General features: G+C 51.7%; 13 protein-coding genes, 1 non-coding gene and 3 pseudogenes across 27 annotated transcripts; 9 read left to right on the plus strand and 8 right to left on the minus strand.

Moving 5' to 3' along the window:
- Window positions 1-687: 687 nt before the first annotated feature.
- Window positions 688-37,876, plus strand: SEMA4B (semaphorin 4B). Its single transcript, XM_075557989.1, has 15 exons — window positions 688-796; window positions 13,904-14,141; window positions 27,563-27,726; window positions 27,865-27,927; window positions 29,293-29,391; window positions 29,840-29,951; window positions 30,171-30,284; window positions 30,455-30,606; window positions 32,149-32,330; window positions 32,415-32,565; window positions 33,532-33,742; window positions 33,841-33,956; window positions 34,140-34,306; window positions 35,974-36,059; window positions 36,316-37,876. Exons 2-15 carry the CDS (start codon window positions 14,036-14,038, stop codon window positions 37,050-37,052), a joined length of 2,460 nt encoding a protein of 819 aa, XP_075414104.1. The 5' UTR covers window positions 688-796; window positions 13,904-14,035; the 3' UTR covers window positions 37,053-37,876.
- A 3,788-nt stretch (window positions 37,877-41,664) lies between these two features.
- CIB1 (calcium and integrin binding 1) lies at window positions 41,665-45,275 on the minus strand. The gene is made up of 7 exons (XM_075557990.1): window positions 45,066-45,275; window positions 44,896-44,930; window positions 43,308-43,416; window positions 42,617-42,767; window positions 42,363-42,481; window positions 42,182-42,270; window positions 41,665-41,888 (listed from the first exon to the last, which is right to left on the minus strand). The coding sequence occupies exons 1-7, from the start codon at window positions 45,114-45,116 to the stop codon at window positions 41,867-41,869; spliced, it is 576 nt and encodes a 191-aa protein (XP_075414105.1). The 5' UTR covers window positions 45,117-45,275; the 3' UTR covers window positions 41,665-41,866.
- Window positions 45,276-45,462: 187 nt separating this feature from the next.
- GDPGP1 (GDP-D-glucose phosphorylase 1) lies at window positions 45,463-52,688 on the plus strand. The gene is made up of 3 exons (XM_075557991.1): window positions 45,463-45,827; window positions 49,160-49,216; window positions 50,699-52,688. Exon 3 carries the CDS (start codon window positions 50,708-50,710, stop codon window positions 51,863-51,865), a length of 1,158 nt encoding a protein of 385 aa, XP_075414106.1. The 5' UTR covers window positions 45,463-45,827; window positions 49,160-49,216; window positions 50,699-50,707; the 3' UTR covers window positions 51,866-52,688.
- Window positions 51,870-51,976, plus strand: LOC142457507 (U6 spliceosomal RNA). Its single transcript, XR_012786233.1, has one exon. It is a non-coding gene; the product is annotated as a U6 spliceosomal RNA (small nuclear RNA).
- Window positions 52,689-54,384: 1,696 nt separating the features above from the next.
- On the plus strand, window positions 54,385-66,846 carry TTLL13 (tubulin tyrosine ligase like 13). Its single transcript, XM_075557486.1, has 14 exons — window positions 54,385-54,650; window positions 54,988-55,028; window positions 55,690-55,808; window positions 56,478-56,608; window positions 57,767-57,923; window positions 58,277-58,420; window positions 58,753-58,838; window positions 59,320-59,551; window positions 59,993-60,177; window positions 63,742-63,927; window positions 64,182-64,362; window positions 64,685-64,864; window positions 65,868-65,976; window positions 66,290-66,846. The coding sequence occupies exons 1-14, from the start codon at window positions 54,385-54,387 to the stop codon at window positions 66,544-66,546; spliced, it is 2,274 nt and encodes a 757-aa protein (XP_075413601.1). The 3' UTR covers window positions 66,547-66,846.
- Window positions 66,847-67,185: 339 nt separating this feature from the next.
- On the plus strand, window positions 67,186-77,249 carry NGRN (neugrin, neurite outgrowth associated). The gene is made up of 3 exons (XM_075557993.1): window positions 67,186-67,388; window positions 67,789-67,899; window positions 73,666-77,249. Exons 1-3 carry the CDS (start codon window positions 67,225-67,227, stop codon window positions 74,279-74,281), a joined length of 891 nt encoding a protein of 296 aa, XP_075414108.1. The 5' UTR covers window positions 67,186-67,224; the 3' UTR covers window positions 74,282-77,249.
- Window positions 77,250-85,379: 8,130 nt separating this feature from the next.
- Window positions 85,380-111,580, plus strand: VPS33B (VPS33B late endosome and lysosome associated). 2 transcript variants are annotated; one of them, XM_075557994.1, is made up of 23 exons: window positions 85,380-85,802; window positions 95,030-95,110; window positions 96,075-96,139; window positions 97,567-97,667; window positions 97,793-97,860; window positions 101,777-101,822; window positions 103,089-103,183; window positions 103,595-103,699; window positions 104,075-104,171; window positions 104,384-104,461; window positions 104,641-104,714; window positions 105,334-105,420; window positions 105,591-105,681; window positions 105,884-105,958; window positions 106,225-106,289; window positions 106,432-106,486; window positions 107,688-107,734; window positions 108,706-108,838; window positions 109,924-109,997; window positions 110,402-110,503; window positions 110,685-110,760; window positions 110,870-110,986; window positions 111,198-111,580. In XM_075557994.1, the coding sequence occupies exons 1-23, from the start codon at window positions 85,707-85,709 to the stop codon at window positions 111,275-111,277; spliced, it is 1,908 nt and encodes a 635-aa protein (XP_075414109.1). In that variant the 5' UTR covers window positions 85,380-85,706; the 3' UTR covers window positions 111,278-111,580. The 2 variants fall into 2 exon arrangements, with proteins under 2 accessions (XP_075414109.1, XP_075414110.1); XM_075557995.1 differs by having other exon boundaries at window positions 97,618-97,667.
- A 4,576-nt stretch (window positions 111,581-116,156) lies between these two features.
- On the plus strand, window positions 116,157-148,645 carry PRC1 (protein regulator of cytokinesis 1). 6 transcript variants are annotated; one of them, XM_075557996.1, is made up of 15 exons: window positions 116,157-116,313; window positions 130,794-130,926; window positions 131,545-131,667; window positions 132,989-133,222; window positions 133,299-133,469; window positions 133,957-134,106; window positions 134,375-134,522; window positions 139,113-139,249; window positions 142,281-142,376; window positions 143,256-143,402; window positions 143,614-143,724; window positions 144,915-145,025; window positions 145,583-145,759; window positions 146,077-146,118; window positions 147,528-148,645. In XM_075557996.1, the coding sequence occupies exons 1-15, from the start codon at window positions 116,303-116,305 to the stop codon at window positions 147,597-147,599; spliced, it is 1,863 nt and encodes a 620-aa protein (XP_075414111.1). In that variant the 5' UTR covers window positions 116,157-116,302; the 3' UTR covers window positions 147,600-148,645. The 6 variants fall into 6 exon arrangements, with proteins under 6 accessions (XP_075414111.1, XP_075414112.1, XP_075414115.1 ...); XM_075557997.1 differs by having other exon boundaries at window positions 146,080-146,118; XM_075558000.1 differs by having other exon boundaries at window positions 116,158-116,313; window positions 145,583-145,682.
- LOC142457535 (U7 small nuclear RNA) lies at window positions 133,577-133,642 on the plus strand (annotated as a pseudogene).
- Window positions 135,116-135,250, minus strand: LOC142457443 (U2 spliceosomal RNA; annotated as a pseudogene).
- Window positions 148,646-151,836: 3,191 nt separating the features above from the next.
- On the minus strand, window positions 151,837-159,638 carry RCCD1 (RCC1 domain containing 1). Of its 2 annotated transcripts, XM_075558002.1 has the most exons (9): window positions 159,359-159,638; window positions 159,125-159,212; window positions 156,628-156,846; window positions 156,163-156,538; window positions 155,965-156,086; window positions 154,909-155,004; window positions 154,490-154,660; window positions 152,555-152,584; window positions 151,841-152,159 (listed from the first exon to the last, which is right to left on the minus strand). In XM_075558002.1, the coding sequence occupies exons 3-9, from the start codon at window positions 156,800-156,802 to the stop codon at window positions 152,008-152,010; spliced, it is 1,122 nt and encodes a 373-aa protein (XP_075414117.1). In that variant the 5' UTR covers window positions 156,803-156,846; window positions 159,125-159,212; window positions 159,359-159,638; the 3' UTR covers window positions 151,841-152,007. The 2 variants fall into 2 exon arrangements, with proteins under 2 accessions (XP_075414118.1, XP_075414117.1); XM_075558003.1 differs by lacking the exon at window positions 154,909-155,004 and having other exon boundaries at window positions 151,837-152,159.
- A 514-nt stretch (window positions 159,639-160,152) lies between these two features.
- On the minus strand, window positions 160,153-171,701 carry UNC45A (unc-45 myosin chaperone A). Of its 2 annotated transcripts, none has more exons than XM_075558006.1 (20): window positions 171,595-171,701; window positions 171,237-171,398; window positions 170,981-171,017; window positions 170,542-170,717; window positions 168,853-168,945; window positions 168,435-168,602; window positions 166,895-167,063; window positions 166,421-166,591; window positions 165,558-165,729; window positions 164,808-165,108; window positions 164,122-164,216; window positions 163,787-163,928; window positions 163,230-163,370; window positions 162,989-163,116; window positions 162,805-162,871; window positions 162,277-162,390; window positions 161,979-162,094; window positions 161,103-161,220; window positions 160,859-161,014; window positions 160,153-160,761 (listed from the first exon to the last, which is right to left on the minus strand). In XM_075558006.1, exons 1-20 carry the CDS (start codon window positions 171,598-171,600, stop codon window positions 160,504-160,506), a joined length of 2,790 nt encoding a protein of 929 aa, XP_075414121.1. In that variant the 5' UTR covers window positions 171,601-171,701; the 3' UTR covers window positions 160,153-160,503. The 2 variants fall into 2 exon arrangements, with proteins under 2 accessions (XP_075414121.1, XP_075414119.1); XM_075558004.1 differs by having other exon boundaries at window positions 171,550-171,670.
- Window positions 171,702-174,734: 3,033 nt separating this feature from the next.
- On the plus strand, window positions 174,735-176,229 carry HDDC3 (HD domain containing 3). Its single transcript, XM_075558012.1, has 4 exons — window positions 174,735-174,884; window positions 175,202-175,257; window positions 175,360-175,600; window positions 175,874-176,229. Exons 1-4 carry the CDS (start codon window positions 174,773-174,775, stop codon window positions 176,002-176,004), a joined length of 540 nt encoding a protein of 179 aa, XP_075414127.1. The 5' UTR covers window positions 174,735-174,772; the 3' UTR covers window positions 176,005-176,229.
- A 4,675-nt stretch (window positions 176,230-180,904) lies between these two features.
- MAN2A2 (mannosidase alpha class 2A member 2) lies at window positions 180,905-199,839 on the minus strand. Of its 5 annotated transcripts, none has more exons than XM_075558011.1 (23): window positions 199,614-199,839; window positions 197,549-197,698; window positions 196,789-197,025; window positions 196,570-196,714; window positions 196,287-196,458; window positions 195,265-195,392; window positions 194,853-195,026; window positions 193,056-193,242; window positions 190,986-191,163; window positions 190,493-190,695; window positions 190,150-190,332; window positions 189,871-189,985; window positions 189,605-189,672; window positions 189,336-189,501; window positions 188,685-188,921; window positions 188,338-188,460; window positions 187,391-187,505; window positions 186,963-187,096; window positions 186,683-186,824; window positions 185,539-185,672; window positions 183,452-183,646; window positions 183,219-183,329; window positions 180,905-182,684 (listed from the first exon to the last, which is right to left on the minus strand). In XM_075558011.1, exons 2-23 carry the CDS (start codon window positions 197,678-197,680, stop codon window positions 182,532-182,534), a joined length of 3,432 nt encoding a protein of 1,143 aa, XP_075414126.1. In that variant the 5' UTR covers window positions 197,681-197,698; window positions 199,614-199,839; the 3' UTR covers window positions 180,905-182,531. The 5 variants fall into 5 exon arrangements, with proteins under 5 accessions (XP_075414126.1, XP_075414123.1, XP_075414124.1 ...); XM_075558008.1 differs by having other exon boundaries at window positions 196,789-197,046; window positions 199,614-199,744; XM_075558009.1 differs by lacking the exon at window positions 199,614-199,839 and adding an exon at window positions 199,085-199,248.
- A 16,457-nt stretch (window positions 199,840-216,296) lies between these two features.
- FES (FES proto-oncogene, tyrosine kinase) lies at window positions 216,297-227,152 on the minus strand. Its single transcript, XM_075557487.1, has 18 exons — window positions 226,940-227,152; window positions 226,627-226,800; window positions 224,327-224,423; window positions 224,020-224,203; window positions 222,387-222,524; window positions 222,175-222,294; window positions 221,895-222,017; window positions 221,602-221,788; window positions 221,397-221,480; window positions 220,815-221,024; window positions 220,482-220,604; window positions 219,978-220,031; window positions 218,916-219,034; window positions 218,193-218,287; window positions 217,978-218,101; window positions 217,602-217,759; window positions 216,921-217,043; window positions 216,297-216,641 (listed from the first exon to the last, which is right to left on the minus strand). Exons 1-18 carry the CDS (start codon window positions 227,150-227,152, stop codon window positions 216,499-216,501), a joined length of 2,469 nt encoding a protein of 822 aa, XP_075413602.1. The 3' UTR covers window positions 216,297-216,498.
- Window positions 227,153-228,498: 1,346 nt separating this feature from the next.
- FURIN (furin, paired basic amino acid cleaving enzyme) lies at window positions 228,499-239,444 on the minus strand. Of its 2 annotated transcripts, none has more exons than XM_075558013.1 (16): window positions 239,177-239,444; window positions 235,289-235,631; window positions 234,878-234,976; window positions 234,697-234,792; window positions 234,352-234,480; window positions 234,158-234,234; window positions 233,865-233,953; window positions 233,268-233,440; window positions 232,719-232,931; window positions 232,222-232,322; window positions 231,992-232,095; window positions 231,786-231,903; window positions 231,517-231,696; window positions 231,083-231,207; window positions 230,858-230,968; window positions 228,499-230,609 (listed from the first exon to the last, which is right to left on the minus strand). In XM_075558013.1, the coding sequence occupies exons 2-16, from the start codon at window positions 235,463-235,465 to the stop codon at window positions 230,026-230,028; spliced, it is 2,376 nt and encodes a 791-aa protein (XP_075414128.1). In that variant the 5' UTR covers window positions 235,466-235,631; window positions 239,177-239,444; the 3' UTR covers window positions 228,499-230,025. The 2 variants fall into 2 exon arrangements, with proteins under 2 accessions (XP_075414128.1, XP_075414129.1); XM_075558014.1 differs by having other exon boundaries at window positions 230,244-230,609; window positions 230,862-230,968; window positions 239,177-239,443.
- Window positions 239,445-249,708: 10,264 nt separating this feature from the next.
- Window positions 249,709-250,880, minus strand: LOC142455960 (small ribosomal subunit protein uS13-like; annotated as a pseudogene).
- Window positions 250,881-276,653: the final 25,773 nt, after the last annotated feature.

Genomic DNA, 276,653 nt, shown 5'->3' on the forward strand with positions numbered 1-276,653 from the left:
GCTCTTCACTCTCAGCCCTGTGCACTGCAGACTTCGAAGGCGCACAGTGAACAGCAGGTGAGCCATGTTTGCCAGGTGGAGACGTGGGTGGGTTCATGTAAGGCGGCTCTCACTGGACACCCGCCGACAGGCCTCCTATTCAAACAATCCTGTCATCACATTATAAAGAGTGTGCCAGGTGTGTGCCTGCATTAAGGACCGCACGTCTCACCACAACCCTGTGCGTCCCTACCCTCCTGATGTCCACTTTGCAGGTGAAGAACTCGAGGCTCAGCCATTCAGGAACTCGCTCTAGGTAACACGGTAAAGTTAAGGGGCAGCTCGAGGATCCCTAGCAGACTCGACTGCAGCTAGTGGGCTAGTGGGATCGCCGCCCCCAGGGCCCGCCCACCACGCTGCCCAGGCCAGGGGAGGAGGCCAGGCTTCTCAAGGTCAGGGAGGGCAGAATGCCCACGGACCTCGCTGATGGGGCTGCAGACCCCCAGTGGGGAGCAGATCGAGCCCCTGGGGTGGGAGTGGGGAGGTCAGCGAGTCCTGGGTGGCCCTCACCGCCGCGGTGAGGGAGGGGGAAGGGGGGAGAAGGAGCCGGGCGCTGCCAGCCCGAGGGCACTCAGGACAATTCTCGTAAACACGGCGGGGCGGGGCGGGGCTTGGCGCCAACTCGGCATTTCCGGGGATGGGGTGGGCCCCGCTCTCCCCAGGGAGTGCGCCCGGCCTGCCTCCAGCGGGGACGGGCCTGCGCACCCTCCGGGAATCGAGCGCCGGGCCGGCCGGGCGCGCCCCTGACTCTCTCCAGGTAGGCGCGGGCGGGGAGCCCCGGGAAGGGACGGGGAGCCCCGGGAAGGGGCGGAGGGCGCCCCGGCCGCGGCCACCCGCAGCCCCCGCTCCCGGGACGACGCCACCTGCACGCTCTGACGGGCACCGGCGCCCGCCATGGGGGAGCCTGTCGCCATGGCAGCGCAGGGGGCAGGGCCACGTCCCCATGGCAACCGGGGGCCTCTGCGCCGAATCCTTTGACTCCGCGTCCTCTCCACCTGGAACCCCGAGGCTACTCTTGGCCGCGGAAGGCCGAGGCCACGCCTCAAAATGGTTGTGGTTTGACGCGTGAGGCTGGGCCTTTGTCGTGGTGGTGGTTTTTTCTTCTCCCCGGTGACCAGGTGGAAGGAGGGTCTAGGGAGGTAGGAAATTGGGGGGCCCTGGGAATGAGGCTCCCACTTGATGTGTAGTGGGGGGGAGACTGTTGGGTGGCTTTTCATGGAGTCATTTCAGTCGGACCCAAAAGCTCGGAACCCTGGGTCACCTGAGAAGGTCGTTAACCGCCGCCCACACTTCTGCCATGCTTGTCACTTGACCTGAGATTCATTAGATTCTTGGGCAGATCGAATCCGATAAGACTGGGAAGGGCACCATTTTTCAAAACCCCCTTTTCCCCATAGATTCTTCAGAGTCACATGTTCCCACCCTCCCCCTGGTTTTCAGAGCTGGGAAACCGCCAGGAGAGGTGCAGTGTGCGCTGACTTCCTAGACCGACCCAGCCAGCCAGTTCATGAGCCGGTCAGGAGTTGAACAGTTTCCTGACTCGGGCCATGGTTGTCCGTCTTTGGTTCTTCTTTATTATAACTACTTTATTATTAATTAGGTGGGGGGCTTTACATTTCAGGTCATCAATTGTGTATTCAACAACTTAAACTTATCAAACTCCCCACCCACCACCTGCAGTAGCTGGCCTTGCCCACTCACCTCTGATTTCCCTTCCACCTGTGTGGAACACTATCTTCACCTTCACCCAGATTCACCCCTGTCCACCCACTAACCTACTGCTGCATCTTCCCTCTCTTTCCACTCCCCTATCCCACCCCATAACCATCAGTCTTTTTTTCTGCATGACAGTGGCCTCAAACAATTTTGTCATTTTTTTAATAAATCATTTTATCAGGGGGCTTTTACAGCTCCTATAACAATCCACAAATCAATTGTATCAAGCACATTTGTACATATGTTGCCATCATCATTTCCAAAACATTTTCTACTTGAGCCCTTGTTATCAGCTCCTCATTTTCCCCTCCCTCTCCCACCCTTGGTAATTTATAAATTATTTTTATTTTCATATTGTACCATGTGCTGTTTCCCTTCCTTCACCCGGTTTTTGTCATTTTGTGATTGCCTAATTTCACTCAGCATCATGTTCTCCAAGGAGCCCTGGTGACATATTGGCTAAATGCAAATTCAGCAGTTCGAAACCACCAGCTGTTCCTTGTGAGAAAGACGAGGCTTTCTACTCCCAAAGAGTTACAGCCTCTGAAACCCTCAGGGCCAGTTCTACCCTATCCTGTAAGGTCGCTATGAGTTGGCTTTGACGGGATGGCAGTGGGTTTGGTTTGAGAATTTTCTCCAGGCCCAGCCATGCCATGAGGAACTGTTCTTCCTGATGCCCCTCGAACTCTTAGGCGAAGCCTCTTGCACAGGGCCACAAGTTGGCGCCTCGGGGCTCTTGCTTTAATGGAGTCTTTGACAAACTTGCCGTCCATACTTTGGTTCCCAGGAGCCAAAGATTCAAATCCATCTCTCAAAAATACCCTCTCTTCTGAAGGCAACTGAGATGGAAGCTGTGCGAGCCAGGACAGCCTTTATCCCAAAGCAGGCCAATGAGGTTCCGGTTTTCCCCTTATCTGTGAGGTGCCTTTTACTGAGACTGGGATGAGGAAACTGGGGTGCCATTGGGGGTGGGGGGGGTGAAGATCCAGGACAAAGCTTTGAATCAATTATTTGGAAGTGATTTTTTTTAACAGCTGGAGCAGAAAATGCGCAACTTCATTTAGTAACTATTGACCAGGTATTTTGCTCTCTCCAGCTCAGTGGTAAGGGCAGGGGTGCTGGTGACTACAAACCTGAGTTGTTAGGCCCAGTCTTTGCCCTCAAGTTGCTTGTAGAAAAGAGGACGTGGCATGCAAATGAGTATTTCACTCCAGCGTAATGAGTTCCTTAATGGAAACCTGAGCAGAGTGCCCAGGGAACCCGGTAGAGCAACTCCGGAAAGCCATTGAAAGGCTGGTAGCCTGGGAGCGCTCCTGGAGCTCAGCCAGGTTGGCCCAGCCGGCAGCTACCTTTGCTGCAGACAAAGGAATGAGTGAGCGATAGATGTGGCTGAGGATGCCCATTCCCCCGGAAGGAAGTTCAGAGGGTCCGGATGAATCTAAAGTTCTGTGAGGGTAGGACTCTGGTCAAGTTCCCTTTAACTTCTACACTATTTATTGTAAACAGCAAAGGCACAAGATGGACTTTTAGAAGGAGGGAAGAAAGCCAGCTTCTCCTCAAGGGAGGAGATGGCTACAACTTTAGGCCGGGCTGGGATTCTGACTGTAGGTAGAGCATCTACCTGGATGGTGGTCCTAGCCTGACTTCCACCTGTAGAACCAACCGCAGCACATCCCGGACCTTCTCTGTGCCTCATTCCCTCACCAGCTGTAAACATGAAAGGATGCTTGACGTAAACAGCTCGGCCCACTTTAGAGTAAGCCCTCCAAGACTGTGATCCGCGTTAGTCAATGTCAACTTTGATTGGGTTCCAAAGAGGTTTGCCAGGTAGTTCTTGTCAAGGTGATAGAGCAACACGAACACGAGGTGTTCATTTGTCTTTACCTGAGTAGAGGTAGTTTTCAAAGTTCGCTCTGTCCATAGACTTAAGTCGCCCTACATAACGGTTCACTGAGGGTTGGGAGCTTTTCGAACTCACATGAAAGCCAAGATCCTCCCTTACTCTAGCAACGGCACACTGTTGTTGGCCTCCATGGCTCTTAGAAACCCATCCTTGGAGTCAAGGGACTTCCAATGGGGCTAGGGGGCTCAGAGGTCTGGGTGGCTGGTGGGAGCAGGCCCAGTCCTGCAGCCTTGGGTACCATTGCACACGGGAGTTCTGGGACTGTTTGCCCCCGAAGGCTTTGCTTTGGGACATGCTACCTCGGTTGGCAAAGCAGGATGTGAGTTCAGTATTTGGGGCCCCTGCTCCATCTTCTGAGCACACCTGGCAGTGTAGCGGCTACACCTTGGGCTGTGATCCTCCGGGTCAGCAGTTTGAAACCACCAGCTGCTCTGAGGGAGAAAGACAGGGCTTTTTGCTGCCTTAAAAAGCTACCATTTTGGAAACTCACAGGGGCAGTTCTACCCTGTCCTATAGGGTTGCTATGATGGCAGAGAGTTTTGTTTTGTTTTTCTTGGCGGAGGGGGTTGGTTTTGGATCCATCTTCAGCCACCCTAGTGGTCACACCTTTCTCAATCCACTCTGGGGTCAGCCCCGGCACCGAGAAGAAGGTTCCTTCCAAGTGTCCTGAGATGATGGAGGAACTGTGGGGTTCAGAGAGCCTCCCCTCCTCCCTAAAGCAGAACTTTGAGCCCCTGCAAAGGAGGTCCTTTGCCCTGGGACAGATGACGGGACCTGCCCCAAGGCCCCTTTTCCTCGGGGCACGGTGAGCAGAGGTCAGCACAGTGTGACTTATACTCACTGCAGTAGAGTTCATTTCTGACTATGGTGATGACCCTTAGGGGGGGCAGAGTAGAGCTTCCCCACAGGGTTTCCAAAACTGTAACCTTTTTTTTTTTTTTAACTTTTTGTGAATCAGGTGAAGGTTTTCAGAGCAGATCATGTTTTTAGATTTAACAATTCAGCTAATCCTGACTCACTCATCCATTACCATCCTCTGTACGGTCACTTAGCCCACTTCCTCTCTCCACTCTTCCTTTCCTAACCCTCTGAATTGTATCCTGGGGCAAATGCTGCCCTTTTCATTTCTGATCTGCTTGTCCTGATGCTGAGATGCGTACGACCTGCAGGGTAAAGTCCCACGAGTCTCCGTTTGACCAGGAAGCCTGGTCTTGTTAGGACTCTGAGTTCAGTTCCACATTTTCTCCCTCTCTGTCCAGCACCTTCCCACTCTATTCAGTGCACGTGGTAGTGGTAGCCAGGCACCATCTAGTTTTTGTGGTCTCAGGGTTGTGGAGACAGGTTTACATGATTAGTCCATTGGTCTGTCTGTGTCCACGTGGTTTTTAAGTTTTCATCACTTTTCTTTCCTCTAAACAGGGAAAGAGCAATAGTTGTGTCGAAGAGACTGTCATGCGTTTTTTAAGACCCAGTCACTATTCACCGAAGTAGGGTATAGAACATTGTCTTGTGAATGGTGACAGTTGGCTTTGGTGTCCCTTCACAGCTTCTGTCTTTATAGGAGCAGATTGCTGCCATAGCTTTCTCCCACAGAGCAGGTGGTGAGTTCAAACTGCTGACCTTTGGGGGAGCAATTGAGTACTTTAACTTGCCACTCACTGGGAACTCTTAGAGTGGGATTTTTTTGTTCAGTTACTATCTGTACCAGTAGTAAGGTAGAATTTGTAAGGTAGAATTAGGATCACGATAAGGGGGGATGGGGGGGGACCATTTAGGAACTAGAGGAACGTTGTATGTTTCATCCTTGCTACACTGCACCCTGACTGGCTCGTCTCCTCCCCGTAACCCTTCCGTAAGGGGATGTCCAATTGCCTACAGATGGGCTTTGGGTCCCCACTCCTCACTTCCCCTCATTCACAATGATAGGAGTTTTTGTTCTGATGATGCCTGGTACCTCATCCTCTTAGAGTGGGATTTAAGGAGGAAGATCTGGGTGGCAAATGGAGAGACAGATGCTTGGCTTCTTGGGATCTTGGTCATGGAGGGGCCCAGGTCTGTCTGGTCAGCCAAATTGGAGGTTAAAGCTCTCTCTCCTAGACCCTCACCCAGCTTAGAACACCTGCCTTCCACCTCTGAGTGGTCACAATGGTTCCTGATCAAGAAAGAGACACTGAGCTGCTATTGGTGTCCCTTCTGGGTAACAGGTATCAAGCATCGCTGGGCAAATTACCCTCACTCTCTGTGCACATTTCTCCCCTCCCCCCGCTAGTGTGTCTGCACTGTCTGCAGACAGTACAGACCCCCCTCCTGAACTTGTGGCAGGGAGCAGGGGAGTGACAGTGGCAGCTTCATGTTCTGCCATGTTGGGGCAGGGGCAGGTCGAGCCCTGCTGGGTGCACCACAGCCCTGTGGGGTGAGGAGATCCCCTCCCAGGGAGTGGCCAGCTCAGGCCCCAACAGGCCCCAGCGGGGGTGGCCTGGGCTGGGCAGGCAGGCTGGTTCCTTCTCCCTGTGAGAGCTGCACCCTCAGCACCAGGTTTTCAGGAGTCAGCTGAACTTGAGGAGAGAGCCTGGCCCGGCAGGGTCTTCTGGAAGTGGGCATCCGAGATGCTTGCCCCCGAGATGGTGGGGTGGCGCTCGGGTTGGAGAGGCGGATGGCAGGAATGTGCACAGCATGGCCTTCCTCACTGAGCACTCACTGTGCTCTGAGCTGCCCGTGCTCAGTGGGCAAGGTCTCATTTTCTCCAGTACCCTCAGGAAGTATTGTTCGTGTGCCCATTTCACAGATGAGGAAGACGAGGTTCAGGAAGGCTCTGTGGTGTACTGCTGGTCATCAACAGGAGAGTCGATGATAACGGCGATTCTTCTGATGGAAGAACCTGTGGACTCCACCATTTCTAGGAGCAAAGAGGGACTGGGGAGGGGACACAGTGTGGGGAACAGGAACCAGGCCGGGTGATACTGCCAGGGAGTATTGGCACCGACCCTGAATGAATGGCCTCTCCTGCAGAGGGCACTGCCCCAAGGAAGCACCCAGCCCCCAGGACCTGGCAGCCATTGGCTGCTTTAAAAGCTTACACTGGATGTGCCAGCTGGTGTTGCTCCCTCGTCAGAGTGTATTGATGTTGCAGCTGAGCTGTTGCCCAACCCCGGGGGAGGAGACACCCCAGCAGTTTGCCCAGCCAGGGGAGGAGGGGCACTGCAGCTGCAGGTTGGCATGAGCCTGAGAAGAGGGCTAGGGGCTATGATGGGCTGTTGGCAGGGAGCCAAGGCTTGGGGTGCTGGGGTGCAGCCAGTGTGTGTGAGGACTTACTGGGCAGACTGCCAGTCAGACCCAGGGCTGGAGAGGAGTGCAAGACCTACCCCAAGGAGGGGTGGGCAGGACCTTGGAGTTCAAGCTGCACTGGGCTTGGCAGGAGGGAGGACTGGGCAGGAGACCCATCCCCCACAGCAAGCAGACAAAACAAGTACTCCCAAGATGGAATTGTGGGAGCACCTGAGTGGGAATCAGAGCAGGCAGGCCTGGTCGGGGGTTGCCTGGCAGAGGTCATGCCCAAGGACGTGGCCTGCTGGCACCTGGGCAGAGGCTGGACCTAGGGGTGATTAATGAGTATTCATTGATGGAGAGGCGGAGTGGGTTCTGGATCAAGGACTGCACTCCCGCACTTGTCTGTGTTTTTCTCTCATTCGCTTCTCTTCATCTGCTAAAGTTCTCCCCTTTCTTTCCCTCCCCTTTATCTTCTTCCAGCTGACCCGACAGGTGTTGTTCTTTTGGGCCTGTTGGTTTCTTTCGTCTTCCTCCCCTCCTTTGAAGAGGTAACCCTGAGCCACGATCTGCCTTGGCGTCAGTTCTGATACACAGCAACCCTGCTGGATGTGGGGGCGCTGTCCCGGTGGGTTTTCCAGACTGACACTCTCCGCTGGAGTAGCAAGCCCCATCTTTCTCCCAAGGAGTGACCAGTGGTTTCCAACTGCTACCCTGGCTGCTAACAGTCCGGGGCGCGGTGTAACATCTTCCTATGCCCTTTATAAGCTCCCGTTCGTTTGCTGTTCCATTTGAGAGCTAAAAGAGTCCTCGTGTGGCACAAGAGTTCGGTGCTTGGCTACTAAATGAAAGGTTGGCGGTTTGAACCTGCCGAGCGTCTGGGAGCGAGAAAAACCTGGTGATGTGTTTCTGTAAGGATGACAGCTAGGATCCCTGAGGGGCTGCTCAACTGGGTCACACAAGAATGCTACCAGCCAGAAGGGACCGGGTGGCACGTGCCAAGAGCGTAAGAGAGAGAATCCTAGTTGGCGGGAGAGGCCAGACGACTGATGACGTCATCTTGCTGGCTTGGGTGGGCTCGGAGGAAGTGGTGCTTTTTCTGCATCTCCCTCTGTACTCTCCAAGCCTCCCCTGAGCTCTTTATAAGCACCCCCTTTCTGGCCGAGGAAGACAAGTCCACGACCAAAGGAAGACGGACACCTCGTTGGTTCGGGAACCACCATTTAGTCCACAGCTTAAATGAGATCTCTCAAACGAGATTTCTGTCCCTTGCTTTGTTTGGGGTTGTTGTTGTTTGGGGGTTTGGGGAGGAAGAAGTATTTTATTTTGGTTTTTTCCTGTCTGGAGAGAACAAATTAGCACCCTAAAGGAAGACAGTGGGAGGCACAGCCCCCCACTCCCCACCACCCCTGGCTGCGTGCATGGGAGTGTTTTTCTCCAGAGTAACAGTTGGGGCCTCGTTGCCAGCCCAGTGGAGTCCCTCTGGAGCACCAGGCTCAACGGCGGGGGTTTGGACAACGGAAAGCCTGCCACTACTCCTAATGGGTTTGCTGCCCAGTTGGCATACGGCATACGCAAGGTTTGAGCAGCAGCGACGAGGCTATAATTAACCACCAAGCGAGGGTGCCTCAGCCCCTGCCTTCTCTCCTCAGGGACATGCAGGGCAGTCTGAGGCAACCCAAGTGTTGCCAAGACACTAGGCCAAAGCAACTCCGATGGCCTTTTAGGAGCTCAGTGAAAGGGAGGGAGAGCCATCCGCTGACAGATTCTAACTGAACATGGGCGTCAGGCACTGTCCAGTGGGACCTGGAAGCAGGTGAAGGAAATGCTGCCTCTCCTGTCTTGGCTTCAACAAGAATTTGTGCATATTTTCTCGTCCTGGGGGCGGGGGGGATGTATGGGCTGAGTAGGAGAGGGAGGAACCGCACCGCGTCGCTTGCTGCTCAACCTATAAAGAATATTGATTCGCTTTGGTCCTGATGGAGTTCTCCAGGGACAAGCCATTGGGCTTTGTTTCTGTCCCTGGCTTACCCAATGTTTCTTTTTTTTAAACAGTTTTATGGGGACATATTTTCATATCTAATACAACTCAATAGTTCCCTCATGTCAAGAAGAGTTGTACAATCCCAATATTTCCTCATGCGAGTGAAGAACCGAGAGAACAATACAAAGCATCCTAGCTCTTCGCCTCAACCGGCCATTCAAGTCCTGCTGTCTATCCCCACTCATGAAAACACACACATTTATTTTGACTGCAGAGAGCAGGCGCGGCTGGCACTCCTTCAGCAGGCATCTCCAAATGGCAAGGCCAGCAAGCCCATGATCACATCTAGGACCCGAATAGCGATTCCAGCCATCAGTCTACCTTACTGCTGACCCATGTGCTCCATAGCTCCCTCCCTGCCGTTGGGGAGGGGAGCAGGAGTCAGGCCAAGGTCCTATATTGCATTTGACCGTTACATCTGCTCATTCTCCTAATCAACGACCAAGCTATCTTTTTTTTTTTTTTTGTCTCTTGCCACAGTGATGGTTTTGAAGAGCTGTGGCTAGCTGTCCAGTCGAATGGGCCCGATTCTGGATGTGTCTGTTTGGGTCATTATTAGAGCTGACGGGTGCGCCAAGGGTAATGGTGTCTCTTTCTTCTTGCTTCACGTCTGGCGGTAAATGATGTCGGCTCAGCCCATTGCTGACCACCTGGTTAAGCTGGCGGCTGACTACCTGCTCTCGCCCCAGAGATGCATTTTCCCCTCTTTAATTCATGATCCATGGAGTGACGCTCGGAGCCCTATGACTACCTGCATTCCTAACAACCATCTACCTAATGACTTTCACTTCCGTTGATGACCTTGACTTGACTCTATTACACTGTGGGTTACAAAATGGTGATTTTCAAATTCTACCATTGCTTATATATTAGCCAGTGGATTTCTATAAAGAAAAGCTTCCTCCCCATCCCTTCTCTTTGTCTATGATGAACTAATGGATTGGCTTTTAGTTGGTCCATTATAACCCATTATTTCATTAGTCCTTTTTGGTGCATAGATTGTCCCAAGTTTGACCATTAAGCTGGCTCCTCTTGTCCTTTTGACATGACCTCCATTAGTCTTTGATCACGTCCTTGTTTTCTGTCCCAGTGAAAGGTCCAAGCTCACTTTGTAGTTTCTCTGCCATGCCCCAGTGAGGCCCAGTTCCTTGTGCTGGAGAGGGGAGTTTAGAAACCAAGATCTGGGTGCTATGTATGCTCACTCAGCACTCTAATTGTTTCTTAAATAAAGGCATACGGATTGCTCATCAAATTTGCAAAAAGCTCAAAACGGCCGAGGAAAACCAAGTGCATATGATCACAGGAACAGTATTCAAAATGACCCCAATGGGAAGCATATCTGGGCCCAAACCAATAGATTTAAAAGAAATAAATAAGAAGTGCCATGTTTACTTTGGAAAAGGTAAAAGCATCATATCAGGTCAGGAGGAACACATTACTTGACCAAACCTGATGTAAAAGAGACCTAAACAAAACCAAACTCGCTGCCATAGGGTCAATACTAACTCATAGCAACCCTATAGGACAGGTTAAAATTGCCTCTCTGAGTTTCCTAGATTGTAACTGCTTACAAGAGTAGAAAGCCCCCCTTTCTCCCATAGAGCGCCTGGTATTTCCAACTGCTGACCTTGCAGATCACAGCCCAGTGCATACCCGCTACACCACCATTCACTGCCATCGAGTCAATGCTGATTCATAGTGGCCCACTGTGGGTTTCCGAGCCTGTACCTGTATAAGGGAGTAGAAAGTCCAGTCTTTCTACTAAGAGCTGCTAGTGTTTTTGAACTGCCGACCATTCAGATCACAGCTCAGTGGATAATCACTACTCTAGGGTTCCCCACCTGTTAAGGAACATGAACCTACAGTGTTGTATGGTGTTTATGTCTGTTTCAAGCATTCATTTAGCCAGTACTTCTTGAGGGCCTACCATATGCCCAAGGAGTTGTGGTGCTGTTGGGTAAGAGTTGGATTGCTAACTCCAAGGTCAGCAGTTCAAACTCTCTGGTTTCTCTGAGGGAGAAAGATGAGGCTGTTGCCCTTATAAGGATTGCCAAAAGCCTCCGAGGGTAGCTGTGAGTCGAGATGTACTTGATGGCCATCGGTCGTGTGTGTGTGTGTGTGTGTGTGTGTGTGTGTGTGTGTGTGTGTGTTTGGTACCACATGCCAGGCACTGCTGTAGAAGTTTGGGATATGTTAGTTAACAAATTAGCCAAGCAAAGACCCCAGTCCTGAGCCATCATTTTTGGGAGGGGGAACATGGCACAGAATAGAAAGAAACAGTAATAAATAGAAACATGGTTAGGGTGTTAGAAGATAGTGAGTGTTGGGGAGAATAAAAATTAACTCAAGGTAAGGCAACTATTAGAGGATCTTCAGATTCTTCAAAAATGTGCTCTTTGGGCAAATATTTTGAAGGGTGCAAGGACCTCAGTCAGTGGCTATTTGGTAGAGGGGGTGTTCCAGGCAGAAGAAACATCATCCTGTGCAAAAACCTCCCAAACCCCCCCAACTACCATGATCCGAATTCTACCTTGCAGGGCTGGATAGGACAGAGGCTGTACACTGGTGCATATGAGGGTTGGAGGTACAGGGAATCCAGGGTGGATGATACCTTCAGGACCAAGGGTGTGAGGGACGATGCTGGGAGAGTGGAGGGTGAGTGGGTTGGAAAGGGGGAACTGATTACAAGGATCCACATGTGACCTCTTCCCTGGGAGAGGGACAGCAGAGAAGGGGGGAAGGGAGACTCCGGATAGGGCAAGATATGACAAAACAACGATGTATAAATTACCAAGGGCATATGAGGGAGGGGGGAATGGGGAGGGAGGAGGGGAAAAAAAAGAGGACCTGATGCAAGGGGCTTAAGTGGAGAGCAAATGCCTTGAGAATGATTGGGGCAGGGAATGTATGGATGTGCTTTATACAATTGATGTATGTATATGTATGGATTGTGGTAAGAGTTGTATGAGTCCCTAATAAAATGTAAAAGAAGAAAAGAGAAAAAAATGATTAGGGCAAAGACTGTACAGATGTGCTTTATACAATTGATGTATGTATATATATGAACTGTGAAAAGAATTGTATGAGCCCCAATAAATTGTTAAAATTAAAAAAAATAATAATAAAATAAAATAAAATGTAAAAGAAGAAAAGAGAAAAAAATGATTAGGGCAAAGACTGTACAGATGTGCTTTATACAATTGATGTATGTATATATATGAACTGTGAAAAGAATTGTATGAGCCCCAATAAATTGTTAAAATTAAAAAAAAAAATACGTTCTAACCAAAAAAAAACAAACAAAAAACTCCCAAACAAGAGCTTGGTGTTTTCAAGCGGTTGCAAGTGTGCTTGGCGCGAGGTTGAGCTATGGGGCATGAGGACGGTAATACGGAACCTATAGGCCACTGTAAGGAGGCCTGGTGGCACGGTGGTTAAGCACTCTGCTGGGAATCTAAATGATGACTGGAACCCATGGGCCACTCCATGGGGAATCGCGGCAGCCTTTCTCTGTATGTTTTACAGTCTATGAGATTGTTCTATTCTGCCCTATGAGGTTGCTGTAAGTCCGATAAGTCCGAATTGATTCCACTTCAATGGGATGTGAGTCCCACTCAACTCACTGCCATCAAGTCAGTCCTGAGTAATGAAGACCCTAAACACTGCCTTATTCTGAGCGAACTGTTAGTGGATTTTGCCCAGCAAATGTCCTGAGACCTGGCTTTTGTTTTGAAGGCTAACTCTGACTGCTAGGTGGAATAGAGATTACAGGGGAGCAAGAATGGATGCAGACAGGCCAGTTAGGAGGTCATTACGACAGTGTCCATGAGCGAGAGGCTGGTAACAGACCTGGGCAGGTGACAAGTGATCAGACTGTAGATTGGCCAGTGGAGCGGATGTAAGTGCAGAGAGAGAGAGAGAGAGAGAGAGAGAGAGATTGATTTTTCTCCTGAGTTATTTAAGAGTGAATTCCCAATAAATGAGATGTGGACGGCCTTAAATGGAACATAATTTATGAGGGCTAAGGGAAATCTGGAGCCACCAAATTCATTTCAGGACCCATTGAAGGTTACAGTCAGTCGCTGAACTCCATGGGATGTAAGGAGCCAGGAGGATTGATTGTGGGTGGGTGAACTGCCGGGATCCCCCTCCAACCTTGAGGTGGGGCCCTTCCCCTTCATAGTCATCTGCAGGTCCTGCAGTTCACTCATCAACTCCTTATCCTAAGAAGGGGGATCCCCCCTCCTCCGTGGTCAGCATTACATGTGTGGAGAAGTCCCACTGCTTCCAGACTCAGTACAGCCCAGTCTCAATGTTGACTGGCCGGGGCAGAAATTATGCTCAGAAGCAGCTAATGCTGCCAGCATTGGCCTGAGCTCGGTTGAGTCCACTTAGCCTCGCCCACATGGGAGCCAGGCTCCTGCGAGGGCATAAAAGGCGAACAAGGCCCACCTCACGAGGCACACTGTGGCGAAGCCCATGTGCCCGCTGTAACACCGTCCCAGAGGCACGGGAAGGAGCTTTGGCTCCAGCCTTGTTGGAAGGCTCCAAGTCTTAGATCCTCTAAGTCCGCACCCTCCTCGCCCCCAAGCTCCGGCAGCCTTCTCCGTGGCTATTGATCCGTGGGTTTGACCTCTGCCAGGCACACACCGAGCTGGGTGCTGGGTGCCTCCAGGTGGCCCCCGTGCTCCCAAGAGCCCAGGAAGGGGCGGCAGGGCTGGGAGCGGGGTCTTGGAGAAGGCAGGGCTAATCGCTCCACTTCCTCCCCCTTCCCTTCCTCCTCCTCCTCCTCCTCCTTCACTCTCCCAACGCTGCAGGCGAGCTGCCGCCGCCTAGCTGGCAGGGCAGGCGGGCCTGTGTGCTGGGCCGGGCCGAAGGGGCCTGGCTTCCCCGCCGCCCACGTGACCCCATTTCCCACCCCCACCCTCCCACTCTAGGTCCGGAGGCGGGCTCGGGGGCCGGGCTGGGGGCGGAGCCACCGCCCCGGAGTCGTCCAGTGTAGCAACCTGAGAGTGCTCCGGAGGAGGACGCCCGCCCGCGATCTCTGCTGCCCCGGTCGGCGCGCCGCGATGGGCCGGAGGAGTCGACCACTGGTGTTCCTGCTGACCGTGCTCCTGCAGCTGCTACCTGCACCCCCGCTCCAGGCGCTCACCCCCCGGATCAGCCTGCCGCTGGGTGAGTGACGGGGCGCCCCCTGAGTGGGGGAGGGGAGGGCGGAGGTGGCTGTGACAAAGGAGGGAAGAGGGAAACCTGGGGTCCATTAGGACCCCTCTCCTTTTCAGAGCTCTATAGGTATGGGGAGAGAGAAGAGGGGCCCAGTGGGGCGTCAGGCCCCCTTCCACTCTCTTTCTAGGTGGGGAGGGGGGCTCGTTCGGTCTGCCGCCCCTGAATAGGGCGAGCAGGGGCGGGTTGGAGGGGGCCGGGCTGCTGCCCCATAAACACTGGGTTCTGGTATTCCGGGCAAGCCGCTGCAGTGCGGGGGAGCCGCGGCAGAGCTGGCGCCCGATCCACGGCCCTCGCAGCCCCCAGCCCATTAGGGAGAGAGACCCCTGGGCTGGTTCGGTTCGGGCACTTGCTAGGTGAGCACATCCGCCTCTGTGACACCCCCTCCCCGCGGTTTCTAGTCCTCTCCTCCGACCTCCCTGTCCCCCTTCAGGGATTTCTTCTCCTACTCTAGCCCCGCCCCTCAGGCTTGGGAATCATGGTGCCTGGATTCCAAGACCATTTCTACTTTTGTTTAAGTTTCCTATCCTCCTTACAAAACGGGCAGTTTCCTCATCTGCAAAATGGGCACCGCCATAGGTACCTTGCAAGGGGGGCGGGGTTGGGATTTCATGAACCTACAAGAATTGTGTAAGCGTAACTTGTATAGGTGCCGACCCATTTGTTTCTCCAAACCCTGTAACTTATCAGTTGTCATACTATATGCATGAGAATAAAGAAACCCTACCACACTTCCTCCTCATACTCTCCCTGCCCTGTAAAGCACCCTGCTTAAAAAGGGGAGGAGGAGCAGGAGCAACACTTGACCGGAGGCAAGGGTCCTAGTGGCCCTGAGTAACCCTATCGGAAACGTTGCCCAGTGGTAATGAGAAAGTGGCCTGAGTTAAAATCCTGCCTCTGCCCCTTGGTAACTGCGCAACTTTGAGCAAAGTATGTATGCTCTCTTGGTCTCGATGTTTTCAGCTGTAAAGTCGAAATAATAATAGCACCTTATCTCAGGATGGTGAGCATTTAACGAATTCACGTTGTAAAAGTCCTTAGGACAGGGCTTGGTACGACAGAAACCGCTCAACAAGTGGTTTGCTATTTATCATCCTATGTGTTAAGCACAAGCTTCTGTCCACCTCTCACTGCCGCACCCCCTTCCCAGAGCTGGGGTGTTTCTGCCTGCATCGGGGGTGGGACTGGTGTGTAACCGCAGCCCCTCGGGTACGCCAGCCCACGGAGTGAGGACAAACAGGTGTATCCAGGCCCAGGCCTGCTGCCTCGCTGCCCTGTTCCTGTGGTTGGACTTCCTTTGCCCTGAGACCCACTGAGCTGTGGCAGAAAGGGTGGGGACAAATGCCGGGGGATGGAGGGGACGCTCATGGGGAGCTGGGAGGAGAGACAGACGAGCTTCTCCCTGAGATCAGCTTCCACACAACGTTGGTGCCCACACACAGCTCTGTCCGGGATGAGTCCACAGATTGGAGACCCTTGCCAAGGTCACCTGGGCTCACCTGTCAGGGCTGCTGCAGATGGTGACACGTGGAGGTGGGATGCACAAAGGTGCCTCATCTGGGAGTTGAAATGCGCATCACGCCCTACTCACTAGTCTGTCCCCCTAGAGAAAAAATAAAACCCTTTGCTTTGTGCATCTGCCCAGATGGGACCCCATTTTCCAATCCTAGCAAGGTCTCCAGAGCTGGCTAGCAGCACCCACACCTCACTATGAACCCACCTCCCGCTGTACCGAGCTAGGCTACTCGAGGTGTTTGCCTAGCGAATCTTCCTCCTGCCCCCACCTACCCAGGCTGGTGCCCCTGTCCACACTGGTGCAGCCCCCTCCCACACTGGTACAGTCTTTCCTGCTGGCAAGGAGCCCTAGAGGGGAATGCCGCTACCACCAAACGGGCCTTCCCTCCTCTGAGCCAACATGGCCTGAGGCGGTTTCCTGCTTTGTCCCCAGGGCCTTGTTAGATGTTCCTGGCAGTGTGCCCATCCCGAGTAGGCCCATGGTGACCAAGGGACACTGGGTACGAGGACCCAGGGCCCCTCCCTCACAGAGCAAGGTTAGAGGCATGGAACAGGAGCCCACATGTCTATTTCCTGCCTCTTGCCCGTTCCCCCCAAGACATGGGACCGTGGGATGTCCGTGCTTTAAAACAAGCTCTCTTGCAATGGAGAGTTGGCTTGGCTTTGCATCAGGGGTCCTTCCCCAGAACCTTAATCTCTATTGATTAGAGGCTGATGCTGAGCGTCAGCCTGAGGGGTGCTCCACGATGGTCGCAGCTTATGGCCAGTGGTGTCAGAGAGCCTGGGACTCCTGGTGATCTGGAAAAGCAGAGGCCCTGGCCAGGAAGTCCCTTGTCTCTGGAAAGAGCTCTTCAAAGAAGTGTTTGGACTTGTGGTTCTGTTGTACTGGAAAGCCGGGATCTGGAGCTCAGGGGAGGGGGCAGGAGTGGAGTTGTGTGGAAACAATGGCCCCGGTGTCTGAGCCTCCAGGCCCCTGCTCCCTTGGCTCTCGAAAGTTTCCTTGGGTCCCCTTATTTGGGCAATTAAGGGAGTTATTAATTCCCGCTGCCCCAAAGTGTCTGTCTGGAAAGCGCTGGACACTGTTTATGAATCCGATTGGAAAGGAGTCCGTTGGCCTGCAAGCTGCATCCATTAAAACCCCACTGCGGAAGAGAGAACGGCATTTGGCAGGAACCAGACCCCCAAGCAGGCCCCCAGGGTTACAGTGAGGCTGGCTGGTGTCTGGCCTCCCTCAGGCTCCACCAGTGCGGCCTGGGAGATGGCTGTTCCACGGCCCTTCAGAGCACAAACTGGATGTCATCATCCGGCGTCAAAGGCCAGCCACACCACACTTAGTGACTGCCAAACTTGGCCAAGCACCCTGCCTGCTCCCAGCCTGTCTTCACACTAGCAAGCTAGGAATAGAAGCAGGGCCTTCTCATGGGGTCCTGAGCAGGGCACGTGAAGCCATGCATGTAGAGTGTGGGACATCGAGCCGGGCATGTGCTGCATCTCCAGTCAAAGGTAGTGGCCCCTGCTCATTGCCTCCACTGGGAATCCGTGACTGAATAGTAGGGTGTGCAGGCCTGCTGGGGTCACCTATCAAGACCCCTCGGCCCATGTTGCCAGCGCAGGATGACAGACTCCAACCTCAGGAGGCCACAGAGGTTGTAGCCTAATCCGACCAGACTGGTGCAAACCCCACCCTCTGCCCTGGGCTGGGGATCAAGCACCCGCCCTGAAGACCTGGGTTAAGGGCTTGTTTAGCGTAGTTCATTTTTCAAATGCTCCTGCTTCAGCCCTTTCAAGGTCCTCCTTTTTCCTAAGAACCTTCTCGCCCGGAGCTGGACGCCCCCTCTCCTTTGCCCAGCACAGGTTCCACTCCAAACTCCTTGTAACCCACTTTCAGCTGGGTGTCGAAATGCCCGTGTGCCGGCCCAGGAAAGAGCCAAGCTTGCAAAACCCGCCCGTTCGGGAGACATATGGATACACCTGTATGTTCCTCCTCAGGTGAGGGAGCCCAGAGGGTGACTTGGTGCCCAGAGAAAAGGCTGGCTGCTCACTTTGTCCCTCTGTGTTTCCGACGCATGTGCGCAAGCACCACACGCGTGCTTTGGGGTGGTTTGGGGTGGAGAGACCGTCCTGTGGGTGGTCTCAGATGTGCCCCACCCTCCGGAGAGGAGGAGAAGTTGTGAAACCTGGGGCTCATTTGGCAGATTTGGTATCTTCTGACTTCCTTGAGATGCTGCTTTGCCCTAGCTATCTGTCCTGCTGCCCTTTCCTTGTCTGCACTCCGAGCCCCTGCCCTGGGAGGGCTCCCCTGTCACCAGGGAGGCAAACCGTGTGCATAGAGGTCGCTTGCGGTCTCGGGCCCGGCCTCACCAGGCCCAGGTCCCAGGGCTCTTGTCTATTCCTGGTCCTGTGGAGCCTCTCTGGCCACCCCTCAGCCAGCGCAGTGTACCTCTCCGACTGCCCCCTACTGGGCCTCCTGCCCATAGGTGCCACAACTGGGCCAGCATCCAGTCCCCAAAGGAAGAGGGACTAACAGGCATAGAGCTCCCGAGAGCGCCAGGCTTTTCTTTATCCTGCCTAGCAAATGGCAGAAACACTCCGAATTTTATAGATCAAATAGCGGAGAGGCTGCGAAGTGTGAAGTCCTTTAAGCAAATGGCACAGCCCACCAGCCCTCAGCCTGTGGGCTTTCTTCTCACTCTCTCCCATGCAAGGGCTCTGCAAGGGCTCTTCGGGAACATTCCCCCACAGCTCTTTGAAGCCCTCCTCATAGTCTGGTGGGCTCCAGGGAGGTGGAGGGGCAGTCTGGTGAATGGACTTCCACAGGATAGTAGGTCAAGCCTCCTCCTCAATCTTTCCATGGCACCTAAAGAGAGAGCAGAGGCCTCAATTCAGCCTCCTTCATCCGTCTTCTTGAGAGCAGGGCCACTAGCAGGAAGTGGGAAGGAAATCCGTTTGTCAGGCTGTGGTCCCAGATAGGAAGGTGACATTTTGTGCTAGTTTGTACAGAGGCAGAAACTGAAGCTCAGAAAAGCTAGTTCATAATTGCCACACAGCTGGAATGAACGAAAATTTGGCCTAGTTCTCTGACCTGAGAGTCAGGGTTTTTCCGCCCCCATGAGAACAGTTGTCTCCTGCTTTACCTGTGAAATGTATGAAGGAAGCAAAGTGACCCGGCTCGGTCCTCAAACCATGAAAAGGTTCTGTTTTTCCGTCTAGTGGAGGCAGCCACTGTGATCACTCCCTGGGCAGGGCAAGAGTTTCAGCCCAGGCCTGGTGGCACAGCCCCAGCTGGGAGCCCAGCCCACTTGACCAGGAGTGCCTTGCGACACACCACCTCAGTCATATGTTTGTAAACCGAGGCCAGAGGCCAGGCCCAACTGGGAGGTGGGTTTTACTTGGCCAACAAGTGTGTTAGAAAAATTCTTAGTCACTGATATTTAAAGTTCAGGAAATTTAATATAAAACCCCAAATTTCTAGCTTTCCTGAAGACCTGGCGCAGAGACTGGGCACTGCTCCAAACAGCAGGAAGCGGCTGGAGCGAAGCAGTAGCCAGCTCCTCCGAGAGGGCTCCTGTATCCACCTGGTCCCCCCTCGCTCGCCTGCAGGCCCTTGTTCTCCCAGCCCTGAGGGAGAGGGCTTGTGAGTCTGGCCGGAGGAGGCACAAGAAGGGTCACTTCTGACTGTTGACCCCTAACCTGTGTGTGGAGCTTGCCAGCACTGCAGGTTATGTTGATTTGCCCATCCCAGCACCCCTGCAAAGCCTCACTCTGAGGGAGGAGGCCGGGGTCTTGGCCATGCCTCCACAGCTGATCAGTGGTGAAGTCAGGACTCACACACAGATCTGGGGTCCCGTTCTGGCTCCCTTCAGCAGTTCTCTTCACAGGCGCGTGTCTGTCTTAGGACCCTGGGACCCCAAGACTAAGCATTCAGTGCTTGAGGGAGGGTCGTTATTCCTCAGATACATGGAGGGACCTAGACTCCCCACCTGCCCCTTGGAATCCGCCTTCCCCTGGACTTTGACCCTGTCCCTCACTCAGTAAACAAGGACTTGTTGAACAACTCATCGGAACACATCTGACCAGGTGATAACATGTATGACATACAAATATGGATAGGACACGGGCTGGGGCGTCAGGCACTCGGCTTGGGGGACAAGATGTCATCAGACAGTGTGGCCAGTGCGCTGTGGGAGATGTGAACAGAGACTGGAAGCACGGGGAAGGGCTCTTGCCAACTGGGGATTCAGGAAGGCTTCCTGGAGGAGGTGGACTGAGCTCAGTCTCAAAGGATGAATAGGAGTTAGTCAAAAGGAAGGGCATTCACGGCAGAAGGGATTGCCCAAGAAAAGACCAGATGGGTGAACTATGGAATGATATGGTATCTGCATTAACTCCCAATAAAATGGTTTTGAAAAAAAGAAGTATTAAAAAGCAAAAGAAGAAGAAGAAAAGAAGAGAGCAGAGAAATAGGTCCTTGGGTTGAATTTGGCGGCACTCCATTGAAATCGGGTGGATGATGTGGCAAAGGTCGGCGAGTTAGGCACTTGGACAGCAGGCAGTATGGAGAGTTTTACAGAGAGGGGCCGGGTCAAGACCCCTCGGTTAGAATGTTGCACGGGCTGTGGGTAAGGGGCCAGTGGGGAGGCTGCTGCCGTGATCCAGTAGAGGAGGTCATGGCTTGGCTTATGACCAACCGAGGTAGCAAGAATGGTGAGGAGAACGGATTTGGTGAAAACTGAGGCAGGATTTGACTATGGACTGTGGGTCATGGGGTGAGAGGGAAGGAGGGACATGTGATACCCAGGATTTCAGGCGGGCAAGCGGTGCCGCAGAGACACGAGATCCCAAGCGGTGGTGGGAGTTGTGCCGGACGTGAAGCGTCAGGAGAACCTGGGGGTGGGCACGTCTCCTGTTCAGTGGGCCTGATGCGTCGCAGGGAAGTCTGTCCTCAGCTAAGAGCTTGCGAGTCACCGCAGCAGTGGCATCGATGTGTGAGCAAGGTGAAGGCAGAGGGCAGCCCCCGGGGCGCACGGACACGGAGGGGTCAGAGTGGTGGTTGCTAGCCCGGGCTGCAGAGCTAGCCCCCACACTCTTGGCTGAGTCCCCGGCAGTCACTTCACCTCAGTCAGTGCTCAAATAGCTCTTTGGAGGCCGGAGGCCTGGAAGGAGGCGGGTGGGGGAGCAAGAAGTGAGCCTTGAGACTGCTGGGGCACAGCCACCCGTGGGGACCTGGGCAAGGCAGCGAGATGGGCAGAGTCGTGTGCCAAGGAGGCCACGCCCCATGCCCCAGAGGGTGCCGGGGATCTGGCAGCTGAGTGATCCCGGGGGGACCTTGGCAGGAGCCTGCTCTACGAGCGTGAGTGTGAAGCCAGTTGAGGCCTGAGTGAGTGGGAGTTGAGGAATGGAGTCGGCACGGGCGGCTATTGTCTTCAGGAGTGTGTCGAAGAAGGGGAGGAGGGAGGAGCCCCGTTGGAGGAAAACACGCTTTCTGAGAGGCAGAGGTGGATGACGCGGGATTCTGATGGTTTACTCAGAAAGCATCTGTCGAGGTGAAGAAGGGGACCGCCGCAGTCAGGGGGTGTTAGGGAGCGGTCAGTTCCTGAGTAGAGGGACAGAGGAGCTGGCTGTGGCCTGACTTGGGGGAAGAGTCGGGCACCGGGGCAAGTGGAGGTGCACTTCCTAAGGGTCTAGGGGCACTGACGGGGTGGGGAGGTAGAGTTTGAGGACTCCGTGGGCATTCTGGCGGGGGGCCACCTCCCCAGTGCAGAGCCTCCTGGACTCGCTTCTCTTGCCCTTCTGGCCTCACTCAGGCTGTGGGGCGGGCTTTAGACAGACTACCCCACTCCACTGGACATCCCTCTCCTTGTCTGGGATGCTGTCCGGGCACTGGCCTGGGGACACAAGCGTCTGACCTGCGGCTGCACACTCTGGGGTCAGGGGGCTGCTTTCCACTTCCTGCCCATCACACTGCCCTGCCCCAGCCACTGGGCAGTGGGGGAGGAGGAGGCCGCCGTGCCCCAGGAAGCTGCTGACTGCTCCTGAGTCAGCAGCACCTCCGACTGGGGGGTGTGGGTCCAAGGGTCTAGTGACTTGGCCTTATGTCCTTGGGGAAGAAGTGCTCTAACAGAGGCTCTGCAGACGCTTGTCCCAGGCTATGGCCCCTTGGGAGGTGGAGGGGGGCTCTGGTTTAGTCTGAGGGGTGGGGGTGCACCAGCCGGCAGCTTTTCCATTGGGGGCGCTTGCCCAGATCCAGTGCCACAGGCCTGCCGGTGTTTCCTGGTCTAATCTTGCTGGGGCCTGTGTGGGTAGAATGATCGAGCCAGGTCAGCATCTCGCGCCGGTGCCGGGAGCCACGGAGCAGAAAAAGGTGGGGCTCTGAGTCAGGGCCCTGCTATAGCTCACTAGCTTGCCCTAGGTGGGGACAACCTGGGGTGGGGACTGAGGTGCTGAGCTTTATTCCTGTCTCGCCCTAGAGAGCTCCAGGCTTCCGGCTGAGTCACAGAGTAGGAGAAACTAGGGGGGAGGAGGAGGGCTGAGTTGTTCCCGAATCACATCCTGCTGAGTGCCTGACCTGTGGGATAGGGGTGGGGGGACCTTGCCCAACCCTCGTGCCCTCTCCCAGGGGGCTTGTGCCCGACAGCCCCAGCCATCTGTCACCCTGCCTTCCCAGAGGGTGTCTGCCGGGCAGGGAGCGCAGGCCTGCCCAGGTGGCTGGGGTGGTTTCCTCCTGGCTGGGGAAACAGCCCAAAGCTTCAGCTAGACCTGCCCGCCCCGTTCCAGACTAAGCCGTGAGTCGGTGGACATAGAGGGTCGACATGGGGAGACCCACTGGTGGCAGCACAAAGCTCAAAACAGCCCAAGGTGTGCTAACCCTCATAGGGAGCAAAGCTAGACACGCCCCGCCCTGTCACCTGTGCACAAACAGCGCCCAGAAAGAAGGAAGCACAAGCGTGGACAAGCCCGAAGGCACAACGTGCACACAGACAGACAGACACCACATACCCTCCCCCACCACCACCACACACACACAAAACAAGGCAAGCTAAGGCAAGGCCTGGCCTGGCATCGTGCAGTCACATGCGCCTACAGCTTTAACTTCGTGTCTGTGACCTAGCCGTCCTTGTTTCCAAATGGATAGACCCTCCTGTGACCAGGGAAAGGACTCAGGGCATAGCCACCCAAGCCGCGGCCTCTAACTGCGAGGGCAGAGCGGCCCAGCCCTCTGAGCAGCCTGGCCTCTCTGGCAGCCCTGGCCGAGCTGGATTTTCCTGCAGGGCTTTGGAGCTTGCTTTGCAATCTGCTCCTTGACCGTGTGCCAGACGCCATGTGAACGCTGGGATAACATGCACCGAGTTGTTTTGAGTGAAGCGCTTGGTAAATGTGGGTTATTATGTGCATTAGTATTTACATACATAATCTTAGTTCTCCTCCTAACAACCTTATGAGGCGAGGCGCTGTTAATTATCCCCATTTTACAGATAAGGAAAGTGAAGCTCAAGAGGTCAGGTGACTTGTGCTAGTGGTACACAGCTTGCAAGTGGCAGAAGTAAGATTCGAACCGAGACCTGACTGTATGTGAGCTCTGTCTTGCTAAGCCTTCCCGTTGGGAAGCCAGCTGTACTGACCAGCCCTGGTGCAGTGTCCAGGGGCGGGAGCTCGTGGGGGCGGGGACCACCAGGTCGCCATGGCTTTGTGCCTCCGAGGCTCGGAGGGGAAGCAAGGAGGGGCATCCCTAGGATGGAGGGCTACTTTAAGACACCCCTCCCGTTTCTCAGCCACGGGCATGGTCTGTCCTGCTGCTTTCGGTTTGAGGTACTTTGTGCTGGACCAGGGACTGCAGCACTAGGCCGCCCCACCAGCCCTGCTGTGCCTTGGCAGGTTGCCAGCCCCTGCCAGGCCTAGGTGGAGTGACGCTGCCACCTGGAACATGATTATCTGACCTTTGACATTCGTTTCAGGATCGGTTCCAAGTGGAGCCTCCTGCCCGGACTTCCTGAATCTCCCAGTAGAAATGCCCCCTTCTTGGAAGGCAGATAAGCGATGACAAATTTCATCCCGCCCTTCTCCCTGGAAACAGGGTGGAAGGGCTGCAAAAGATCAAACAGGGACTGAGCTATTTGCCCAGCTCTCACTAACTTCCCATAAGACCCGCAGTTGCTTTTTCTATTTTGCACTGGCTCATTGAGATGCCGCAGAGCTGCCCTTCAGAAGAGCCTCCGACCAGGGACAAGGTGCTTCTCCTCCAGCGCACCTCTGACTTCAGAGTCACCGCAGGCCCACGGCTCCCCGCCCCCACCCCTGCGCTGGTGGTACACAGAGCTCTTGGGCATTTGAAAGTCTGGGGGGTTCTTAGACACCTCGCTGTTTGCAGGCTCTGGTTTCAGGAAGGAAGCTGCCCAGGCGGCCTTTCCCCCCACCCCCCCCAGCTCTTCTTCCCACCCCAGCCACGCCCCTGCGGCTCTGGTAATTGCTTAATCTCTATGAGCCTCAACTTCCCCTGCTGTAAACTGGAAGTAAGAGTGCCTGCCCCAAAGGGTTGTTGTGGGGATAAAGTAGTTCTTATCTGCAAAGCATTTGGCATGGCAGCCCGGTACAGCTGCCCCTTGCCAGGAGTGGACCTGAGGAGGCACGGGGTGGGAGGGGCAGGGGGGTGTCGTCCAGGAGAAGGGGGGAGGAAACTCTGCTTAGTCTCCCGGGCTCTGGAAACCCCAAGGGGCCAGGTGGGGATCGGAGGTAGAGCGCCTGTGGGCTGGCTTCAGGGGTTCAGAGCGAGGACTCCTCCATCCTCTGGTTTCACTAACTGGGGCAGGCAGGGCTTTCCCTGTGGTGTTCCCCAGGCTCCGATTCCCAACTCCAGAGCTTCCCCTGTGTGCCCTGGTCCCCTTCCTTCACCTGGGGACATTGGAGTGGCGGAATGGCCGGGATAGATAGCCTCAGTGTCCTCCTGCTAGAGCGATGCTCTGTTTCGTGGCTGCGCTTGAGTGTTAGTTCCCTGCCGCTGACCCAGTGCTGACTCATAGCGACCCTGTAGGACAGAGAAGGGTGGCCCTGTGGGCCTCTGAGACTCTCACAGCTTACTGGGGTAGAAAGTCCTGGCTTCCTCCCAGGGAGTGTCTGGTGGTTTCGAACTGCCGACCTTGGCAAGGACCGCAGCCTACCTCGACTTAGTAGTCAGGGTGAAAGCTTGGCTTCCCTCAAGAAGTCTGGCAAGTGTCCTTCCTCTTGAACAGTGGGGACAGAGTAACTTCATTTCCCTTCTCTCTGTCCACGGGGAGGCCCAGAACTCAATCTGCGCGGGTTAGCTGTTTTCTCTGCTCCTGACGTGAGCGTTTATATTTACGGCTCTTTTTTCCCATGTGTCTCCTCGCCCTTGGTGGAACCAGGCTGGGGGTACGTAAACCACTCGCCATGTAAACGCACACGTGCCATGTGTTCACACCTGCTCTGTTGGCATGTCGCACTGCTGCTTTCTCAGCCTCGTGCCGCTGTGTTTGCTTGCTGGGACGTCATCCGCTGGCCGCTTGGGAGACGTCAGAAGGTGGCCAGGGTTTCTTTGGGTCTTCCCTCATCAGTTGCTGTGGAATTTCTAAAATAATTTCCCTCCAAACACAGTAGTCCCCCAAAGCACAAACACCTAAGGACCCTCGTGGGGAGGCAGGAGAGGCTTGTTGAAGGTTTCCTCCCTCCTCCCGCTGTGCTTGCTCTCACGTGGCACAAATGTAACCTGCTCTGGAAGCAAAAGTGAGTGATGATGAGCTAAAAGGGAAGATGCAACTTATTTACCCGTTATCCCGGCAGGGAAAGTGACGTTCCAGCGTTTTGTGAAACCAGCCCCCTAGATGTTTCTGTACACATACTACGCATACTATTTTATGACCTTCGTTTTTACATACTAGAAAATAACTGGAGCCTGTGGTGTTGATTATGACATATGCCCCTGCCCTGAAAGGTGCTTGAACATCTATACAGAGGAAGGACGTGTGCTCGTAATTTGAGTTATTCTCGGTCCGGCCACGCTTTCATCTCGAATTACCGGTTCTGTTGCTGCTGCCGTTTGTGCTGGCCAGTCCATTTCCACTCAGAGTGACCCTGTGTGGCAGAACAGAACATCACGGGACTTCCAAGCCCCATCTTTGTGGGCATGAGCTGCTGGGTCTTTTTGCCCAAGGAGTCAGCCGGTGGGTTTGAATGAACTGCCAACCTTCCAGTTGGCGGCCAAGAGCATAACCATTGCACCAAAGCCAGACTCCTGTTATCAGCCTCAGCCATGGCTTCATACGGGCTGGTTGCTGAGAAAGATATGGCCTTCCACCCCTTACGCCCCACTCCCCGAGGCCCCCCTCCAACATAGTGTGCCACTGTACCCGCCTCCTCCTGCAATGTGCGCCCACACCTCTCCTCCTCGCTCCGTGGACATTGGCAGTGCCTGTGGCCTGCTTTGTTCACGCGACTCTACTTCCCTTTAGCACGCCTCAACATCACCAAACGTGTCCCTTGTAAGGCGCCCAAAGCCAAGGCCGTTCATATTTGTGGTCGCTAAACAGCCAGTAGTTGCCTTCTGTGAGTGCATGTGGGCTAGAGTTGGCAGCGGAAGACCAGTGTCCATGTCCACAGTACTTCTCAACCAATGCTTACCCTTGCTGGTCTCCTAACGCCACCCAAGGAGGGTGTTCACTGTCTGGTTTTAGTTGATCATGTGCTCCAGCTAGATCGTACTATGCATCACACTGTATTTTGGTTTGCTCCATAGTTTTGCCATCGCTGTCAACGTCGTCACGTTTACCAGCTGCTTACTTTTCCATTGCGTGGAGTGTTGTCATTGATTGCCATCTAGTCCCCGTGGTTCGACACATAGCTTGCCCCTCGTTGGTCATTAATATGAATGGTGCTGTAATGAATGCTCTTTCACATACGCTGGGGCTTCAAAAAGCTGGTGTTGAGGGGATTCCACTGCCTTTTAATTCCACCTTTCTAAAGCCCCCTCGTATACATGGGTAAGTCAGAAAGTATTGCTATGAAGTCACAGAACCCTCTCTAGTAAGCAAAAATAGCAAAAGGTGGAGGTTTTAAAACAGAACCTCTCACCAGGTCTGTGCATTTCTGAAGATGATGTTTCCAGCTCTTCCCGAAGAATCTGTGCTCTTCAATTGACACCAAGTCACACTGGCAGCTTGGGCACCCTCAGCAGCTCAAGCTGTGCTTGTCCAGGCTCTTGAGCAGGGGGTGCAAGGGGAAGTGGGGGGGCAAGCTCAGATGGTTGGGTGGGTGGGGTAGGTCTGCCCTCAGGGAGGGAGCTGCTGCCTTGTGGTGACCTTTTGCGTGCTAGTGCAATCCTCGGTGCTCTCAAAAGTTCTTCCTCAGTGGAATATTTGCCCCCATGATCATCCTGTGCCCTTCGAGAAACTGATCAAGAAGGTCCCTGTAGAATCCCCAAAGAGAGTCTCCATTATCTTCTGAGCCGCCCTGCATCTGCCTTGAATTGAACTGATCCAACAGACCGCCTTGGATGTCACTGTGCTGCCAGGACCTTTTATCCGAAGGCACCACTGTATTCCTGAGAACACGTGCCCTCCGCCGTCCGTTGGCTGCAGAGACATGTTGAGGGCTGTCTGGAATGGGCCTGTGAAATATACATGAACTATATCTTGGGCTCGTAGCAATGCTTGTTAGCTTACCCTCATGTCGTTGTGCATTTGTTACTTATAGAACGATTGAAAGACCAAGAATGCTGCTCCCCCTTGAACCTGTTCCCTTGTCCCCACCCTGCTGACCGACTTCGGTCAACCGGCCCATTGTGGGGTTGGTCTAGGAGGATTCTCGTGGGAGGCGTGACCCCCAGGTAATGCCCCCTTTTCTCTCTCCAGGTTCTGTAAAGCGGCCGGTGCTCCGATTTAAAGCTGAGAACATCTCCAACTACACAACCCTTCTGCTAAGCAAGGATGGCAAGACTCTATATGTGGGCGCCCAAGAGGCCCTCTTTGCCCTTAACACCAGCTCCAGCTTCCTGCCAGGCGGGGATTACCAGAAGGTGAGAGATGCTACCCAGGGCTAGCTAAGCCAACCAGAGGACAACAGAGGGCAAGATGTGTGGGAGGCATGATGGGCTCGGGTGCAAACCCCAGTGCCCTGCTCGCTCACCTTACCTTTCCCCTTCCTCGTTCCCCAGGTGCTGTGGTGTGCAGACGCAGCCAGAAAACAGCAGTGCAGCTTCAAAGGCAAGGACCCCCAGGTAAGCCAGCACTTAGTGTAGAAAAATGCATGTGGCCACGGGTCAGAGGCAAGAGGTGGGAGGAGGGGGTGCACGCTTCCAGGATGGCCAATATCTCTGTGACCCTGGTTAAGTGGAGTCACCTAGCCAAACATTTAGTGCCCCTCACCTGTTAACTAGGGATGAGAGTACCTGTCTCATTCAATTCACAGTGAGGAGTCTGTGAGTCTCTGGTACGTACGTAATAAGTGCCAACTGAACGCCAGCTTCTTGCCCAGGCGGGCTCTAGAAGTTGGAGCCTTCCTGCAGATGGTGCCTGTTGTAGCAGGTCTGATGACAGAGTCTGGTTTCATTTGGGCCAAACCCCACTGGGGTGGGGTCTGAGTTAGCCTTGATTCTCCTGGAGAACTTGCTGCCATTCCCAGAAGCCTCCTTCCTAGTGCTGAGGACAGCAGGTGGCCGCTACAAGTACACTGGACTTGGGGCCCAGATTTGAACCCCAACTTCCTCGACTTTATTTGACATCCCTGTCTTGCTTCCGCATTTAGTCCCCACTGGCTCTGTGCCTGGCACTTGTAGGCACTGGAGAGAGCCTGGTGAGGGAGTGAAGCAGACAAAAATCCGTCTGTTTTGAAGGGTGGTCTGGCCACACGTCATAAAACCCAGAGGACATTGGAGCAGAGACTGGGGGTTGCTGGGACCTGGAGGAGGGCTGGCACGGAGAGATGGGTGCCTGTCGCCTGACCTCTGCTCCGAAAGGGTCCCTGCTCACTGTGGTGTCAAGGGACACCCTGGGACGGAGTAGGGGAGACCTGTGACAACAGTGGTTCCAGTAAAGGGAGTGAAGGTGGGTCGGTGCGGGTCTGTGAGGGTGGAGCCACCAGGATGTCCTGCTGGTGCTGGGGCTGTGGGAGCTGAGAGTAGAGGCGACAGGGCTGCCTGAGGCCTCGGCCGCAGACCAGGTGGCATTGTGTCGCTCACGACAGTGGGAAGCTCTCGGAAAGCCCTCGATGGGATCAGTCCACACGGTGTCCCCTGGGAGATGATCCGGGAGTCTGGGGTCAGGGCTTAGAGCCACTCTGGGCAGAGGCTTCCTCCCTGAGGCCAGTTCGGAGGGACCTGTGGTTTTCACTAAGGTTCTGGAGAGGAGGGCCCGGACAGCCCGGGAGAGTGAGGCTCTGTGCCTTCACCCACAGATGTTGAGCCTTTGCCCACGCAGCCCTGGCCCAGAGCTCTGTGACCCTTCCTGGAAGCTGCCTGTCCAACGTGCCTGGATTCGCGTTTGTGCCCAGCCCTGGGGACTTAGTGGGGACTGGGAGGGCTCGGCCCCCTAGTGGAAGTCGGGGCCTGGACCCTGGTCACCTCTCTCTCCATCTTCGCCCCTAGCGCGATTGCCAAAACTACATCAAGATCCTTCTGCCGCTCAACAGCAGCCACCTGTTTACCTGTGGCACAGCCGCCTTCAGCCCCGTGTGCACCTACATTGTGAGTGCCCTCCCAGCCCCGGGCTCTCCCACGCCACCCTGGGACTGGCCCTTCTCTTGTCCCTGGGAGCTGTTTTCCAGCTCTGACCCCCCACCCCCAGCAGTGCAGCCAGGTCAGTCACAGGATCAAAGAGGGGCCCAGAGATCCCGTCTGATGCACTGCTCAGTGCCTCTTGCTGCCCAGCTTCTCTCCCTCTCCTGCCCTCCTTGCCCCACCACCTGCTGCGGCCCATTTCCTCACAGCCCGCCTTGCTTCTGTCCTGTGCACACACTCACAGAGGGTTTGAGGCATGCCTCCGGCCAGCCCCCGAGGCTCAGCGTCTCCTCTTTGGGTTCTGCAGGGATGAGGGGCACAGGCTCCTGTCCCCCTGCCCGCAGCGCTGCCTTGTTTGACCCACCTCCCCGCTTCCCTGCGGCCCCCTGAGCACTCCCTGTCTGCTCCCCGGTAGAATGTGGAGAACTTCACTCTGGCGAAGGACAAGGCAGGGAACATCCTCCTGGAGGACGGCAAGGGTCGTTGTCCCTTTGACCCAAATTTCAAGTCCACCGCCCTGGTGGTTGGTGAGTGTTGGGCGCAGGATGGGTTCACTGGTGGACAGGGAGGTGGACTGAGCCAGTGCATCACTTTCATGCCAGCTCCCCGGAGTGGCTTGGCTGGGCAGACTGACTGTAGAGCTGCCCAGGGCCCTGGATTTGACTCTTTTCCGCTTCCTACTCCCGCCCTGCCCACCATAGTACCCTGCCGAGGGGCCTGTTCCCATGGGAATATTCTCTTGGCAGATGGCGAATTGTACACCGGGACAGTCAGCAGCTTCCAGGGGAATGACCCGGCTATCTCCCGAAGCCAGAGCCAACGTCCCACCAAGACCGAGAGCTCCCTCAACTGGCTACAAGGTGAAGTCCACCCACCACCCACCCCTGGGAACAGTGCCTGACTGCCAGGGGGCTTGGGCTGGCATGGGATTCCCGATGGAGGGACACTTCCTCCATGATAGGGCCCAAGACAGAGCCGCTCCTGCCTCCAGGCCACCCAGGCTGACCCCACGCTTCCCTCATCCCTACAGACCCAGGCTTTGTGGCCTCAGCCTACGTTCCCGAGAGCCTGGGCAGCTTGAAGGGGGATGACGACAAGATCTACTTCTTCTTCAGCGAAACAGGCCAGGAGTTTGAGTTCTTTGAGAACACCATCGTGTCCCGCATTGCACGCATCTGCAAGGTGAGGGGGTGAGCCAGCAGGGTGGCCCCCTGGGGCCCAGGCCCCGGGTCTAGAAGGGGTCGCTTGGCTAGCTTTTAACTGAAAACTTCTCTTCCTTCTTTCTTTCTTTCTTTCTCTCTCTCTCTCTCTCTCTCTCTCTCTCTCTCTGTCTCTTTTCTTTTCTTTTCTTGGTGACAGTACAGAAAAGCATGTGTAAAAATCCCTTAGAAGAAAACAAAGCAGTGCCATAGGAGTCCCTGGGTGCTGTCTCCACACTTGACCGCTGGCCGAAAGGCTGGGGCTTTGAGGCCATCTAGGGGCCCTCAAAGAAAGGCCTGCCACTCTGCTGCTGACAAGGCAGTCCTGGGACCCCTGCAGAGCGCAGTTCTGCATCACACACCTGGGGCTGCCCCGAGACAGAATGGACTGGCAGCCCCTGCTTAGCTTCACAGTGAGCCACACAGACATTGGCACCTAGTACCCAACTGGGTTCAGCCCCTACGAGTTGCGTGACCTTGAGCAAGTCCCTTGCCTTCAGCATAGCCCCACTGCCTAGCACAGAGGTGGCACATGGATTAATCAGTCAGTCTGCATAACAAGAGTGGAAAGGTAGTAGGCAGTATCTTGACTTTTTACTGTTTGTGTTAGAAGCCTGCTCCCACCACCACCACAATGTAACTGTTAAAGTTCTAGGATATCCTTATGCTATAGTTTATTGTGCCAGCCTGATCGATAAACACAAGTAGGATTAACTGAAGGGCAGAGGAATAAATGGCTCAGTGAGCCTCGCCTTGCTTGTTCTATGCCTCAGTTTAAAGGGGTACACTACCTGTGGGATGCCTAGCCTGTGGACTGTGTCGTTGTAGGTTGAGGTCCCTTTAAGCCCACATGATTGGAATGTTCATCTCTGGAGCTGGGGACTCACAGTTGATGACAGTTGGGGACCTGCCTTGCTGTTTGCTGCCTGGGTATATATAGCCCAGTTCTCTCTACAGAAGGGAACTGGCACCTGGCAGCTCTCAAGCCTTAAAGGACTGCTAGTGTCTCACTGCTTTATAATTTAACTGTTAATTTCTTGTATTATCTATCTGTATAAATTTTAATGGTTTATTTCTTGAATTATATATCTATCTTTATAAATATATTTATATATAATTACTAGCAATCTGGTTTATCTCTAGAGAACCCTGTCCAATACACCTTACTAGCCTTTTGTTGTTATTTTTGCACATGTGAGCGTGTCTGTGTTTATAGTGCCCGTGAGTTGCACCGAGTGACGTTATTTAGCTTCCTCCTTTGCACAGTGGTAAATCCGTCTGGAATCGACTCTCCCTGCCCCCGCACCCTTTGTCCTAGGATTCCGCACAGGGGACGTGCTCTCGGCACATGGCCAGCCTCCTGGTGCGGGGACATTTGTGCTGCCCTCCAAGGCTACTGGATTTTAAGTGGGACTCAGTCCTTGCTTTGCTTGGCCCTCATTTCCTGGTGTCTGCCAGCTCCCGCTGGGTAGAAGGATGCTGTGCCCCCACCACACCTGAGCCCACCTTGCTCTCCCTCTCCCAGGGCGACGAGGGCGGCGAGCGGGTCCTGCAGCAGCGCTGGACATCCTTCCTGAAGGCCCAGCTGCTGTGCTCCCGGCCCGGGGACGGCTTCCCCTTCAACGTGCTTCAGGACGTCTTCATGCTGAGCCCCAGCCCCCAGGACTGGCTCGACACCCTGTTCTATGGGGTCTTCACGTCCCAATGGTAGGCCTCCAGGGCCCAACTGGGAGGTGAGGGGCAGCTGGGACTGGGCCCCCAGGGCTCCCCAGTGAATCCTCTCCTCTGCAGGCACCCTGGAACCACGGAGGGCTCTGCCATCTGTGTCTTCCACATGAGGGACGTGCAGAGGGCCTTCAGCAGCCTCTACAAGGAGGTGAACCGGGAGACGCAGCAGTGGTACACCGTGATGCACCCGGTCCCCTCGCCACGGCCTGGCGAGGTGAGCGCTCGCCCCTGCCCCCTCATCATGCTGGGACGTGGGCTGCCTGGCCGCACATCAACTGCTGGCTTCTTTGATCCATTCTCTCAACTCTGCTTGGGGATGGAAGCCCGGGTGTGCTTGCCTGTGCTTGCCGGGCTGGCTCAGATGTGACCGCAAACACTGCGGTGCCCTCTGCCCTGGCTCGGCTGGGAAAAGGGGGCACTGCTAAATCGTGCCTTCGTTTGCCCCTGCCCACTCACTGTGAGCCCCATGAGGGAGGGCCGTCTGGTTGTAAAGGGACTAGATGAAAGTGTTCTTTTCTTCCAACTGAGTGGGTGGCCCCCAAAAGGCAGACCTTGGGACAAGGCTACTTATGTGGGCAGCTTCCCTGAGGTGATGACAGGCAGCAGAGGGAGGGAGGACAGCCAGGGGTGGGTATGCCCGTGAACTCTTGTGCCCAGGCTGCTGGGGCCCCAGAGAGACTGTGCCCCACAGTCAGGCGTACCCCATGAGGGTCTTTTCACTGCCTCTCATTGGTTACGGACTGCTTAATCTAGGGATTAAGTCCCAGAGCTCCAGCAGAGAGAGATTCAATCGGGAAGCTCCAGGCAGAGGTAGGCCTGGGAGCTAACTGCACGCAGCTGCACAGGGCTGAGGGCAGACGGGGGCTGCTCCACAGAGGACGGCTAGCTGGTGCTCCCTGGAAGCCCCAGGGGCAAGATGCTCATGGAACTAAGCATGTGCCCCTGGGCCGTGAGAGGTGAGGGTGGGGAGCAAGGAGGAGGCACAAGGAGATCCTGCCAGGCTTGGGTTCTCCACACGCTGGACATGGGCCTCCAGGGCAGTGGACTGGTTCTCTAGAAAACGACTCACTGTGCCATGACTTCTGAGAGCCGGGCAAGTGACCCACTGGCCTCGGCAGGATCTACAGGGCTCTGTCCTGCGTGCTCCACTGCTTAGCTCTCTCCTCCGCTTCTCCTTCAGTGCATCACCAACAGTGCCCGGGAAAGGAACATCAACTCGTCCCTGCAGCTCCCGGACCGGGTGCTGAACTTCCTCAAGGACCACTTCCTGATGGACGGGCAGGTGCGCAGCCACATGCTCCTGCTGCAGCCCCAGGCCCGCTACCAGCGGGTGGTCGTCCACCGCGTGCCTGGCCAGCACCACACCTATGATGTCCTCTTCTTGGGCACCGGTGAGTGTCTGAAGCGGGCCAGGCTTGGGCCACAGGGGGCAGTTAGTGGGTCCCGGGCGGCGGCCTGGCCTGGGACCTGACTGGCTTCCGTGCTGCAGGTGACGGTCGGCTGCACAAGGCTGTAAAAGTGGGCTCCAAGGTACACCTCATCGAGGAGCTCCAAGTGTTTCCCCAGGGACAGCCCGTGCAGAACCTGCTGCTGGACACCCACAAGGTGAGCTGCAAAAGGCTGACCCAGGGCCTCCGCCACGACTGCCCAAAAGTCCCCACCAGTCCTTCCTGTCTTGCCCCACGGGAGCCAGGCTTACTCAGTACCCGTCCCTGAGAACACAGGGAGGCTGTCCCTGTGGCTGCGGTCTGCCTGCGCATGCCTGCTCATCCCGTGTCCACTGTGCAGGGGCTGGTGTACGCTGCCTCCCACTCCGGCATAGTCCAGGTGCCTGTGGCCAACTGCAGCGTGTACCAGAGCTGCGGGGACTGCATCCTCGCCCGGGACCCCTACTGCGCGTGGAGTGGCTCCAGCTGCAGGCCCCTCGGCTTTGGACAGCATTCACCGGACACCAGGTGAGAACTCGCAGAAGGCCCCTGCCCGGCGTCGGGCCCTGTGTACTGGCCTCCAAATCCATTCCCAAGGCCCACTGTAGTATCCAGGTGCTCTGGTAGCATTGAGCTGCTCACTGCAAGGTCAACAGTGCCAGCCCCCCAACTGTACCTCGGGAAGAAGATGCTCCTGGAAAGATTTACAGTCTCAAGTCCAACATTGGGTGTCTGGGAGCTAGAATCAATGCCTTAGCAGTTAGTTTGGGCCATGGGATCACCAGACCGCCTCACAGCTTTCATCTCAGGACAGCCATCAGTCAGCTGAGCATCGCAGTTAGGTGATGGGGTGTGCGTTTGCCTTACCTGTCTGCACAGTGAGGACGCTGAGGTGAAAGATGAAGTGTCCTAGCCGGGCAGCGCCTTCAGGAGAAGCCGAGGATTGATGCAAAGAGAGACACACCACCCCATTCGTGAGCCTCTTAGAAATGGTTCCCAGGAAAAAAGAAACCGAAATGGTTCTCAAGACAACCTGTCTGGATTGCAAAATGACCCTGTGAAAAGAAGCCATTGGCGCAAGCCAGCGAAAAGGCCTCATAACACCATCGCCGTGAGATGTCCGTGTCCTATCCTCCGGGCTGTCACCCCCTCGCCGGCAGCAGGGTGAAAGCAGCGTGTCGCTGCCAGCACTGCAGGAGCAGACTGCCACAAACGGGGCTCTGAGGCTAGTAGTCGATTGTCTCACAGTCTCGGGGGCCAGGAGTCCTGGTCACAGGGCCTCCCTCCCTCCAAAGGCTCTGGAGAAAGGTCCTACGCGGCTTGTAGACACAGCCTCACCTGGGGTCCATCCTCTGCCACCTGGGGTGTTTTGTTTCATTTCTTTTTGTTTTTAATAATTTTCTTGGCTTGCGTCATGGATTTTTTAAAATAAGGATACTACTCGGATTGAAACAGATTCATTCCACTCCCGTGTGACCCCATGCTCACTAATGTCCTTAGAACCCCCGCTATCAAACCAGGTCACTGTCATCATCATCAATCAAATTGTGCCCCTAAAGCACACCTGTTGAGTTCCTGGCCCTGTGGTCTGATCTTGTTAGGAATAGGGCTGGGCCTTTTGTTATCCTGATGAGGCCCTACCAATGGAGGGTGGACCCTAACCTACTTCTGTCCCCCCGCGATTTGTCTACCAGTGGAGGTGTGCTAATGTACACCTGAAGGGACACACAGACAGGTCAGCTGTCACGGTCTCGGGGTAGGGAGATTCCGAGTATATTTTGTAGTGCTTTTAAGTTTGCGTGAGTAGCTGAGTTTTCCACGTCTTCTGCACACAGCAGTAGCTGATTTTCTTCCTAGCTGTTTCCTCTTAAACCAGTCAGCGCCTGTGCGCTCTGGATAAAAGGCACAGGTGTGTGCACCAGACTCAGCTGCCTTCGAGACTTTTCCTCAGGCACATGCTCCTGTCGTAATGAAGGGATAATGTTGCCGTCACTGTTCTATGAAAGGCATCACTTATAGACAGGAGGGACTGAGTGAGCCCATGCAGGAGGTCAGGGAATGACACTGGGACGCTGCCTGCTCTGGACCTGGTGGTGTCTGAGCCCCAGGCAGCTCGCCCTGCCCTGAGGATTCAGGAACCGGAGGATTACAGGGGTTTCCTAGCCTGTCTCAGACTCCCTCCCTGTGGTCCTCAGGTCGTGGATCCAGGACATCGAGGGGGCCAATGCCCAGAACCTGTGCAACACATCCTGGCCCACATCGGAGGCTGCTGCTTTACCAGGTAGGCACCCACCTGAGGGTGGAGGTGAGAAGTGGGGCCAAGCTTGACTGTCCTGGTGGGTGTAAATGCCACTGCTCGCCTCCTCGTCCTCAGGTCTAGAAGTAGGGCCCTAGGAAGTGACACTGGGCCAATGTCAGGTGTCCCCAGAGCTACCTGTGCCTGTCATCTGGGAGCATAGTCCCGAGAGAAGTGGGCAGGCCCTGGGCTCCTGGGATGTCCCCCATCCCCCTTCACCCAGTGCCTCTTCTGCCCACAGCCAGGGCGGCGTGTGAGCAGGTCCAGTTCCAGCCCAACACAGTGAACACCCTGGCATGCCCGCTGCTCTCCAACTTGGCCACGCGGCTCTGGCTGCACAATGGAGCCCCTGTCAATGCCTCCATCTCCTGCCGGGTACTGCCCACTGGGGACCTCCTGCTGGTGGGCAGCCAGCAGGGCCTGGGGCTGTTCCAGTGCTGGTCGGAGGAGGATGGCTTCCAGCAGCTGGTGACCAGCTACTGTCCCGAGGTGGTGGCAGACCGAGCGGCAGACCGAGCAGGTCGGGGTGGCAGCGTGCCTGTCATCATCAACACATCCCGTGTGAGCGCGCCCGCTGCAGGCCAGGCCAGCTGGGGGGCCGACAGGTCCTACTGGAGCGAGTTCCTGGTGATGTGCGTGCTCTTCGGGCTCACCGTGATCCTCCTGACTCTGTTCTTCCTCTACCGGTACCGGAACAGCATGAAAGTGTTCCTGAAGCAGGGCGAGTGTGCCAGTGTGCACCCCAAGGCCCACTCGGTGCCCGAGACCCGTCCGCTCAACGGTGTCGGCCCTCCCAGCACCCCACTGGACCACCACCGAGGCTACCAGGCCCTGTCGGACGTCTCCCTGGCGCCTCAGGGCTTCCTTGAGTCAGAGAAAAGACCACTCAGCATCCAGGACAGCTTTGTGGAGGTGTCCCCCGTGTGCCCGCGGCCCCGGGTGCGCCTGGGCTCGGAGATCCGGGATTCTGTGGTGTGAGCATGGACTTCAGAGGAGACCCCGGGATTTGGGGGTCCCAGAGTGCTCAGAGGGGCGAGCGTAGCCACTACGTCTTGGCAGACTGGGCCGCGATCTGGCCACAGAGCCACACGGAGCCAGCTGGCCTGCTGCTCTAGTGCCCCACAGCCAGGGCCCCTGAGGTCATGGTTCAAATGGGGGCTGCCTAGATGGGCGGAACAGTGCTACATAGCAAACTGAGCCCTTTGTTGTTTGGAAAAAAGTGAAAATGTGAAATAGAAGTGAGAGACAGCAAAGCAGGCCACCCCTGCAGTCACCCCGCCGGTTCACAGGCCCCTCGGCCTCACGCAGCCCCCGGCGCAGCGCGGCCCTTCCAAAGCAGTGCTCGGACACAGTGAGAAACCCTCACCAACTAGCGTCTTCTGCCTTCCGCCTCGTCCTGCTGCCCCAGGCTGCCGCTGGGCTCCGACCTCGCAGGCCCCGGCCAGTCAGCTGATGGCATTGTGGCCACCACCATCCCGCCACCTCAGGGACCAGAGCCCTCGGCCAGGGCTGTGGCCGCCTGAGACTGACGTGAGTTCTGGAGCGGATGTATGCCACCCCGTGGCCCTGTCGCTCAGAGTTGGAAGAGGAGATTGCTGCCTGCCTTCCTCCAATCCAGGCTGAGGGGCCCCCGTGTCCCTTGGCCCACATCCACCCAGCCCCCTCTTAATGCATCCCAGGGCGGGTACTGCTACTGCTCAGCCCAAGCCCCCCACTCACCCGACACTGCCGCTTAAGAGACATTGATGATTGATGACGCCCGGCACAGAGGCCGTGACTTTGTGGTTTTTATATATTTTTTTTAATAAAATGCACTTTACTTTTTTTTTTAAAATAAAATCTGAAGAATAGAAATCGTGGCCTTTCCTCTTAAGTGATTGTTGCTTTCTGCATTTTATTTTGTTGTTGAGCAAAACTTGGACCAATTCATCAGTTTCTCCCATTCTGTGACATTGATTACATTCAACTTGGGGATCCATTCTCTCTCCTTTGCTGAGTTGTTCCTCCCTCGTGAACGTAAACTTACTGCCCCTCAAGTTCAAAGTTCCTGTTTAACCTTTGAAGTTGCTGGTGTCAGTCTGCCTCGTCCTGCACTTCACAAACAACAACCCTGTGAACGGGGCGAAGGCTTCCAGAACACTGTCAGTGCCACATTCAACAGCTCATATAGTTCAGTTTCATTCACTGCAGTTCCCTTGATGTCCTATCACTTCCTCCTGTGCTTCCTGGTTCTTTGCCGGCTGCCTGCTGCTGCTGAGCGTTGTCTGACCTGGCTGGTTGTTCCCAGGTGTGCTTGCCTCCCTGGGTATTGTTGTTCCCCTGGGAGACGATGACTGACAATTGGGCTATGGGGATGAGTTCGAGGCTAGACCTGCAGGGTAGCCAAAAGGCATATCTGAGGGGTCTCACCAGTCTCTTTCCAGCTTGTAAGTCTCTTATTTTGGGACTCATTTTTTCCCCCATTGTGCCCAGGACTTTCCTAGAGGACCCTTTTCAGAGCAGTTGAGAGTGACGCTGGGCACCATCTAGTGCTGTCTCAGGGTCCAGTAACCGGATGTCCACTGCAGGACTGATTGTTCCCCACTTTCCCTTGGACAGGGTGACAATAGTGTACCTTAGATGCTGCTCATAAGCTCTTTTTATAAAAAAGCATTTTATTAGCACTTTATCCACATGTCATACAATTCAATAATTCAATCATACCAAGAGCTGTACAATTGTCATATTGTAGAACATTTTCTTTCTTCCTTGTAGTCAAGGTGGCAGCCTAACCTTGGTCATCGCTGAGTTGGCTTGACCTTTGGGCTCTCCTTCAGGGGAAGAGTCTTTATCAGAAGGGAGTGGGCTCTACTTAGGGTGGGACAGACTGCAGGGGTTCTCACCCTTCCTAATGCCACAACCCTTTCATACAGTTCATGTTGTGGTGACCCCCCCAACCATAAATTTATTTTCGTTGCTACTTTATAACTGTTAATTTGCTACTGTTATGAATCAGGCGACCCCTGTGAAAGGGTCGTTCAACCCCCCAAAGGGATCAAGACCCACAGGTTGAGAACTGCTCTAGGGTCTGATTGCTCCAGATGGCTGCCTACCTGCAGGCAGATAACCTTTAAGCAGTTGACCTTCAAGTGTATCCTCAGGGACCATGTGTTTGCAAGCAGCACCTTCGGTTTGGCATGCATTATGGGGGGACAACCTGCGGGATAACTTTCCTGCTTCCCACAGTTGCTGTGAGTCTGAATGAGCTTCGTGGCAGTGGGTCTGGTTTGGGTTTTATAGTTAGTGCTTCCACAAGCATACTGCTCACCGATCAGACCCACTGGTTATTAAGCTTTTGATGGGCTTTCAGACTGGGGAATAACTTTGGTTTAAGGTTTAAAGATTATCTCAACACCGTAGTTTTAGGGGTTCGTCTGACCTCCATTGCTCCCAAAAGTCTAGAGTCCGTGAGAACTTGACATTCTGGAGGTTCTTTTTCATCAGCATTCTATGTTCAAAATGTTCGGTAACAGCCAGGCACCGTCCAGTTTGTCTGCTCTGGCAAAGGAAGCGGCTGCTCTGGGAGACATTAGCCAAACCTTCCATGTCTCCAAGTCCTGACTCAGGCCTCTGCTGTCTCGGATTCTGAACAGAGCCCAATTGTGCCTTGAATGACCACGTTCATGCTTACAGACACTCCCCCACCCACCCACACACACACACCCTGCAATGAGCTAGGAGATAGGACAGAAGCACTAAAGCAGTAAACACATTATTAGGTCAATTAACTGGGATGTTCCATGAAACGATGATGCTAAACCTCCCAGAAAGCAAGCCCCATGAGGTGCTTGGTTGGACAAAAGCAACCTCGGCAGCTCGTCTCACTATTACCAGGCAGCTCTTCCTTTTTGCAATTCAGCTTTTTACACGCGTACAATTTACTGATAGCAATAGTAAGGACCCGTGTGATACTTTGTTATCAGTGCAGTTGATTTTTGAGGTTAGTCTAATTCTGAGAGGTTCCAAGCTTCCTCTAGTCAGCCAGTGGAGGTGGGGGGTTGCACCCCCAGCAGCAGGAGGTGAGGTGAGGTGGCTGTGGCAGCTTGGGGCAGCTGGTTCTACTTCAACCCCTTTCACTTTCACCCCTGACTCACCTCAGCAAAAGGGGGAAGGGGGCGTGGCAGCGGATGGATGGGAAAGTGCACAGAGCAGATGGGTTTCTATTTTCAAAATTACATTTTAAATTAAGGGCTTTTTTCTGGACTATAGTTTTACACACTTTAACCCAAGTAGAAACTCGTAGCCACTTCCAAAATGAGGAGTTGCTAGAATGCCACCCTTCATGTTCCCCTTTATCGCCACACTCTAGTATGGAAACCAGCCAACCAAACACTGCCATGAGTTCAGGGCAACCCTATAGGACCAGGCAGAACCACCCCTGTGGGTTGCTGAAACGGGAGCTCTACAGGAGTAGGAAGCCTCACCCATCCTCTCACAACTAGCCCCTTAAGCCACCAGGGGAGGAGCGCTGGGGAGTCATCTGCTGGCCTCTTTGAAAACAAACAATGGTGCTGAGCCCACCCCTGGAAAGAGCTTACCAGGTTCAGAGTCAACTGCGCTCCACGGGGTTGGGGGTGAAAACTGACACTGCATTAGGCTCTCTTCACACAATTTGTATACATAGTTGGGTGACATGGGTTACAATTCCCAGTGTGCAATCTTCTCATTGCTGTCCTGGCTGCTCCACTTCCTGTCTTCTCCTTTCCTGGCCCCTCTACCTTCTCCCCCAGTTTGCTTTAAGGTGACTGCTCTCACACAGAGGTTGGGTTTGAGTTGCTGCTGTGTTTTCAGGTTATCTTTTAAAGGCACTTGGTACTCACTGTTACTATTTTACCTGTTATTTAGCTGAAATGTGACCTCTGGGAAGAGTTTCTGTTCAAAGTTTAAGGATGTCCCTGCGTGATCGTCTTCTGAGAACCTCTGGGTTCTGGTGCAATAAATTTGGCCTCTTTTAAGAATTTGCGTTCTGCCCTGCATTTTTCTCCCATGCTGCCTGGGACCATCTACTGGCTCCCTGCCCATTCTATTGGGCACCATCTAACTCTTTGGGTCTCAGGGGAAATGAGGCCATTGTTCATGTAGAACAGTGTTGCCAAAGTGGCTGATACTTGCCCTCTGACAGGCACTAGAACAATCCGGGGTGGGGGGGGGGGCTGCAAAAGCAGATACCTACACTTTACCAATCGAGTTTGTATTAGAGTACGAGGTTTTTATTGCCAGGGCATGCTGAGTAGTTGTTTGTTGTTTGTTTTTTTCTGAAAAGAGGGTAGTAGGCTTAATAAGTTTGGGAACCTATGGTGTCAAGTATCCATCTTGTAGCCACGTTTCTCTCTCTTTGGCTTCCCATTGGCTTTTCCACAGCTGAGTTTTCAGAAGATTGCTTTTGTCCCAAGGCACCTATGGGCAGGCTGGAATTGCCAGCCATTTAGTGAGGGGGCCTGTGCGTAACTATTGGCAGCCCCAGGCTCCTCCTTCAGACCTGCTTGACTCTGAGTCTGACAGAGGCTCCTAGAAGCCCACGCCTCCCTTCTCCCAGTAATGTCACGCAGGATCAAAATGTCTAAACCTTTATTACTGTTCAATCCGTAGGGACAGACCAATGACAATGGAAGTGAGAAGGGGAGACTGGCCAGCTCTGAGCTGAGCCAGCTTGGCCGGCTGGCTCTAGCAACGCAGGTGTAGCTTTGGCCTCGATTCAGCATCATTACAAAGGTTCTTGGACTGGGTGCTGGGACCACACACCGAAGCTCTTGTCACAGAACAATCTTAAAGGAGCTGAAGGAAAAAAGAGTAAGTTGGTTTTGTGCTGAAAAGGCAGGGGTACAGGGTTGCAGAGACTAAACCCACACTTGACCACTTCTCCCCTGAAACTCACTTTGGAACTGGCTGTGTCCTCTCTATCAACTCCCTCTCCAACAAAGACTTCCCTGAGATCCTCAGGAAGCAGGGAGCATTTTCTCTCCCCAGGCAACATCTCCCCCCCCCCACCCCGCGCCCCTCACAGCTCACATGGGGGTGGCAGCAGTGAGGTCTGAAGGTCACCAGAATGCAGGGGCCCACCGTCATACCTGGCAAAGTCTGGTGAACGGGAGATGACGTGCTGGAACTCGGAGAGATTGATGGTCCCGTCCCTATCGATGTCAGACTCTTCCAGAATCTATCAGGGAAACTGAGAACTTCAGACCAAAGCCCCTCCTCCTCTCCTTCCCTTTCCTTCCCCCATCCAGCCTGGCCCGGCCCAGCACTCACATTGTCAATGAGCTGCTTCATCTCTGAGGCACTGAGTTGTGTGTCCTCGCCCTCTCCTGTGAGGCTGTTCACTAGCTGGCTCAGATCCCCTCTGTTCAAGGTTCCATCATCATCAAAGTCTGGAGGGCAGATACCAGAGGCCAAAGAGGGTGTGGGCAGGATGAGCTCTCCACGGCTCTTTCCCCACAGCCCCAAGTTTTCAAGCCATATCCCCAGGTAGGCGAGAGGGTGTCCATCCAGCTCCAGGTCCTTACCAAAGATGCGGAAGGCATAGTGGGACTTGATGTCGGGGGTTGCTGTGTCACTGAACACACTGAGGAGGTCCAGGAAGTCCTCAAAGCTCAGGTTGTCTCTGGCTGGGGAGGTGGAGAAGACCCGACAGATTCGCTCCTTGAAGGGGTTAGCCTAGACAAGAGAGCCTTCCATGAACACCACAGTCCAGGCTGCAGCCCAGAGCACCTGCCCCACAAGGCTCAGGCTTACAGTAAGGCACATGGCCAGCACATGGAAGGGGCAGAGGAAGGCCCACTGAGCAGAAAGAAGACGACGGGCAGGTTATTTGAAAACACAAAACAATTAATTAGACGCCTATTGGGTGCCAGGCACTGGGATAAGCCCCTGTATAGTCATGTCCTAGCAGTTACTTATAGTGGCAGCCAGCCACTGGGACAGGGATGCTCAAGCTTTCCTAAGACACACGTTTTCTGTATTAAAATATCAGACTTCTTTGAACTGCTGACACTATGTCCTAGAACCTCAGCGTGAAAAACTTCCAGATAATGCTTTGGGGTGATGTAATAAAGCCCTTGACCCCAGGAGATTAAGGTTCCACAGAGAACAAACCAGAACGGGGTCCAAGAAACTCATGATCTCAAGGGCAGTGGCAGGAAGGAGAGAACCAAGCAGAGGGAACGTGTATGGCGAGGGCAGGGGCGGGACAGGCACCTTGAGCTCTGGAAGGCTGAAGATCTGCTGGAAGGACACTCGTGCCTGCAGTGACTCCTCCGTGCTCCGATGATCCGGGGGAAGCAGCTCACAGAATCGCTTGTGGGCTCTGCCAGAGACAGGGCAACTCATGGGCTCATGCCACACGTCACAGCCTTCCTGCCTGTGCACATTACAGTCCCACTCCTTGCTATTACGGAGGCCTCCTGAAAAGCCATCACCCCATGGTAAGGCAGAAAGAGATGCAAGCAACCCCCCGTGATGAATATTCGACTTATGTACAACATGTATTTACAAACCAACCCTGTATGTTAAAACTCAAAGCATATAAAAGGAGCCACAAATGGGCCTTGTGAAGGGCCTGTAAAGCATTACTGTAACAACAACTGATACAAAGAAGAAATATCCTGGAATTTATAGTGGTAATGGCTGCACAAGTCTTATGAATGTGATGAACTGACTGAAATGTATGACATGTGACTTGTATGTCAGTAAAACTTAAAATAAACTTGTTTTTAAAATATTATGTTCACTGTATTATTCCATTAAGGATCTTTTGGGGGTATCTAAAAGTGTTCCTTCAATCTTTTTATTTATGCACAGAAAAGTACACAACATACTAAGCCAACATCTGACAAATCAACATTAGTAATGAGCCCTGTACCTAACTGTGCCAATTTATATACAAATCCTGCATAAAGGCAGCTGATGCCCCTGGGACTGCCTATACATCACCAGGCTGGGAATCCATTCTCATATTGACAGAGGGCCGGCTATGTGCAAGGCACTGGGCTGGGGATGGGTCCTGGGGATGGAGAGGTTGGTGCAAGAAGCCAGAAGCTGGTGCTGAACAAAGTCGCAGAGAACAGAATTGACACGTTGTTCTCACCCCAGGGAACTGTGGTTCCTCAAAGCCTCCCTCTCTTTATCAGCTTCCATGAACCATCTGTTCTCAGCTCCCACCTCTTTCCCTCTGGGATTCTCTCCCTTAAAGGGAAGCCCAGGAATCTCATCGCGCAAGTATCCCACGCCACATTAAAGCTGCCTCAGGCTAAAAAGCCGGGTTCCAGACCCAAGTCGGATCCTGTGAGGGCAGTCTAGTCTTAGGCAAACTACCAAATTTCTCTCAATCTGTTTCATTATCCCAATGCCAGCCTCGGGATGATGGACTCAGGTAATGCAGGCAGCCATTCAATTCAGTTCCAGGCACAAGGAAAGCGTTAACGGTTACAGCATTACTAAGGTCTGGTTTGGGGGTGCAGTCAGGCGTCACCGGCTTGTGCCAGTGGGCAAAATCAGCCCAGAGCCACGGCAGCCCCTGGTGGCCTGGAGCAGGAAGCTCGGAAGTCAAGTGAAGAAGCCAGTGGCGAACAGAACCAAAGGATGGCCCCAAGTTTTCCTGGGGACTGTAAGGGGGCTCAGCGAGGCAATGCTGGGGGGCTCACACGCAGGAAGGCTCCGCCGTGGAACTCCGGCAAACCCGGCCCCAGCCCCTGGGGGACTGGGTCGGCCCCGCTGTAAAACAGCGCCCCCGGAAACCTCGCCAGGGATCCCGAGGAAGGAGGCGGGGATGCGAAGCAGCACTTACAGGAGGATCTCCTGCTTGGTCAGGAACGTCAAGTCCTGGAAGGCAAAGCCAGAGAAGGGGTCAGTCAGCCGCCCCGAGGCCAAGGCCACGCCCGCCCTGCCGCCCGCTCGGAGACCTCGCTCCCGGGCCGGGCCGCGCGCGAGCTCCCAGGAGACCGGTGTCCCGCGCACCTGGTACTCGACTAGCAGCTCCTTAGACAAGCGACTACCCGAGCCCCCCATCGCCGCGGCCCGCGCACCGCTCCGCCAAACTCGGCCCGGGACGGCGACAACTTTCCCACTTCCGCCCTCCGACCGCGTCACCGCCCAGTCCCCGCGGCAACCGCTCCGGGGACTAGCGCCCTGGGGCCCGCCCCCGCCTTAAAGTGCCTGGGCTCTCCCAGCCGGGCTCAGCCCGCGAGTTCCGGGCTCCCGCGGGCCCCGGAGAGTCGGAGGCGGGCCCCGGGGCGGGGCCGGACGCTGTGGGGCGGAGCCCAGGCCGCACGGCCCCGCCTCTGGGGTGAGCGGGGCGGGCCGCGTGCGTGCGTACCTGCAGGCTGCGCATGCGTTCAGGGCGTCCCGACCTCGCTATGGCCCCCGCTGCGGCTCAAGAGGAAGTAGCGCCGTGCGTCCCGCACCCTCGCTGCAGGTGGCGGCGGCGGCGGCGGCGGCGGCTGCGGACGTGGGCGAGTTCTAGTAAGTGGCATCTGGGAGGACCTTGTAGCCGGTACTCAGAAATCCTGGGGACTCGCTGAGCGAGTGCCTGCAGCCGGTCAGCTGCTCGTCTGTCCCGCGAAGGCTTTTCAGGATTTCTCTCTCAGCACTAGCCGCAAGTGTTGCCACCCCGATGCCACCACTCCACGAGGAGTCACAACCTCGCTGTCATTGACTGAGGGCCCACTGGATGCCAAGCACAGTGCCAGCTACCGTCGATTCGTAGAACAGCCTTGGAAGGTAGGTTCTGCTTTACACATGGTAATCTTGAGGTCCGGACTCCTGCGTTTGAAGCTCACTCCTCTCTCGGATGCTGCCGCCTTTATTATTCCAGCTGAGCCGGACACGCTCTGACCCCACTGCACCCCGAGGCCCTGCTCCCCACTGCTGTCATTCACGCTGAGACACTCTGATTCCACCGCACCCCTATACCCGGTACCGGGGCGGTAGCGGCTGAGGCTGACCTGTTTGTTATTGTCCCAGTTCAGCCCCTAGGACAATTCTTGGCAAACATTGTTTTTCTTTAAAAAAAAAAAAAGCCCATTGACATCGACTCTATTCCAACTCAGTAACTACTTGTTAGGTGAAAAAATATGTATTTATTGGAAAGATGGATGAATGAATGAATGAATGAGATCATGCTGAACCTTGGAGGTGGTGTTAATCATTGACTGTTATGGGGGGAAAGAGATCCCCCATCGCAAGTATGTATTTTAGAAGTATATGTAAATATTAAAATTTGCATATCAAAATATGCTGATTATAGTATAGACAGGTTTGGATTTGTATACTTTTTTTACATTTTATTTGTATACATGTGTGCAATGTTTATGTATATTAAGTATATATGTATGTCTGACCAATGGTAGTACCTTAGATGGGCTTTTAAGCCCCCAGTTGTTTCACCAAAGTAGGATGTACAACATTGTCATCATAACAGAACCTTTTCCACCATAATAGAATCAATAGGTAGCACCCCTTTCACAGAGGTGTGTTTCGCTTTCCTCAAAACACACCCGTGAATGTGGTGGAGCACACAGGACAAAATGATGGGAACTTCTAAGACATATCCAAACACCAGGAAGGTATCAGTAACTGGGCCTAGGGGTTCAGGACTACAGTCTCCAGGGGCACCAAGGTCAATTGGCATAACAACTCGCAAGGACAATGTTGTACATCCTACTTTGGTGAGTAACAACTGGGGGCTTAAAAGCCCATCTAAGGTACTACCATTGGTCAGACATCCAGAATGAGATTTGTCATTAATCAACATTTCACCTTTTTTGAAATGAGAAAACCACTCATACACTTGAGTTTTTCCCATAGTGCTTTCCTTATAAGCTGTGTTCCACATCACAACAGTTTCTGCAGCATTTTTCCCAAGCAGGAAACAAAGTTTCACAGTTGCACAGTGAAACCTAAGGTGCTGCTTGCAAACACATGGTCCCTGCCTATACACTTGGAGGTCAACTGCTTAAAGGTTATCTACCTGAAGGTTATCAGCCATCTAGAGCAATCAGACCCTACAGTCCCTCCCTAAATAGAGCTCACTCCCTTCTGATAAGGATAATGGATTGTTCCCCTGGAGGAGAGCCCAAGGACACCTAAGGTCAAGCGAACTCTGGGAAGATCATGGTTAGGCTGCCATCTTGACTCTAGAACCTGTCCCCCATCTTGTTATGTATGTATGCCTCTAGTGTAACCCATTCCTGTTATGCATGTGGTTACCTGTAATTAGGGGGACTGGCATGCCCCTAGAGTGTATATAAGACTGGGTTGCAAATGTATTCACTATGTCTACGTGGATCTGGTTCCTGAAGTCATGATGGTCCTGGAGGTGAGCACTTGCGTGCTTTATCTTGTCTGGTGTCTCCTTAATTTTACCCAATTACACAACTGCCCCTTGGGCCCATTCCATTGTGGAGGTTGGTACCCCACAGGGTTTCTGAGATGCTCATCTTCATAAGAACAGACAGCCTCATCTTTCTCCTGGAGAGCAGCTGGTGGGTTTGAATCTCAGACCTTGTGGTTAGCAACCAAATACCTAACAGTGTTCCTTTGAGATAGTAATAGAGAGGACAGAAGGCTACCACTGCCCATTCCAGCCTGAGAGGGAACACTGATCAGCCAGTTCTGGGCCTCAAGGTAAGTCTATCTGTCCACGGTGAAGATGTGGAAATTTAAACCATATCATGGGGAGAGGAAGCACTAGAACTGATGGTGATTATACAACTCATTTAAAGTGATTTAACCAGGAAGGGGGTGGTGTTGAAAATGTTCTAAAATTGTGCTGATGATTGTACAACTCTTCTTGATATAATTGAACTATTGAATTGTGTGACATGTGGATTAAGTGCCAATAAATGGTTTAAAAAAATTGAGGGCTGATTTTCCTCCTCTGTACTGTCTGCTCCTATAAAGATTTAGAGCCTTAGAAACCTGACATAGGATTGGTGAGTTGGAATTGACTCAGTGGCAGTGGGTTTGGTCTAGTAAGTCTAGGTAGCCTAATCCCACCTTATTTCCCCAGGATCCACCATCTCCATAAATGGCTCAACAATCTACCTCATGTCTGGAGAAAATCACCCCTAATCTTTTCTTCAGTCCCCATAGCGTGTCAGCAGGTCTTGGTTCAACCTCCCAAATGTGAATGCCTTGCTCCTTTCCATCACTGTCCCTGAAATCCACCCCCTTCTCTCTCTCCTGGTCCCTGGAACAGCCACCTCAAAGGTCTCTGCTTCCTCGCTTCCTTCTCCATAATCCATTCTCCACACAGCAATTTTAAAAGGTTGCTAAATCATCAGCTTGTTTTGCTGCTTAGAACTTGCCAGGGACTTTTTATTTAATGTAAAATCCAAACTTCTAACCATGTCCCTTGCCTTCCTGACCAGTGTCATCTCAGACACTTTCCCCCTCATCTACTGTGCTCTAAGGACACTGGTCTACTCTGATCCTTCAGCAGGCCCTGCGCCTGTCTGACTGCGAGCTTTGGACATGCAGTTCCCTCTGCCTAGAACATGCCTTCCTTTGCTCTTCATCGAGGCCTGCCTGTCTCAGCTCAGCTGTTAGCTCAGACAGAAGCCCTCTTATTTGAAGTAGGATGTCCGGATCCCCACCGTTTAGTTGCACTCTGTTGTGTTACTTATCATTCCACGGAGTGCTGATCACCATGGGAAGTTGTTTAGTCTTGCTTGTCCGGCTCTACCACTAGAATGTAAGTCCCTTGATGACAGGGACTTTGTCCATGTTCTTTTTTAATTACTGTGTTCTCAATGCCCAGCACTGGAGGTCCTTCATAAATACCTGGGTTTATGGATCAATTGAATGAGAAGCAGGGTGTACAGAAGAGGTGCCACAGACAATTGAAACAAGCATAAAATGGTCATTTGACTTTGAAGAATGAATGAGAGTGAATGGGTACCACCCCAAGTATAACTAACATATAATAGGTGGATTTCTTAAATTCATTTTATTAGAATAATTAAAGACTTTACATAGTACTGTTAAAAATTTGCTTAAATTGGAGTGCTAAGTCATTTCATGTGCATTTTGCCTCCTATTTTATTGTGCAGTCTCTGGACCAACAAAGCTGCAGAAACTCCAACTTGGACTAAAGTCCCTCCGACAAGGTAGTGCCTCCTTCTGAAGTCTTATCTGGGCCATCTAGGTAATGCCTCCTGCCAAAGTCCTTCCTGGGCCCATCCCCCGATGTCCCTGAGGCCACAGACTACAGCATGCGAGGGAGAGATGAAGACAGGCACCAATGTGCCCCTTGAAGGACTGCTCCTGAGCGCTTCTACAGACATTGGGCCATCTTTACCTAGTTAGCTCTGCACGGGCTGGTGGAATCACCACAGAGCTAGGGAACACCTCTTCCCACAGGAGTGGCCAGCTTTGCACCCCTGGGGTCTCAGACACGTTCTCTGGAGGGCAGGCTGACAGCACTTCTATGTTCAAAGCCTTAGCCATTGACCTGTTGTTACCCAACTCTCTTCTGACAGTTTATTTGTAAGAAGAAACAAAAATGTGTTTTAAAAAAATGATGTAGACAAGCATTCACCACAACATTGAATATAATAGTATAAAGTTGATAAACTATCCTATGTGTACAACTGAAACTGGGTTAAAAATAATCAAGTTCTGAAACTGAAAAGGCAAAAACTCATGGATCAGGAAAAAAATCAAGTATAAAATAATACAAGTTTAAAATAAAAAATAATGATCTAATATAAAAATCAAGCTTTGGGTGCCAAATTTAAAATGGTGAAAAATGTTTACCCTGGGTATTGAAGAAAGATTGAGTGGGAAACAGATTTCTGCCAAGTTGTCTCCCCTAAATATATGCCAAACCTAGCTGCCTGCTACACAGCAAATGACTATGCACTTGGAGGTCAACAGAAGTAAGTCAGGGCTTATTCTCCCTAAGGGTTATCAGCCCTCCAGAGCAAGCAGAAACCACTGTTGATCCCACAACAAGTAGGGCCCATTCCCTTTGGATAAGGATAGTAGTAGATTGTTTCCTGAAGGAGAACCCAGGGAGGTCAAGCCCCCTCAAGGGTGGCCAAGGTTAGGCCGCCATATGTCTTTACCTGTCATTAGGAGGCATGCATGCTCCCAAAGATATATATAAGCCTTGATTAGCAATAAATTGCTCTCCTGCCCTCTCGGCCCATGCTGTGTGCTGACCTGGCTGATGAGATAGATCATGGCCATCCAGGAGGTGAGCATGCTACCTTGAAATGTGTCTGACTCCTTCATTTTACTTTCTCTCCCATCTCTCATTCCTCTATGACTTTATGATAATCTTTATGTAGCTCTACCGTACAATTGTGCTTACTGAACCCGATTAATTGTGGGGGGCTGACTCCCCCCACACACAGGATTCCCCCCCATTCATAACATTTACAAATACAAAAAATAGCTAAAATTATTTTGAGTCAGTGAAAATGTATATCCATTGGCAAGTTATGGAATCCTGAGCGACTTCTCTGTCTTCTATAAGTATTTTACCAGAGGTATTTTGTAGTCAAGTCAAAAGTAAATGTTTCTTGAAAACAGGGCCTCGAAAAACGAAACGGGATCATGCGTTCCCACCTCTTTGACTCTTTCAGGTCGGCCCCATGGTTACTCCACACGGTTCCCAAGAAACTTCCTATTTGCTACCTCTGAGGGAGGAGGACTGGGAAGGTCAAGGCACTCCTGACTTTGTCTATGGGCAAGAGGAACTCCTGGCCAGAGGGATTCCATGGCCCCAGGATGCATCTGGCATGTCGGGGGCCTGGCCACTGTCTCGCTTCGACTCTGCCATCTGCTCTGCCTGGAGACAGCGGATGGAGCTGGGCCTGTTTCGTTACCACCTGGGGGAACTGCAGACCCAAATTCTTCCCGGTGCCGTGGGGTTTGTGGCTCAGCTGAATGTAGAGCGAGGGGTGCAGAGAAGACGGCCCCAGAGCATCCAGAGCGTGAGGCAGCCATTTGACCCGGCACAGTTTAACTTCAACAAGATCCGAGCGGGAGAGATCCTCTTCCGACTGCACCGGCAGCCCAGGGCACCCGGTGCGCTCCAGCAAGAGGACATCCTGGTGGTGATCAATGTCAGTCCCCTGGAGTGGGGCCACGTGCTGCTGGTGCCTGAGCCTGCCCGGGCACTACCCCAGTGCCTGCTGCCAGGTGTGCTGCGGGCTGGAGTCGAGGCCGTGCTGCTGAGCCTACACCCAGGCTTCCGTGTCGGCTTCAACAGCCTGGGTGGCTTGGCCTCAGTGAACCACCTGCATCTGCATGGCTATTACCTGGCCCACAGACTGCCCGTAGAGGGGGCACCAAGCAAGCCCCTAGACCCTCGTGGCCGTCTGCACCTGCTCCAGGCCCTCCCAGCCCCTGGATTCCTCTACCACACTCGCGGCCCAGGACCCGACTTAGAAGCCATGGTGAGCAGGGTGTGCCGGGCCACGGACTACCTGAGCGAACATGAGATTGCACATAACTTGTTTGTGACCCGGGGAGCCCCACCTGGGAAGAGCTCCCCTTGCTCAGCCCTCACGGGGGTCCGAGTCATTCTCTGGGCCCGGAAGTCCAGCTTTGGGGTCAAGGAGCACCAGGCTTTCAATGTTGCGCTCTGTGAGTTGGCCGGGCACCTCCCTGTCAAAACCTCCCAGGACTTCACTAGTCTGACGGAGGCAGCTGCCCTGACCCTTATCCAGGACTGTCTTCTGCCACCAGCCCAGGCAGAGGAAGTCCGAGCGGCCTTGGTGGCCCTTGTGGCCCAGGAGGAGCAGTGACCATTCAACCATGCTCCTGTCGCCAGCACTGACACTGGAAGGATACACAGAAGAGTAGCGTGGCCCCTGCGCAAGGACAACACGCAAACTCGGGAAGTGCTCCATGTTTTTCCAATGAAATCACTTAATAAACCAAGGAGGGGAAAACCTTGAAGCATACTTAACAAATTACCCCGATTGTTGTTGTTGTTTATCATTTTATTAAGGGCTCTTACAACTCGTCCTCCATCCATCCATCCTGTCAAGCTGCTTGCTCCACGTGGCAAAGTAGGTTTTATTCTCCCTCAAGGTGATCAGCCCTCCAGAGCAAGCAGACACCACTGTTTATCCCACAACAAGTAGGGCCCCCTCCCTTCGGATAAGGATAGTAGTAGATTGTTTCCCTGAAGGAGAACCCAGGAGGTCAAGCCCCCTCAAGGGTGGCCAAGGTTAGGCCGCCATCAGGAATCTTGGGTTTGCCCATCTTGTCACATGCATACCTCTAGTTCCACCCTTGCTATCATGTGCATCCCCTTAGCTCATTCCCTTCCTGTCACACACCAATTGTACATTCCCTTCCTATGATGTGTATTCCTTTTGAGCTGCCTCTACTTGTGCGGTTACCTGTAATCCTGTCCCCCTTCGTAGATATAAGCCTCAGCAATAAATGGAGGTCTCTGCCCCACCTTGTTCTGGTCCATGCTGTGTGCGGACCTGGCTGTAAGATCATGGCCATCCAGGAGGTGAGCATGCTACCATGAAATTTGATTCCATTATTTCCATCTCTTCTATCTCTCATGGTCTGTATGAGTGTATTGTAATCTATACGTACATATTTTAACCACACAATTGTGCCTATTGAACCCAAGGTTAGTTGTTGGGGTTTGGCCTTTCCTCACACTTATTCACTGTCCAATTTTTACATTCAAAGGGGCCTCTTTTACCAAGTGACTTCTGTTAAGCTAATGAGAAACCCTGAAGTGTTTTAGAGAATAACAGGTTTGCATTTTTGCAAGAAAATGTAACTGCAAAGGAGAAGCTGCATGGGTAGATCAGGGAAGAATAGAATCAGGGCATTTTGTGGCAAGAAATGATCAAAGAACATATTTGTTGGAATAAAGAAAAATGAGCTGTGAAAGTCCAAAAGACTAATGAGCATTTCAAAGGGTAATTAAGAAATCATGTGTTCAATAAGGAAAGATCAAGATGGCTATAAATTAGAAATGTTCTTTTTCCTTTTTTTTTTTTTTTTTGCAGTATTGAAATTTCTGATGTGCCCTCTGCACTTAGCCACACAGATCATCAAAGGGACAAGTCGGGCGCTGTAGTTTATTAATAGACAGGTATATGGATGTCCGGAAGAGGGTGTGGCACCGAAGGAGCGACTGATTCATTACTCCTTAATTAAAGTCATCGGTCCTAGCCAGGGTGAATGCTTGTACGCCGTGTGGGCACGTATCTTAAGTGCACTGCCCCTTCCGAGTGCACACACTGTTCGAAGCGTAGTTCTTAAAGAAATGAACAAAGGCTAGTAGATGCTTGTCATGAACACTAAGCTGCACTCAGAGCTAGTCAATTTTGGGTCAAATGCCCGCCCGGCCCGCCAGTTGATGGGATGATGGGGAGTTGGGGATGGACACGCATCCGGATGAACAGCAGTCCCATGAAGCATCCTGTGGGGCGCCCTGGAAATCAGCGAGCAAAAGATGGCCCCGGCGGGCGCCCGCGTGGGCGTGGTTCTAGAGAAGGCCCCGCCTCCAGAACGCTTCTCCAGTGGGGGGACTGTCTGCGTGTCCATGGCGACGGCGGCGGCGGCAGCCCGCCAGCTCTGGGAGGCGCCGCCGCCGCCGCGGTCTCGGAGCCCGGAGCGAACCTGGCCGGGGAGCGGGCTCCCTCGCGATCTGCTCGGTCAACTTGTCCTGCCGAAGCAGGAGGCGACGCTCAGCGACCCCGGGGAAGGAGCAGAAGCGGCGGGGGCAGGCAGATATGAGCAGCCAGCTGCGCCCAGCCCTGGACTCCTAGGGGTGGACCCAAAAACCCCTCGGTGTCCCTCCGAACCTTTGGTGGGCAATGTCCGCCATGGGCTCCCCTTCTGCAGACAGCCCAAGAGGTCTCAGCCGCTCAGCCCTGTGTATACGTACATGTGGGACTGGGAAAGGGCCGGCTTTCACGGCCTTCAGTCTAATGCTCGATTTTAATAAGCGAAGGTCTCCCCCTCTTCCCATCCACCCCAGCGTTCCCAGTCATTCCTCTCCCCATTTAGCAACCAAGAAGTTATAGGCTCTGTCAACTTTGCCCTGCATGTGCCCCAGCGTGGGGTGAGCCTCGAGGACTGGGATTTGTGATCCACCTGGGGGATGCCTTAAATATATGTCGCACAGCCCCATCTACCAACTTGGAAACATCCCATTCTGAAGTGGGATTGTTCTGTGAACTCCACGAGGGGCCTATGGGATGATTCCTGCAGGCCTTCCTGGGGCCTGGAGCCGAGGTCTGATAGTCTTTCCTTCCCACCCACCTTCCCCTCAGACTCTCAGAGAATGGAGCCAAGTACCTCGAAAAACAGTGAATCAGAGGAAGACTATGTTGAGGAAGAGGACTCAGAAGAGGACTGCGCTGTCAAAGGCGAAGAAGATGCCATCCCTTCTAACCCTCCCCAAGAGGAATTCTCAAAGGCTGACCACAAAGCTTTTGGGAGTGAGGTTCCCCTACCCGTTGTAGCCAAGAAAATTACAAAGAAAATCATAGCCCCACCTGACCCAGAAGACTTAGAAGTTGGGAGAAGAAAGAGGAAGCGAAAACGCAGGTAACCATTCCCTGGACTTGCAAGGTTCTAGAGAATCATCCCCTGCTATCCCCAGCAGGCTAGGGTGCCATGGTCTAAAGCCCTCCCTTCACCCCACAAAAGAAGACAGGGAATTTAGGGACGTCACTAACATCTTTGTAAAATGATAAGAAAATGAAACGAACTTTTTAGGTGGTTCAGTTTGAAATTTTACTTCAGCTGTATAAACTGGTCTTGAAGTGGCCTTTAGGGAAAATTCGACACAATTGCATAGGTGTCTCTTCATCTGGGTGCCCAGCAACCCAGGGTTCATCCTTCCCTCTCGGTCTGCCTGATTTCTGTCATTCCTCTATTCCAGACCCCTAACGATCAACCTGACAAACTGCAAGTATGAGAGTGGTAAGCAGTCAGCTCATCAGCCACGTCATTTTGTGCTCTTCTCCGGGGATGACCCCTTAATCAGACTCCCAGTCCCTGGATCCTGTCAGGTAAACCAGGGCTGGCTCATGATCTGCGCTGAACTTCCTGGGTTCCCTAACTCAGCTGCTGGCAGCTGAATCCTCACTCACTGTTGCAGTTAGTCTCGGCAGTAGGGAGCTAACAAGAAAAAAGAAAGAACACATGTCATCACTGTCCAACCCTTCCTAGATTATCAGAGATGAAACAAGACCAAATCCAAAGAGTTTTTTGAGGAATCTTTGAGGGGATTCAGCAATTTTCTTTATATTTACATAACCAGTTAAGTCAACCATCTCCTACATAGGCATGTCAGATCATGAGGCTACCCAGGACATGAGGTGCCAGTGTGAACCCTCCTTAGGGTTACCTGGCAGACCAGAGACAACCTCGACTGGAGGGAGAAAGCCAGGGCAACAGGAACAGAGAATCCGATTCTTGTGTTCCCTGCCATAGGCTTGGAAGGGTCCTGACAGCTTCCTGAACTTAGTCATCATGCTACCTCCCTCTTCAACCTGCCCTCCGGGTCAGTCTGGTCCAACTCAGTTAGTTCCAGGGCTTGTTACGGTGCCCAGCTGGCACTCTGACCTCCCTATCTCTACAGTGCGCCGGGCAGCCCAAATATGTGGCCTAAAGGAGGTAGGGGACGAGGAAGAGTGGGCCGTGTACTGGACAGACTGCTCTGTCTCCCTGGAACGAGTCATGGACATGAAGCGGTTTCAGGTACCAACCACCTGGTCCAAGATCTTAAAAGTTGAGACTTTGGGATGAGTTCTCCCACCAGGCACCTAAGTCGGACACTCATTGTGGCTATTGGGTTGTACCCCTGTGCTGAACAGCAAAGGTCACCCCTAGGGCATTCTCCTCCAATAGAAATAAATATGCTTCAGTTGAGTCTCTGAAGAAAATGCTTGGTGGGCACACACTCTCACTATTGGTTCTCTTTGTCTGGAGCCATCTGTGCCCAACTGACCTCCTTCAGGGAAAAACCAAACCCACTGCTACTGAGTCGGTTCCCACTCGTAGCAGCCCTGCGTAGGGTTTCCAAGATTAAATCCTAGGTTCCTAAACTTAGTCGATCATTGGAATCACCTGGGGATCTGATGAGACTACCGGCCCCTGGGCTGTTTGCAACCTCTGGGAGGAGCCCAACACCTCAGCTACAGCGCCAGCCACCAGGGTTCCTTTCTTGCATGGCCCATGAGCCAATTTTAGGGAGAAAACTGGGAGGCAGCTTCAGGGCTAACAGCAGGGCCAGCTGAATGACCCAGCCTCCTAAGGAGCTTCCCCTCGCACCCGTCCATTAAGGGATAGAGTGGGGTCCCAAAAACTTTTGGCAGAAAACTGGAATTAAGATAGTGAGAGTCGAATAAACCACTGACTCTGTTTCAGAAGATCAACCACTTCCCTGGCATGACAGAGATCTGCCGCAAAGATCTGCTGGCTCGGAACCTCAACCGCATGCAGAAACTCTATCCTACCGAGTACAACATCTTCCCCCGCACCTGGTGCCTCCCCGCTGAGTGAGTGAGCCTGGCTCCAGGTGCTGAGATGCTGGAGGAAAGGGCTCCTGTCCCACCTCCCCCAGACACTGCTTTGCAACCTAGGGCTGTCTCAGAGGGATGGAAGCGGGGTGAGAGAACTTCTGCTCAGTGAAGTGGTCCGAGACCATGTGCCCCATGAAGAGCAGGGAACATAACGGTCAGAATTCCAAGGAGGGGAGGGGTGGGGTGCAGATGGCCATGCTATGCAAAAACCTTTGTTTTTCTTAATTCATATACAATTCAATTGAAGTCCAATCATATTACTAAGAGTTGTACAATCATCACTACAATAAATTTTAGAACATTTTTCTTTTTTTTTTTTTCATTTTCTTCTTTTGCTTGCATTAGCTCGTCATTTCCCCTCAATACCCTGTCACACCCCTAAGGAACTATTAATCCAGTTACTGTTCTATAGATTTACCTCTCCTGGATTTCACACACACACATACACACACACACCAAAAAAAAATTAAAAAGTAAAACAAAAAAAACACTGAAAAGGGCAGAAAATACTAAAAACTAGAACAAATTTAAAATAAATCTAAAGAACAAAATTTCAATTATTGAGCTAGGCTGTGTAGATATGTAGATGGTTTATTTTTAAAATAAAAGTTAAAAATCCCTCCATATTCTTTATCCCTCAAACTCAGTGGTTTGAGTGATGTTTAATAAAAAGGAGGAAAAGTAAAATTGAAATGGACTTGGCGTCTTTAGTGGCAAACAAGTTCATCTCAAACAACAGAAGACCGGGGATGGTTCGCAGGGAGATGGACTGACACAGTGGCTCCAGCACCAGAACAATTGTGTGGAGGAACAGGATCGGGCAGTGTTTCATTCGGTAGAGCACAGGGGCGCTGTGGGTTTGTAACTCTCTCGATTAACAACCACGACAAAGAGAGATCAAATGATAAGGTATTCATTTTTTAAATCATTTTATTGGGGGCTCGTACAATTCTTATCACTATTCATCCTTCTATCCATTGTGTCAAGCACATAAGTACATTTGTTGCCATCATCATTCTCAAAAATAAGGTATTCATTTTTAACCTAACTGCATCTGCAGTCATCCTCTTTCCATGCACTTGTGTAGAATACATTTGTGTAGAAACCTTTTGACCAGCTCCTCTCTGCACATAGCTACGGAGACTTCCAGACTTACGGCCGCCAGCGGAAACCCCGCACTTACATCTGCAAGCCAGACAGCGGCTGTCAGGGGCGGGGCATCTTCATCACTCGAAATCCCCGGGAGATCAAGCCAGGAGAGCATATGATCTGTCAGCAATACATCTCCAAGGTGGGTGACCTGGGACCCACTGGAGTGCCTCGCCTCCCACGGAGCCGGGCGAGCTCTGGTTTTAGGCCTCTCCCTTGCCCTGCTATCCGGGAGGCAGAATAGTCGTGCTGCAGAGCCAGCCTCCCTGGGTTGGAACACTTAAGCCTTTTCACTGCCTGAAGAGAAGACCCTGCACAAGATTCTTATTCTGTCTCTGTTCCCCCTTTTGTTAAATTTCCTCATTTGTTCCATGATAATAGAGTGAGAGTCACTGTTTTATAAAGCTAATGTAAAAATGAAATGCGTTACTATGTATTAATAGCACTTGAAATAGTGTGTGGTTATTCTTCCCCCATGGGTTGGCATGCTCTCAGCCGTTCCTCATTGATGGCTTCAAGTTTGACATGCGAATCTACGTCCTGCTAACGTCCTGCGACCCTCTTCGCATCTTCATGTACGAGGAGGGCTTGGCCCGCTTTGCCACCATGCCCTACGTGGAGCCCAACATCAACAACCTGGTAAGGGGCCCGCACCGTCTCCTCTACCGTGGCCGTGAGTGCTGAGGTTCTACAGAGAAAGCAGGGAGAGAAACGTGTCATTGGCGTCCTTGAACAAGGACCTCAGTGCGAGAGCTTCAGCACTTGGCTGGAAGGAAGGATTTGGTGGGCGGTGACTGTGAAGCCCAGCACACCCTCTTCCCCCGAGAGCTTGGAAGACAGTTCTGTGGGTGGGGGGGAGCATGAGAGTTGTTTCCAAGCCTAGAGGGACAGGAGTGAAGCAATCCTGGCATGGGCTGGAAAGGCGCGCAGAGCAGCAGGCTTAGACCCCAGGACTGCTCTCTCCTCCACAGGATGATGTCTGCATGCACCTGACCAACTATGCTATCAACAAACACAATGAGAACTTTATCCGGGACGATGCTGTAGGCAGTAAGAGGTACCCCTACTCTGTTTTCTCCTGCTTCCTTTGCCAAGCCCTCAGTTTCAGCAGCCCTTGAGACCGAGTGCCCTCCAAGGGCAGCCCCTAAGCCTGATAACTAAATGGTGCTCCAAGTAGATCTGTTGTGCCATCCAATCAATTCCAAAGCATGATCACCGTGTGTGTGTGTGTGTGTGTGTGTGTGTGTGTGTGTGTGTGTGTGTGTGTGTGTAGAACTGCTCTGCAGGCTTTTCTTTTCAAGAACCTCTTGAAAATAGATCACCAGGCCTGTCTTCCAGGGTAGGTTTGAACTGCCCACCTTTCAGGTACGTTAGGTGCTTAACTCTTTTCACCTCTTAGGGCCTCCTCTAAGCTGCTAGCAGCCCTTTAGTACACAAGTCCCAGACCCAGGAGTCAGGGTAGTACTAGGGAGTCCGTGCGTGCGTTAGCCAGGCTCTAGGGGCATAGAAAGTGGCCTCCCTCTGAGCGCTCCTCACAGGAAGCTGTCAACGCTCAATGCCTGGCTGCGAGAGCACAGCTATGAGCCCCGGGAGCTGTGGGGAGACGTTGAGGACATCATCATCAAAACCATCATCTCGGCCCATTCTGTTCTTCGCCACAACTACCGAACCTGTTTCCCCCAATATCTGAGTGGAGGTATATGCGCCTGTTTTGAGATCCTTGGTTTTGACATCTTGCTGGACCACAAGCTGAAGCCCTGGCTGCTGGAGGTGAGGATTATCTCCTGGGTCTTGCAAAACCAAAGTTCAAAGGCCTCCCTGAACAGGCCACCAGGAATAGCAGCCCTGAGGTGGGTGGGAGCACTCGGTGGGTTACCAGCAGAAGGCATGAGATCCCTGTACTTGTGACCTGCTGAGTCAAATCTTGGTAGTCTCTGGCCTGCACCAAGGGATCCAGTTTTAACATCATGTCTTCCCGATGTGAATCTTGCCTTTAAGGACACTATATGTGTAATCAGGCTGTCTGATTTTCTCTCATCAACCTGTGGGAATCGGTGGCATCACTATAGCCTTGGAAGCCAGAGCTTGCAATAGCTAAGGCCCTTGGTGGGGACTACTTCACCTGGACCTCCAGTTTGTGTCCCCCCACCCCCACCCCATCACCTGCTCAGGTGGTCTAGGAAGCAGGTGGGGAATGACTCCTCCTGGCAGGTAAACCACTCTCCAAGCTTCACCACGGACTCACGTCTTGATCGAGAAGTGAAGGATGCTCTTCTCTGCGATGCCATGACCCTGGTCAACCTCCGGGGCTGTGACAAGAGGAAAGTACTGGAGGAGGACAAGCGGCGAGTCAAGGAGCGGCTTTTCCAGTACCACCAACAGCCACGAGAAGCCAGGTGCTTTCAGGGTCCGATGTGTGTTTAGTGTGTAACTCTGACTTCTTTCGCTCCGCAGCAGAGAAGTTCTGCTCTAGCTGGAGGATAAGGCTGGTGGCTGATTTTTGTATAGATTATACACATGACACAAAATTCAGGACTACCAGCTACATAGTTTTCCTCTCTGGAGACAATCACTGTTCTTAATGTCACGTGTTTATTTTCAGAAATAGTCAATGCGCACATACTTTTTTTAAAATCATTTTTGGGGGGCTCGTACGATTCATCAAAATCCATACATATATCCATTGTGTCAAGCACATTTGCACATTTGTTGCCATCCTCATTCTCAAAACATTTGCTTTCTACTTGAGCTCTTGGTATCAGCTCATTTTTTTGCCCTCCCTCCCTGCTCTTCCCCTCCCTCATGAACCCTTACTAATTTATAAATTATTATTATTTTGTCACACATACACTTACTTATAAAAATTAACTTTTCCCCTTGTCCACTGAAAGACTTGCATAATTTGCATGTTATTCTGCACTCTGCTTCGCAATGTATTATAGAACTATTTTCTATTAGCAAAAGCTAATAAAAACAAAAGTTCTTCAAGAAACTGACTTCTGAAGAAAACTTGTAATAATGAAACACGGGAAACGGTTCCTTTAAATCAGTGCTGGTCACCCACTGTTTTCATTGTGAGAGAGGTGCTAGACATGATAGTTCATTAATATTACAATATTTTATAAAGATGGATAAAAATGAGTTGAAATAGGTTTAGGGTTATTCCTATAATAATATAATTCTCCCCTACTTACGTGCCAATGTACGGGAGACGGTATATTTGATTCACCGTGATATCCTACAGGTCTAGCACAAAACAGGCTCCTACGCATTTGTGGCATAAATGGAGGTGAGGTACAACAACCAGTACCCTGGATAGTCCCACTATATTCAGCTGTGTATATCAGGGTAAAAAATCTCTCTCAGTGGGGGCATTTTTTGAAAACTGGGTGAATGTACAACCCGATATGAAATTATGAGGCAGCTATTAAAATGTTCTGGTGACATTTTTATTGAGAATTGGGAGAAAAAATATGCACAAAAAAATAGGACAACAGGCAGAATTCAGTAGTTCCTGCCCTAGAGGCCATTCTTAAAACCAATGTTGCTAATGTTCTTCTAAATAGTCTGTAGTGGTCACTAAATAGTCTGTAGTGGTCATGTATGAAGGTAAATAAAAAATAAATTTTAAAAAAATAAATAAAAGAAGGTAAATTAAAAAGTATTTCTACAAATTCATGGAAACCTTTTTAACAAAAATATCAAAATGTGATAGGACCAACAGTTCCTAGGTGACATGGGAGAGGGGGAGATGAGGGGAAAGGAAGTGGTGTTAACAAACCCAGGGAAAAGAGAACAACAGGGATACAAATTGGTGGTGAGGAGGGTATAGGAAGCCTGGTAGGGCGTGATCAAGGGTAATATAACCAAGAGGAATTACTGAAACCCAAATGAAGGCTGAGCATGATAGTGGGACAAGAGGAAAGTCAAAGGAAATAGAGGAAAGAACTAGGAGGCAAAGGGCATTTATAGAGGTCTAGATAAAGGCATGTACATATGTAAATATATTTATATATGAGGATGGGGAAATAGATGCAAATGTGGTGAAGAAAGCTGATGGTGCCCTGCCATCAAAGGTATAGTGTCTGGGGTCTTAAAGGCTTGAAAGTAGACAAGAGGCCATCTAGCTCAGAAGCAACAAAGCCCACCTAGAAGCACACCAGCCTGTGTGATCTCGAGGTGTCAAAGGGATGAGTTATCAGGCATCAAAGAACAAAAAATAAAACCAGTGCAGTTTGGGAATCCAAGACACATCTGTAGGCAACTGGACATCCCCTTACAGAATGATTTCAGGGAGAAGACGAACCAGTCAGGGTGCAGTGCAGCAAAGATGAAACATACAACTATCCTCTAGTTCCTAAATGCCCCCCCCCCCCGCCCATCATGATCCCAATTCTACATTACAAATCAGGCTAGACCAGAGGAGGTACATTGGTACAGATAGGGACTGGAAACACAGAGAATCCAGGACAGATGATCCCTTCTGGATCAGTGGTGAGAGTGGGGATACCGGGAGGGTGGGGTGCAGAGGGGAAATGGATTACAAGTATCTACATATAACTTCCTCCCTGGGGATGGACAACAGAAAAATGGGTGAGGGGAGACATTGGACAGTGTAAGACATGACAAAATAATTATGAATTATCAAGGGTTTATGGGGGAGGGGGAAGTGGGAGGGAAGGGGAAAATGAAGAGCTGATACCAAGGGCTCAAGTAGAAAGCAAATATTTTGAGAATTATGACATGTGTACAAATGTGCTTGACATAATGGATGTATGTATGGATTGTGATGAGAGTAGTATGAGCCCCCAATAAAATGATTTTTTAAATTATATATATATCACAATGTGAAGTTATTGTTTCTTGACATGTCCTCTGTCTACATCTATACCCTCCTAGAGGGAAAATTTCCATCTTTTTAGCCCTTTTCTGAATAATTCTGTACACTTTGATTTATACCATGTCAAAACAGCAGTTTTGGCATTCTTGAGGGACTCAAATCATGTTCCTTTTACAATATTTTTTGTCTTGAGAACAAAACCAAGTCTGAATGGGCAAGATCAGGGCTGTCGGGTAGATGGGATGAGGTTTTCTAATGACATTATCATAAGATAGTCCATGCTACCTTGGAAGAATGAGCAGGTATACTGTGGAGATGGGGGCAAGGGGGATTGCGCGGGGCAACTTTCCTAGCTTTTTCTCATTAATGAGGCTGTCAGTTTTTAGTACTTTTTCACATAAGCCCCTGTGATAAACCCTCTATCCATCAAGGAAATCTATCAGAATTACTCCTTTGGAATAAAATATTTGCCATACTTTGTGAGCTGAACTCTGCCTTGAATTTATTTTTAGATCTTCAAGAATGTGATCCATATAAAACCTGTTGTTTTTGGGGTGGACCAGCATTCTTGGAAACTTGTAGCAGAACTGCAATGATGTCCATTTGAGTCTTGTTAAGATTTTGATATTAGCTCTGACCTGAAAATTCCTTCTTTTTCCATAGCACAAAAAGGACCCTCCTTTTAAAGGCACCCTAATGAAACTAATTGTATTACTTGTCTGCGGCTACCCAGGCATGCTGAAACCTATTTTGTTTGGACTAAGCCCACGCATGTATGACTGGAACCCTAGTAGTGATAGTTGTTTGCTGTTGTTGTTTGCACTTCTTTATTACTCTTAAAACCAGAAACCAACAAGACTGCAATAACTTGGGTGTGTTAGCTTAGGAGTGGCTTCCTCTGCACCAAAGATGAAATTTGGATGTTTGGGGAAGCCAAATCTATTTTGTCACATAGGTGAGGCTGGCTGAAGATGGGCTTGGTAGCTTTCACCACATGGGCAGGCAGGGGCCCAGAAGGTCATGCAGCTAATGGGCAGTTCTCAAAGCCTTAGCCAGTCTGCTTCTCCTTAATGCCCATTCTCAGTCCTCCTATGACTCACCCTGCGCTTGGTCTCCACAGGCGGGAACAAACTCAGTTGTCTCACGCAGCAATGTTGGACCAGGAGCGCTATGAGGATTCCCACATGGGTGGATATCGGCGGATCTACCCTGGGCCTGACACAGAGAAGTATGCACCCTTCTTCAAGCACAATGGCTCCCTCTTCCAGGAGACTGCTGCTTCCAAGGCCAGAGAGGAATGTGCCAGGTATTATGCCCAAAGCCGTAGGCTGGAATCTGCAGTTTCCTCTGTACACTTGGGTGGGGGCAGATGCACAGTATGAGGAACAGAGCTAGACAACACTTGACAATTGAGGTATGGAGCTATAGATTCTATCAGTTCCTAATGAGTATTTCCCCCTAGTCTTCGTCCAGATCCTACTCTTTTCCCATCCCCATTTTTCCTGGCCTCTTTCACCCCAACATAATTTCGCCAGTGTCTGAAGCCCCATGTATTGTCAGGCAACAACTGGAAGAGATCCGCCTCAAGCAGGAACAGCAGGAGGCCTCCAGCAATAGGAGGAGAAAGGAAAACAAGGACCAGAACCAGGGGGAGTCAGCGGGGGAGAGGAGCCGATGCAAGATGGGGCCTCGAGGCCTTTCCACCCACTTGATTCACAGGAACCGGATCCAGGAGAAAGAGGTTTCAGGGGTTTTGTGGCTCTTCCTTGTTTACAGGAAAATGGGTGGGCACTACTAGAGAGGTGAAATCTGCAGACCCCTCTTCCCCTTGCACAGGAAAGAAAGGAGTGCCCTAGCAATAAACTGAATCTGACCTTTTGGTTGAGGAGGTGAGAGAATCGGTAGCACAGGGTCAAGAGTAGCAGAGGACGAGTGATGTGGGACCCATGCACCAAGGCCAGGGAAGAGATGGAGGGAGTGTGGGCGTGGGGCCTCTAGCCCTGCTTGCTGATGACCTGGGACTCAGCCTTGGAGATGCTGCATCTCTCTCATGTTCCTTTTAGCTGCTACCAGTGGACACCATGCAGCCTCAGGAAATTGTGGAAGAGGAGGAGCTGGAACGCATGAAGGCTCTGCTACAAAGGGAGAATCTCATCCGTAGCCTGGGTATTGTAGAGCAGCTCAACCGCATGCTGCACGCCAACCATCGGGGCCAGAAAAAGCTCCTTGAGTATCGGGTGAGGGTCCCAGAGCAGCCCACCCTCTCAGAGAATAAGGGGGGGACAAGGGCTGTGATACTGGCACATGATGGTAGTCACATCAAAGGAGGCTAATGTGATGGGATCTGGCAGTGGAATCCAGGAAAGCCGTGTACATTGGGAGGGCCTGTTGGTTATTTCTGCATCTGCTCCCACACATCCTTGTTTTCAGTCATGACATCCAGCAAAGCGATTTGCTCTGTATATTCCTGTTTCACAATAATCCAAAACTCCTGATTGACAAATAACAAAGCCACCACCCTCTTTAGTGGCTTCTGTGTAATTCTCTCCCTAGCAATGCCAGTGCCCTGGTTCTAATGGGAGATAAGTAAACAATCTTGGGCCAACAAAACAGCCGCCGCATTCACTACTCCCTGGGTTAGGGCAAATCCATCTGGATTCTCTCTTCTGTGGAGCCTTGAAGGAAGGAGGAACTGATTAAATCGGTGTTTCCCAAAGTGGGGGAGGGGATCCCAGAATAACCTAGGGGAGCTGCAAAAACATATACCTATATTTTGTCTTGAATTATGGGTTATAGTACCAAGTTCTTAATTGCCTGATGGTATTACTATTAATATTATTTCCTGAAAAGGGGCTGAAGGTATTGTTATTATTATTATTTCCTGAAAAGGGGCTGAAGGCCAAATAAGTTCAGGAATCTGTGGGTTAAGTGGTGGCTGTGACCTAGGAGAGACTTTTTTTGCAGTTACCTATTCCTTCCGACCTCCACCCCATCTCACAAGAAATGTGGTAAGGGGCTGCTCTTCTCCTCCAGCCTAGAGTTCACCAGGATGGGCTGGGCAGTCAAGAAATGCATTCTGTAAGTCTGGTCCCATTGGTGATCTTGAGAGGGGCCGCCACAGAACAGGGCCTTCCTCATTTCCTGCATCCAGTTCGGCCCCAGGAATTGATCCCCAGGATTCTAGGGCCTCTGCCAAGCATGAATGCTGCAATTCCACATCACTCCCAGTGCCAACTACAACCTAAGAACTTCAGCTGGATGGGAGATCCAGCAGCCAAAGGGCCCTGTTCACTGTCAATGAAGAAATGTGAACAGCGCTACTTTTCCAGCGGCAGCAGACTGGGGCTCACTAGCCGTAAGTATACAAAAAGAATTTTGGTCACTTTCATTTGTATAAATCTCCATTAGCTGATATTGCAGCTGGGATGCTCCCAAATTACAATATTGCACTTCCAGCAGAGTGGGAATGGGGGTGGTGCAGACTCATTTATACACTTCTCACTAGACTCTGATGGACAAGTAAACCCAGCATTTGCAATAAAAGTGGTACAGGCAGGGAGGGAAGCACACGAGATGCTGTTCCTCTGTGCCAAGCCACAGTTGGGGAAGAGGTGAGGGAACACTCATCTGAGAATACCAACTCAGAGGGGCTCATGTTTCCACCACAGAAGGACAAGCCAGCAGAAGGCTAGAAGCCATAAACCGCGCCCTGGCAGGATCAGTGCCACCCTCTCTAACCCCAAAGCAGGGTTATCTTCTACACCCGGCAAGAGTGGCACGTGACTCCTGGGCTGCCTGCGCCTTGCCCTCCACGGTAGACTCTGAGCACAGAGCAGGCAAAGTGCGAGACCTTACCCTCTGCCCTGCCTCTGCACCCCTCCTGCAGCGTTCCAGCGCACTCCTCAACTTCACCCATCACAGGTAAAGAGCAGGAAGCAAGCCCAGGACTCACCCTCTCCTGGAGAACCCACTCAGGTTTCCAAAGGGCCAAAGACCTTTTTTGCTACATGAGACTGCCATGCTCCAGTTTGAAACGCCCTGGTGAGGAACCATATCTGCAGAAGGCAAAACACTCCCCATACACCCTAAAAGTATTTTGGGATCAGTAAAGACTAAAAGATCAAAAGCAGCCCGGACGGCCATGTACTCAGCCCTTCTTCCAGCTTTAGCTGAACCCTGGGTGAGGTCAGGGGCTAGTGGTCATCCCGACGGACAAGAGGTCTCTCTTCCTGAGGAGCCGGGTGCCCAAAGCACGGACTGTCGCCTTCAGGAGGTGACCGCGGTAGGGATGTCCCTGCCCGCTCCTGTGACGGAGGCAGCAGGCCGGTCTGGGAAGGGGCGGCTTTTGGCAATTGAACCTGTCTTTTTATTAAAGTTCTCTATACCTTTTCCTGCTCCGTCCGGTACTTCATGCCCGTCCTTGCGTTTCAGAGAAGCCCCCTCCGTACAGTTACCAGCGGGAAGGGTAAGCTAAGGAACGGATCGAGCCCAGCAATCCCCGCCCTCAGCGTGATGCCACGCCCCCGAGCGCCTACTTCCGACCCCGCCCACTCACTTCCGGCGCGGTCGCGGTGCGCGCTGTGGGAAAGCTGTGCTCGTCGTCATGGCGGTAGCTCTGAGCCTCCTCCTCGGCGGGCTTGTCCGCGCCGCGGTGGTTCGCCGTGGGTTCGCGACTCGGGGGGTGACGGGCCCGGGCCCCGTCGGTCGCGAGCCGGATCCCGATTCCGACTGGGAGCCGGAGGAGCGGGAGCTGCAGGAGCTGGCGAGGTACCGGCTCCTTCCCGGGCACTCAGCCTGAAGCAGGGCCTCCCGTCCCGGCGCTCCAGGCCGCGCCCCCTCGGCGCCGGGCGTCCGGCCGCCCCTTCCGCCGCGGCCTTCGTTTCTTCGCACTTGTTTGGGGCGCAGGGGCAGTTTGCCAGCTTCCTTAGGACCATGTATCCCTTGACGTGTTCCCAGCACCCGTTTAGAGTTCCGCATGCTTCCGGGCCGCGAGTGTTCGACCAGGTTTCTGAGGCTTGATACCGAGCAGGTGTGAGCAGGCCGACACCGCCCGCGGGCCCTCCCGTACGCTGAGCGAGCGGGCCGGGCAGCCCGTGACTTAGCCTGAGGCTCCCCAAGCGCCTGCCTTCTTCCACGCATGGCTCCTGCTATTGGTTCTCTCCCTCAGCGCCCTGAAGCGACAGAAAAAAGCTATCCAGTTCCAGAAGATTCGGAGGCAAATGGAGGCACCCGGCGCCCCGCCCAGGACCCTGACGTGGGAAGCCATGGAACAGATCCGGTGAGACTTGGGATCCGGGCGGTGAAGTGCAAAACCTGGGGCTTTTGTTAACAACTTTTTCTTATCATGGGAAATTTGTGACAGAACAGGCGAACCAGCTAGCGAACCTCCAGGAGTTCATCATTGAGGTGTATTAGTTTCTAACATGGCACATTTGGCTTGTTGTTTGCCGAAAACTTTCTTTTTTTGTTGTTGTTGCTGGTAACTCAAATAGTGAGTTACAGACATCTCAACATTTAACTCCTAAATAGATCTTAACGTCCTAAATTTAGGCTCCATAGAGGGGGCTGCCGCGGTCATGAGCATTTTTCTGATGATTTGTATCATCAGTCCTTTTTGAAGCCTGTAGACAGGCAGAATGATGTGTATATTTGAATATTTTGTCTTATCAAGAGCTAAAACCTAATGTATGGCTCAAAAGTAAAACAATCTAAGTGGGAAGTTTTACTACAGCTCCTATTTGAGAAGTTTCTTGTGCCATGTGTCCTTATGCACTGGCTAAAGGCTGACAGAAAGGTTGGTGATTCACTTGGGAGAAATATGTGGCAGTCGGCTTCAGCAAAGACTGCAGCCTTGGAAACCCTCTGGGGCAGTTCTCTGAGGGGATGTCAGAAAATTAATGGGAAAGTCCTATCTTTTAATTACATTTTTCCATGAGCTTTCTGATGCCCCCTCCCATCTATTTAGTTACCGCATATGAGAGAGTAAGCTGACCCGAGTATCAGGCAAAGCACCTAATTTTACCACAAAATCTGAAATAAAGTTTCAAAACACTATTCCACTCCTGCCATTCAGTAGAGTCCTTCTCTTAGTAATCCTATATAGGCCTTTTGAGACTATAGAACTTATTGGATCAGATAGCTTGTCTTTCTCCCTCCGCATCTGGTGGCTTTGGACTACTGAGTTTGTGGCTAGTGGTCCAGAGCTGATTCAAAATTTGCTCAACAGTCCATCAGGACTCCTCCAAAACCAAACTGCTATCAAGTTGATGCTAACTCAGTGACCATATAGCAGGGGTCCTCAAACTTTTCAAACGGGGCCAGTTCACTGTCCCTCAGACCCATTGGAGGGCCGGACTGTAGTTTATTTAAAAAAAACTATGAACAGATTCCTATGCACAGTGTACATATCTTATTTTGAAGTACAAAAAACGAGGCAAAAACACCCGGCTGCTGGATAAATGTCCTCAGTGGTTTGCATGTGGGCCGCGGGCCGTAGTTTGAGGATGCCTGCCCCTTAGGATAGGGTAGGACTGTTTCAGTGGGTTTCAGTGACTTCACTTTTTACAGAGTAGAAAGCCCTGTTTCCCTGAGCAGCAACGGGTGGTTTTGAACTATGACATTGTGGATCATAGTCCAATGCATAACTACTACACCATCAAGACTCCACCAGGCTCCTTACACTTGACTTTTTTCTGTTTAATAGATCCTATAGGTCTTACCAATTCAGAAAGAGCACCCCTTATCCATTTCATGGCTTCCTAATTACCATAGTTTATTTAGCCAGTCTTTTGTAATGGGTACTTGGGTCATTTCCACTCATAAGTCACAAATAGTGCGCTAGCGTATAACTTTGTACATACATCTTTCTGAATCTGCCAGGTATATGAGGAGGCATCAAAAAAGTATGGAAAATTGAGTGAAAAGATAATGGTATTTTTTTTTCCACAAACTGTTTGATTCCCTTTTCTATTTGTTGTATATTCCTAGAAGCAAGGCTTATGGATCAGGGGACAAATAAATTTTATATTTTGATAAAATAACGCAGGAATTGAGGCTTAGAATAAATAGAATCAGAATAAATAAGTCGAATATATAGAACCAGTCAATGACACTTTCTGAGCCTGTAACAATTCTTAGGCCTATCTCCGGTCTTAAACAACAGCTTCTTCAAATCTAACTTTGTACCTTTCATCCCTCCCCTTTCCTGCCAGTTGTTCCATTGCTTTGAAGAGAGCAGGCCATTAAGTGAGAATCCTTTCAACTCCCTGGTCTTCCCCTCACCTATTCTCAGATTTACCAGTATCACTTTTATGTCCTCAAATCAGGAGAAGCGATGGCCTTTCACTTGTCCAGAACTAATCCTGTTTGTGTTCTAAGTCAAAACTCCATCTACCATATGTACTCTAGTATAAGTCAAGTTTTTCTGCACATTTTTAATGCAGTTTTTGTGGTAAAATTAGGTGCCTCTGCTGACACTCGGGTTGGCTTATGCTCGAGTATATACGGTATTTTCTCAGAAACCCACATCTGACAACTTAAAATCCTGTCTTCACCTTTTGTTCCTCTTACAATAATAAAACTAGGAGTCCTGGTGGTATAGTGAATACTAATTGGGCTGCAGTTTGCAAGGTCAGCAGTTCAAAACCACCCACTGCTCCCCTGGAGCAGGAGAACACAGTTTTCTACTCCCCATAAACAACTACAGTTTCAGAAATTCACAGCCAGTTCTACCTGTACTACAGGGTTGCTGTGAGATCTGCTCTGTCCTACAGGTGTCAACTCAATGACACTGAGATATAAAACCCTTCACAAATGACTTACTCAGTGCTGGACTCAACTGGCATGCTTGTCTGTATTCTTAGCATTTGACTGTACAGACCACTTTCTTGAAATTCTCCTTTTTTAACAGCAGGGTACCAGCCTCTTGATTTTTCCATTTTTCTAGGGCTACTTTTCTGTCTTCTTCCTAGACTGCTATATGTAACATTTTATTTATTACATATATATATGAATTATGTGTAAGTTTTATCTCACTTTATATACTTCCCAGTATGTAGAACTCACAGATCTGTCATCTTCAGCCTGTTTTTCTCAGAATACTAAATCCATATCTCCAGCAGTACACTAGACATCTGTTTGCTTGACACGGTGTTGCCTCGAACACAACACGTGTAAAATAGCATTCATCCTTGTTTCCCCATGACTTAATTTTGCTTCTATTTTCCTTTCATCCTGAATGATCCCACTATTTGTCCAAGCAAAAATCCTGAATCTCAGCCTTTGCACATCTCCTCCCAATATTTAGTTCTTTACCTAGTTCTCCCTTTTAACCTTCCTAAAATATTTCTCAACACTCCCCTCCACTCTGATGGATTCTGCCGCAATTCAGACTCCCTGGTTGAGGCTTGTTTTCTACTTCATTCTTAACACAGAAAAACTAGATCTAGGTTCAAAATGGACATTTGCTCTTAGCATTCCACTGGTTTAAATCCTCTCTTGGCTCCCTCTTAGCCGTGGGATAAAGTCCAGTCATTTTTCCAACCTCCTAAGCATAGAGCCTTGGTGGGATAGTGGCTGCTAACTACAAAGTCAGCAGTTGGAAACCACTAGCTGCTGCTCAGGAGAAAGATGCTGCTTTGTACTCCAGTAAAGATTTAGTCTTGGACACCTGCAGGAGCAGACAAATAGGCCACCATGAGTCAAAGTTGACTGATGGCAGTGAGGTTAAGAGTTATTTGAAGCCTGACAGGGCACTGTTGAGTAAGCGTTGGACCGTTACTGCAAAGTTGCCATTTCAAACCCACCAACTGTTCAGGAGAAAGTTAAGGCTGTCGACTCCCATAAAGATTTGAAAAGCTTTGGGAACCCTGTATATGGTTGTTACGAGTCAGAATTGACTTGATGGCAGTGGGTTTCAGGTTTTGGAAGTGTGACATAAAGGAGCCCTGCTGGTACTGGGGGATAAATGTTGGGCTACAAACTACAAGGTTGGTGGTTCAAACCCACCAGCCACTGCACGGATGAGGCTCTGTATTCCCACAAAGACTTTTCAGAATTAACTCAATGGCAGTAGTTGTTTTTGAGGGGTATGTGGGGATAGCCAGCCCCCCACAACTAATCATGGGTTTGGTAGGCTCAATTATACAGTTAAAATATATAAAGATTGTAGTAAAGTCATAGAGAATAGGGAGAGATGGAGTAAAATAAAGAAATCAGACACATTTCGTGGTAGCATGCTCACCTCAGCCCCACTTGGTTGTCCAAGTGAGGATGTGGAATGTGGTAATTGCAGGAGTGAGTGAGATTTATTACTAACCAAGGCTTATATATCTTTTGGAGGCATGCAAGCCTCCTGATACAGGTAAAGACATACATCGTACAGGAAGGGGATATACAACGGGCATAACCATGACAGGAAGGGAATGCGCTAGGAGTGTACACGCTATAGGAAGAGGAGGGACTAGTGGTATACATGTGACAAGGGTGGACCCTAGACTCAATATGGCAGCCTAACCTTGATCATCCTTGAGTGGGCTTGACCTCCCTGGGCGCTCCTTTAGGGAAACAATCTACTATCCTTATCAGAAGGGAGTGGGCCCTACTTAGGGACAGACTAAACAGTGTGGTTGCTCTAGATGACTGATAATCCTTAGAATAACCTCTGACATACTTTTGTTGACCTCCAAGTGTATAATCATTTGCCACTTGTAACAAGAAGCTTAGTTTGGCATATATTTGGGGGAGGCAATGTTAGGTCTCTCTCTCCTGGCTAGATTCCAACCTCAGTCATTGGCTCCGCGCTGGAAAGATTTCACGCCGAAGCCGAGCTCGTGATCCAATTGAATTTAATGAGAGTTAAAAGAAGCTTCAGGTTTTACGCGGCACCCATAGGATTCCTTTGACCATGCAGCCTGGCAGAGACTGCTCCGGGTCACGCAAGGATCTCTCTCCCACGAAGACGACCAGACAAGCCAAGCAAGACCCCTCTCCCTCTCTGTCCCTGCCTTTTCAAGGGTTCCCGGGGGAGGCGTGGTGAACGACCCCAGGTTGATCCCATTGGCTGAATTGCAGTCACCTGGCCCAGGTGGGCTGCTCCAGGTGTAACGCCCATCCAAGCCCACCTGCAGGAAAATCCAGCTTTGTCCTATGCTGGCTCTCCTGGGCATGCGTAAATGGACTTCCCAATTACCTAGGCTAAGCTACCTAACAGCAACTTGGGAGAAATCTTTCTGTAATCCCACAAGGGGGTTGGGGCAGCATGACAGTCATGTTTCTGTTCTCAGATAAATTGAACAGCTCTCAACAAGGAAATGCTTTTTTGAAGCATTTCATAATCTATCTCACTCATCAGTACTTTTTCTTTCTCTCTTTCCTTCTGCCCTCTTATTACTCATTTTGTTCTTTCAGGTCAGCCCTAGCTTGAACTAATAAAGCACTTGCTGGGCCAAACTGCAAGTGCTGTTACAACCTGCCTCTGAATTTCCTGTCTAGATGTTCTTGCAGCATTTTCTGCTATGGCTCTTACCATGTGTTTGTCACGTGTTGATATTTCTTCCCCACTACCAAATTGTATGCCTACTGAAGGGAAGGAGCAGTTTCCAGCAACCCTGGGGTTTAATTGTAGGGTTAGATCAAGGAATTTAGTTGATGTGAAATAAAGTGATTTAGCCGGAGAGGAGCCCTGGTGGTATAGTGGGTTACAAGTTGGGCTGCTTATCGAAAACCAGGAAAAAAAGAAGAGGCTTTCTACTCCCATAAAAATACACAGTCCTGAAATCTACAGAGACAGTTCTACTCCATCCTTTAGTGTCACTGAGTCAGATTCAAATCAATTGCAGTGATTTTGGTTTTTAATTTAGCAGCGAGTGGTTAGATGTTGCTATTGACATATAAAAGTAGATCACGGTCCCTCCGCTCACACAAGATGGTGGTTGATGCCAGTTTTCCCAAGCCTCTATTTTTTTTTTTAAAACCTTATCGCTAGTGTTTATTAGCTAATTTGTTTGGAGGTTTCTTTATAACCTTTTTGCTCCTTTTTCCATAGGTATTTACATAAGGAATCTGCAGAGTCCTGGACAGTTCCCAGATTGGCTGAAGGCTTTAATGTCAGCCCTGATGTGATCCGAAGGGTTTTGAAAAGCAAGTTTGTACCCACATTGGAGCAGAAACTGAAGCAAGATCAAAGAGTTATTAAGAAAGCTGGGCTTGCCTACTCACTCCAACAGAATCACGCCTCTGGAAATACCACAAAACCACTCTCTGCAGGCCACTCTGTGTCAGGCTCGCTGCTGATGCCAGGAAGTAAAGACTCACCCAAAGGCCAGAGTCACAGCACGGCTTTGAAAGTGTTAGACTCAAACACTCATAGTACAAGTACACCGGGGAGACAGAAGGGAAGAAATGGAGGAGTCCCGAGCCTGGAAAGGGTAAAGGAGAGCTTTGTGCCTCTAGCTGCAGCCGTGAGTCAACAGAAGGGGTTGCAGAAATACTCCACCAGTGATGGAGGGAGTACCAGAGGAACTCACAGTAATGGATTGTCAAGTGATGAGAAGCTGGAGGAATTGAAAGCAGGCAAGCCAAGTGACCAGAACTTCAGCAAAGTAGTGCAGAGGGGGCAGGAGTTCTTTGACAGCAATGGGAACTTCCTGTATAGAATTTGAGCCAGTCCTGCCTTGTGGAGAGATGTGTAGAACAGTTGGGAAAGTGTGCTTGGAGCTGTACCTAGTTTTTTGCTTCTGTATTAGTCACCTGAAAGAAGTAATGGGCCTGGAATGAGAATAGTAAAGTGCTGCTTGGACTGGACTGTTGACAAAGGGCAATGAACTTCCGGGCCAGTATGTAAGGGGCCAAGGTGAATGTTGGGTTGGATAGATCTATGCTTCTTAGAGCCCAGCTTCAGATGTGACCCCTGTGGGTCTTTACTACTTACCCTTCTTGCTTGGGGCCACTCTGTTTGTTGAAAACCAGCTGTGTTGCATGGTTTGCCAGTTTTTGTGATAACCTAAAAGATGTTTGGGAGGAAATGAGAAGTTTGCTTCTGATCTCATTTCCTCCCTAATAAATACTAGCAATTAGAGTCAATTATTTGTTTTCTTTATCTGGAAAATGAAGTAAAATACAGCAGGCTGTTCCTCGCTTTACCTGTGAACCTAGAAAATAAGAGGGGTTCTTTCGTCGTTAAAGAACACCAGGTTTAGGAGAGACCAGAAGAATGCCCAACAAAATGTTCGGTTCAAACCTTCCTACTTGATAATGGATTGGGCCAACTCAAACCTGAACATCTTTCATTTAGTTGCTTGGGTTCTCTACCTACTTGCTAAGACTTAAAATTGTCTAATTTTATCATTTCTTCAGATTTCTACAAGGATCCCACTAGGGCAAGAAGGAACCTTTTACATATGAAATAGTCTCAAAGAATTTGGGCTGTGCCCAAGGCCACATGGCTGGTCTTATGTGCAGCTTCTAAAGTCCCAGAATCTAGTACTAGCTGGCATAATCTATGAGAATTTACTGGTGCTTTTAGGTTACCAGCCAGTCTTACTATAAGTAGACATAGGGTGGGATACTCTATATGCAACTAATAATCCCAGCTAGTTTTCAACTATGCCTCATTTTAACAATTTGGCAGCAAAAGTGGTACTTAGAACTTAAATTACATGTAGGATGTTAAAATCTATGAAAACTGACATTCCAGCTTTTTCATTACCTCTTCATAGAATTTTTTTACTAAATCATACTATTGACAGTAATTACAACTAATTGCTGTTAACTTTAGCATTTATTCATTACAAATGGAAAGACCTAATAAGATGTTAACCAAAATTCTATATTTCAGATGTTGGTGATAATGACAGTAGACGAATAAGATGTGATTTTTTAAAAATATCATTTGCCATTTGAACTTTTGGTTTAAGAGGTTGGACTATTAAAAGATTCCCGTCCAAAAAAAGCAAAGGTTGAACTATTTAAACTTGCATTTCTAAATCCTGCAAATCAGACCTTGGGGTGAGAGAAATCTAGAAAACGTAGGAAAATGAATGTGCTTTCCGTATACCTCATTTCCTATACCTTCCTGCTTGCTCAACTTGAATCTTTGCCATGTGACAGTTTTAAGGCTTTTGTATGTCCTAGTTCTTTGTCCACAGATTTTCACATGGCTGACTCCTTGTTGATCAGGTACTGCATTAAGTATTGCTTTAGTAGACCTTTTGCATGTTTTTACCATCACTACACCCTCTTGTGATTCAGGGGTCGGAAGTTACTCGTTTGTCATTACTTGTCCTGCCTCCATTAGTGGATCCCATGAGTGGAGAAGACCTGTGTGCCTGTTCCTGTAGTCCCAGCTCCTCATAACTCACTATTCAGTGAAGAAGTGCTTGAAGAACTTCAGCCAGTCTGTGGCAGAAAGTCCCGCCTGTTACCTTCTCAGCCTGCCCATCCAGCCTTAAACAACAAACGGCATCTCAAATCCCTTCGTGGCTGACCTGTTGCCTTTATCCTGTCTGTCCAGTCATAACCCACTGACATTCAGTGTTGAAACTGCCCCAAGTTGTGGGGCTCATCCCACTGTGCACCACTGGCCCCTGCCCTCAAGCAGTCATTTCATGACAATGGAGGACATCACCACAATGGATGAGGTGAAGCTGTCCTCCTGAGTACAAATGAAGAATCTGATGATTCTGCCCAAGTTGGAGAGAAGTAGTTATGGGTGGAGGGAGCAGCTTTGAGCCCAACTAGAGAAGTTGGCAACCTACAACTGAAGGGACTTAAATCTCTGAACCCTGGACAGGAAACCCACCATCTCAGGGCAGCCTTCACCTCATCAGATTCCTACTAAAGAGATGGGTTTGATATTTATTTTTTAGGGGTGGTAGTGGTTGATGACATGTTTGCATTGATGTTGATTTTGGATCCGAGTATAGATAACTTGAACAACCTGGGGGTAAGGGATACTACTCATGTGTGTGCACATGTGCGCTCACAAGCTGTCAAAAATCTGCATATAACTTCTGATTCTCTCTAAACTTTATAGCTCACTGTGGACCAGAACCTTACCAATAGTTGTATTTTATATGCCTTATATATTGCACCCACATAAAAGCTGCATTTTTAGTACAAAGAAAAGGTATTTCACAGAAAAAGTGCAAGGTTTTCACACCTGGCCTAATTACAAGAATGAGAAGAGATTTTCTTTTTTTTCAGTGGTCCTTCCACTGGAGTCATTGGTCTTGAAATAGGCATTGCACCGATGAAACATACAACTTTCCACTAGTTTAATGCTTTCCCGGCCCCCACCCCTGCCACTATCATGACCCCAATTCTAGCTTTCAAATCTGGCTAGACCAGAGCATGTACACTGGTACAGATAAGAGCTTGCAACAGGGAATCCAGGATATAAACCCCTCAGGATCAATGATGAGAGTGGCGATACCAGGACACACTCCACTCTCACTCCACTCACTCATTCCACTCCACGCACTCCACTCACTCACTCCACTCATTCACTCCCTCACTCCACCCACTCCATTCACTCATTCCACTCACTCCACTCACTCATTCACTCCACCAACTCACTCCATTCACTCATTCCACTCCACCAACTCACTCCACTCATACCACTCACTCCACCAACTCACTCCACTCAAAAAAAAAAAAAAAGAGTGGTGATACCAGAAGGGGAAGGTTGGGGCAGAGGGTGGGTACCAATCACAATGAACTTCCTACCTCTTCCAGGGGAACAGACAAAAAAATGAGTGAAGGGAGACTGGTTGGTATAAGACATGAAAAAAATATATAAATTATCAAGGGTCCATGGAGGAGGGTGGGAGGATGAGCTGATACCAAGGGCTCAAGTAGAAAATGTTTTGAAAATGATGGCAACATGTACAAATGCACTTTACATGATGGATGGGTGGATTGTATAAGAGCCGTATGAGCCCCCAGTAAAATGATTTAACAAAATAGGCATTGCAACAGCAGACCTCAGTATGATAAATACCAAGCAATTCAACTTTTTCTTGGAATGTCATGACCACTTCCTGGGAGCACTTCACAGTCCCATGCTGTTACTTACAGTGTTATAGTAGTGTAGTGTGGGGGGCGGTCAGATGCTCACAGGCATCCTCCCTGAGGGCCATCAGTTGCCAGACTGCAGGGCCCCCCACTCCCTGCTGTTAAAGACAATGGACGCCTGCAGTCATCTATTTGGTTCCAGAAGGTGGGGTTTACACCCTACTGATAATGGTTCCTATGGAGATCTAGAGAATACGTCAAAGTTAAGCTGCCATCCTAAACCTAAAATCCGTCCATCTTGTCACATGTATAACCCCAATCCCTCCTCTTCCTATTATAGCACAGCCCCTTCCTGGGACGTATGTCCTCACCTGTAATTAGAGGGTTTGCATGTCCCCAGAGAATATAAACAGCCTGGGCTAGCATTAAAGTTCACTCTCTCCCTCCATGTGAACCACCAAGCGAGGCTGAGGAGCATGCTACCATAAATCGTGTCTGACTCCATTTACTTCAATACTTCACTTATAACTCTTCACTTATAACTCTATAACTCTACTATGATCTTTACTTATTATCGCTGTACAATTGCACCTACCAGACCCATGATGATGTTAGGGGTTGGCCTCCCCTGACAGTGTAGTAAAAATGAAAATTTGAGAACCATGAGCAATTTACTGCAATATGCAATTCAGTGGAGAAATAGTTTGTGTGCAGATGATTTAACATCAGATATTTGAAGGCAGAAAAGTCCAAGTGAACCCCAACCATTCAAACCTGTCCTCTGGACTTTTAGTAAACCAAGCCTGTGTCACCTCCCTATTGCATATTCCTTCAGTCCTGATACAAGATTCTTAGTTATATCGTCCAGCTTCTCGTTTGTTCAGCAGACAGATTGAATAAGTCTGGTGGAAAGTGTACAGCCTTGACTAATGCATACCTTCCCTGATTTTAAACCACTCACAATCCCGGAAGTCTGTTTAAATGGCTGCCTCTTGCTCTATGTACAAGTATGCATGAGCACAATTACATGTTCTGGAATTCCCATTCTTTGCAATGTTAGCCTTTGTTTATTATCTACACAGTTGAATGTCTTTGCACACACAGGTAAGCAACTTTCTGGTACCCTGATCTTTTAGCCAAGATCCATATGACATCAATGATATCATTTGTTTCACATTCTCTTCTAAATCTAGCTTGAATATTTGACAGTTCCCCGTTGATGTACTGAAAGAAATACTTTTTGAGTGATTTTCAACATAATTTTACTTGTATGTGATGTTACTGCAATGATAGTTGATAATTCCCACAGTCCATTGGTGCCTGATCCAAGCGATGGTATTATCAGTCACTTTATATGCATGAAAGCTGGATAATGGGAAGGAAGGCAGAAAATGTTTGAGGGGATACCAGCCCCTAACACTATCACAGGTTTGTAGGCGCAACTGTATGGTTAAGATATATAAAGATTAGATATATCAAAGCCCACATGGAAGAAGCACACTAGCCTGTGTGACCAAGAGGTGTAGAAGGGACCAGGTATCAGACATCAAAGAACAAAAATCATCAGTGGGTGCCACCTTCCTGATAAAATCACTGAAGACAAATGTGTGTATACATAAATGTGAAGAAAGCTGACTATGTCCTGCTATCAAAAGATACAGCCTCTGGGGTCATAAAGGCTTGAAGATAAACAAGCGGACATCTAGCTGAGAAGCAACAAAGCCCACATAGAAGTACACCAGCCTGTGTGACTACCAGGTGTCGAAGGGATCAGGTATCAGGCATCAAAGAACAAAAAAATCATAGCATTTTAAATGAGGGTGAGTGTAGAGTGCAGATTCAAATCCCATCTGTAGGCAACTGGACACCCCCTTACTGAAGGGTTGTGGGGAGGAGATGAGCCAGTCAGGTTGCAGGGTAGCAACGATGAAATGTACAACTTTGCTCTACTTTTTTCCCCCTCTACTTCTTAAATGCTTCCTCCCCCCACTATCATGATCCCAATTCTACCTTACAAATCTGGCTAGACCAGGGGATGTACATTGGTACAGATAGGAGCTGCAAACACAGGACATCCAGGACAGATGACCCTTCAGGACCAGTGGTCAGAGTGGCTATACCTGGAGGGTGGAGGGAAGGAGGGGTAGAAGGGGGCAACTGATTGCAAGGATCGACATAAAACCTCCTCCCTGGGGGATGGACAACAGAAAAGTAGGCAAAGGGAGATGTCGGACAGTGTAAGCTATTACAAAATAATAATTTATAAATTATCAAGGGTTCATGAGGGAGGGGGAAGTGGGGAGGGAAGGAGAAAAATGAGCTGATACCAAGGACTCAAGTAGAAAGTAAACATTTTGAGAATGATGATGGCAACAAATATGTTCGACACAACAGATGTCTATATGGATTGTGATAAGAATTGTATGAGCCCCCAATAAAATTATTTTTTAAAAATAAAATAAAATAAATTATTTTTTAAAAGATATATAAAGATTACGGAAGGGGAGGAGATGAGCCAGTCAGGGTGCTGTGTAGCAAGATGAAACATACAACTTTCCTCTAGTTCCTAAATGTTTCCTCCCCGCACACTATCATGATCTCAAATATACCCTACAAATCTGGCTAGACCAGAGGATGTACACTGGTACAGATAGGAACTGGAAACAGGGAATCCAGGACACATGACCCCTTCAGGACCAGTGGTGAGAGTGGCAATACCAGAAGGGTGGGGTGGAAGGGGGAACCGATTACAGGGATCTACATATAACCTCTTCCCTGGGGGATAGTCAACAGAAAAGTGGGTGAAGGGAGACGTCAGACAGTGTAAGATATAACAAAATAATAATTTATAAATTATCAAGGGTTCATAAGGGAAGGGGGAGCAAGGAGGGAGGGGGAAAATGAGTAGCTGATGCCAGGGGCTTAAATGGAGAGCAAATGTTTTGAGAACAATGAAGGCAATGAATTTACAAATGTGCTTTACACAATTGATGTATGTATGGATTGTGATCAGAGTTGTATGAGCTCCTAATAAAATGGTTTAAAAAAAGATAAAGATTATAGTAAATAAAGTCATAGAAGATAGGAGAGAGAATAAAATAAAGGAGTTAGACACATTTCATGGTAGCATGCGCCTCAGCCCTTCTTGGTGGTCTACTGGGAGGAGTCTAAGGAGAGGGCAGGAGAGAGAGGGGAGAGGGAAGGAGCAGGAAGGTGGGAGAGGGAAGGAGGCCGGGAGGAGAGGGTGATTTATTTCTAACCAAGGCTTATATATCTTTTGGGGTGTGCAAGCCTCCTAATTACAGGTAATGACCTACGTCACAGGAAGGGGTTATACTATAGGCATTACAGCAATGGGAAGGGGACAATAGGGGCATACAGGTTACAGGAAGAGGAAGGATTAAGGGTACACATGTGGCAAGATGGATGGATCCTAGATTCATGATGGCAGCCTAACTTTGATTGTCCTTGAGTTGGAGACATTCTGAGCCCTTCAGGGAAAACAATCCACTGTCCTAACAGCAGGGAGGGAGCCCCACCTATGGCGAGTCAGACAACAGGATCTGTTTTGTCTGAATGGCTGCTGTCTTCAGAGAAAGAACTTGACAATCATTTACCATTCGTTGCATGTAGTGTCCTAGGTCTACCATATATTTGTGGGGAGAGAAACTGGGGGAAAGTCTTTTTATATGCCACAAGATGGATTTGAATTGTGTTGGCAATGAAAATTATACTATGTACTGCCAGTAGAACTGACAGGTTAGAATCCACTAGCCATTCCACAGGAACAGTCTGCTTTGGTGAAGAAGATATACAGCCTACAAACGCCTAGCAGTGGTTCTGCTCTGTTCTATTGGGTCAGTGGGAGTTAAATAGACTTGATAGCGGTGTGTTTCTTTCCTTTTTTTTTTTTTGGCCCAAAGAACAAATCTGTTTTGGAAGACGTACAGCCAGAATGCTCCTTGAAGCCAAGACTAGCAAGACTTCCGCTATCACTTTGGACACACTATCAGGATGACTCAATCCCTAGAGGACATCATGCCTAGTAGAGGGTTGACTGCAACGAGGAAAACCCTCAACAAAATGGGCTTATACACTGGGTCCAAACGCAGCAAGGATTGTGAGCGGTGTAGGACGGGACAGCATTTCATTATGTTGTATCAGAGGCAATGCCTGGCACCAACAGCAGCAACAAAGGCAGGTAGGCTGGAAAGTGAGGAAGTGAGCTAAGTGACGCTATACTGTGGGAATTGCAATCAATGTCATGAGACAAAATATGTATGAATTGTTGAATGGAAAACTGATTTGTGTTGTAAACCTTCACCCAATTCACAGTACAAACAGTGGAGGAGGTTCAGTATAAAATACTAGATCAGTGGTTCTCAACGTGTGGGTCGAGACTCCTTTGGAGGTCAAACGACCCTTTCATAGGGATCGCCAGATTCATAAGAGTAGCAAAATTACAGTTATGAAGTAGCCACAAAACTAATTTTATGGTTGGGAGGGTCACCACAACATGAGGAACTGTATTAAAGGGTCTTGGCGTTGGGAAGGTTGAGAACCACTGCTTTAGGTGAATTCTTGAATTTTTGGATTAACCTTATATTAGAACTTTTCAAATATGTAGTCGTATAGCTATGAATGTCTGCATATCTACCACCATATTTTATATATAATATATTTTATATATTTATAATATATTTATATATACAAGTTCTAATCTGAGAGTTTCTTTCACTGACTTCTAACTCCATGACACAGATACCCAGTGACTGCCAGAGAAGAGACATGCCAAGAAGGGACTGTGTGGTCCCGCAGGGCAGGGTTAGCACTGGTCTGCCCACAACAAGAACAGTGGTTCTACCAGCTCGACTGGTTACTAGTGGGTTTGGTGTGTGTTTCCGGGATGGGGAGCTGTGAGGGGGGAGGGGGCTTCACCCTACAATTTCTCTCATTATTTTTCCTTGGTGCTGACCTTCAAAGGCACTGAAAGCCCTTTCATAGGCTATGGGCTGGGAGGCTTCATCCTGACTCTGAGGAGGCCGGCAGGGCTCATGGCCGTGCTGGATTAACACCTTGGGGGGACCGGGGGAGGGGGGACTTCGATGAGAATACCCTGACAAATGTTCGCCGCCAGAACATACATGGAGTCCGGGCAGACAGGTTTTTCAAGGGAACTTGGGCGAGTGCTCTCTCTGGGAGACAGCCGCAGGGTAGCGAGCTGGGAGATTTCCTGCGCACTTGCTAGGTTCGAGACCCCCAGTTCACCCGCGGAGGTAAACATGGTTACCCCTTCCTTGGAGCCAGTCACTTCAGCTCCAAGGAAAGCCCTGATGTTCCAGGAAATGGCTTTCCTGGCTCCTTAAGCATGGTTCCCCGGAGGGCGGATGTTCCCGGGGTTTGGTATGGAGGTGCCCTCGGGAACCCCGGAGCGACCGGGGCTGCGGGAAGGCCATTTGCTTCAGAGGCAGCTACTCCCACCGCCTGGCAGGGGGGTCGCGCCCCAGCTGCTCTTTCCCCGGGCTGCAGTGGGCGGCTGTCGCACCAGGCTCCCAACACTGGACAACGCTGCGGGGGGGACCGGCTCAGGCTCCCAACACTGGACAACGCTGCGGGGGGGGGGGACCGGCTCAGGCCGCTCAGAGTCCCCCCACCAAATGTTAACAGTGAACAAATTACCAATTTGTTCCCCCATTGCCTGTCTTCCCTACTTGTACCTAATTTCCCAATTTGGATTGTTTAAAGCAAACCCTAGACATCACATGTGTCAAGTGCTACAGTATACATCTTTGAGTTAAGGATGCCTTTTTGACAGACATACAAGCCGTTTTCCTCCTTAAACCTTTTCATAATTCCTGTTTGTTTGTTTTTTGTAATTCCTTAATATCAGCTATTATCTAGAGTATTCTTTCATTCTTTCATAAAGAGCTTTTACAGTTTATTTCTTTAGAATCCAAATAATAAGGTGTATATAGAAAGTACGTCTCTTATTCTAAGTTGGCTTTCCATCCTATTTTTTCCTTTTTATCATTTCTTTAAAAAATTTTTTAATATATTTTTTTATTATTGATTTGGAGTTAATGCATATATCATTCCATAGTTCAATCATGTTTAGCAGAACTGTACAATTGCTACAATCAGTTTACAAACATTCTTTTTCTTCCTGGAATTCCTTGACCTCATCTCCCTTTTACCACTCCCCACCACTGTGCCTCACCGGCCCCCGCCCCCCCCCTCCCACCTCCCAAAAACCCTTATCCTACTTGTCGCTCTAGGGACAACAGCCCTGAGTTTCATATACTGAAAACATATAACACAACTTCAAGAGGTGGCCTCTGATGACATAACACCTCTGAGATATACCCTAATATAAATGAATTAAACCAAAACAAGATTACAGAAAATGTTGAAAACCAGATCAGGTCCAGCATGCGTCAGCATCAATGGGCATCGATTGACAAAGTTTTAATTGTTCCAGTCAGATGTATGCCTTGTATCTTCTATACCCATCTCTCCAATGCCCTCTTCCTTAACCTCTTTCTTCCCATCTCTCAACTGTGGACAGAGGTTGTTGTCTGGAGGCTTGTTTCCTATGCAGTTTCCACCAATGAGAATTGGGCTCCCGCTGTCATCCATAGCCTTCGGCAAATCGGATTCTCACCATTTAGGCTCTGGCGCTAATCCCGCCTTCGTTTTCGGATTACATGACTGTTGAGGGTGTGCTTCTTCCACATGGATTTTAGTTGACATCTTGCTTAGATGGCTGCTTGTTTGGAAAGCCATTTATTTTTCTTAAAGGAGACAGGTCATTTGCCCTTTCTAATTCCTGCATTTTGTGTTTGGCTGATATTATCACTATTAAATCTTTTTACGTGTTCCCATCTATCCACTGTATTGCTACAAATCAACAGATCTTGCGGCATTATCTGGGCCAATTTTTGACCACGGATGATGCTCTATCTCCTATGCGTCATACCGGATGATGCAATGTTAAGCTCAATGAATATTATCAGCCTCATCCATCCACTATGTCTCTCCTAAGGTGTTTGTTTTGCTTTTGTTTTTCAAACAAGGTAGCTTCAAACCATTGCCATCACCCCCAGAAAGGTCCATTTGCCCAGTCAAGTCTTGTCCCCAATGGCAATCACTTTTCTCATTTTTTTCACGACAGAATTTTTCCCCCCTTATGGGCCCCTGTGTCTGGCTTACTCCACTCCTCAGCTATTTTTATTGTATGAATATGCCATTTTTCCACAAATAAAACTTTAATTAGTCCAAACTCCGGTACCCGAAGGTCACAATAGGCTGGAGCCAGCTACCATTGACTCCTAACGCGCTGCCCATCCCACCCACTCCATCTCCACCCAACTCTTCCTGCCATTCGGCTCCCGCCTCGGACGGCAGTCCTTAAGTTCGTGGCTAAGATTAGTAGATTTGACTAGTAGACAGTTCTCAGCGATCAAGGGCCCTCTAGACTCCGAGTTGGTTTCGTCCATTGCCCGAAGTCCTCGAAAATTGACAAGCGCCCAACCTCGCTTGAGTGAGCTAGGAGAATAACGAGCATCCTTAAGCATTAGCTTAAGGCATCCTTATTTTACAATCAGAAAAGCCCTCTGGACATTGGATTGTTCGGCTCCGTTGTCAATTGTCCCTCCCAGGACGCCGTCCCCCTTCCGGGTCCTCTGAGGGCGGGTTCCGAGAACGGACTTCCGGGAGTTCCCGGAAGTCGCTTTCCTTCCGGATCGTGGGCGGGACCTTCTCCCCTCCCGCGGGGAAGCCTGTGCAGGTGGGAACCGGCATCTTGCCGGCGCGCGGCGTGGGCCTGGACTGACCGGGCCGGCCCCCGTGGCGACCGATCTGAGCCGAGGGTCCTCTGATGCCGCGGCTGTCCGACCGGGAGGTGGCCATCCATTTCGCGTCTGCGACTGGACAGCGAAGACCTTTCCGAGGATTCCTTGGGAGTCCGTGGCCCGACCTGACTAGTTGTCTCCCTGCATTTACCCTGGGCTGTTTCTGGCCCCCGAGCAGAAGGCGTCCTGCTCCTCCCACCCTGCAGCCCAGGTGACCGCTGCTATGGCTTTTCACCTTCGGCCGGATGCCCCAGAGCTACCTGACTTCTCCTTGCTCAAGAGACTGGCACGAGACCAGCTCATCTATCTGCTGGAGCAGGTCAGTGCCCGCCACACCCGGGGCCTGTGCTGCATCCTCAGTAGGGCATTCGCGGGGATTTGTGGGGCCAAGATTTGGGACCCCTGATGTCCTGTAACTAAGACCGCTGTGAGCCGCAACCACTCCACACAATGGGTTTGGGTTTCGGTGGTTTGCGTATGTGTGTTTTTGATTTGGCCCTTGGAACGAACGTCTGCAGCAGGTTCGGTGCACGGAAACCGGAGGGCAGGAAGAGCTGCTGGGGACCTAGCCAAAGGGCTCATGGAAATCAGTTTTTTTCATAAAGGTCAAGTCTGGCACTCGGCAGAGCGCCTGACCCCCTGGGGATGCAAAGATAGTTAAGACATTTTCTTTGTCATTAGGGATCTTACAGTCCAATAGGAGTCAGATGAAATGCAAATTAACAGATGTCCTGTGTTGCATGAGACCGTGGCCAGGATGCCTTTAAGAGTTCAGAATAGGGAGGGGGAGCAGCGAGGGAGGGGAAAAGTGAGGAGCTGATGCCAAGGGCTCAAGTGGAAGGCAAACGTTTTGAGAATGCTGATGGCAACAAATGTACAAATGTGCTTGACACAATGGATGGATGGATGAATTGTGATAAGAGGTGTACGAGCCCCCAATAAAATCCTTTGAAAAAAAGAGAGTTCAGAATATACCATTATTTCTAGGTAGGGTGGTCAGGAGTTCTAAGGAGCTGGGTTGTGAAGAATAAGAATGTTTTCTTTGGAGATGAGGAAGCATGTTCCAGGCAGACAGACTGTTAGCAAAATTAAGGCACCAGCCAAGACCAGGCACGTACAGGGGGAAGATGGTAGAGTAGGCACTAGGCAGTCAGTGAAGACTTTCCCCACTCGTGACAAGAAGTAATACTTGACGGTGATTCGAAGAGCAGGGTGGGATAATGGGCAACACGAAGTAGGTTAGGTGACCATAATTTAGATTGCATAATTTAGATTTAGTGACAGTAGGAATGAAAGAGAAATGGTGAAAGAGGACTCAAAGATGTGTTGATTGGTTTACAGGTTGTTGGAGAAGCAAAGATTTTTGAACCTGGGGTATTAAGAAAATAATGTAAAATGAGCTGATTCCAGGAACGTAAGCGGAAGGCAAATTTTGAGAATGATGAGGGCAACGAATGTATAAGGGTGCTTTACTCAATTGATGTATATATGGATTGTGGTAAGAGTTGTATGAGCCCCAATAAACTGATTTTTAAAAAATAACGCTACAGTTAGAGCAGTTTTAGAGGTATGCCTCACACAAGGTCCATTCAGACAACGTCCATCTGCACGTCCATCTGTGGTCCCATTAAGTTTTTGTTGTTATCGTTGCTTTCTTTCCCAGCAACCACAAAGGGTTTAGTGGCCCGCCTTGCTGAGTGGTGGTGCAGGAGTGTTGAGTGGCAGGAGACCTTCCTCCCGGGTGTTCATGGAGGCCAGCATCTCTTGCCATCCCTGCCCATTCCCAGTGGTGGATCCTTTGGTGCTGGGTGGGCTGGGAGCTCTGGCGTAGCAGGTGAAGAGCTTCTTGCCTGTGTGGGTCTACATGTGCCAGTAGAAGTGGAAGCGCGCGCCCACACAGGCCTTGCCTCATTGGAATGCACCCCTGTGTGGATGCCCTGGCGCTTGCTGAGCACGGAGCTCCAGAGGAAGGCCTTTCCACAGTGGCTGCAAGTGCATGGCTTCTTGTTCGCGTGTCACACTAGGTTGGAGCTCTAGCTGAAGGTCTGGCTACAGGTCCAGCATTTTTAGGACTCCTTGTGGTTGTGGATGTGTAGGCGCTGCTTGAAGTGTGAAGTGTGGCCAAAGGTCTTGCTGCACTCGTCCAGCTTCCCCCCTGTGTAGATGCAGTGCTGTTGGGTGAAGCCAGATCAGCTGTGGAGCAATGTGCCATGTGCCACCTCGTGGCAGACATAAAACCTCTAGCCCCTCTGGCTGCTCTGGGGCTTCAGCAGGAGCTCTTTGCAGATCTCACAGAGGTACAGTCTGTGTACCACCCTGCTGCCCCCGAAGCCCACACCCATGCTGGAGCTGCTGCCCAGCTCGGCCCCCTTGGGTCTGCCACTGGTGCTGAGGCTCTGGCAGGATGTCAGGTACCTGTGCCCTCTTTTATAGGTAGGGTCCAGGCCCTGGTAGCTGGCTCTGTAGTTACTCTGAACTGGTCACTTCTCCTCCCCCAACTTGGGTGTCTGGTGAAGGGCCCTCAATCAGCTAGATTCTTTAGCACCCTGTGTCTTCGACCCACCCCTACTTCGGGAACATCTTGCTAGGGAGACAGTGGCACCTTTTCAGGTTACAACTCAGAATCCAGACAAGTGAGATTCAGACCCGACAGCGCCTCTGCTGGTTGGGGTTGGGAGAGCACCTGCGGGCTATAAGGAGTGATTGTCATGGCTGGTGATCATGGCCTTGCAGCAACTCCAGGAGGTTCTGTAGTGGTGAGAGACTGAGAGGGCAGGGCAAGAGGGGACTATTTCCTATAACCCTTTACTATTCCCCTATGTGCCCCCTGAAACTTCCTGAAGGTGTGCACACCTGGGCCCTCTAGCCTCACTGAGCACAGGTGGAAGTTGCTTAAGGTCAAAGGACCACAGACCCTCTCAGAGACGTGGGGAGAGGGCCCGGGTCGGAACAAGCACTGGTCTCCTTCGTCTTCGTAGCTGGGAGCGCCCACGAAGAAGGGCCAGATGGCAGCGCACAGCCTCCTGGGCGTAGGCCAGCGAGCCCTGACAAGCCGTGTCACCTCAGACATGTGTTCTGTGGATGCTGTGCAGACATGGAGTGTTCACAGGACATGTGTCTTGCTGCGCCGAAGTCACACTCATCTTGCGCATGCTGGCTGAAACATACCTGTGCGGTTGGGTCCAAGGGTGTGTGTGTGCTGCATGAGTTGGGGAGCTACATGCGAACTGGGAACGCATCTGTTTTACTGAACACTGTGCTGGCCAGGTACCTAGCTGGGAGTCGGGCACATGTTTTGTTAGGTGCCATTGAGGTGGTTCTGACCCATAGCCACCCTGTGCGCAGCAGAAAGAGACCTCGCCTGGTCTACGCCATCCTTACAACTGTTCCGATACATAAACCCATTGCTGCAACCCCTGTGTCCGTCCATCCCCTTGAGGGCCTTCGTCCCTTTCTCCGCCCCTCCCTCCACTTTATCGAGCACGATGTCCTTCTCCAAGGACTGGCTGCTCCTGACAACAGATCCAAAGCATGTAAGACAAAGTCTTGCCATCCTTGCCTCTAACGAGCACTCTGGCCATTCTTCCAAGCCAGCGTGGTGTGCCCTTTTGGCAGTGCACGGTACTTTCAGTGGTCTTCTCCAGCACCACAGTTCAAATGCAGTGGTTCTTCTTCGGTCTTCTCAGCAAGTACCTCTCTGACAGCCATGCCCACAGCACGTGCTTAAATATTTATCGCAGGAATATTGAATGGAAATGAAAAAAATGGGCTTGGTGCGGGAAAGTGTTAGTTTGGCTTCACATAGGTGAAGGTAGGATGGATGCCAGTGGGAATTGTAGCTCACAGCATCCAGCAGATTTAACTCTACAGCTGCAGCTCCGAATGTTTTGTTTCTCTTTGAAATGTGCACATAACAGGCATGAAACAAAAGTCTGAGGAATTACGAGCTCAGATGAGAGCAGCTGGGAGAGATATGATGAGACCAAGGCCCCTCACACACGCACTGCCGTCAGGTCGGTGCAGAGTGACAGCGACCCTCTAGGACAGAGTAAACCTGCTCCTGCAGAAAGCTTCATCATGCGCTGTGGTGACGCAGGATCCCTCCAGGATGACTCACCATGGCCACCGTGGGTCTCAGTGTATTACTCTTTTTTTTTTTTTTTCACAAAAGAAAGGCTTGTAGTTCGTTCAAGGATCGTTTGCTGGCCCTTAGGAGCGTTTTCCAGTCCAGTCTGTTGGGGCACCACGCCCTGGCCCCAAAGTCCACTTTCAGCATTCCCTGGGGACCTTGCCACTCCATTCCCTTGCTGTTCCACTGCACTCCCCCAGTGCTTTGCCTCGGTGTGGTGGGATCAGGTCAGGTGCAATTCCCACACTGTGTCTCCGGTGCAGTCCCCTGTATCGCCCTTAGTCACTGATTGGCATCATGTCTCATAGTGGGGCCAGCCATGTTGTTGTGGACTGGCTGCTCTACTCAGGAACATCATCCTCACGGCCTCGTGGGCAGGTTGTGTTCCACTCTCTCCTCCTGCCCCTTCATCTGCTCCCGTGTGCTCTGATCAGATATGTCCATCTCCCGGAGCTGCAGAATCAATGTCATCCTTTGAAACAAATTCTTTTTGGGGGAGGGGCAGGAATCTCAGTGTATTACTCTTAATGAATATCCTAACTTCTTTTTTATTAATAAATCATTTATTTTATTTCCATTTTGAACATAAAGGTGAATAAATTAAGTCAGTTCTCTTTTTAAATCATTTTATTGGGGGTTCATACAACGTTATCACAATCCACACATATATCCATGGTGTCAAGCACATTTTTACATTTGTTGCCATCATCATTCTCAAAACATCTGCTTTCCGCTCGAGCCCCTGGCATCAACTTATTTTTTCCCCTCCCTCACGATTCCCCCCTCCCTTATGAGCCCTTGAGAATTTATAAGTCATTATTATTTTTTCATATCTTATACTGTCCAATATCTCCCTTCACCCACTTTTCTGTTGACCGACCTCCAGAAAGGTTATATGTAGATCTTTGTAATCGGTTCCCCCTTTCCATCCCACCTTCCCTCCACCCTCCTGCTATCACCACTCTCATCACTGGTCCTGAGGGGTTCATCGGTCCTGGATTCCCTGTGTTTCCAGTTCCCATCTGTACTAGTGTACATCCTCTGGTCCAGCTGGATTTATATAGTAGAATTGGGATCATGATAGTTGGGAGGAGGAAGCATTTATGAACTAGAGGAAAGTTGTATGTTTCATCATTGCTACTCTGTCCCCTGACCAACTTGTCTCCTCCCCAAGACCCTTCTATAAGGGGATGTCCAGTTGCCCACAAGTGGCCTTTGGGCCCCCACTCTGCAATCCCTTTCATTCACAATGATGTGATTTTTGTTCCTTGATGCTTGATCCTTCAACACCTCGTGATCACATAGGCTGGTGTGCTTCTTCCATTTGATGCTTCTGTGCTAGATGGCCGTTTGTTTGCCCTCAAGCCTTTAAGACCCCAGACGCTATATCTTTTGATAGCCAGGCACCATCAGCTTTCTTCACCACACTTGCTTATGCCACCATTTGTCCTCAGAGATCGTAATGGGAAGGCGAGCACACAATCATATGATTTTTCCTTTTTTGATGCCTGAAACCTGATCCCTTCTTTGTTGCTTCTCATGTAGATGGCCACTTGTTTATCTTCAAGACTTTAAGACTCCAGACGCTATATCTTTTAATAGCTGGGCACCCTCAGCTTTCTTCACATTTGCTTATGCACCCATTTATCTTCAGCAATCATGTCGGGAAGGTGAGCATCATGGAATGCCAGTTTAATAGAACAAAGTGTTCTTGCATCGAAGGAAGTACTTGAGTGGAGACCCAATGTCCATCTGGTACCTTAGTACTAAACCTATAAATATATGTGCATAGATTTGTTTACTCATCATCATAAATAAATATATTTACTTATTTACATGCCTATGTTTAGACCTCTATAATTGTCCTTTGCCTCCTAGCTCTTTTCCTCTGTTTCCTTTTACTTTCCTCTTGTCCCACTATATCATGCTCAGCCTTCATTTGGGTTTCAGCATTTCCTCTTGGTTACATTACCCTTGCTCAAGCCCTACCAGGCTTCCTACACCCTCCTCCCCACCAATTTGTATCACTTGTTCCCTTGTCCCTGAATTTGTTAACACCCCTTCCTTCCCTGTGCCCCCCCTCACTCCCTTGTTACCCCACCCCCCAACAGTCAGCCTGGTTGTTTTCTCCAGCTTGTTTATGCAGGTATGCTTCCTTCTTGATTCGCTCAGTTTTGGGGTAAATATCCTAACTTCTGACTTGATTTTCCCCCGACTTAATTCTTGTTATAGGTCTTGCCATTCTGTCTTAAAACCTCAGACTCTTACCCGCCCCGCGCCCCGCCCCCAGTACGTAACCTGTTGCTGAGTCCTTCAACGTCTTATATATGACTTCTCTGTTAGTGACTACGAAGGAACACTTGCACATTATAGGACATTAGAAGATAATGGGAACCAAAAGGAAACATAATAACTTTACGCCAGACCACCAGACACAACCCCTGTTAATTTCCTCCGGGCATTTAAACATTGCAGTGCATATTCTATGTAGCTCTGAAGTGATCTATTTCCCCTCACACTGCCACTAGTCTAAATCAGGTCCTCATTCATTGCCACAGGCTGGGACTGTTGCATTCATTAGCCCCTGGTGGTGGAGTGGTTACACATTGGGTAGTGATCCCCATGCTCGGCAGTTCGAGACCACCAGCAGCTCCTCGGGAGAAAGTCTGGGCTTTCTACTCCTGTAAACAGTTGTGGTCTCAGAAACCCATAGTGAATTTGCTGTGAGTCCACACTGACTTGATGGTTTTGAGGTGTTTTTTTTTCTTTTTGTCTTTGCAATGTTTCCATTGTTTTCACTGCAGTCAATAGTAATGTATGTATATAAGGGTGGGGGTTAAAACATCAACGCTTCTCTCCCTTTCTGCACAGGCTATTAGTAGAGATACCTTCGACAGGCGGGGCTCCACTAAGCTCCCACAGGTGTCAAAGAATCACGCCTTCAAATCGCATAAGCAGTAAAGAAAATATTAAGAATCAACGTTACCTGTCTGGAGTAGATGTTGTTTCAGCATCTTGCAAGGAAGGTCATTGGTTCGGGGGGACTGTGGTCAGGAACTCTTCTTTTTTTTGGAACAGTTTTATTGGCACTTCATCCACATCATAACAATTCAGTAGTTCAGTCATAGCAACAAGAGTTGTGTAATCATTCCCACCGTCAATATAGAACATTTTCTTCTTCCTTGTCCTCATGTTATTCATGTGACATTTTTTATAGTTGTGATAAAAATATACACAACAAAACATTCTCCAATTCCACAACTTCTGCATGTATAATTCAGTGCCACTGATTGTACTCTTCATGTTGTGAAACCACTGTTGAGAGCCTTTTCCAAATCGTTCCACCATCATTAACATAAACTCAGCGTCCCCTAAGCAAAAACTCGTCCTCCTTCACCCATGGTAACTATAGGTCAAGTTTGGTTTCTTTCTTTCTTTTTAAATTTTTCTTGATAAAATATTCACATATCATACACTTCCATCGTGAAATCGCTTTTAAAAAGCGTTGTATACCCCCTTACTGAAGGGTCACCGGGAGGAGCCGAGCCAGTCAGGGTAGCAACGGTGAAATATACAACTTTCCTCTAGTTCCTAAATGCTTCCTCCCCCCACTCTCATGACCCCAATTCTACCTTACAAATCTGGCTAGACCAGAAGATGGACATTGGTACAGATAGGAACTGGAAACACACGGGATCCAGGACAGATGATCCCTTCAAGACTAGAGGTGAGGTATGAGTGACAATACCTGGAGGGTGGAGGGAAGGTGAGGTAGAAAAGGGGAACCGATTACAAGGAGCTACATATAACCCCCTCACTGGGGCATGGACAACAGAAAAGGGGGTGAAGGGACACATCAGACAGTATAAGATATGACAAAATAATAATTTATAAATTATCAAGGGTTCATGAGGGAGGGGGGACTGGGGAGGGAAGGGGGAAAATGAGCTGATATCAAAGGCTCAAGTAGAAGGCAAATGTTTTGAGAATGATGATGGCAACAAATGTACAAATGTGCTTTTTTACATAATGGATGCCTGTATGGACTGTGATAAGAATTGCACGAGCCCTCAATGAAATGATTTTTTCTAAAAAAGCACTGAAAAAAATTTTTAAATCATTTTATTAGGAGCTCATACACCTCCTATCACAATCCATACATATATCAATTGTGTAAAGCACATTTGTACATTCGTTGCCCTCATCATTTTCAAAACATTTGCTCTCTACCTAAGCCCCTGGCATTAGGTTAAAAAATTTTTTTTAAGAAGCATTGTATATCCAGACACAATCAGTTCTCATGCTCCCTCCCCCTCCCACATTCACTGTTTGCTCTCCAATCCTCCCCTTCCCCTTCCCCTTGAGTTTGGTGAACTCCCCGCCTCCAGCTTTTCGTTCCTCCTGCTCATTTCTGACCACCTAACAAAAACACCCCGCTGTTTGGAATGTGTTCTTGCACCAAAGCCTTGTTTTCCCTTGTTTTCCGTGTTCTGCAGAGGATCTAGTCGGAACCCCTGGCTGGGGCTGGCGTTTGAGGCCTGCCCTGCTCTAGTCCGCTGTTCACGTTATTCCCCACCAGCCCCTTACATCAGGACTTCTCCACCTCAGCACGATTGGAATTCTGTCGAGGGCTCTCCGAGTACATTGTAGGATGTGGAGCAGCTTCTCCAGGTCAAACATGTCGCAGACATTGCCAGATGTCACTGCGGCCGAGTGGGTGTGCGGGTCACCTCTGGTTGAGAACCAGGATGCTCTGTGTGCTTGATGCATCAGCCCTACTCAGTTGTGTGTGCTGCCCCTTCTTGTTCCCTGGCCTTTGTTGTCACCCCTATCTTATATCCCTGTCAACCCCCTCCCCGTGTGTGTGTGTGTGTGTGTGTGTGTGTGTGTGTCTCAAGGCCTAATTGAGTTCTCCTGCGCCGACACAGGAAAAAGAGCAGGCTGGGAGTGATGAGCAGGAATCAGATAGAGAGGGAGTGGGAGGGTGATAAAGAGGATTCTTTGCATCAAGCCTAGTGATTTTTGTCATTAGAAACAATAAATCGCTACCAAGAGATATTTAGTAGTACATTGAGGAGGTTGCAACCAACAGGGTGAGGTCTGGTTTGGTTTGGCTTTGTTCACCAGGGAATGTTGGGATTGTGATAAGAGTTGGATGAGCCCCTAATAAAATTATTTTTTTAAAAAAGGAAAGGCTGAGGGGTCGCTTCCCTTGGTGACCATCCAGAGAAATGTCAAGACAGCGGCTGTGCAGAGCAGCGTGGCCGCAGACAGTACCGAGGGGCTGGGCTAGGCGATGGGTGTCTGGTGCCCTCCCAGCTCAGAAACGGATCCTATTAAATGGGGGGCAGGATGCATTCTCAGTTGAGGGGGTACTGGTGACCTCGGAGTGACACGATACGCTGTTTCTCCTTCAGCTTCCTGGGAAAAAGGACTTGTTCATCGAGGCAGACCTGATGAGTCCTTTGGATCGAATCGCCAATGTCTCCATCCTGAAGGTACTCGCCCCCTTTGCCAGATGGACCCATGCCCTTGTGTCAGCTTTGATTAGTAGGTTGGGTTGTTTTATTTTCTTGATAGACAATTGAAATTACTGAAGACCGACGGCCTTTAAGGTCAATACGTTAGGTTTCTGGAGTCGGTAATCACTCGGTTCTAGGCTTCGCACGATGAAGAATGGACGCCGAAGCCGTTTGGTCATCCAAGGGGTTTTTAGGAAGGACAGGACAAGTGTCAGGTTTATAGTCTCAGAGGGGTTCACACCTGGGCCCGAACAACCACGTGGAACAGAGCACCCACATGTGCGGATCTTCGACGAGATCCTTGGAAGCCAGAAGCCCGAGAACCCTAGGGGCTGAGAGCATGTGAGCCCGTGCAGGGGAGGGAGACCCTCCCCTCTACCTGCCTCTGACCAGGACTAGGGTAAGAGAGCTTCCCAGTCTTATTCTAGCCCATCCCCTGGCTGGGGAAGGCGTAGCTGATGGTATTGTTTGACCCCACTGGCTGAGTAGGTCCACCTGGGTGATGTCATGAGCCTGGGTCTAGTTTGGGTCGTCCAGGTATACCATTCACGTGGCTCATGGCTCAGGGGTTTGAGTACAAGCATGCTCAGTTTGGGGTCTTCATAGGTGTCTAATGGTTGCCTGATTTCTTTCCAACCTCCTCGATGGGGCCTTTGCAGGCATGGAGGGACAACCCCTTACCCCTAAGCTAGCTACCTAACGAATATAGGATAACTGAATTGGGTGGGCAATCCCTAAGGGGCATTGATGTCCTTAGGGTTGGATTGTGTGGTTTTATTTTGGGCTTACTCATAGACAGTAAGTCAACACTGGGTTGGTTGTCAGAGGAAAGTTTGATTCCTAGACTCGGCGTAACAGGAGGCCAGTACAGAACTTCCCTCTCCGGCGTTGTGCTGTGCAGGCCCTCTTATGTCTGTCGTGTTGTTGGTTCTTTCTGTAGCAACATGAAGTGGACAAACTGTACAAAGTCGAGATCAACAAGCCCGTCCTCAGCTCCAGCGAACAGTGAGTGTCTCTCAGTCCCAACCGGAGGAGGCCCCCACCTAGTCCTTTGATCTGGGCCCTGGCTGAGATATGGTCTCTTGTGTTTGCAGCACAGTTTGCTTCCCTGAACTTGTACACTCCCTGCCTCGATATTGCTGTAGCCTCTGTCTTAATGCTTCAGTACTGCTGTAATAGAAATACCACAAGTAGGGGTTTCAACAAACAGCATTTTATTGGCTCACACTTTAGGAGGTTAAAAGTTGGAATTCAGGGCCCCAACGCTAGGAGAAGGCTTTCTTTGCCCGCTCCAGGGACAGCTTCTCATTTCTTGGCTCCTTGGAGATTTCAGGGACCATCTGTGCCTTTCTGCTGCCTGCTTCATCTGTTAGAGCTGAAAAGAGAATGACTTAAAACACAGCCTGCATTAACATGGACATGTGACCCAAACATAACAAAGAAAACCCAGCCTCCACATGCGGTTAGAACCATATACTGGGGCTAGGATTTGCGATGCACATTTGGGGGCACATAATTCAATCTATAACATCTCGTTTGGTCTCTGCAGTTTTTCTATCCTTAGCCCCTTCCTTCTTTAATCCAGTCTATGGTTTATAACCAGATCGACAATTAGAAGGTATTTTTAGCCTGGTTTTTTTTTTTTAAGAACCTTCCAGACTTCCCATCATTTACCAAGCAAAGTTCAAACTGCTCATGATAGAGTCCCAAGCTCTCTGCGTGACCTCACCCCATCTTCCCTGTCTTGTCTCCCTGGTGCTCCCCTTCAGGCCTCCACAGTGTGCGCATGCCTTTGCCCGCTGGAGCAGGCCACTCACTTAGCTGCCATTCTCTCCTGCGCTCACTGCCCTTGTCCACGCCCTTGCCTCGCTGCTCAGCCCCACCACCGTGAGGCTCTCGGTGCCTTTCCAGCCCAGGGCTTTTCCCTCAGAGAGTTCCCTGCTGCTCAGTAGTCGTCTTCCTCATCAGCACACAGTCTCTTCTGCTCATGCTATCTGGTTTTTTAACATTTCTCTTGGGGAAAAAACTATCTTGGGTAGCTCTATGGAGAAAATATCCATGGATCTGTTAGAAAGAACATTATTTTTATTTTTTAAAAAAACATTATTTTATATTACTTTTTTTAGCACTTGACTATTAAATATGCCACACAAATGTGCATCATATTTTTCCATTGGATTGAAAATGGTTAGAGAGCAGGCACTTCTGGGCCCGTGATACAGCACAGCCCAACTCACACTGAGCCACTTCCGACTCACAGGGCCAGTAAATTCTCTCAGCTCCCCGCACACAGTTGAACTCTGGGATCTCTTCTCTGACTGGGAGCTGGCGGGACAAGGGAGCTGGCATAGCTTTGGGTAGGATGTGGACTGCAGACCTTGTCGAGAAGGGCCAACAGTGAACGAGTCGCTCTGGTTTCCGTTTCTTCTAAGCTGCTGTCCCGGCACTTTTTGTTTTGGCCTGGTTTTCCTTCTCTCCTGTAGGTTGTGCTTCCTGGTCAGACCCCGCATAAAGAATATGCGCTACATTGCCAGTGAGTATGCCGCAGCACTGTGCGGAAGCTAAGCCCTGGGCAAGGGTGGGCACTGGGGGATAGCTCCTTCCTTGCTTCCAGTCGTAACAAATGGCCTGTCTGAGTTACGTTTGTTCTCTCTGTAGATCTTGTCAATACGGACAAATTGGCTGGTCGGACTAGGAAATACAAAGTGATCTTCTGCCCTCAGAAGGTGGGTTTGGATGCTGGCGCGGGTAGGAGAAGGTAGAACTGGGTTGAAGACTAGGAAGGGTGTGTGGCGCCAACAGCTCTAAGTCCCTCAAAGCAAATGACCATATATACTGGAGTATAAGCCGACCTGAATATCAGCCGAGGCACCTCATTTTACCACAAAGGCTGCATTAGAAATGTGCTGAAACACTCGCCTTATATCAGGTATTTATGCCTGGAAATAAACCAACATGGGTCTGTCTTTTCATTAACAGGCGGCCTCAAACTACGGCCGCAGGCCACATACGACCCGCAGAGGACACTTATCCGGCCCGCCGGGTGTTTTTGCCCTGTTATTTTTACTTCAAAATAAGATATGTGCAGTGTGCATAGGAATCTGTTCATAGTTATTTTTAAACTATAGTCCGGCCCTCCAACGGGTCTGAGGGACAGTAACTGGCCTCTGTTTGAAACGTTTGATGACCCTGCATTAATATATCCCTGATTGCTTAGCAGGACGTTCTCCATCATCCCGTCCTGACCCCAAACACGATACTGTGGCATTGTGAGGGCTGGCCTCTACATAGATTGCTGTCAGTGAACAGAATCTCACTTTTGAAGCAGACCCTGCCATGTGTCTCTTGTCACACAGATTCCTGAGTCAGAACAGTGCACGATGTTAGGATGTACCCGTGGCTTTGTCCCCACACCAGGAGTTCTGTAATAGCAGTTCTTTAATGCTACGTCATCATCACATTCACACTCACGCTTACCCCCCGACACGTGCTTATCCATGGGACGTGGCCAGCCTGCCCTTAGGTTATGAGAACTGTACCAACATTTTGTTTTGTTTCTTTTGAACTTTTTATTATGGCGGTTTAGAGCAGATCTGAGTTTTGCATTCAACAATTTATACGCATTTTGTTTCAACTCATCCGTTTTAATCCTCTCAATGTGCATATCCCACTCCCTCCCGTGTTAACCGTTTCCATTCCTCCTGTTTTTTCATCTCTCTGTCCTGAGGTAAATGTTGCCCTTTGACCTTTCATGGTTGATTATTTTATACAAAGACGAGTTTAGTTCTAGGACCTGGGTGGTGACTGAAGGCCATAGTCTGTCCCTAGCTGAGCAATAGGTCTGGTCTCTTTTATGATTTTGAATTTTGTTCCACATTTTTCTCCCTTTCTAAGTAGTGTGGGGGAAAGGAGGGCCCCCAAAAAATCATCGCTAGTTTCCCACATTTCCCCCTTCTGCGTTACGTTTAAGATTTAATAGTGCAACGGAGGCAACACGGTCTCTCTTCATATCTCTCAGCTTCCTATAGAAGCGACACGAGACTGCGAGCATCACAATTTTGATGATAAACAACACAGTCAGACTGGAACTTAAGCTATGTGAGATACTTTGAGCCCAAACGCATGGGATCCAGCCTCTTTCTATGCCATTCACCATTTGTTTGATCACCTCAGCTAGTGGAATACCGTAAAGTAGGACCTAGTAATGTGATCCTTTTCCGAGCAGTTGGTCGCAGTAGCTGGACACCAACTAGTTCTTCTGGTCTCTAGGTTAAGAAGACTGTGTTTGCATGGGCCATGAGTCCATTGGACTACTTGTTTCCATGTCCCTTTCGATTTCCTCCCTCTTCTTTCCTCCAGATGAGCAGACACTAACAGTGACACCTCGGATGGATACTCATGAGGTTTTTTTTAAGACCTTTGTTGCTCTTCGTCAAAGTAAGATGTAGAGCATTGTCTTTATGGGCTGTGTTATGCCAGTTGACCTTGGTGTGCTCTGAGACCCCTATCAGCATTTTGTAAGAGCCTGTTCTGAGACCATTTTATTTTCCTCTCCAACTTTGAGCAGATAGGGAAACGAGTCATGTCACACTGTGATTTAACAGAGCAAGGCTAGGGGTTTCCTAGCTTTCCTTCAGTGACTCCGAGATGATTTGGTGATCCATCAGACCATCTCCGTTTCTTGATTCCATTCACCTCCCCTCCCAAGTCCACAGTGCCGTGTGCATTCTCAATCTCATTGATGGGAGGAATGGTGTTCCAGGCTTTTACCTTGCCAACTGTAGACCTGTAAAGCTAGACCAAAAAGTGCATGCTACTTTTAGAGCAGGTAGAAATTAAAGTTAAAGGACAAAGCCTTATTTCTCGTCAATTTTTCTAAGGAAATAGAAACAGCAGCTAAGACTAAAGACTTTAAAGTCAGCCTGCCTGGGTGTGGATCCCTGCATAATTCTCATCACCTGTGTGATCTTGGATAAATTACTTAACTTCGCTGCTTTGTTTGTTCTTTTAATCTATGAATTGGAGTGATAACACTACTTATCCCCTAATTTCAATATGACTTTTAGTCTCTTTTTAAAAACAAAATTAGTAGACTCTGAAGCTCCTATTTTTTCTTCACCATGGAGAAGGAACCAGATGAAAAAGCCAACATATATCTTTGAAGGTCGTTTAACAATTGATAAAAACAATGGCACAAATATTTGTGCTGTTTAAGAAAACAGAAATGTGTTAATAACATGATTACCTGGGCAAGAAACTACTCAGTAAGAGAGCCAGTCAGGAACTACAGGTCACTGTTGAGTGTAATTAAATGAGCCATGGCCGACATTTCTCAAGGCCACCGCCACCACCTTTCCCCCCAAGTTCCCCTTCTTGCAGCAGATTTGTATTACCCAGGGAGAGAACAGCTATGGTCATTTTGAAGACTCCTACAAATCTCCATGCTACACAGAAAAACAAACTACTCGAAGTGTTCTCCATTTAATATTCAGTCCAATCAGTCTTTGACCTAATTGTATGTGTGTCACAGGAAGGGCTCTCCAGTAGCTGTCCAGAAGGGGAGGCATCTCCATGATCTCTACTGGAGTGTGTCTTTGTTAATTTTGAGTATGGGACATTTTTAGATAAATTTCTGGACTTACCATTAAAAGTAGAAAGCATTCGGAATGATGGTGATGATTGAACATGAGCATCTTTAATGTTACTAAACTCCACATGTCAAGATCATTGACATAGCAAAAAGAAAAAAGAAGTTAAAAGCAGGCCTGTAGGTGTCAGTTGTACCGGTAGAAATGCAGGAGGGAGGGGTAAATAAGCACCATTCTCCTGTTTAGCAGTAAGGTGAGGCACACAGCCATCTTTCACACCACCGAATCCGTGTGAGTGAAGACAAGTTGTTCTGATAGAACACTGAGAGCATATAGTATCTAATTCAGCGCCATCAAGTGGACTGTGATTCATAGCAACCTTACAGGACAGCTAGAAGTACCACTGTGGGTTTCCCAGCCTATACATCTTTCTGGGAGGAGAAAGCCTCCTCTCTCTTCCATGTAGAGCTGTTGGTTTTGAACTGCTGACCTTGTAGTTAGCAGTCCAAACACGTAATCTACTACGCCTACGTGATTAATACGCACTAGCTATTATTATTGTCAAGGAGCCCTGGTGACACAGTGGTTACAAGTTGGGTTACGATCTGCAAGGTCCAATGTTCAAAACCACCAGCCACTTTGAGGAAGAAAGACAGTATTTCTTCCATAAATAGTTGCAGTCTTGGAAACTCACAAAGGCAGTTCTACCCTGTCCTATAGGGTTGCTGTGAGTTGGCATCGACTGAGTGGCAGTGAGTTTTTTTGTTTGTTTATTATTGTTGTCAAAGACTCAGGTGGTGCAGAGGGCTAAGTACCAGGCTGCTGACTGCAAAGTCCATAGTTCAAGCTCACTAGTGGGAGACAGGAGGCCATCCGTTCCCGTGAAGATGGGCCCTGCAGAAAGAAACGGAAAATGAAGGGCGGAGCTGGACGATGCTCGTGGCTCTTTCTAGCCAGGAGTCAGGGTTCAGCAGTCATTATGTCCCCATCCTGGATCACAGGTGAACTCCAGAGAAAAAAGCGGTCACTAATCAACTTGCTTTTCTCTTTTCAGTTTTATGCATGTGAGATGGTGCTTGAGGAAGAGGGGATCTATGGAGGTGAGAAGAGATGAATGTGAGTGGAAAGGGAGTGACAGCTTGTGGGAAGAAGGAAAGAATTGTGTCTTGGCTTCTTCTTTCCCTTGTCTTATTCTTGTTGATTTCGCAGGAAGAGGGAGCCCCTGGGACTCGGGATGGGAGTGGGACTCCAAATGAGAACATTAGTGGCAAGGTGTAAGGGGATCCCGCAGCTTGTAGCTGGGAATGACCAGCTGCTCTGCCCTTACCTTCCAAGACTCCCACGAGGGAGAATGTGCCTTCCTTCCACTTGGTGCATTCTTCACTCCATTCTCCAGCCTGAGCCCGGGACTCCTGCCTGACAAGGCCGCAGGGGCTCGAGGGAGCCCCGAATCCTCAACAAGGCCACCTACACCCCATCCGCCTATCCTTCCCTAGTCCCCATTCCTCTGACTTGCTAGCCACAGGGACTTCACATGCACTGGTCCTACCACCTGCAATGTTCCCACCCTTGCTACTTTTTGCCAACCCAAATCTTACGGAAATTCTAAGCATACATGTCACCCATTTGTGGAAGTCATTCCGTTATCTGTAGCTGAGGTTAGAGTAGTCCTATAATACAGGTATGCGTCTCTCAACAATATTGGGGCACCTTCTGACTACATATACACATGTCCCTGGCCCCATAAGGTTTTGGCTTTTCTTTTAAAGGGAAAGCATTGCTTTTGTTTACTGTTGACCCCATGCTTTTAAAGACCCCCACCCCAGTCTCTTGCAGCATGGGACCACTGACAGGGGAGGCACGGGATATGTCACTCAGGGGCAGGCTCTTGGCCTTTGTTAAGCGAGGGTGGGGCTGGGTGTGCCCTCCTCCCTCCCTGCCGGGTCCCGGAGCAGCAGTGAGGGTGATTGCAAGCAGACTCCCTAACATTTTCCCATTCGTTTGTTTCATCGGCACATAATTCACAAACCCTACTATAGCTCAATCATGTCAAGAAGAGTTGTACAATCATCACCACAATCAGTCTTCCATCCCATAACATTTAATATGCTCTTTGCACAACATCCAAATCGCATAACGCCCTGGTTCACAGACTGTGCTAAGGGACACATACCTACTTGCGCTTCTGGCTTATTTTTCCCTATCCTGGAGCACAGCTGTCGGAAGAGTTTGTGTAAGAAGACCGTCTGTCCTCACTCATCTGGGAGCGCGCGGTGCTCAGTGCAGCCACTGCCTGTGTCGCCACCCATTGGTTGCATGCGCCTGCTGGCTTCCCGCCAGGACACTGATGCTGTCTGTGCCCACAGATGTGAGCTGCGACGAGTGGGCCTTCTCCTTGTTGCCTCTTGATGTGGATCTGCTGAGCATGGAGCTGCCAGAATTTTTCAGGGACTACTTCCTGGTGAATACAGGACCCTTGGGTCTCGGTCTCAAGGGGTGCGGGGAGGAAACCTGGGTCCAGTGGCCTAGAGTTAATTGATTTAATCTTTGTCTAACACCTACAGTTTGGGTGGCTGTGGCTTGGTGATTGGGAGAGAGATGTGGCTTTCTGCTCTGGTAAAGAGTCGCCGCGCTAGAAACGCACAGGGGCAGGCCTCTGAGAGGTGGGAACGACTCAGTGGCTGTGTGAGCGGTTTGGTGATTGAGTGCTGCTGATGGTCGATGTCCCTAGGATGGCCTCTGGGGACAAACAAAAGGAACTCGCCAGCATCCCCCAACCCTGCCCCCCTGCTCCAGGGTGTCTAGGGCTAACGCTGGCCCAGGTGGGCCTGTTGGCTTGATCTGTGTGTGTGTGGGGGGGGGGGGTCTGTAGGAAGGAGATCAGCGGTGGATCAACACTGTGGCACAAGCCTTGCACCTTCTGAGCACTCTGTACGGGTCTTTTCCCAACTGCTATGGAATTGGTCGATGCGCTAAGGTAAGACCACTGGCCCTTGTCCCGGTAACCCTATTTATTCAGTGCCCACCAAGGGCTGTCCATGGGCATCTAAGGAAAATCCTGCTTTTATTATTCTCGAAAAATTCCTCTGAGAGGAAAACCGTGTGTGGCTAAAAGAAAGGCAGGTGCCCAGGCCTCCTGGCTAACCTTCCTAAGTCCGTGTCTGGGCGCCAAGGAGAGTGCTCGCTCTCCATGGCATGGGAGGGAAGGGTTAGGACCACGTGGGAGCCGAGTGGCGTTAATAGCTAGCTCCCCTCTTGGGGGCAAGAATTGTGTAGAAGGGACTTGCTTCCTTGGCATGAGGCTGCAGTAGGGACCTGGATGCCAGACTGAGAATTTCTTGGGCCCTGGCAGATGTCACATGAATTGTGGAGGACCCTGGAAGAGGAAGAGGAGGGTGAAACCAAGAGCCGCAGGCCAGAAATTGGACATATCTTTTTCCTGGACAGAGGTACAGTTAAGCCCACTCCTCTCATCTTTGGGCCTTAGAAGACCTAGGTGTCTAGGGCAGGTGGTGGCAAAGGTGGAAGGTACAGTTGGTGTGCATCCCGGCGCTGACTAGGAGTCTGGGGACTTGGCCCTGAGGAACGTGCTTGAGCTAATGTTGAGCAGAGGAGAAGGTTGGGTCAGGAAGAACCTTCATGGTCGGGGTTTGGGTTTCAGACATGGACTTCGTGACGGCGCTGTGCTCCCAGGTGGTTTACGAGGGCCTGGTGGATGACACCTTCCGCATCAAGTGTGGTATGTGTCACTGTGTCTGCCACCCGGGAATGACGCTTCTCATGGGGTGGGGGCCGGGTGCCCGACTCTGAGTCAACGGCTGGCTTCCAAGTAGTTCTGGGGACCTTTCATGGCAGTTCACGGGAAGGGGGGGAGGAGGCCTCATTGGAGATGCTGAAAGCGATCCCTTCTACTCAAAGGGAGTGTCGACTTCGGCCCAGAAGTCACATCCTCTGACAAGAGCCTGAAGGTGCTACTCAATGCGGAGGACAAGGTGAGGCTGTGGGTGCTAGCAGTGACTTTACCTAGGGGCACTGGTTAGAGGAGCCTGGCCGGGTAATGGTAATGCAGTGGGCTGTGATCCCCAAGGTCAGCAGTTCAAAACTACCAGCTGCTCTTTGGGAGGAAGACGGGCTTTCTACTCCCATAAGGAGTTCCAGTCCTGGAAACCCACAGGGGCAGTTCTCCCCTTTGCTGTAGGGTGGCTGGGGCTCTAGGATGGAGGCTGAGCCCCTGTGTTAGCAGCCCACCTCAGAGCACATGTCCCTCAGGCAATTCTGATTCTTAGTGTCCCTAAGGGACAGAGTAGAGCTGCAGAATTTGATTGGAGCAGAGCGCCTCATCTTTCTCCCATGGAGCAGCTGGTGGACCTTGCAGCTAGGCGCTCACCATGTAACCCACTACACCACCGGGGTTCCTTCCCCCAAGCCCAGAGAGGAGGGTCCTCACATACACTGGCCTGAGCCGAGAGCAGCCCAGCTTCCCTGCACTTCTGCTGGGGCAGCTGTGCCTTCTTGGACTCCCGCAAGGGCGGCGAGCTAGGAAAGGGCTCTCAGCGCAGCAGAGTTAAGGTTCTGGCACAGTAAGTTTTCTTTGCCTTGTCTCTCCCACAGGTGTTCAGTGAGATTCGTAACGAGCACTTCTCCAATGTCTTTGGCTTCCTGAGCCAGAAGGCCCGGAACCTGCAGGCCCAGTATGATGTGAGGCTCCAAGTCTGAGCCCTCCGTTTGTGTCTTTGGTGGCCTTGCAAGGCTGCTGCCCTTCTCCTGGTCTGACACCATGCCAGTCCGGAGTCTGCGCGGACCCCGGGAGGGGGCTGGGTCTCATCCCCGGGGTCAGGGAGGGGCTGACTATGGGGACTCCCCAACAGCGACGGAGAAGCATGGACATCAAGCAGATGAAGAACTTCGTGTCCCAGGAACTAAAGGGACTGAAACAGGAGCACCGACTGCTGAGTCTCCGTAGGTCTCAGCTTGAGGAACTGGGGAGGGAAACTGAATCCATACACCCTGCCCACCCCCTAACACCACTCCACGGGAGACCCCGCTCACCTGGATTTCATGGCTTTCTTTAGTCTAAAGCAAGTAGAAGTGGGGCGGGGGCAAAGGAACCTCCTTTTAGAATCAGGAAGCTGATTCTGCCCCCATGTTGTCCCGTCTGCAGATATTGGGGCTTGTGAATCTATCATGAAGAAGAAAACCAAGCAGGATTTCCAGGAGCTGATCAAGACGGAGCACGGTACCTCCCACAGCAGACTTACTGGGCAGCTTCCCAGGCAGCCACCTCCCTGACTCCCTTGCCGCTAGCCCACCCTTACAGGGTGCTCTCTGGCTCTGTCCAGCTGACACTGGCTCTGTGGAATGCAAGATTCTGCGAGAAGTTCAGGGGGTCCCTTAATCCACCTGGCAGATGGAAAACGAGATCGGGGAGACAGATGCTCGTTAGCATAGATGGCAGGAGCCGAGCTGATTCCCCAGTAACAAGCTCTTGTCCGGTTCCCCCAGGACTGCTGGAGGGGTTCAGCCTCCGGGAAAGCACCAGCTACATTGAGGAACACATAGACCGGCAGGTGAGCCTGGAGCGGAGCTGGGGGGGCGGGGGGGGGAGGCGTGCAGTGGCGTTTAGAGTAGGGTCTGCCTGAGCCCGAGGAAAAGGAGAGAGGGCCATGCGTGAGGAAACGGCATCCTCACAACGTCTCTCTTCCTGTTCAGGTGTCGCCCATAGAAAGCCTTCGCCTCATGTGCCTCCTGTCCATCACTGAGAATGGTAAGTCGCAGGGGCCGAAGACGAGCGGCCGGGAAAATGCCTTAGGGCCCGCAGAAATAAGCTGGGAAAACAGGGCAGAGACCTTAGCAAACAATGTTTTCCTGAAACTTCACAGATTCTTTTCCTTGTAAAAGAAACTGGTCTTTGTTTCAGGTGGAATATCTGGTCATCGTGTCATTCATTGTCCCAGCCTTGAGCAATGCCAGTCCTATGCAAAGCCTGGAGCTGAGTGGCATTTCTCTTGTCCTTCCACTGGGCTGCCCATTTCCCACCAAAACTCAAACCCATACTCGCTGCCATCATGTTAATTCTCATTCATGGCAACCCTGTAGGGACAGGGTAGCACTGTCCCTGTGAGTTTCCGAGACTGTAACTCCTTGGGAATATAAAACCCCATTGTTCTTTCTTGGAGCAACTGGTGGTTTTGAACTACTGACCTTGCAGTTATCAGCCCAACATATACTGTATATACTCGAGTATAAGCTGACCTGAATATCAGCTGAGGCACCTAATTCTACCACAAAAAACTGAATTAAAAATGTGCTGAAAAACTCTCCTATACCCAAGTATATACGGTAATCACTGCGACCCAGGGACCCTGTTTTCCACAAGGCTTCATAATAAAGGTGCATTCCAGGGAAAGGGGCATCCAACTGACTGCACAAGGATTTCTAAAAGCTTGGATCTGTGACCTTTGGTGGCAGCTTGTTTGGGTGGGGGAAGCCTTCCATTTGGGAGGTGTTCTGCAAGGTCACTAGCAGCCTGGGCAAGTCTTCTGCTTAGTAGACCATCTCCTGGAATTGGAAGTCCATTTCTTCTCACCTCAATGGCTGTGAACGCATTTGAAATTGCATTTGAACACTGTGCTGTGAAGTAGCCATACAGCAGCTCCAAGTCGCACTGCCTCTTAGATGGGAAGAAATGCACAAGAAGTCACTTCTCCCTCCCGCCACACCCCTCCGGTGATTAGCAGTAGGTTCAGCGTGCCCCTTGAACTCTCCGGCCCAGCCTTTCTCTTGGTAAACAAGCTTCACATGTGCACATCCATGTAGCGTATGCTGCAAGGCTAAATTTATTTTGGAACCCTTCCTCCCACCCAGGGGCTTTTGTTTTTGGTAAGGGGATTGTTTGGTAGTTGGTTGCTTTGGCTATCCATTCTACTCTCTTTCTCATGCATCTGTGGTATATTCCTCACCCTCAGGTTTGATCCCCAAGGACTATCGATCTCTGAAGACCCAGTATCTGCAGGTACGACCTGGCAAACAGATCCGTGCAGAAACTTAGAGGGAAGTCAATGGACGTTTTTCAAAGAACCACAAGGAGGAATGACTGACCCCTTTCCTGTTCTCATCACCAGTCTATTCCCATGACAGCCTCCTCCTCAGAGGGACTAGGGACAAGTTACCTTTCAGGAGGAGACTCTCCCCACTGTCCCTCTCATGGAGGATGGCCAGTGCTGAGGGAATTGAGGCACTTCTGGGCTGTTGAACCCAGTGACAAGTTCCTTGCCCAGGTGGCTGCCTCTCATCCTAGAATCCCAGCAGGCACTGATACAGCTTCCCTTCAAGCTGTTGCCCAACTCCTCCCTCCTCCGTGACATCTTCCCTGCTGGCCTGACAGGCATTCTGTAGTCATCGATAGTTTCAGACCAGTCTGTTTTCTTTGCTGAATGGCTATTTCCGGCATGTACAACTCTTTTTCCTTTTAATAATCCTTTTCATTGGGGACTCTTACAGCTCTTGTAACAATCCACACATCAATTGTATCAAGCACCTTTGTGGCAAGTATGACTCACACACAAAGAGTGAACCGTTTTTCCTTTTCAAATTTTTACCATGAATTGGGTGCAGGTTTAGAGAGTAGATCAGTTTTCCATTCAACAATTGCTACACATTTTGTTTAATGTCATTATTACAATCCCCACACTGTACCAGCACTTAACCCGCTTCCTCGTTTCCTCCTTCCCTGGCCCTCGCGAACTTTGTCCTTGGGTCAGTCTGCCCTCCGGATCTCAGATGGTTGATTATTCTCCACGTGCTTCCTCCTAGTGTTGGTGGTCCCCAATAGACCTGTCTCCTGGTGGCTGAAAATTGAGCCAGAGCACTGAGTTCAACCGAGTGTGAGCTCTTTCCAGGCCCTGGGCCAAACAGTCCTCTCCCTCCCGCCAGCTTGTCGGATAGTGAATGTTGGGTGGGTAGCTGGATTGCATCTTTCTCTAGAGCTATGGCCCCGAGCACCTGCTAACCTTCTCCAACCTGCGGCGAGCTGGGCTCCTCACGGAGCAGGCCCCAGGGGACACCCTCACAGCAATGGAGAGCAAAGTGAGCAAGTTGGTAACGGACAAGGCCGCAGGTGAGCAGGGACCCTCCCCTGCTGCTGGTCCCTTGTTTCCCAACAGCCTGGGTGGGTGAACGCCTGAGCTGAGGAGGGGGGCTGGGATTCCTAACTGTGGATGCTTCTATTGAAAAGAGCTTTTCCATTTCTTGAACACTGAATCCTCTGCCATGTCCTAAATGCTATAGAACTCGAATCCTCCCAAAGACTCTGTAAGGCTATTGTATTACCTGTTTCACAAATGAGAAAACTGAGGCAGGCATAAAGTGAGTTGTCCGAGGCCCTCAGTTAGTAACCAGGTCAGATTAGGAAGTAGGTCAGTTTGACTCCAGAAAAGCAGACCCAGTGCCATCTGATTTTGACTTACAGCAACACGGGACGGCAAAGTGGCGCTGCCCTCTGGATTTCTGAGACTGTGAATCTTTCTCCTGCAAAGTAGCTGGTGGATTCAAACTGCTAACTCTGGGGTTAGCAGCTCAATCCGTAACGTACTATTCCACCACGGCTCTTCCCCAAACCCACACACTCGGTCATTCTGAAGATTGCATTTCATAAGCTGCTGTCATCCCGTAGGGGGAGGAAGACTCACCAGAGAGGGTGGTGGGTACCTGTACCGTTCTGGAGAATTGTGGCCAAAAGACTTTGAGGGGTCTTCAGTGTGATCTAAACACTCAAACTCACTGCCGCAGAGTCGATGGCCACTCATACCGACCCTATAGGACAGGGTAGAACTGCTTACAGTGGTTCTGAACTGCGATCTTGGGGTTAGCAGCCCAGCACATCACCACTACACCATGAGGGCTGCCTGAGAAGAGGCAGTTGGCCCTGCTTTCCTGAACGGTGCTGGCCAGTGACACTGTCCTGAAGCTGTAGGCTAGTGTTCCCCCAAGCGGGCGATACCGCCTTCTAGGAGGCAGTAGGCCCAGGGAGGCTGCAAAAGCAGACAGTTGCATTTTGTCCTGGATTCTAGGCCACGGTATTAAAGGTTTATACGCTGGAGTGCTCGGAGTAATTTTTTCCTCTGAAAAGGAGAGGTAGGCCACGCAGTGTGGGAATCTATGCGGAAGGCTGTAGATGAATCCTAGGAACGCTTTCTTCTCCAGGAAAGATTACCGATGCCTTCAGTTCTCTGGCCAAGAGGAGCAACTTCCGTGCCATCAGCAAGAAGCTGAATTTGGTATGTGGAACGGGGGCAGGGAGGAGAGGCAGTGGTTCCACCCTGGCTTGGCAGCATTGTGGCCTGAGCTTCACTGAGTCTTGAGACGGGGCCCAAAGATTCATTCATGTCCCCCATCCCCCTCCCCCCCAAGTGCCAGAGAGCATAGGTTCGGTGCCTGTCCCATGTCCCATTGAAGGCATGCGGGGAGGAACCTTCCTTCCCTCCAGCTTCTTCCTGGGGACCTACCGAAGGGAACCAGTGGGGACAAAACAGAAGCTTTAATGTTTGGGTTTATTACTATTGCTGGTTCCATTTTTCGTTGGAATAAGAGCTTTAAAAACACAAGCCACCTTTATGTGGCCCTTACCAGGACTCCAAGGCTGAGTTGTCACTTGGCCCGGGTCAAACCCTCTGCCCTCTAGATCCCGCGCGTGGATGGCGAGTACGACCTGAAAGTGCCCCGGGACATGGCCTATGTCTTCAGCGGTGCTTACGTGCCCCTCAGCTGCCGAATCATAGAGCAGGTGAGGCCTAGCGGCTCCGGCGCACCCAGGTTTCACTCCCTTTGCCCTCTGTGGGGCGCTGGGAATCTGGTGTCCGCTAACATTTTACTGCCCAGAAACACATAGGCTGGCAGCTGCATTCTTTTTCCACCCAACACGCTCACTCTCGGTAGATTGGAACCTAGAGCTTGTCCCTTCCCAGGTTCTAGAGCGGCGGAGCTGGCAGGGCCTTGAGGAAGTAGTGCGGCTGCTCAACTGCACGGAGTTTGCCTTCACAGGTACGCGGCCTGGGAGCCTGGGGGCGGTGGTGACAGGAGTTGAGCTGGGGGAGGCATCACCCAGCACCGGTGTGTCAGGGAAGACTTGCCTCTGGTCTGACCCCCACAGACGTGACCAAGGAAGAGAAGGATGCCAGTGAGTCCCTGCGTCTCATCTTGGTGGTCTTCCTGGGTGGCTGCACGTTCTCTGAGCTCTCGGCCCTCCGGTTTCTGGGCAGAGAGAAAGGTAAAAGAGCAGAAAGGTGTCTTCAGGTCTGGGTGGGAAAGGCCTGGCCCCTGGCTACCCCTTGTCCTTGCCTTGCCCTTGGGCTGCTGTAGTTGGGAGCCTTGTTCTACCTGGTGGGCAGGTTGTGTCTAAGGGTCTGTGTGGGTGAATCTGCGCCCCAGGGGCTGGTGGGGGCTCTGTCACTCATGTGCTTGCTGCTGTGACTCCCTAGGGTACAGGTTCATTTTTCTGACAACGGCAGTGACAAACAGTGCTCGCCTTATGGAGGCTATGAGTGAATTGAAAGCCTGAAGTTTTCCCACCCAGCACTGGTGTCTGCTCTGGATCCGTTCCCCAGCGGACTGCGGGATTTCAGCACCCCGGGATAACACAGTGTCCCCCAACTCCCCCGTGAGGAGCTGGGGTCCTGGAACTGACTTGGAATTTAGAGATCATTTCTGGGGAGTGAGTTCACTTCCTGCACCCAGAGAGCTCTCTCTTTATGATGTACAGCTCCTGTGATACAATGTGAAAGGGAAAAGAGGCATCCATTATTAATTGCTATTTGAACATCATTGTAAATAAAGCTTATTCCCTCGTCCCTGATGGAATATATTCGTCGCTTTGGTCACTTGCACTTTCTTTTAATTAGACAAGCCACAGTGGGGCTCTCCATAGGGGCTTCTTCATGTGCTCTGAGCTTTAGCTTCTATGGAAATGTCACTAACCCAGTCTGTACTGGCATTTCCTCAACCATAAACAGGGGGACGCATTAGATGACCAGCAGGCAGGCACCCTTCCTATCTATTGCGCAGTGCAACAGTTACAAGTAATTTGTTTCATCTCAACAAAACTGTTTTTATACATGTTTACTGGATATGCATACTCCCCCCAAGTTCTTAACAAAATGCTGTTTTTATAACTGGTACCTATTGACAGACATGTAAGCCACATCACAATTTGATCATGCTTGGCTACTAGGCCTCACTCTTCTAGCCCATCAGTTTTGTGCCTGAAGCTGCTATGCAAATAGAGTTGCAAAATAAGCCAAACCTGGTCGAGTAGCAGTGCTAGTTCATGTAGGTTCCGTTGTGACATAGAATGGAGATCGAACCAGCTGACACTTGTCTTACATATTTTAAAGCCACTTCTGTTTAAATCTTGGGGGAATTTACTATGAGATTAACCATTAAGATTGGTGTGTGAGTTGATTACTAAACTAGCAAACTACTCAACAACGTCACTCTTACCAAAGTGTGAGACAGCAATAGAGGAAAGACATGGTAATAGCAGTGAAGTTCCAGGTATATCAAACATTTATAATGTTAAGTCACTACACAGCAATTGAATAAATTGATAAATGTGATATGTAAAATTAAGGATGAAATGAAAAATGTGATGCAAACATACCACTTTTAGTCATCAGTATTCCACAGATGTCCATTTTACTCATAGTAAAAATGTGAAAGGGTGACACAAAAATGTAAAACCTTACTTGCAAATAGAATTGGCCTGAAAATGAAGTACCACTTTCTGTCCACAACACAGCTTTGTTTTCTTAGAAAGGAATAAAATGCTTTCTCTAGTATCTACCGTAGACATCCTTCATTCATTGCCACTAAGCTGATTCCGGCACACTGACTGTCTAGAACAGGGTAGAACTACCTTCATCTTACTGCGATTTGGGTGAAAGTTTACAAATTGGTTTTCCACTTAACACAGCATCATCCTTCCCAATTACTGCCTGGGTTTGCTGGTTCCATACATTTCCTTCCTGTCTGAGCTTGTCTTGGCAAATACTGCCCTTGGAGCTCACAGGTTTGTTGCTGCAGGGACTGCATACCTGCCTGGAGTTGTTATTCAGTTTATAAGCGTGTCTGTAAGTTGAGCTATAGGGGTGATGGGTATCTAAATGCCATAGTTTTAGGGGGACCCGCCAGTCTCTCTCAGACCAGTAGGCCTGATCTGATTTATTATTTTGAGTTTTGCTTCACATTTACCTCCCCCTCTATTATGATCCTTTTCAGAGCTGTCAGTCATGGTATCTGAGCCCAATCTGGTTCTTCTGGTCTCTGGGTTGTGTGTGGAAGCTGGATTCACATGGTCCAATTAGTACGCTGGACTAATTGTTTCCTTACATTTTTATTTTTTTCTTTCTTCTTGGCTCCCATCGGAGAAAGACCAATAGTTACATCCAGTTTAGGGATATAATCTTTAGGAGCCAGAGCATTTTTCCCACAGTGGCTGGTGAGTTTGAACTACTGACGTTTAGATTAGCAACCAAACTTACCCACTGCATCACCAGGACTCCTGTGATCCTAACCCTGTATTTAGGTGGGCGGGGGGGGGGGGAGGGGGCTGGTGGCAAAATGGCTTAAACACTGGGCTGCTAGCTTCAAGGTGATGGTTAAACCCCAAAGCCACTCTGCAAGAGAAAGACGAGGCTGGCTGATCTTGCAAAGATTTACAGCCTCCGAACCCTAAGGGACAATTCTGCTCTATCTTATAGGGTCTCTATTTTACAGAATTGACTTGATGGCAGCGTCGGTTTTCCTTTTTATACCTGGCATTAAAGATTAAGTTGTGTCATCGAGGAGCAGTCTTTTCAATTAATTCATAAAATCACCAAGCTCACTATATGAGAGGGCTTTAAAAAGTACACGGGAAAATGGATTTAAAAGATAGTGAAAACTTCCATGAACCTAGTCGCACCTGTACCTGGTATACACATCCAATAAGATAGGCAGTGTTAGGGGTTCTTGTCATCAGGAGTAATGAAGTTAATAATACAACGCCCCTCTGCTCTGGTACCAGTCTCTCTGCAGAATTACAAAGAAATCAATCCAAATGTGTGTGGGGTTTTAAAAAATTAAACATTGTAATGTTGATGGAAAAAATCAAATTTAAAATGGACAGAAATCACACAAAATGTTTACACTCCTGGCACTCTGAGTGACAGCCTGCTCTATTGTAGGGAGCTTCCCTGGGGCGTGGCCTGTCTCACCTTTGATCTTACATGGAAGTCCAGAGAAGTGAGCACAAGAGAGCTCAAAAAGAGAGCACAGGGAGTCTTTGTGGACCTGGAGCCCGCTACAGCCCAGGGGAAGATTGATGCCAAGACACAGACACGTGGAGAACTCCAAGAAACACCAGGCTCACTGATGTGGAAAGGTGACCATGAGCTTCCTCCAGAAGCCTTCCCTAGAGCTAGTGCCCGGATTTTGGACTTCTAGCCCCCGAAACTGAAAAAATTAAGTTCTTTGTTAACATCGCTCACTTGGGCTATTTATACCATAGTAGCACTAACAACTAAGGTCTTATACAGACAGGATACAGTATTTCACAATGTTGAGTATATGCTCTCAACCAGCAGTTCTCAACCTGTGGGTCGCAACCGCTTTGGGGATCTAACAACCCTTTCACAGGGGTCGCCCGATTGTTAACAGTAGCAAAATTACAGTTATGAAGTAGCAACGAAAATAATTTTATGGTTGGAGGGGTCACCACAACTGCGTTAAAGGGTCAGGGCATTAGGAGGGCTGAGAACCAGTGCTCTAGATGATTATCTTCCAATGGTCCTATGTCTTTTTCTTTAAGTTGCATTACTACAGTGTAAAAATTGTTTTACCTCTGGCTGGTAAAAATGCTGGCCCTGGGAACAAGCCCAAATTCTTTTTTTCCCAATATTTTATTAGCACTTCATCACATGTCATATAATTCAATCATAAGAGTTAAGAGTATCAATTCTTTTTTGTTAAGAGTATCAATTCTTAAAGTTTTCTGATAAACTTTCATTTGAAGTTCATCAATGGAGATTGCAAGTAAATTTACAGAGGTTCCTGTAGTTCATTATAAGGTGCCTTGGTGGTGTAGTGGGTTGTAATCACAAAGTCAGCAGTTCGAAACCAGTCAGCAGTTCGAAATCTGTAAAGATTTACCTCCTTGGAAACCTGAAGGGGCGGCTCTACTCTGCCTTTTGGGACCACTATGAGTCACAATGAACTGGGCATCGATGAGTGAGTAATGCATCATTAATTAGCAATATGAATATTCATATTGCCAACAAGTTCAAAGATATACACACACATCAGGTCAAAAACCTGAAGCAGGCAAATATTCTTTACCTTTTTGGAAAAGGCAAATAAGAATTCATAGAAGTTACAGTTGACCAGGAAACAACTGCAAAATTTGGGATTTCAGTTGTCATCAAACAAGTGCAAATCAACAAAGGAAACGCCACTTTTACCTAAGAAACTACGAGGGCAGTTCAGCAAGGGTTGGTGGGCAGGGCAAGTTAATATCTGGAAAAGCAACGTTAAAGCTACAAATTCTTTAAATTGGTTATTACACTCCTAGGAAATCAACCACAAAAATGTTTTAATGCAAAACATGCAAATTCATGTATGAAGACATTTACCCCATCATTTTTAATTACAATATTAGTATTCCTATTTATAGCAAAAGTTTATGAGACATCTACATACAAGATAGGCAACTATGAATCATTGAAATACATATATATAAGTATTTAAGGGTATAGTGTGTACCGTGAGAAAATAAAAAGTAAAAACTATATCTACTTTGAATTATAAAAATTTTACATGAGATAAGCCCATATTATTTTTATGAAAACCAAGCCCAGGTTACTTTTTATTTATCATGCGATTTGGACGATCATGAAATTTTTCTGAAACCCTTTCTCTGTGAAATGGCGAGAACATCTGAGAGGACTGTTATGGGCATTAAATAAGGATAATTTGTCTAGAAAACTATCAGGCCACGAGCAGAATTGGTGTCCTACGTCTGGAAACGGTTCCCAAGAGACTGAGTTCGTTGTCTGGAGAAACGAGAGGAACCAGTTAGGTCCCGAAGCCCTTTTCGCTCGCTCGCTCACCGCTGGCCGCCCGCGGCGCCCGTGCCTGCGCGCTCCCGTTCCTTCCCGACGGCCCCGGCGCGCGAGCGGCGCGCAGTTCGAATCTAAACCCGCGAGGCCGGGCGGGGCTCCGCCGAGGTCGTTGGCTCTGGAGGAACGAGTCCCCGCTCTCGCCCCGCCCACTCGCGGTGGAGGCAGAAAGCGAGCCGGGGATTGGCCTGACCGGGCGCACGCGCAGACAGCGTCCCCGCCCCCGGCGAGGCGGGGTTTCGCGAAAAGCGACGGGACGCAGCACCAATCACAGGGGAGCGCTGTCTCTCTGCTGGGTTTGAAATTCCGCGGGGCCCAACGGCTCGCGGACGTGGGACACGCAGTGAGCTCGCCGGTGTTTGCGGTGCCTGCTGCGCTCTGGCTCGCGTGGAGTAGACGGGTGCCTAGACGCCCGGCTGCTTGGAGAGTCCGTCATGAGGAGAAGGTGCTGGCTGTGGGGGAAGTGAAGGGGCGCGGGAGGGACCGACCCCTACCTGGCGTCCGAGGCCAGCCCTGGGTCTGAGGGGCGCCCCCTTGGCCCAGATCGGGGACTGCGCCCGAGGAAGGCCGAGGGCCTGAGCGCGGCTGAGCGGAGCCGGGGAGCTGTGAGCGGTGGGGGGCCGGCTGCGGGCGCGGTTCCTACCGGCCTCCACCCCGGGTGCGGCCGAGCCACCGGGTGGGCTCGGCGGGGCCGACCGGGCCGACGGCGCCCGCGCCGCGGAGCCCCACCCTGCTGCCGGCTGCGCGCAGCTGCTCCTCCTTTGCATTACCGCTGCTGTGCCGCCTCCTTTCTAGTTCAACGGAGCCGTGACGTTCTTTAACGTGTATTTTTTTACAAAACCTTTTTATTGTAAACTAGGAGGGGGTTACACATCAGGATCATTTTTGCGGTCAACAGCTTAGACAACTCATCAAACCTCCCAGTGGCTCGCCCTGCCTCCCGGCCCCCCGTTTCTTCCCCCCAGCATCTCCCTCGTGTAGCGTCTTCTCTTCCCTTGCACGCAAGTGAATGAACACCTGTCTGTCCTCTCTGGCCCTTTTTCGGCCCTTCCCGTCCCGACCCGGTAACCATCTACAGTGTACCCAAGTTGCAGTGTTAGCATTTTACTTGAACTAGGAAGGTGGTGGGTCTGTGTCTTCGCAAACCTCTCCGGAATTTCAAACTCCAGTTTGGAGTTGCTTTCCCGTGCGCAGTCCCGGGGAAGGAGGGGCCGACTCGTAAGGTGCTGGGTGCCCTGCCGGAGGGGATTGGGGCGGGGACGGGAGTTGAGAGGGCGCAGGAGGAAAGGCCTATGACTCTGGACAAGATGTTGGACAGCCGTTTTCTCACCTCTAAAATAAGACTAGGTCTCGTGTGTTAAGAGCTGAACGAATGTTAAGACTATTATTGCAAAATAAGTAGCGTGATGATTCATTAATTTTATTTGTAGTTACTGGGTAAAATTATTGCTCTGAGACTGTATAGGATTCTTTGTTCCATGATTAGCAAGTGCTTACTCTCGGTAGATTGATTGGGAATTGAGTTCAAACCATTAGGTAAACAACTCCCAGTATAAGATTCTGAATGCTGAATGTCTTTCTAGCTAAAGGACTGGATATGAAAGTTGCTGTACATTTAAAGTAATGATGCATACGGAAAACTAGTTAAACCGTATATAATATTGGCAGTAAACATTTATTTCTAGTCCACTAACTGAATAAATGAAGGAGGAGGAAGTTCATCAGCTAGCATTGGTTCCAGGCTGACAGGTATAGTAATTAGATTTTAAAATAACCATTGGAATTACTGTGTTCATCTAAGTGTGATTTTTAGGTGATTTGGAGTTCAGGTAGTCATAGTTAGGAAAAACTGAAAAATATGCCACAGCTAGATGTAAGATTGGCCAGTGGATTAATTGTGGGTATTAATTTCTGACAGAAATTGTACAGGAGATTAACAAAGCTCCTTCTTTTGAGGACCTTTTAGAGAAAAATAAGACAGTGGGTGAAGTGAAACCTGGGATTTAGAGACTTATCTGAGATCTCTTCTAGTCCGGTGACTTTATGAGACTGGAAATACTGGCCTGTTTGTAGCACCTTGGTTCTCTCAGGTGGTAGTCTTACATTCATTCTCAAGTTTCCAGAAAAAATATTTCAGATTTATCTTTTTTGGGAAGCCATTTAACCTAACTATATTAACTGTTTACAATGAGTGCTCTAAGGCAATACAACACCATATCAATTATTTTTGACATGTTAACTATTTAAAAATATTTATTGAGTGTTTACTATGTACAATAGGGCTTCAGAATTTTTCTGGAAAAATGGAATTAAAAGAGACTTTCCATGAATTTTTTGAAACTCCCTCATACAAGGTACCTTCTAGGTGTCAGTGTTACAGTGATGAATAAAACCGGTATTCCAGTCCTCATGGACTTCCAGTTTGGTCTCAGACAAACACTCGTGGCTATCAAGTTGATACTGACTCAGTGACCCTATAGGACAGGGTAGAACTGCCCCTCAGCATTTCTAAGACTACATAATTGTTTACAGGCGTAGAGAGCCTTGTCTTTGTTCCTTTGGTTTGATAGCCCAGGCTACAAATCCTATCTTATGTTCCATCGGAATTAGCCACATGGAAAGAATCAAGCAGGAAAGGGCTAAGTACTGAAGGTGCAGGGAGCTGTAGTTTTAAGGGATGGGTGAGTGAAGGCCTTCCTGAGCTGACCTTAGAGCAGACTTGCAGATGCCATGCAGACATCTAGGGGGGAAAGATCCAGATAGGGGGAACAGCAACTGCACAGGCTTCAGGTGAAATAAGCACACCACCATGCACTCAATTCATATTCATAGGGACCTCATAGCCGGTTTCTGAGATGAGATGTTATGGTAGTACACATCGTCATCTTGCTCCCACTAGTGAGTTTGAACCACCAACCTTGTGTTGGTTAAGCAGTGCAATGCCTACTCAGGATAGTGCCTAGTACCTGCTATAATTGGAAAAAGAGATCCATTGGATGAATAGAGTGAGCCCTGAGAAAAGAGACATAATGGCTGTCAGATAAGATCGGGCTCTGTAGGCCTTTGAAGGGGGTGATGGTGGTTTCATGGTAGGATTCTTAACTTCCTTGGGTTCAATTTCTGGCTAATGCATGTCAAGGACAGCCACCACACCTGTCTGCAGAGGACTGTGAATGGCTGTGGTGCTGAACATGTTTCATTAGCGCTTCCAGAATGACTAAAAAGAAAGGTCTGACCATGTACTTTGAAAATATCAACCATGAGCCTCAACTTGCTGTACCTGGGGTTACCATGAGTCAACTCTAACGACAGCTAACAACAAAAAAGATTCTTGCAGGCAGTTGTAAAAGTAGGCTTTTACTCTGAGATGGAAGGCATTGGAAATTTTTTAATAGAAGAGGGGTATGATCTTTGGCTGCTGTGTTGACAGGAAGTTTTAAGGACAAGGGCAGAAGAGAAAGATTAGTTAAGCAACTAATAAAGGCAAGAGATGGTGGCAACCTGGAAGAGAGCGTAGTGGAAGAAGAGGTGGTGAGGAGGAAGATATCTGACTATATTTTTAATGTAGAGGGCTCAGCACAATGTCTGACCCCTGAATCTTCAATAAATGATCTTTATTGCCAAGCTTTGTGTTAAAAACACAAATATTAGTTCTTCCTAGAGCTATTAATCAAGGCCCATTCAATGGGACTTCATCCCTCCAGCATGTCTCTAGAACTGGGCTCTTAAAGGTCTCTTAATTTCTGCATATGAGGTCCTTGTGTTAGTCTTCCCATACAACAATGCTATGTGCCTGAAGGGGTTTCAAAAAGTTTGTGAAGAAATGGAATGAAAATATAATGAAATTTTTCTCACAACTTTTTGCTGTTCCCTTATATATGCTACTAAAATTCTCGCTTCTCACAGTGTGTGTGTGGTGGTGGTCTCCCACACCCCACTTGTCAAGTACTCCCTGGCTTCTCTGTCCCTGCAGTTAGACAATGCCTCCCCTGCTCCGGCTTGTACGGCTTGATTCTGTTCCTTTCCTGGCCCTTCCCCCCACTCCCAAATTACTTCTTTGTTTTTATGACTCTAGCTTTTAAATAAGACTATTCAGAGTTAAGAAAGAGGTGTCCAAAGGTGATGTAAGAATTAAATTAAGTATAATTTGAATGTTGTGAAGAGTAGAAAATGTTAGTTTTTAATTTTTGTAAAAATCATACTCATGGCACACTGAGATGAAACATTAAGGGTGTGCAACAGAACAGTAAGGGGGACAGAACAACGACGTCCCCAGGGAATACCAAAATAGACTGTGGAGCCAGGGCATGGCACCCCTCAGACTGGAAAACCCTTCTAAAGGTCAACAAACAGACTATGAACTATTAACAGCCTTTCTTTTTTTTGTCCTTGTTTTTTTTTTTTTGTTTTCTTTTCTTTTATTGCTTTGTTTTGCTCTGTCTTGTTTTTTGTGCATATTATTATTTGTGCATATATTATTGTGCAAGTCTATCTAGATAAGATAGGCGGGATAAACAATCTGGAGGAGAAAACAATGAGACCCACAATTCCTGGGGGACTTGGTAGAGGGAGAGGCGAGGGAAAGGAAGTGAGTGTTAACAAACCCAGGGACAAGGGAACAACAAGTGATCCAAAATCAATGGCAAGGAGGGTAGAGGATGCCTGGTAGGGCTTGATCAAGAGCAATGTAACTGAGAATTACTGAAACCCAAATGAAGGCTGAGCATGATAGTGGGACAAGAGGAAATAAAAGAACGAGGAGGCAAAGGGCATATATAGAGGTCTAAATACAGGTATTTTATATATGACGATAGGGAAATAAATCTTTGTGCATATATTTATAGGTTTAGTACAAAGGTAGCTGATGGACATTGGGCCTCTACTAAGTACTCCCTCAATGCAAGAAACGTGTTCTATGAAACTGGCATTCCATGATGCTCACCTTCCTGACACGATCGACAAAGCAAATGTGGTGAAGAAAGCTGATGGTGCCCGGCTGTCAAAAGCTATAGCCTCTGGGGTCTCTGAGGCTTGAAGATAAACAAGTGACCATCTAACTGAGAAGCAACAAAGCCCACATGGAGGAAGCACACCAGCCTGTGTGATCACGAGGTGTTGATGGGATCAGGCATTAAAGAACAAACAAAATCATTGTGAATGAGGGGGAGTGTGGAATGGAGACCTAAAGCCAATCTGTAGGCAACTGGACATCCCCTTACAGAATGGTCGTGGGGAGGAGACGAGCCAGTCAGGGTACAGTGTAGCACCCATGAAACACAACTTTCCTCTAGTTCTTTAATGCTTCCTCCTCCCCACCCTCCATCATGATCCCAATTCTACCTTACAAATCAAGCTAGACCAGAGCATGTACACTGGTATAGATAGGAACTGGAAACACAGGGAATCCAGGACAGATAAACCCCTCAGGACCAATAATGAGAGTAGCGATACCAGGAGGTAAGAGAAAGGTGAGGTAGAAAGGGGGAACCAATCACAAGGATCTATATATAACCCCCTCCCTGGGGGACAGACAACTGAAAAGTGGGTGAAGGGAGACATGGGACAGTGTAAGACATGAAAAATTTTTATAAATTAGCAAGGGGGAGGGAGGGAGGGAAAAAAATGAGCTGATACCAAAGGCTCAAGTAGAAAGAAAACGTTTTGAGAATGTTGGCAACAAATGTGCTTGACACAATGGATGGATGTATGGATTGTGTAAGAGTTGTATGAGCCCCTAATAAAATGATTTTTTAAAAACCATACCCATGGGAATTGTAGAGATTCCAAACACTTCATTTTCTATCAGGCCAAATTAGATTTTTTTGCTAAATGTAATAAATTCTAAGGGAGTATTTACTTTGTCATTGTAACAAATTGTGTGAATATTTATTTACCCATCTGTTGGAGTTTAGTAGTTTTTTTTGCTGTAGAAGTAATTGTCTTGGTTTTAATTGAATTGAGTGAGATCTGTTAACTTTGTCTCTATCATGTTATATTTTAGTAAAAGTAATTATTTGATTAATTGGCAATGATTTTTCCCATTAAGTCACAATTAAAAAAATAAGATTAAGTGCCAATTCTTTAAGACAGCAGCCTTATTGAGATATAATTAATATATCATACAATTTGTGGTATCTGTGTATTCACAAGAGTTGTGTAACCATTATGTCACCACAGTCAATTTTAGAACATTTTGTCACCCCTTCAAAAAGTGCACACCCATTAGCAATCCAGTCCATCCCATATGCCCAACTAGCCCGAGGCAGCCACTCTCTATCTCTACAGATGTGTCTTTTCTTGAAACTCATAGTCCTGTAATATGTTCATTTTGGTGACTGGACTTCTTTCACTAAAGTATAATGTGATCTGATAAAGACATTGCTTTATTTTTTAAACGTACAGGTTTTGTTTGCATGGGTCAGTTGGTAGACATTGGGGGGGTTTCCACTCTGCAATTTGTGCCTCATCGGTGCCCGATGCCAAGGACTCCCCACGTATAGTTGCTGCCGCAGCTGTGGTTACTGGGTGCCAGGTCCCAGTGCTATTGGGCCACAGGCTGTGGTGCTTGCCTTTCCAGAGGGTCTTGCTCTGAGTTAGGCATGGTGGAATAACATTGTGGGAGAGCTTGGGTGGATATTGACAGTGGCTGTCTGATATAGGAAGCAACGTGTATTGGACAGATAATTGTGATTAGCTCCTCGCTGAAAAGATGGTGGTTCAAACCCCACCTGGTGGATCCTTGAGAAAACGGGCTTGGCGATTTGCTTCTGTCAGATTACAGCCCAGAAAACCCCAAGGAGCAGGTCTACTCCCACACACGGGATCTCTCTGAGTTGGGGACCAACAACGTCTGGAACAGGCAGGACCTAGATAGTGCAAAGAGTTAAGTGCCCTTTGTTAGTAAACCAAGAGCTTAGAGCCCAACCCATATGGGGCATAAAGTCTACTCCAACACATATGGGGTTGCTATGTGTATCTTTTTAAAAAAATTTTATAGGCAACGGGTATGTGAAATTTTTCTTCAAAAAGTGCAAACAACTGTTGAAATTAGGATGTCATGGCTAGAGAAATGTCTGTTAAAATCCTTGGATCAGCTGATGTTTAGAGACTCACAGGACCACTGAGGACTCTGAGATAGAAAATGGCCTCACCATGTATACCAAGCACACAAGGAGCACAAATAACTTGTCAGGTTGTGCAGCTGGCATCAGATGCCAGGTACTCTGGTGTCGGATCAGTCTCTAGTTATGTTGCTGTTACTCAAGAACCCCAAAACAGCCCCATGGCCTTTGAGTGCTCATAACGGCCCTCGAGGACATTTGGCTTCTGAGACGCATTGGGCTGCTAGCTGCAAGGAGAGGAGTTCAGAACACACCAGCTGCCCCTTGAGAAGAAAAAGACATTATTCCCATCAAGAGTTCAGTCTTTGAAGCTGCCATAGAGGGTCACTGAGTCGGCATCAACTCAATGGCAGTAAATCTGGCTGAAAACCTTTATGGGAACACACTGCCTCATTTTCTCCCACAAAGTGGCTGGTGGGTTTGAACTATTCTGTGCTTAAACCACTGCACCACCTGTGCACCTAAGAACCACACCAAACTCGCGGCTATCCACTGCTGACGCATAGTGAACAACCACCACCCCACCAAACACACAAACAGACCTTGAATAGAAAGTCTCTCCTGAGGAGCTGCTGGTGGTTTTGAACTGCCAACCATGGGGGTCACAGCCCAATGCATAACTACCGTAGATACTCGTGTATAAGCCGAGTTTTTCACATGTTTTATGCAGTTTTTGTAAAATTGGGTGCCTTGGCTGATACTCGGGTCGGCTTATACTTGAGTATATGTGGTACTGCACCACTAGAGTAAGAAAGGGTGGAAATTTCTTTATGTGTTACGTGAAGGAGACTAATGATTATATTATATTTAGAGGACACTTTCTTTAGTTGAAAAGTAACATACATGCAGAAATAGGAACAAACTTCAACCAAACTCATTGCCATCGAGTCAGTGCCAATTTATACTGACCCAGAGGACAGGGTACAACTCCTGTGAGTTTCCAATACTAACTATCTGGCAGGAGAAAGTCCGTTCTTCCTCTAGGAGGAGCTGGTGGTTGCAAATAGCTAATTAACCTTGTAGCTACTACACAGGGCTCCTTAGAAATGTGACATTCGCTGCTATCTAGTTGATCTGACTCCTAGCCACCCTGTGGAACAGGGTAGAGCTGCCTTTGAGTTTCAGAGACTAACTCTTTACAGCAGTAAGAAAGCCCACGGAGCAGCTAGTGGTTTGGAAATGCTGACCTTGAAGTTGTCAGCCTAACACAGCGGTTCTCAAGCTGTGGGTTGCAACACCCAAGAAGCCAACCTTCTGCCCTCTCCAGGCACCACTTCCCTAGGACAAGGGGATCACCGTCCTGAACTCCATGCTCTCTAGGAGGCACAAACGGAATAGCAGTTAGCAACACAATCCTGGCTTCTAAAACCATAGATTAGTTTTGCTTGTTTTTGAACTTTTATCAGTGGAATCATGTGTATGCTTTTGTTTGTATGCTTTTTTTGTTCAGCTTAGTAACAGATGGCCCTTAACAACATATTCTAGTTGCAGTGAGCTAAATCTATCTCCCTATGACTTTTTCTTTCTCTCTTATTAATATGCTCTATATACATACAGTGTTGCAGCGCACAACTTGCTGATGTTGTCATTCTGAGATGTTCACTTGCAGATAGATGTTTGATTGTTATGATTTACACTGTTAAAGACCCTGCCTCATATCAGACCCCCAAGATACTCCTTGATATATGATGGGGGTTCATTTCTCACAACACTTGACTATAAGTCGGTTCCGACGCAGTTTTTTTTTAATTAAATTTTTGTTATTGTCTATTATCAGTATATTTATCTTTGGGATTGGAAATATACCTGTGAATAATAACATCAGCAAATTACCTGTTATAACATTTTATGGAGTACAAGTTACTATAAGATCATTAAAGACATTCAAAGTGCTGTTGGTTTTAGTTCCAGTACATCTCCTCTCTGAATTGTTTCTTCCTCACAACTTTTTTTTTAAACTGTATTTGGTTCTCTTCTTTGTTCTTCCAATTTGCGGCATATTCAAGTGCAGTAAAATGGACTCACTCTTCATGCTCAGTTTGAATTTTAGTAATTGCCTGTAGCTACGGAGAGTCCTTGGGTTAGGCATCGATCGGGCTACTAACTGAAGGGTTGTTGTTTCAAACTCACCCGCTGCTGCTCTGTGGAAGAAAGGTGAGCGTCTGCTCGTAGAAAGATTTGCAGTCGCAGAAACCCTCGATAGGCCCACTACCCATTGCAATCAACTAGACCGGTATTGGTGATATTGTGGGTTCGATTCCAGATGACTACAGTAAAGCAAGTATTGTAGTAAAATGAATCACAGGAATTTTTTGGTTTCTAGCCATGTAAAAGTTAATGTTTACACTCACCAGTAGTCTATCAAGTGTGGAATTGCCGTCTAGAAAAGTTTAAGATACTATGTCAGTTACCACAGTGTGAGTCAGACACACGAGTATGCACTGTTGGAAAAATGGCACCCATAGGCCTGCTAAGTGCGGGGTGCCACAGACCTTCAGTTTGTAAAAGCAGCCTCGCCCGATAAACTGAAGTGCAGTAAGAAAAGGTATGCCAGTTGTCTCCATTGCCGTTAAGATATAGAATGGTTCCATCAGCCTAAAGGTTTCTTGGTGTCTTCTTGCAGTTAATCCCTTCCTCTGATCTCAGGTAACTAGAGTTGAACAATATGTGAGTTAAAGTACCACCCTGCCCTGTCCTGCCCATATGCAGTTGAAAATCCATATGTAACTTTTGAATCCCCCAAAATTTAACTACTAATAACTGGCTGGAAGCCTTACTGATAACATAAGCAGTTGACTAGCACACATTGCAAAACTAGACTCACTGCCATTGAGTCAGTGCTAACTCATAGCAACCCTATAGGACAGGGTAGAACTGACACTGTGGGTTTCTGAGATTGTAACTCTTTACAGGAGTAGAAAACCCTTTCTCCCGGTTATATGTATAAGGGAGCTTCAAAAAAATTGTTGAGATGGAATTTAAAGGTAATGGGATTTTCCTAGTAAGTTTTGAAGCCCTTATATATATTGCACTTACATAAAAACTACATTTTCAATATGAAATAAAAAGGTATTTTTCCAAAAGTGCAAGATATTTTGCATCTGCTAGGATAGCTGCAGTGACAACTTCACTGATTTTATTTTATTATTTTCTTTTTAATAGTCCTTAATGCAGGACTCATCTTTAAATTATGGGCAATTGTAGGTACAGACCTCAGTCTATTTTACACAAGCATTTCAACTTCTTGTAATGTCATGACATTTCTTTACCTCTAGGGAGCACTAGTGATGCTGGAAGTGCTCTGTGGTGTTATTCATTATTCATTTAGTTACTGTATTGGAGTAAACGCTATGGAAAATATGAGAGATCACTTTTTACTAAAATAATGCAATTTACTGGAGAGAAGATCCAAATGGATTAGTGTCACATGGTGTTTTAAAAAATTAAAATGTACATCCATCTTCACAGCCCTAACCCATTATTCCAGAGTCAATTGTAATTTTTTCTTTCACTATAGTTTTGTGTTTTGTAGAATTCCATAAAATAGAATCATGTAGTCTTTTGTGTGATATCTTTACATTAGCATAATACAACATTTTTTGGAGATTTTTGTGGTGTTGCATATGGTCTATCTATTTTCACCATTTGTGTTTTAGGAGCTGTGGTGGCATGGTGGGTACTCATTGGAGTGCTGACCACAAGGCCCCGCAGTTCAAGACCACCAGCAGAAACCACTAGGCAGAGAGACAGACTTTCTACTCTTGTAAAGAGACAGTCTCAGAAACTCACCGGCAGTTCTACCCTGCCCGATAGGGTTGCTATGAGTGGGCATCGACTGGAAGACAGTGAGTTTGGTTTGGTTTTGGTTTTATTTTCTATTTCAAGAGTGTACTATTATTTATCCGTTCTATTGATGGGTATCTGGATTTCTACTTGTATGCATCACGTCGTTGTCTTGACCATTCTTATTCTTGTGAATGCCTTTTGGGAATAAGTGCGTTTCTGCTGGGTGTACAGGTTGTCACATGGCTGCAACAATGGGCTTAAATGTACCCTCTCCTGTGAAGGTGGTGCAGGACCAGGTAACACTTTGTCCTATATGCATAGAAGTGAAACTGCGGCTCAACTGTAGTATCCTCAGCCACCAGCAGTATGCGAAAGTCTGGCCTTTCCATGGCCACTCACCTTTTTTTTGTTTCCCTTTTAATTTGAGCTGTTCTAGAGTTAATTGCATTTTAAGAGCAAAAAGATATATTCACGTACTCCTCACTTTTGACTATCTTGTTATCCAACATTTCACTCTTGACAATAACAGTAAAACATGTGATCTGAGTATTTTACACATGAACTACCGATGTCTGCCAATTATGAACACCTAGGTGCAAGGTGAGAATAACACCGACTACAATGGTTAAGGTTATTTGTGAATTTTTAAAATCTATTTTATCTTATTAAAGGAAAAAAAACTTTATTTTGAATTAGGTGAAAGTTTACAGAGCAGATAATTGGCGTTACATTCAATAGTTCATACACTGATTCAACTTATCCATTGCGATCCACTGACTGTTCCATTACTTAACCCATTTCCGTATGTTTCCTACTTCCATTCTTCCTGTCTAACCTCTGAACTTTATCCTTGCGTGAACACTGCCCTTTGATCTTTTGTTTTTCTGTCCTGTGGTGGGATTTTAGTGGCTTTTGTTGATTGGTGCAGCAAGAGGGAAAGAGGTGCAGGGGCTCTGGCTCAGAAGGGGACATTGCAGTGCTAATGTTCTCCCTATTGATGTCGGTTTCCGTGGGCGGTGGTGGTTCAGCAAGGCGAGCATGGTTTGTGCTATAGAGTCTGGGAGTGTGGGCACACAGACCTTCCTCTGTCTTGTCCCCTGTGCTCTCAGTCTCAGGCCTGGGCATAGCCAGACATCTGTCTGTGGGCTTCACTCCTTAAGTTGCTTCCCAGGGCTGGTGTATTAGTCTGGGTTGACTAGAAAAACAAATCCAGAGACATTCATATGTGTAGAAGAAAAAACTTTATTTCAAAGAATAATTGTATATTAAGAAAACATCCCAGGCCAGTACCGATCAAGTCCATAAGTCCTATATTAGCCCAGGTGTCTGTTACCAGTCTGTAAATTCCTCTTCAGTCTCACACAACACATGCAGTGACGCTGAGTACAGGACACTCAAGGGCCAGTGGGTGGAAAGTCTTGTGGATCCAGTGGCAGTGTAAGCATCTCCACATGCCTCCTCCAGCTCCAGGCTCCATGTGGCTTGTCAACAGGAATGTCTTGCAGGGAGAGTTTCTTAATGGCAGGAAAGGGAAGGCAGAGAGCAGTTATGTGTCAATTTGCCTGGGCCACGATTCTCAGTGATTTGACAGTTCTATAATGATGTAGTCATCCTCCATTTTGTGATCTGATGCGGGCATTCTCCATAAAGTTAATTTCACATAACAACCTGGTTTTTGGAACCCCTAACTATGTCATTAAGTAAAAAATTGATGTAGTGATAAATTGCTACAGATTTTGTAAGTTTCTTTCACCAGTGAACTCTTATCATTGCGATTTTTCTTTATTTTTTAAATACAATTTTAGTTTTCATTTTAACAGTTTTTATACATTTTGTTCTGTAACATTGGTTACAATTTCACAATGTCAGCATTCTTATTTCCGTTATGTTTGTTCTGTTTCCATCGATCTGGCCTCCCTTCTTGCCCTTTTCATCATTGCTTTTGGGAAAGTGTGGGCTCTTTGGTCTTGCAGAGTTGATTGGCTATGGAAACACATTCCTTATAGATGACCCTGTATTTTATAAGCCAATCTATTATTTGGCTGAAATAATTTTAGTTCCAAGTAGAAAAGGCATCATGTGATAAATTTGAGGGTTCCTCTAGTCCAGTGGTTCTCAACCTGTGGGTCATGACCCCTTTGGGGCTCGAACGACCCTTTCACCTAAGACCATCGGAAAACACATATTTCCTATGGTCTTGAACTGAGACACTGCTCCTCTGTCTCCAGGCGGGTCACCCACATACCCAAGCTACACCATGGTTCAAGACAAAAGTTCATTTATTTGTAATTAGAAATAAATATTTCAAAAAAAAGAAATACTTCACAATATATTATTACATATTGTTTTTGTGATTATTCACTATTCTTTAATTATGTTAAATTTATAACAATGAAAATATATCCTGTAGGACTCAAGTTTCCAAAAAAAAGAAAAGAAAAGAAAATATATCCTGTATATCAGATATTTACATTACTTTTCATAACAGTAGCAAAAGTACAGTGATGAAATAGCAAAGAAAATAATGTTATGGTTGGGGTCACCACAATATGAGGAACTGTATTAGAAGGTAGCAGCATTAGGATGGTTGAGAACCACTGCTCTAGCCTAGATTGACTCAGTAGGTTTGGCCTTTCTTGGGAGTTTTACTTTTGTAATACATTTGCCCCCTACTATGTTTGGGACCTTCTCTTTGTCCCCAGTAGTGGGAACTCAGTAGTGGGAACCAGGCAACACCTAGTGCTGATCTCAGGTTTAGAAGAAGCTGTGGTTCGTGTGGCCTATCAGTCCTTAGGCCAGTGCTTCGAACCTTTGGTTTCCCTCATTTTCTTTTGCCCCATTTGAATTGAGATCAATTGTTACATGTACTTTAGATGGCCGCTTGCTTGCAAGCTTTCAAGACCCTCGATCAGTGGTTCTCAACCTGTGGGTCGCGACCCTTTGGGGGTGGAACAGTTCTTTCACAGGTGTCGCCCGATTCATAACAGTAGCAAAATTACAGTTATGAAGTAGCAACAAAAATAATTTTATGGTTGGGGGTCACCACCACAGGAGGAACTAAAGGGTCACGGCATTAGGAAGGTTGACAACCACTGCCCTGTAGGCTACTAATGTCTGAAACAAGATGCTACTAATGTTCAATGAAAAAATGTATAATTCGATTAGCCAATTCCATATATAGCAGTCCGTCTAGCTGCACCAAGCTTTGCAAATTAGCAGGTCCTGCTCTGCTCTCCAGTGCATTGTTTTGCACATGCATATTAATAAAGGCTCACCTTTGGGCTGGCGGTGGGGGTGGGGGTGGGGCGGGGAAAAGCAGAAAAGGGCTCCCCTTTGAAATGAAATCAGGCCCAGGTAAAAGTTGCAACTGCAACCCACAGAAGGCTGGCACTGTTTTCGGGCTGAAAGCAGATGTGAGTTTCAATTTCATCATCCTGGACTACTGATACATGCGGAGCTGGGGCCCGGCTTCCTCAATGCCCGTAAATGTGTATTTCAATTTATGTGCAACAATCTGCTGTTCCCCCCCCCCCCCCCCCCAGAAAGACTTAACAACTCTCCCGTAAGAGATCATTCAGGTCATTTACATGAAAAGGCTTAAATAGCAAAAATGCTACTTCCAATTTACATCATAGAGTGCCCCCAGAAGGGAAAACAAAGGGCCCATCAATGGAAGCTCATGCCAGGGAGAGGCAGACAGAAAAAAAAAAAAAAAAAGAAAAAATGTATAATTCTATATTATACTGCCATAAGTGGAATCAATGAAAGTCTAGATTCTGACTATTATTCCTAAGGCTGCATTTTGATGGTATCTTGGGTTTTCGTTTTGCTTTGCCGGTGTTGTGGCTTTGGGGCAAGAAGGGGAAAGGAGTGGGTAAAGGTAAAGCAAATTGAATACTTAGTTTCAGTTAGCTAGAGGCCACTGAGAAATAGTACCTAATTTATTTAATTCCTGTAACTATTACCTTCATACTCGGGAAAATGGCTGAGGTAATGGATCTCTTTTTTTACTTTTCAGTGAGGTACTGGCTGAGGAGTCCATATTATGTCTCCAGAAAGCCCTGAATCACCTTCGGGAAATATGGGAATTGATTGGGATTCCAGAGGACCAGCGGTTACAGAGAACCGAGGTTGTAAAGAAACATATCAAAGTAAGTTGTCCATGAGAGACATAGTAGCATGGGCTAGTACTGTGGCACAGGGGTGAGCATGTTGGTGACTCATCTAAAAGTATACATTTTGGTCAACAGGACTAGAGCACAATAGGGCATCCTAATTTTTGTTTTTAAGTTCTTTCTTGAGATTAGGGAAATGTGTGGGTTTTAAGTTTTATTGGCATATAATCCACATATACAATTCAATAGTTCAATCATATCAAGAGGAATTGTACAATCATTACTACGATCAATTTTAGACCTTTTTTTATGGCCTTTAAAATGAGCTGTGTAATCACAACCAGTTCCAGTGCTCCCACCCCCTACCCTCCCCTGTAAACCCTTACTATCTCCATGCAGCCACTCCTTCTGTGCCTCACACACCGGACAACCCAACAGAAACAACAAAAACAAAATGAAATAAAGTGGTAAGGATAAGATAATATAAAGATAAAAGTATACATAATGAGTAAGATAGAACAGACCACCATCAATATTTTAAAAGCCAGGGATGGAATTTTTGTCATGGAACAATCAAGAGATACTTGACCTAGAACAAATTCAGGTTGGGTTGCCCCCAAACTTTTATGAGATTTCACTCTTTCTCTCTTGTAGGATCTCCTGGATATGATGATTGCGGAAGAGGAAAGCCTGAAAGAAAGGCTCATCAAAAGCATCGCCATCTGTCAGAAAGAGCTGACTACCCTGTGTAACGAGTTACATGTGGAGCCAATTCAGGTACACATCTGGGAGCTTCTAGATCTCAGGGGGACCAGAAGTCTTATGTCAGGAAGGGGCTTAACTCAGATGCAGGCAGAGATGGGTAGTCTGCTTGTCGGCGCGGTGCTGCTCGGAAGGAATGTTCAGACTGACCACCTTCGTAATGAGCTCAGTCATTCATTTTCACCAATGGCAAGGGTGCCACTGTTGAGAGGCAAGCAGCTAATACAGGTTGTAAGGATTTAATCACGACGATGCTTCATCTTGCTACCCATTTGTTTTCTGGGTAAGGCACATTATTTTTGAACTCTGAGGAATAGTTAAGGACAGATGGCATTGTTCTGTGTTTTTTGTTTTTGTCTGAAAGGAAAATGTGCTACCCAGAAGCAAAAGTGACCAGTGCTAAGAGGGAGGTTACCTAAGCTTTTTCTTTACCCAGGAGCTGCAGCCAAATAGTGACCTACCCATAAAACCAGGACAGTGGCTGCTTCAGCAGAAATGTGCCAGCAGAGCATGGTCAAGTCAGAGCATGCTGTGATTGTATGTGTCGAGAGCTGAGACTTTGATGTATTGTGGAATAAGGGTCCCAAAACAGTTCTGGTTTGAACCAGCAAAAGTAGAGTCAGGATCGTAAAATTCAGACAAACATGGAGCTTGGAAAGGTAATGGAGCAGATGTTGGCGCTGGGGCAGCACATGATGATCGAGACAGAGTTCCTAAGTCTCTCTTCTGGCAGAAGAACTGTGGGCTCTCTCGGTGGAGTCAGTCTAGGAGGGAGACCACCGTGAGAAAGGGGAGTGTCTAGTCTTTTGTTTGTCTAGATTTTTAACGTACAATATGAAATTGGGTAAGAAATTAGGTGTACAGTGTCACGACTCTTTGAAGCCACATGAAAGTTCTTAGTTAACCAGTGTTGAATAAAAAAGAATAAACCTATTAGGGGGTTTTAAATTATTTGTGGGGAAATGCCATTCTCTTTAATTCCATAATTCCATTTTCCACAACTTTTTGAAGCTCTCATAAAAAACATACAATTGTCATTTCCTCCCCCCCCCCCCCCGGTTACTATGGTGATACCAAATTGCTGAGGAAGAGCAGTAGGGTGAGTAGTTAACTGTAAGCTTAGTGTACCTCTCAGGGAGCGCGAAGCAACTTTCGCAGGTAGTTTTCACCGTTATGGAAGTACCTTTCCTTAAGGGCGACCTTCCGCCAGGGACCCGCTTTGTGCCATAGCTACTCGCCATTTACTGCCTTCGTGTACACGTAACTGCCAACCTTCATGTGCGCCCAGTCTCCCGTGCTGTGGAGAACAGTAGCGATGGAATGTCGTCCTCCACAGGAAGAAGGAGAGACGACCATTCTGCAACTAGAAAAGGATTTGCGCACTCAGGTGGAATTGATGCGGAAACAGAAAAAGGATCGAAAACAGGAACTGAAACTCCTTCAAGATCAAGATCAGGAACTGTGTGAAATTCTGTGCATGCCCCCCTATACCATTGATAACACCTCAGTTCCCAGCCTGGAAGAGCTGAACCAGTTGAGACAGCACGTGGCCACTCTGCGGGAAACCAAGGTATATTGCCTGCGTTCACCCTTCCTCACAGGCCCTTTGGCTTTGTTCCGGGAATCAGGATTATCTTGTCTTCTAGGCCACTAGACATGAGGAGTTCGTCAACATCAAGAGACAGATCATACTGTGTATGGAAGAGTTGGACCACACCCCAGACACAAGCTTTGAAAGAGATGTGGTGTGTGAAGATGAGGATGCCTTTTGTTTATCTTTGGAGAATATTGCAACACTACAAAAGTTACTACGCCAGGTAACGTCCTCTTGAACTGTGCTCTGAGCTCTCCACGCACAGTACACAGCAGTTTTTCCCTTTTGTGCTTTAAAAATGAGTCAGCCTGGGTTTAGAAAATGAGTGAGGAGTGCTAACAGCTCTTTTAGAATTTGTCTAGCAGGTTTCCTGGTTATTTTTTCCAAAAATCCCCGGGGGGGGCGGAAAAAAAGAAAATAAGTCAGCATAAAGATAATATATGAGATATCTAAAGATAGTGATTTTTAACAAAAACATAATATATGTAGTCCCAATAGTACGAAATTAAATTTGGATGAAAATATTAGTCATTTTAATTAGCCTAGTGTTTAATTGTGGAAAAAAAATTCATTAGTAACTTGAATCCTACTCTGGGCCCAAGACCCTACTTCTTTCCTGTTGATGTTCAGAAACCATGGAAACCCACTTCACACTTGCAAAAGTGTTTCCTGGCAGTCCCTGCTTACAGTAACAGCTTTTTCCATTGCAGCTGGAAGTTCGGAAATCACAAAATGAAGCTGTGTGTGAGGGACTGCGGGCACAGATCCGAGAGCTGTGGGAGAGATTGCAAATACCTGCCGAAGAGAGAGACGCAGTGGCCACAATCATGACTGGGTCCAAAGCCAAAGTCAAGAAAGCGGTGAGAAAACCCCACAGTGCTGGGGCAGTAGTCCGCAAGGGTTTTCAACTGTCAAGGCTGGATGGTTTACCAGCTTGCGGCAAGCCTCAGAAAAGGCTGGCAGTAGCCCACTCATCCTCTCTCTATTGTGCATGTGCCTTACAGTATCATTGTTAACATAGTGCTGGTTTTCCTGGGACTTTGTTGTAATTTTCCTAAACAGCAGCTCGCTTTTCAAAGCAAATGTGAAAGTGTATTAGACACCTTTTCATAGGTCTTTTCCTTTTAGTTGCAATTAGAAGTGGATCGGTTGGAAGAACTGAAGATGCAAAATATGAAGAAAGTGATTGAGGCAATTCGAGTGGAGCTAACTCAGTTCTGGGACCAGTGTTTTTACAGCCAGGAGCAGAGACAAGCTTTTGCCCCTTACTATGCTGGTTAGTACAGACATTCACCAGGGAGTATTTCTCTTCTAACCAAGTCATCCAGTGTAAACTGCCACACCTGCACAAATAAGTATCTGCAAATGATGTGGGGATATAACGGGTCTCTTGCTTTCTGAATTATATCACTGTAGCCTGAGCTGAAAAGCTCAGGTTGACTCCATGACAGGTGCAATATTTAAACCCTTACTAGTAATATCTCAATTAAATTTTATGGCAATAGATGAAGACTTCAAGGTACATAAAGTTTGAGTAACTCAACCCAGAAACACAGCCCAGCCCACATCTGAGCCTAGGGAGTCTAACCCCCCAAAGTCCTACACAATTCTAGTGCGTCCTACATTGAGCCCCTGAACTAAATCAAACAAATGTTTTCAGACATTTTTTGTGACCCAACCCTCTTGGCTGGACACAGTGGAAAGGACGGATATGAAAGAAACCCAAGACGAGGCAAGAAATAACACACATTTTTGAGGACATCAATTATTTTAGTCCATAATCTTAGTTTCTTCCCTTCCCCCCCCCCTGCCCCTGACTTAATGTATTCAGTTTTCTTTCCTTTTTTTTTTTTTTTCTAAGAGTCCCCAAGGGGGTACACCGTTCCTGGAAGTACTGCAATACCAGGTTGATGCATGGAGTGGACGGAGAAAGCTCCTATTCCATCTCCTGCCCCCCAAATCCAAATACTACACTTGATCTTAGCTAAAAGGCCGAGAAGCGATTAATGTATTCAGTTTTCTTTTGTCCATGACTTCAGTCCTCAGAGGCGTGCTGTTTCTTTGCTGTCAGTACATTAGAAGGTTGGGGGCCCATCTGTCACTCGGACCCAGTATTGAGACATTCACAGGTCTATTGTGGCATGTGGACACTTCTGGGTCTGTGAATTCATGTCGTGCTCCATATGTAGCGCTTGCGAGTATCGGGGTCTAGGATGTACTGTTTGTGCTGTGGGAAGGCAGGAAGAGGTGGCTCATAATTATGAGCTTTAGGTAATAAGAATCTTAACATTTATCAGGCATATGTTGTATGTACAGGAGCCCCGTTGGTACATTGGGTTAAGCATTGGCTGGCTAACCACAAAGTCGGCAGTTCAAGCCGTCCTTGCCTCAGCATGGGAAAAAGATGAAGCAGTCTGCTTCTGTAATGATTTATAGCTTTGAAAACCCGATAGAGCAGTTTTATTGTGTCCTACGGGTTGCTATGAATCAGAATTGACTCAGTCGTTATGCGTTTTTGCCATGAATAGTTCTTTGTATTTATGTTCATTTAATCCACATAATAATCTTATAAAGTAGTTATGTTACCAGATATCATCCCCATTTTACAGATCCGGAACTGAGGCATAGAGGTGTAAGTAATTTGCCCCATATATATAAGCTGTATGCCTTTTTGAAGTAGTTTCAGGGTTGGAACCACAACACGTTACGTAAGGCAAACTGGCTAAGATTATATAATTGTAGGAATAAGTAAGATGTGGTGACGACAGAACTTAAATTTTTATTCTTTGGGGCACATGTGCTGAAACCCATCTTTAAACTTTAGGCCTCCTGAAACTCTGAACAACTGCATGTGTATGAAAGTGCAGTTGTGTGCGTTTTCCTGTGATAAAAGATTCATAGCTTTCTGGTGAATTCCCAAAAAGATACCATGGACCAGAAGAGGTGAAGAGCCACCTTTAGATTTACCAAAAAGTTGAAAATAACAAGAGAGTTGCTGCCTTCCTCACTCACAGGGCTTCTTCTCTTTGACATAGAACCATGGTTCATTAACTGAAGTTAATATTGATTGCAATATGGTTAACTAATCTATACACCTTATTCAAATTTTGCTAGCTTTGTTACTGATGTTCTTTTTCTGGCCCAGGATCCACTCCAGGGTCCCACATTGCTCTGTTAATAGGTCCTCAGTTTTTTGTTTCTTTCACGACCTTGACGTTTCTCCAAGTATTGAGCAGTTTTTGTAGATGGTCTTTCAGTGTGGGTCATCTCATGTTTTCTTACCATGAATTGAGCTTACATGATTTTTTTGTCATTTTATGGGGCTCTTACAGATCTTATCACAATCCATACATGGTGTTAAGCACATTTGTACATATGTTGCCATCATTTTCAAAACATTTTCTTTCTACTTGAACCCTTGGCATCAGCTCTCCCCCCCCCCACGAACCCTTGATAAATTATAAATTTTTACTTTCATATCTTACACTGCCTTCACTCTGGTTTCTGTTGTTCTTCCCTTCAGGTGTGGGGGCAGGTGTGTGTCTATCATTGCCATCAGTTCCCCTTATCTCCTCCTCCTCCCCCCCCAACCTTCCACCTACCCTCATGGAATCGCTACTCCCATTACTGTCCTGGATTCCATGTGTTGACAACTCTTATCTGTACCAGTGTACGTGCTCTAAAGGCAGACCTGGGGTCATGATAGTGAGGGGGAAAGAGGGAAAAGCCTTAAAGAACCAGAGGAATGTTGTGTGTTTCATCCATGCTACACTGCACCCTGGCTGACTCGTCCCCTCCTTGTGACCCTTCTGTGAGGGGATGTCCAATTGTCTATAGATGGGTTTGGGGTCTCCACTGAACCCCCCTTGTTTCCATCAATATGATTGTTTTGGGCCTTCTGATATCTGATCCCGTCAACACCTCTTGATCACAGGGGTTAATGTGCTTCTTCTATTGGCCTTTGTTGCTTCCCTGCTACATGGCTGCTTATTTAACTTCAAGCCTTAAAGACCCTACACGATATATCTTTTGATAGCCGGGCTCCGTCAGCTTTCTTCACCACATTTGCTTATGCACCCTTTTTGTTTTCAGTCATGTTGGGAAGATGAGCATCACAGAATGCCAGGTTGTTCGAACAAAATGTTCTTGCGTTGAGGGAGGACTTGAGTAGAGGCCCCATGTCTGTCTGCTACCTTAATACTTAACATATAAAATATGTACCTAGACCTATATCCCTGTCATTATATATTAATCTATTTACACACATATATACATGCCTTTGTTTATACGTCTGTACATGTCTTTTGCCTTCTAGCTCTTTCCTCTATTTCCTTTTGCTTTCATTCCCCCTACTATCATGTTCCACATTCATCCGGTTTTCAGTAATTCTCTGCTACATTGCGCTTGATCAGACCCCACCAGGCATTCTATGCCCTCCTCACCATCGATTTTAGCTGTCTTGTCCCTTTGTCCCTGGGTTTTTGGCTCCCCCCTCCTTTCCCCCACCTCCTCCTCTCCCATGTCATACTCTCCCCCTCCACACCGCATGCCCCCCCGGCCCCCCCCCCCCTGCCCAAACCATCGGTCTTGTTGTTTCCTCCTTGGGATTGTAAGCATTCCTACCTATTTTACATAGATGGTGGGTGGGAGGAGAGTCTATAAATAGTTCCAGGTCTGTTTGCTAGCAGGTCTGGTGAGATGCCACGCCCAGCCTCCTGAGTCAGAGGTCTGTTTTGGGGATTCCTTGGGGACATCCTTGCTTTGTTCCCCTTGCTGCTCTGTTGTGCTCCCTTCGTGTTTCACCCCAGTGTGTGTGTGTGGGGGGGGGGGGGCGGAGTCAGCTCATGCTATTTTTTTTTAAGATTACCACAGAGATGATCATCACAGCATTGTCAATTCTAGTAATAACTTTATTTACTTCGATAAGGTGGTGCCTTCTAGTTTTCTCCACCATAGTTAGCATCTTTCCCCTTGTAATTAAGTATCTTGTGGGAAGCTACACATTTAAAAAAGAGTTTCATGTGCCAATTCTCATACTAAACTCAGTCATTTTCTCATCCATCCATGATATATTTCTGCTAAAGTTAATTTTGGGTGTCTAATGGCAGCTCGAAGTTACCACTTATTCTTGGTAAGGAAGAGCTGCCCCTTCGCCCATGTGGGTCCACGGGTGTTTATGCTGTGGGTTCCACTGGTTGTTGCTCAGATGCACTCTCCCATCTCTGACCGTGCACTGGGTCTCCTACAAGCCCTCGTCAGTGCCGGGGCCCTTCCACTGCTTTCTGGAACAGGAAAGTGTTCCCGCTCACTTTGGATTCTTTCTATTCTATAATCAACTTTCCTCCAAGGAGTCGTGACTCTTACTGAGCACTGATATGTAAATTTCAAGATGTAGGTGCTAGGTGTCTTCATTGTGACTCTGGTGTCATTGCTTCCAGGCTCTGAACTGAGAGAGCGAGCTAGGAAATCCATGTGGCTGCCAACACCTGTGCATCCCTCTGGGACATGCCAGTCGGTGATTGTTTCTGCACCTCTCATCTTTGTGTAATTCTTGATAACCTCCTATTTTAGTTCAGTCCATCACCACAAAATTCATTCTAGCCTTTTTCTCTTCCCGACGTGCAAGTTTTCTGACGGTGAGAACCCAGGCTCCCGCGATCCAAAATCTATCTGAGAGGGCTTCACAAAGTTCAGGGAAAATTAAATGAAAAGATAATGAAATTTCCCTTGAGCCGTTTGAAGTGCTCTCACACACTTACTTATTCATGTGTCATTTTTATTATGAAGAAAAATACCTTGGGGGGGTGTAAATTGGGATACTAAATATTAGTGGAATACTTAAAACTTAAGGACCTATCTATTGCAGAGGACTACACAGAAAATCTGCTGCAGCTCCATGACGCTGAGGTTGTACGGTTAAGAGAATACTATGAAGTTCACAAGGAACTCTTTGAAGGTGTTCAGAAGTGGGAAGAGAGCTGGAAGCTTTTCCTAGAGTTTGAGGTACAGTCCTGGTTTTTCCCAGTCTGTTTTTGTTTTCTCTGGAGTGAAATGAGGTGTCATGAAAGTATGCCTCGTGCCAAATGAGAGTGCCATGCCCTTTGCTCTTCACCAGGTTCCTAAAATCCTGGCTTGATCATTCAGTCTCTTTGAAATGTGCCAGCCCATATGTATTTGTTGAGATAGATGCAGGCGGGGGGGGGGGGGATAAAATGAATGGCTTGTTGAAATAAGATAACAGTTTCTAGCATAAAGGGAGCCCAGAGGGAGGCAGCCATGTGCCCTGGTACACCACCTGCTGCCTTCGGTCAACAGGGTCCCAGGCTTTCCTAGCTGTTGACCTCATCTTACCTCGAAGGTGGTGGCAATGAAATGGCACGGACTCTTTAGAGCACCTCTGTTTATGTGCCAAGTCAGCTGCTAGAGAGTTGGAGAACTGCTGCTCCGGATAAATTCTGGGTTTGAATACTGCAAAACCGGCATGGGGCCATCCATGTATGACTTCCTGATTTCATAAGGGGCAGGAGGAGAATCACTTGCCCAAGGCCGGTTCCATCAGGTAGAGATCAGAAGTACATTTACCCTCTAACCTTTACCCTCTTCTTATACCAACCATCCCTCCCGTGGCACTCTTAATTCTCTGCTGGGTCCCATCATTTATTGCCGTGACCATACAGAACTGACAGACAGTACTCACAATTATGGAGGCTTCTAGGGAAGTCAGCAGGTTGTGTTCAGGATTAGAACAGCAGTTCTTTGATCAGGAGCACCTCTTCTCAGTCGTGCTTGTAGACCCACCTGTTTCCTGTCCTAGATCCCTTGCCACACAGTCCCTTGGCTTCGCCTTGCTTAGGCAAGTGTTAGAAGTCTCCTTTAGCACCGATAAATGCCCAAGGGCACCCCACTCTACTAGCCAGTCTCCTTCCCAAAGGCACTCAGCTTTCCTTGTTTAGTGGACCTGGAAGCCTACTGCTCTCTCACGCTCTGAGCCAGCGTTGCCTCTCCCTCCACCTCTTCACACAGGGATCTCAGGCCCAAAGGATACCCTCTGCCCCTGGCTCTTCTTTCTGAAGGTTACGAGAGCCCCCATTCTTGCATCTGAGAGGACTCGCTATTTCCTGTGGAATGGCAAAGCCTACCAGTCCCTACCTTAGAGCCCCATACACCTTATTTGCATGCTCCCACTCAGTTCACTCAGTTATCTGGTGTGAGTTCCTAAGACTGACTAGCAGGAGCCATGCCAAGTAATTGACCCTTGCCACAATTAGATCTTAGGGCTGGAGCTAGGATGAGGCAGCAGAGGAAGCGAGGGCTCCACATGGCGGCCCCCATTCCTTCTCAACTTCATGCCAGCCCTGTCAGCTCCAAGTGGCCTTCAGAGAATCAACCACTAGTTCAACCACGCTGGGAAACTAGGACTCGGAAGTAGACCAGGCTGAAATCTCACCACTACTTAAGAGCAGGTGTCCTAGCCTTCCGAGGATCCCTACTTTCAGACAAAAGTAAGGGATGTGTAGTCGGTGCCAGGTACAGAGCCAAGTTGAGCTGCAAGGATTTAGGAAAAAACGAGAATTGAGTCACTATCCTCCCTAGTTTGTATTTTATAGGCAGTGACCACAACACCAGTCTTTAACAGAAATAGAATTTTTTTACAAGTTTGTTAAGATTCTTTCTAAACTTTTCTAATTGCCCACCTCTATTTTTAGTATATACTCAATTTATATTTATAAATAACATGTTTGGTTGTATGATAGTTCTTAATAAAAGAACAATATCCATGCACACACAAACCCTAGAAAAGTTGAAAAGGAGACACTTAATATTTTATACTGGGAAAAAAACCTACTTGTCCATTTTGTGAGGGTTGTCAAGTAAAGTACTTTGTGAGTTAGTTTAAGCAGGTATCTATAAATCCCGTCAGTATGCTGAGTTCAACTCATGGCTACCCCAAGAGATGGTGTGGAACTGCACCATAGAGTCTTCCAGGCTAGGGTGGGCATTTAAACTATACTCTGCCCCATTTTGCCAGGAGTGCAGGAGCAAGTCGAGGGGCCAGCAGCACCCCTCGGGTATAGACCTCTGGATACTTGGCATCCTACAACGTGACAGCCCAAATCGTCTGCCCTTCACCCAAGGAAAGGAACTGGCGACATTGTGCGTGAAATAGTCAAACCTGCCACCCTCCTTTCTTTTGGTTCAAAAAGATAAACTTTTCCTGCCTTCCAGTGGATGATTTTACCTCTTTTTAAAAATAATTTTATTGGGGGCTCGTACAAATCTTATCACAATCCATACATACATAGGTTGTATCAAGCTCATTTGTACAGTTGTTGCCCTCATCATTCTCAAAACATTTTCTTTCTACTTGGAGCCCTTGGTACCAGCTCATTTCCTGCCCCCGCCCCCCATTTCTCCCACCCCCTCTCCCTCATAAACCCTTGTTAATTTATAAATTACTGATTTTTCATGTCTTACACTGACCGATGTCTCTCTTCACCCACTTTTCTGTTGTCTGTCCCCCAGGGAGGGGGTTATATGTAGATCCTTGTGATCAGTTCCCCCTTCTCCCCCCACCTTCCCCTTCTGGTATCACAACTCTCATTATTGGTCCTAAGGTAAGGTGACCAGACATCCCGCTTTTGGCGGACAGTCCCGATTTTTAACAATTTTTCCCACATCCTGCGGTGTTTTTAAGAAGTCCCGATTTTTTGAAAGAATGCACAACAAACTAGGGTTTTGGGCTGCCATGTGGCTATTTCGCCACGATGTGAGTTTTATCAATGGTGTCCCGCTTTACCAATGTTAAAATCTGGTCACCTTATTCCGAAGGGGTTTATCAGAATGATTTTTCTTTTTGCCAAATAAAATATGAAATGGTATTTCCCTTCCCTGGAATATGTGCATCCTATTCCCTTGCCTCAGATTTCAAACGTCTCTAAATGAATGTGGGAGGGAAAGCCGACCCTTCCTCATGATAGCCGTGGCTGCCTGACTATCCTGGATCTTAACCTAATAAAACGTGTTTTTTTGACAGAGAAAGGCTTCAGATCCAGCCCGATTTACAAACCGTGGGGGAAACCTTTTAAAAGAGGAAAAACAACGTGCCAAGCTTCAGAAAACACTCCCTAAGGTAGTATTGTTGCTGAGCCGTTCATTACTTTTGATTGTTTTCCCCTAACAGCCCTCTCTTCCAAAGATTAGACTGGGATTGTAACTATTTACGGTGCCTCCCTGGTGTGGGCACAACTGACTATCCAGCCAACTTTTGAGAAAGTGCTGTGAACTCCGTGCTACTCTATAACCTCTGTTTTATTAATAATAGTAGCATTTACTGAGCTACGTGCTGCTATTTTAAAGTGCTTTTCATGTATTCATTCATTCTCACAGCATCCTTGTGAGGTTATTTCCATTTTTCCAGGTGAAGAAACGGAAGCATTGAGAAATAACTACCCATCTTTAAATAGCCAATAAGAACCAGATTCCGTATTAGAATTCAGGTAGTCCAATTCAGTAGCCCATGATCTTAATGTTAATGTGCACTGCCTAGCTTAAGAGCCCTGGTGGTTTAGTGGTTATGTGTTTGTTAGGTTGCTAACTGCAAGGTCAACAGTTCAAAACCACCAGCTAGCTGCTCCTAAAAATGAGGTATTCTGCGCTCATAAACAGTTACAGTCTCAGAAATCCACAGGGGCATTTCTGCCCTGTCCCATAGGATCACTTTAAGTTGGAATTGACCCGTTGGCACTGAGTTTGGGTTTTTTTAATAGTGCTTCACTGGTGAACAAAACTAATGGGCAGAATCACTCATCTTTTGCCACCACCATGTGTGTTGGGAGTGAAACATTTTTAGGATTCGATTTCTCACCACTCTTGTTATCCTTGTGGGTCCAGTTAGCCGAAGCCAAGCTCATGATGCTCTGAAAGGGAAGGAGTAATTCTTTAATAGAATTCTTTGACTCAGCGTCACCCCAAAGAACTGACGTCATTAACCTGTTGTGTCTGATCTCAGCTGGAAGAAGAGTTGAAGGCACGGATTGAAATGTGGGAGAAGGAGCATTCACAGGCATTCGTGGTGAATGGACAGAAATTCATGGAATACGTGATGGAACAATGGGAGATGCATCGGTTAGAGAAAGAGAAAGCCAAGCAGGAAAGGGTAAGTGTGAACACAGCACAAATTGGGAAGAGGAGAAGGCAGTAACTTGAGTAGCCTAGTCTCGACCAGGAATCGGAATGAATTAAAAAGCCAGTAGTCAGTTTAGCTCTGCATACAGAAACTTGGCCCTAGATTTCTGGCCTTGCTCTGCACTGGCCCTAGATCTGCTCTCACTGAGGTTGACCATTGTCGGATCTGACTTTTCACACAGCAACTGAAGAATAAGAAGCAGACAGAGGCGGAGATGCTCTACGGCAGTGCTCCCCGAACGCCCAACAAGCGGCGAGGACTGGCACCCTGCACACCAGGCAAAGTTCGGAAGGTAGACGCAGGCTTTGCGAGCCACTGTTACAAGGGACTGTGGAGGCCGAGCTTCCAGTACAGGAAAGATGGGCAGAGGCGTTTTGCCTTTCCTGCCTGCGTCCTTTGAAAGTGTGACTGGGGGCAGGGAGGTAGTTCTGTGCGGTGCTCGAGAGCAGCAGCCCCGCAGGGCCAGCTGTGACGTGCGCTGGTTGTGAGGAGGACCAGTCAGAGCCGAACTGCTCTGAGGATGGAAACTTCTCTAATTCCAACAAGCAACCACGGTGCTGTATGAAGGGAAGGTTGCATGTTTAGTAAATGCTTGCTCTTTTGTGCCTCGTAAGAAAACCCCACATATTATTCGATAGCGTATCAGGGGTTTCAAAGAGTTGGGAAAATGGAACTGAAAGAGAGTGGCTTTTTTCCGAGTTTTTTGAAGTCATCTCATAGTGCCTGTTTTGCCTCCCTATCGAATAGTTGGCTTTTCCCGGTTTTAAATTCACTTAGAATTTATTTTCCCCATTCAAAAAATTTTCGTAAAAATTTTTTTCTTGCATCATTTATGAGTAAACCTGACCCTTGGACAAGTGCTGATGGACATATACGCCGTGATCACCATAGTCCAGATGACGAGCATGCGCTCACCCTTGAGTTTCCTCAGCTCCTTGCAACCATGAATCTGCACTCTGACTGTAAACGGGATAGTTTGCATTCCTGAAGTTTGTTCCTTTGTCAGGCTTCCCTCATTTGGCACATTTCTTGAGATGCTCTGTTTCGTATGATGAAAGGTAACACTTTACTACTGAGTGCTGACCCGTTCCCCTGTTGATGTGTCCATTTCTTTACTGCTGCAGAGGGAAGGGGCTGTACACATAGATGACTGTGTATTGCCGTGCACTGTTCTCCTGGTCAGCTACCCAAGAGTAGAGTGCCGGTGTCATAAGATTGGGGTCTGTTTGACCCCTGAGATACAAAGTAGCAGACCCAGTTTACAGTTCCATCCCCTGGATATAAATTGGATGCTTTTTTTTTAAGTGTTTACAGGGTTCCTTAAAGCTATGCAATATTAAACACAGCAGGCTCTTTTCCACGAAATTCATTTTTCTTGGACTGCCTCCCTCATCCAGTTCTCTGTAGAATAGAGATAGGCTAACAGAATTGCCAAGAATGTGGAAAATGAGGTCTCACCAGTAACCTATCTGTTGTTCTTAGCTGAACACTACCACCATATCCAATGCTACAGCCAACAGTACCATTCGTCCTGCCGTAGGGGGAACGGTCTACCGCTCCCCTGTGTCACGACTTCCACCATCTGGCAGCAAGGTTAGTATGCTCCCTGAGCATGGCTTGTCCTAAAGCCACCCAAAGGCCCACCTACTCATTGCTTTTGCTATGATGTCTGGATTCTGTTATAATTGACCGATACAAGCTAATCACTCATTGATAGTTCAAATGCTAAATGAAAGACAGAAGAGAGTGGTCAAGTGTGGGCCACCCTGGCACCTGGGAAGGGCTGTGCTGTGACTGGGAAGTGAGGCTCGGGTGCGGGGTGGGAGACTCAGGTCAGAGCTTAGACTTCAATTGGTGCCGAACTAGCTCCCTGCATGTGGGCTCCAACGCGGTGCCGCCGACACCAGATCACTAGACGGTCCGGTGCTCATAGATGGGAAGGGGAGAGTTCGTGCTAAAACATGTTCAAAGTCTAAATTATGTTTAGACTTAGTTTAAGGTAGGTGTCCTGTTGATCCTTAAAAATTCACACATACTTGTAAACCAGTAATCCAGGATTACATAGATGTGGTTAGCAGCCTCCGACCATTCTGGAGTGTTTTTAATGCAATCCTCAGGTTAATACATTGGTCTCTTATGTTTCTCTGCAGCCAGTAGTCAGTGCCACGTGTTCGGGGAAAAAGACTCCCCGTCCCGGCAGGTATGGAGCCAACAAGGAGAACCTGGAGCTCAATGGCAGCTTCCTGAGCGGTGGGTACCCCGACTCGACCCCCCTCCAGCGCAACTTCAGCATTAATTCTGTTGCCAGCACCTATTCTGAGTTTGCGGTAATTCACCTTTCTAAATATCTACCAGTCTCTGGGAAACACACAGTTGGGGCAGGGTGGGTATCTTCCCAGGGGCACCCAGACAATGAGTTGCGATGCTGACCGAGGGGGCTGAGAATCCCTTTCCTGCCTTGACCGTGGTGGGGGTGGAAGTAGCCGAGGGGAGTGAGTAGGAAGAAATCTACAACCAGACCTGCAATGTGGATCCTTCTGCTTATGATATACCACTCCCTGGCTGCAGGAGACAGCCTCTCTAATGCCACCCTGGTGCTCTCTTGATGGAGTTCTCGGTAATTGTCTTAATTCTTTGTTCTTAGAAGGATCCGTCCCTCTCTGACAGCTCTACTGTTGGGCTTCAGGTCGGTATGGCAACCTTGCATGTCCCGTGTCCCTTTTCCAAACTGATCTGTCAACTGCTGGCTTCATTCCCACCTGGGTAAAGGGCTACACTAACCAATAACCTCAACTGCATTATACAACTGTTTTACAAAGACACAGGGAATTCCTTTCAAGCACCACAAAAATACTATCGGATATAAGTCCCTGCAAGCTAACCTGCTGATTAACAAGAACACGTTCATACTGGAATTGGATTCTCAGCCCCACTAAAGCAAGCAGAATTCATCAGCTCCCTAATTGTAACACCTGTGGCCTGCAATGTGCTGGAAGTAATGAAGGTGTCATTGGGGGGGGGGGGGGGAGCCTTGGCTGTGTGTTACCTATGATGTGGCTCTTGCCCTGCGTGCTGATTATTTCCTGGAGTACATTCCTTAACTAACCCACTGGCTGAATTGCCAACCTCCTGTCTCAACTAACTCTAGTGCTCCATTCCTTGCCTTCCCTACTTCTACCACATTGAGCTGGGAAGCCCTGGAAGAAGAAAGCCATTTTCCCCAGAGGCTCTCCAACTCCCAGTATCTACCTTCACTAAACAATGCCCTGACCAACCTGTGCTCTTCCTTGGAGACCTTACTGAGCTGAGAGGACCCTCACCCAGAGCACTCCTTCTCGTTGCTGCAGTGACAGGGAAAATGGTACAGATGCCCAAGGCTTATGCCTGCTTTGAACCCTGGAGCTAGCCCTCTATTCTGACCCTTTTTCCAAATTACATGGCAGCAGTTCTAGAAGTGGGTATGAGTCACTCTGGCTAGCTGATTGCCGGGCAATGGGCCCCAGCTTTCTCTTTTGCTTATGTGGCCAAGTCCTGCCTTATCCATTGCAAATGTGTCTGCTGGTCTCTGGACCTGCTTATGCCTGCTCTGGTTGTTGGACTCCACCAGGCAACAGCACAGCCAGTAGACCGGCCTCCACTAACAACTCTGTCCCCGGTTTAGTCATGCCTCCTTACCTTCTGCTTCTCTACCATGTGCTCCAGCATGAGATCTCATCACCAGCAGGCTCCAAGGCCCTCCGCCCCAGGGATTGGTAGATATATGGTCCGGCCTGTCTGGTTACTTCAAGGGCTCAAGAGACCAAAGCTTATGACTTAACCAGCTTCAGTGTAGCCTTGCCAAACAGAAGGGATGTCCTTTCTGTGAGGTGGATGGGCTGAGGTAAGACACGTGCACATGCACACATGCTGTCTGTACTAATAGAATGGTGTGCACAGAACCTCCTCTGCTCCTAACAAACCTTATGCCTGGACTGAGGAGCTCTGTTTTCAAGAAGAGCCCTCGGGGGCCCTTCTGCTCACACTGAACCGAACTTAGAAGGGCGGGTCCTGCAAATTGGAGCAGTGCTACCACTGATCATGTTTCTTTTTCAACAGCGAGAACTTTCAAAGGCTTCCAAATCTGATGCTACTTCTCGAATCCTCAATTCAACCAACATCCAGTCTTGAGAAGCCCTCATCAGCCAGCTAGCTGTGGCTTCCTGTGCCTAATTGCATGGGGTGGCTGTAATGCTTCACTTTAGGTTCCTTTGAAACCCTGGATGATTCCGCTGCCATGGGTCTAACTCACATGAATAGTTGTTACAGATGGAGTCCCACTGTGGACTTGGCCAGTCTCAGACTTGGAGGGCTTTTGTTCCGACTCAGAAATACATTTAAACTTAGTTTATAGCAGTAAGTGCAAATTTTAGCATGAGACCTAATTTCTATACCCCATAAATTCATTTGCTAAAGCACAATTAAGGGCTTATTTCACCATTGTCTAAGAAAATGACTGTTATGCTCATCCTTGTGGTTATGGGGCATGAAGTAATTCTGCCTATACAATTGTCGTTAGCAATTAACATCTTTGTTTAGGGATGTTCATCTAGTGCTGTAGCTGTTAGCTTTGCTCTCATCTGAAGGCCTGTCCTCACCACCCAGGGCAGCGTGTGTGTGTGTGTGTGTGTGAGAGAGAGAGAGAGAGAGGGAGAGGGAGGTAGTTGAGGTGGCCTGACCGACTGCCAAAGAAGTGACAGGGAGGCTGGGAACACCTTTGCTAGACTGTACAGTTGTGTTACTAAGTGCAATGCTCTCGATGGGGGTATGTCTATGTGAACACGTGTGCTTCTCAACTCCCGGGGCCAGCGCCCTCCTCTCGGCTCTTCTGCCATTGCCAGCCCCATGGGAGACTGGGTGGGTTGGGCTATCTGTCGTGGAGATCTGGAACTTTGCACACGTCACTACTAGGGAGTTGTTCCTGGTGTAGCTCCCACGATGAGGCGCCTTCTTTATCTACCCCGTCCATCACTACTGCTCTCCTCAAAGCACTATTATTTATTCTTGCTCTGCCTGCCTGCACGCACCAGTACTACTGTCAGCACACTAAATTCTCACACTTCGCAGTGTGGACGTGGTCTGTGTTAGCCATGCTGTCTAGTCATTTGTATATATATGTCTTGTTTTTTAAATATGTTCTTAAAAATAAATTTACAAGGTGTATACTTAAAATTCAAGACGTGTTGTGGCTTTGTTTTCCTTTTCTCCCAAATCATTTTTGGTTTGGTATGTTGAAAACGAGACTAACGGGTGTTTAAGAAATTATTAAGACTAGAGACACAGTGCAGGAATTGTGCCTGGTCTGACACCCCCCCAACACCCTGGGGTGACACACAAAGGGAGCACAACAGAGCAGCAAGGAGAGCAGTGAAAATAGACTTTTGAGGGGCCAGGGGGCCAGGGCTTGGCACCTCATCACACCTGGTCCGAAAACATAAGGGTCAGCAGAGAGACCTGGAAACTTTATAGGCGCGTTTTTTCTTCTCCCCATGTCTGTCTATATAAGGTAGGCAGGATTGTGTACTATTGCTGTTTGTCATAACAGTTTTTACATTTTGTCAGGCTGACTTTTTTTTGAGCAGCCTAATTGAAGGGTAATTGGCATTTAAATTGTACCTTTTGATACACTTTATCAAAATATACATACCGTGAAACCATTCACAAATCAGTGAATACATTTATCAAATCCCAAAATTGCTTGCCTTTTTAAAATGATGCCGCTTTCTCACCTGACTGGCGTCTCTGTCACAGTGGGTAGAGTTGTACTCGCTAGACTTTTCATGTGAGACTTACACAGCATGTATTCCTGGCTCTGACTTGTTCACGATTTTTAAAATTCTACCTGTATCCATAGTTCGTTCCTTTATATTCCTGGGTAGTAATCCATTCGGTCTGTGGGTATATCAGTCTGTTTATTCACCTCTCCTGGACATTGCACTCATTTCTAGTTTTTGGCTATTTAACACAAATAAAGCGCAGTGAACATTCTTGGACGTTACTTTTTCTTTAGGGTAAGTAGGGAGGGGCGTGCCGCCTCCCGTGTGGTAGGTGTAAGTTGAGCTTTCGGAAGTGAACTTGCCACTGCACCTGAGGTTTGCCGCTTCCCCACATCCTCTCCAACATGTGGCCTTCGGATCATGGCTGTTCTACTGGCCGTGCGGTCTTTCTCTTTCCGGTTTCGTCAACCACCCCGGTGGTACGAAGGTTCTTAGTTGTCACCAGCCAGCCACCTCACAGGAGAAAGATGTGGCGGTGGGTGTCAAGGAAGATTTGTCTCTGAAACGTTACAGGACAGACAGTAAGGTCTCTGAGTCTGCTTGACAAGTTTCAGAATCACTAATGGCACCAAACATCTTTTTCTGTTTACCCTATTTCTTCCTTTTTGGGTCAGATGGGTCTCTTCAACTCTTAGCCTTTTAAAAATTGGCCTGTATTCTTGAGAATTCTCTATATATTCTAGAATCTAGATAAAAACAATTGCCGTGGGCTCAGTCCATTTGATGGCAACTTGATGGGTGTCGGAGCACTCCACAGGGTCCTCAACTGTTGATTTTTGTGGATGCAGAAGGGTTTTGCCCCAGGTTGTCCCCAAAAATATGTGCCAAATCCAAACGCTGTGAGCAACAAAATGACAGTACACTTTGAGGTCAACATCAGCTGCTTAGAGGTTACCTCCCTGAGGGTAACCATCTAGAGCAATCAGACTAGTCTGTCCCACCCTAAGCAGGGCCCACTCCCTTCTGATAAGGAGAGCCAAGACAAGGTCCAGCCCACTCAACCATGACCAAGGTTAGGCTGACACCTTGAGTCTAGGACCCACCCATATTGTCATGTGTACCCCTAATTCGCTCCCCTTTCTATTGCATTACACCCTAGCTCATCCCCTTCCTGTGACACATTTGCCTATTGTACAACCCCTTCCCATGATGTATGTGGTTACCTGTCATCAGGGGCATGCACACCCCTAAGTATATATATAAGCCTTGGTTACAAATGTACTCCCTCTCATCTCCCACCTCCCAATAGACCACCAAGAGGGGTGAGCGTGCTACCATAAACTGTGTCTATTTTATCTTCTCTCCTACCTTACCTATTCTCTATCACTATAATCTTTACATATCGCCATACAATTGCACCTCCCCCTCTCCCCCCCCCCCACGATTGTCAGAGGCTAGTTACTCTCTAACAGTTTCATAATTAGATCTCCACCCTTTCTTCTGAGTGGACTTGAATCTTAGCCTTTAGGTTAGCCGTTTGGTGCACTAACCGTTTGTTCCACTCAACCCACTGCCACTGAGGTGACCCTACAGGGCAGAGTGGAGCTGCTTCCTTGGGTTTCCAAGACGAATCCTTGTGGGACCAAACAGCCTCATCTTTGTGCCTCGCAGTGGTTAGTGGGGTTGAACAGCTAACGTTAACATTTCATTAGCAGCCCACTACAGGGCTATTTTTAGGTTTCATATGTGACTCGATCCAATGAGTGTGTAACAAAAGGTACAGCTTCATGTTCATGTTTTTTGCACACAGACATCCACTTGTCCAACACCATCTTCTCCACTGTATTATCTTTGCATCCTTGTTAAAAATCAGTTATCCATCTATGAGTAGGTTTGTTGCTGGGTCCTTCCTGTTTCATTGATCTATCCTGTTATGACCAACACCATTATTGGTTACTGTAAATTTATAATACTTAAAATTGGGTAATGTGATTACCAAGTCCAAAGTTGTAAAAATTTACTGCTGTTTTCTTCAGTTTTGTGATTTCTTCTAAAACCCATTCATTCATCAGTGTGGTATGTTATCAACTTATTTCTTATGGCTTCCAGTTTGGCCCAGAGACTACACTGCTTAGAGTTACTGTACAGCAAGTCTACTAGTGATGATCTCACGCAGCTGTTAAAATGGGAATATTTGAGTGTCTCAGACAGTTTCGGCAGATAGAGTATTGTTGGTTGTTTTTCCTTTCGGCACCCTAAATAAGTCACCCTGCATGCTCTAAATCCGCAGGGAATCCAACCAGTCCTCAATGTGGATGGACCTTACAATATTAGCCTAAAGAAACTAGACACACTATTTCCTTAACATTCAAAAGCAGAGAAATCAAACCATAATGTATAAGGATATAGGGAAAGGTGATGGAATTACGAATTGAAACAGAGAAGTGACTGAGGAAAGGAAATAACCTCTAGTAGTTCCCAATTTGGACTGCACATCAGCCTCAGCTGGTGGCAGCGCCAGCTGTGGACACTGCCAGTGTGGCGGCTCCTCCCATGGCTCCCTGCACAGTCTGGGTGGTGCCGCAGCAGCCGCTGTCCAGGAGCTCTCCAGGTGCTGACTGAGGAGGGGAAAGGGGCTGGAATGTGTGTACCTTGGCTGTGTGAGTTTCACAGTGTACACCTTGCAATTTCATATACATTTATTTTACGCACTTGTCTATACATCTTATAACTAAGCCACACACGCACGCATGCAGTTCACTCCAGCCTGAGTTCGGGTTAGGCTTTCTTGTGCAGCCACCGGGCCGCACGCAGAGGCTTGATCAGCTCTTCCCTTTCTCCACAGCGTACACATAGGTATTCCAGGGGCCGCAGGTCACCGCCTGTACTTGGAGCTGCTTATCTACAAAGTATTCCACACGGCAGGGGCGATCCAGGCTGCTCGTGCCCTTGTGGCCAAGCTGTCCGTATTTACCTAAAATGAGGGGAGCCCCTTTGCCACTCTCCCTGGGCCTTGCTGCCTTTCCCCTCTGAGAAGTGAAGACAGCTGCCTACTAGAGGGCTGCTGCTTCACCTCCCACCCTGCTCCTGATGCCATGAGGTTTCGGAGGGCGGCAGATGCCCCTCCAGATCTCCCTTGACCCAAGCTGAGATGCTCAGAGCAGGGATGCTTAGTTTATCTTCCTCCAGTGCCAGACCCCAAAGAGGTTTCATAATGCTGCCTAATAAACATTCCCTGGAGACAATCTCCAGGAAGGACTGCTACCATCTGATCTCTGACCTGTCCCCCGACCCTGGGAGGGAGCGCACAGCCCTCCTGAGGCCCCTGCTGCCACTGGTCTTGCCACCACCACGCAAAGGTTTACTTACCCCAGCCCCAGGTGTACAGCTCCCCCGTTCCTACAACCAAAAGGGCAGGGAGAAAGCAGTCTCTTCAGTAAGCAGTGTTGGGAAAGGGGATTTCCACAATTTAGAAAAAGGAAGCTGTAGCTATGCGTACATCAACCACACAAAAAAATGGATGAAGGATTTAAATGTGAAACCATAAAATTCTTGGAAAAATCAAGGACAGTGCTGTTAGTCCTAACTCTTAACAATGGATTATCTACTTCAGAGCAAGAATGCAAACACCAAAAGACAAATACATGAAACCTCAGAAACAGTCCGAAATTGGTTCTTTACCAAAAAGTGGGAAGACATTGGAAAACCTGGACAGAGTCTGAAAATATGGAGAACTCAAAATGATAGTCCCTACCGGTAAGCTAGGGACTGATGGGACCCCCAAGACTGGCCCTTAGTCACTCTTCAGGCACAGAACTGAACTCACTCCTGACCATGCCCATGTTAGAATAATCAACCAGCTCAGGTCAGAAGGGCAGCAGGTACCCAGCGACAGATCAAAGCACGAGGAGAGGACAAACAGAAACAGGACCTGGAAGGTGAATGAGTGCTATATAGTAAGTGGATTGCAATGGAGGAGTTGAAATATAATGGGTTTGAATAGCTGAGTGTACGACTGATGATCTGCTCTGTAAACCCTTCCCCTAATTCACAAAAAATTAAAAAGTACTTAATTGTGATAAGAGTTGTACGAGCCCCCAATAAAACAGATTTTAAAAAATAAATTAAAAAAAATGCTTTCCACTTCTGTTAGTACTCCTAGTTGAGTTACTGAGTGCTTGCAAGCCAGTGTGCGTGGCAAAATTAGTCTCTAGCTGCCTGGAGCAACAGAAGCAGGAGAATCCGGACATGGAGGTGTGGCTCATTACGACCACCAACAGCTGCCTCGTTTGCCAAAAGACTGGACGGCGTGGTGGCGCCTGGCCACCATGACTGACCATTTTGATAAAAAGCTCAACAGGAGAGTCCTGTTCAGAGAGGAGAAAATGCCGAACAGACTTAAATGCTCATGAAACCCAGCCTTTCTAGAGCCACGAAGGCTGGCTGAGCCCCGACAGCTATTGCCCTGAGATATTCTTTAACTCTTAAACAAAAAAATAGCCCAATGTCTCCTTGAAATCACATAGTTTAGCTTCCCTAGTAAAGAATGTCTGCCTTGAGCAGCCTGCTCTTTTAAGCCCTATTTGTGAGCTGAATTTGACAAGAGCCACTTGAAAGATCAGCTAGGACACGGAGGGGGTGGTGAGTTGATGGTGACGGAGGAGAACGTTGGAAAAGGAAGGTGACGGGGACTGCACACAAAACTGTCAATGAACTAGCTGCAGAAAGTGAGGGCGCGCGGTTTGCTATGTATGTTGTCGCAGTAGCGAGTTAAAGCCAAGCGGGTGGCAGCGGCACTCATGCTCTCTTGCTAAGGCATTTGTCTTGCCTGGTCTGGCACCACTGGCAGCCAGCAGCATCACAATCACCACCTCACGAGAGCTGCTTGGCAGAGAACAATATTGTCCTCTTTTTAACGCTTGGTATGGTGAAGGAGCCAGACAGGAAAGGAAGTTGACCCTCCCAGAGCCCACCTGGTAAGCCCACATTACATGCCTCTGAATTCAAGGGTTTTAAAAGTTAGAGTGGGTCAGACAGGGCTGGTGCTGTGGGGAACGCATCTGCCTGTGTGTGGAGCTGGGACGAGAGGAGGAGGAGCCTGGGCCGGCCAGGCTGGCAGGTAATGGCCAGAGCCCACTGGAAGGCACGGTGGTTTCATTTGCTGAGTGAGGCAACTACTGAGGATGTGTCAAAGTTGCTTCAGGTCAGGTTTTAAGTTGATCCCGCCCTTTTCCTCAGCCAGCAGCCCACAGCAAGGGGCGTGACTACCCCCCCATCCTGAAGCTGCTCGTCCGGCCCACTCACGAGTCACTACAGCAGTGTGTCGGGACCCACAGCTGGCCTTGACCACAGTTGAGTCCAGGGGAAGGTCTAGTAACGCCGGGAAGGGCTGCACAGAGATGAAGGGAGCAGGAGTTCTGTCCTCAGTCCTGGCGGCTCCTGTCACTTCAGAACCATCCCGGGCCAGCCCAGTGGCTTCAGAGAGAGCAGAAGTTAGGATGATGATGATGATGGGAAACACTAATTGAGCATGAGCCTAAACCTTCATTGAATACTTCGCCCCAGCGCTCCACCCCCCTCTCTACAGGAAGTGCTGGAGGAGATGGCTTTGCAGCAGATAGTGCTGGGACCAGCAACGGCTCCCCATAAAGGTCTCAAAGATGCACACTAGCACCCAGGAACCAAGACGGAGTTGCAGAAACGTGGGAGTGAAGGGTCCTCACCTGCTGCAACTGCCTTCCCTTCCTCCGCCAGGCTCCTCGTGGGCAGGGCCAGCTGCCCTGATTCATTCCAGCCCCAGATATAAATGTCCCCCGTCTCTGAAAAAGCGACAAAGGGAACCCATTCCACAGACTCAACCCCTCCCCGCCTCCTAAGGCCCCTGCATCTGTCCATGCCCCTCTGCCTGCTGCACCCAGGCACCCTGAGGCACCTAATGCCTGCAGCCACGCCAAGTTAGGCTCCTGCCCATCCTCTCAAGGGCCCCCTTTAAGCCTCTTTAACAGGAGGACATCTGTTTCCATTCTTCCAATACTTTTTAGTTTTTTATGGTCAGAGTAACAGCCTATTGCTAAGAACGTACTAAGAGCTGATCGTTTCTGTAAGGCACATATTCGGTGTCACTTGTCGGCACTTTTCTAATCAGGCAATCTTCAAGCGGCACAATACCCCCATTCGATTCCGAGGAAACCAAGGTTAGGATTAAGTACCCCGAGAAGGCCACAAGGGGGCAAGGGTGCTAACAGGAACCCAAGAGGCTGCTTTGAAGTCAGTGCCCCAGCTGCTAGCCCCGGACTGAAGGGCCCAACCTCTCCTGGGGCCTTGGATGTAAGACCCCGCCTGGGGCTGTTTCCCGCCCAGAGGCTCTAGGGTCTGCTGGTGCAGTCTCACTGCATGATGATAGGAGGCTTCTTAAGCTCTCTGGTGATTGCACGTGGTGCCAGGTGGCCTGCTCTCAGCTCACTCCCAGCAGTGCCCCCTCTCTGTGAGGGAACAGCCCACCGCCTAGGAAACAGCTGTGCTTGGATTGCCCGTCTAGCGGTAAATAAATACCACACCCCTAACCCGCACCGCGGCCTCCAGTTGTGGTCGCTCCAGAGGCTCACGCACCACAGCATGCCTGTCCGCCACTGGCCACTCATCAGGTCCCCCTGGGCAACTGCCACCTTTCTTCTCCATGCCCTAGGGTCACGGAGTTCAAATCGGGCAGCAGGGCTTAATGTCGCTCATCAGCACGGGAAGGGAAGGGGAAGAGGTCTGAGAAGTGCTGGGTCACTCACCACTCACACACACGGAATGCCAGCCTCCAGCCGCCACCTCAGCCATGGGCAGGCCCTGCAGCGCCTCCAGCAGCCTTGGCTCCTGCTCTGCCTCCAGGGTCCCATGGCCGAGCTGTCCATGCCTGAGCAGGGAGACCCGAGTCACCTACCGCCCCGTCAAGCTGGGCGACCCTCCCCTTCCTTCCCAGTCCCACTCACCTGCCGCTGCCCCAGGAGAACACCTGGCCCGTGGCGCCCAGCAGCACGGCGTGCTCGGCGCCCAGCTCCAGGCGGCGCGCGCGCAGCTCCGGGGCCAGAGGCCGGTAGAAGGGCGGGCGCGGGCTCACGTAGGCGCAGGCGCCGGGCAGCAGGGGCAGCGCCCCAGCCTGGGCCTCCCCGGCCGGCCCTGGTGTCCCCGCCGCGTCGGGCGCCACGGCGTGAGTCCAGAGGGGCTCCCCGCACAGTGCCGAAGGGGGCGACCAGGCCTGCAGCTGCGGTCCGCGCCGCACCACGAGCAGCGCCTCCGAGGCCCACGCGTCCCCGCAGCCCCGCGCAGCGCCGCGCGCCGCGCCCGACAGGTGGGTGCCGCCTCCGCCTGCAGCAGGAGAGGACGGGCGGGGCAGCAGGTGGGGGGCGTGCGGACCTGGGCGTGGCCAGGAGGGGGGCAGACCGGGGGTGGCTTACGGGTCACGAGAGCGGTGTAGCTCCAGCTGGCGCTCACGCGGCAGATGTCCACGCCGGCGCACGGGGCCTCCAGCGGCTCCGGGCTGTGCACCTGCCGCCCGCACCCGGAGCCCAGGGCCTGCCCGAAGCCGCAGAAGCCGAAGCCGAACCACGCTCCGGACCCCTCCACGGCCATGTCCCGGCAGTGCCTTTTGCTGGCCCGTCTGGCTGGGGTGGGTCCTGGGATCAAGGAGATTCGGGTTGCGAAGCCTGTGTGTGAGCCTCGGACCTTCCGGGAGTGGCAGCTGCCTTGTCTATACATTGGGGAAAATACAACCTCCTAACCACCAAGCCGAAACCACCCCTTTGAGGTCTAGTGGATTGGGACATCCGTTTATGCCATGGTTACAGAGAACCGAGCTTCGTCGGGTGTTGGTGGCAGTAATTCTCACTGGGGCAGATGGCCAGGCCTTTCTTCCACGGCTGCCAGGTGGGTTTCAGTTGTGGTGGAGGGCAAACCATTAGTACCATCGGGGTACCATCTCTTAACAACAGGGGCAGCCAGTATCCAGCTCCACAAAGTCGCTGAGCTTGAGGTCTTAGAGATTTAGGAAGAACACGGAACTGCCTGGAGTATGGCACGGAATGAGTGACATTCCCTGTCATCCCCGCTGGTTCAGTCAGCACCAAGTGGACATGAGATATTTTAAGTAGCCTGGGTTCTGAGACCCCTGCCCGGCTCCAATTTCCCTCTAATCTGGCTCATTTCATGTAATCTGGGGAACTAACTCAAGCTGATCTCACAAGCACATAATTCAGATGGAGACAGATGGAGAGCTGAACTTGACTCCCTCTGATTTCATACACAGTGGAACATTTGGGAGGCAGTACCCTTACAGGTACTTGGCTTGCTAAAAGTAGAAAGCACTTATGGATGAAGGTCAAAGACGACTTTCCATATAGGTGATGCACCTCAATGTAAAGGAAAGGGAAATCCCCCTAACTGGACCAGTAAACAACACCATGGGAAAAAGACTGAAGAAAATGTTTTCCCCCTGGAGAAAAGATTGAAGTCCCAATGACTTCATTTTACTAAATGACTTCAATTTACTTGGATCCACAATCAATGCTCATGGAAGCGGCAGTCAAGAAAATCAATCCAGTGACTTATTGCACTGGGCAAAATAAAGTATTGCAAAGAACAAAAATGTCACTCTGAGGACTAAGGGGTGCCTGGCCTATTTTCAGTGACTTTATATGCATGCAAAAGTTGGACAACGAATAAGGAAGTCTAAAGAGTTGATGCTTGTGAATTATGACATTGGCAAACAATATAGAATATATCATGGCATGCCAGAAAAAGGAACCAATCCGTCCTGGAGGAATTATACAACAGCTGGAACATTCCTTAGAAGTGATGGTAGAGAAGGATAGCATGCTTAGTGGGCGGTCAACAAAAGAGAAGTAGAACCTTAATAACATGATTGACACAGTGGCAGCAACAATGGGCTCAAACATAGCAACTGTGAGGATGGAGCAGGCCCAGATGGATAGGGTTGCTATGAGTCAGAACCAACTGGATAGCACCTAACGGCAAGAAGCCCCGGTGTCGCTGTGGAGTAAGCACTGGACTGCTAATGGCAGCGTAGGGACTTCAAACTCATCTACCGGTTCATGAGAGAAAGATGGGGCCTTCCCTCACTTGCTGCCTTTGAGTCAGCTCTGACTCAGCGGCCCTACAGGACTGAGTAGGATTCCCTCTCTGAGTGTCTGAGATTGCAGCTCTTTATAGTAGAGAGGCTTGCCGTTTCCAACGTGCTCACCTTGATATCATCACTTAATCTCTGAATCCAATTTCAGTTTTAAAAGGAGAGTTGATTGCATCCATCTCTTAGGATTTTTTGTACTAAATGCATATAATACATTCAGTACTAGCAGGAACTATAGTAAACACGCAGGCTTAATTAGTTTATTAAATGCAGTATTTAAGAGTTGACAGGATGACCGTTGTTGCTAATTATTTATAACCACGGAGGGGGGCGGTGGGGGGGTGTCCCTGAGTCTTACAAAGAGTTAACCTACCTGGCTACTGGCTGGCTGGAGGTTGAAGTCCACCCAGAGGCCTCAGAATTAAGGCCTGGTGATCGATCTACTTCTGAAAACCCTGGGCACAGTTCTACTCGGACCCACAGGGTGATAATACGGTGAAATCGACTGGATAGCAACTGTTTTACATAAACTTCAAAAGCACCATATCCAGCCATTTCATCTTCCAAGAAGCCATTTTTCCTGGCCAGGAGCGGCCGGTGCCTGCCTCGATGGAGGTCACCCTTTAATTGGGAGAAAAAACCAATCTGGTGGTTATAATAGATAGCAATGCTACTTTCTCCAAACACCATTTTCGGCACGATAGGGATTTCATAGTACTTCCATGCCTTTGAAGCCTGATCTCTCCTTGACCACAATCGGGCCTCCTAATCCCTTCCGGGTCCATTACCATCCCAGGGCAGTTGCTGACCTTGTGCCCTTCTCAGGTGAGTCCTTCCGGTGGGTTAATCCCGCAGAAACGACGACGCGCAAAGCTGCCGGCCGCGTTGGCACCCTGACTGACACGTGAAGGAAATTTCAAGTTTGAAGGAGCCGCCCAGGGCGAGGCGGCCCACAGGCTGCGGTCACCTCCCTCAAGCCAATCACCGGGGAGGGCGGTGACGTCAGCGGCTGGGAGGCGGGGCAGCTTCAGAACTGTGCTCACCTGCTTCCGGTCCCGTGGCGGGCTTCCGGTCCCAGCTCAGTCCTTCAAGGTTCGGGGCCCGCGGTGGGACTGTGAAAATGGGGCGAAGCCTCTGGTGCGCGTGCTTCCGACGCAGGTGGGCCGATTGCTCCCCGCCCCCGCAGGCACCCGGGGGCCACGGAGCTCGGCTCCACCGACGTTCGTTTGAAGTGGAACCCCGAGCTTTGCCGAGAGCCAGCCCCTGACGAGGTCGCGGCCATTCCCCCAGCTTGGAACGGTCGTTGCTGCCCTCCCCCCCGCCCCCGTGTCCAAACAGGAAGCGGGCCTCCTAGCTAGCGCTCGCTGCCTGTGTCTCCCATTGGCTCAGGGACCTGTCACTTAACACCGTTATCCAGTGAGCTTCTTGCTAGACTCGCGCGAGAGCGGGAACAGCCCGGGGGCGGGAGGGGGGCAGATGACCTGCAGGGCAGGCAGGTGTAGCTCTTTGCTGCAAAAAGGCCCCTTCCACCTCGAGGCCTAGAAATCTCGATCCCTGCCCGAGTAAAGGCCCCAGAACTCACAATGCTCTTACAAAGGGCGGGGAAGAGGCAGTGTGCTGGGAGGAGTCTGTACCCCACCAGGGCTAAAATTGTTTCACTTCCTGGGCTTATTAACCCCTTTCCTCTCCAGCAGGATTAAGTGGTGGTTCAGAGCACCCCTGGTGAGGAATCCATTAGAGTCCTTCCAGTGGTGGCTCTGCTGCTGGTTGGTCATTCCATGGTGCCCTCCCATGGCCAGTCCCCAGACAGCCCTCCCGGCCCAGGCACAGGGCACAATTAAGAGTTCCACAAACTTTTATTAGCCGGTCAGCGTGGGTCAGTGAGCAAGCCTCGGGCATGCCCACAGCTGAGGCGACTGCTTGGTGTGCCTCTGCTACTGCTGGGGATCCAGCCACCCCCCAGCAGGCATCTCAGTAGTGCAGGAAAGGGCCCCAGTGCCTGAGGCTGGAGGCAGGGCTGCAGAGCAGGGCTGTGGGGCTGAGTGAGGCCAGCAGAGGGCAGCAGCTAGACAGTGGAGGCCAGTGTGTCCTGCACCCCAGCCCCATCCAGCCAAGCTATTGGCTCGCAGTGCGGCGACAGGTGCAGTGTGCACAGGTGTGCCCGGGCCATGTCGCTGAGGGGCAGCGCTCACTCTCCATCCTGGTTGGGTTTGATAAGCCCATATTCCACCGCCTTTTCCAGGCAGGCGGTGGCCGCCCTTGTGACGGGGCCCTCCTCGCCCTTGGCCAGCACTGACAGGAGCTCCAGTGCCTCGCTCTCCATCAGGGTACTGGCAATCTCCCTGGAGGCCTCCACCATGTTCTGCACCACCACGGCACCCCGGTGCTGCAGCTCCCGGCTGGAGCTCAGGAGCAGGGCTTGCAGGATCTCTAGCCAGTGTGTAGTCTGGGGGACACAAGGCAGGAGGTCGTCAAGGAGTCACCCCCACCCCCACCGGGAGCTCCTGGCCAGGCCCTCCCCCACCCTCTGTAGGGACACTGACCACTTGTGGGATGCGGCTGCAGAGGGTGGGCTGCAGGGAGGTGAGCATGGCCAGACCCCCAGCAGCTGCCCGCCGAAGCAGCTCGTCTTCCTCTCCACTGTACAGCACCAGCAGCTTCAGCCGGTCATTGCCCTCAGCGACAAACAGCTCCTGCACCTGTGGCCAGATGAGGGGCGTGACCAAGTCAGGCAGAGGTCCCCCACTCCTCTGGCCTCCAGCCCCGCTGGTGGCGGCTGGACCTCACCTCCTTGCTCATGGCCAGGTTACACATGCACTCCGTGGCGGCCCGGCGGATCATCTGGTGCTCCTCGAACATGTAGCCCTCGATCATAGGCACAGCCTTCTCCTTCAAGATCTTCTGTCTGGGGGGGCAACCAAGCAGCATGAGAGCCTCTGAGTCCCCTACCCCCGTCGCCCGGACAAATCAAGCTGTGGGCCAGGGCTTTCCCTGGGCTGTGCCCAGGGTCCTCCCTTCTAACCACACAGGAAAGATCACGATCACGTGGGGCCACGGGACATGCCCTCACCTAGAGCGAGCAGGCCTGGCTGGTGGTGATGCTAGCCCTGAACCCGAGCACTCGCCCTGACCTGGGCACCTGCTTTATTTCACGTGACTTTACGGACACGGACTAAGAGACTGAGTGGTGAGTCATGCGCCGTGGCGGGGCATGGTTATGATTGAGAGCTGTTGCCTATTGGCATGGTTAGGATTGAGAGCCAGACACCTAAGGGTAAAGCACTTCTGTGTGTCCCTGCTTAGTCGGGCGAACTATAATCACCCCCCTTTCACAGCAGGGAAGCTGAGGCAAGGAGGTGGTGAAGTGCTCGGCTTGAGATAGCACAACTAGTGATGGGTGAAGTCAGTATCTGAATCCAAGCTGTCAGGACGCCAGAGCCTGCCTGGAGGGCTGTGTCTCTCCTAGGCGACTTCCTCCTCAGCCCCGTCACCTCTCTGAGCTCCCTGCTCAACACCTCCAACACGTCCTTCTCCCAGCAGGGTTCACTGTGAGGCTCTAAAGAGCCATGGACTGTGGAGGGCTGCCCACACTGTTGGAGTCTCTTCCAGGGAAAATACGATGCCCTGCCCACCCCCGCCCGTCCACATCTTGAGGGGTCTCACCGGAGCCGCTCACTGATCCCCGCCAGGTTCGTTAGGGCCATGAGCGCCTCGAAGTTCTGTAGGCCTGAGCAATTGAGGTGCAACAGGGAGACGAGGGGCCGCACCACCTCGTAGATCTGTGGATGCAGCCTGCCTGTCAGGGCTGCTCATCCCAGCTCCCACAGACCCTACAGGGAAGACCCCCGAGCCCCAGGCTGCTCTCCCCTCGGGGCTCAACACAACTGCCGCTTCCCGAGGAGGAGGAGCAGCAGCGCTGACCGAAGGAAGGCATGGGTTCCCGGGGCCAGAAGACACATACCCGCTCGCCAGGAAAGGTCATCTCTGGGTTGGAGGTGATGGTGAGTTTGGCAAGAGCCTGGGCTGCCTTTATCTGCCCTATGTCAGTGCCTTCCAGGGCCAGCGGGAGCAAAGCCTTCAGAAAAAGGGCTCAGTATAGGCTGGGCCAGGCCAGGTGCGCCAGTCCCAAGGCCCTGACTCTGCTGCCCTCTGTCCCCTAGGCTGGACCACACTGCTTCCTCAGACCCTCTCCAGCTCTCTGCATGCTGCTCGGGCACCCCAGACACTCAAGGCTGTACCGGGATGGGGCTGGGTGCTGCTGGGTAACGTGCCCAGGAGGGCATAGACAAGGAGCCGCTCAGGGTAGTAAAAGGCCAAGTGCCAGGGGCCTCCAGGAGCCAGCCCAGGTCAGCATCCCTCACCCACAGAACACGCGCTTTAATCGCATCTCCACCCCAGCAGCCAACATCTGTGGGGACCATGTAGCCACTGGGTTCTATATTACAGGCTCCGGGCCCCGTCTTCAGGAAGGCATCCCAAGCCAGCTCACCTTGCCTCCTCCTTGGGCAACCACAGTGCCCCGGTCCGCCGCCTCCTCCACCAACGCCAGAAAGACCCTGTGGGGAAAAGGCAGGCAGACCCTCTGCTTCTGTGCGGCAGTGGAAGGTCCCCCCAAGCTGGCCCTCCCTCTGCAGTCACCGGGTAGGCCAAAGCCTGGGGGCCAGGAGGCTCACCGGGACAGCAGCTCCCTGCAGGAATTCGTCAGCACAGGGCTCTCGGTCTTCACCATGCACGTCATGGCCGACACCACCCCCGCTGCCAGCAGCTTCTTCACCCGAGCCCGCACGAAGCTTGGCTTGTCCTGGGGAAGGAGGCATCTCAGCAGGGAAAGGGGGACTCTCCCCACCAAAGGGAACCCAGCCACTGCGCTGCCGAGAGGCTCTGCTGCGTGGGCGCGGGCCGACTGGCCCTTACCTTGGGGTGCTGCTCAGGCACGTGCTGCTTGGCGTACTTGGCCAGCTCTACCATCTTGGGGTCAGGCTCCTCGTGGTCATAGCTGTTGGTGCAGTTCACCAGTGCCGAGGCCACTGCGAAGAGCACTGACCTCTCCTCCGACTGCCAGGAGCGGGGGGTAGGTGCTCAGTGGTGCTCAGTGTGGCCGGCCTGTCAGGGCCAGGCACCCCATTCTGCCTCTGGCCGGAGCACAAGGAGTCCGGGAGCGGCCCTGAGCTTTGAGAGTTCACAACCTTGACCTCCCCAGCTCCTCTCAAGAGGCGGTGGCTGGTGACACTGCTGGCCTCATGCCACACAGTGGCTACAGGACGCACTTACCCACCCTCCCTGGGACGCCTAGGCAAAAGCCACTGGTCTCCGGCCACCTTGTAGGACACAGTAGACCTTCCCCCTCCCCCCCCCCCGCCCGGGTTTCCGAGGCGGAATCTTGACATGGAAGCAGTCTGCCCATCGCTCCCCACCAACTCCCCCCTAGTAAGCTCTCATCCCAGCCAGGGCCCCAGGTGCCCCCAAGCTACCCTGCTGAGCTGGAACACAGCCTTCAGAGCAGCCTCGTCCTCCACAAATTCTTCCTTCACGTCGGCGTCGAAGGTGAGGTAAGCCAGGCCCTCCACTGCCCAGCGCCGAGTGCCTGCGTCAATCTGGGCATTGCACAGCCACCTGGGCAGTGGGGGCCCCGGGGGTGACTATCAGACCCGGGGCCAGAAGAGCCCACCAGGCCCAGGAAGACAGCGCAAGGCTTTGAGCACTCCCTCAACATGCAGAAACCCTGCACTTGCTGGGACGCGGAGAGTCCACCTGGGGCTGGCCGGGAGCCCCGCCCACCCCTGGCATCTTAGCCCCAGCAACTCACTTCCGGCACTGCTTGGCCAGCTTGAGCGTGGAGCCTTCCGCAAACTGCTTCATGCTGAAGTCCGTCCCGCCGGCCGAACCGAGCTTACAGAGACCCTGCAGGCAGAGGGCGACCACCCGCTGCCTGACCTGGATGGCAGGCGGGGCTTCTCCACACCTGCCAGGCTCCCCTCTCTGGCACTGTGCCCCCTGTTCCACTCCACGGCACCACAGGGGGCAGCTGGCAGCCAGTCGGCCTTTGGGCTGGCCATGAGCACTGGGGCCCAGCACTCCAGCCCCTGGACTGACCTGGGCCCTGGCCCTTTCCAACCTGCATGGGTCTTGCCTCAGATTCGCCCCGTCTCTGTGTGCGTGACCTCAGACACACTCTCTGCACGTGGCGCTCAGGCTGTGTGCGGAGGCTGGTGCTCAGCCACGGCCAAGCTACCGGGCAACAGCACCGGCTTCTTTAGGGTGCACAGCTACAATGCCTACACGGAAGGACACCCTGCAGTCCCAGGACGGCCGGCTGCACCCCCTACATGCCAAGCCCACCTCCGTGCCATGCTGCCACAGCTGCCCCACTGTCAAGTGGCCCCGCTACATGTCTGTAGGACAGACGCCTAGCTCTGACCAGGCCCTGAGTAGCCCGAGTATTTCCCTGGGGTCTGCTGGTGCCACCCTGCAGGCCCAGCTGGCCCAGCCTACCACCAGCGCCCGGATGCGGATGCTGTCCTTCTCGCTGCGCTTGTACAGGTCCTTGAGCAGTGAGACGCCGTTGGCAGTGATGAAGGAGGCCCGCTTGGCCTTGCCGGCAGCGTGGATCAGGGCCTCCACGGCCACCAGCTGTTCTTCCTCCTGCTCAGAGCCGCACAGCGCGATGACGCTCTCCATGACGCCACTCAGCTCCAGGGCCCGGTTACCGGCCTCGCTTGGGCCCTGCAGGAGGCAGGACACCGTCTGGATGGCCCGCAGCTTCCCGGGCAGCCCTTGGCCCTCAAACCGGCTCCTGAGGGGCACAGGGTGACAGCTGTCACACCAGGAGCAGCTCAAGAGGATGACCCTGCCTCCCTCCCCGCGCGCGTCCCTGGCCAGGCCGAGACACAGATGCTGGGGTGCTTTGATCGCTGCCTTCCCTCATCACACCCCACCTCACACCCCACTGCATTTTCTCTCCTGAACCCCAGCATCCTTCCGTTCACATCGCAGTGTCTTATCCCTGGTCTGGCCCCAGACACAAGGCTCCTGAAAGGAACGGCCATCCCAGCTCACGCCAATGCCAGCAGGGACACACAGCACGTGCTGGGCCACACTGGCTGACGTCACTGTGGACCAAGAAGGGGCCTTGGGACCACCCTGTCTACCCCGGCTGTCCTCCGGAAGGTCACTCGCCCTTTCGGCGCGGTGCTGCCCCTTCCCAAAGCCTCCGAGAGTGGGGCTGGAGCCCCGGCCCCTCACTTGATGTAGTTTTCACAGAGCCGGTGGAAGTTCTCCCTCTCCGCATCACACTTAAGGTCGTCGAAGAGCTTGCTGAGGAGGATGGAGGCACTCATGCGGCTGCCGGCGGTCACCGCGGGCTCCCCAGGAGGGTCCGGCAGGGAGCCCCCCACCTCCAGAATCTTTTTCAGACCTGAAAAGACACTTGGTGAGCCCGGAGAACACTCCATCCCAGTCCCTTCGGATAAGGGAAGCGGTTTCCTGGGAGACGCACGGACATGAGTGCTGTCTTGTTGCCACTGGCTGGAGTTGGACCCGCAGAGCCAGGGCCCGTGCAAAGGGGCTGGGGCCAGTGGGAGGCAGCTGGGCCGTCCAAGGGGCCCTGGGAAGCTAGGGCGACCACGGCCTATGCGGGGGCCCAAGGCCCCAGGGGGTGCCGTTCTTGGTCAGTGAAAAGGGGGAGGAGAACCACAGCCCGCCTCTCGGGTCGGGGCACACCAGGGCCAGGTGAGGAGGAGCCGCCTGCCAGCAGCGGGGGTATTCTGCCGTCTCTCTCACAGGGCGAAGGGACGTGTGGGTTTCTATGTCAGATTTGACTGATTTCCCCGACTACAGAAATAACCCTCATTCCCAGGAAGCTAGTCCAGCCTCGCCTGCCTCTCCAGGGGTACGCATGCAGGCGTGACGTGTGTGTGCGTGTGTGTGTGAGAGAGAGAGACACGTGCATGAGTACAGGGCTGAAGGGTTTGGCTCTGAGCTCCCACAGGGACCGCACAGGCCACAGAGGGCAAGTCAACACATCCTGTCTGGGGACCATCATAACTTCTAGCACCTGCGGGTCAGCGGGCAACACAGGTTCAGTCTGTTTCATCCGTGTCACATACCTTGGTCAATAACCCAGAGGGTGAGGTCGTTGTTGGGGTCCTTAGGAGACTTGCGGGGCACCACTTTAATCAGGAGGGTCAGGGCGTTGTCTCGGCCTTGGCCTGAGACCCCCACCTCAGTCAACAGCTCCAGAAGGTTACTGATGAGGACCTTCAGTTCCCGTGCAGGATCTGCCAACCAGAGACATCGGGGGGCTCCATGGCGGCCCAGCCCCAGTCTGACCCTGGAACCCGCCCAACAGGCCAGGGAGACACAGGGAGGTAGACATCTGTACCCTGGGTACCAGGCCAGGCTCCAGAGGTCACCTCAGCCCCCACCTCCCCTCCCTGCCCAGTTGCTTAGAATGTGGAGTAAAATATTGTCCCCAAGACTTGTTCCTAAACAACTGACAGTTGGGTGTCTGGTCCCAGAGCTGGCCTAGTTGAGGCCCACCCCTCCCTGGGTCCCCGGAGACCACAGCCTGCTCCACTCACCCACGATGATGGCGCCCTCTTTCCCTCGGAAGCCTTTCTTAACACCTGCCTTGAGGGCATCAAATATCACCTGCAGCAGGTGGCATGCCGCCAGGGACACGGCCTGGTTTTCCACGCCAAGGATGGAGACGACGCGCCGAGTGCCCAGCACGCTCAGGGTGGCCACTGTCTGCAGTGGAGAGAGGACAGAGCCATCTGCTGGCCAGCTCGGCCAGAGACCCCTCATCGTGAGTCCAAAGGGTGGCAAAAGACTTGGGCGGAAGGAGTGGCTGAGGGTGAACACAAAGTGGTCTGTCTGCGAGTGTGCTCCTGGGTCCCACTGGAAAAGGCTTCCTGAAGAACACTTTCCAGAGGAGCTGGCTCCCGACAGAGGAGACAGAAACCTGGACAGAGCTCTCCGTTAGGCCCAAGCACCCCAGTTCCACCCCAGGCCCAAGCCTGAAGTCCTGTGGACATGGGCATGCATCACCTCATTTTTATGCTGGGTCTCAGCTGCTTCACAGGAGGATGGGGCTAAAGCAGGAAGACCGCTGCTGGGTGTAGGGTTTACCATTCGTAGCCCTTAGAGAAGTGGTTCAAATGACCCTTTCACAAGGGTCAACTAAGACCATACCAGCAGATAGGCCCACCACACGAGGAAGTGTATGCAAGGGTGGCCGCCTTAGGACAGCTGAAAACTGCTGCCCTAGAGGCTGAGCGTGGCCTGTTTTCACGGAGCATCTCAAAGATCCACTGGAGCCAGACACCGTGGCCTCCTCTCAAGGAGTCGCCAGAAGGCGAGGTCCCAGTCTCCTGGGTGAAACCAGCGCAGGCAAGAGCAGCAGGTCTGGGGTCACCACAGCACACTGGCCCCAGGGCTAGGGCTGTTCTGACCGCACTGCCTCGCCCTGCAATCCTGTCTCCCGGGAATCAGCTCAGGGTCAACCTCTCCATGCCTGTGCACGGCCTCAAAGGTAAGGCGCTGTGGGCGACGTCACTGCCCACACCTCTCACCAGTGAGAACATCCTCACAGCAAGGGGAAAGCTAGCGTGACCTTCAGAGCAAGGACAGATGCCTGCGGTCAGCATGTGGGCACGAGGCGTCAAGTGCTAGAGAGCGGAGCCTGCTCGCTCCTGGCCCCTCTTCCCAAACCAGGCTGGGTCTTTTTGGGGGTGCCATTTTACTTTCCCCTCTCTTGTTAAACATCTGAGTACGCGGCTATCAGGGGTTGAATTGGACCCCTGTCCCCCTCCTCAAATTTGAACTCCTGCCTGTGAACATGACCTTGTGGGGTAATCTCTGATGGTGTTATCGGTAGATGAAGGCGCTGAGCTTTCAGAGAAAGCACGGCCCTACCTATGGATGCCCTGAATTTGGAGGCCTGGCCCCTAGAGCTTTGGGACAGTCGACCTCTATTGCTCTAAACCACCCAGCTCATGGGACTTCCTCAAGGCAGCCGAGGAAATGAACCTATCATTTTCGGTTCTTTCTGGAATGAGAGAGGCTGAATGGATGGACGGTGGGTAGACTGACAAAAGCAGTAACCTTGCCCCCACCTACCCGGGACTGGTGCTCAGAGCAGATGCCAGCCAGGGTGCGCAGAGCGGCCAGCATCAAGTCGGTCTCGCCCGTGTCCAGCAGTCCTTGCAAGAGCTGCACCCCATTGCTCCGGAAGATCTTCTCCGCTCCAGCATCCTCCCGGGCCAGCACCACCAGGTTCTGAGAAGCCTGTGTTGGGGACAGGCACAAGAACGGTGGGTGCCCGGTTACTGCTGAACCCCTCCCCGCTGGCACTGGGGCTGCCAACAAGGCACTTACCAACCTCAGTTCCCTCTCTGTGTTCACACCAGGCCCCCTGGAGCTCCCTCCCATGCCAGCAGGGCCTCTGGGCCAACATAAGCCCCGGGGAGGGTGCTCAGAACAGGCAGCTCTCTCGTGGGAATTCAGCCCTCTCAGGCTTGCCGCAGGGTTTTTATACCTTTTGTTTTTTCTCTGTGCCTTTCTCTTTGGGGTCCAACAGGATCTGAAACATCTGTTCCACTTTGGCGTCTGTCGAGGACATGTATCGTACCTACAACAAACCAGCAGTGTGCTCAAGAAGTTGCCCCGCACTTAGGGACAACGCGATCCAGCTTATTTTCGCTGGCTCCTCCTGGCCACAGTCTCTGGAGGCACAGCGAGGCTGTCTGGGCTCAGGCATGGCATCAACCCTCCTTGGGCAAGAAGAGACTCGCCTGGCAGCTCCTCCCGAACTTCCCGTGGGCTGCGTTCCTTTCTGAGCTGCTTTCTGGCTAGGCAGCTGGGGCAAGACATGCCATTCAGAAGGGGACGAGTCCAATTAGCCAGGTGGCACCCATTCCCCATGGTGCCATCAAGGTTGTGGACGCATGACTCCACACGTGCCCCATGTGATACTGAACTTGGCAGGCAGGCAGGCCATGAGGGCGCTGGGAACATCCCCTTTCAGCTTCTGAATTGCCATTTGACCGCTTCTCAAATAAGTTAAATGGACAAGGTCATTCTAGGCCCTCTACCTTTCTCTTGAGTCCTGGGCACGGATGACATATGCCAAGCATGTGTGTCACCTCCTTCCCCGTTTACCCCCACAGCAGACATGACTAACCAATCATAGCACGTCTGTTACCTGGTTAATTTCAACTTGGTTATAGCTCACCATATCTTTCGATCCCTTCTACAGTTTTCAATTCCATGTATCCTACAGATCCCCCCCTTCGTAACAAAACCAAACCCCCATGTGAGGCAGTCTCCTTTGAAAAGCTCTCTCAATTCCACTCCTGTCCCAAGGATCCTGTAGTATCCTGTCGTTTATGGATATATAAAAGTTATGTATTTTTTCTTGATATTTACATATCCAAGAAGACACTCCTAGGAAATACAGTGGTGCTGTTCTGGGTGAGTCTGTGGGAGAGCAAATGGCATCCTCCCACCAGTTTGATCCTGTCATTGGCTTTTTCACTCAACAGCTGTCGTGCGCTTTCCACATCAACATGCATGGATCTGATTCCTGCTGATACTGGAATGGAGTCTGTAACAAGGCCGCGGCCCTACTGTTGGGCATTCCAGTATCTGGTGACCACCAGCAAGGCTGGAAGAAGCAGGCGCCTGCCTACCTGTGCGCTGGGCAGGTTCCTGTGGGGTAGTCAGCAAAGCTTTGCTCGTTTACAACGTAACAGATGCGAACGCCACAACAGCAAACCAGAGCTGCTGCCAAGAAAGCCATTCCAATCCATTCCTACCCTTACTGACCCAAGAGGGCTGTGGAGTACTACCCCTTGGGCTTCTCAACACTGCAAACTTTTACTGGAGCACAGCGCCTCATCCCCTCCCTTGGAGCAGCTGGTGAGTGTGCACTGTTGATCTTGTGATTCCTAACCCAGCGTTTAGGCCTCCAAAGGGGCCGCACCAGTCCACACCTCCTTCAGCACTCGACTGTCTGCCTCCTCCCTCCTCCTGGCAACATGGACAAACTTAAGTTTTCCTGCCAACCCTCCCCTTCCAAAAAAGGACCTTGCTGTGACTGTAATTCATTTCTTCCTGCTCACTGGCGAGATCACCCATCTTTCTATATCCTTCTTTGCCACCAGCATCTCCTCTCACAGAGCCCGGAGCCATCGACCCCCTCCGCCTCTCTCAGCCCCTGGCATACCTTCTCCTGAATCTGGCCCCCGATGGTCCGCAGGGCCTCCTGGAACACTTTGTTCTTGGGCTCCAGGCTGACACATCTCTGCAGGTCCAGGACGGCCTGGTCCAGGCGGCCCAGCTTCTCTAACGCTTGGCTCCGCCGGTAAAGGGCTTTGACGTCCCCGCCGTCCTTTTCAATGGCTGAGCATAAACAGGAGCACGGTCAGCCGCAGGGAAGCAGCCATCTCCAGGCAGAAACAGGTGGGAAAAGTCTGGAGAGCCAGAGGAAGGAGGGGGGACGGACGCAGGGCTCCATGCTTCAGCCTCGCAAAAGCTGTAGAAAAGGGAAAGGCCCAGGAGGTGGGAAGAAAAGAAGGCAGATGTGTCTGAGGGGCCAGAGGAGAAGAGGTGAAGGCGCAGTGGCCCCAGTCCTTGCCCACCACCGAAAGCCTGCAGCTCCGCACCTTTGGATGCCTCCGTTTCCGCTTTGCCATAATCTTCCTGTAAGAGAGAACAGGAGCCTGAGAAGCTGGTCGTCCACCTCCCTTTCGGGCACTAGCTGGCAACAGAGGGTCTCCTGGTTTCCAGAGTCACCTGATCGACCCCCATCACTCCTAGCCTCAAAACCATTTGACTAGTGTGGGTGGGTTAGGAAGGTGAAGGTTCAGCCGGGGCAGACCCGGCCGCCGGGCTAGGGCGAGGGTGGTCTGGCTCGCTCACCAGCTTCAGGTAGCAGGCAGCCCGGTTCCGGTGCAGAATGGCCTGGTCCTGGGACGCCGCGTCCAGACTCAGGGCCTTGGTATAGGCGGACAGGGCGCCCTCGTAGTCTCCGCATTTGAACAGTTCGTTGCCCTCCTTCCGCAGCTGCTCCACTGAACTGGCCTGTAGCGAAAGGCGGAGGAGGGTCGACTCCGGGGTGGGCGCCAGGGCAGATCCCCCGGGGGCTGGGGCTCAGGATCCAGACAGGAATAGCAGGCCAGGGGGTGGTCGGGCGGGTGAGAAAAGGGATAGCGCTGGGAGGGTAAGTATGCACCCCCGGGGTGGCCGGCTGGGGCTCAGGGGTCTCTGGACCACTCACAGTCATTGCGGAGGTGAGGTCCCGGGCCCGCGCAGGCGCAGTGTCGGGGAGGAGGGGGTGGAGCCTCTGGAATCCGCCCTCGCGTGCCCCGCCCCTGCTTTGCGTCGGGGGCGGGGCCGAGCCGGAGGCGGGTGCCGACGTTCGCGCTCCGGAAGCAGAGGCGGGCCCTCGGCCGAGGCGCACGCGCAGAGACGCTCGGGGCGCGTCTAGCAGCTCCCCAAAGGCACCTGCAGCGGGCGGGCCTCCGAGGAGGGGGCGCGCGGTCGGGGCTTGCTCGGGCTGCGGCCGCGGCAGAAGTGCGCGAGGTCCACGATCATCAGGACCACGAGTATCAGGCTGTAGAGGCCCAGCGCCAGGAGCGGGCCTGTGCCCCTGTGGGAAGGAGGGATTCCGGGGGCTGTAGACTTGGTGTTACATTGCAGCCCCCTGAAAGTTCGGGACCCCTCCTTGGATTTTTGTAGACATAGATTCGCAAATATTTACATACACATTCAGGGGCTCACTGGTACCTTGCCCACGTCTATGGGCAGATTCAGGATTTAACTCCCCTGTTGTAAGTGTAAAGAGCCCCGGTGAGCTGCTAACAGCTCCACTATGAGACCTCCGAGTGGACATAACGGCGGTGCATGTGGCTGTAGGTTGGGACTACTATGGAGTGTATACAACACAGGCTATACAACATAGAGTCCCAAACGAACCCCCTTTCTGTCTTACCCCCTGACTCAGCACCACCAGCTTCCCCTCTCCGTTCTCCATACCACTCTCCCCCCTGCTGGCATTGAACAACTTTTGTATTATACCCCATAATCCAGGGTCTCAGAAACAAACTCATTGCCATCAGTCGTTTCCAACTCACAGCGATCAGACAGGACAGGGTAGAACTGCCCTCGTCTCTCTCCCTGGGAGTGGCTGGTGGTTTGGAACTGCTGACTTGGCGATTAGCAGCCCAATGGGTAACCACAACACCACCGGGGCGCCTATAAGTCAGTGTAGGTATCCACTTTTGCAGCAGCCCCTGAATCTTTCCCGTGGGGGCAATGTCACCCACTTTGGGAAGCTTTGGGAAACACTGGGCTATAAGATCCTCTCAGACTTAACCCTCCACCCAATACCCACCATGACTTCCGGTCACCCACTTTCACAGCTCCTGAGCTTTTTCAGCATACAAGTGTTGGTTATTACATATTCGTGTGATTTTCTGTTTCATGGCTATGGCTCTGTAAACGACAGGCCTGTGAGCCACAGGCCGTCGCCCCTACATTTAGGAGCAGAATCCCAGCTCCTATTCCTGTCCCAGTGGCTTTTCTTCTGTTCCCCCCACCAGAAGTTCTCACCTGAGAATGGGCTGGGGTGGAAGGGTGGACACGTTGACCTGGTACAGGTCCTCGAACTCCGCGCGGGTGCAGCAGGAGCTCCCTGCAGCCTGCAGGTGGCAGCAGTAGGCTTCCTCTGGAGTATCAGAGAGCCTCGGACAAAAGAAGCCTGGGGAGTGGCGGCCATCAGTGTCCCGGGTGGCCTGGCACAAGTGGGGATGGTGGGCCAATGCTGAAGGGAAGGGCAGAGGGGCTGGAGACAGGCTGGAGTGGTGTCCCCACACCCCATCACACCCGACACCCCTCCCCTGCAGTTCCTCAGTGAAGACAGTACCACCTGCTGAGAGAAGAGGGTGTTAGGGGTGGGGGGTAAGGGGGGTGAGGTGAAAGTGCTGTACCGGAGAGAGAGGTCTGCTGAGCGAGGGTCACCCAGCCGAAAAGCCATGGGAGCCCCACGGACAGGCCTGTCAGCAGCGGGCCCAGCTTTGTCTGGAAGCCCATGGGAAGTCACCTCCACCTTAGGCCTGGTTCCGGAAACCCCAGCACCTCTTTTTTTAAGCCAAAACTGCAGGAAAAAAGTAAATAAAATTAAAAACCCAAAGTCCTCAGGCACTATTAATACAAACTTGAAGCTTCTCTGTTACAGACCTCTAAAGAAAGAAGAAAGGGACTGAGTTTCTGTCCTTCTGTTGGAAAATGCGGGGACTCTGTCCCCAAGCTGCCTAGAGCTTTCTGAGCTGGACGAGGTGAGAGAAATTTGAGCCATTCGTCTAAAGAACAGATAGGAATTTCCAGTTGTTTTTCACCAACATATTGGTTGGTGTGGAGTCCTGGGCATTCTGACCATGCCGTTGCAAGCCCTACAGACCAGTCTTTGGCGCTCCCTTCGTTAGCCTCCACAGGACAACGCCCAAGACTAGCTGAACACCACAGATGAGTCCTTTCCCCTGTCCCCTCCCCTGCCCCGGCTACAGCTTGTGTGGTTGGAATAGACTTGGTGGCGGCTAGCTGACCCATCTCACAGAAAAGCTTGGAGGAGGGGACCAGGGAGGTCCTTGGTGCCTCTTACCCCTCACACTGCATAGCTGCCATCCACTGACACACAGAATCTCTTCAGAGCGCCTGAGGCCACTAGCCAGCAGCCTTAGGTGCTGTGCCAGTGCCTACCCCAGCCTGACAACACAATGCTCCCAGGACAGCGGTGACAACACTCTCCCCCCTGGGGCCCACAGCAGGGCCCTGGGGACTGAAGCAGGCGTCCTGTGGCAACAGGCTGCACTGTCAATTGTGTTCCAGCAACTGGGAGCAAAGAAGACTTCCTGCAGAAACACGTCGCGGGGAGAGCTGCAGTCTGAAGCGATTGGTAGGGCTGCCACCGTTGTCTCCAAGATCCCTAGTCCCATGGGTCAGAGGTGAGCCTTTGCACCCATAGCAACCGAGCCCTGGTCTGCAGGGGGAACTATGAGCAGCGGAGTTGAGAACGTTCTGAGCACCGACCAGGGAAAGATGGTCCTTCCCTGGGAGCAGAGGCCCTTCCGAGAAACTGCCTCTAACCTGGTTTAAGGTAAAGTGCCCTTCCTGACCTGGACTCAGGAAACTGAGGCCTCTGTGGGCTTTACTGTCTGTGGGCAAACCGTGGGCTCCCTGAGAGCCAGATCATGCTGGCCTTGTGCCCCAGCGCCCAGTGACCCTGGATTGGCAATGCAGAGGCTTTTTCAGTGCCCCAGCTAGTAGGACCAGCCGGTGGGGTTAGCGGAGCTGCGGGAGTCGGCGGTCCCCCAGGCCTCCGCGGCGCCAGGGGGCGCTGTGACGCTCCTGCCGGGCCCGCGGGCAGACCTGCCCCGCCGAGCCGAGCCAGCTGCGCGATGGGCTCCGAGGCAGCACAGCTGCTGGAAGCCGCGGACTTCGCGGCTCGGAAGCACCGGCAGCAGCGGCGGAAGGACCCGGAAGGGACGCCCTACATCAACCACCCCATCGGTGCGCTAGCCTGCTGGGGAGCAGCAGCCGCGGAGCCTGGGGCGGGCACGGGGAAGGGGCCTCGAGGACGCGCGCCTCTTGAGCGCCTGCTTTGTATCAAGCTTTGGGCCAAGCACTAGTGAGTGGTTCGTGCGCTTGCCGCTTTTGCCCCTCACCAGCCCGGAGCGGCGGGCGTGACTGTTCCCTCTTTCAGAGGACACCCGGAAGCGTAAGGGACTTGCCCAAGGTTACGCAGCTAGGGAGGGGCCATTTCTGGTTGACTGGAAAACCTGCACGCGCCGCCCCCTCCCTTCTGACTTCCTGCTTTGCCCCGTCAGGTGTGGCTAGGATCCTGACCCATGAGGCGGGAGTCACAGATATTGTGGTCTTACAGGTAACGCCCCTGCTCCTCTGCTCCCAGGCTGGGGTGGGGCCCCGTGGAGCTCTGGGTGCCCGTACTTGGGGTGGTAGGACTGAGAGGCAGCCCTGTCCTTAGGCGGCCCTGCTCCACGACACGGTGGAGGACACTGACACCACTCTGGATGAGGTGGAGCAGCACTTTGGGGCACAGGTGCGGAGCCTGGTGGAGGAGGTGACAGATGACAAGACGCTGCCCAAGCTCGAGAGAAAGCGGCTGCAGGTGGACCGGGCGCCCCACACAAGCCCTGGGGCCAAATTGGTGAAGCTGGCAGACAAGCTGTACAACCTAAGGGACTTGAATCGATGCACCCCAGAGGGTACGCTGCCCCCCTACCAGTTCTCAGGAGAAGGGAGGGATGTCCGCCTGCTGGAAGCACAGGCTGGTCAGCCCCCCTGAAAACGCCCTGGGCTTCCCAAATGCATCCTGTGTAGGCCACTCCCATCTTTTTTGGTGAGACAGAGGCATTATCCAGACGAATCATTCCATGAGGAATTTAGCTCGGCGCCCTGCACCAACCCTCCAGAGAGCGGGTGAAGGCCAATGCTGCCCAGACCGCCACATGAATAGGTTTCTGTCCACTCTTCTGTAGGATGGTCAGAACATCGCGTTCAAGAGTACTTCGAGTGGGCAGCGCAGGTGGTGAGAGGGCTTCAGGGAACAAACCGGCCGCTAGAAGAGGCGCTAAAGCGGCTGTTCCAGCAGCGGGGACTGACTCTCTGAGCAGTGCCTAGTGCAGAGGCTCGTGGTTCATGTAGCCTCGCCATCAAAGACCCGAAACACTTGCCTTTTCCCGCAGAGTGAAGCCTGGGTTATGGGGACTGGGGAGGCACCCCATTCATTCCCGCTTCCCTTCGCCAGGCCCCGGCTCTGTTTGCTCTTGTGTACGGTGGGTTCTCTGGCCCTCTGGAACTTAAGACAATAAAGCATTCGAGGGAAAAAGTTCAAGTTGGTGTCAGACCAGTAGACGGTGGACTTCAAAGGGGCACGGCTCTATTTGTGTGCCCTCTGTACCAGTCATTTAGGATAGGGGCCTCTGCTGCCCTATTGAGACTGGTTTATCCTACTGAGATGGGTTAATGATCGGGGTTCTTCATGTGGTGACTGACGGATAGAGATGCTCGAGAAACGGAAGTTGTCTTCGCAGTTAATACTGGAAGGAATGGCAGATGTATTTAAAAAGGATGCCCCTCACTGGCATGAGAGGGACCCCACCATCAATATGATGGGACCTGTCAGAGGGTCCTTGGCCAGAACATAAACGTCACTGGGCTTACAGCTCTGTGCAAGGCCTTGCCAGACTGGGACCCTCTGGTTGCTAAGCCTGTACTTTTGGCCCAATGACATGTCTGGCGGCCCATTGATGTTGACTGCTGTAAGCCAGCCTGCCCCACGGGTGAAGGGGTGCCTGTTGGTCCCTTTAGCAGCCTCTGAGCAGCCCTGGCAGTTAGCTGCCCATGCCCAGTTCGTCAGCATGCTGGGCAGTCATAGCAGAATTCTGACCCTGGGCGTCACGGCAAAGGCTCTTTTCCTCGTACCTACCACCCACCCGGCCATTGCTGCTCCTTGGCTGTAGAATACAGTACTACTTTCAGAGAAAGAGTGGGGTTATCGGTTTCCCTTGGGGAAGGTGGAGTGCCTCTCCCTGGAGCAGAGCCCCTTGCTCCTCAGGATCGGATCGTGGCGGCTCTGAGGACCCTCCTTTCAGTGACATCTGTGGTGGGGCCCAAGGCTAGGGCTGGCCAAGGGCAAAACAGCTCCCTGAAATGGTGCACTCTCACGGACGCCCGCCTCCTGGTTCCAGGTAAAGGAGAGCCTTCAGCACAACGGGCTCCATTCCGGCGGTCTAGGATGTCCTGGGTGCTGCATGTGAGGACTGCTCAGAGCGGTGCCCACACAGTGCCCTGGGGGGCTGTGTCCTCTCCCCTGCCACCCCGCCCCCAGGAGATGCCCCGCTGCTGGTGTGCTTGTTTCTGAGCCCTGGGGCTGCTCCAGCCCTCTAACCTCGGGGTCTGCACACTGCCCTGGAGCTCCTTGCTGAGAAACCAAAGCTGGGCCTCCACTGACTTAACCCCTTAGGTATTGCTACGTGATGAAGTCGAATGCCTAGCCTCGGCTACCTGTCCCCTCCCCGGCCTGACAGGGAGCATTGGAACCCTGGGCCTGCCCCTCCCTCCCGGCCCACCCTATTCTTCCATAGCAGCAGCTCTTCAGTGGTGCCTGGCATGCGCAGCTGTTCCCACTGGCAGTGCTGACCTCCGGGGTCAGCAGGATTGGGCTGTCTGGGCTTTGGCTGAGCAGTCTGTCACACAGAGAAACAAGGGGTGTCCTGACCTAGGGCCAGGGCACTACCTGTGGTGCTATACCCAGGGCCTGCTAGTTCCACCCACATTCACCCAGGTGCGGACTGAGGAGACCCTGGTTACGGGTAGCCCCCATCTCTGCTCCCTGAGGACCACGGAGGGGGGCGCCCCGGCACCGGCAGCCTGGGAGGAGCACAGCACAAGGCCAGGGAGCCATGCCCACAGGACCCGCCTGGACCCTGCCACACCTGGGACAGGCTGGGGCCCGACATCTGTCCCCAGGTGGCAGCCCCTCCTCCTCCAGACCACCCTACTTGGAAATACTGAGCTACAATTTTATATACTCTTTGAGATATAAAGATTTCCAATAAAATGTTTTATGTACTTAAAAAAAAAAGGATGTGTTGTCAATGGTGAAAGAGCTGAGACTTGGAAAAACAAGGCAGTCCCTGGGTTAAGAACACTTAACTTGTAGGGGGAACCAATTACAAGGATCTACATATAACCTCCTCTCTGGGGGATAGACAACGGAAAAGTGGGTGAAGGGAGATGTCAGACAGTGTAAGATATGAAAAAATACTTTATAAATTATCAAGGGCTCATGGGGGAGGAGGGAGGGGAAAATGAGTTGAAACCAGGGCTCAAGTAGAAAGCAAATGTTTTGAGAATGATGATGGCAACAGATGTATAAATATGCTTGACACAATGGATGGATGGATGGATTATATGAGCCCCCGATAAAATGATTTAAAAAAAAAGAATACCGACACTCCCATAAGGCCTGCTTATTAAACATGTGAGGCTCATCATAAACAGCTGCTACTTTGTGATGGGCATCAAAGCCTTATTACTACTATACTAAAGCTATCTTAGTGCATGTGGAAGCATCACCTCAAATATTCTTCATGTAGAGAAAGGTACACTAGATGCCGTGATAAGGATTTTACACTGTTCTGACTTCCATACAAATTCGATTGAGAGAGACTGAAGAGTGAAACTTGTTCGCAATTGCCTAGCTCCCCAAAATACAACCCCCACTATCAGAAGGTTATATTACTGCTTCAAAAACCAGTGTTAACTGGTCACTTCACAAGTTACACACCTGGTTCCAACCCGCTTGGAACCCTGAGGTGGGGCTGGATCCGCACTGGGCTGCCAACTGCAAGGTTAGCCACGGGAGCGCCCCAGCTGCTTCACGGGAGCACGATGGGGCTGTCTGCGCCCGGAAACACCCTGGTCCACGCTTTCCAGCGGGGTCAGAGTCAGAACCGCCTCGGTGGCTTGGGTTTGGTCTGGTTTTCTCCATGGATGCTTGATCAGAAGTCCATTTGCATGTGGAAACAGCTGCTCGTTCCTTTAGGCGCAGGAATTGGCCCCTAACACGCTACACGACCATCGTTCTCGGGGCTGCCAACCTCACAGCAGACGCTGAATAGGAGGCGGCGTTCAAGAAAAGACTGAGCTTCCGGGTGGTAGGATCGGTGCTGTCATGTCCTGCTTCTGAGGCTTTGGTGCTGAGCTCTGCGGTTAAGGGTTGCTTCTTGTCTCAAATGGCACGCAAGCACATTTCCAAATTGTCCAATATGCAAATTCCTTGGCCTCTTTTCTCAGAAATTGGATCAATAGGTTTTATCTAAGAATTCCCCCTTTCTACCCTGCTCTTCAGTCAAATAAGGTCTCATTTCTTGCTCGCCTCCCAGAGCAGCCTCGGGGCAGCTGGGACTGCACCCCAGGCCTCCAGCGTCCACGCTGACCCAGCAGTCCTCGCAGGCCAGGGCAGAGGCCTGCCTTCAACTATCAAGCTGGTGATCCTGGACGGCGAGTGGAGCCACGGGGCTCTGAGGGCAAGTGTGCAGGAGGAAACGGCACTGCAGCTCCTGGCAGGTGAATGCTCGCGTTGCCCACCTAAGCCGTCCGAAGACACCACCCTTGATTCCACTCATTTCCTAGAGGGCTGAGAGGTCTTTCTCCATCATTTGATCCCAAATAACAACTGCTTGACGGAATTGCTTAGCATCTGTACTAATACAATTAGAGCTCAAACTTACCGGGCTCTTCCACATTCCCAATGGAGCCCTGGTGGCAGGTCCACAGTTCGAAACCAGGCACACCGTGGGAGAAAGAAGCGGCTTTCTACTCCCACAGAGTTACAGTCTCAGACACTCACGGGGCAGTTCTACCCTGTCCTGTAGAGTGGCTGAGTCGGAACTGACCTGATGGGGAAGAATAAACATAGCCAAAAGGCGCCATGGTGGCACAGTTATTGAAGTGCTCAAACCGCAAGATGTGTGGTCTGGGAAACCCCATGGGGCAGTCTGGAGAGCAGTGGGTTTGGTCTGTGCCCCAGGCACTGGGCCAAGCACCTCACAGTGACACTCTCAGCTCTCTCACTGTGGTAGGAACATCGTCAAACTGGGATCTGGACCCAGGAAGGAGAGTATCCCGTGCTATACCGCCGGAGCCCGGAGGGTGCAGGGAGTTTCCCATTGGGCTGCTCACAGAGAGGCTAGCTGTTCAAACCCACCAGAGGTGAGTCAGTCTGTCCTATAGGACAGCTACATGTTGGGACTGAGCTAACCACAAGGGGGTTGGCTTGTTTTCTCTACATCCTCAAGTCTCTGGTGGCAGCATGGTCAAAGCACTGGGCTGCAAACAAATACAGAAGGAAGAGGGGCCATGTGCCCTGTTAAGATCACTCACTGCCAGCCAGCTGATGCCCACTCAGCCCCCCAGGGCAGGGTAGAACTCTTGTGACTTTGAGACTGTAACTTCACAGGAGTAGAAAGCACCCCCTCTCCCCGACGGAGCCACTAGCAGATTCAACTGCTGGCCTTGTACAAGGCCATGCCCAGGTGTCCCGAGTTGGAACGGACTCAACGTACCTCCTGACCCACAACAGACCGCGAGCCCTGGGACGTGTCCTCACCCCCGGCTATGGGATTCCGTGAGCGGCTGGAGGGACTCAGCCGTGTCTCCCTCCAGGTGCCAGCTCGCACGCCCCAGTGACTAGCCAGAGGCCCCAAAGCGCTTTTCTCCATGAGCAACCGTAACCTCAGGTTGACAAGCTGCATTTTCTCCACATCTAACCTGTGTTGAAACCTTTTTTTTCATCACACAGGAACTTTCAAAACATTGTATGCCCAAATCTATCTTATCTTTTTACCTTTTGAGGCGGCTACCTTTTAGAACACACTTCCCCAACACCAGGGGTAAAAAGAAAACCTGTCTTTTCTCCATAACTTCATAGTCCTTGTGTGCCTGTACTTTCCACCTGGACTTGGGTAAGCCGAGAGGCAGAACGTGACCACTTGGACAGCCAGTTGTCTCAAAATACTATTTATTAAAGAGTCCACCTATGCCCCACGTGAATACCACTTCCACCAGAAACCCAGTCCTCCTCAACGTGAGTCTGTTTGGTTCCTTTGGTTGGTCCGAGGCACTCCCCTCCCACTCAGATTTAACCCACAGCAGCTTCCTGGTCTTCTGAAACCCCGGCAGGGTGAGTCTCACTGTCCCACCCTCTCCAATTCAGTAGTCAACTGTGTGCGGTCTCTTAGGAGTCCCACACATTTATGCTTCCAAATAAATTTCAGGACCTTGAAAATTCTAGAAAGTGTCCATTCTCAGGGGAATGACAGGGACTGATGGATGGATTTGGGGTGGGAACAGACTATTTCTTTCGTCTTCTTTGTTCCAGGCTATGTATCTCATTTGGGCCAACTTCCACACTGTTCCCAGCAGTCTCCAGTTGCTGCTCTTAAGAGTTTTAAAGGTAGGCACTTCGAGCTTCTTCAAAGAATGGCAATGGCCACCCCTCACGCCCTTCTGCCATGCTACAGGGTGGCAGTGCCCGCAAGCTGGTGCCTGGCTTCCAAGGGAATGCCTGTTGAATGTGATGCCAGGGTGGGTTTCTGACGGGACCTTATTGACCTAAGATACTTCTTTGAGTCTTCACTTCCTAGCAGTTTCGATACAGGGCAGAATTAAACTTTTACCACGTGTTTTTCAGCAACTGGAGACGACCATAAATTCTTCTCTCTCTATTGACTGCAGCGGAAAGCAGCTGGCTCTACTGCTTCCTCGCTGACCACGGACCCGCAGCCCGTGCCAGGAACTGGACGCTGCTGGGAAGGACCTCCTGGGCGCAAAGCTTCCAGGCCTGACTGCGGAGCTGCTGCCCAGGGGGCCCCAAGTGTCCGAGTACGTGGGGGCTTGGAGGATTCACTTTCTTTCCAAAGAAAGGAAGTTTGTTAAACCAAAGCCCCCAGGGCAGGAGGGGGCACTTGGGGACAACGGTGTGTACAGAGCAATGGAACCAAAGCTGGAGTCCGGGAGGGTGGAGGACTCCCCACGCCTGCCGCCACCCCACAAAAATCAGCAGAAACTAGTCAGTGCACAGTATGAGCTGGGGCTCTGGGGCCTGAGCCTCCAGCCTGGCATAAGCTCCAGTCCTGACCCAGTGCTTCCTGACATGCTGCAGCCCGGCAAGCAGGCGAGTGGAGCCTTTACAGAAAGCCTTCTCTCGGGAGAAACGGGGATTCCTGCTATGCCTCCACATGGGCTGTACACTCAGGGGCCCCATGCCTTCTTCCCAGCTCCTCCACCTGAATAAATGGTCTCAACACGACCACAGGACTCCCTTAGAGCCAGCTCTCACCTGCAGTGAGCCTGGTGCTGGGCTGGCACCCACTCAGCCTCCCCTCCCCTCTTGGCTCCCTGCTTCTCCTTCCTCCCACTTTGGGAAAAGGACAGCAGCTTGGGCCTTGTGCCAAAAGCAGGGTGTGGCGTCGCATCTCTCCTCGCTGGCATGTGCCCTGCCTATCCCACACTGGGCTCGCCGCCCCCACAGAAGCAACAAGAACCAGGAAGTGAGGGCAGTTCTGAGAGGCAGATCCGGACAGGAACCCAGTGTGGCGAGGGTGAACTTCCCTCTGGCCAGGAGCAGCCCTAGCCTAGGCGGAGGCGAAAGGTGGCGATCTCCATGGGCTCCAGGTAGATGTCAGTGCTGTTGGAGGGCGCGGCCAGAGGGAACAGTAACGTCAAGGAGGTTGGCTGCAGGAAACCCACATCCAGGCCGGAGAAAAGGCTCCCCAGCGCCACCTGTGGGGCAGGGAGGGGGTGCGCTGAGCTGCAGGCTGACACACTGCAGCTTGAAGATTCTGGCCAGGAGCTGGCCCCTCCCCCTCCCTAGCAACAAACCTACATACCCACAGGAGTTTGCACAGTCTCAGGGGTTCACTGCACCCCAAGGCCTGTCTGTGGCACCGGGGTAGCAATCCCTGTTGCTGTGAGGTGTGAGGTGTGAACTCCCTAAAGGCAGGGAGGGTGTCTAGGTTCCTTCCGGAGGACAGCCATCAAGGATGTTTCCTTGCTTATGTGCCTCACTTCGCTTAATGAAGGTCCCTGATTGCAGAACACAAATTCCCTCACACCTTGCGCTTCAGTTGCAACTGACCCAGCTCGAGGGGCTCTGAGAACACATCAAGGGCTCCCCTATGGGAGGCCCTGCGGGGCCCTTTCCTCTCCCACCTTGTCGCTCCCCTCCACCTCCGCCCCCACCCCAGCACCTGCTCTGCCATTCACAGCCACTCCATTTCCCTGCCCGTCTCTCATTCACACCTGGACCCTGCTCACCTTGCCTTGGCTTGTGGTGCAATTGAAGCCCAAGTTCTTGGCCTCGAGGCCACAGTCAAAGCCCTTCCGGTGCAAGAGAAGAGCAGTCTCTGCCGAGGGCAAGGCGTCATCCTGGACAAGGGGACAAAGGGCGGGAAGGAGCTCCAAGGGCGGCAGCATCTGTGCCCCAAAGGCAGCAGTGGAGTGAGGCAAGAGCCTGGCCATGGAGGTGCAGGGCGGAGGGGGACACTCACCTCAGCCTGAAGCGTCCGCAGGTTGAGCAGGTGGAAGTCGCAGGGCAGTGAGGAGGCCAGAGGGTGGAATGAGTGCAGACCAGGGCCTGGGAGCTGCCGCTTGGCCACAGGCAGTGCAAGTGCTGGAGTATTCAGGTACATGGAGGTCAGGTGGCTAAGAAGGGACGGGTAGCTAGTAGAGCGGCCATCTGAGACCTGAAGGGAAGCCAGGGTGGAGATGATGAAAGCACAAATAGCCAAGGTCTTTGGGAGGAGCCTGGGTCTAGCTGGCCCAGGCACTGCTGCTCCCACCCTCCAGTGTGCCCCTGCCCTCCCATGCATCCTAAAAGGGTCATTCCCCTGGCTCTTTGAGTCTCCACCCCTTTTCCTCTTGATGCCACACCCCGATGTGAGCAGTGTAGCCTGTCAGAGCGAGCGCCACGCTGCGGGATGGGGGCTGGAGAGAGAGGGGCGCCCGCGGGACTATGGACTAGCGGGCCTCAGGCCGGGTCTCACCCTCTGAACCATTATGCACAGTGCTAGCCCTCATTCGCGGGCCCTGCTGCCCGGGACCATGCCCTTGATGACTCTCCAGGATGTCACACTCAGCAGGCCTGAGCGTCCCTTTTCCACCTGGACTTGTGTCCCAGGACCACCCTCCCCTGGTCCCTGGGCTCGCTTCCTCTCCCTCGAGCTCCGTGCCCAGGCTAGTGCTGAGTCCTCGTCCACTCACACTAGCACTGTCCCACCCCAAGGCTTGGCCATGGCCCGAGCTCTCAAGTCATCACTACCTCCTCCTGCCCGCACAGCCTTTAAACTGTCACCTGGACTCCAGTGACACTTCCTACATGCCCACCTGACACGCTGCCCAGGGTCCGCCCAGACTCTCCTCGAAGTCAGCCCCCAGCCGCCCCCGTGCTCAGCCTAGCACCGAGATGAGATTTCCTGAGATTGAGGGCAACATCCCATCCCCCAGCAGCACGGTCGGATATGGCCGCCATCAGCTGCTGTGGCCACCGAGCACTTGAGACATGGCTAGGACAAATGAGGATTGAGTTTTTAATGTTGCGTCTTAATTAATTTAAATGATCAGGTAGATGGTCAGAACAAAAAACCGATCTGCCTTGAAAGAAGTACAGCCAAAACACATCCCCATGTCCTCCTCAGTCCTTCAGGACTGTGTAGTGCCTTTGATGAGAAAGTGACAAAACTCAACCCAGTCCATTGCGATTCAGGACAGCCACTCAGTGCAATGCAGGGCAGTCCCGACTGCTCACTCAGGAGTTGGGGCTGTGAATCGAACCCCGCTCCACCTTACAGCGACCCTGCAGGACAGAGTAGAACTGCCCCCGTGGTGGTGGAGTGCTAAGAGTTGGGCTCCTAACCACAAGGTCAGCGTTTCAAACCACTCACCAAGAGAAAGACTGGGCTTTCTACTCCCATTAACAATTATAGTCTGGGAAACCCATGGGGGCAGGTCTACTCTGTCCTACAATCGGTCACTGTGAGTCGGTGTTGACTCGCTGGCAGTGAGTTTGGGATTCTCAAGGAAGCTGACTGCCATGTCTTGCTCCCATAGAAGAGCTGAAAGGGAGCTTTCCAGGAGCTGAAAGCCCCATTTCTCTCCCATGGAGCGGCTGGTGGGCTCCAACTGCTGACCTCGGGGCTGGCAGTACAATCCTTACCCAACAGCGCCACCTCGGCTCCTTGTTGAAATTGCACCCTGCTGGCTCCCACCATAGTTACATACACTGCCTCTGCCCTCCTCTCCACTACTGTGGCTGCTGAGAGAGATCAAGGCCCAGCTGGCAAGGGGCAAAGGAAGCCCTGAGTGGATTGGGGTTGGGGAAGGAGGGTTAGAAGATGTTGGGCTGAGGGAGATGAGCAGGGCAGCCCAGAAAAAGGGGGAATGAAGAGGAGGGCACAGTTGCCTGGGAGGGAGGTGGCAGACGTGGCCTCTCACCACAGCCCTGCCACTGCCGCCCTGAGCTCTCATTCAGCTCTGCTCTCTCTACCCGGGCCTGGCTCCCGCTCCATTCCTTAAACCCCACGCTGGAACCCCCAGGGCCACCCCCACCTAGCCACTGGCAGAGTGAGGCCTGGTTTACCTCACTGCCTGCCGTTCGCCGTTCTAACAGGAGGCGGAAACGATTGCAGGTTCTCTTGTTGTCCTTGAGCCCTTGGCCGAGACCCCGGTTGTCATCCTGCATCAACCGCCGGTCCAAGATCACCTCCAGCTGGCCTGCGCAAGTTCACTGTGAGTCCTGGCCTGGCCTGCCCCACCACCCACCACCCCTTTGGAAGAGGAGGGCTCCCTTGGAATACGGTGTCTCAGAGCTGTCTTTCTTAGGGATCTCTTGAGGGGACGCCTGCGCCCATCTCTCCCACCCGACAGCCTCTTTCGTCCAGCTCCCCAGTCCGTCTTTTACATGGGGTTGCCGTGAGTCGGAATCAGGTCCATGTCAACTGCCCAGAACAAACTTCACCACAGAGCTCTCTGAACACACTTGTGTGCATGCCCTTATATAAATGCACCAGTAGGCGGAGAGAAACAGCCAATCAGGGAGGGTAGCTATAGTTGAAGCCAATGAGGCTGACAGACTCACAGGAACTAGCCGCACCTGGTTGCTCCCAGGATAGTGGGGGGGAGGAGTGGGGACTACAATCCTTCCAGCAGGAGTCAGGTCCCTGCTCTGCTGGCCCAGGGGCAGAGCCCAACCCCCAGCACTTGGCTCTAGTCTAGATTCTTACAAAGGCCCAGTCCCACAGAAGTCAGACCCCAAGGGCCTCCAAGGCCACCACATTCAAGCTTTTGTTTGTACCCTGAGTATCATGGGAGCCATTGGGGCAAGCCAGTTACTCAGTGGGCAGTGCTCTGCCTGGCCCTGTTCTGATTCTTCAGGAACTCTCTTTAATAACCAATAATAGAAAAACAAAACGCATTTCATTAGGAGACTGAATGCTATTTCAGACTATTCCTACCAAGACTCCCCCAGGCCAAGAGGAGGTTGCAGAGCTCAGGAGCAAAAAACACTGCTCAATTCCAGATGCTTCTCTTAGGGAGCCCAATAAGACACCCATGACCCAACTGCCTCACTGTGCCTGCACCCAGGGGGGCAGGTGACAGCAGCTGTCTGCCTTTCTACCTGCCCACATGACCAACCAGCAATTATGGCTCTGGCCCCAGGAGAAGAGAGGCCCACGTGGTGGAGGCCCAGGGGTGGGATGGGCTACTCCCCTGCTCCCACGCACCATTGCCGAGGCTGGACACACCCAGGGCTTGGGCAGTGTGCAGAGTGAGGCGGTTCTGCGTGTCCTGGATGTAGACCATGACAGGCATGGGGTAGAAGTTAGCCTGCAGAGGCAGCTTCTTCAGATACCTTCGGGGCTGGACCTGTGGGGGCAAGACTAGCAGCTCAGGGCACCGGGGAATTGGGCAGCCCCCGTCTGAACATGTCCTGGCTCACCCACCCCTCTGATTCCTCTCTCCCTCGGGGCAGAGTGCCGCTGGGCCTGTGCTGGAGGGGCTCACCTGGAAGCCGTTGAGGTCCGTGAAAAAGGTGCCCTGGCTGTCAATGTTGGTGCGCAGGCGCAGGGCCACCTCCTTGTTGACATAGTCCCGGATATCCACCAGGGATGACAGGTCCAGAGAGAGCCCCTCCACCCCTGGGCACAGGGACAAGGGAGACACGGGCGGCATGAGGACAGGCTGGAACTCAAGTGCCTTGGCTATGAGGGGTTTGGGCCCAACTCCCCTGGCAAGCCAGTCCAGGCATCTCTGAAGACCTTTTTTACCCCATGGGATTTAAACGCCCCCATCTTGACAGGTCCATTCTCTGGGAATGAGTAATGACCTGCCAGTCTGAATGGAGAAGGGGCAGAAGGAAGAGCGTGGCCAGCCCATCGTCTGTGGTGCCCGCCCCTCTCCTACAAGGCCCCTTCCCACCCTGCACAGCTCACCTGGCAGGTTGTACAGCCGGACCACCTGGTGGACGTGCTCATAGTAGGCAATCACCTCTGAGAAGAAGGGGCCTTCAGTGACACGAAGCACAGGGGGTTCCTTGGGGACATAGGGCTGGAGAAAGAGCACAGGAGGTGGCTGAGTCTGCAGCCCACACAGCAAAGCAAGCAAGTGCCAGCTCAGGCTTGGGCAGGGGACAAACCAGTACTCAGCAGGCACTGGGCTGGACTGGGCTGAGCTAGACACACATCCTCCTGTGGGTAAGTTCCCTGGTGTTATAGACCGAGTTGTGTCCCTGAAGAATGTACGTCAAAGATCCTAACCCCTGGATCCTTGTAGGCAATTCCATCTGGGAGTAGTTTTCTTATGCGGAGGAGTCGTATCTTGAATGTGTCTGAAACCCTACAACCCTAGAGCAGCCACTCCTGCGCTATAGAGGTGACGCCGAAAAGCACGCAGGCACAAGCAGGGAAAGGATTTCCAGGGAAGGCTGACAGGAAGCTGAGAGTGGGCTTCCCCTAGAGCAGAGAGCTCAAAATCTAGACTTCTAACTATAGAAAAGTAAGTTTCTGTTTGTTAAAGTCACTTGTTTTTGGTCGTTCTGTTAGAAGTCAGCCCAAACGCGTGGCCGCCAAGACCATTCTGAGCCACATGGCCCGTGTGGGGCTTCCTCCACAGACAATCTCATCCATCCTCACAGAGCAGCTGGTGGGCTTGAACCAGCGACCCAGACGTCAGCAGCCACAGCTCTACGGCACTAAGAAACTTAGACAGTATAGGACTCAGTCATCCTTCTTCCCAGAGGCGGTGAAGATGGGGACCACCTGGGAATAAGGCAAGGCTTGGCCGCCGTCCTCATGGTAGGACTGCATCTCCCCCTCTCCTTGTGCCATCTCAGGAGGAAGCCCACCCAGGCCCTGCCAGCTCTCGGGGGTCTTCAGGGTACCTTGGCATCGCTGTCAGGCAGGAAGAGGTAGGCTCCACTTTTGTCTTTGGATGTGCGGGTGCCATAGATGAGGAACTCCATGTCCACCCGCTGCTCCTGCTCCTCGTCCACCCTTCGGATGCTCTGCCAAAAAACACAGCCCTGACCCCTGGCCCCACCCCAGCGCATCAGGCCTGCCCCCAAGAGGACACGGACGAAATTCCCCGAGGGGTCGAGCCCAGCTTCCCTGTGCTAGCAGCAGGGAGCCAGGACCACCATTCAGCATCCACCTTCCTTCCAAGGGCAGCATGGGGGACAGCAGCCCAACACTCCCCACTCCCTCCCACCCCCCGCGACTCCGGCCTTACCTTGAGGAGCCCAGTGAGGCCTGAGAACCAGACCTGCATGTAGCGGTTGCTGAGGGCAAAGTCCGTGGTGCCTGAGTCAACGACTCGGACAGGGAAGGCCTCATGCCGGCTGACGGACAGATGTCGCCCGTGCAGGTAGACGCGCACAGAGGAGGGCAGCGTGCGGTGCCCGTCAAGGCCCTGATGAAGCTGCAGCACGCTCAGGCCCAGGGCCGGCAGGCGCACGGGCACAGACACCTGCCAGACAGGACAGTGGGGAAGCAAGGGGGGTCCCTCAGCAGCTGTCTGGCCATAGGCTTGCGATTCTGGTTCGTCAAGTTGCATTACTGAGAGGCTCACGCAAGTCTCACGACCCTCCCAGGCTCTCTGCCCTGCTTCTAAGAGTGGGGGTGACATCGGGCGGTCCCCGTCTCTCAGACTCTTAGGAGTCACAAATGATATTTGGAAAACGCCTAAGTGACCCCACAGGTTAAGCTTTCCAATGCGTCACTCAACTGAAGGGAGGACAGGACACGGTCATGTGTACCCTCATCGTTACCATGGAAACCTTCCCCTCCTTCCCAAGGGCACATTCCCTCCGCTTCCACAAAGGGCTCTCCTCAGGGTAGCCCGACCCAGTGAGGCCGCAGTGCCCTGGCAGGTGGGCCTCACCTGGTAGATGTCCGGGGCCATGTCCGTGGCAGAGCTCCAGTGGGCGCTGACCTGCACGGCCAGGGGCTGGCCATCCTCAGAGAGCACACGTACCCGAGGCGAGCTGACCAGCAGGGACACCACGCTGAGCCGCTCCTGCTCCAGTGGGTTGAATAGCACCACGTACCTGCCAATACAGGTGGGCTGACTTGGGAGCAGGGCACCGAGCACCCAGGCGGCATGCAGTCTGTGTGCGTGCGTGTGTGCATGTGTACATGCGCACAGCTCACCTGGGTGAGGTGCCCAGCTGGATGACGGTGCGCTCAGGCAGGGCGTCGTGGTTCAGGCGGGTGTCATCCTGCAGAGGTGGGTGGGTGGGCAGAACCCTCTTAGGGTTTGGCCCTGTTCTGTCCTGGATGTGGCTCCCCAGCTACTCTGGCCACAGGCCACAGGCAGAGGCAGAAGAAGGCACACCACCACGGACCAGAGCTCTGGGACCACTGCCCCTGCCTGCCCCCACACCTGCCCACCGACACCCCTGCAGGGCAGGGCTCACCATCTGGAGGAAGGGCACCTCAGGGTCATAGTGGTAGGTCTCCTTGTCCCCCAGCACCAGATAGTGAGCTGCGTTGATGATGACCTGCTTCAGGCTGACCAGGGATCGGAGGAGCCTGGGATGAGCACAAGGAAGGCCATGACAGGATGCTCCCTCCTTAAGGGGAGGCTGTTGGCCCTGCCAGGTGCACACACCCTCAGCCGGAGGCCTGCTGCCCACCCTTTCCCAGGGAAGGAGCGTGGAGGCTGTGGAGCTGGCAGGGAGAGGCGAGGGGCCAACCTGACCCCGTAGTCCACCACGACAGCCTCCTTGGCGGTGCCGGTGATGGCATCGTGGTGCTGGAAGAGCCCCAGTGTGCGCCGAGCTTCCAGCAGGAGCGCGAAGTCAGAGAGCGGGTACTGGCTAGCCGTTCCAGAGCGGCGGGCGTGGGCCACAGCCAGGCTGTACAGAATCTCTGCCCCCCTGTCCGGAGAAGGGAGTCAGACCCCCAGGCCCGGCACTCTCCCTCCATCCTTTTCCACCAGCTGTGGTCTCTGGGGCTGCTCTCCCCTGCTGGCCAGGTGCAGACCCAACCCCAAAGGCTCCGCCTACACCCTGTATCCGGGGAAGGGAGGGGTCTCACCGCAGGTGGGCTTCCAGGACACGGTCCAAGCTCTTATAGAAAGGCCGAGAGGTGTAGTAGCCTGTCCAATAATGATCCTCCCGGTCCGCATAGGAGAAGAAATCCCCGCTCAGCACAGGGAAGCCGGGTGGACGAGCCCCAGGCTCCACCCCAGTCCGCTTGTAGAGAGCGTCAAAATAGTCCGAGAGGGTGCCAAACTGGGCCTGCGGGAACCCAAGCCCAGTCCCATCAGGTCCAGAGCCCCTGGGAATTCTGGCCAGAGTGCTGCTGGGGGGTGGGGGGTGGAGGGGTGGGCAGGGGCTGGGCCTACACCGAGGGAGTCACTTCGTGGCCCCCATACGGTCCGACAGTGAAGCTGGATGTCAGGGAGAGACTTCCTACAGACCCAGGAAAACTGGGCCAGCACTTGCGGGGAGAGCCCTGCTTTGGAGCCAGAGAGGAGGAGCACAGGCCCAGAGGGAGGCCGCCCCGCCCCACCCCCCACCCCCCGCACCTGCACGTGGAGGTCAGGCTTGCTGTTGAGGAAGTCGAACAGCCGCTGGTAGTTGAAGAACTGGGCATCCCACTCTTGGGGCTTGTCATACCGGAAGTCGTCACCCAGGGGCACCAGGAGGACATTGCTTCGGAAGAGCCTGGACTTCTTCCGGTACTGGTCCAGAAGCAGGGCTGCCCTGTGGGAGGAACCCAACACGAAGCCTCAGCATCAGGGGTGCCCTCCGCTCACAGACCCCTTCCTGGTGCCCCCCCCCCCGTACATGGTACATCCCTCCCAAGAAGCCCTTTCAGCTGCGTGTGAGGGGACGCCAGGGTTATCCAGATGGAGACGGTTCTGAGGACCCGCGAGGTCTTCGCATGCTCGCTGAGATCAAACGCACTGCCCTCAGGTGATTCCAACTCCTAGGGAGGTGTGGCGGCAGCGCCTCGGTGGGCCTGGGTCTGCCCAGACGCCATGCAGAACCAAGCAGTCCCCCTTCCCGGGACCACCCTTCAGATCTTCCAGATGTGCGCACGCTCCACAGGCTTCCACTTAGGGCGCTACAAGCCCAGCCGGGCCATCTCTGTGGTTTCTGGACCACATGGACTGCCGCCCCCCAGTGTCCCTCTGAGGGCAGGGCCCAGGAGCCTGGGGGCAGCAGCCAGCACAGGGAGGGCACACTGGCTCCGGGCCCAGACTTTCCCTTGGAAGAGCGTTTCCGTGGGCATGCTTGGCATGCTACCACGCCGTCCCCATGTTTACCGTCCCTTGCCCCATTCTTCATATATGTGGGCAGGACTTTTCTCCTGCTTCTGAAGCGCCACCACATTCAGCACCAGGTAAATCTGACCTGGTTAGATGTCACCCACATCCCAACCAGCTGAGGTTTCATCACACCCCGGGGTGGGGGGGGGAGTGACTCAGCACAGGCAGAGGGAGGAGCAGGGACTGTAGGCCAGACCATGCTGGTGCCAGCCCAAAACTTGCTGGCTGGGCGACTCTGAGCAAGTCACCTCTCTGTGCCCCACTGCTACAAAACCAGTACCTGTCTACACTAATCAATGTGGAAAGTGCTAAAGTAAATGGAATGAGGTGATAGCTGTAAAGCATTTTAAAAACAGCCTGGCACACAGTAAGAACTACTTATTAAAACAAAACAAAACCAAAATCGGTTGCTGTACTTTCCTAATTCTGTTCTCAAAGATCCCAAGAGAGGATGCTTCAAAACACCACCTTGCCCAAATGGGTCACTCTCGTACCACATGCAGTCCCCTCTCCTGGCTTGCTCTCTGTCAGTCTCAGGTGGCAGTGCTAAGGAGCACCAGCCTGCAACTCCCCTAGATGCTGGCATGCCATCAGCATGTTCTGGAAACAAAAGACCACTTTCTTCTGCCTTGGGTCTCATGCTTCACCTCCTAGCTGGCGTGGAATGGGAGGACTGTGACAGGAAACCAGTTCCACTTGTTATATTAAGGTCCGTCCTTGGCTGCACCTCAGTCTCAGTTGGCAACAGTGAGAGTCCCACTAGGTTTTCTCGAAGAAAAGAAGCTCCAAGCTGTTGGCAGCTGAGGCCGTGAGCTGGGGGACATTTGGGGATGTCCTGGAGAACAGGACCCCCACTCTGCTGACCTCTGAGGGTGCTGGCTGGATGGGAGCCAAGTCAGAGCACCCAAGTGAAATTAGGGCTTATTAGCTTACGGTCTGTAGCAGTGGTTCACAACCTTCCTAATGCCTGGACCCTTTAAGACAGTTCCTCTTGTGGTGACCGCCCACCTTTTGCCACTGTTATGGATCAGGCGACCTCTGTAAAAGGGTCGGTCACCCCCCAAAGGGGGCACAACCCACAAGTTGAGAACCGCTGGTCTACAGGGAAGTGTACGGAATTTGAGAATCACTCACTGAGTTAGTCAGCTGACTCTGACGTCAGGACACCTGCAAATGTGAGCACTTAGAGAAAAGCGCTGGGGGGAGGTGCTTCCTTACAGCCCTGCCTGCTTCCCAGGGGACCACCCCTGAGAGCCAAGCCCCCACCCATGGCCAGAGTGAGGCTGAAGGCCTCCCGACTCCCCTGTGGGGCACAAACAGTACCTCTCAGCCACATTGGCCTCTGTGATGGCCCGGGGCGGCACCTTCCAGGGGCAGTTGATGCGCCCGCCAGGCAGGCGTTTGAAGTCAAACTGGCAGCAGATCTTGGGGTCCGGGCCACAGGTGTGGGGGACATCATAGCTGTAGAAGGGCATCATGTGGCAGAAGATGTCTGTGCTGGAGTCTGGGTCTGTAGAAGACACGGCGCGCGGTCAGCGGCCAGCAGGCAGCCTCTGGGACTGTGCACGGGGGCTGCTCTAGGTCGAGGGCAGCCCTGTGTGAGGACACAGGGAGGCCCCCAAGTCCCCGAGTCCTCCAGGGAAGTGAGTCAGGATAGGCTCAGGCCCTAGGGAACAGACGTCAGGCCCTGAAAAGGGCAGAGGTCAATGTGATGGCGAGCCTGCCTCACAAGAAGGGGTGACGGCTCTGGTCTGAAAAGCCGGAGTCCCAACCAAGCCTGCTGCCCTGGAGGGGGCTGGGGCTCGAGGCAGCCCAGGTGCTGGAGGAGAACTGACTGCTCCCAAGCACTTTCTTGGTTGGTAGCTTTTTGGTTTTTTGGTCATTGTATTGGGGGTTCTTACCACAATTCATACATCCATTGTGTCAAATACATTAGTACATATGCTGCCATCATCATTTTCAAAGCAGTTCTTTCTACTTGAGTCCTTGGTATCAGCTCCTCCCTCCTATTCCCTCCCACCCCCTTGATAAGTTATTATTTTAACATTACACCATCCACTGTCTCCCTTTACCCATGTTTCTGTTGTTTGTCACCCTGTGTGTGTGTGTGGGGGGTTATATTCTTCCATCTGTTGCTATCTGTTCCCCCTTTCTCCTCCCACCTTCCCTCTACCCTCCTGGTATCGCTACTCCCATTACTGTTCCCGAGGAGTTTATCTGTCCTGGATTCAATGAGTTGAGAGCTTTCTCTGTACCAAAAATGTACGTGCTCTGGCCTAGCCTGATTTGTAAGGTAGAACAGGATCATGATAGTGAGTGTATGGGGGTGGCGTGGGGGAGGAAGCATTAAAGAACTAGGGGACGCTGTGAGTTTCCTCAGTGCTACACTGCACGCTGGCTGACCCTTCTGTAAGGGGATGCCCAATGGTCTACAGATGGGCTTTGGGTCTCAACTCTGCTCTCCCCCGCATTCACACTGATAGGGTTGTTTGTTTTGTCAGCTGTTAGCTTGACTGCTGACCACTGACTCGTGCTCAAAGCGACCCTGAGGACAAGAGAACTGCCCACAGGCAGCCATCTGTATGGGCGCAGGCTGCCACAGCTTTCTCCTGAGCTGCTGGTGGATTCACCCTACTGACCTTTCGATTAGCAGCCATGTGCATAAATGCCCCCGCCCATCTAGGAAACCCTATGGGTCATCCTACTCTGTCCCATCGGGACGCCATGAGTCAAGATTGACTGATGGCAACAGGAAACTTCACAGAAGTAGATCGCCAGGTCTTTCTTCTGCAGTGCTTCCAGGTGGGTTCAAACTGCCAACCTTTGAGTCAGTAGCAGAGTGCAAACTGTCTGTACCACCCAGAGACCTTGGACTACAGAGCCCATCCATGCCACAGCGTCACCAGTGGTTCACGGCAACCCTGCAGGACCGAGTAGAATTCCTCCATAGAGCAGCTGGTGGGTTTGAACCGCTGACTGACCTTGAGGTTAGTAGCCCAATGCTCACCCAACTGCAATAGGGGGGCTCCTGTCTGCGGGGCAGCAGGACGGATTCCTACTGGCCCTGCTCTTCCTCAGGGAGGCCCACGTTCGGGCAGCCCCTCCCCGACCTGGCCTTACCCCACGTCTGCCTCCACATGAACTCCAGACTGTGTGTGGCAGCAAAGTGCTTCTTGATGGCATAGTGCACCCTCTGGATCAGCATGCTGGTCAGGTTGGCACGGCGCAGTAGGTAAGGCATGGTGGAGCTGTGTCCAAAGGGGTCCACTGCCCAGCCAGAGCGCGGGGTCACACCTGGGAAGGGGCCCAGGAGTCAGGGGCCCAGAACACTTCAGGCCTGCCCTCTCGGCCACCCTAGTGCTGGAGCCCTGGTTCCGGCCCCAACAGGCAGTGGATGAATGCCACCCCACTGGGTCCACACTGATGGAATACACCGACAGGAGTCACTCCCTGCCGGCCCATCCCTTATAGCACCCTGATGTCTGCTGGGTCCATCAACAGGGGCAGGCTCCCCTCCTGAGGCAGCACGTACCGAGGTTTCTCTCCAGCCACTGGTGGCCTTCGATGAGCTGGTCAATCAAGGCAAAGTAGTGGGAGTTGGCTTCATCGGGCATCACCCAGCCTCCCGTTGTGATCTCCAGCTGCCCGTTTCCCACAAGCCTGTGGTTGAGGGTGCATGCTCAGCACTAGGCAGGGATTCTTTCCCCGGCCTGTTCCAGAACTACCAGCCAGCCAATCCCAGAATCCCAGGAGCTGCCCGCAGCCTTGGGGAGCCTGTGCATCAAATGCAGGACCAAGAGGACAAACCGCTGTCCCTGAAGCCCCTCCGTGCGGCCCTGGTTTGCTCCTCTCTGGACCTCTATCCACGCTTCCAAGGCCAAGCCCTCACACTCCTCATAACTGCCCTCTAGCCACCTGCTGTCGCTGAGTCCGACCCCGGGCATGCCAGGAGCAGAACTGTGCCCTGGGTGGTTTCCAATGGCTGGTTTTTTCAGGAGAAGGCCAGGCTTCTCCTCTGAGTGGACTCAAACTTCTGATCTCTCAGTTAGCAGCTGAGCTTACTCTCTACCTGAATCACCCAGGGGGGCTCTAGACCGGATGCTGCTGCCAAGCCAAATGGGCCTGCCTTGTCGACATGTGAAACAGAATGGGATCATTGCGACCTATGGGGTCTTCACTGGGTTCCAGTCTTAGTCTGGAAGCTCCGCTGAAACTTCCTTCTCAGCCTCAGGGCAACAGCAAGCCTCCGCTGACAGATGGTGGCGGCTCTGCAAAAAGGGCGGGACCTTCGCCTCCTGCCTGGAAGCAGGGAATTCTGGCCCTGGATGCCACTGCCCTCTCTCCTAATGCCCAAGACCCTCAAGCTCAAGCAGTCCCTAGAAATGGCCCCTTTACCATCACCCACTCCCATGATGGTTCCCTCTCGCATCCCCCTGCCGTCTGCGCACCCACAGTCGAAGGTGAGACCTGCACACCCATCCCAGGGCCCAGAAGACCTCTCTCATTCCCGTAGCTGCCGTCAGCCCTGCTGGCAGCGCCTGAGCCAGTACTGGCCTTCGGACGGCTGCTCTCTTCTGGGCACTGATGTTGTCCCACCATTTGGCAAAGAAGGAGACCTCGGCCCAGAGGAAGCGCCGTCGGGGATCTTCCTGCAGCTTCGCCACCATGCTGTTGAGGATGTGCTGCGTCTGCTCTGTGTAGTACTTGTCAAAGGTCTTGATCCAGCCTGAGGGGGGCCAAGACAGTGCCCAGCTCTGTCAGCCGGCCCTCCCAGACATACCCTGGCCATCAGAGGGCCCACTCCACACGCCAGCCCCTCGGGCCTGCAGAGCCTCACCTGGGTCATTGTGAGAGTGAGGTGCCACGAACACCTGCAGGTCTTCTGCATCCCAGTCATGGGGGCTGTAGGAGATGTCGAACCCCTGCTTCCACACACCGCCATCCATGTTGTCATAGGGCAACTCCTCCGACACGGCAAGCATCTGCCAGACAGGAGAGCAGCTCAGGGCCCCGTCCATGGTCACTGTGGGTCCCTGCCACTCGGACTCTTACTTACCTGAAGGTCTGGCTTCTGGCCCTGGCCCCCCAAAGCAAATTGGCAGTCCTGAGGGGAGACGGAGAAGAAGCTGGGTTGGGGCTCCGGCGGCACCACCCAGGAGCCGTTGGCTGTGTAGTAGGGCAGCAGGGCAGGGGGGCCCTCCGCGTTGGCCGTGAGCTCCAACACGGAGTCCTTGATGTGGCTGATGATCTCGTGGTTCTCCTCCAACAGCTGCTCCAGCTGCTCGATGCGGTTCTGCAGCACAGAAATTTGGCTCTGCCAAAAAACCAGAGCATCACCCATCGCTCCTTGAGCCACAGAGAGAATCTCTGCTTGGGATGTACCACCTGAAGCCTCACTACCATCCCGTTCTCTGAAAAGAAGCAGGAAGCTCAAGCCTACAGGGCAACCAGGTCACTCATAAGGACCTCCATCATCCCCATCTAGCTCAGGGACAAGTGTGTTTGGTACCATCGGTCGGTGTTGGCTGCCTGGGCCACTGTGCTTTGGACGGCGCCGGGACTTAGTGAGAAAGTCTATGGCATCCACTAGTAATGCCTGTCGAGAATTCAGGCCAGGGGGTGGCCACACCTGTTGCCATTTTTCCTTTCTTCTGGTCATCACTGGTTTTTTTTTGGCTGGGAGGTTTCTAGAAATCTTGCCTACTGGTAAGGGCTATTCCTGTCCTGGGCAAAGGGACACTCCTGCTGGGGGAGGGGGGATAACTCGGGTGCAGATGGCTTGCAAGTGAAGAGCTGAGCAACCAGGAGGGACTCACCCGGGGGAAGTTTCCGCCATTCTGGTGCCGGGTGGGATCACGCTGCACCCGGTCCAGCATGAGGTAGAGGGAGAAGACCGCCACGCAGAAGATAGCAGCCCCACACACGGTCACCTGCTTTTTGAGTTTCATTCTGGCCTCCTCACACACCTGGAGGGAAGGACACCACCTGAAGCCCTGCATGCACACTAGGGCTTCTCTCGCCAAATGCCCTAGCAATAAGTCTCAGTGCTGCTCCCCGCAGGCCCCAGTTGCCCAGCTTCAGAGGACGCAGGCTTCTCAGCCAGCTCCACATCCCAACACTGACTGTGAACTTGAATTCATTCTCCTGACCAAGGCTCAGAAAGCAAAACTCTGTAGCATCCCTGGAGCCGGTCCTGCCTGACCTCATAGCGATTCTGCCCAGAGTGAAGATGCTTGCTTTCTCAGGCTGATGCCATTAACATTTGTTTTGTTTTGTGTGGATAATCAATCTCTTCTGCTCTGACTCCCAGAGCACCCCGTACAACCTCCTGATAGAGCCAGCTTCCCACTGAGCTTGTCTGCAGAAGAGCACAGGCTAGCCAAAGGTTTGTGCCCACCCCCCGAGGCCATGCGCTGCCGATTCTGGAGGCACACACTGGCATCTATTTTGTGTAGCTGAGAGGGTGAAAGAGGCTGGCAGGTAAACCCTTCTCTCTTTTAAAAAATTATTTTATTGGGGGGTTTTTACAGTTCTCATCACAATCCATCCATTGTGTCAAGCACATTTGAACATACGTTGCCATCATTTTCAAAACAATTTCTTTCTACTTGAGCCCTTGGTATCAGCTCATTTCCCCCTCCCCCCTCCCTCAGGTAAGCCTCTCTTGAAGGTTAAGTCTGCCCTCTTGAAATGAATCAAAACAAGAGAGAAAGCCGTTTCTCACATAAAACAAGTGCTGAGTCTTGACCCGGTTGGTTCTGATTCTGGCACTTAATAACTTGCAGGCGATGGTTAAAGAACACTTAGGGGACCCCTGGGAAGGACCCTGGCAGCCAGCACCTACTCTTAAGGTCCCCTGGGCAGTGAAGGGCTGGGCACAGCTGCTGGACTGTGCGGCAACTTCGTCGGCCGCACCGCCTACGGCCCCCACTAGCCGGCTCAGAGCGGGGAGGGCGCTGGCTGCTGGGCCCGGCGTAGGTGGGAGCAGCCTCCGCTCCAGCCCCGGGCCGTGGAGCTCTGTCGCCTTTACCTTGGTGCCCTACTTTGCCCGATCTGATAGGGCTCCGGAGCCTCCGGCAATATTTTTAGCCTTGGGAGGCTGGGTCCAGGCCAAAGTGGGCGGAGCTCAGGAGAGTTGGCTCGCCGGAGAGTGGGCACCTGCCACCAGATGGGCTGCCCGCCAGCCGGCCGGGCCTCCTCCGCTCCCCTGGGCCGCGGCCCACCCCCACCCGGCCGGCCCCTGCAACCGACCGCAACGACCGCCGCCCGGGCCGGAGCCGGGGGCCTGCTGACCGACTCCGCAGCGCCGCGCCGGCGCCTTCTCCCGCCCCGCAGCCCGCCCGGCGCGTTACCGTGTGCGGCCCGGCTCCGCGCCGCTCCCGGGCCCGCCCGCCGCGCTGCCGCCCTCACATCCCCGGGGCGGCGGCCCGCGCGGCCGCGGTCACGCAGGCGAACGCCCAGCCGAGCCGTCGCGTCCTCGCGGGGGCCAGCGCCGCCGCGCACAGCAGCGCCCCCCGCCCGCCGCTCGAGGCCGCCGGGCCGAGCAGCGTGTGGGGCGGGGACAGCCGCGCCGCGCCCCCGCGCCGCCCGGCCCCGCCTGCGGGCCCCGGCCCGGCCGCTCCTCTCGCGGGCGGCGTGCGTCTCTCGGAGCCGGCGAGCGCGGGCCCCGCCCAGCCCCTGCCCGCAGGCCCCGCCCCTCCCCGCCGCTCCGACCCGGCTGCTGGCGCCCCCGCGCGGCGGGCCCGGCCCGCCCCGGCCCCGCGGCCGCACTGCGCAGCCGCGCCCGGGCCTCCGCTCGCTGCGAGCCGCCCAACTTTGCGCTCTCCGTCTCCCGGGAGCTCCTGCGGCGTGTCCGCCGCCCGCCCCGCCCGCTCTAGGTACCCTTAGTTTCCCGTCGCTCCCGCGGCTGCCGCCGACGCTGGCCGCCTGCGGTTGGGCCGCTGCACCGATCGGGCTTGCTGACTTTGTATTCCTGCTGCTAAGGCGGCATCCAGTCCGTCCCGACGGTTCGCGACCCTGTGCGCACACAGCACCACGAAACACTGCCCGCTCCGCACAATGGTGCTTGAGCCCATGTGGCGCCCCCGTCACTCCATCTCCCGAGAGCGTTCCTCTCCTCCCCTGACCTTCTGCTTTACCCCGCGGGGTGTCCTCTTCCGGGGCCCAAAGCATGTGTGCTTCCACTGCCCCGTGAGCGAGACAAGGTCACTTCCTCGCTTCTCCTCCGCTGACTAGGCCATCGCGGCTGTTTTGCGATGTATTGAATAATCGTAACGCATGTCTCCACGAAGTCCGCATCCTCCTCCTTTCTGAAAGTTTTACCTTAGGGCACATTCTCAACCGGGAAGTCACCTGGGCAAAAGATAAGGGCCGAAATGGCTGATGATGCTTGGCGTTGTTCTGTGGTTGCACCCCCAAAGGATTTTGTCTGCGTATTCCATCACAAACTGCCGAGGAGTAGTTAGCAAGGTTCTAGTGGAGGTATCAGATATAAAATGCCATGTCAGTCACCTCCAGTTTCTTTGTATCGCCTACAAGAGCTTGTTCTCCGCTTGCCTGTTACAATCTCGTTACCTAGTAATGCAGACTCATCCTCTGTGTTTGTTTGCCCTGTGTTTGGGGCGGTTTCTTTCAATTTATCTTTCAGCCCTTCTGTTACGTTTTTTGATAATCAGAATCATAATTATCCAGCTTCTCTGGTGGTTCCTTTTAAAATTTCTGAGCTATAACTTAATAGTATATGGCACAAATCTTAAGTGTTTTGATAAATTCGTATGCACATATTCATACTTCATACACTCTATGTTCTAATTACTAGTGGATGTTGGTCTGTAGCATTGCCTTCTCATTTTAAAGCTGATATAATAAATATGATTCCACAGAATGGAGAGATTATCAAGCAATATCGTTGATTTCATGTGTAGGCAAAAATCATGCTGAAGGTCATTTAAAAATTATTGCAGTAGTACATCACCAGAGAAGTACCAGAAATTCAGGCTGGATTCCAGAGAGGACGTGGGACAAGGGAGATTACTGCCGATATCAGATGGATCTTGGCCAAAAGCAGAGAATACTAGAAGTTAACCTATGTTTTACTGGCTAAGCAAAGATGTTTGGCTATATAGATAACATTTCAAGGAATAGGAATTCTAGAATGGTTCACTATGCTCATTTAGACCCTATCCGTAGACCAAGAGGCAGATTGTTGGAATAGAACATGGAGATACAGCCTGGTGTGCATCAAATGTGGGTCCTTTCACCACTTGTTCAATCTGTGTGCAGAGCAAATAATCTGAGAAGCTGGACTTTATGAAGACTGGCTGGTCAGGACTGGAGAAAGGCTTGGTACCAACCTGTGATCTGGAGATGACACAACCTTGCTTGCTGAAAGTGAAGAAGGCTTGAAGTCCTTTCTGGTGAGGATCAAAAACCACCCTGGAATTGATGTCAAGGAGTTCAAGAAGGAAGAGAATGCTTTGAAACTGATTGTGGTAGTAATTGTACAATACTGTTTGACGTAATTGAACTATGCAACGATGTGATACCTGTATTAAGATCCCAATAAAGGAGGCAAAGGGCATTTATATGCCCCTTATTTATAATAACGGCATGTACATATGTAAATATATTTATATATGAGGATGGGGAAATAGATCTATGTGCATATATGTATAGGTTTAGTATTAAGGTAGCAGATGGACATTGGGCCTACACTCAAGTACTCCCTCAATGCAAGAATACTTCCTTCTATTAAACTGGCATTCCATGATGTTCACCTTCCTGACACAATCGCTAAAGATAGAAATGGGAGCATAAGCAAATGTGAAGAAGGCTGATGGTGCCCGGGTATCAAAAGATATAGCATCTGGAGTCTTAAATACTTGAAGGTAAACAAGCAGCCATCTAGCTCAGAAGCAACAAAGCCCACATGGAAGAAGCACACCAGCCTGTGCGATCACGAGGTGCTGGAGGGATCAGTTATCAGGTATCAAAGAACAAAAAATCATATCATTAGGTGTTCACCTCCCTGATGTGATCACTGAAGACAAATGGGTGCATAAGCAAATGTGGTGAAGAAAGCTGATGATGTCTGGTTATCAAAAGAGATAGCATCTGGGGTCTTAAAGGCTAGAAGGAAAATAAGCAGCCATCTAGCTCAGAAACAACAAAGCCCACATGGAAGAAGCACGCCAGTCTGTGTGATCATAAAGTGTTGAAGGGATGAGGTATCAGGCATCAATGAACAAAAATCATATCATTGTGAATGAGGGGGAGTGTAGAGTGGGGTCCCAAAGCCGATCTGTAGGCAATTGGACATCCCCTTACTGAAGGGTCCCAGGGAGGAGACAAGCCTATCAAGGTACAGTGTAGCAACAATGAATCGCACATTGTAGCAACAATGAAACATACAACTTTCCTCTAGTTCCTAAATGCTTTCTCCTCCCCCACTATCATGATCCCAATTCTACTTTACAAATCTGGCTAAAGCAGAGAAGGTACACTGGTACAGATTGGAACTGGAAACAGGGAATCCAGGACAGATGATCCCTTCAGGACCAGTGGTATGAGTGGTGATACTGGGAGGGTGGAGGGAAGGTGGGTTGGAAAGGGAGAACCAATTCCAAGGATCTACATGTGACCTCCTCCCTGGGGGATGGACAACAGAAAAGTGGGTGAAGGGAAACATCAGACAGGGCAAGATATGACAAAATAATAATTTATAAATTATCAAGGGTTCATGAGGGAGGGGGAAACAGGAAGGGAGGGGGAAAATGAGCTGATGCCAGGGGCTTACGTGGAGAGCAAATGTTTTGAGAATGATGAGGGCAATGAATGTACAAATGTACTTGACACAAAGAATGTATGTATGGATTGTGATAAGAGTTGTATGAGCCCCAATAAAATGACTTTTTTAAATCCCAATAAAACATTTTTGGGGGGAGGCACTAATTAAAACAAAAGATGTATTTTTGATGTTATGTGTATTTGAGATTAAACTGAAATTAAGATTTCATAATAATATTATGACAATAAATATCTCTCAGGAGAAAAACAAAACAAACAAAAAACTACACCCTTCAGCATGAATTGCACCTTAACGCAAAGAAAGCCCAGTCACAAGTAGACTAATAAGAAATATCATGATGAATGGAAAAGTAGCACAGCTGTCAAGGATGTGGTTTTCCATGGAAGCAGAGCCAAGAAATAAAATTATGTGCCCCCCCTTTTTAATCATTTTATTAGGGGTTCATACAACTCATCACAATCCATACATACATCAATTGTGTAAAGCACATTTGTACATTCATTGCCTTGATCATCCTCAAAACATTTGCTCTCCACCTAAACCCCTGGCATCAGCTCCTCATTTTTCCCCTCCCTCCTTGCTCCCTCCTCCCTCATGAACCCTTGTTAATTTGTAAATTATTATTTTGTCATATCTTGCCCTGTCTGATGTCTCCCTTCACCCACTTTTCTGTTGTCCATCCCCCAAGTAAGAGGTCACATGTAGATCCTTGGAATCGGTTCCCCCTTTCCAACCCACCTCCCCCCACCCTCCCAGGATCACCACTCTCACCACTGGTCCTGAAGGGATCATCTGTCCTGGATTCCCTGTGTTTCCAGTTCCTGTCTGTACCAGTGTACATCCTCTGGTCTAGCCAGATTTGTAAGGTAGAATTGGGATCATGATAGTGTGTGTGTGGGGAGGAAGCATTTAGGAACTAGAGTAAAGTTGTTATGTTTCATTGTTGCTACATCGCACCCTGACTGGCTTGTCTCCTCCCTGTGACCCTTCTGTAAGGGGATGTCCAGTGGCCTACAAATGGGCTTTGAGTCTGCACTCTGCACTCTACCCCTCATTCACTATGATATGATTTTTTGTTCTCATGATACCTGCTAACCGATCCCCTCGGAACCTCGTGATCACACAGACTTGTGTGCCTCTTCCATGTGGGCTTTGTTGCTTCTGAGCTAGATGGCCGCTTGTTTACCTTTAAGCCTTTAAGATCCCAGATGCTATATATTTTGATAGCCAGGCACCATCAGCTTTCTTCACCACATTTGTTTATTCACCCGCTTTGTCTTCAGTGGTTGTATTGGGAAGGTGAGCATCATAGAATGCCAACTGAATAGAAGGAAGTATTCTTGAGGGAGTACTTGAGTGGAGGCCCAATGTCCATCTGCTACCTTAATATTAAACGTATAAATACACACACATAGATCTATTTCTGCATTCTCATATATAAATATATTTACATTTGTACATGCCTTTATTTAGACCTCTATATAAATGCCCTTTGCCTCCTAGCTCTTTCCTCTATTTCCTTTGACTTTCCTCTTGTCCCATTATCATGCTCAGTCTTCATTTGGGTTTCAGTAATTCCTCTTGGTTACATTACCCTTGATCATGCCCTACCATGCCCTACATCCTCCTCGCCACTGATTTTGGATCACTTGTTGTTCCTTTGTCCCTTGGTTTGTTAACACCACTACCTTTCCCACCATCTCCCCCTCTCCCATGTCCCCCAGAACTATCGGTCCCATTGTTTTCTCCTCCAGATTGTTCATCCAGCCTATCTTATTTAAACAGATCTGTGGAGATAATAACATGCACAAAAACAAGACAGTGCAAAACCAAGCAACAATATACAACAAAACAACAATAAACCAATGACAAAAACAATACAAAACAAAACACAATAAGAAAGAAAAGCTTGTAGTTAGTTCAAGGACTGTTTGTTGGCCTTTAGGAGTGTTTTCCACTCCAGTCTTTTGGGGCACAACACCCTGGCCCCAAAGTCCACCTTTAGCATTCCCTGGGACCTTGCCGCTCCATTCCCTTGCTGTTGTGTTGCACCCCTTAGTGTTTTGCCTTGGTGTGGTGGGATTAGATCAGGTGCAATTCCCACATTGTGTCTCCAGTGTTGTCTCCTATGGGGCTATGGGTCAGTGAGGGACATTGTGTCTCATAGTGGGGCCAGCCATGTGGTCCTCTCTGTGGACTGGCTGCTCTAATTGAGAACATCGTCCTCAAGGCCTGGTGGGCCAGGATGTGCTCCATTCTCTCCTCCTCCACCTTCATCTGCTCCCATGTGCTCCAATCAGATATGTCCCTCTCCCAGAGCTGCAGATTCAGTGCCATCCTTTGAAATAAATTCTTCTGGGGGAGGGGAAATGATGTGCCCCTTTGCACCTCTGATCACTCTGGCAAGGACCACAATGGGAGCAACTGGATAGACTGGGAGAAAATCGTGGAACAAAACTCAGACCCATTAAAAAGGCTAAGCTTAGTGGTCTGTCAAGAGATGGTGGAATCCCCAAAACCATAGCCCTTACTTACCCTTCAAATCGAGGACTGAACTCACCCCCCGCCCCACCGAAACCACTTCCAACCTTGGGGATGAACAGTAATGCTAGGTAGCCAGAACAGGGACTAAGGGGGGTAATCTCCCCAGTGCCCACGTAGGGCCACAACAAAAGTGTTGTAAAGAAGTCAGGCACCCATTAGACACCTGAGGGGGCAGGTGAGGTCGAACCCAAACTAAGCATGGTTAGACTAAGTCTCCTAGGCCCAGGTGAAAGCCACCCTGGGCATACCCACCTTAGGCACCAGCAATATGACATCACCCAGGTGCATTCAATATCAGCCAATAACATTGGCCAATACCTTGAACCACACCTCCCCAGCCAGTGGGGATAAAAGTAGTCCACAGGCAGGCCGCCTCTGTCTTTCAGGTGTGCTTGACAGAGAGTGGGAATCTCTCCAGCATGCAGGTGCACATACATCGCTTGGCCCTGGGGCCAAAGCTTCCTCTTGGGCCTCTCTCTCCTGGTCCCTGGGGATTTCTTGGTTCCACAAGCATGGATTCGTGCTCCTGTTCCTGTATTCTTTCCATGTGGTTTTTCCAAGTTCAGTCGTGAAAATCTGCACGGCCTCGTACAGCCTTGTATGCTTTCCAGAAACAGCGTGTACTTTTTGAGCGTAGTACCTGAAACTTCCCTTTTCCTCCTAAAGTCACTGGGATTACAAACGTGCTTCTGCTGCGAGAATTCTTTCAACTCCGTGAAGCAAGAACTGGTGTGTCCGATCCAAAAATCTAACGGTAATGCCAGGGAGGAGCACAGTGTCCAGAGCAACCACCACGAGGAGCGTCTAAGAGCAGCGTGTGACCAGGGTGCAGCGTAGAAGGCAGAGGGACAGGAAAGAGGGGCGAAGGGAAATGACAAATGGGGAGGCAGTGGGTGCTGAGGGGATGGCAGTTCACACCATGAAAGAACATGTGGATGAATTGTTGACTAGAAAGCACGCTTGTGCTGTGAACTTTTCACCCAAATCACAATAGAAATTTTTTGAAAGAAGAAAGATCTAAATGGCATTGTGGGTACAAAGCTATTTGTGATCAAAGGACAGGTAGAAAAAGAACCTGGGGGCACCAAGCCACGAGGCAGAAAAGCAAGAACAGAGTAAGACTAGGACACTGGCCAGCAGGCATGTGGCATGAAACACACCCTTAATTCTAGGCAGTTATCCCAGCACCCCCTACCTGTGAATTTAGGCCTAGCCACATGTTAAGGCGCCCTCAAAGCTAGAAAGATAAAATATAATCTCTGACTCAAAAGGTACAATACTTGATGCCATCGCAAATGAAATAATACATGAGAATTTTAAAACGTATAGTTGTATAATACATCAATGTAGATAACATATCATTGCTATTATTTTTATTCTCACTACCTACTATTCTAATCTTTTAAAATATCAATCTGGGTCTCTGGCTCTTTGTTTCCCAATATTCTACCTGTATCCTGACCAGCTGCTATTTGACCTGCCTCTGACCCACGATTCTACCTTAGTCACTCTTGCAGGATAAAACAGAACTGCCCCTTGACGTAGTTTCTAAGACTTTAAATCAGTGTTTCCCGAAATAGGCAATACCACTTCCGGGAGGGTGCTGCAATGATCCAGTGGGAGCCGCACAGGCCAGGGTATTTCCCGTCGCTGACGATGGACAAGGCACACTGAGGAAGAATTGACCTTCCAGTCATGGTGACGCAAAGAGTTTTAACTGTACCACCGATCGGCAGGAAAATGGACAAATCTGTCATGGAAGAACTGCCAGAGTGCTTCTGAGAGGATAGTGCAACTTCTTGTCATGCACTTTGGGCAGGTTGATCAGGAAGGACCCGTCCCTGGAAAAGGACCCCATGCTTTAAAGTAAAGAGTCAACTGAAAATCGAGGAAGACTCTCAAGGAGATGGACTGACACCGTGGCAACAATAATGGGCTGAAACCTAGGAACACTTGTGAGCACGGTGCTGGATGGGACACGAGTTTGTTCTGTTATGCACGAGGTTGCCACACGTCAGAACCAAGTTCACGGCCCCTAATAACAGAAACATGCACAACTAGAACTAACCCCCTTGATAAAAACAGAACATTCCAGTCGTCCTAATAGATTTCTTCTGGCAAGCGATCAAATAATCCCTAAGTTGTTCCCTTGTCCCTGGGTCTGTGTGATCTAAAATCGATGGCAAGGAGGGTATGGGAGGCCTGGTGAGGCTTGATCAGGGGCAATGTAACAGAGAGAAATTGCTGAAACCCGAATGAAGGCTGAACAGGGTAGTGGGACAAGAGGAAAGTAAAAGGAAAGAGAGGAAAGAACTAGGAGGCAAAGGGCATTTATAGAGGTCTAAATACAGGCAGGTACATATGTAAATATATTTACATATAACAAAAGGGAAATAGATCTATGTACATATATTTATATGTTGAGTATCAAGGTAGCAGACAGACATTGGGCCTCTATTCAAGTTCTCCTTCAATGCAAGAACACTTTGTTCTAATAACCTGGCATTCCGTGATGCTCAGCCTCCCAACACTATCGTTGAAGACAAAGCGGTGCATAAGCCAATGTGAAGAAAGCTGATGGTTGCCAGGCTATCAAAAGATATAGCATCTGTGGTTTTAAAGGCTTGGAAGATAAACGAGTGGCCATCAGGCTGAGAAGCAACAAAATCCACATGGAAGAAGCACACCATCAGCTTATGTGATCACGAGGTGTCGATGGGATCAGGTATCAGGCAACAAAGAACAAAAAAATCATATCCATGTGCATGAGGGGGACCCAAAGCCCATCTGTAGACAATTAGACAACCCCTTACAGAAGGGTCACAAGGAAGAGACAAGTCAGTCAGGGTGCAGTGCAGCACCAATGAAACATACAACTTTCCTCTAGTTCTTTAATGTTTCCTCTTCCCCCACTATCGTGACCCCAATTCTACCTTACAAATCTGGACCAGAGCATGGGTACATGTGTACAAATAAGAGCTGGAAACACAGGCAATCCAGGACAGATAAACAATCCCTCAGGACCAATAATGAGAGTAGTGATACCAGGAGGGTCAGGGGAAGGTGGGGGGAGCAAGGGAGAACTGATCACAATGGTCTACATATAACCCCCCCCCCAGGGGGACGGACAACAGAAAAGTGGGTAAAGGGAGACATCGGTCAGTGTAAAACATGAAAAAAATGATAATTTATAAATTATCAAGGGTTCCGGAGGGTGGGGAAGGGAGGAAGAAAAATGAGGACCTGATACCAAGGACTCAAGTAGAAAGAAAATGTTTTGAAAATGATGATGGCAACAAATGTACAAATATGCTTGATACAATGGATGTATGGATTGTGGTAAGAGCTGTATGAGCCCCCAATAAAATGATTATAAAAAACCCCTAAGTGTGTTGGCTAATGAGGTCACAAGGCACCACAGTCGTAGCCTCTACTTGGCTTCTCACACATCACAGGTTCTGCTTGATTAGGAGACAATGAGCCCAACTGGATCCGTGTGGCGGCTTCCTCCGACAGACAGCACAGTGCTGGCTTCCTAGTCTCAGAACAATCCTGCTCGGGAGGCGTGGCCGTAAGTCAAGGATGAGAAGCAGATTCCCAAGGGCAATCAAGCCAGTTGATGACTGAACCCTGCATGGGCGGGTGGGTGGACGGGCTGCTCTGTGAGTTCAACAGAAAGCGGGGAGCTGATAGAGGAATGGCTTTGACGGCAGTCTCCCACAAGCCAGTCCTAGGGCAGCTCGTCACCAGACCGCGAATCTCCCTTTGTCCTGGACGTGTGCTTCTCCATCTTCCAAATGCCAGCAACCCTTTAATGGAGTTCCTCGTGTTGTGGCGACCCCCCCCCCCATAAACATTATTTTCATTGTGCTACTTTTAGCATATGCTCTTATTTGTGTATATGCTACTTCGAAACTGTAATTCCGCGACTGCTGTGAATCACGCGACCTCTATGAAAGGGACGCTCGACCCCCAAAGCAGTCGTGACCCCAGGTTGAGAGCGGCTGTTCTAGAAGGAACCCAGGCTGAGCGTTGCAGGGGACTCAGAGTACATGTGCCAAGACATGGCTCAGGCTCCTTGAACTGGCCTGGGGGCCCTCAGGGCGCTGTGGCAGGACAGTGCTGTTCCATTACAACGCCCCTCTAGTAGCTGCCCCTCTCCCACCCCGACCTTTCATGTTGTCAGTGAAGAATTCTTTCACTCTGTCAGATACCTCAGAAAAAAAAGTACTGATAGGGGTTGGATTAACTTCTTTCTATTCATCTTAAGTAACGTCAGATGATCAAGCCCAGCCATGCCTACTGTATCGGGGTGCTCCTCCCAGCCCCACCCCCAAAGGAGGAGGTTGGCAAAGTGACTGAAACCACCTGCTACCACTGAGTCGCCCTCTCAGGGAACACCAGTCCCTAACAGCAGGCCAGTAACGGCCGCCCACGTCGTTCTGTTGTACATAGGGCTGCGTGCGTGCGTGCGTTGGCATTGACTCCCCGCCCCCGAACATAACCGATTGCTACTCAATGGGACCTGCTGAGCAGAGGTTGGTGCTGAAGCAAGTGCTGTGTCTCAAACCCCGGGGCTGCTTCTTTCAAGGGCTCCAGTCTAGGTGCCTGTCATTCACTGGTATTTTTCATTCAAAAGGCTCAAGAGGATTCATTGGCCCAAGGGAAGGGGAGCTCAGCGTCAAAGGCCTGTCTTTGTTTGGGGCCCACTCAAATGCGTCACCCTTTCGAGTACCCTTGTGCAATGGGCTGGGCAGAAAAATCCGTCGAAGTACAAACTCTCCGCTTATTCCTCATGTCCGTCAAGTGTTTCACCTTCTTTGGGTTTAATAGAAATCTCAAAGCCAGCCGTTGCCTTCGGCAGGCTAAGGCATTGGGCCACTTGGTGCCTAAGAACTTGGCTGGCTGTTGGTTCCTTCCGAGGCTCATTTGCTGTCCATGCTCAGGTAATGGACCGTATCCTCCAGGACAGTTTTCACTAGATTTTCTTTTTTTTTTTTTTTCTAGTTAGAATGTTCCTACCAATATAGTGCTACCAACACCCTTATGATCAGATCCACGCCTCTCTAGGTCTTGGCCTCTGCACTATGGCAAATTGCAGGGAAATTCAGGCCGCTCTGTGGCAGCACTGTAAGAGTATATGATAGCCCAAGGCAAGTGAAAGAACCCTGATCTCCAGGCTCTGGAGGCAGCGGCATTAGCCACGCCTGTCCTGTACCAGGTGCCTCCTGTGTGAGAGGTGTGCTCTGTGATTTACAGTAATCCATGAGATGCCACAGGCCATTGGCATGTCCTTCTAACTTGGGGATCGGAAAGATGTAGGTGCCCTGGGAACACAATGGTTACTTGTTGGGCTGCTAACTGCAAGATCAGCAGTCCAAGAGCACCAGCCACTCCCAGGAAGAAAGATGGGCCTTTCTATTCCTGCGGAGTTACAGTCTTGGAACTTAAGGGACAGTTCTCTCTGTCTTACAGGGTCACTATGAGCTGGCATCGACTTGCAAACAGTGCGTTTATTACGGTGGTCAGCTGGATAGGTTGGAAGAACCAGGTGGGCTCCCAGTTGTGCACTTGTGTCTCCTCTGTCCTAATAATCACATTTCCTTCTTGGCAATCCAGAGAAGTGGCATGGTTCTAGCCCCATAGCCTGTTTGAAGTGTAAGCCCTGACTACAAGGCACCCACCCACAAAGTTGCTTCATCAGTCCAATTTGAGAGCGATTTCAAGTCCAGGAAGAGTAAGCTTTCATCAGGATGCTGGACACTCCTATAAAGACGGAGCGGTCTCAGCCTTTCTGCTAGTCCTCTTTGTGAAGCGGGTAGTACAGGGGTAGTTCTGAGTGGCTGGCCAATGCCAATCCAAACAGCATGATCCCCAGCTTGATTCCCCGCCTGTCTTCCCACCGAACACCTCAAAGCTGGCCTACTTATAGTCCAAATCTTCTTAAATCCTATGGGTCTCCAATAACAAGACGGCATTTCTCTGTAGGCAGATCATTAGTTGCCTCCTTTAGGATCCCTCCCTTGGCTTCGTAGGTTTCTGTGGCCCTCACCGCTGGCTTCTCCCTCCTGCTCTGGCCCGTGAAGCATTATCTTGGCCTTTGTCAAGTGTCAGGGGAAGCCAGCCCCTAACACATCATTACGGGTCCGGTAGGCGCAATTGTACAGTGATAATAAGTAAAGATCATAGTAAAGTTATAGAGAGCATGAGAGATATTAGAGAAGTATTGAAATAAATGGGAGTCAGTCACAATTCATGGTAGCATGCTCACCTCAGCTCCACTCGATGGACCACGTGGAGGGAGAGAGTCTTTCTTTAATGTTAACCCACGCTTTTTATATTCTCTAGGGACGTGTAAGTGCCCTAATCACAGGTGAGTACATACGTCACAGGGAGGGGTGGTACCATAGGTAATACAGTAATGAGAAGGGGTGGTCTAGGGATATACATGCAATAGGAAGGGGAGGAATTGGGGGTATACATTTGATAAGATGGGCGTATAACTTAACTTTGGATGTCACAGTCAGTTTGGCCTGTTCCCTGACTCAGTTGATAGAGATCATTATTGGTGAGAACGCTTGGTCTCAGGCTTCAAGGAGGAATAGTTTATTGTCCCCAGTAGCAGGGAGTGAGGCCTGCCATATAGTCTGGCTGACTAACTGCCCTAGAGGCCTACCCTGTAATCTGGTGACTAACTGCCCTGGGGAGGATGCCTGTGAGCGTTTGACCTCTCCCCACAGTCAAGACTTCCACTCTGGGGAGAGTGCAGGCGATTCCATTTGCTTTCAGCCTGGACGTGGAGTTGAAATGAGTTAGTCCATGCTCGCCACGAACCCACCCCAAGGGCACTGTAAGCTAACAGAGGGCAGGGGTCCACTGCACGCCACCCTAACTTATTTTTATTTTTCCCTCCTTCCATATCCATGTCATTGGCAGAGTGACGGGGGTCAATAGTTAAGCAAGGGAGCAAAACGCCATTCCTTCTCACCCATCATGATTGCATTTAACACCTGCATCTGCTAGCTGGGGGGGAGGGGGGAGGAGAGGCATGCTTCTATGGCTTCCTTGGACTTTGGCCCAAATCTGTGTTTCACTGAAGGAGCCCTGGTGGTGCAGTGGTTAAGCGCTTGCTTGCGAATTGCACGGCCGACAGTGTAAACTGTGGGAGAAAAGACCTGCAGATGTGCTCGGTAAGGTGGTGGTTGTGTGCTCATGAATCAATCCAGGCTCAGGGGGACCCCCCCACCCCCAGAATTTCTGAGGCTGAATTTCTCAGCGGGGCAAATTAGCTGGTCTTTCCCCCTGTGTAATCACTGGAGGAACTTTTCAACCAGCAGAAGAACACTTCACCACAATGGGACCAGGGCACCTGCCTGTGAGAGCTAGCTGTGGGGAAACCCTCCATCACACTGAGCCCCTACGAATGAAATCGGTAGATCGATGATAGATAGATATGCCTGTACATAGATAGATATTGAGTTGACTCATATATTTTAAAACAAGATTAACATGGTGCCAGCTCTCCTCCACCTTTCTAGCCTCACAGCCTGACAATGGACCAGAGGGACTAGAGGACAGGAGGCACGGCAGCGGGTTCCTCTGCAGCTGAGCATCCAAATCTGAACTACAGCCGGGCAGTTTTACGACCTGCAGTTGCGCACTAAGGGAGGGGGCTGGGGTGAGGCGCAAAGCCTTGGGTTCAGTTGCAAGCCGGAAGATGGATGGGAGGAAGCAGTGCTCCAGCAGCCTCCCACCAGGCAGGGCACCTGATGAAAAACGGCCGGATGGGGCGCCTCTCCAGGCGGTTCATCTCTGCTCCTTCCAGGAGGGATTGTAGCGCCTTGGGCTGAGGCTCAAGCCAGCCGCTAAGCCCTGCTGACCTGACCTATGGAGAGATACGCAAGGTTATACATGAGAACAAGCTCTTCCCCTCCCCGCCCCTCAGTACCTTCCCAGCATAAGCACTGCTGGGACTCCTTTCCCCGCCCCTCAGTACCTTCCCAGCATAAGCACTGCTGGGACTCCTTTCCTGCACGGCTTGGTTGGCCTGTCCTTAAACCTCATACAAAGGGAAGCATACAGAGCGTGTTGCATCTCGCCTGGCTGTCTTACTCCGTGTGGCGTTGGCAGTCACCAACCTTAGTGTATGTGTCCCTGGTTGGTTCTTTTTGTTGCCGTCGAGCATGCTGCTCTGGGAATCGACGACACTCGATCCGTTCTCCTGCCAGTTTATTCAGGCCCCGAGTGTTCTCTCCTCTTCTGAAACTTCCCATGCTCACGTTGGGAGCCCCGGATGTTTCCTAGGCTGTTCTTTGCACCCTGGTTCCCCGGTCTGTCCTTCAGTTTAGATTCTCTTTATTAACCTGTCCTCAAGTTTAGGCATCCGAAAGTGCACCTGGCCCTGGCCATGGTATTTCCAATCACCGCCCAGGTATGCCAAAGCCGCACAATGAACAAGGCAGGCCAAAGAAGAACAGCTGCTTTCAAATTCTGGTGCTGGCAAAGAATGCGGAGTACACCCTGGCCTGCCAGAAGAGAAAACAAATCTGTCTTGGGAGAAGTACAACCCAAATACTCCTTACAGGCAAGGATGGTGAGACTTCATCCCCTGTGCTTTGGGTGTGTCCTCAGGAGGAACCAGTCCCTGGAGAAAAACATCGTGCTCGGGAAAGGAGAAGAAAGTCCTCCCTCGGAGGAATCGACAGTGACTGCACCCGTGGGTTCAAGCCTCAGCAGGAGGCTGCTGCAGGGCCTGGCAGTGTTTCCTTCTGTTGACTCGTAATTTCTGAGATACTCAGTCCCTGTGATTCTGGGTTTATCTGCTAGTTCTTTTCCTGTTTAAGAAACTCATCCAATGAGTTTGGAATTACTGTGATTATTTTTCAATTCTATATGCTTCTTGGGAGAAAGATGGAGCTTTCTACTCCGTAAAGAGTTACAGTCTGGGAAAACTCACGGGGCCAGTTCTACTCTGTCCCATAGGGTTGCTATGAATTGGAATTGGTGACAATGTTATTCCCTCCTTTGGTTCTTTCTTAACAGATTCCAACTTTGTTGAAATTTTCTATTTTTGTATCTGTTTCGCTCCTCTTTTTTCTATTTAAAATGTGTGCCTGCTGCTCTGCTATCCGGATCATCTGTGAGTCTGTTTCTACTATTCCCCTCTCATGTATGGGTCCCATTCATCAATTTGTGCATTTGTGCATGTTTTGTCTTGTCTGTGTGTGTGTGTGGTAGTGGTTATGCACTGGGCTGCAATCCGCATGGTCGACAGTTTGAAACCACCGTCAGCTGTGCGGAGAGATTGGGCTTTCTACTCCCGTTGTAAACAGTTCGTCTTAGAAACCCACAGGGGGTCGCTCAGAGTCAGCATTGACTCCGTGGCAGTGAGTGAGTCACACAGCAAATGGAAAAGGTTGGGCGGTTCCCCGAGGAGCTGGTCACTGCAGCTTAGTTAAGCACTGAGCTAGGTTGCTTAGGGCAGAGTTAATCCTGGTAAAATCACAGCCTTCGCTGGATGGCCTCGGCCTTTCAGGAGTGCCTCTCCAGAATTTTAGATGGGAAGCCCCACCATCTTGTCCCCCTCAGCCTTTGAAGCTCCGCTCTTCAGAGATGCTGGGGGCCGCTCGTTAGCCTCCCCGCCCACACAGGTACACACCACGGCAAGCGGGTGAGCATCGTGCTGGAGAGAAGCATGTGTTAGGTCCCTTGTCCTCTAAACACTGCAAACCTATGGGTCCTGTGTGTCTAGTCTGGTCCCTTTCCAGTTTCCCCACATAGCCCCAGAACACACTGTTCCATGGGAAAAACTGGACTGGCATGGTGGGCTCTTCTGGTGCCCAATCTGTAGCATCTTGACACTGGCCCAAAGCTGCTCCTTCCTCATTTCCACAGTCGGGTCTCTCTGCTTAGGTCAAGTCAGATGCACCGTGCTGTACCAGGTCAGCAAATGGCCCAAGAGAGAAAGAACGATCCAAGCGACTGTGGTGGACAAACGCAAAAGGACTTGGTGACGAACACGTTCATCTCAAAACAAACAACAAAAGCCTTTTTCTTGCGCCGGTGATGGCGCACATCTTAATCCGATTGAAGGATTTAATTGTGCATGCAAGGTGTAGGCCAAGAAAACTAGTGATACAACAAAATCAAGAAAGGACCCTCCTCCCACCAGCTCCCCTTGGGAAGGTCCCCTCCTTGAATTGCATCTAGTTATTTGTTACAGGCATCCTGGTGGCATGGCGTTGAAGCACTTGACCGCCAACCGAAAGGTCAGTGGCTCAAATCCAGCCGATTCTCTGTGGGAGGAAGATGTGGCCCTTTGCCACCATAAGGACCTAGAGGCTTGGAAACCCTATGGGGCAGTTCAGCTCTGTCCCAAAGAGTGGCTGCTCTGAGGAGTTGGAATTGGGCAGCAGTGGGTTGGGTTGGGTTTGGGGGTAGAGGTGTGCATGTGGGTGTGAGGGTGCTAGAGGTTGGAAGGGCATTCGCCCCCACAGGCTCCACACTTGGGGTGTGATGACAGTCACTTGAGACCCGGAATGAGATGAGCAAGAGCCAGCGAGAGAGTGCCACTCACAGGGGACGCAGGTGGCTGAGGAGGACAAAAATACTGCCAGGGAGTTTCTCCCAAGTCTGCTGGGTGGTGGGGGCCCCGTGGGAAGCCCTTGCCTGCCCACTGGACTCCCAGTGAAATCTACAGCAGCAGCGCAGGTCAGAGATGAGCTAGTCTGCAGACTGAAGAAACAGGGCCCCGGCCCCGGAGGTCTGCCGCACACAGCAGCAGGGACTCGACAACGTTTAGGACCTAACCGGCATGTTTTCAAAAAGCGGAGCCAGAACCCTAGAAATTGTTGAGGTCCCTGGGTGGTGCAAATGGCCTGCACTTGATGATCGGCCTCGAAGTTGGCAGTTCCAATCCACGCAGCGGCACTATCTTGTCATTAGCAACCGAAGCCTCACCCCCAGCGTCACCAGGGCTCCTCCTGCACCTTCACAGGCCCCTCCAGCTCCCCATCCTCCCAGGAGCTCTGTTCTGCTTGCTGCGACCCTGCGGCATACACAGCCTGTATGTCACCCTGATCTTTTCACATCCACCTAGCTAGGAAAGCCCATCAGCTCTGCCCCATAAACCCGGCCCGAATCCACCATCCCAGCCCGTGGCCCCGGTACAGGCCCTGCAGCGCACATGCCAAACAGCCGGTGGGCACAAGTGGGTTTATTATTTCTGCCTTGGAGGGGAAGCCCTGGCAGGAGCAGGGGGCTGAGCAGACAGAAGCCATGTCCCTGCTGGCAGCACTGAACAGCCTGCCAGACGAGGGCGCCTGGGACTGCCCGGCCGTCCAGTGGGGTGAGCTGGAGTTAGTGAGGAGCCACAGTCTTGCCAGCAGAGGCTGCCGGCCTGAGGCGGGTCTCCCCTCACCGATGGCGCTTTCGGATGCTCTGCAGCTCCTGGAAGATGGTGCTGAAGCTGGGCCGCTGCCCAGGCTCGTAGGCCCAGCACTGCTCCATGAGCCTGCGCACGGCATCAGGGCACAGCTCGGGACAGGGCAGGCGGCCCCCTGTGGAGACAGGCACAGCACATCCCGAGTAAGGCCCATGCCAGCCCCTGGGAACAACTGTGAATAAGCCTCAGTTTCCCCATCTCTAAGAAGGGCATCTGAATCTCCAGCTCACCTGCATGAGGAGTAACAGAACTAGTGTGTGACCGAGCACATAGTAGGCACTCAGTCAGCAGTGGCCATAGCCAGTAGTCTTATTCTGCCCCAGAGGGAACACAGAAAGCTGGGAGACCACAAAGAGTCTGGCTGGAACCCCAGGAAGAGGCCCTGGCTCCTTACCTTTTTCCACAAACTCCCGAGTTTGCTGGTTGCTGAGGTTGGGGTACGGGGAGGCCCCCAGACTGAAGGTCTCCCAGAGTAAGATGCCAAAACTCCACACGTCACTCTCGGAGGAGTAGCGGCCTGCAGAGGAAGCGAGCGGGCATGAGCAGCCATCCACGTGGCTTGTCCTATGGCCATAGCAGGCAGAGCTGTGATGTGAGCGGGGCCCGGGCCTGGGCCTGTGAATGGAACTTTATTGAGGAAATAGGGCCTCCCTTTGAATAGTTGGTCCAGGAAGTCAATGAGGCCGCACCGAAGCTGGGCGGCCCTGGTTCCACATGACTGGCATCTCAAGAGAAAGGAGGGCAGACACGGAGCCACACACTGGGTGCTGCCATCCGAAGATGCATCTTCAAGCAGCAAAAGCATGCCATGTTGACGGCAGCCACGAGGAGCAAGGGGAGGGCACAGAATGTTCCTCCCCAGAGTCTGCAGACAGACCTGACACCTGATGTGGCTCGGAGACCTTGCTTTGGACTGTGAGCACCCCCACCCCCACCCCGAGCTGTGGGACGGTCCATTACTGGACTTTGAAGACACCCATGGCATTCTGTCTGGGCAGCCTTAGGAGACTGACGCAACACCACTGGGGCAGCACCCATGCCTGCCCCCCACCCCACACACACATATTGCCGGTACCATAGTTCAGAGCCTCGGGGGCGGTCCACTTCACAGGGACTTGTCTGAGGCCCCCTGAGGCCGCGTAGACGCCATCCGCTTCCTCCCGGGACATCCCAAAGTCACTGATCTTCAGAACGTTCTTCTCTGTCACCAGGCAGTTCCGAGCCGCCAGGTCCCTGGACAAGGCAGGGCAGGGGGTTCCTTCAGCCAGTGGCCACCAAGCTCTGGCACCTACCTGGCCTGAGCACTGTGGATTGGGCCACAAGCGGAACCTCGAGGGAGAGACAAGTTCCACCTCTAGGCCTTATGCCCGGTGGTCAGGGGGCAGGGGTGCAAGGAGCCCGCAGCGAGGGCACATCCTGACTCAGGTGGTGGGCCTCAGGCAGGCACTCACCTGTGGATGCAGCATTTGCTCTCCAGGTACTCCATGCCGGCTGCCGCGTCCCCCACCATCTGCAGCAATGTCTTCATCCGCAGACGGGCACCCTCTGTCCGGAGGAAGGTGAGGAAGTCTCCCCCTGAGAGCAGGAGGTATCCTGTTGAGTGTCCTTCAAGGACCCCCTGGCAGGCTGCGGGTCCCCACCCCTGCACACCGGCCCCCCTGCTCACCCTGCACCAGCTCCATGACGATGTAGATAGGCTGCTTCTGGGTGCAGATGCCAATGAGGCGCACGATGTTGGGGTGGCTGTACTGCTTCAGGATCCTGTAGGGCCCTGCTGCTTAGGCGCCACGTGGCCTGATCCCACCTCTGGGACCTGCACATTGCTCCCCACCCCAGCCCCGGGCACCCCAGGGCGAAGATGGGCAGCAGAAGAACCTGGCTTCTGGGGCCAGCAGTCTGGGGTGCAAGCCCTCAGGCGGCTCTCTGGGTCTCTCCCAGCCTTTCCCTCCATTCCGTCCCAAGTAGGGGAGGGCTCTGCTGCCATGAGGACCATGACTGGAGGCAGCCATGGTCCATTCTGACTCAAAGAGACTCTATAGGTCAGAGTACAACTGCCCCTGTGGGTTTCGAAGACTGACTCTCCACGGGAGTAGAAAGTATCAGCTTTCCCCTATGGAGCACGCCTGGTGGTTTGACACCGCTGACTTGGCACAGCCCCGTCCACCATCAGGGCTCCTAGCACCCCAGGAACCAAACCAAATGCACGGCCATCGAGTCGAGGCTGACCTCTAACAACCCTTGTGGGTTTCTGAGGCTGTCACTGTTTATGGGAGTAGAAAGCCCAGTCTTTCTTCATCTGAGCTGTTGGGGGTTTTGAACTGCCGACCACGCAGATTGCAACCCAACCACCAGGGCTCCTTAGTACACCATAGGACATCATATCACCCACCTCGCCTCCTGCAGGAACTTGGCCTTGAGGTCAGCAGGAAGCGTCTCTCGGCAAGATTTCACGGCCACAAGGGTGTTGTCAGCCCGCAGGCGTCCACTGAACACTTCGCCGAAGTTGCCCTGAAACAGGCCCGGCTCAGCTCAGGGGACAGTCCACCTCATCCCAAGCTCATCACTGACTGCCCCCATGCTCAGTGCCGGCCATCCCTGTCTGTCCGGTAGTGGGCGCCTGGTGGCTAGGAGTCCAAGACAATGCCCACGAGAGGCAGAGAAAAGCCCTTCTCTCCCCCCTCCCCCCACTCACTGCGAAGAGTCACAAAGCCAGATGTGACTTCAAGCACCTGAGCGAGCGGAGCACTGACCACCAGCCGGACCTCTTGGCGTTGAGTAGTTCCAGCTCTGCTGACCCAGGCGGTACAGAGCAGAACTGCTCCATGGGACTTCCTTAGCAATAGACTCTACGGAAAGGGGCCCTGGTGGTGCTGCGGGTTAAGTGTGGGGCCTCGCTAATCACAAGGCCAGTGGTTCAGACCCACCGGCCGCTGCCACTCTCCTGGAAAATGAGGAGGTAGTCTGCTCCCGTAAAAAATTATAGTCTTGGAAATCCAGAAAAGCTCACTCAGAGTCAGAACTGGTGTGATGGCAGTGGGCTGGGTTGGGTTGGGTTAATCTTTATGGAAGCAGACTGCCAGGCCTTTCTTCTGTGGCTTCAAACCACCGCACGTTAGCTTCGTGGTCGAGCCCAAACTGTCTGTGGAGCCCTGAGACCTTCCGCTAAAAGACGTTACAGCTTCTATTAACAGAGTGCGGCTTCCTGTACAGACAGGAATACCTGGGGGAGGCAGGCCCAACGTAATAGGTGGGGTAGGTGCTGGGCAGAGCCATTCCCGGGAGTTCTCAGGGTGGGCACTTGTCACCGGGTCTCCTGGAGGGCTATGTATGGGGTGGCTGGGCAGGGAGTCAGGCGGAGGCAGGGAGGCAAAAGGCTCTCTGCTGGGTGGGGCCTGCAGGAAGTACAGGGCTCAGAAAACACAGGTGGTAAGGGGGTGGGGGGAGCACTCACCCGCCCAATCTGCTCGCCCAATACCAGGTCCTCATGGTTCAGTGCCCACTTGTCCTGGAGGAGAGGTGGAGAGGGAGGAGTGGAGGTCAGTGGAGGGAGGGGTGCTGGGTCCTGTGGAGGGCCGACCGTGTCCCCCACCAATGCTTTCTTTCAGTCTGGGAGCCTTCACTGTTGGTCTGTAAAAGGAGGGCTTGGACCACATCAGGTTCACAAGCTCAGGTGCTGTCAGGGTAGGGTCCCTGCTGATGTGAGAGTGAGCCGCGTATGTGTGTATGTGTGGGGGGGGGGGGCGCACGCGCACACACACATGCCACAAAAGGAGCGTGATGGCTTTGACAGCCCAAACCTCCCAGCACAAGGCTGGCCACCACCCTTGTGGGGAACAAGGTGTTTGTTCACCCTGGAAGTCCTCCCTGCTCTGACTCTGGGGGGGCGTCTGGAGCCCGTGTTCCCACCAGGCTGGTCTGGGGCAGCATGGGTAGGGCAGGGCGGCGCCCAGCTCACCTTATGCACGGCCCGACTCAGAACCACCCCACTCTTCTTGGTAAGGGGCTGCTGGGAGTGCAGCAGGTGGTCGATGAGCAGGGGAATGCTGGGAAAGCCATCCCCTTCCAGGCGGTATAGGTTCTGTGGGGCAGAGGGAGGGGACAGGGGTCAGTACCACCCCTGCTGGAGGCCCCTGAGCCCTGGGAGAGCAGAGGGAGGGGAGAGGGGGAGAAGATCCTCCCAGGCAGCACCCTTCAGCTCTGCCATACTGGTTCCCAGAGGAGGACACCCATCGAGGCCGCGGTCTCCATCCTCTGCGGGGACTGTGGGGTTGGGGGGAGCCCCACTCACATCCGCTGACTGGATGATGAAGTGCCGGGGCAGGCCGTCCCACAACACGGACAGCACGTACTCCTGCTTGCCCTGGCTCTCCCGCACCAGGAAGTCCCCCGAGTGCACCAGCAGCTCGGCCACCTCCGTCCGCGGGATGGCCCCGTGGTACCACAGCTGCTCATACAGGGGCTTCTGCACCTCGGGGACCAGCTGCAGGGGTGGGGGGAGCTGGACAGGGAGGAGGATGGAGGGTCACTCAGGCTGCCCACAGGGCCCCTCCGTTCTCACACACTTGGCGGCATGTGGAGCACCCGTTGGCCGGAGCTGGCCTTCAGCTGGCTTGGCTCGGCTGGGCTGAGAAGCAAGGAGTCCTCCCACGGGCACTCCTCGGGACGAGGGTGCTGGGGGCGGCCTGGAAGCCCAGGAAAGGGAGGCAGCTTGGGCAGAGCTCCATCTGAGGGTGTCCTTCCAGTGTGTAAACCACGCGCTCTGGTGGGGGAACCTCTCACACACACACCCCGCCCCGGGGCTGGCCCACCCCAGGGCTGGCCCACCCCTCAGGGCAGTGGGAGGGGCAGAGCCAGGCTGGGTTCCACTCACCGAGAACTTGGGCCGGAAGATTCCCGTGATGTGGCTCTTAAGCATCTCCAGGGTGGGCGTCCTTACCCCCTCTCGCTCCTGCTCCTGAGGCCAGGGACAGACGTCAGCGGGTGGCCAGGCTTGGGGAGGGGGAGGGCAACAATGAGGAGCGCGGCCAGGGCAGGTGGGCCCAGCTGGCGGTGGAGGGCTCGGGTGGGCAGCTCACCGAGGAGGAGGTGGAGTGGCGGTCATCCTGCAGGAGCGGCACGGGGGGCGGCTCGCCGGGGCCCAGCTGCTCCAGCTTGGTCTGTAGGAGCTTCTGCTGGGCCTGCAGCTTGGCCTGGCTGCACAGCGCAACCTGCAGCCCCTGAAGGGCCTCTTGCAGCGCCTGCTTCTTGCCCAGCAGTTGCACCCTGTGGGCAGGGGCAGGAAGCAGGGAGAGAGGGAGGCTCAGGCTGCAGGTAGAGGCCTGGGAGAGGGAGGGAGGGCAGCAGGAGTTTGCCACGGGAGCCTGCTCACCGCTCTCGGGGGTGGGTGTTCTGCTCCTCAGCCCAGAGCTCTCGCTGCAGCTGAGCCACTGTTTCCTGCCGGCTGAGCACCACCTCGGTGGCCAGGGTCAGCTCATCAGTCACTGCCGTCATCCTATGCACAAGAGATGGGCCGCATTAGAGCCAGGGTCCCCTTCAAGGACATCCTTCAAGGGCCACCCAGCCACAGCCGCGTAGTGGCGACCTCCACCCCTCCTCCGTCTGCCCGGAGACCCGCTCTGCCCGAGCCGCCCGCCGAGGCTGCCACGCACGTGTGCTGCACACTCTCCACGGTCAGCTCGTTCAGCTGCAGCTCCCCGGGCTCCAGAGGCTCACCCTCCTCCAGCAAGGACTCATCAAAGGTGACGCAAGGTGGGACATCGGGGGCAGACCTGCAGGGGCCCCAGCGCCCCGTCAGTGACCAGTGACCGGGACCAGCAGGCCTGGTGCCCAGTCAGCAGAACAGGGGCCTGGAGAGGCTTACCCATACTGTCGCAGGAAGCTCTGGTACTCAGCCTCAGGCTCGATGCGGGCAGCAGCTGCCGCCATCTCCTGGTGAATGGCCACCACCTCCTCCTGCACCAGGCTGCTGATCTCCAGATACTCCTGCAAGATCTCCTTCCTGGCCCCCAGACAAATGATCCGGGTCACGGGAGCAGCAAGCTGGCAGCTGAGGGCCTAGAACACCGGGTGTTACCCGGCCCGGGGGGTGACCTCCCGCTCACTGATGAGGTCCCCACATGTGCCGGTGGAATAATGAGAGCTCCTGCCTTGTGAAGTAGTGACAGAGAGCCAATGAGATGACATGTGTGGGACATCTGTGTACAAGAAGTGTCCAGCCCTGTCCCGGTCAGGACTCTGGGTCACCAACATTTCACTGACCCAGTCCTGACCTGCCCCTGAGTCCAGCCTCAGATAGCCAGCCCAATGACAACTCTCAGACACCCCTCCCTGCCACCCCGCTGACATTAAACTTGCTCTTTCAGTAGCCTTCTCCTTGTTAAGTTCATGGCAATGTCACCTTCCGTCCGCATGAGCCCCATCTTGGCGGCGGTGGCCCTGATAACGTCTCCCGTTCCATTTGAAATCCAGAGGAAAGCCTACCAGTGCCCGCTTCGGAATGCACAGGACCCAACCACTCCCTACCACCTCCACTGCTACTGCTCTGCTCCCAGCTGCCATGCCATGGTCTGTCATCAGGACTATGGCTACCGCGTCCTGTCTGGTGCCCGGTCTCTGTCCTCACCCGCTGACCCTTCTTCTCCACCCAGCCAAGGAGCTAGCTCATTCCTGCAGAGGGTGATTCTCTCAGAGTCTTCACTGTGGTCCCTGGAGCCTCTACTGCCCAGTGGCCCCACTCCCGGCCTCCTGAGGTTCCTACCTCCCCTCATTCTGGAAGCTCAGGGGCTCTCGAGTTCCTGAAAGCCTCGGGCACTGGCCACCCCAGAGCTGGCGCACTTGCTCTTTTCTGTTTTTCTGGAAGGTCGTTCCCCAGGTATCCTCATGGTTAACACTCTCACCTCCCTCAATTCGATCTAAATCTCGTCTTCTCAACGAGCTTCTTCCAGACCATCCCAGTGAAAACTAGCTCCCTCTCCTCGCCTTTGTCCCGCGTTTTATCTTTCTCTGCTTGCTTCTGCATGGCTTTGCGTCTTGCTTATTAACTTTGTGGGGTTTTTCCTCTCTTCTAAAACGACAGACCCTCAGGACGGATACTTTTGTCTACTTTGTTCTGCGCTCCATCACAGTCGAGAGCCTTGCTCAAAACTCCATAAAGTGTCTGGGGACGGTGCAATGAGGCTGTTCAGTCGACTCTGACCACCCTCTGTGAATGGCCCGCCAGTGCAAGTACCCACCTCCACCACTGCCATGCCCACTTGCCCAAAACACACTCCTGGCCACTCTGGCATCTGTCCCTGGCCCCAGGAACAGGAGTGGGAAGAGAGTAGGACACCACCCTGGAGATGTGTCAGAGTCACAGCCTGGGAATCTCCTGCCCAAGTTCTCACATGAGAACGTGACCGGCCCCTTGCAAGACTTGGATTTCCTGGCCCATGCCTCTGGGCATGGTGACAGGGCACTGGGGCTGTGCGGACACAGTGGGGCTGAGGGCTTACAAGATGCACGTCATGTCCTGGTGCAGGTCCTGCAGTGACTGCAGCAGGCTAGGCAGCATGAGCTGGTGGTGGTGCTGATGATGCAGCTGGGCCGCCCGCACCCCCAGCACATAGCGGTTATGGTGGGCTGAGAGCTTCCACAGGCTGCGTACGTACTTGTCCTTGGCCTTGTCGCGATCCTTGTCTGCAAGCAGGGGATGAGGGGCACATTGACCAAGACAGCCTTTTTCCCTGGGCCCCCCCTGGGCAGGTCAGGACCGGCTTGGGATTCAGCATGCTTGCTGCCAAACAGGGGAAAAGCACAAACCTTTGCTGGCCTCCTGGTACTTGCGCCGGGCCTGGGCGCTATCCCGGGCCAGGGCTCGGTACTGACTCTTCAACTTCTCGATGTCCTGGCTATGCGTCTGGGGACAGAGGAGGGCAGCATGGCGTACCCGTGCGGGTAGGCAGCACACTCCCACTCGTCCTCCAGGGCAGGCCCAGCTGGGGATCTTTGGGGCAGCTGACCACTTAAGTTAGGGTCAGAGAACCTAGGCTGAGACAGGCTCGGGAAGAAGCAGATGGGTGGACTAGGCAGGTTACAACTGTCTTATTTTGGGTGAAAACTGGTGTCTTTGTGGCAAGTAGGGTCAGAGTCGTGGACTTGTGAGCTGTAGAGCCCACCGAGCAAATGCTAACAAAGCCCCTGGAGGCGAATATGGAAACCCTCAGTTACTAACGGAATGGTTCGTGGTCAAGACCACCCAGTTGTACTGTGACGCTCGCTCACAAGGTCACTGTGAGTCGGAATTGACCGGATGGCAGTTGGTTTGGTGGGGTCGTGTGCTCCATCTGTTGCTCTGATGTATTGGAATTCTTAATGTTTTTGTTTAGCAAGAAACTCCACATTTTTGTTTAGGGCGACAGGGACAACAGATGGCACTCTGACACTGAACTCCCGTCCCAGCTCCTCAGTGTATGCCCCGGGAAGCTGTGCACAAACACTGCCTCTTTCCCCAGCCTCGGTTTCCTCAGCAGCCACTGAGCACACAAGGGGCTCAGAAGACTAGCCTTTTTCTTTAAGGACAGAGTACTTCGCTTCTGTAGGTCATTTAGTACCCTGCTACTCACCTCTGCTTTTTCAGCTCTACAGTCATCATAAATGATACAAAAGCAAACAGGTGTGGTTGTGATCCAGTGACACCCTTGTCTACAACTCGCTGGGTGAAGTACAAGAGGAGTAGGACCTTGCTGGCCACCAGGGGCCGCTGTGGGGCCATGGCAAGGCCTGTACTTGTGGCAGCAAGCTAGTATAGGGGCCTGACCAAAATCTGCCCATTGAGTCAGACTCATAGCAACCCTATAGGACAGGGTAGAACTGCCCCGGTGGGTTTCTGAGGCTGTGACTGTAAATCTCTATGGGGTAGAAAGCCTCATCTTTCTCATGCGGAGCGGCTGGAGGTTTCAAACTGCTGACCTGTGGTTAGCAGCCTAACCTGTAACACATTCTGCACCAGGGCTCTTAGGGGACCTGACAGGCATAGTGAATGGGGAGGGAGCCTAGAGCACCCAGGTACACGGCCATCCCCTAACCACACAGGTCAGGGAGGTGAGTGGGATTCAAACTTAAGGAGGCTGGCTTCACAGACCGACACTTGACCATTATGTCAGGGACCACGCTGTGGCGGTATAGAGTCTTAGGGGACCCCGGGAAGAGGCCTGAGGAGATGCTTGCTGAAGGGCAGGGAAGTGGACAGCTCACAGAATGACGAGCCCAAATTTCAATCTCTCAGCTTCCCCAGCCCAACAGACCAATGAGGGCAAGAGCCAGGTCCTGAGTTCCTCTCAGACAAAGGCCTGCCCCCACCCGTCCTTTCACCCTCTCTCTTTTTAAAAACAATCACTTTATTGGGGGGTTTTTAAGCTCTCATCACAATCCATCCATCCATTGTGTCAAGCATACTTACACAAACGTTATCATCATTTTCAAAACATTTTCTTTCTACTTGAGCCCTTGGTATCAGCTCCTCAGTTTCCCCTCCCTTCCTCTCTCCAGAACCCTTGATAATTTACAATTTTTTTCATTTTTTTCACTGACTGCTGTCTCCCTTCACCTACTTTTCTGTTGTCCATTATCCCCCCAGAGAGAGGGTTATATGTAGATCATCATGATTGGTTCTTCTCTACCCCCCCCACCCCACCTTCCCCTTACCCTCCTGGTATCACTACTCTCATTATTGGTCCCGAGGGGATAATCCGTCCTGGACTTCCTGTGTTTCCAGCTCTTATCTGTACCCCTGTACAAGCTCTGGTCTAGCTGGATTTGTAAGGTAAAACTGGGGTCATGATAGTGGGGGAGAGGAAGCATTAAAGAACTAGAGGCAAGTTGTCTGTTTTGTCGGTGCTATACTGTACCCTGACCCTTTCCCTCTCCATGTCTTCCTCCGCCATTCACACAGTAGGGAGCTCAGAAGGTGTGCAGAAGCAGGGGGCGGAAACTGCAGCAGGGTTGGGCAGACCCTGCGGCCGGGACTTTCACTTCCCCAGTGGGTCCAAGGAGCTCTTGTGCAAAAGCTGCAAAAGGGCCCAGCACCCCCCACCCCTACCCCCACCCCTATCCCCACCCACCTTGGTGAGCTCCTGCTGCAGCTGCTGCCAAAGCTCACTGTAGGTTTTTCGAAGCTGCTGCCGCTCCCGGATCAGCAGGCTCAGCTTGCTCAGGGGCCCCGAGTTCAGATCCTCTGCGTGCTGCCTCAACAAGCGGCTCAGGCCCTCTGTCTGGCTGGTGATCTCTGCCCAGGACTAGAGCACAGGGTGGGAAAGCAGGACGTGAGGGGGCAATGGCTCCTGAGTCTCCAACTTTGCCAGTCCCCAGTGGGTTCCAGGGGGAGAGGGTTGGCAGGTGGGGCCAGCACCTGCTAGGAGTGCCCTGGGCCCTCACCTGACTGATGGGGCTGTCAGAACCCGGGCCGCGCCCCTGCGCCCCTCCGTCCTGCAGGGACATGTGGTGCAGCAGTCCTGCGTATTCTCGGTCACTCTTGACCCGCTGGGCCATCCATTTGCGCATGCCCTCTAACAGCCGGAGCTCAGCCTCCTGCAGCCGCTGCACTGCCCCGTGGCCCTCAGGGCTGCACAGCTCCGAAGAGAAGCCCATGGTGCTAAGCTGGGGAACAAGGAAGGCAGCAGTTGGAGATGGGGGTGCTGAGTGGTTGGGTGGAGAAGGATGGGGGGCGCTGTCATCAGGGAAGAGGTGGGGTTAGCCGCGATTACAAAGAGCAGCCTGGGCTGGGATGAGCCCTCAGGGTCGCTTGTGTACTAGGCCAAGCAGGGAGCCAAGTATAGCCCCTCCCAAGGCCCTTCCTTCCACCCAGCACCCATTATAAGGGCTCATGGGCCCCGGCCCTTGGATGGGCTAAGCCCGCACCCAGCTGGTCACTTCGCCCCTCCACAGGCCCCTTCCCACGACAGCAACCTGCCTGACCACCACCACCTCCACAACACCCCACGCCCCTCCCCACCCCACCGCCTCCCTTCCAGCCTGGAGTTACCCGCGGGGGCAGCCGCTCCTGGGGCAGCCTGGGACCGACTCGGGTCCCCACACCGACCCCTGGCCAGTTCCTGATTCCGAGCTTCCTCCTGTGGTTTCAGTTGGCCCGGCACCCCCCTCCCCCGGGGCGGGACCACTGAGGGGAAGGGGCAGGCGGGAGTGGCCCCCACCCCCCTCTGCGCAGCGCCTGGCCGCAACCTCCGGCCGGCCGGCTGTCTGTCCGTCGGCGGGGCTGCGGAAACGGAAGGGAGGAGGGGCCCCGGCAAAGAATGGCCCTGCGCAAGAGCAGCCTGCTGGGCCAGCGCTGGGCAAGCAGGCGAAGCTGCCCAAGGGTGAGTTGGGGTGTGTGCGGTGGGGAGGCTGGACCCTGGGCGAGACCCCAGGAGGGCAGCCTCAGAGGAGGTGGGGGAAAGATTGGCCCAGGTCTTCCGCACCCAACTGGATCCCCCAAGGAGAAAGAGGTGCCAGCTTTCTTTGAATAAAATTTCCAAGGAGATATTCCCAGGAGAGGCTCGCCTCTCCACAGGTCCTGCTGACACCCTCCCACCAGCAGGGCTGGGACTTAGTTCTCTGCCTCAAGAGCACTCTAGGTTTAGCCAGCGCCCCCACCCCCGCCCCTCAGTCTGCTACACTAGGGCCACAGTCCTGGCCAATGGTGGGCAGAGCACTGCAGCCAAGGGAAGGGCAGAGCAACTGGCCACAGGTCCCTGGAGGGGGCTCTTCACCACCCACCACCCACCACTAGAGCCCAGGAACCAGGCCTTTTTTTGGAAATGCTTAGCTTCAGAGATCCAGAGGGCTCCCTGTCTCCAGCTACCATGTCATTCCTTGCGGGGACTTGAACCCACTAAAAAGCAGGCAAGATCCCCCATGGGGCTTTCCCTGACCCACCCACCTCCAAGGTAGCATAGGGCCAGGGGCCCAGAAAGAATACCACCACACTGGAGACCAGGCCTGGTTTGCATAGTCTGCACATTTAATCACTTTAAAACCTCTAACAGTATCTCGTGTCCATTAAATAGAATCCAACAATGCTGGGCCTGTTTAAATTACAAGAAAAAAAATCACTGTGCACCAACCCAGTATCTTACAAAACCAGCTGGGCTGGCCACAGGGGACAGTGGAGGGTGGGAGAAGGAGCACCCCTGGGCAGGTGGCTGGGTGCCAGGAGGGGCAATGGGAGAGAAAAGGGAGCTCCCAGATGGGAGGGAACTGATTGTCCTAATGGGAGGGGTGCAAAAGGCACGTCAAAGAGGGGGTGTGGGGGGCATGACAGGTCAATGCTTTCTCTACCAGGGCAGTGTCAGGGGGGTGCAGTGCTACCGCCAAGCCACCCCTGGTACTAGAACCCGTGACCCGTGAGCCCTTGGCACGGTGAGCCCCATGTGAAACACAGATGATCGCCTGCAACCCCCCCCCACATCCCCCCCACCTGCGGTAACCCTTTCCTAGGGCCCACACGGCCTGCCTGTCGCTTCCGGTCTCGGGGCTCAGCTACCTCAGCAACATGCTGCAGCCCGATACCGCAGGCTGGGGCAGCTTGGGGAAGAGCAGGGGGGACAGTAGGCATGGGAAAGTGGGTCGTCCAGCTGCTACCCCCAATAAAAAATACCCCCCAAAAAATCAGCATCTTTAAGTGAAATCATCAGAGTGAAAATATATCCTCAAACAGCCCCTGAGATCCCCACAGGGGAAAGCAGCATTGGGTGGAAAGTGTGGGGGGGAGGCCCTGCTGGGCCGTTGTCCCTCCCCACCACCCACCCAGGGGCTCCAGGACTGTGAGTGCCAACAGCCCAGGCAGCCCCGGGCTCAGAAAACAGGGACTTGGGCCCTGGCTGGATGGGAGGGTGGGAGAGGGGCTCGGCTAGAGCGCGAGCCTGGGCTGGCCAACCCTGGTCAGCCTGGCCGCCAGCTGTGGAGGCATCGGTGCGGCAGGGCACAGGGGCCTGTGCGGCACACGTTGGCAGCACCTGCTTGCCGTGGTCCCTTCCTATGAGAAACACTTCTGCTGGAGGCTCATCAGACAGGGAATGGTTTGGGATGCAAAGCCCTTGGAAACAGGACCTCCTCCTCCTCCTCCTCCTCGTACCCCGCAGGCCCACCTCCCTGTTGCCAAGATGGGGACCATTATTGCTTTGGAGGAGCACAGCCCGGGCTGTTGCCTGGGCCAGGCATCCCAGTGAAAAGGTGCGAGCCTCTTCACTCCACGGGAACGCCTGCCGGCCTGGACCTTGGAAAGCTGCCCCTCGGCTTTCACGCCAGTCTCCACACTCGGGCTGCTGAGGGTGGGGCAAGAGCCTGCTCCCTACCCCCCAGTCCTGGGGCTCCACTGCAGACAGCCAGGTGTTGTGTGAAGCAGTCTGCCCCCCACTTGCCTCCCACCTGGGGGTCCAAGCCCAGTCCCAAGATAAAAAAATACTTTGGTGAATTAAAAAGTGCCCAAGAAGGGGTCGGCTTGCGGGACGGGCAGTGGGCGCTCGTCAAAGGACGCTCTGGTCTTTGATGAAGGCAGTCCTTTCGCCCCGGCCCTCGTCCTCCTCCGAGTCCGACGGGCACTCCTGCCAGGCTTCAGGCGGTAGCCCCTTGTAGGAGATGAGGCCCCGGTCCATGGTGTACACCTTCACCCCACGGAAGCTCAAGCCCGAGCGCAGCTGCAGGACCAGGAAGACAGTGATGAAGACCAGCACAATGAAGGCGCAGCTGAGGCCGGCCACCACCTCGGGCAGGTGGGAGGGCAGCAGCCCCACCCGCTGGGGCTCCGTCTCCACCTCTGGGGAGGGTGGGGGCGGCTGCTGCACTGGGGACTCCCGGCTGCTCTGGCTTTGCCGGGAGCATGTTTGTGTCACAGGGTCCAGGGAGGCGTGGCTGGGGCAGCTGAGGCAGTCTGTGGGGGCCAGCCCCTGGCACGTTGCACATGAGTTGTGGCAGGGGGTGCAGACGCTGGCTCGGATGGTTTCCACATCGTTCTCTGTGCTATAGTGTGTGTTGAGGACGTGGGGAGTGAAGCCTGGTGGGCAGTGCTGGACGCAGCTCTTCTCATGCAGGGAGAAGCCTTCCTCACACACTGTCAGAGGGAAGAGGGGGAAGGGTCAGCCAGGCTGACCACGGGGTCGCAGCCGCCCAGGGTTGTGTGATTCCTCCACCCGGGACCACGGCAGATCTGGGACTTGCAACCTCAAGCCCAGTCCCCACTGTCCCCAACTGCAGAATGAGTCACCCCAAGGGCCCCAGAGCACCGGTCTCTTCGACTACTCTTCCTTTCTCAATCTAGTCTGTGAGGCAGGCCCCTTCCGCCCATCACCCACTACTCACCCACACAGGCCTGGCTGGACGTGAGGGTCTTGCAGCCGCTGCTCTCGGAGGGTGCGGGCAGCCCCTCAGGGGCTGTGCCGTACAGCACAAGCAGAAACTTGGTCAGCGTCCCTAGTTATGGTGGGGAGGCAGCAGTTAGGGGGCACAGGGACCCGGGCCAGATCCCAGGTCTGCCCGAAGGTGGGCCTTTGAGCCCCCTCACCCCTCTTCCCAGGCCTCAGCTACCATAGTTGTTGGCTTCACTGGTGTTTTCGATCTCCAGGACCCACTCGCCGGCGGGGTTCTCATCCCAGGCGTGGGTTGTCATGAAGGCCCAGTCATTAAACCCATCTGCAGAGTAGTCGTGTGGCCTAGGGGCAGGGAGTGGGTGTGTGCACTCAGTTCTGAGGCTTCAAGGGCTCCATGCCCACAACACATGGGTCGTATTCCCTCCCCTGCCAGGCTAGAATCGCCTGCTAGCTGGGCTCTAGTTCCCAGCCAGCATCCTGGCAGCCTGTGAGGGTTCCAGGAGTCCCTAGGACAGACTACAGCTGCCCCTCCTGCACAGGTGTTTTCCGAAGGACTGAGTGAGCATGAGGGAAGGTGCGTGAGTGACTACATGGTTCCATGTAAGGGGGGACAGGGGGAGGCAGAAAAGCTGGACCGGGTGGAGCAGGCACCTGGCAGCCAGCAGGGTGGAGCGGGTGCCCATGGGGCTGACCAAGTGGATGGCCAGGTCGCCACGGCGATTGTAGGACAAGGTGAGCCTGGCCTGAGCGTGCTCCAGCCGGGTGATGTGGTTGGGCTCCCCGAGGCACGCGGTCACAGTCTTCCGAACCTCGAGCCGCTTCCCGATGTCCCTGTATGGACAGCGTCACGGTGGTCTCTCGCCCATGAGCCTCACGCCACAGAGCCCACTCGCCCCTGCCCAGCCCAGGCCCATCCTCACTTGGGTTCTGTGAGGATGTCGATGATGCACTTCCTCTGGGGGGCCACCGTCGTCCAGTTCTGGGCCAGGGCCACCATGGCGCCTGCGTCCAGTAGCCCATAGCCATAGGAGTGGCTCACTGTGGGGGCATGAAGACAGGGTCAGCTGGGAAGCACAGAGTGACCCTGCCTGCCCCAAAGCTTGGCTCCACGACACCCTGCCCTCACCTTTCCGGCCCACCCCGTTGGTGGCCCAATCGTTAGCAGTGAGGTGGGCTGGCTTTGAGGTCTGCACCACCAGATGCTGCATGTCTCGCCAGGTGAGGTTCTTACTGCAGAGAGGGAGAGGCCGGGGTTCAGTCTTTTGTCCAGCGAAGCTGGGGACTAAGAGCTGCCTGGCAAGAGTGTAATGGTGGGGGCAGTGCCCCACCCCCCAGCACCCCCACCCCCACACTTACTTGGCCTCCAGGGTGAGAGCAATGATGCCAGCTGCCAAGGGGGCTGAGGCTGAGGTGCCTGTGTGCGACTCTGTGCACTTCTGCCGCAAGTCAGTGGTTACCTACAGAAGGGACAGTGGGGTTCGGATGTAAGAGGACAGCAGAGGCAGAGGCTGTCTGCCCCTTCCCCACCCCCACTGCCTAGGAGGCCCTGCTCCAGATGGTGGCCAGCCAAGGCTGAGACACCTCGTTCCAGCTGCTCCCTTGGGAACATGCTATGGACAGGCACTCTGTGGCCTGCAGTTTGCTGAGGGGCAAGGAGGCTCAAGTAGAGGCCCGCGATCAATGGGGGCACTAAGAGGGGGCTTCAAGACATTGGTGGAAAACCCCCATAATCGTTTCATTCTTGCACATGCTTTCAGGAAGCACCCATGGCAGGGGGTGGGGTCCCCGAGCTGCTCACGCTTGGCAAGGCCCGGGCCACCACATCCAGCCCTGCCCGCTGGGGCCCCACTCACGATCTGCTTCTCGTTCTGGTTGCCGCTGCTGTAGGTGGTGGCCAGCGTGGATGAGCAGGCCTCGCTGTACCAGGGCACGTTGCCGAACTGGGTGGCGCTGCTGATGGACAGCGTGTAGATGCTGTTGGTGTAGCCATCGCAGTTGCAGCTGTCGTGTTCCCGGCCCCCGTTCCCCGAGGCCCAGACAAAGATGGAGCCCAGTCCCTGGCGGCCCTGGGGACAGAGTGGGCTGGGGTCACTCGGCAGCGGGGTCCTGGCAAAAGGTGCTGCTTAGAGACTGCCAAGGCAGGAGATTCCTTCGTTGCCTTCGCCCTCACCCACCATTCCCCATCTGTTCCGGGCCCCTCAGAGAGCCAGTGTGGGTCAGGTGCCTATATGCCTGTGCTGACTTCAGGCCCCGGGGGAGGGGCTGTTTGCTTTTCTCTTTGTTGCTCCTGTCTTGATAAGCACACTTTGTATACAATTAAAGTCAAATGCAAGAATAGGGAAAAGAAGAATAAAAACACACAAGGAGGCCCCTGAGGGAGGTGGGCTAGGCCTGCCCCTCACCTGGTTGACCCCCCGGGTGAAGGCCTCCTCAGCAAGGCGGGCTGGCCCATCCACTGTCTTGCCGTCATCCTCAGGGCCCCAGCTAGCGCTATAGATGTGGATGTGGTTGGGGTTCAGGCCCAGTGAGCGTGCCTCCACCGCGTCAGTCACCTCGCCATCCAGCATGCGCACCCCTGGCCGTGGAGGGGGCGGGGAGAGGGATGCTGCATGGGTCTCGCTGTCAGGGGTACCCCCTAATGCTCCCCCAGCTCTGCAGCACCATGGGAGGGCATGGGGAGGGGAGAGGCCAGTATGGGGTCTGACACAGGTGCTCGGGACTCCTGACTCCCTAACCACTCTGCCTTTCAGGGTGAGACGCTGGGGAGACACAGCCCCCTCACACCACGCCTTCTGGATGAGAAGGAATCTCTGGACGTTCAAAGGAGCCTCAGGGTGGGCTGTGAAGGGCACCGCCCACCCTGCCAGAGTGGAGTGTCCACGTGGCCCACAGGATTCACAGGGAGCAAGTGGCTGGCAGCAGCCAGATGGGAGGTGGGCAGAGAAAAAATCCACTTGAAAGGCTCCACCCCAGTCAGGGTGGTTGGGGCCCCCACTCACCTCCAATGCGAGCATTGAAGGCCACACCCACGCCGCAGACACCGTTGTTGGCCACTGCGGCCACCTCACCAGCACACCGGGTGCCATGCCTGCCGGGCCGAGAGATACCATTATGGAGGCAGGGCAGACCCACCCCTCTGCCCAGGGCCACCCCACATGCTCTCCACACAGCCAAGGGCCAACCTGCCCTTAGGGCCCGGCTGGCCCAGGGCTTCAATGGAGAGCTCCCGGCTCTGCCTTGCCTCCCAGGTGGGCAAGAGAAGGGGTGCAGGTCAGAGCCCACGGGCACTCACCGGTTATCGTTCATCTGTGTGTACCGCGGCTGGGGGTCAGGGTCCTGGTCGTTTACATCGAAGCTGGCTCCAGGATCCTGGAGAGGACATGGCTGTGGTCAGGGCCAGCCTGAGCCCATAATAGCACAGGGCAGCCCCTGACACACCCACGCCAGGGGTAGGGACTGATGGCAGCCTGCTCCCCGCCTCCTCACATAATTGCCTGCCAGGTCCGGGTGGTTCTTCTCAATGCCATCGTCCAGAATGGAGACCACGATGCCGTGCCCCGTGTAGCCCTGTGCCCAGGCCTCCTTCACGTTCAGGTCCCGCTGGGTGATGCCGGACTGCAGAGAGACCCACTCTGTCACCCTAGTACTGATGAACCTCCTCCTCCACCCATCCCTACAGAAAGGCCACCAGGTGCTGGTAGACTAGGGAGGACTGGCTGGACAGAATTAGAGGAGGCATCTTCAGACCGGCCTGCGGACCTACCCTCCCACCCCACCCCACTCCGTGGGTACATGGTGCAGCCCAGGAGGAGGCCCAGGGAAGTGCCGTACCAGGTACCACTGCTGGGGAAACTTGGGGTCCGTGGGCTCAAGGTACACATCCCTTTTGGTCCTCCGCTTTGCCACCTGCTGCTCCAGCCATTGGACCTGGGAGGGAGCGAGACCAGCTGATGTGGGGGGTGGGAGGGGGGGTGGGGGCGCCGCTTGGCAAGGGGACTGGAACTGCTCTCACTTGAGGCTCCCTCTGCAGCCGGCTGTGCCGCAGGCGGTGAGGCGACAGGGACCGCTTTGTCACTGCTCGATGCCAGAAGTGGTAATAGTCACCGACAATCTGCAACAGAGCAGGGAGACTTCCATCTGTCAGTCCTCGGGGAGGCGGGCAAGATGGGGGTGGACAGCGGCTGGGGGGGAGGAGAGGTGCCCGGCAAAAGGGGTGCAGCTGCTCCTTGCCCAGGACCCAGCAAGAGCTGAGCAGGAGCCTGAGCGGCTGCCCTAGTTGGGATATATTGGTCCTCCAAGCCCCGAGCAGGGCAAGCTACTCCTCTGCACTACTAAGATGCCCCAGGGAAACAAGCCCAATGGCCTCTGCTCCCTGCACTAGAAGCCTTGGCCCGCTCCCCCCCACCCCAGGAAGAACACCCACCTGGCCCAGGTTGAGGAAGCCATGCTTGCGTGCCAGGCTGTCAGCCACAGCCAGGCCTTCAGGGATGTGCACAGCCCATGTGTTGGTGAAGACTTCCTGGCCATGGGCATCAGCTGCCAGCAGGACCAAGGCTCCTGCCGCTGCTACCACCCATAGCAACCAGGGCCTCAGCTCCATCAGGGGCAGGTGGCTGGGACCCTGGAGCTCCTGTCCTCTGGGCCTGGTCACAGGGCCTCGGCCCCCACGTGCCTGCTCACTGCCTGTGGCCCGGGGCTGGCTGGCGGGGGCATGGGTCCATGACAGGCTGGGCTGAACTGGGCGGATGAGGGCTGTCCTGGGGGCTCTGAGAAGAAAAGGGAGAGGCAGAGGGTCAGCCTGGCCCCGCCCCACACTACAGTCTCCCTGCCCAGCCCTTCCCGGCTCAACTCAGACCATAAAGAGGAGAGGGTGAGAATGAGCCTCCCTAAGAATCCCAGCCCCTCAAGGTCAACTGGACTGATGGAAAGATGGACCCCACATACAAGTGGACACAAGATGGGCAAGACTGAGTCACTCAGACTCAGAGACAATCAAGGGGGAGAAAGAGGTAGAAAAGATAGGTTTATTCGACAGGATGTACACACAATCCGATTTTGTTTTTAAAGAACTATTTATACATGTGTATTTATACATAGCCACAAAACAAAATCTGGAAGGACACATGCGAAAATGTTAACAATGGTTCTCTTGGGGTGCTCAGAATTACGAGTAATTTCTTCATGTCTTTGTATAGTCTCCAAACTACCTGGGTATATTTTGTAAAGGAAGAAAGTGTTGGCTTTTAATTTCCTCCCGCCCTCAAATATGAGGCACCCCACACAAGTCCCTGGGATTTTCTGGTCCAGCAAAGCCAGCCCAGCCACAGCGAGGTAACTGCACAGCCCCTGGGGGTAAGGAGTGGGTGATGCTCACTGGGAAGGGCTCTGGGGAGGTGAGGACCAGAGTGGGCTCCCTTCCCTCTATGCTGTGGCCCAGACAGGTGTGCAGCCCTAGGTCAGGGGTGCTGGATCATCTTCCACTGTCTCCTGGGAAACATTGGGGCTGTGTGAGCCCTGCCCTACCTGAACCCAAGGGCCCCCAGTCACCCCCTAGCTCACGCTACGCCCACCAGCTTGCGTAATTCGAGCTTGGGCAGCCAGGACAAACAGGCTGCAGAGCCAGGAGTGCCAAGGTGAGGCTGGATCAATACTCCTCCTGTTGTTTTTCCTCCTTCAGCCAACAGACAGCAGGACCTGGGGCCACAAAACTGTCCCCACACAGCACCCCTGACGAGCCAGACGCCTTGACCCTACCTAGAGTGGAGTCAAATTGGGGGAGGTCCCCAAGGAGGTTCCTAAAGGTAGCTTATCTCAATTCCAGGCTTGGTGGGGAGCATGTTTGCCCGCAGGGCCCTGGGTACCCCCACTCCTCCCCTGGCCAGCCCCATAGACAACTCTGTACTGGATGGCACAGGGAAGCTAACCCTAGTCCACCCAGGCCCGGGGAGCTGGACAGGTGACACCACCTGTTCTGACCCTCTCATTCTCTAGGGGCTGCTCTCTGCCATGACTGGTCTTACTGGCAGCATGCCTGCCCTGATGTCCCACCCCCACCCTACAGGCTCGGAGAAGTGGGGGGACAACACCATACACCATTCCTGGAGCATTTTCAGTTTACACCAAAATAACCTGATAGCTGATGGGGGTTGGCCTCCACCGTGTCAGCTTCTCCTCACCCCAATGGGCAGAGTCCACAGGGCAGACCTGAGAGCCACAACCCCGGAAGCCTTGGGCCTGAGCAGTAGCTGGGCAGGCAGACACCCAGCCTAGAAGGTGAAGGGACCCCACAGGCTTGTTTAGAAGGTGAGGACACTTACCCCTGGGGCAAAGCCTCTTCTCCCCTCAAGCCACCACAACAGCTGCTGGTGGGTCCCAAGCCCATGCAAAAGCCCACCTTATCACGGCGCTGAGTCCCACAAATATAACAAGGCTGGCAGGGGCTGGCCCAGGTCCCCACACCAGCGTAGATGTAACCACAACTGCCTGACGTTTAAAGGTGATTAACCAACTACTTAATGACCTTGCAGCACCCGGAAAGAAAGCAGGCTTTAGGCAACACCCAGAAAGACAGCCCAGTGTTCCGAGTCCTGGTGAGGGTAGGAGCCTCCAACCCCCCCAGAGAGGCCTGTCTCAGCATCCAGGAAAAAGGGAGGACCCTCCCCGTCCTCCTCCCCCCCAACCAGAGCCTGAAGCTGAGAACAATGAATGAATGGGCTTTTCCCTGCCGGCCCAGCCCCGCATCACAGACTGACTCACCCTTAGAGTCCCTGTTCCTCTCACATCCGGAGGGAGACTAGTATTTCTGGGCTCCGTGACCCCCTCTCACTTGGGACTGGCTCTAAGGGCTGTGGGTGCTCCTCCTGGCTGCGCTCCAGGGTCTTTTTTCTCCAGCCCTGGCCACCCCAACACACACACAGTCCTTCCAGTGGTGGGCCAGCCCCCAAACTGCCTCCACCTCAGGGCCTGGCTGCTGTTTCCCAGGCCCCTGGGGGGTCTGTTGGACACTGCCACAGTGCAGGCCACTGGAGGGCTGTCCCAGAAACCCGATCCGGGCTCTTTTTCCAGCAAGCAGCCACCAAGCCAGGTCCTGTTACAGCCTCTGACTAAGAGGCTCTACTGAAATCCTGGCCACGCAGCACACTGGCTGTGTGGTCTTAGACAAGTCACTTCCTCTCTATGGGCCTCAGTTTCCTTGGTGGTAAAAACTGCTACACCAGCTGTTTTCAAACTTTCTTTTTATAAAGCCACAGAATCCTTTCATTGTATTTATTTATTTATTTTTAATCAAGCCGTATATCACAGTCCAGTAAAGGAAACAGTCATGCTGAGGCCACTGTGTTTGAAATGGGGCGAGCCTTGAATACGGCATGTCCTGGCCCCACTCCTGTGCCTTGTCCACACCTGGCCAGTAGCTCCCAAGCCTCCACTAGGCCACACCACCTGGAGTTCACTCTTTTCCCCATGCACTTCCCGGGGACCACTTTCCGAACTCGGTGGAAAGTCAAAGTCAGGAAAAATTCCAACAGTCTCCACTGCTGGAAGATCCGCCAGGGCAGGGGCAGAGAGGTGGGGGATGGTGAGAATGCAGGTATAAACCAGACAAATGAGGGCTGTCACACCTGTCTGGCATGCAGGCCGCCCCTCCGTCCAGCTCCTCCTGGGCGGGAGCAGGGGACCCTCCGCCAGGCCTTGGGGGAGACGCAGGGGAAGCTAGCTGAGCCAGCCTCCCGGCGCCCGCAGGCTCCACACCTGAGTCCTCGCCCCACACAGGTGCGCGGCGGGGGCGAGGCCCGGCCCGTGAATAATCCCCTCCGCCTCGCCCCCAGCCGCTCCTCCCTTCCCCCGCGGGAGCTCGGGCCCTCGGCGGCCGCGGAGTGGGCGAGCCGGCGGTGGCCCCGGGAGGCGGGAGCACCCAGTGCCTCCGGAATGCTCTCCCCATCCCGCCCCAGCAGGGGCCTCCCAGGCGCTTCCTGAGGTCAGAGGGCTCGCCCTGGCCGCGAGCGGAAAAGTACCGGCGGGGGCCCGGGCCCGGCGCGCTCAGGTGGGCTGGGGGCGCCCTCCTGCTCCCCGCAGCGCCACCCTCCCCGCCCGCCCCGAAGCCAGTTCCCAAAGGTCGGGCGGGCGGGCGGGCAGTCGAGCCCCAGGGGACGCGGGTCCCCGCTGCCCCGACGCCAGCGCCCGACCCTCCCCCGCCAGGGCGCTCGGGCCGCGGAACCCCCGCCTCGGGCACAGCGGCGCGGCCCGGCCGGCTCCGCTCGGGCCCCGCTCCCCGGCGCACTGCCCCCCGGGGCCCCGCGCCCTCGCGGCTTACCCTGGGGAGCCCGGGCCGGGAAACTTTTCCAGGCGAGCGCCGCGGCGGCGCGGCCGAGCCGGGAGCCGGGCAGCGGGGGCCTGGGCTCGGCGCGGTCCCCGCGCCCGGCAGCAGCGTCACGGCGCGGAGGCGGGGAGGGGCGGCGCGGCGCGGCCTCGGCCGGGCGGACGGGCGACCAGGGCAGGGCTCGGCCTCGGCTCCGGCTCCGGCTCGGGCTCGGGCGCGGGCTCCGGTGCGGGCGGGGGCGGCCGGGCCGCGGCGGCGCGGCTTGTTTACTCGGGCCGCTGTCAGCGGCGGCGGCGGCGGCGGCGCGGCCCGGGCTCCTCCCCCTCCGCCGCCGCGCCCCTCCCCCTCGCGGCGCCACCTCCGCGCTCCCCCGGCCGTCGCCGCCACGACTCCGCGGCTCGGCCCGCCGCGCCGCCCATGCCGCGGGCCCCGGCCCGGTGCCCGGCCCTGTGGCCTTCGGGGGCGCCCCTCGGCCTCCGGTGCCTGGCGGGGCCAGGTAGGAAGTGGGGCGGGCGGTCCCCAAGCCCTGGCCGCCGCCCGGCGCGTCCCCCAGCACCGCTGCCCGCGCCTCCGCCTCCGCCCTCAGGCGCGGCTTTTAGCGCCCAGAGCTCCGCGGGCAGGTGGCCTTGGGGACCCGAACCCGGGGCCGTAGGGAGAGGAAGAGCCTGGGGAGTCCCTGAGAATCTGGCCTCGGATCAATTCGGGGTGGGGGAGGGACTCTTCTCGGCCCCCCAACCCCACTCCTGAGCCTTGAGTTTGGGCTGGGCAAGTACCTGGGGTGGCTCACCCACCTCGTGGCCTTCTGACAGCAGGAGTCACCGTTCCATTTATGTACATTTGGCTGGACGGGTGATTACGCAGAACAAGTAGCCTGCCCCCCCTCTCTTCATTTTTTTTAAACTCTATCTTTTAAAAACTAACAGCCGTGCCCCAGGCTCTGGGCCAGGTACTTCATAGTATCTCTTCTATGTACAGCACTTAATCTACTTAATCCCTTCAAACTAACATGATTAATCCCATTTTACAGATAAGAAAACTGAGGCTCCACACAGTTAAGTAGCTTGCCTACTGTCCCACGACTACCAGACATCAGGTCCTGGAAGAGACCCTGAATTCATTTTGCAATACCCCAGTGGCTCCTGGCTCTCCCTGGGTCCCTGCCCTAGAAAACGTCTGTGCTACTTGGCTGAAGCTGCCACGCGGCCTGAACTATGAGGGAGAATAGGGGGAAACTGGTGAGGTTCTAGGGCTGAGTTATTCCAAGATTGCAGAGTAGCCTCGATCCTCACCTTCCTGTTCCCAGAGAGAGAACCTGGCTTCCAGTGCAGTCTGATCCTGTGGCAGGAAGCCTGGGGGTCTGAACACAGATTATTTCTGGGTAATGATAAAAGCTGAGTCCTGATGAAACATACAACTTTCCTCTATTTTTTAAATGCTTCTTCCCTCCACTATCATGATCCCAATTCTACATTACAAATCTGGCTAGACCAGACAATGTACACTGGTACAGATAGGAACTGGAAATCCAGGAATTCCAGGACAGATGATCCCTTCAGGACCAGTGGTGAGAGTGGCGATACTGGGAGGGTAGAGGGAAGGTGGGGTAGAAAGGGGGAACCGATTACAAGGATCTACATAGAACTTCCCTGGGGGACAGACAACAGAAAAGTGGGTGAGGGGAGACGTTGGACAGTGTAAGATTTGACAAAATAATTTATAAATTATCAAGGGTTCATGAGGGAGGGGGAGGGGGGAAATTAGGAGCTGATACCAAGGGCTCAAGTAAAAGGCAAATGTTTTGGGAATGATGAGGGCAACAAATGTACAAATGTTGCTCAACACAGTGGATGTATGTATGGATTGTGATAAGAATTATGAGCCCCCAAAAAATGATTTTTAAAAAAAGCTGAGTCCTTACCAAAAGCCAGGTACTGGCTCTCATTCCCTTCTTGCCACAAATCCCAGCATATGTATACAAGGACATCCTGCTTCCTGCCAGGTAGGCATTAATATGTGTATTAACAGAGGAGGAGACGGAGGCCTAGAGAGGTTCGATCCTGTGCATAAGGTACTGCCCAGGTCTCGACCAGCAGACCCGGACTCAGAGCCCTATGGTTTAAGTTTGTGTTTAATTCCTCGGAGCCCTGCTTTCCCTCTCAGTAAAATGAAGATAACCAGTTGCCCTGAGTCAGTTCTGCCTCATGTGTCAGACCCCCTGTGAGTCAAAGTTGAACTGTGCTCCCGAGTTCTCAGAAGCCAAACCCCAGGCCTCTCCTCGATTAGCAGCTGAACATGTGAGCAGCTTGCTATCCAATAGGATAGAGGAGACTTCCACAGGATTTCTGAGCAATTATGGGAGGAAAAGGCCTATCTTTCTCCTGCAGAACAGTGGATGGATTTGAACTGCTGGACTAGTGGTTAGCACGGCACCAGCAAGGCTTCTTTTGCACCTCCCTCTGGGTGCCTAAAGGAGACCTGGTGGGGTAGTAGTTGAAACCCCCAGCCGCTCCGAGGGAGAAAGTAGGGGCTTTCTGCTCCCGGCCAGCATCAGTTCGATGGCAGTGGTTTGGGTTTGGGGAGGAGCACTACAATGAAGGGGTTCTACAAAGAGGCTGGGGCCACTTGGCACCCTTACAAACACTGGTAAAGTAGAGGGTCAGCGAAAAGGAGAAAGTCGAGATGAAACCTTTTCATTCTGTTGGGCACGGGGTTCCTTATGAGTTGGAACCCATTCGAAGGAATCTACGCATTGCCAACCTTGGAGGCCCAGGGGAGGCTGAGGAGTCCTTAGTTGGGGGTGTGGTGGAGGTGAGGGTTCTGGCTGGCACCTTGGAGTGGGGCTTTTTCTCACCACCAGCCTGAGGTAGAATCCAGCAGCAGCAGCAGCAGCCATGGTGGATGAACAGTACCTTTGTTGGCAGAGGCAGGAAGTAAGTCACAGTTCTCTCTAAAGCTGTGAGCCAGAGAAGCCCCATGAGGGGAAATTGGGACAGGGTAGGTCCCACCTAGCCTGGAAGCCCCTGGTGCCCTTCCCACCTGCCCTCAGGTAGAAGAAGGAAAAGTCAGGCCCCAAAGACAGCACAAGGGCCACCTCCAGGGTCCCACCCAACTGGCTGCTTGGCCCCAGGGAACCAGAATGGGTCTTGAAAGGGGGCGGGCAGCCTGGAAGCAGGTGGCTCTTTCCTGGACTGAGCCTGGACCTTCCCAGTTTCTCCCAGCTCCCCTGCATCAGCCCCACCCCTAATGCTGCCTTAGGCCAGAGGCAGCATTTTGTAAACTAAGCAGGCTCAGTGGGCCCTCACTGTGGGGGAGAGGGGCAGGTGAGGGCCTGGTCTGCCCTTTCTGGAAAATTCTCCTTTATGACGCCCTACCTTGTGACTGCTAAGAAGACGTCTTTGGAAATATCCGACGTCATCAGGCCGGAGGGAGCTAAACTGCCACTGGAGCCTGGGTCCCCGGAACCCACGGCCAGGGCCCCATGGCTATCAATCTTTCTAGGGAGCAGTTTCATGTGTCTCCTTTAGAGCAGCTGACCAGTTTGAATGCTTATCCAACAGTGATGGGCTGGGGGGGCAGGGCAGCGGTGGATTTTTAGCCTGCAGTCCTCTGTAATCTCAGTGCGGCCGTTTTCCAGTTAGGGGGGGGATGCACGGGGCCGGTGACAAAGCCTCACGACGAAGAGGGGAGAAGGCCTGGCTGGGAGAAGTGAGGTCCCAGGCCTGGCGGAGAGTCAGTGAGGGGTTGATTTCCAGGAAGAAGGGTCTAGCCAGTCAGACCAAGCCGAACCCACCGCCGCGGGGGAGCTTCCAACTCGGGGACCCTACAGGACTGAATATAACTCTTCTCCAGGGTTTCTGAGGCTGTAAACCCTTAAGGAAGCAGGGGCTTGTCTTTCCCCCATGGGGCAGCTTTTGGGGTGACTTGCCCTGGGTAGCCCTGTGCCACTGTGCTGTTCCTAGCCAGACCAAAGTCCTACCTGAGGTTAGATCCCCAAACACCCACTACTGCCCTTTGGGGTGTCCCCTTCTGTCAAAATCTCATCAGTACCCTTGGGCACCTCAAACAAAGGTTTTAGCAACAGCACCCACCCACACCTAGTTCCCATCAAAATGCTGTCAACATCCCTGCGAGTGGAGAAGGGCCAGCCACACCATGGCTGGGGGTTTCCTCTGGGCTCTTGGGACTGGGTACCTTTCCATTTTCTTCGATCTACTTTTCTACTTACCTGTATTTCTCAGGGGTGGCTACACATGCTTTCAAAATAACAAATAACAAAACCATCAAGTCATGCAAAATGAATAAAGCGGCCCGTACTTCACCATTTGGCTCTGGAACACCTGGGCCCCTGCGGGCTTCCCCCTCAGGCTGCCGGTGCAAGGGTCAGGCTCCTCCTCCCAGTCACAGGGTAGGGCTCCTCCAGGTCTGGCTGAGCCACTTTGGGAAAGCCTTTTTATATGATAGCCAGCCAGGGTGGCAGTGGGTGGGGGGAGGAGCGAGTGTTGGTGACATGTGTGGTCAGGCTGGGCCCCAATCCCAGCAGGCCCGGCAGGCAGCCTGTTTCATTTTCCCATTTATTGGGGTGGGTCCGTATGGACCTTTTGCTAGCTGGCTCCATGTTTCCCTGCTACTTGCTAGCTTAAGAGATTCCCCTCTGCAGTTCTCTGGCCTACACGGTACCCATGAGTTGGATCTGATTCAATGGCAAGGTGCCACTAGATGCCAGGAGCCACTCCCACCCCACGCCCAGGCCATGTCAACCCAAGTAGTCTAAAGACATTGCCAAACAGACCCTGGGGGTCAAAACTGCCAGAGGCCTTGCTTCGAGCCACCGATGGGTTAGGGAAGGATAAGTGGGCCAGGATAGATGTGTCAGGGTGGGAGGCTGCAGTTGTCTACTTATGAACTGTGCCCAGACAGTTGGCTGGCATTGAAGCTCGAAACTCCCAAATGCCACACACCTTGGTATATGGCAAAACCCTGGGGCCAGTTAGTGAGCAGAAGAAACAACCTTGTGGACATGCTTTCCGTGAAGGATGCTAATGACAAAGGTGAAACAAGGAAAAAAAATCCATCATGTTGATCATACTGTGTTTATTGAGGTGTAGAAGTGGGTGAGGCATCTTAGCATTAAAGGGGCGTTTAGAGCAGACCAGCGATGGCTTCAGGGAAGGGACAGGGAGGGGCAACACTAATGACAGAGTGGGAGGGAGCTTAGGGAGTGATAGATGTGTTCATTGTCTTGATTGTGGTGATGGTTTTATGGGTGTGTGCCTAAGTCAAAGAGTATCAGATTGTACACTTTAGTGTATGCAGTGTATAGTGTATCAGTTATAGCTCAATAAAGCTATTTTCAACAGTCCCACAGGTTGGTTGTCTAAAGAAACAAAACCAGTGACATTCACATATGTATAAGAAAGAACTTTATATCAAGAAGTAATTTCATATCAAGAAGGCATTCCAGTCCAGTCCAGTTCAACTCAAACCTAGGGGACCAGGGCGTGTGAGTGGGGCCCTCTTCAGACTCACCCGTGGCTGCACTCCGATGTAGAAGCAGCAGGAAGCCAGGAGGTCACAGGCCTGTGGGTGCAGAGGCTTGTGGGGCCAAGGTTGGTGGGAAACGTCAGGGTGCTGACAGCTCCCAGGGGTGTCAGGGGCCCACATGGGGTCGCCCCTGGCAGCCGACACAGAATCCAAGCAAACAGGAGGGCAAAGGGCAAAGATAGAGGGCGCCAGTGTTGCTCTTCTGAAAAGGCCACACCCCCAACGAGACATCATTAGGCTGACCCCGCCCCTACACTTCATCCAGGTTCAAGTTGACATTAAGTCCACATTAAGCATTCCTAACGGAAGGGTAGAGGTTCAAACCCACCCAGCCGCACCTCAGCAAAAAGGCCTGTCAGTCTGCCTCAAGATGGCAACCATTGAAGACTCCGCGGAGCAGTGTCCCTGAGCTACCTCTGTAGAAAGTGCCCCGCTGCGTAGATCCTCAAGAATGACAACAAACCAATGGTGACACAAACCAGGCAATCTGAATTGTTATTCCATAAATGAATAAAAATCTGGACCAGAAAGGAAACAGAGCACACATGGAGCACAGTTCTGTGCTGACACTCAAGAGGCCCTGTTTGCTTGTTTTTTGAACGCTGGTTGAAAATGAATTGCTCAAAGTCTTTGGGTCAGAGGGCATTATTTTGCAAACTCACTAACGTGAAATGGCCCGCTCCTTGACTTTGCCAGGTAAATGCGGGGTCCTGGCAGGACTGAACCAAGAGAGAAAAGCGGCAGCCAAAAGCCAGGTGGGCTGCAAGGTGGGCCTAGGAGAAGCCGGTGGTGAAGAAAGGATGCTGGAGCCGCGGGTCAGCTGAGTGAGGACGCCAGTCTTCCAGTCTCAGGAGACCGCCCGCTGAATGATGCTATCAAACCAGCTGGTCTGGAATGGCATTATCAGGGCCTTGGGAAAATAAACTAACAAATGCCCTGCTGTCTGCCAGGAAAGGAACAGATGAGTCTGGAAATTGGAGGCTCCACCACTAACTTTAATCCCTAAAGCAAATATGGCAGGGGAAAAGTAGCTAATACTCGGAGGAGGGCGGGTGTGAGCCTCTGCTTGGCATGGTGCACCTGGGCTGCCAAGAGTGTCCACGTTGCCCGTGCCAGCCTGCACAGTGAAGGCACTGGAGCACCAGAGAGTGCCAGAGATGCCCAGGAGGGAGGACTGTGGGCTTCCACTGCAGGAAGAAATGCTTGTTGGCAGCTGGGAGACCTCCACAGTGGGCAGAGGAGCCCTGAGTGAGGCAGGGGTGGGGTGAAGAGAAGAGCTGGGGTGGGGATGTTATGTGGGAGAATAAGCCTCTGTCTGGGGCGGGGGCCGGGGGAAGGGTTGACTGTACACCAGGTATTTCACTCATTGCTCTCACATGGACTGAGCACTTAACTGGGACCTCTTCCAATAAAAAAGACCATGGTGCCACCTCCTACAAGGTGCAAGTTCAAGTGAGGAGGCAGACACCAGCCGCCGGGCAAACAGGCCAGCCTGTAAGTGGGGATGAGCCTTTGGCCCTTAGCTGCTCCTGACACCCAGGATCGGACCTTTGCGGCCATGGGTGGTTTTCTCCCCTCTTGTTCTTGTTGAGAACGCACACAGCAATTCAACAGGTTCTGCATGTGCAGCTCAGCGTAAGGGTGACGCGTTGGGCTGCGATCTACGTGGTCGGCAGTTCGAAATCGCCGGTTGCTCTTTGAGAGAAAGCCCGGACTTTCTATTCCAGTAAAACAGTTATCGTCTCGGACACCTATGAGGGCTCGCCGTGTCGCAGTGACACGATAGCACTGAGTTTTGCTTTTTTCTCATGCAAAACATTTTTTCCCCAAACCATTGTTTTCCACACGGAAGTTTGGTTTTTATGATGACTGTAAGGAGCCCTGCTGGCCGCCAGCTGGACACTGCCTTCATGAAATGAAGACACGGGTGCTACAGCCAAGTTTGTAAATACGGCCGACAGTGCCCGGCTATCCATCGGGATAGTACCTGGGGTCTTAGAGGCTTGTATTCAAACAAGCAGCCATCTAAGCGAGGAGTCAACCAAGTTCACATGGGAGAAGTACACCAGCCTGTAGGATCTGAGGATGACAATGGCAAAATTCAAATATGATGAAGGGAAACATATCAGAGCTTAAACTGTGACCACCCAGTTTGTGGAAGGCTGTGGAGGCCAGTGAGAGCCCAAAGCACATCTGCGGAGCGTCCGGTCAGAGTAAACCCCTGGCGGGCCCCGGAGCCACAGGGAAAGGTCGGGAACAGCCTTGCTACGGAACAGAGATCACTGTGATTCTGATCAGGCTGGATCAAACTTGATACTCGGCCAGTTGACCTTCCTCTAGACCCAACCTGCATTTGTTCTAGGTGCAAGGATCTCTTGCTTGATCCTGGCTTTTAAAATACTGATGGAGGGAGGTCCTTTCGTGCATTACTGTTGTTTTATTCTTCCCACTGCATTTCGTTTTTGTTTGTTGTTACTTCTGCTGGGTTTCCCAGTGTATGAAGCACAGACGGAGTGGATTCGGTGGGGCTGTAGGGTGGGAGGTGGGGAGATGGGGAGGTGAGGGGATTTCAGGAGTAAACAGTGAAGGTGGGCGGGGGAGGGAGCACTAGATCTGAATATGATTACACAGCTCATTTTCAAGGTGATTTCCTGGGGGGGGGAGGTTTGAAATTGATTGTGGTAATGATTGTAATTCTTGACATAATTGAATGATTGAATTATATGCTGTGGATCATGTGCCAGTAAACTGACGGAAGAAAGTGTTGCACAATCTGGAATCCACAGGGGCCGGTCTACCCTGTCCTAGGGGGTCGTTATGGTCAGGGTCAAATCTATGGCAGTGATCTGTTTAGAGAAACAAACAGCATGAGGAACTGTCCTTGCTCTGTTGCAGAGTAAGAGCAGCACAACAAACCCAAACCCAGGGCCCTCACATTGCTGCTGACTCCTGGTGACCCACTGGCCGAGAGTGCGGCTGTCCCTGCGGGTTTCCGACAGCGGGCCTGTTGAAGGGAGTGGAGAGCCTTGTCTTTCTTCCTAGGAGCGGCTGGGACTTTCTCACTGCTGATCTTGCAGCTCACCACTGCGCCATCACAGCTCATTATAATTGAACCCTGCAGCTCACAGCTTGATGGTGACGGCCACGAGGTTGACGTGAGTAGGAGTTCGATGTGTTCACTTTGTTGCTGGTGGAGATGGCTTTCCGGAGGCACGCCTCCGTCACAATGGACCAAAGTGCAGGCGTTAAATATGTCTGCTACTTGTATGTCAATGACACCAAATATTCTTGGGACGATTTCATTAGCTTTTCACTCCATGAACTTCTCGAAGCCCCTTGTGTCTGCAATAAAGCTATTTCGAAAAGAAAAGAAGCAAAAAAATTCGGCTGCCTGGTCCTGCCCTGCGCTGCCCAGGGAGGGCTTATATGAAGTAAGGGCTAAAAACTTTCTTAACATTGTGGACCCTTCCTGCTTGGCTTCCAGAAAGATCCAAGCGAGGGCTTCTTTGGAGTGCCCAAAGCCAGGGTCCTGATCTGCTGCCTTAGCAGATTTGCTTCAGGATCTCGAAGGAGGAAATGGGGTTTCGTGAGACCACCGCAGACCTACCTTGCTGTGTGAGGTATGTCTATGTCTGATCCTGGGTTCTCATCTCCCCTAAGTGCCGCCCTCTCGAGTCAGTATATCTGTCTGGGTTTCATAGAACTTCAAAAGTCACTGATTGGGCGATTGCTTGGTGGCCTAGTTCGTGTAAATAACAAGTTGATCTTTCTGTGCGTTCTTTTGGGATTTTTATTGTTTACCAACTTCTTTTGTACTGAAAGAAAAATAGGCAAAGCATCTTCTGCAGACGGCTCTGCACCAGGCAAAGGCATCTGGAACCAGCTTGGGGTGGGGCGGGGCTTCTTTGGAAGCAGGCGGTCTGAACCCATCACCCTTTCTTTAGTGTCCTTTTCCTCTATTTCAGTGGTTCTCAACCTGTGGGTCGCAACCCCTATGGGGGCTGAAGGGCCGTTTCACATGGGTTGCCCAATTCATAACAGTAGCAAATTTACAGTGATGAAGTAGCAACAAAAATAATTTTATGGTTGGCAGGTCACCACGACAAGAGGAACTGTATGAAAGAATCGCGGCCTTAGGAAGGGTGAGAACCACTGCCCTAGTTCCTCTTTGCAGTCAGAGTTTCTGTTCCATCCCCTCACAGAAGGGTCACAAGGAGGAGACACCTTTGCTCTAGTTCTTTAATGCTTCCTCTCCCCCACTATCCTGACCCCAATTCTACCTTACAAACCTGGCTAGACCAGAGCATGTACACTGCTACAGATAAGATCTAGAAACACAGGGAATCCAGGACAGATAAGTCCCTTAGGACCAGTACTGAGAGTACCAATACCAGGAGGGGAAGGGGAAAATGGGAGGGACAAAGGGGGAACCGATCACAATAATCTACATATAACCTCCTTCCAGGAGAACGGATAACAGAAAAGTGGGTGAAGGAAGACAGCGGTCAGTGTAAGACCTGAAAAAAAAAAAGTACATTATCAAGTGTTCATGAGGGAGGGTAGATGGGGGAGGGAGAAGATGAGCTGATACCAAGGGCTCAAGTAGAAAGAAAATGTTTTGACGATAATGATGGCAACATAGGTACAAATGTGCTTGAGACCATGGATGGATGGATTGTGATAAGAGCTATGAGACCCCAATGAAATGATTTTTAAAAAGTTTCTGTGCTACCCAACCCCCTCCTCTGACTCCTACCCCATCAATCCACCTTACGTTTGTGGGTGTCTCCACAACTGCATACCTTTTCTCACCCTTCTCAGTCAAGGCCTGTTCCTACTAGCCGTGATGGACCAGCGCTGCTCTCCAATCTCAGGCTCATGGGGTAGACACACACAACTGGGGGCTTCCATGCAGAAAGTGGGACTGGGAGGAAGCCAGGGAAGGGCAGAGGATGTATTTCTTTTGTGTGTGTGTGTATAAACTATTTATTAACAGACAATGTTGATAGTCTCTATTTCTTCTTGGACACACCAACAGTTCGGCCACAGCGGCCAGTGGTCTTGGTGTGCTGGCCTCGAACTCGAAGGCCCCAGAAGTGGCGCAGCCCTCTGTGGGCGCGGATCTTTTTCAGCCACTCCAGGTCTTCGCGGAGCTCATTGTCCAGACGGTTGGCCAGGACCTGGCTGTATTTGCCATTCTTCACGTCTTTCTGTCGGTTCAGGAACCAGTCTGGAATCTGGTACTGCCGTGGGTTCTGCATGATGGTGATCATGCGCTCCACCTCATCTTCCGTGAGCTCTCCTGCTCTCTTGGTGAGGTCCATGTCTGCTTTCCTCAACACCATGTGGGCATATCTTCACCCCACACCCTTAATGGCCGTGATGGCAAAGGCTATTTTCCGCCGCCCATCGATGTTGGTGTTGAGGACTCGCAAGATGTGCTGGAACTTCTCGGGGATCATGAGAGACGTGGCGGCGGCGTGTAGGCCTCCGGTGGAAAAGCCGGAGGATGTATTTCTACGTCACTCAGAGACGTCTTGCAGGTGCATGAGTCATGTCCAATGGCCACAAGATCGCTTTAATAGGAGACCAGCAAATGTAACTCTGTTTCCTACTAGAAACCAAAGCTTTGTGTAAAACCTTGACTTGATGGGGAGGGAGGGCGGGCAGGAAAGGGAATACTTGTCTGCAGTTTCCCTGATCCCTTCCCTCATTCCTGACCTGTGGGAGGCTGAGCCCCCTGGGCTTTGGGGACCCCTCCCATCACCATCACGGGTTTGATTTTGCTATACCTGGACTTCGCTTTCCCTGTGTCATTTTGTAACACAGGCTGCTTCTTTTTGGCTTCTCCTCGCTTTTTCCCTGGGAAAATACAATGAACAATAAAGACTTACTGGTGCTGGGGGGAGGAGGGGGTAAGGAGGGGGAAGAAAGAAAGAATTAGGCTGCTAACTGCAAGGTCAGTGGTTCAAATCCACCAAGTCGTCCATGGGAGAAAGATGAGGCTCCCATAAAGATTGATACTCTGGGGTGTCTCCGGATCAGAATCATCTCCATTGGCAGGGGCAGTGGGTCTTGCGAGGTGGGGAGAAGAGATGGAGGCGATGGGAACGCACCCCAGCCCGACACAGAAGCCACCATTAATGACTGCCCTCATGGTGCATACTTACAGCGGACAGGCTTAGGGATGCATTCCATAAAGCATTAAGAATTTGGTGAACTCTGGATAGGTCTGGAAAGGGGATGCTACATGTCTATCCTGGGGAACAGAGACCATAGTCTGGGTCCACTTGGGTCTGCCTGGGACATCTTTTGCAGGAGGCTTGGCACCTGAGTGGCCAGTTCAACTGAGTGGGCTCCTTCCCGGTCAGCAATGGTCCCCAGGCTGTATGCCGATTATCTCTTGTATTGCTCATAACCACCCCCGAGGCAGGCGCTGCTTCCATCATCCCCATGTCATAGATGGGGAAACAGACCCGGAGCGCTTGCAGGATTTGAATCTGGGGAGTGTGAAGGGCCCACAAGGAACCTCTCTGCTTCCTGCCACTGAAAGGGGATTGAACCAGGCCAGACCAGAGGCCCAGGCCCAGCTGGAGTCACAGTGAGGTTTGTTTGAATCAGATGCAAGCACCTCTGTTCTTGAGGTCCACCTGCCCTCTCTCCCTGCTTCCCCTCTCCAGCACAGACTTTTCCGAGGAGGAGGACTAATGTGCTTGGCTGCCCAGGGCAAATGACTGGACCACCCTAGAGCTCAGTTTTCTTAAGCATGCTGTGGTTTAAAAAAAAAAAAAGGCTTATTGCAACGGAATCATTTCTGACTCAAAACAACCCTGTAGGACAGGGCAGACCTGCCCTGTGAGCTCCTGGGAAGCTCCTTCTTGCTCCCGAGGAGGAGCGAGGAGCGCAGCACAATGTGTGTCAGGTGCTAGGTCTGGGAGCCCTAACTCTCCGCACGCACCGATTCAGCCGCCTTTGAGTTTTCTGACCTTTGACCAGCACCGGGAGCAGCTTTGTCCTCAGCAGCCAGTGTGTTCCTGGAACTCCCTTGGCCAATGAAGGGGAGGCAGTCTTTCCTTTCTGGATCTGCCCGGAAAAGTCTTTGAGGGTAATTGGGGCACAGGGTCTTTGGGTGCTGAGTCATAACCTCACCACCACATTGATTAGAGGGCCCAGCACCCACCTTGTGAACTGTTCTAATTGGTAATAGTCCTGTGGATCCCCTCATGGTCCCTTCCCAGCTTCTAGTCCCACCTGCCACTGATGGAGTGATCTGCCACCAATCCTGACTTTGTGGGAAGTTTCTTTGTTTCCCATAGCCCCATCCATGGCTGTGAATCTTCAGACACCATGGTGGCCTCATGCTGAGGGTCTCCCCAATCTGGATGAGTCATCTCAATCTTTGTTTTCTTTAAGGTTTAATACGTAGGTCTAAAGAAATAAAAGTCTTTATAAAATATGTTTGAAAAGAGAAAAAAAAGGACCTGATGCAGAGGGCTTAGGTGGAGAGCAGATGCTTTGAGAGTGATTAGGGCAGGGACTGTACGGATGTGCTTTATACAATTGATGATTGTGATAAGAGTTGTATGAGCCCCTAATAAAATGTTTAAAAAAACATATTTGAATTTGGGGTCTCTTTTTTTTCTCTAGAACAGTGGAAAAAAATCCATTATCTCTTAATTTCATTTTCCACCAACTTTTGGAGAAAACAAGACCTAAAGATAAAAAAACACAAAAACCAAATTCACTGCCATCAAGTCGGTTTCGGTTCTGACTCCTATCTACCCTATAGGACAGAACAGAACTGCCCCGGTCGGTTTCTGAGACTGGAAATCTGTAAGGCAGAAGAAAGCCTCATCTTTCTCTCTCTGAGCAGGTGGTGGTTTCGAACTGCTGGCCTGAGAGTTAACAGCCCAGCTTGCAACAAACTGTACCACCAGAGCTTAACTCTTTGAAGCCCCCTTCAAATATATAACGGAAGGAAACCCGGCTCAGTCGGCCGCCACCCCCGTGGTCTGTGCGGAGTCAGTACGTCTCCAGTTGGGTCTTCCTCTTTTGTCACTGACTTTCTATCTGACCAAGCAGGATGTCCTCCGGGGACTGGTCCCTCTCAATAACATGTCCAAAGTAAACTCACTGTGGTAGATGCATAATCTGTTGTCAACTTGAGACTATTAAGAGTGAGGAGTGGAGTGTAGCCTGTCAATCAGGTCGAAGCCTGATGACCTCATTTGGAGGCGCTAAGGAGATAAATAGCTCTCTGGAGGCGATAAAATAGCTCTCTGGAGGCGGGACACACACTCACTTCCTGCGAGACATTCATGTGGACAAGCCACATGGAGCTATGCTGATGGCAGTCAGAGCCTTGGAGCTGGAGGAGACACTGGATGCACTAGACTTTCCACCCATTGGCTTGTGATCTTCCTGCATTCGGCATCATTGCCTGTGTTTCATGAACCTGAAGAGGAATTTAGACTGGTACTGGACAGATCAGGTTTATGGACTTTGTCTGGACTGGGCTGGGATGTCCTCTCAGTATTCAATTGCTCTTGTATATAAATCTCTTTCTTATACACACATGAGTGTCCATGGATTTGTTTCTCTAGTCAACCCAGATTAACACGCTCATTGACATCAAGTCCTTTCTGACTCATAGCCATTCTGCAGGGCAGGGTGCAATGTCAGTGAGGTGTAGAATGTGGTCACAACAGAACCCCAACCATCAGGGGGCCATTGGAAAGTGCCCCCAGCCCAGATGCGGATCAGGCACAGTGGTCTCCGCTCCCTCTCCTCCTTCCGAGAGAACAGTCCTCTTGGGGTAGGCCAGTTCCTATTCCTCTGAATTTGCCCAAACCCAGGCTCTTTTGGATGAATTCCCTCGCTCTTCTTTTGGTGCTGCTAGGACAGGAAAGCTTCCCAGCCTCCTTGCGGTGCTGTCTGGATTCAGCGTGGACCTGGTTCCTGGTATGTGAGGCCCATGTGGTGCCTGGCATTCATTTTGGAACCTTCTGGGCTCCTTTGGCTGTTGCTTCTGAGGTCAGAGGTCAGAGGACAGCTCTCAGAGGGGGTGTTTCCCAACCTGCTCACAGGATGACCACCCCTAGATTACATGGACAGGCTGCTGGGGCAAATGGACCAGGTTGAATGAAACAGGCCTGGCAACTGCCACCCTGGATACCTGCTGGAGCGTGCAAGGCTCTAGGCCACACTGGGTGGCCATGCTTTCTGAGGGGCTCTGTGCCTGAGGCCCCAGGGGGACAGGTGGCCACCCGGCAAAGGTCTCTGCTCTCAGAGTCCTGGCAGGGCCGATCATAAGGACTACTTCTGGACACTGCTCGGAAGATTGCCTCTCTTGTCACAGCAGTAAATCCCCAACGTAAGCCATGTGCAGCCCTGTAAGGGTCAGAGCAGCTCTGGACACTGCCAGTGCTGATGGCATGATTTCTACGGTAAGGACTGCAATCAATGACATAAACAAAAATATGTGTGAACTATTGAATGATTTGCTCAGTACACCTTCACCCAATTCACAAAACATTTTAAAAGATGCTTTTATATTAGGTATACATTCTTCTACGCGCTCGTATGTAACCACCAATCCAAATGAACAGGTGATACATGGTTCAAAGGTCACAACTCAATGTATAGAAAAATCCACAGAACACAATTGGGTCCTAACCCAGACTCTTGACTCCCTGCTCCCTATTGGCCCTTCCATACCCCAGTACCAATTTTTATTGTTGATTAATTTATTAGTTAATATATGTAAGTTGGCAGAATAGGGCTGTTTGAAAAAGCAGTAAGCATTAATCAACTAGCTCCAGTATCAATAATTATTAGCTCTGATTTGTCCATCTAGTCTTTCTCTCTTTTTGGGGGGGAGGGGGGAGAGGAAATGATCAGGTGACAGAAAAAGTTGGAAATGGATATTCATGATGGCTGAACAGCATGATAAACACACTGTCACCGAGTTATCCATGTGAAGACCGATGAAATGGGCAATGTTTTGTTAATATATACGTATCACCAGTTAAGTTAAACACATATACAGACCCGTCCCTACGCAGCTACCTAGCTTGACACCTTACTTTCCTACCAAAAGATGATAGACGGAAAACTCAAAGCACACTCGTTGCCACGCTGACCCCTGGCGACCCTGTAGGACAGGGTAGAACTGCCCTGTGGGTTTCCAAGACTGACTCTTTAAGGGAGTAGGAGTCCATGTTTCTCCCAGCATATTATGCAATGAGACTTCCAACAGTTGGTGGGAAATACAAGGATAAGCTCATGAAAGAAAGCCAGGGAGGACACGTGATATGAGGGGCTGCAGTGGAGGAGCTGAATCGAAATGCGTGTGAGCTGTTGCATCTAAACTACCATCTCCTCTGTCCACCTCTGCCTGGCGCACAATAAAAAGTCAAGCACAGACACGTGACTAGGATACGCATCTGAAAAGCAGTAATAATGGAAACCCACGACTGGTGAGCCTGTGATGACAGCAAGCGGAATAAGGGTTTCTGGGCGTCCAGTGGAGGGGGCGGGGCAAAAGGGAGCTGATGTCAAGGCGTTCAAGAAGGAAGAGAATGTTTGGAAACTGACTGGGGTATCGACTGCACGATACCTCTTGATGTGGTTGAACTATAGAGCGATATAACTGAATTAGCTCCCAATATAATGGTTTTGTTGGACAAAACACTTTAAAATCAAACAATAATAGAATCTTTCTCATGAACTTCTTGAAGCTCCTTCATATATGTGTTAAGGAGCTCTAGTAGCATGGTGGGTTACTCTTTGGGCTGCTAACAGCAAGGTCAGCAGTTTGAAACCACCAGCCGCTCTGAGGGAGAAAGATGAGGTTTCTACTCCCATAAAGAGATACAGTCTCAGAAACCCACAGGGCAGTTCTACTCAGTGGACTCGGTAGCAGTGAGCTGTGTTGTTGTTGCTCATATATATGATGCCTTTTGTTTTTTCACATAGCAGTACATCCTGGAGAGATTTACACAGTCCACATAAACAGCTCTTATGGTTACCATGGGCAAAGGAGGAGGAGCTCTTTAATGGACCGTGAGTTTATGTTAATAGTGGTGGAATAATTTGGAAAAGGATACTGATAATGGTTGTACAACACGAAGAATATAATCACTTGGCACTGAATTCTACATGTAGAAGTTGTTGGGTTGGATGTTTGTTTGTTTTTTTAAATCATTTTATTGGGGGCTCATACAGCTCTTATGACAATCCATACATCCATCCATTGTGTCAAGCACATTTGTTGTCATCATCATTTTCAAAACATTTTCTTTCTACTGGAGCCCTTGGTATCAGATCCTCATTTTCCTCTCCTTCCCCTCCCCTCCCTCCTCCATGAACCCTTGATAATTTATAGTTATTATTTTTTCATGTTTTACACTGGCCTGTCTCCCTTGACCCACTTTCGTGTTCTCCACCCCCCTGGGAGGGGATTATATGTAGATTGTGATTCATTCCCCCCTTCTCCCCCAACTTTCCCCTTACCCGCCTGGTATCACTACTCTTATTACTGGTCTTGAGGGGTTTATCTGTCCTGGATTCCCTGTGTTGGGAGCTCTATCTGTACCCATGTATATGCTCTAATCTAGCCAGATTTGTAAGATAGAATTGGGGTCATGATAGTGGGGGGAGGAAGCATTAAAGAACTGGAAGAAAGTTGTATGTTTCATTGATGCTGTACTGCACCCTGACTGGCTTGTCTCTTACTTGTGACCCTTCTGTAAGGGGATGTTCAATTTTCTACAGATGGGCTTTGGTTCTCTACTCCACACTCCCTCTCATTCACATTGGTATGATTTTTTGTTCTGGGTCTTTGATGCCTGATACTTGATCCCATAGACACCTCGTGATCACATAGGCTGGTAGTGTGCTTCTTCCATGTGGGCTTTGTTGCTTCTCTGCTGGATGGCCACTTGTTTAACTTTAAGACCCCAGATGTTATATCTTTTGATAGCTGGGCACCATTAGCTTTCTTCACCACATTTTCTTATGCAGCCATTTGTCTTCAGTGATTGTATTGGGAAGCTGAACATCACGGAATGCCAGGTTATTAGAACAAAGTGTTCTTGCATTGAGGGAGTTCTTGAGTAGAGGCCCAATGTCTGTCTGCTACCTTAATACTTAATATATAAATATATGTTCATAGATCTATTTCCTTATCGTTATATATAAATATATTTACATATGTACATGCCTATATTTAGACCTCTATAAATGCCCTTTGCCTCTTAGTTCTTTCTTCTAATTCCTTTTGCTTTCCTCTTGTCCCACTATCATGTTCAGCCTTCATTAATTATTCTTGGCTACATTGCCCTTGATCAATCCCCACCAGGCATCCTACACCTGCCTCGCCATCGATTTTAGATCACTTGTTCCCTTGTCCCTGGGTTTGCTAACACCCACTTCCTTCCCCCTCCCTACCCCCGCTCTCCCATGTCCTCCACCCCACTCTTAACTATCAGTCCCATTGTTTTCTACCCTGGATTATTTATCCTATCTTATCTATATAGACATGCAGAGACAATAATAAGCACAAAAACAAGACTGAGCAAAATAAAACAAAAGAAAACAACAACAAAAATGACGACAAAAAAAAGCACCTATAAATAGTTCCAGGTCTATTTGTTGACCTTTAGGAGTGTTTTCTGGTCAAGTCTGACAGGATGCCAGGCCCTGGCCCCAAAGTCTATTTTTAGTATCCTCTGGGAACTTCATTGCTTTGCTCCCCTTGCTGTTCTGTTGCACACCCTTAGCATTTCACCCCGGTGTGGTGGGGTCAAATCAGGTGCAATTCCCACACTGCCTCCAGTGTTGTCCCTCAAAGCGCTAGGGGTCAGTGAGGGACGTTGTGTCTCATGGTGGGTCGGCCCTATGGTCCTCTCTGTGCATTGGCTGCTCTGAGCAGGAATGTCGTCCTGTCCTTGGCTTGGTGGGCCAGGACACGCTCCACCTTCCCTCTTCCTTTGCTCCTGTGGGCTCTGGTCAGACGCGCCCCTCTCTCTCAGCTGTAGCTCTGTGCTGTCCTCTGAAGTGCATTCTTCTGGGGTGGAATTGGAGAATGTTTTCTTGTGTATAATTAAAAAATGATTATCATGCAAATAACAATGAGCATAAAGAAAAAGAAAATGTTCCAAAGTGACTTGTGGTCACGATTGTACAACTCTTTTTGATATGATGGAACCATTGAATTGTCCGATACGTGGATAAAGTGACACTAAAACTGTTAAAACACAAACAAACTACACACTCAGTGAGGTCCAGAGAAGGGCAGTGCTTAACCGGGAAGGATGATGGACGTCCTTTGGCTGGAACCATGTTGCCATCTGCAGCCGTCTCCCGAGGCTGCAGGGTCTCCAGACGGCCATGTGCGGACCGACTCCATGTCCCAGGACTCCTCTCCCTGGGAAGTTCTGTGGGACTTCGGTTTGCACAGTGGCCTGTGACACCAGTTGACCTTCTCTTGGCTTCAACGCATCATTTATGTATTAAGCCCGCCTCTGTTCTCTTGTTAGCCAGCAGCAATGAACAAGGACTGCTCGGTGCCAACACAATCACAAACACATGCAGACTGGGGCAGTGAGATCCTGGGTGGACACCTGGCGCTAAGGTGGACCTGCCAACAGCCACAATCTTAACGATATAATGACTGAGCACGGGCACATGCTAAGTGCTTTATGCCAAAGCATGTTGTTTCATCATCCAAACAATCCTATCGAGCATTATCTTGATCTCCACTTTACAGATAAGTCTTAAGGGGATTACGCAACTCGCCCTGGATCAGGAATGGCGAACTCAGACTATGAACCTGTCTGTCTGTCTGACTAGGGAAGGGAACTGACTGTTTTCTTCCTGACACCAGAGCATGCTTATATTGGCTGGTCGGAACCAGGCCCTGCTGGGCTGGGCAAGAGAGGTGGCCTTGAGACAGAAAGCAGTAGGCTCCTGTTGGAGCCTGGTCTCCCAAGGGATTCTCCCCCTGATCCTGGGTGAAAGTTTCCCAAGTCTGGATCTGGGTCTGTGATATTGACACCTCTTTCTCAGGAGCAAAGTAAACACACCCGCCCCCCCAAAAAATGCCATTTAGAAAGATCTGGTGTCCCTGTGTGTAACAATGGCACTTTGTCACATCTCTGTGCTCCTGCAGGCTCTGGCCAGCGGTACTGGGCTGGGGTTGCTCAGAATGGAAGCTTGGACTTTGTGGCCAGTACCTCCTGTGGTCCTCCGCCTCACCCCCTGCTCTGCCTCTTTATCTCTGTCCATCTCCTGTCTGTTCTCTGTCCCAGGCCTGTCTAGTGGGACCTGAACCTGTTCTTAAGGTCCAGGAAGGAGACAGAGTGGCTAGATAGGCCTGGAGCAGAAGGCCTATGCCACGGCTTAGTTAGCAAGCTTCACGTTCCCTGTCGTGTCCTCCCCATGCCCCCTGGTGTCGAGCAGAGTTGACTTGGACTCATTCCGGTGACCCTGCTGGACCCAGTAGAACTCTGCTTCACTGGGCTTCTGAGACTGCAGATCTTTACAGGGACAGACAGCCTCGTCTTCCTCCCACAGACTGGTGGGTTTGAACCCCTGCTCTTCCAGTTAGCAGCCCCATGCTCAGCCCCTTGCTTCCAGAGCTCCCTTCTTCCTGCGCAAACATGAAACTCCGCCCCTCCTAACAAGGCTGAAGGGCAGGGTAGAAGTGCCCTGGTGGGTTTCAGCGGAGCTATGCATCTTTAGGGGAGTAAATCGCCTCATTGTTCTTCCCTGGCATGGCTGGTGAGTTTGAGGCAGGCCCCCCTACTCTCTCCACCCCCCCCTCACATCCTGTCAGAAGTCTGATTCTTAACCCACTGAGTCATCTTTCTGGCCTCATTCACTGCCCTCAAGTCAATGCGGGCTCATAGCGACCTACAGGGGGGCGGGCGGGGGAGACGTCCCCCTGTGAGTTTCCAAGAGTGTAACTCCATGGGAGTAGAAAGCCCTGTCTTTCTCCCGGGAAGCGGCTGGTGGTTTCGAACTGCTGACCTGGCAGTTAGTAGCCCAGAGTAACCACTATGCCACCAGGGTCCTTCTCCCAGTGCAGGGGATAGAAATGATTGAGTCAGTGGTCTCCTACTGGGAGCTGCCCTCCTGAATAGTGGTCTCAGGGACCAGGGCAGTCAGAGCTGACCAAGCACAGGGGTGGGGGTGGGGGTGACTCACACTAAGGTTTTCTGTGACAAATGCCCAGATAGCCCCTCCTGGGAGGGACTTTCATTCTGGCCCCACCCTCCCTCAGGTCTAGCTTCAAGAACACCACCCCCCTCCCACCCCTCCCCCACCCCCCCTGCGGCCCATTCTGCTGAGCTTCAAACTTCACAAAACTCCTTGGTTTCCATTTTCCTAGATCAATACCATTGATTATAAAAATTAAGTTAGCCTGCCCTTTAGGGTGCCGGGAATGAGGTTACCGCTCCAGATGTGCAGCCCCCCCCTCCCCCACCCCGCTTTTCTTGACTCACCTCTCTCGGAAATGGGTCTTTCTAATCTTGCCATCTACACTTTGGCTTCTACTAGAATCCGCCCTTTCATATTTAAATTGCTTGGTTTCTTGAATTACTGAAAGCCAAGTTTATATGGGAAGTGAGGTCAGGTTGATACAGGGACGCCATCTCTACGGCACCCCCCACCCCCACGTCCACCCCCTCACCTTCCTGACCTAATTTCCCATCACTCTCCACCTCCCTCACTCAGCCCCCACCACACTGGCCTCCCTGCTGATCCTCTGCCCCTCCAAGCCCACTCCAAGGCCTTTGCATGGCAGCTCACTCAGCCACCTGGACGAAGTTCCTTTATCTTCTTTCAGGACTTGGCTCTGATCTTACCATCACTAACGACAGGAGGCTGGCCTGCTCCCCATTGGCCAGGGCCAGTAATCTCCTTAAGGAGCCCTGGTGGTAGCTTATGAGGTGGGCAACTAGCCTCAAGGTTGCCAGCCCGGCTTCAGGAGAAAGATGAGGCTTTCTACTCCCGTGAAGACTTACCGTCTCAGAACAGGGACACTTCTAGACCTGGCCCACAGGGTCGCTATGAGGCGGCAGTGAGTTTGGGCTCGTCTCCTTAGTTACCAAGGGACTTTAAGAAGTTTCTGAAAAAATGCAATTGAAAGAGTGGAATTCATCCTCCTGCTCTTTAAAGCCCCTCCCATGATTGTGCATCACCTCTGCCTGGTCTAGAGCTCCCTGTGCGCACAGAGGGAGCTTACTTTGTTTGCTTTGTTTCCTGCCCCCCCCCACACACACCCGGCCTTTACAGTGCCTGACATGTGGTCAACCAAAACCACACTCCCTGCTGCCCAGTCGATTCCCACTCAACAGGGCCCTATAGGACAGGGTAGAACTGCCCCTGCTGGTTTCCAAACCTGGAGGAGAAAGCCTTTTCTTTCTGCAGAGGAGCCGCTGGTGGTTTTGAACTGCTGACCTTGTGATTAGCTCCACATGTAACTCAGGGCCTTCTGACCAGGGCTCCAGCACGTAGTGAGAACTCCATAATCACCGCAGGAGCAGATGGCTGCTTTGCAGAGAATATGATTCTACACAAAGACCCGAAGGAGAACTCAAAGACACACTCTCCATGACCCTTCCCGCCCTCAGCCTGAGAGCTGGGGAAGTTTGGGAAGGAGAGTGGCCTCATGGAGTCGCCTATTAGAACCAAGCAGACTGTCCAGGGAGGAACTAAAGCTAAGACCGTGACCCAGCCGTCCTAGCTTCTCAGAGGGGGGTGGGGGGTGGTGGTGTGTGTGTGTGTGTGTGCCTGTGCGTGTGCGCGCAGGGGGCCCAGCCATTCCCACAGCCTCAGATCTCGCCTCATCTACTCCCTTCCTCAAGGTCTGAAAGCCCCCCTTGGGAGACTGATGTCTGTGCTTGGACGGGTTTACACAGTTCAATCCCCCTCAGTCTCAGAAACCAGGGCTGGGTGGCAGGCCCACCTCAACTGGGTGGTAGTGGTGTGAGTCATGGTCACGGGGCACTTAGAAGTGGGGTGTTTCCAAGAAAATTGCCTCTGGGGAGCCCCACAGACCTGGACCGGAGTATTCAGAGCGGGGAGCCGCAGGACAAGCAGCTAAACCTCCACGCAGGCACCTGACAGTCTCTGAATTGGGACAGGAAGTGGCTTTGAAAAGCCAGAGCCACGTCAAAATCCCCTCTCCAGACTGCGTAACCTCTCAAGGATTCGGTTTTTCAGAGAAGCGGGTGACAGGGAGACCCCACCTGTGGCGCAGGTTTTGAGAAATGCATTGCGTAACTGGTTGGCACAGGAAGACTGGCTGGTCACAGGCCAGGTAGGCACTCCGCAGGCACACCGCTGTTTCTCTGGCCTGAGCCCCTGGCCAGCACTGTCATCCTCACCAGGAACAGCAGTGGAGACCCTCCCCCCCACAACATTCCGGACTGCCGCGGCTCACCTGTCAGCGCTCACACACCAGGTACCACTTAATGGCTAGTGTCAGGGCCCCGGTGAGGGGTGGGACAACCTGTGTCCACCATGCCTGGCCGTCAGGAGTCACAGATTTAGGAGTCCCCAGAAGGGGAGACCCAGACGCAAAGAGGTATTGAGAGCTGCCCTAGGTCCCACGGGAAGTTAGTCAGGGAAGGTGGATCAGGAGGCGACTGCTGGTCCAGGAGCTTTCGTATGTGACTGGACAGACCCTCCAGGAGAGAGGACACTGTGGGTGCACGTGCACACACACCCTAGTGAAGGAGCCAAGTCCCAGGGTGCTTGGGTTGACTTTCCAGAATTTGGGCTCCATCAGTCAGCATTGCAGAGATGGGCAGGTGTTGGGGAGACCAGTGCCAGGAACATGTACCTGGCCCGATAGGAGCATCTGAGCCTTTACCCCTGGTTTGAGTCCAGGGCAAACTCCTAGTGCCCTCAGAGCGGCAGCCAGGCTCGGTCCTTCAGGACGTCAGGATGAGCCTCGTCTTGGGATTGGTCCCCCAACTGGGACAGGCCATCTCTACTCTTGGCCTCAGGCGTCTCATCTACCGATGAGGGAGTTGGCCTATGCTTGTGTTAATTTAGCAGAGCCTCCATTCTTTCACCCACTGAGCGGGGTCAGGATGCCTCCTCTGCTGAGAAGTGCTTGTGTTTGAGGGTACAAAAGGGACCTCATCTCAAATATCAGTTGAAGATAACATTTATTAAGTCTTAAGTGAGACAACGGCAACACAAAGACATAGGCACCGCGTCGGGTGGGGGCGGCCACTAATGTGGTGTCTGAGGGTTTGTTGAGAGGCCGTACATGATGTTATATAGAAAGTCTTACAAGACTGGTCCAGGGCCTTCTGACCAAGGTAGCCAGGGAGGGCATGAACGTGACCATGGCCTACCATCCCTAGCAGGGTGATTTCCATCAAGGACACAGGTAAGCAACCCCCTCAAAGAGAGACTGCCCCTCCCTGGCTGGCCAGAGGGCAGTGGGGGGAATCCACTCTCCCACGCATTCTGCCCGAGGGCAAGATTGTCTGCAGCCTTTGTTGATGAGCAGAAAGAACTCAAAGGAGGCTTAATCTACGTGGGGACTTGCACGTGGATTTGGGGCAGTCCCTGCTATTCATAACCTTTTGCAAACCAGGATGCTCAGAATTTAAACTCTAGTACAGAGGTCAAAGACTGGGATTGTGGTGGTTTCATAATCTGGTGTCAATTTGAGGATTCAGAGTGAAGGGGTGGAGTCTAGCCTGTCAATCAGTCAGTAGGAGCTTGATGACGTCATTTGGAAGCGCTAAGGAGATGAATGGCTCACTGGAGGTGGGACACATGCTCGCTCCCTGGGAGACATCCCTGTGGAGAAGACACAGGGAGACAGGCTGATGGAGCCAGAGCCCTGAAGCTGGAGGAGATACATGGGGATCCCCTGCCAGTGCAGAAACGCTTCCACTGCCACTGGATCCACAAGACTTCCCAACCACTGACCTGTGATCTGCCTGCATTTGGTGTTATTGCATGTGTTGCTGAGTCTGAAGAGGAATTTATAGATTGGTATCGGACATATGGACTATTATTGGACTTATGGACTTGATCTGGACTGTTCTCGGATATAAAACTCTTTCTTATACACCTATAAGTGTCCATGAATTTATTTCTCTAGTCCACCCAGACTAACACAGGGATGCAATAATTCCATAAAAGGCTTGACTCAAGGGAGGGAAGGGAAAAAATAGAGCTGAAACCAAGAGCTCAAGTAGAAAGAAATTGTTTTGGAAATGTTGATGGTAACATACATACAGGTATGCTTAGTACCATTGAACGATAGATTGTTATAAGACTTGAGCCCCCAAATAAAATGATTAAAAAAGAATTGTAAGAGCCCCCAATAAAATGATTAATTAAAAAAGAGCTGTAAGAGCCCCCAATAAAACATTTTTAACATCATTTTATTGGGAGCTCATACAACTTTTATCACTATCCATACATACATCAATTGTGTCAAGCACATTTGTATATTCGTTGCCCTCATCATTCTCAAAACATTTGCTCTCCACTTAAGCCCCTGGCATCAGTTCCTCATTTTCCCCTCCCTCCCCACCCCCACTTCCTCATGAACCCTTGATAATTTATAAATTATTATCTTGTCATATATGACACTGTCCTGTGCACAGCAAATGCTCAAGGGGGCACCTGAGACCTTTTCTGAATCTAAGGGCCCAGCCCATGGGCCCACACCTTCTGTCTCACACCCATTAGAATGGAAACTCCTCACCATCCTTACCCGTTGCTGGTGAGTTGGTCTGACTCAGGCAACTCTGCCCCCATTCGTCAGAGTAGAACTGTGCCCCACAGTGTCCAATGGCTGACTTTTCTAGGAGCAGGTCGCCAGGCCTTCTTCCACCACGCCTGCGAAAGGTTCGGACTTTCCAGTTAATAGCTAGGCACAAACCGTTTGGGAACTTTGGCCAAACTTGGTTGGGATTAGAGAATTCGTCTTTGCTGTAATTTGGGGAAGGATTGGGGTTTTTTTTCTCTCGCTTTTTCTAAAGAGAAGACCAGAAAATTTCAAATGTTCCAGACATCCATGGTTTCAGTGGCCCCTTTGAGTGTGGGTCAGTTTGTGGGCGGCAGTGGGTGAGAAAGCCCCCCTCCCATTCATGGACTGATTCCCAGTCTGGGCCAGAAGATGAGGCATCTCCTGCTTGGACAGGTTCCAGGCAGACCCATCGCTGCTTCCCTAATTCTCAGCCCCTGTGCCCACCCATACCACTCGGGCAAGGGCAGAGGTGGCATTGGGGGGTGAGGGAAGAGCTATATTTACCTAATGCGTGGACTTACTATTATTTTTTTTAAGTTTTATTGGGACATAATCTACCTACCTCATAAAATTCAATAGTTCAATCATATCAAGATGAGTTTTACAGTCATTACCACAATCAATTTTATGTATTTTAATTATTTTTGGTTTATTATTAACTGGGATTTAATACATACATCATATCATTTCATAGTTCAGTCACATCAAGCAGAGTTGTACAATTGCTACCACAATCAGTTTCTGAAACCACAATCAACTTTAGAACATTATCTTCTTTCTTGTTATTAGCTCCCTATTCCCCCCAACCTCCCCTCAAGAAACCATTCATCCCCCTACTGTCTCTATAGATTCACCCATCCTGATTTCAGATACTGAAAAACATACAAAACCAAGAAACAAAAAAGCTAACATCAATAGCCAAGTATAATAGAGACAAACCTTAATAGAAAAAGACAGAAAATATTAAAAACTAGAACTACTTTAAAATGAGTCAATAAGGAGATCAAATGATAAGGTGTTCGACGTTGGCTTAGCTTTATCTGTCATAGTCCACCTTCCACTGCAACCACAGTCTGCATGACAGCAAGGCTGTTCACAGCCCTGGTCCATGGTCAGAGGGAGTTCACTGGAGGCTTCATTCATGTGTATTTCCCCTTCTTCTTTTTTAACCAGATCAACATTTAAATAACTCAAAAGAGGGATCAAATAAGATTTTACATTTTAACATAACTATATCTACTATAATCATCTCTACAATACACTCTGTCTGATAATAAGGTTTATTAGTATGGATGGACTAAAGAAACAAATTCATAGACACTCATATGTGTATAAGAAAGAGCTTTATATAAAAGAGTAATTTTATATTAACAAAACATCCCAGCCCAGTCCAGATCAAGTCCATAAGTCTGTTATTAGCCATATGTCCAATACCAGTCTGTAAATTCTTCTTCAGACTCACGCAACACATGCAATGACGCTGAGTGCAGGAAGATCACAGGCCAGTGGGTGGAAAGTCTTGTGGATCCAGGGGCGTGGGTCTCCATGTGGCTCCTCCAGTTCTAGGGCTCTGGCTGCCATCAGCATGACTCCATGTGGCTTGTCAGCAGGAATGTCTCCAGAGAGAATGTGTGTCCCGCCTCCAGGGAGGAATAATGGAGTTCCCAGAATCCTCAGGAGAAGGCCAGGCCCACAGAAAGGTCACGGGCTGTGTTAGACTCCACCTCTTCACAAGTTGACGGATTGTTTACCTGCCACACAGTGCCATTCACAGCCCTCAACTGTGGTCAGAGGGGATTCACAGGAGGCTTAATCTAGATCTTGGGCTTCCACCATCATCCGTAGCCTTTTACAAACCAGGTGTTTGGAATTTAAGCTTAGAAGCCATTCCCTCCATCAGGAGTTTGAATCATCTCATGTGCAATTCTTGGATCACACAGGCTGGTGTGCTTCCTCCACATGGACTTCGTTGGCCCATAATATATGCTCTTGTCGTGAGGTGTTGTCCTTTTGGTTCTGATTCATCGCTAGCCTGTGACCAACAGAGGGAAACCGTGCCTGGCCCTGCACCTTTCTTTTTCTTTTCCCCTGCACCTTTCTTATAATTGTTTTGCTTGAGCCCATGGTTGGTCTGTCCTGATCACATGTCCAAAGCACATGAGACAAAGTCTGGCCTTGGTAGCAAGACTTTGAAAATCTTAAACTCTAAGAGCATGCTGGCTGTACTTCTTCCAAGATAGTCTCGCTATAAACTTGTCGGTATAAATGCCGTTTATAGACAGCCCTGCGAAGAGAGTGGGAGGAAACAGAGCAAAGGGCTGAGAATGACTGTCACTAGGTGATGGGCTTGTGGCTGGATCTGCATTTTCTTCTTGGCACCATTCCAATGTTCCACTAGTGACTATCATTTGCTGTTGACCTTGGACTAGCCATGTCTAGAAGCAAATGGCGCCTGTGGTCTGTGTTCTGGCCGAGCAGAGGGCAGATCCCCCCCCATGCCCCACCCTCACCCCACCCCACGGAGGGTGGGTGGGACCTCGAGTGGAGCCAGGAAAGTGCGATTGATCTCTCAGGGCAGGGGCCACCTCCTCCTTCCTCTCGCCTGGGGCGCAGGTCCAGCTCTCTCCTGTCCCCAGCCCTGATGGGGCCAGAGCTCCAGTGCCACCTTGCTGGCCCACGAGAGGGCCTGTGCTTTCACCCCTCTGCCCCCCACAGTCCCTCCCGGCTGGCTCTGTGCTGGCTCTGAGCCAGGTAGAAGTGGTCACAATTGAGTGGCCTTCCCTCACTTCCTTTGTGCTGCCCGTACATCTGCTGCTGAGTCAGGTGGGGTCCCTTTGGTGGCTGGGTCTGGAGGTGACATGACTGGACTGCCCCTCAGGCTTTCCAGAGAGGGGAGAGACCAGAGGAACACCCTGCCCTCCTCCCCAAGCCTGACCCCCCCCCCCCCCCCGTGGTCACCACAGCCACTCCTGCCTTCCCGCTGTCCTCAGACCTTGGTCACAGGCCTGGCAGGGTCAGACTCTCAGGGCTTAGTCACTGTCTCGTCTCTCTGAAGCCAGTCGTCTTCAGTTGACCCTGACACATGCCACCACACGTGGGACTTCAAGGTCAGAGGCGGTTTCTCCTCAGCTTTCTCTTTTTCAGGTTTTTCAGACACAGTGGACTCTTAATTTTTTTAATTAACAAATCACCTTATTGGGGGCTTTTACAGCTCTTACCACAATCCATCCACCCATGGCCTCCAACACATTTGCACATATGCTGCCATCGTCATTCCCAACCTTGTCCGTCTGCTGGAGCCCTCGGCACTAGTCTCCTCAGCTTTCTTCTGGACGCCTGGCCTGTCCGTGGTCAAATGTGCGTCTGGACTGCGCCTGGACTTGGCTGTGTGCTGTTCAGGGGCCTCTGATCTTCCTTTTCCAGACGGATCCCCTGTCCTGCCACCATTTCTGAAAGGGAAGCTTCTCCGCACCAGGATGCCTCCCTGGTCTCCCAGGCTCCCATGTGCCCACAGGTCCTGTGCTGGGGCGCTCTTCCACTTAGTCCTTCTCGGCAGATCTGGACGTCAACGCCCATTTGTCTTCAGTTTTTTTGGTAACACTTTAATGGTATAAAATTCACATATCATCCAATCCAGTTGTTCAGTCACATCAAGAACAATTTTTTTTAGAACATTTTCTTTTCTCATCATGATTAGCATCCCCTCCCCACTTCCCCTGCCATACCCCATTAAGGAACCATTCATCCAGTTACTGTCATTATAGATTAACCTATCCTGAATTTCATATACAGAAACACATGACAAAACACAAAACTAACAACAATAGCAAGTAAACAGGTAAAAATGTCAATCAAAAATGCATAAAATATTAAAAACTAGAACACATTTACATGGACCAGAGAGAGATCAAGGATAAGGGGTGACATTCTAACCCAACTGCCTACATCCACATTTCCCACAGAGAGACTCTCCTCCTCCCTGCTCCACGGTCAGAGAGCAGCCGCCAGAGGCCTCATCCACGTGTATTTCCTGTTCACATAAAAACAGAAACAGAACCCCAACTTTAAAAAGTCTTCATCTTGGGCAGGCTCCACTGCAGGACCGTACGCTGGGAATGGCGTTTGCGTGGTCTGAGATGCTGAACCAGGCTCTCCTGTGAAGAGGGCAGAGAGCAGATTTTGAGGGCCAAGGTCAAGGGAGCAGGAGACCAGTCAGAGGGGACATTGGGGGTGTACTGGAGGCCAGCAGCGGGGACTTGTGGAGGGAGAGGACAGGACGTGAGGGGGAAGTCAACAGAGGCACCGATGCTGACTCCTTGATTTGAGGCTTGCCCAGCACCGGGGCACGTGGTGTCGGTCCTAGGCACAGGCTTGTAGAAGGCTTCCAGTGCAAGATGGACAGAAAGGGGCCCTCACAGAATAGGCCTGGCTCTGTCACCCGCCTTGTGTTTCTGGCAGCAGCTGGGCTGAGTGGCCAGGTCCTGGGTAAGAAGCTGATGTGCCCTGCTGTGGGGATTCTCCAGGCCTCCGAGGTTGGGGGCTGGGGGTGGCTTCAAACAGGGCACTTTGGGCCACATCTCCACTCTGTTTACAGCCTGTGGCTGACTCATCACCCCAGCTGTTATGAAAATACCTTTAGTCCAAAAATTGTGGAAATTTCATCTGAGCACTAGAGCTGAGTCATTTCTCAGCTGAGGCCGGGTTGGGGCCGTGTTTTCCCTGTGGGGGCTCCAGGTGCCCTGGCCATGCTCCCTCCTTCATTCATTCCCTCACTCACTCAGTCATTGAATCAAGTCGGATTCTGAGTTCCTTCGGTGTGTTGGGAGTCCCGGGGAGGCACACGTGATTAATGTGCACACTGCTGGCTGCTCGGTGGTTCGAGTCTACCCAGGGGCACCTCCGAAGGAAGATCTGAAAATTTGCCTCTGAGAAATCAGCCATCAGGTCACCCCTAGAATAACCAAAGGGCAGTGTCTGCCCAGGGATAGTGCTCGGGAGACTGGAAGGGGCAGGAAAGAAGGTTGAATGGAAACGATCGGCACAGGGCAGAAGCAGAGTGAGAGATGTCCCCTTCTGGGGACTGCAAAGAAAGTCCCCAACCAAGAAAGTCACCCACCAAAAGGTGGATGAGTCACTGAAGTTGAAATCAAGTTGCTCTGTATGCTTTCCCCAAAATCCCAATACAAAGGCAAAAGGAGAAGAAAGAAAGAAATGAGCCAGGCAAGACTGTACTATGGGTGTGGAAAACGATGGCAAAGGATACTGGTGCTGGCCGTCCACCGGGATAGCGGTCATCGCTCTCACTGAATCGTGTATGTGAAAGGAAAACAAGTCGAGTGGACAAAGGTGGTTGTCTGAGTTATGTGCGGCTGTGTTAGCAGGGGTCACGCCAAGGAGTGGCTCTCGCCGACAAAACAGCACTTTCTCACAGGCTAGGAGCTAGGAGCCCACATTCAGCTCTCAGGAAGCTTCTAGCTCTTCCAGCCGTCGAGGAAAGCCCCTGGTGCGTCTGTCCCTCCTTCCTTGGAGAATTCCACTTGGCGTCCATCTGGCCCTATCTCTCTTCTGCGGGCTTGTTGACCAAACCCAACCCGGACCCACAGCAACTATAGGGCCTGTAGTCTGCAAATCCATTAGGATCCTCGTCTTTCTCCCATGGAGGGGCCGGTGGGTTTGAACTGCTGACCTTGTGGTTAAGAGTCCATTGATTACCAGCTAGCCTCACAAAAGCGGCCCACTTAGTCTCATTTTTCCTTCTTTTTTTGTTTGACTCTCTTCTGTAGGTCGAAAGGAGCCCTAGTGCCGCGATGGTTACGAGTTGATCTGTGAGCTGCAGGGCCAGCTGCCAGAGGGAGACAGACAGGCTTTCTACACCCATAATGAGTGACCGTCTCAAACTCACACGGGCAGTCCTGTCTGTCCATATCCTCGCGATGATTGCCATCAACTAACTCAATGGCAGTGAGTTTGGGTGTTTTGTTTTTGTGCTTTTGGTATCTCAAAAGGGTTTAATTCAAGCTATACCCTAATCCTACTTCATCAACATAACAAGGACAGCCCATTCCTCCATGGGATTTTAAAGTGATGATTAATCATTTTCTTGGGCGCTCTTACGGATATTATAACAATCCATGATTCCGTTACATCAAGCATAATTTGACAATGACCACCCCCATCAGTTTGAAAGCACTGTCATTCTTCTTGAACTCTGTGATATCAGCTCCCTTTCCAAATGGGGTTTAACTTGTCATCCTCCACTGCCGCCGGGTGGGTGCCCACCACATCCACCCTATTGGGCAGAGTGGAGTCCTGGTGGCACAGTGGATGGTGTGGTGGCTGCTAACCAGGTCAGGCAACCCACCTTCTGGCTGCTCCGTGAGAGAAAGATGGGACTTTCTACTGCCGAACGATTTATAGTTTTGGAAACCCACTAGGGCAGATCTGCTTTGTCCTACAGGTTGTGAAGCACCACAGCTCCTCCAAGGCAGTGAGTTGTAGGCAGAGGAGAACAGCTCCCTAGGGCTTCTAAGGCAGTACATTGTTACAGGAGCAGACAGCCTCATTTTTCTCCCAAGGACAGGCTTGGGGGCCTTGAACCACTGACCTGGTGGCTAGCAGCCCAATTCACAAACTGATGCACCCCAGGACTTCTTACCATGGGCATACAGGCTCGGACTGACAACACATCATTTCAGAGGGCATAATTCAGTCCAGTGGGCTACCTATATTTTTATAACAGAGTAGAATAAAAACAAAACCCAACCCAAGATCTACCCAGATCCACATGAGGTTGCCAAGCGTCAGAATAGACAGCGACTGGGTGGCGAGCTGAGCCCTGACACCCGGCTGGCCTAGAAGAGAGAAAAGAGCTCTCAGATCCTCAAGTAGCTGAAGGGTCCGGTCCATGCAGATGGTTGAGATGGGGGAAGATGGAGGATTGAAAGGGGAGGGAGGAGCTCAGCTTGGGGGAGGCGGGGGCCGACACATTCTGGCCCTGCCTGCGCATCCACCTGGGAGTTCTTGGCTGCATGGAAACCCTGTCCACTTACCATAATCTTGGCCAGATGTGACCTGGTGTGACTCTTGGATGGGAGGGAATGAGGGACGAGAGGAAGGAGTGGGAGACAGAACCAATCTTTATGAAGGACCCGCTTCACGCCAAGCCCAGGGCCTCACACCTCGCGTCCAAGAATCCCGGTTCCATGCCCCATGAGGCTGCGGGGTGCCAGCACCACTGCCCCCACGTCTTCCTTATAGGGGTGTCGTGAGGGCCAAATGAGCTGACGCAAGCCCGGGCACATGCTAAGTGCTCAATAAACGGTGCTCATGTTCCTATAAACAGTAACGATAGGGCCAACATGTACTCAGCACACACTGTACCAGGCACTGGGCTACGGGCTTGCCTCACACTCGGGCCTTTCATCTTCCATTTAGAGGCAAGGTTTCTTGCTTTTCCATCTCATTTTACAGATGGGAGGCATGCAGTAACAGGCTCAGGGTCACAGGAAGAGTAACAGCGGGACCACAATCCCCACCCGAGCAACACGATGGACCCACCCGAACCCACTGCCACTGAGTCCGCGGGAGAGAGTGGGCCTGCCCCGGCAGGGTTCCCATGGGGATTTTGAATCTTTTTAGAGGCAGGCGACCTGATTTCTCTTCCATGGAGCACCTGGTGGGTCTGTACTGTTCACCTTTGGGTTAACTGCCTAATTCTTAACCCGCTGTGTCACCACGGCTCCTGATATTGGGTACCAAACCCAAATCTACTGTCCTCAAGCTGAATCCAACTCACAGAGGCAGAGTCCAACTGTGCTGTCTGGAAGAGCTTCAGTTTTTATGCACAGAAAGCTACGTTAAATTGTGTGATAAGTGGATCCAATGCCAATAAAACTAATGAGCACAAAGCTACATTACATGTTAAGACAAACATCTGACTGATTGTTAGACGGTAGGCTGTGCGCTTTCGGCACCGGAGTCGCTGTTCCAACTTCCATACAAACTCAACCGAAGGACAGACTGAGGAGTGGAACGCATTTGTATAATGCAGTGTCCATTCAACGTCCAATCACTAACATCCTGCCTCACCGATGCATGGTGCGAACTAAGCAATGCGTGACGGCGTATTAACTCAGCCTGACAGCCTGGGTTTAACCAGCGCTCCAGGAAGCCTCTCTGTGATCCAGGGCATCTCTGCGTGGACTTGAACCTCCAACCTCTTGGTTAGCAGCTGAGCTCACTAATGGTTTGTGCCATCTGATATTCCTGTATTGTCCCTCTGTTCCCTCACTTAGCCCGCAGATGCCTCAGAGCTCTCAAAGACAGAATGCAAAGCTTTCCAGGGGGGACTAAGACACAGTTTCTGTTTAAGGATCACATAGTCTGATGGGGGAGACAGAACAATGTGCTCAGAAGTTCCAGGCCTGTGGGCTCCCCGTGGATAGCCCCAATTCAGCCTGAGAGCCAGGGAAGATTTCCGGGTTGGCTAAATTGGCCACATGCAGGCATTTGGGGAATTGGGCGGCAAGAAAGAAATTTGCCTCACAGCAGAAAAGTATGGGTTCCTCAGATCAGGGCCGGGGAGACTTTTTCTGCCAAGGGCCGTTGGCTATTGATACCATCCTTTCGGGCCACACTGGTCAAACAGATCGTTAATTTACCCCGGATGCGCTGGCTAGCACTGCTTCTCTTTGGTGAGAGATTCCATGTTCGCTGGTGTTGATGATTTCCAGGGCCTGATGTGGCCCAAGAGGCCCCGTCTCTGACCTCGAGTCTAGAGGCGGAGGTCACTGAGTTACCTCAGTGCGTCCTCACTGAGTGTGTTCTCTGAATGCTATTTGGTCGCCCTGTAAATCGCAGGTCATTGGGGCAAAGGGATTCTTATCTCCGACCGGTGGAGGCTGCTCTGTCGGATTCCAAGCCGCTCTTCTCCCCCGGCTGCCTCCAGCTGCACACGCGGGTCGACATTCCTGACGGCTTAACGCGCGTCTTCCTGGGGCCACCTCTGCAAGCGGCTACATCCACACGCCTGTAACGTTCGCCCGGCCCCTCGTGGGTTAGGCAGAGTCCCATCTGTGACGAGGGGCCGGGGGTCAGACAGACCTGAGAGTCACCATGTGGCTGCTTCTTGACATTGATCTTTTCAAAGGGGAGGACCAGGGCGCATCCTGGTCCCAGCGGAGGGGCGCCTGAGGACGTCCTGCCCTGATTCCCAGCTCGGGAACAGTGGAGGCCCTGAGTTTCAAGAGGGGTCGGAAGCTTCAAACCCCGCTTTCCCTGTAGAAGGAAATGGCAGTCTGCTCCTGGGAGCGCCGTGGGGAGGCCCCCACCCTGTCCTACAGAACTGGGACAGCCCAGGCCAATGGCTGGCTTTGTTCGGTTTGGGGGAATGCTGGCAATCAGCTGCCTGGTGTCCATGTGCCCGCACAGATGGGGGTGCCTGAGGTGATGTCACCCTCTGAAGTGGCATTTGCCTAGAGCTGCTGCCCTTGTGCAGTGGACTCTGGGGCACCTCCAATGTTAGGATGGATGGACACAGTACTCAACCCTCAGGAAATGAGAGCCCTGGGCTCCTGTCACTTGAACGCTTTTAAGCAAAACTGACCAAAGACAGGGTGAGCGGGGACACCGTAGTCTGCGTCCAAGATCGAGGAGACTCCACAAGTAGTGCTAGAATTGCCAAGGCTAGTCACAGGAACCCTTAAATCCATGCGCTAAGATCCCTGAAATGTTCCAAAGGAGGCAAAGGAGGCTGTCACCTCCAGCGGGAACTGTGCGATACAGGCGGGGTCTGGAGCCGGCAGGCATTGGGCTCTGGGGCTTGCAGGTCCGCTTGACCCCATGGCTATAGTGCCGCTGGGACATTCTCTCCTGCAGGGACACAGGGCACTGTGCGCTGCGGGCACTGAACTGAGAGACAGTGGGCACCCGGATACACGGCTCTCAGGGAGCTTACCAGAAGGAGGGGCCAGTGATGGGTGGGCCCTGGGGGGCTGTGGGCATGGAGGAGCCCAGGTGCGTGCCTGTACCCCAGGTGTGGCAGGCCCTCTGGGGATGGGGCCGCTCCTGGTGGAGGTGGCGGTAGGTTGTTTCCTCCTCGTGAAATGGGGATGACGTGCCCACCTCACAGGTGAACTAAGCACCCGGACAACAGAGGTGCTTCACAGAGGTGGATGGGATCAGACGCAGTGTTTTGTTGATTAAATGTATCTCTTTTGTGACGGAGGTTTTGGCATTGGGAACAGGAGGTGGGGCAGTCTGGGACAGAGACAGAAGCCTGGGAGGTGCCTGGCAGTAGGTCCTACCTGTCACCTGCACTGTGTTAGGAGTGCTGAGCTGAAGCCCGCACTGAGATAGTTTATTGTGCCAGGCTGGCCGATAAACACAAGTGGGATTAATTGAAGGGCAGATAGATAAGTGGCTCAGTGAGCCTCGCCTTTCTTGTCTCTCGCTCTTTAATCATTGGACCAGTGTGCCGCTGCCTTGCTTGTTCTGTGCCTCAATTTAAAAGGCACACTACCTGTGGGACGCCTAGCCTGTGGACTGTGTCGCTGTAAGTTGAGGTCCCTTTAAGACCACATGATTGAAATTTACATCTCCGGAGCTGAGGACTGACAGTTGGTGACCTGCCTTGCTGTTTGCTGCCTGTGCTGGGATAGCCTAGCTCGCTCTCTCTACAGAGGACTAGCTGACAGCTCTTAAGACTTGAAGGACTGCCAGTGTCTCACAACTCTCTCACGGGAGTGAGTCGCACTGAGCCATTTGTACTACTTTATAATTTAACTGTTCATTTCTTGTGTTATATATCTATCTTTATAAATATATACATAAAATTATCAGCAACCTAGTTTTATCTCTCTAGAGAACCCTGTCTAACACCCACCCCCACCAAGCACACTGTGCCCAAGAGGCGCGCCCCCAGCACTATTTCCCAAGGGCGTGAGGAGGACAGTCCAGTAATTTAGCCACGCACCCCAACCTGTCCTGAGATTCACCTCGCACAGCAAGGTGGCCTCAGCTCAAGGCAGCAGGGTGGGCTGGGGTTCTGCCCTGAAGCGTCATCTGCTCATCAAGAATCCTTAGAAAGCATGCTCTGGGTGAAACCTCTGTGGGAGCCAGTGGTTACTGTGCTGGCTGCTAAGGGCACTGTGAGGGTTGAGTCCATCCTGAGGCACCTCAGAAGACAAGCAAGGTGTTCTGCTTCCGGGAACCAGCCACTGGACATCCCGGGGCCGCAACTCAGAGTCACCTTCATGGTAACTGGGTGCTGGTTCTGTGTGCAGATGGGGTCTCTGTGTGTGTGTGTGTGTGTGTGTGTGCGCGCGCGCGCGTGCGCGAGCCTTCCACTGTGCAGAACTTAGGGCCTGAGCTGAAAAAACAAACACCCTTTTCTTCCCTTACTAATATATGATTTCCCCATTTCATATTTCCCCTTTCTTTAATCTCAAATCTCATCGTCATTCTTTCAACAATCCTTAAAGTAAAAATAGCCATCATTAGACACAATATCTCCTTCTTCCACTCCAGGGCCCTGTGAGGAAGCTTGGTCATGTGCCTGTGTTTTCAGATGAGGAGACAGTCAGATGCTTGCTGCTAGAACCTTGTCCAAACTTTACCTCCCTCACTTGTCCCCTGGCCTTAAAGGCAACAGGCCCTTTAAGGAGGAGGGTTGGGGAGGGGGCCTGTGGGAACCCCAGTGAAGGGTCCCAACCTGGGGGAGATGAGAGGGCTGCCTGGGGAGGCTTCCAGAGGAAGCGCCTTGGTATCAGGAATGCTGAAGGAGCATTTTCTGGGGAGGAGGGAAGTAGGCGAGACCAGGGACTTCTCTGGAGAAAAAAGCGTGGGCAAAGGTCTGGCGATGAAGGGAGGGGTGCCCAGGGTGACTGGAGTGAGGATGTCCGTGGAGGGGAAGGTCAGAGCTTGGTTCCACAGTGGGGGTGGGGTGACGGGCAATGGGGGAGGGTGTCTCAGTGTCCTTGTGTTAGCTCTGTAACACAAACACCACCAGCAGGTGACTCTGAAGAACAGAAATGTGTTTTCTCACAGTTCTGGAAGCTGGATGTCCTGATTGGACCCCTACTGTGTGGCTGTTGTCTTGGTCTTTAGCCCGGAGCATCCCTGGCTTCTCTCCCCTGG

This window comes from Tenrec ecaudatus, chromosome 9 (assembly GCF_050624435.1).
Source record: "Tenrec ecaudatus isolate mTenEca1 chromosome 9, mTenEca1.hap1, whole genome shotgun sequence".
Taxonomy (NCBI): domain Eukaryota; kingdom Metazoa; phylum Chordata; class Mammalia; order Afrosoricida; family Tenrecidae; genus Tenrec; species Tenrec ecaudatus.

Excerpts from the sequence above, each read along its gene's own strand:
- MAN2A2 (XM_075558008.1), bottom strand. The coding sequence starts at position 197,680 with ATGAAACTCAAAAAGCAGGTGACCGTGTGTGGGGCTGCTATCTTCTGC. Across the intron at positions 190,333-190,492 it reads GTCCTGGAAGCCCACCTGCG|GGGGGCAGAGATTCTGTACA; the intron begins GTGAGACCCCTC and ends TTCTCCGGACAG. Across the intron at positions 183,330-183,451 it reads TGCGGACGCTTCAGGCTGAG|GATGACGCCTTGCCCTCGGC; the intron begins GTGAGTGTCCCC and ends CCCCTTGTCCAG.
- UNC45A (XM_075558004.1), bottom strand. The coding sequence starts at position 171,600 with ATGACTGTGAGTGGTCCAGAGACCCCTGAGCCCCAGCCGGCCACCCCG. Across the intron at positions 170,718-170,980 it reads GGAAACGGAGGCATCCAAAG|CCATTGAAAAGGACGGCGGG; the intron begins GTGCGGAGCTGC and ends GTTTATGCTCAG. Across the intron at positions 167,064-168,434 it reads GCTCTGAGCACCAGTCCCGG|ACAGTGGCCACCCTGAGCGT; the intron begins GTAGGTGGGGGC and ends TCTCCACTGCAG.
- CIB1 (XM_075557990.1), bottom strand. The coding sequence starts at position 45,116 with ATGGGGGGCTCGGGTAGTCGCTTGTCTAAGGAGCTGCTAGTCGAGTAC. Across the intron at positions 42,768-43,307 it reads TCAGCCTTCCAGAGCTCAAG|GCTAACCCCTTCAAGGAGCG; the intron begins GTGCCTGTCCCG and ends TCTCTTGTCTAG. Across the intron at positions 41,889-42,181 it reads CGTTCACCAGACTTTGCCAG|CTCCTTTAAGATTGTTCTGT; the intron begins GTATGACGGTGG and ends TTTTTCCTTCAG.
- TTLL13 (XM_075557486.1), top strand. The coding sequence starts at position 54,385 with ATGGAGCCAAGTACCTCGAAAAACAGTGAATCAGAGGAAGACTATGTT. Across the intron at positions 63,928-64,181 it reads GCCAGAGAGGAATGTGCCAG|GCAACAACTGGAAGAGATCC; the intron begins GTATTATGCCCA and ends ATGTATTGTCAG. Across the intron at positions 65,977-66,289 it reads CAGACTGGGGCTCACTAGCC|AAGGACAAGCCAGCAGAAGG; the intron begins GTAAGTATACAA and ends TTTCCACCACAG.
- FES (XM_075557487.1), bottom strand. The coding sequence starts at position 227,152 with ATGGGCTTCTCTTCGGAGCTGTGCAGCCCTGAGGGCCACGGGGCAGTG. Across the intron at positions 222,018-222,174 it reads GTGGAGAGTGTGCAGCACAC|GATGACGGCAGTGACTGATG; the intron begins GTGCGTGGCAGC and ends TCTTGTGCATAG. Across the intron at positions 220,032-220,481 it reads TGAGTCGGGCCGTGCATAAG|GACAAGTGGGCACTGAACCA; the intron begins GTGAGCTGGGCG and ends CCTCTCCTCCAG.
- FURIN (XM_075558013.1), bottom strand. The coding sequence starts at position 235,465 with ATGGAGCTGAGGCCCTGGTTGCTATGGGTGGTAGCAGCGGCAGGAGCC. Across the intron at positions 234,793-234,877 it reads GGCTGCAGAGGGAGCCTCAA|GTCCAATGGCTGGAGCAGCA; the intron begins GTGAGAGCAGTT and ends GCTCCCTCCCAG. Across the intron at positions 230,610-230,857 it reads GTCCAGCCAGGCCTGTGTGG|TGTGTGAGGAAGGCTTCTCC; the intron begins GTGAGTAGTGGG and ends TCCCTCTGACAG.
- SEMA4B (XM_075557989.1), top strand. The coding sequence starts at position 14,036 with ATGGGCCGGAGGAGTCGACCACTGGTGTTCCTGCTGACCGTGCTCCTG. Across the intron at positions 14,142-27,562 it reads CCGGATCAGCCTGCCGCTGG|GTTCTGTAAAGCGGCCGGTG; the intron begins GTGAGTGACGGG and ends TTCTCTCTCCAG. Across the intron at positions 27,727-27,864 it reads CAGGCGGGGATTACCAGAAG|GTGCTGTGGTGTGCAGACGC; the intron begins GTGAGAGATGCT and ends CTCGTTCCCCAG.
- PRC1 (XM_075557996.1), top strand. Across the intron at positions 133,470-133,956 it reads TACAAAAGTTACTACGCCAG|CTGGAAGTTCGGAAATCACA; the intron begins GTAACGTCCTCT and ends TTTCCATTGCAG. Across the intron at positions 143,403-143,613 it reads AGAAAGCCAAGCAGGAAAGG|CAACTGAAGAATAAGAAGCA; the intron begins GTAAGTGTGAAC and ends CTTTTCACACAG.
- HDDC3 (XM_075558012.1), top strand. The coding sequence starts at position 174,773 with ATGGGCTCCGAGGCAGCACAGCTGCTGGAAGCCGCGGACTTCGCGGCT. Across the intron at positions 174,885-175,201 it reads CTACATCAACCACCCCATCG|GTGTGGCTAGGATCCTGACC; the intron begins GTGCGCTAGCCT and ends TTGCCCCGTCAG. Across the intron at positions 175,601-175,873 it reads GAATCGATGCACCCCAGAGG|GATGGTCAGAACATCGCGTT; the intron begins GTACGCTGCCCC and ends ACTCTTCTGTAG.
- GDPGP1 (XM_075557991.1), top strand. The coding sequence starts at position 50,708 with ATGGTTACTCCACACGGTTCCCAAGAAACTTCCTATTTGCTACCTCTG.
- RCCD1 (XM_075558002.1), bottom strand. The coding sequence starts at position 156,802 with ATGGCCGTGGAGGGGTCCGGAGCGTGGTTCGGCTTCGGCTTCTGCGGC. Across the intron at positions 152,585-154,489 it reads ACACACTGCTGTAGTGACTC|GAACGGGGGAGCTGTACACC; the intron begins GTGAGTGGGCCG and ends TTTTGGTTGTAG. Across the intron at positions 152,160-152,554 it reads GCTGTACACCTGGGGCTGGG|GTAAATACGGACAGCTTGGC; the intron begins GTAAGTAAACCT and ends CCCTCATTTTAG.
- VPS33B (XM_075557994.1), top strand. The coding sequence starts at position 85,707 with ATGGCTTTTCACCTTCGGCCGGATGCCCCAGAGCTACCTGACTTCTCC. Across the intron at positions 108,839-109,923 it reads GGTAACGGACAAGGCCGCAG|GAAAGATTACCGATGCCTTC; the intron begins GTGAGCAGGGAC and ends TTTCTTCTCCAG. Across the intron at positions 110,987-111,197 it reads GTTTCTGGGCAGAGAGAAAG|GGTACAGGTTCATTTTTCTG; the intron begins GTAAAAGAGCAG and ends GTGACTCCCTAG.
- NGRN (XM_075557993.1), top strand. The coding sequence starts at position 67,225 with ATGGCGGTAGCTCTGAGCCTCCTCCTCGGCGGGCTTGTCCGCGCCGCG. Across the intron at positions 67,389-67,788 it reads GAGCTGCAGGAGCTGGCGAG|CGCCCTGAAGCGACAGAAAA; the intron begins GTACCGGCTCCT and ends TCTCTCCCTCAG. Across the intron at positions 67,900-73,665 it reads GAAGCCATGGAACAGATCCG|GTATTTACATAAGGAATCTG; the intron begins GTGAGACTTGGG and ends CTTTTTCCATAG.